This window comes from Lepisma saccharinum, chromosome 1 (genome assembly GCF_977018435.1).
Source record: "Lepisma saccharinum chromosome 1, izLepSacc3.1, whole genome shotgun sequence".
NCBI classification, from domain to species: Eukaryota; Metazoa; Arthropoda; class Insecta; order Zygentoma; family Lepismatidae; genus Lepisma; species Lepisma saccharinum.
Window position 1 is genome coordinate 205,929,439 of NC_139229.1, and position 288,358 is coordinate 206,217,796.

The 288,358-nt window shown below is 38.2% G+C and overlaps 4 protein-coding genes across 5 annotated transcripts in view; 2 read left to right on the forward strand and 2 right to left on the reverse strand.

The window, feature by feature from the left end:
- Positions 1 to 4,162, reverse strand: part of LOC145991335 (uncharacterized) — a 14,173-nt gene extending 10,011 nt beyond the window's left edge. Inside the window, exons 1-3 of the mRNA XM_083127336.1 lie at positions 4,086 to 4,162; positions 2,973 to 3,083; positions 396 to 431 (exon numbers count right to left, since the gene is read on the reverse strand). Coding sequence (XP_082983462.1) covers positions 396 to 431; positions 2,973 to 3,083; positions 4,086 to 4,139 — 201 coding nt within the window. The 5' untranslated portion in view covers positions 4,140 to 4,162. The remainder of the gene's footprint in view (positions 1 to 395; positions 432 to 2,972; positions 3,084 to 4,085) is intronic.
- Positions 4,163 to 56,100: 51,938 nt separating this feature from the next.
- LOC145978421 (protein argonaute-2-like) lies at positions 56,101 to 171,750 on the forward strand. The gene is made up of 24 exons (XM_083111054.1): positions 56,101 to 56,184; positions 61,253 to 61,307; positions 64,319 to 64,486; positions 65,608 to 65,853; positions 66,978 to 67,226; positions 81,058 to 81,198; positions 95,663 to 95,879; positions 96,532 to 96,637; positions 100,552 to 100,748; positions 102,257 to 102,390; positions 113,676 to 113,810; positions 119,782 to 119,872; positions 121,873 to 122,005; positions 123,400 to 123,519; positions 126,536 to 126,658; positions 129,407 to 129,522; positions 137,438 to 137,619; positions 140,508 to 140,667; positions 148,127 to 148,220; positions 150,221 to 150,415; positions 153,341 to 153,577; positions 160,085 to 160,269; positions 161,299 to 161,398; positions 166,887 to 171,750. The coding sequence occupies exons 2-23, from the start codon at positions 61,286 to 61,288 to the stop codon at positions 161,390 to 161,392; spliced, it is 3,345 nt and encodes a 1,114-aa protein (XP_082967180.1). The 5' UTR covers positions 56,101 to 56,184; positions 61,253 to 61,285; the 3' UTR covers positions 161,393 to 161,398; positions 166,887 to 171,750.
- A 3,679-nt stretch (positions 171,751 to 175,429) lies between these two features.
- On the reverse strand, positions 175,430 to 214,023 carry LOC145991340 (uncharacterized). The gene is made up of 7 exons (XM_083127342.1): positions 213,871 to 214,023; positions 196,986 to 197,058; positions 196,028 to 196,086; positions 187,132 to 187,167; positions 181,520 to 181,655; positions 181,100 to 181,164; positions 175,430 to 176,284 (listed from the first exon to the last, which is right to left on the reverse strand). Exons 1-7 carry the CDS (start codon positions 213,919 to 213,921, stop codon positions 176,264 to 176,266), a joined length of 441 nt encoding a protein of 146 aa, XP_082983468.1. The 5' UTR covers positions 213,922 to 214,023; the 3' UTR covers positions 175,430 to 176,263.
- Positions 214,024 to 247,630: 33,607 nt separating this feature from the next.
- LOC145978427 (protein argonaute-2-like) overlaps positions 247,631 to 288,358 on the forward strand; it is a 97,777-nt gene continuing 57,049 nt past the window's right edge. For both annotated transcript variants that reach the window (XM_083111065.1, XM_083111074.1), the window contains exons 1-8: positions 247,631 to 247,801; positions 263,913 to 263,947; positions 267,056 to 267,241; positions 269,899 to 270,627; positions 276,297 to 276,570; positions 278,187 to 278,292; positions 284,788 to 284,984; positions 287,921 to 288,063. In XM_083111065.1, the coding sequence (XP_082967191.1) occupies positions 263,935 to 263,947; positions 267,056 to 267,241; positions 269,899 to 270,627; positions 276,297 to 276,570; positions 278,187 to 278,292; positions 284,788 to 284,984; positions 287,921 to 288,063 (1,648 nt within the window). In that variant the 5' untranslated portion in view covers positions 247,631 to 247,801; positions 263,913 to 263,934. The remainder of the gene's footprint in view (positions 247,802 to 263,912; positions 263,948 to 267,055; positions 267,242 to 269,898; positions 270,628 to 276,296; positions 276,571 to 278,186; positions 278,293 to 284,787; positions 284,985 to 287,920; positions 288,064 to 288,358) is intronic.

A 288,358-nucleotide genomic window follows, 5' to 3' on the forward strand; every position in this document is an offset into this window, starting at 1 on the left:
ATTGGCCAATCGGTTCCAATTGGCCAATCGGTTCCGATAGAGTGTCTATAAACTCATATTGGCTATCGAAACCAATTGGCAAAATTTCCAGCTGGGATGGTTTTTGTTAACATGTAAATGATGCTTCTGTATATGAGCTAGAATTTAAAAGCACGTGAGTAGTGGCTGGCCTCCGTGACAGAGTGGTTAGCACAGCGCATCGGCTCCATGGGTGTTCTTTGTGAGTTTCCTTCCCTTCATCAATTTCATCATATCATTACCCACTCTCATCGTCGCGATTAGCCAAAACTGACAGAAAATCGGCGCTAAATAACAAGCCAAGTCAAAATCAGATCACATAAGCGATAGTTACACACAATACTTAAGCAGCAAATATTTTCTTCTAAAATACTTACAATTCCAACTTCACGGACGAAACAATTGTAAAATCCCTGAAAATAAAACAAGATGTAAGAATTTATATCATATCTATGTCTTATTCTTTTCTTCATTGGATCTGCCCAATAGCATCGTGACCATTGTCTTGTAATCAAGACGTCGCGTGTTCAATTCCCGGTAGACAAGCGTTGCACTGTGGTTCAGATCTTACATTAAGCTGTGGTCCGTTCCCGCCCGATTATGCTATATGTGCATAAGTTGGACTTAAAAGTAAACATTGACAAACTTTGCTACATGTGCAGTCATGGAAAATAATACCTCCCCCATAGGGCCTAAATAACAATAGTCTTATGGCGGAAGTAGCTATTTCTTTCCACGATTGTACACAGAGGCGCAACCACGAATTCTTGTCTGGGGGGGGCAAGTAACAGGATAAACATACCAATAATAATAATAATAATAATAATAATGTTAATACTAATAGTGTTATTATAACATTATTATTATTATTATTGATTTGCTTTATTTTACTTTGCTTCTTGTGCCACTTTTGGCTAATTTGCGAAGATGGGGATGAGTGATGGAATGATGAAAATGATGAATGGATACTCGCAAACATCCATGCCCAGGCCGGGATTCGAACCCAGGACAAACATTTTTATTACTATTAGTAGTGGTAGTATTAATGACGTTATTATCCTCGTAAATTATGCAAAAAGGGGTAGAAGTTGCTGCTAAAGCATTTGTGTTCGAACAAACGATTTGAATTATTTTTTAAACACAATTTCACATTAATAACGAAAAACAAGCACATAAACTATTTTTGAAATACAGAAAATGTTTGATAAATGCATTTCAAATTATTTTTTACATTAACATAACGTTCATGCACGGTATATGTTTCACATATATGCAACGTGGAGTGACGTGGACACAAAATTGTGTGCTTATTCAAAGTTTCCTTAACAAATATTATATACAGCATATATTATTTAAATACATTACACAACCAATTCATCCATCTCTCAATAAACCAACAGGAAAAATTACATAAATTGTCTCTCAAATGTGCAGGCTCCCTTTCCTCCAAACAATTGTTCATGCATTTAAAACAGAATCAATTAAGACAGTCGTACTTCTCTGTCTGGTGATTTACAATGTATTACAGCGACCAAAAATAGATTGCGAGCGAAGCGAGGAAAAAAAAAATGGATCCAATTTTTTGGCAGGCTGAAATCAATATTAATTTAATAGGGCGCAAATAATTTCACGGAACGTCATGGCATTATATCATTTACAACTTTTGTGCCTCCCCGATGGTGTAGTGGTAAAATCGTTACCTTGTGATTAAGGGGTCCCGGATTCGATACCCGGTGGTTCGGAACCCACTCTAAGCTATAGCCCCAGTCTCAATTAGCCTTTCTGTGTATAAACTTTTTTTTCATTTAGATCGTTCGGCACCCAGGGCCGTCTCCCGGCGTCCCCTAGCTACGGTTCTGAACTTGAAGAAGAAAAGCAGGTATTGCGAGCGAAGCGAGCAAGAAAATTTTGCGAGAAGTATTTTAATTTTCATAAAATTTGAAGTTCTGGGCGGTAATTGCCCCCTGCAGGTACACTTGGCCGTCAATGCTTGCCCCCCCCCCTTGACCCCTAGAACTCATTTCCGACCAAGTTTGGAGGGGACAATGCCCGCCCTGCCCCCTGTGGTTGCGCCACTGATTGTACAGCAAATTGTTAGCCTACGATGCGCAAATAGTATAGACCTACACTACATGTATTTTCTCATGGCGAAGAACTAACTTGATGTATCTCTTGTTTCACAATTCTTTAAAGAAATAAATTATCTTTTTATCGTAACTGCAAATATGATTGTGTCGTAATATGACATTGACATTGGTGATGCTTTGTTGTGATAATCGAAATATTTATGTATATATATTTCTCTCTCTCTTTCTCTCTCCTTTAGGTCCTAATTTACTTCTCCATCTCACTTCCTAGGATTTCTCCCGTGACTTGATTTTCCATTTTTATTCCTCTCTCTCTCTCTCTCTCTCTCTCTCTCTCTCTCTCTCTCTCTCTCTCTCTCTTACATTTTCATACACCCAGTGACTTTCAATGGGATTGCTGCAACCCAGAAGTGTCAGTGACAATACTAAGAATCATATTCTCATCTATTTCAATGTAAATACAAGCAGTTTCCTACCTTGAGTTCTTGACTCTTGACAGTGACATCCTAATACGAATGTGCATGTTGAAAACAACTTGATTGAATATCAAAGAATTGCTTTTCGTAACACATTGCCTAAAGATTGACATTCCACAGTGACCATATTCCTGTACTTGAAACAAGAATAACTAGCAGTGGCGGCGATTAGGATGGGCGAGGGGTGGACAGTTGCCCCCCATTTTTTGCCATTTTTTCTCCTGCACCATGCGAAACCTTATCTACCAAGGGAAAGTAAACTGTTCTTGCCCTCCCCCCCCCTCCCCGATATCGCCACCACTAATAAGTAATCATGAAGTACCGATAAAACTTAACATATACGCGGTAAAATGTTTTGAGAAATCAAATGGACTGTACGAAAATATTTTACCCGTGAAGGGGGAGTTCCAGGGATCCTTGGGTTTTTCTTCAGGCAGGCCCCATATCCTTTTCTCGTTTTTTCAGTTGGTCGTACATGTGGGCAGTTGTTGAAAAAGAAACCCTGCCAATAAACAAGTAATGTTTATTATTTGGATACATCTAATACTAATACCCATTAATATTCAATTGGCAATACATGTGACAAATAACCAATGTTCGAAATAATTGTTTCTTGGAGAGATTTTACCATTGATTCCCTAATAAGCTTTTCTCACTTTCAGCCAGCGATAACAAAATCTTCGAAATGTAAATAAGAGAAGTTTGGTAAATAATCTGTTAATCATAAGGTTCTTCTTGGGAGTGTCTCTACCTATTTCCCTATAGCAATATATTAGATTGATTGATTGTTTGATTGATTTGCTTTATTTTACTTCGCTGCTTTTGCCACTTTTGGCTAATTTGCGAAGATGGAGATGAGTGATGATATGATGAAATTGATGAATGGATACTCATAAACATCCATGCTCAGGCCAGGATTCGAACCCGGCACCCCTGGCGTCGTAGCGCGATGTGCTAACCACTCCGCCACGAGGGCCGGCAAATGATATATTAGAATATAATGTGTACTATAGGTACATTCATTTAAAAACGCGGTTCATTTAAATAAAACTAATATCATTTGTGTAAGAACAACACTTCAAGGATCTTTATCTTTTGACGAAGATATGATATACAAATAGTGCAATTATCGCCTTCCATCACTAGAATTAAGTTCTAACACTACAGATTCTTGATCATTAAGATTTGTATTGTATGTAGTTTATACACAAACATAGATTTTCTGCCTCTTGAGGCGATTACATGAAATTGATGGAGCTCTAACAAGGAAACTAACGTGACGAATTCGTTAATCAATTACCAGGAGTCCCATGTTCGAGTCCTGAGTAAAATATAGATGTGTACATTATGATTGTCCAATTTTCTCTTTCATCAGATCATGAGCCATTTTCCTGGTTGCCATTAACCCAGAAAGGTAGGGAAAAGTCGTAAAATAATAACAATAGAAAAAATAACAGTTCAGCTTCCACTTGAGAATATGATTGAAAGAAGTGTTATTGCTTACCGTTGTGCAGTACACCAGTACCAGAAATATGAATATTGTCGTTGCCAACTGCATTTCTGGTAACGTGTTTAAGAGTCTGGATTTGATGGATGAATTTATGGAAAATATGTGTACCTTCTTATAATATCACACGGAGAACCATAAAAAATTATAGTAGGATAAGGTTCACGTGATATTCTGTCAAATTTGCTGTCAAATTGTACACCCGAGCTCGCACCAGCTTTTCTAGCATCTCGATATTAGTGCTGTTGATTATGGGTTTTGATATTTTGCTGGTTCAACTTCCACGTGCCAATCAATGGCACAATTGCCTAGCACGCGAGTAATTCATGCTTATCTTCGTTCGGGGGCTTGGTACTCTATTGTGAAAACTGACAGGCTGAAGAGTACAAGGAGAGGAGGTCAAGGGTAAATAAACAAAAGTGGAAAAATTCAGGGAGTAAGGCCACCCTTTACGTCATCAATACGATTTTGCAGAATCTTTTTGTCATGTTTCCATACCCCCTCTCCCCGCTTTAAATTTCATTGGTTAGGTTAGGTTAGGTTAGGTTAGGATTTGGTTATTTTCTACGCTGTGTAATAGGTGTTATGTGGTCTAAGAGGAAGATGTAATATAAACCAAATAAAATTAATAATGCTCTCTATCATGGGCGCCCGCAGGGCACTTGGAATAAGGTAAAATTGCCTACTTCTCCTTTCTGGCTCGCTTCCTTTTATCGCTCCTCCCAGCTGCCATGTTTTTGGATATATTATTATGCCTAATAATATTCAAGACTCATTAGTTCTGTATTTTTATCACCACGTTTAACACGTTCGAGAAGTCCGCTGTATGTTCATGATAAATTAAACGGAACTAGGCCTACAGTTTAAATTTGGATGAGAACGAATCTACAAGGTGCCTTTGATAGGTAATCGGACCTGAGAATGCGTTCTCATTTCTTTGTTTATTTTTTTTTTACTCCTCATATCTGACCTTCAGTTTACCGTGACAACGGGAGGAATTATGATAATATCAGAGGCGTAGCAAAAGGGTGGGCGAAGGGGCTCGCGTCTCATAGACTTATTATTCTTTTAAATGTAATAAATAGAGGTGAGAAAAATAGATGGAAAGGACTAATTTTTGTGGGCGATAAAACTACAACATTATGTTTTTAACCTGTTATAAATTCCAGTGATATATTACAATTTGAATGAGTACGTCAACTATTTAGTATTTTAAATAAACCGGGTGGTAGCTGTTTGATTTTAGAATGTTCAGGAAGCCATACAACAACAATGAAACGTTCTCTTACAAATGTTGATAAGCATAAACACCATTTTCGACTTCTCATGATTTAGTGGGTTCGAGAACATCGAGAAATATTATACACAGCAGAAACAACAGAAAATTAAGGAAACTTCACGTATTTGGTTAAATTTCTTTCCAAATATGACCAATTAACACAAGAACATTTCAGACGTACACAATAAAATGAGATACACAATAATTATCCACGTTTTGAAATTCAAAGTGAATTGATACAGGTAAAGAGCAACAATGTCAAAATGGCTATATTAAAAAAGAAAGTAAGATTAGCTAAGCCCAGAGATTTACCAACTTCACGTTCAGTTTCAATATTTACTATCTTTAAGTCCGAAACTTCTTTTACATTCTAGATTATTTTGTAAGTGAACGTCACTTAACACAAAACAGCACAACAATGTTTAACATGCAACAGTTATTGTTCATTGTTGATGCTCGTTATAGTAGCTATGAAACTATATCCAAAAGCTGACGACCAGACAAGCATAAGAATTATATTGTACTAAAGCTTCAATATCGAATTTCCATTCAAAAGTGGAGAGATGCTGGCAGCTGTAGGATAGTATGTAAGTTTTTGAATTGTATTATTTTCAATCGCTTTTCTGTAATTTCTGTCGAATAGCAAAGATGCGAATTTAGTGATGATGTGATTAAATTCAAGAAAGGACACTTACGACACTTACAAGGACACCCATGCCCAGATTCAGATTCGAACGCGGGAACTCCTGTGGCAAGATCGAAAGTCGGCCACTTAACACACTCTGTCACCGAACTGAAGTGCTTATGTTATTAATGCTACATTGATTTGGCTTATTTTACTTCGCTTTTCTGCCACTTTTGGCTACTCCCGAAGATGAAGATGATAGGACAGTCACAAAGAACACCCATTCCCTGGCCGGCATTCGAACCAGGGACCCTTATTAATGCTATACCGTATATGTTCAAAGGTGTTCATCTGTAAAATAGATAAACCCTGTGGCCAACAAGTCTTAGAGTGCCAGAGCCTGCCAACCAGATTTCAGTTAGATGGCGCCTAGTGAACTAATAGAGCCCCATCGCCGCTGCTGTATACAGCTTGATAGATTTGATTGTAGAATGAATGCTAGTTTTTCTCTTTATCTGCTATTTTATCTACTAGTTATATCCTGTGTGTAATATTTTGTTTTCACAAAATATAACACAAAGTTTTTTTCCTGAAGTAACATGGATTCTTGCTGTAACACGATTGTTTCCATATTAAACACACTATAGTTGCTAACCAAGGCATTTTTTTTAAAATTCAGAGCACTTTACACTTTAAGTTTCCACCCTATATCTCATGGATTATTGCTATTCGGATGGCAAGAAAAACTGTAGGATCTCTCCCGATACGTTTTTTTCCTACCGTTTGGTGGGAGACGTCGTGGAAGTTCCACCTGCTAGGACAATGGGCCTGCCTCTGCGTTGGTGGCCCTATACTAGGTGTGATAGTACATGACGTTTTCCGAACTAGTAGCTACGAGTTTGTCTGCTCTGGAATATTGCTGGGTCGGGAAGGTCCTATGTTTGCTCAATATCCACTGTTGTTATGCTGAGGTGAACTTGGCCAGCTTGCCACAGTAAAATTACAGTAATAACAGTACGGTAAGCCCTGAGATTTTTCCATGTCACTTCAGGCAAGTGTGTTGTGTAATGAAGTAAGTCTTGATAGCCAGTGTGTATGTAGGTATGCAGATATGACCACTAACGTTTCTTCCTTTTGGGTCTGAGAAGTAATTCCTTAAGCTTGTAGGTTAGGTCGAGTGATAGGTATTTCAAGTGCTTTGTGCAATTTTTATTACCTTAGATTTAAACTTGTCAGTATTTGCGGACTCAAAAGGAAGAATGGTGTATTATAAGAGATCGCTGTGGACGTGAAAGCGAGATCTTGTTATACACAGATGCTTTCGACATTTATATCGAGTGTATTTGCAAGCGATATATCAAGTCGATTGCAGTTGGTTCTCCGGTGCAAGGCTGTAAGGTACAAATGGCCTTGCGTCCCTCTTCCAACTGAAAGAAAGAGGCCCTCACAGTTGTTAGAGACGTTGACGGCGTTGTGAGACTTTGAACTGACAACTACCTGTACCAACGCTAGTTGGCCCCATCTTTTCAAGACCTTGAGAGACATAGATTCCCCACGAATCGTACCAGATGGAAAGCAAATCAGATGTCTAACTTCACGGCCTCAAAATCAATAACGCAAGAATCCATTCTAGGTTCCGAATTGTGGAATCTAAACTTGGAGCCGTCTCTCAAAAAATTAGGAAATATTTCGGAGATCAAAAGCACGATAGACTTTGCAGATCACGTAATAATTGTTATGGAAGGTAATTCAAGAACAGAGTTAGAAAGATAGACAAGCATTGTGATAAACTCTCTCGAGTACTTGTGTGGTACGGCGAAATTGACGAATGCTACCCAGAAGACCCACCTTATAATCCTAAAGGGTAAACTGAATTAGGCCCGTAGTTAGAGGGGGCAGGGGGGGGGGGGCAACTGCCCCCAGAGAGCCTGCTTTGCCCCCCCTTCCTTCCTGCGAAATATACAGAACACATTCCTACCTGGTATTCTCACTAATCTTTACAATTATATCCTGTATTACTCTAGCAACATAACAAAGACACTTGTTGATTTTGTGATTTAATGAGGTGTGTGGGATTCCGAATAATGTCGCACTAGGATTTGTGGGGGGGGGGCTTCCTGATTCGGACTTCGGGAAATTATTTCGTAATTTTCAGTATCTAGAACAGTTATGACATTTTGAGAAGTCTTATATTAAAGGTGTCTAATGTGTTTGGATGTTTTTCTTGGATGTGTTGCTATGAAGTTTGAACTACTTAATTTTTTGTTTCCCAAGTCTACCATTTAGTAATAGCGATTCATGCAGTAGAGAGAGGGAATGGATATTTAATTTTTGTTACTTAGCTTTGGTTTTCTGCCACTTCTAGCTAATCGCGACAATGAGTGATGACGTGAAATTGATATAGAGGCACTCACAAACAGTGCCTCAACCACAGGGGGCAGGGGGCATTGTCCTCCCAACCTTGAACGGAAGCCCTTTCTAGGGTGGGCAAACATTTAAGTAAAAAAAAAAATAAGACTAGCAAAATGTAAGAATAGTAGGACAAGTGGATACTCAAGATGGAATTAGTTTTTTCTTCCAGGCGGCCAAGGGAACTTGCAGGCGGGACACAGTTGCATAAATAAAATACATGTCATATGTACAAATAGAATTATATTCATCATGCATTTTGTGTCTTTCAAAAATACAGTTGTGTGCTTGTTTTCCAGTATTAGCTAATGCGAAATTGAACGTGTTGGAAAAATATTTTCAAATCATTTGTTCCATCACAAATGCTTTAGCACAGACTTCTAACCCCTTCTTGCGTGATTTTTAATAACGTCTTTGATGCTACTATTATTACTTCCACTACCACCACTATATTACAATTATTATTATTATTTGCACGTTTGTCCTGGTACTGGCCCCCTCCAGACAAAAAATCGTGGTTGCGCCCACTGGCGTACGCAGGATTTTTTATGGAGGGGCTGGAATTGTATAGATGGATGCTTTCAGTGGCGATAACTTATAGGGGTCCATGGGAACATAGCGAACCTAAGAATTTGTCGTGTTATTATTATATTTATTATTGTTATATATTTTCGTATTAAAATCAATAAATAATATTTTTAGAATAGCGAGTATGGTGAGTATTAATATCATAATACATGGAAGGGAGAATTTGAGATTTTTTAAAACTTATAAGAACCCAATGTTTTTTAAAATTTGGCATCCTTGACTGCTTTCTAGTGGGGGGCACACACAATAAGATATATCGTATATTTACAACTTTCCACTCTCAAAAATACCAACTGGGGATAATTTTATACGGCTTGAATTTACCACTCTGGTTTTTCCAGAGTTTATGGTGCTTTTACTTGAAAATGTCGATGTTTCAAAATTTATGAGGGGGCTGTAGCGTACGCCAGTGGTTGCGCCTCTGCTCACAAAGAACACTCATGGCCAGGCTTGAAACTGGGACCCTTGGCTTCGTAGTGTGTTGTGTAACCATCCCACCATAGAGGTCGGCTGGTGAAAGATGTAGGACAGCTTAGTTGGTCAAATTATTATCAAACACGATGAAAATGTGATTGTGTGTCACATTTATTATTTTGGTTAAAAAGCGACAAAATTTTAGTTGGATTCTCATTAGATTCCTTTGTGCGTAAAAATTTTGCATACTGGAAACTAGAGGGAAACATTATGAAGCAAGATTTATAAAGGGCCCCCTTAATCCGCTCTGCAGAGAGGCTCAATGTTGGTACATATTAATCGTGTATTAACATTATCAACCTGTAAATATCGAGTAGATACAGTCCCTACTAGACTTTATGTTTGTATTCTTTGGCACCCCGGAAAGGTCATTATCGAAATACTGTTATTTGATGTTGCTTTCGACGGACCAATCTGAGAAGACTACCTAAAATATACAACATATGTAACAAAAATAACATCATCACAAATGAAGACCGAATAATGAAACACAGAACCGCCATATCATGGTGCAAGGAAGGCCAAGAAGAGAGAATTTACAAAGTAATTGGCATATATGCCTCTACCATTGCAGAATTAACTCCCAGATCATCCAGGAGTGGAAGGAAGAATGGACTAACAACCTCCACGGCAGGAGACTGTACCACTTGATCCCATGTATAAGAGAGAGGCTGATAACAACAGATTGCTGTCATTGACGTCTCCAACGACGAACGGACACTTCGCTTATGGTAAATGGTCGACCAGATTCACAGTTTCCAAATTCCTCAGCACACAAAATAACTTTATGTTTAAGTGCTGCATCACATGAGTGATGCTTCTGTCTCTCCATTTTTATTGTCCGTTTGATGTGCACTTTGCAAGAGCTGGCTCACTGACAAACCTATTTACAAGAACACCAGCATAAGGTCAAATCACAGACCTCATTACTACAAATAGGCTGACTCTTTGTTGTGAAATGTTGATTGTTCTAACACAACAAATTTATCGGAAAGAAAATTTCGTTAAGGGTGTTTTTTGTTGTTTTTTTTGCCAATACTTGTACTTCGGTCAAACATCGAGGAGAAAACTTGATTACTGAAATTTGCAAATACTTCAATGTATATTACACTTATACCATGCTATATTTACCTACAGGGTTAGAATTCAGGCGCCAGCCACTCAGAAGCCAGCTCATTTTTTTATTTGCAAGTATGGTCTAAGAAAGCCGTGAATCTAACTAAGATGAAGCTACACATTTTGAAATATAATCTTAAAACATTAAATTTATTAATTGGATTGAATTAAAAGTAATTAATTCCTGAACCGGAGTGGCCTTCCTCAAGAAAGCGCAACTAGTAACAACATGAAAAACTATGCAATAATTCTAATATATGGCCAACTCTATCATATCGCCATATTTGGCTAGCAACAGTTAAAAAAAATATAATGGCATGTTTATAATTATGATGTAACGTTACACGTGAGACAGACAACACACAAACATTAAAAAACACATGTTGTGCTCGTTATTTCAAAAGAAAAGGTAATGGAAATTTCAATAAGCGAAATATTAAATAAATAAGAAATATATGTATAATTAATAATAAAAAGAAATAAGTAAAATAAGAAATATTAAAAAAAAAACATTATTGGAAAGCACTAAATTTGAAAATTCAGGCAGCAGGTGAATATTTCAGGGCGTCCTGTATTTTTCTACCCCTGTTTATGCATATGCTCTGATCAATACGCCATCGAATCCAAGGTTCACCTAAATTTTCAAGATCAAAGACCCGAGAAAAAGGTGCGCCTGGAATTCGAAGAAATACGGTATTCAAATTTCATAATACCTTTGCTGACGAATGCCTGAAGATTTTGTATCTATGCACTTTGAGATGTAAATTTTAAAGAACGGATCGAGGTTTTGTATTCTGATCTCGCCCAGGCCACGCAATATGTTGCTACGCCAACGGATAACAATGTACAATAATAACCATCTATTCCGCCTTGAACCTCTTAAAAGAGCTAATCCGTAGAGCAGCTAAAATAACCATATAGCTATTGTTCATATAAAGCAGTGCAATTGTAGATTCGGTGAAGTACCCGACTCTGAAAGTCGCCCCTCGCAAGAGTAATTTCTGGATGCGCCACTGATCATATCTGTCATGTTTTCTCTCAAAGTTTTTGTGTTCCATCTTTATTCAACCCTCTCTAGATCTTCTGCTATTCCTCTTCCATTTACCTGTCTTGCCTCTTTAGCACTTCTCTATACCTTACATTTATCTCTCTCTCTTTCTCTCTCTCTCTCTCTCTCATTCTCTCTACCTACCTTCCTTGCTTCTCTCTCTCTCACTCTCTTTCTTTCTCTTACCTATTTCATTCTCTCTGCCGCATCTATATTTCTCTTTCTCTCTACAGCCAGTATAATCGCATCACTTAAGTACAGTCAAACCTCGTTAATCCGGACTAATTGGGGGGGGGAGATAAGTTGACCGGTTTAACGAAAGTCAGGATTAACTAAAATAACCCAAAAGAACAGTAGAAAATGCATTAAAACTCCGTCGTTTATACAAACAAAACACGTTTATTATGGTGTATTTAAAGGGCATAGGGTACAGTATAGAGTCTGCGGGAAACAGAATTTCATCAGTGGTTGACTGCCTTTTCTTTGGGAAGTTCTCGTGTTGACTTCTATATAGCCACATTTAAAACCTTGCTTTCTGCTATTTTTTTGTCCGGATTAAGCGAAGTTCGGCTTATCGGGGTCCGGATTAACGAGGTTTAACTGTATTAATTCAAACATTAGCATTCTCAATCATTTTAACAGCAATTAATCAAATAAAGTTAACTTACAAGTCCCACTTTTAATTACAGAAAAATAGGAGCTGCTCCATTTCACATTTGAATGCCAGAATTTATAGAAGGAATACCATGAACTAACTGCCTAATAATAGTAACTACTCAAATATTTTTGTTGTGTGTTGCCATTATGGGTTTGTGATTGTCCTTTGACCAATTTCATCTTATTACCATTCATCCTCATCCCCGCAATTAGCCAAAAGTGGCAGAAAAACTTTTGTGTGTGTGTCGCTTCTATATTTCTCTTTACTTTATCTGTCTCTCACATAGGTTTTTCCCTGTCTCTGTCTCTCTGTCTCTGTCTCTGTCTCTCTCCTGTCTGGCTCCTTAATTCTATTTTATTCTCTGAGAATCTTCCCCTTCTTTCATCTCTCTTTTTCTATCTCCCTTAAAACACTTTAAGACATACTCGATTTTGGCTTTACTCGTGTGCAGAGTCTGCACAGGTCGGGAATCTCGCCTCAAAGAATTTACAAGTTGATTATTATTAAAATTCTGAAATCAATATTGTACTAGTATCACCGAAACTGCTAGTGCATGTGCTAAACTTTTTTTAGAACACCTTGAGTAGAAGAAAATTACAATCTCCGACAACTATCTTGGACATGTAGTTCCTTGGTCCAACAGTAATTAACAAAATCATGGTTTGCTAGAAAAATGAAATAAAATTATAATCGTTATTTTCAAGTAGGTTATACTTATTTCCTTTTAATCTCAATATTTCTATATTTTTATATTTAAAATCGATAGTATTATTTATAATTTATTGAAAATTAATGTTAATTTTTGTAATGAGTGAACAGTGGCGGCGATTGGATTCCAAAACTGGGTGTGTGGTGGCAAGGATAGTTTACTTAACTTGGTAGATAAGGTTTAGCATAATGCGGGGGAAAAAGTGTCAAAAAGTGGTAAGGCAACTGCCCCCATCATGCCCTTCCTAATCGCCGCCACTGTGAGTGAATAATACAGATTGCTTGCATGAAACATACGAGCAAGTAGCTGTAAAAATAACTTAGTTACGTTTTAAAGTAACAGTAAACGTAATTAGTTACTTTTTCAATGTAGTGACTGTAAACCAGTTACTTCTTGAGCGAAGGAACTGTAACTGTGATACATTTACTTTAAGAAGTAACTGTAGAACCAAGTTCTTTAACGTTGATATTAATATTTAAGCTTCACATGGAGCAATGGCATGAGTATTAACAATAGTCCCGAATAATAATAGTATTTATTATAACAAATCACATCCTCTTCCGTTTCACACACTAATTTTCTCAACAGGAAATCAGAATCTGGAGACAAATTGCTTCCGGCTGTCGCGTCAAATACATTGCAATAACCTTGAAGTTTAATACTAGTTTCGATTGCTTGCTCCTTTGAACTAGCTGCCTACACAAATACCGACCAGCATAATTAAATGAAGATGGATATCCTGTGTAATTCTCCGTTAGAAGAGGATGCATATACATGCTCAAGGATGCGGGGGGTCGGGAGTGGGTGAGTAGTATGTGTGCAGCTCTTGTTCCAGCTCTCTAAAGAAAAGTTAGAGAGGACATCAAATACATAAAAAATGGTATATATTACACTAAATCCCAGATAGGACAGTAAGTTTGCTTCAAACTTGCGCCAAGCTTGCTGCAAGCTTGCATCAGGTTCGAATCAAGCCAACTAGTTACGGCGTGTCAAAGTTGCAACAAGTTTGACATGGCAAGCTTACACTGAGCTTGTCACAGAAAGCTGTATGCTTGAAACAAGGCTGCATCATGCTTATATCAAGCTTGCCGTATCCAACTGGCTTTGACACAGCCGAAGAGAGAAAAACCTCATTCCACCTCACTGTTTTATCGTATTGATGGGTACTAAACAGGAGCACACCGTAAATCACTCTATTAGAAGAATTCCAGCTTCCGTGGCACAAATGTTCTCTGTTCCCCTCTTCCTATATTTTCCTTCTCTGTGGTTCAGACTAATTTACATATAAACATGATTTCGTACAGCTGATTCAAAACAACTACAAATATTTTATTCATTTCCAATGTGTGACCAATTTATTGCGAACACATCCGTGTAACACAACTAGACCAACGAATAAAATGCGTGAGACTTAATAACAAGTAATTTCCTGGAGATCGAAGTGAGGTAATCCAATTACATAGGAAATAAACCCGCCATAGTTGCTGGAAACTTTCGTCGGCTTGAAAATACTTTAATTTTTTAAAGATAATAATATTTTTTAATAACGATAATAAGATTTATCTACACTAAATTTCTAAGTGAGAGTATTATAGGTCTTTTCTACTGTTACGGCGGGCGCCCTACATGCTGACAAGCGAAGTGGGGAGCGGAGAATACGCAGCAGACTAACCAGACAACAGCGGTGGCGCCGAGAGCTACGACGTCGAGGGGAGGAACTACCACGTGTACCTCGTTTTACTGGCTGCTGCGTTTCTTATCGTGCTGGATTGGTCGCTTCCCGCTCCCCACTTACCTTGCCAGCTTCTAGAGCGCCGGAAGAACTGATAAGACCTATAGAAGATGTAACTTCCCCCTCCCTTGCTCCCGTGCGCAAGCCTATGCTTTGAGAAACTACGTAGATGCATGCATGCTGCCTGAAGCTTGCCACAAGCTTTCGTTCTATCTGATAATGTCTCAACTGGCTGCTTGAGATATTACAAAAGCTCTAAGATTGACAGGGGCTTATCCAGAATTTTCTATCCGGGGGTGTCAGTTCTATTTTAGGGTAGGGGTGTAAGGGTACATTTAGAGCGGGCTATAAATGGGGCCTTTGTGAAATATTTTATGAGTATTGAGGAAATTTTGAAGAAGCGTTGAGGATGATGGATAAATCACTGGCTAGACTCACTACCTGTGACCACTCGCCTTGAATTGAATGAAGAAAACTTAAGAAAAGTCCATAGCCAGACGCAGGATTGTTTATTCTTCTGTTATTCTTTAGAGGATGAACCGGCCTCCGTCGCGGAATGGTTAGAACAGCGCGCTATGAAACTAGGGGTCCCCAGGTCCCAACCTAAGCTTGGGTGTTCTTCTGAGTGACCCTCACCGATTTCTTCATATCATCACTCATCCTCATTGCGATGACAGAAAAGCGAAGTAAAATATACCAAATGAATCACTTAATCAATCTTCAAAGGATGAATCTTCAGCTGCAATGTTTCTGCTATCATTAAGTATAAGATTTAAAAAGAAAAAAATATTTATATATAGTATCTAATAAATTATCATATGCTCAGTACTGAAGTGCATTTATTGCGACATTATTATTATTATTATTATTATTAATAATAATAATAATAATAATAATAATAATCCATGTCTCGACATCTCTAGAAGGGCGTTGGCTTATCTCCCGACTGCCAGTCTCCCTCCCACAATCCTACCTAGAGGTGTGGAGTTCTTCAACCTGTAATGGGGTGACGTGGGGTCAGCACGTCGAACCCTCAGCCGTTAGAGGAGATTTCCCAGACCGGATTACGCTACTCAGTCGTAGCTCCCCAATTTCTTCACGATGGTGGGTTGAAACCGGTCCTATACACAGGTCGAGAACCCAGAGACTGAACCCAGGTAGACTCGAACCCGTGCCATCCCGCAGCTGGAGCCCAAAGCACAGCGCCTTAGACCGCACGGCCACCGAGGAGGACATTGCGATATTGAGTATCCCCTCATTACCTTCATCTGATGTTTTCTCATCCTGATCGTCACGATTAGTCAACGTGGTAGGAAAGTGAGGCTGAATACATAATTAAAATAAAAATAGAAGACAACAATTCAAGAACGCTTAAAAGGGACAATCGGTTATGCAATGGATTTGGCACATGCGTATTCAAGGTTTCATAGGTCAGGTTGGGACCATATGGACTCAAAGATTTCACATGCACAATGTGATCACAAATGTGTGTTCGGCAGTTTTACACAGATATTGATCACATTGATAGGTGGCAAAATAAAGTGCACGGCTTTGTCCTGTGAGAGACATCAGGTTATGGACTTATGCGAAAATGGCCATTGACGTACAAGGATGGATGCTTGAAGGTTAGGACAAGTATGAGAACAACATAACAGAAATGATATCAAAACCCTCCCTTTTAGGAAACATGATGCACTATTTTATTTGGGAACTTACACATCTGTCGTTAGAATTGTGTCAAGACTATCGATAGCTTGAAACACCACTTCGGGCGTGCAGTATGTAAATTTTATTTTTTGTAGCTCAATGGCATGTAAAATGACAAGAAACACTGATCTCAGGCTCCCAATTTCAACTGAAGGCAACAACACGTGGCGCTGTTCCCCCGGCTCGCTTATTACACGTTCTATATTGAATGGCGAGGTCGTTCATGAGCATATTCAGGATCATTTAGTATATAAGGACAATACATTAAATATTCTAGTAATATATATGCAGTGTAATTGACAGATATTTAAATTACAGTCTCACATGCAATGGACTTTGGCTATTTTACAACAGACTGGTAATCACAACATAAACACGTTTCCAAAGGTTAAGCACGCGATGGTAAAATCAACAAAAATGGAAAAGTAAAGCTTTGATTAACACAAAATTTCACGTGAAGGTAGCAAATGTGTTTATGCATTAAAGAAAACGAAGAATTGTGTAGCTACAAAGATGAAAAAAATATTTACTTTTCGTAAGTTATATGATGACGTCACATTTTGGTCATTAACATAATTATGTTTAAAGGCAAACGAAACTTACCGTAATATGGTATGTGACCAAAACAAAACTTATATTAATATGGTATGTGACCACCCTGGACCTTCACACAAACTTTACAACGATTTTCCATGCTTTCAGTGAGGTGATCAACCATCGCAGATGCGAGCAATGGCCATTCCTCCATTAGGGAAGTTTCCAACTCTCTGAGACTGGCTAGAGGATGTAAACGTGCAGAGACAGCATGCCATCCAAAACGTTTTCAAACGGATTAAGGTCGGGGGAATACGCCGGCCACTCCATACGAAAAATGGCCTCACTTTCCAGGTACTCGTCAACGATGTTGGCTCGATGGGGACTGGCATTATCGTCCATAAGGAGGAAATTAGGACCAACTGCTGCAGCGTAGAATCTCACAATGGGGTCTAACTTCATCCCGATACCGCGCAGCCGTCACAGAACCACCTTTAAAGATGTGTAACTCGGTGCAGCTCGGTGCGATATCCCATTGAAATTCCAGCCCACACCATGACGCTGCCACCTCTGAATGCGTGATGTTCGATGATGTTCTTGGCCTGATTGCGTGTGTCTCGTTCTCTCCAGACCCTTACACGCTTATCATCTGATTCCAGGGCAAATCTGGACTCGTCCGTGAACAGGACGTTGCACCAATCTGAGATAGTCCAATTGACATGTTGACGACACCACTTTAATCTTACCCCTCTGGCTTGGACGGTTAGTGCAACACAAACACGTGGTACTCGGGGGTACAATCCCTTCATGTGGAGCCTTCGGCGCACAGTACTGGCGGCAGATATTGTCTTACCAAGTGCCGCTACAACAATGGATGTAATCGCGCTGCGACGCCAAGGGTCCCGGGTTCGAATCCCGGTCGGGCTTGGTTGTTTGTGAATGTCCATTCATCAATTTCATCTATTCATCACTCATCCCCATCTTCGCAAATTAGCCAAGAGGCACAAAACGCGAAGTAAAATAAACTAAATCAATCAATCAACAATGGATGTAACAGTTGTGGAGGTCGCTCTTCGATTCCGCTTGGCTACATCAAAGGGGGTTGTAACCCTTGGACGACCGGGCACAGGTCTCCGGACAACTGTTTGACTTGTTTGGAATTGTTTCCATAATCGAGAAATTACCGAATGATCAACGCCATAGAAAGTAGTGACATCTTTGATTGACTGCCTTGCTTCAATGCGTCCGACAGCACGCCAGCGCTCACTATCTGTTATTCGTCTTCTTCCAGCCATAGAAACACGAATATTATCAAAAATAATCCTACAAAAGTTATAAACACTTCGTATCAGCTTTTAAATGCACCTCAAACCCTTCAAAATTCTGGCGTCTTCAACGAAAGTGTGATAACAGGCCTCCCGCACTGGTGCAAAAACCCGAATAAGGTTAATTTCGGAATTCATTTGTTCGTGTATGAATTAACCAGCTACCAGTCGGCACCACCATCGATGCTAAATCCTAATTTTCTCATTAAAAATTTAGTTTATGTATCTATTAATCAATGATGATCACTTGTACGTGATTTTGTATTTTATTAAATGCCTTTCCCTTCTTAAACATGTATAAGAAAAATCGTATTTTTAAAGTCACTAGTTCTACATGACGTAACATCGTTCCATATGATCTGTCATGGACGTACACTAACTATTTTAATAAGGATGTAGAAGAACAAAAAAATATAAACAATGGCTTATTGTGCAGATTTTTATTATAAAAACTGTCAGAAGAGGAATCCAGAGCTGTGTTCGTGTTCTGTCATATCCTGAAAGGTTAGTTATTTATGAATTCTGTTCGCTCTTTATGTAAAAATAATTTCCATAAAGTTAGTTTCCACGGAGAATAATTCCTAGCATGCCTTCGTATTCTGTATTTTGCTTCATTTAAGTAAAAGGACATGTGTTAAAAAAAAGTCTGAAAGATTAAAGGTTCGATTTTGAAACTTAATGTTATTTATAAGTTACACAGGAGGATAGGAATCCAACGAGAATAGTAGGAATGACTTGAAGTTTGTTTGAGGTTCAGAAAAGCTCATTTGTGCATGTTATAATGCAGAAAGTTGCAAGTTATCGCGCTCCTATTCGCTTCTGAATGAAGTTTATTTCTTCTAGCATTTAAAACTTTGTCAACATGTACAGGAGATGGAAAAAAGCGTGTAAATATTAAAGCGATGAAACCTAAGGTAACGGTTCCTATCGTTCTATGATTTTTTAAAATTTTCTCTTAGCAGGAACACTAATTATCGTAGAATTTTAGCAATCATTGTCACACGAAATTTGAACCTTTCTTAAAGTAATTAGCACTCTTTGGATTCTTTTAAAAATATTTATGTTGAAAAAACAACTTAAAAATTACCTTACGCAAGCTTGCACGCTTCCCAAGAACAATGTATTTTCCATTGACAAGGGACTGTAAGTATCGTAGACTAGTGGGAATTAATGTAGAAGTAAATCGGAATCTTAGTAAAATGAATTTAGGTAATTTATTTATAATGCTAAGAGAACAAAACCTGGCCTGCCTAACCTAACTACGAAAGCATACATTGAACCAAATCATAAGTAATCACTAGTTTTCGAAACGAAATGAGTGTAACTAACCTACATGTGCAATATATGCAAAATATTTTACGAACATTTACACATGTGTTACTGTAAAGAAAAATCCTTTCTCACTGGTGCCATGGGAGGAAGATTTTGTGTTTCAAATCGCATTTTAATCTATGTGCTTTAATCCAACCCTACAGAATTATGGATGTTACTCCTATTATTAATAATAATATATTTTGTTGATGGAATCATCTAATTATACCTGTAGTTAATATTATTGCTGTAATAGCTCTTGTTGTTGGTCATGGGCTTTGATCTACTAGATGGTATGAGTGATTTTGATTTGTTGACATATTTCCTGTCCTGGTATCTTCTTCAGAAATATGTTGTGTCATAACATTTTTCTTGAAAGCACTCCCGGGAATAGATTCCATGATCCATTTAATGACAAAAATTGCATTGTTAGCCAGTTGTAGGTTAGGCAGTAAGCTTCAGGGACTCTTTCTAAAAGATAACGTGGTAAAACTTTGCTTCATATGTTAGGACGTTTAGTGCAATATCTATAATATTTTTTTATTTGCATTACCACACACTGTATGGTGTCATAAGAAGTAGTTACGATGAGAAATAATGTGAAAATTGAGTAAAAATAAATCAATTGAATGGTGACAAGCTCATAAGATTTTGCGCAATTGTTGAAGGAGCTATCATAGAATGGACCCTTATACATTTGACACTACTTTATTCAACAGATACAGATAGTGCATATTCATTTTCAGTAACTTTTCTTTGTGTTTGTCACGCTTTGACCTTAGCTCACTAACAACTCTTGCATCTTGGAATTTATCTTTTTTGAGTGACATAAAATGCAGAATGCTTTGTCTTGCATAGTTATATGTTTCTAAAATAATTTTTCGTCTTTTATTTTTCTCGTAGAGCTGAGATATAGTTGGAGAAAATATGGCGAAAGGACTTGAGGCACAAAACATACAAAAGTTACAGAGTTTGTGGAGACAATTTTTCAGAGAAAATGTTTATGAATTTTAATAGAAATAAGTTAGTCATGATGCATACCCAGATGTAGAACCAAGTAAGTATATTGCATTTCTTATGGAATAACATTGTCATCAGTTATGTAGCTCATGCATAAGAAATTGTATTTTCCCTTTTCTGCATTAAAAAAATATATGTTTTAGGGATAAATTTTGCTTAAAGTACATAACACCTAACAACACGATACATTGCTTGAGGATGTTGGAAACAAATGTATTTAATGTTTCACTAAATATTCCAAGCAGGATGGATGAAAAAGATATGATTTTCAGCTAAACAGTCCTGTAAAATATTTGAAAAGTTTGATTAAAGGAAATAAAATGCACATATTTTTCTGTTTGAGACTGTACATATGTGAACCTACTATGGAAATGTTTGTTGAGTGTGTTAATGATGCTTTAATAATTTCAGTAACTTTTATTCCAGTGAAAGTCTGTAGGACCTCAAAGAGATTATCATACCTTATGCAAAATATATTAATTACTAGTGATTCAATAAATATATATATATATACCTGAATAACAACGTGTTTGTTTATTTTCCCTTACATTTGTTATTAGCAATAGAATATAATGTTTTACATTTCCACAGTATGAGTATTAAATCATTAAGAGTAATGTACTTACTCTGAAACTGTTCTCTTCTTCTGGAGTATTTCAACATGTAAATTCATTCTTGGTGAAGTATAACATGTCACCATAGTGAGTGTCCGACCAAAAAACCTATCAGTATGACACAATGGTTTGTCTAATGGAATTTCATTAACAATATTATGATAATATTCAATACAGTGGAAATTATTTGATGTAGGGTTTTAAGGATTTCTTATAGTATTTTACTTTATATTCCATATGTTTAATGCTAACAATATAATTTATATGTGTAATTGGAAGTAAGATGCTTGAAATAAATTTTGGGACTTGTAGGCATAATGACCATATTGGGCCATTCAATGTATGTGAGGAAGAATCCTCTTCTCTAATATCCTTACTTGAGTTTGAACTGTTCTTTTAGGTCTACTTTATGCACAGAAAGGCTAATTTGGTTGAAACTACCGTTTAAAGTGGGATCCGAAACACTATGGGTCTCCACCGGGTATCGAACCCATACCTGAGTTAAAAAATGGGTGTGAAGAGCCCCTTGAGAAAGGTTGAAAGTGAAATGTTATAAAGACTTGCAAAGGATATACACAAAACTACGAACTTCCTCAGAGACAGTATAAGAGCCCAGCTCTTCTCAAAAAGGTAATGACATTTCTTAAAGTGCTTTCATTATCTCCCAACCTGGTCAATAATTGGTAAGATCAAAAGTTTGAGGAAAGTATAATCTACACATTAGGTAGGAATAAGCCAATCACTTAACATTTAGACATGACACATTGGATGGTCTAGCCCTTGCATCAAATCATCATGAGTGAGACACCTATGTTCAATACGAGGCCAAGTTAAATTTACTTCTTGATGGAAGGGATGATATGAGAAACATGCACCAATGATCGACCTGATAGTGTGAAGCTTGAAAGAATGATTATTTATTAACTCTTTATGTTCACTTTCTTTTAGACTGACTAGAAACATGTGTGACATTATTTAGAAGTAGCAGGGATTTTGTCAATATGGCATCCACTATGAGTGAAATGTTGCTGTTCATTGGTTCATTTCCAAGTAGCATATGTCACATGTCACGTTGGTGTGAAATCTCTCTAAATTGCAAAAAATTACTGTTGGTTTCTTTGTCATCAGCTGGAAATTTGCACATTTCTTTTGTTTTTTAATTAGCTTTAAAAAATTCATGTGCAATATTTATTCTGAATGCATGGATTGTATCATCTTCAGTACTGTATTAAGTATATGAATATATAAAATACATATCTGTGCAGGATAAGATCTTTCAGTGGTGTATTTTTAATTCCATTGTGTGTGTGTTTAGGAGTGGGGGGTTGGGAGTGTGCTTATCTAGCTTGATCCTACATACTCAATGACTGCTTTGTTTTTTATTCTAAGACATTCATATTTCGAGTCCAGATTTTTGTGTAACTATGAAATATGTAATGCCATATGATGAAATTGTAGTCAATATGTAGAGTGGTTCCAGTAAGTAACTTCGAACAAAACTCGCTTGTATGACATACTCCTACTCCCATTCTAGATTAAAAATTAGGGATTTTTGACAAATACTAAAATGAATAAGCATGCAGTGATTAGTTAATAATATATCTTACAAACATTCACACGTTTTTAGAAATGGGTTGAAATTACTCTCATGCAAACCAGAAAAGTGAAATTTCATACAACTTCGATTGGTTGATTGATTTGGTGTTTTAAGTCAACTTTATTCACAGTAAGGCCAATCGGGACTGGAACTACAGTTTAAAGTGGGATCCGAACCACTATGCGTCTCCATATAGGTACAACTTCGAGATGGGGTGGTTGCTATATAGACATTCTAGGTTAACTTGTGTAAGGTGTGACCTTTTCTTAGTCTATTTTCCTATAACTATTCATTATCACCATCATAGTAGTTTTTACAGAGAAATAGACTGATAGAATTAAAACAATTACAATTTTATTCCAGAAATTATTCTGTTTGATAACTTCCCCAATGAGCTGTGTTACTCATAACTATTATTTTATTCTATTCTCTCATGGCAGATGGCACTGAACTAGTTTCTATGTCGTATTGTCCAAAATACTATTTCATCTACAGAACACTGAGTGTAAGTTGTGATAGAAATTAACTGTAGTGTAAAATATTTACTTTCATCTACAGCATAACATAACCCATGGTTCTACAGAATAGTTTCTCAACCCATAGGGTGCGACCAATTCCTGGGTCCTGAGGGGACATTTGGTGGGTCGGGAAGTTGGGTTCGAAACTTTGTTAACTGGGTGTTAAAAACCTACTACATTAAATTACTTAGATATATTGTTTTAACAATTTAAATTCAGGCCGTGTTGTTGTAAAAGAGCAAATATATGATTATAGACTAGGTGCACACCCCTACAAAGTAATTCCGCTTCTTCCCATCTTATGGGTCCCATGAAGTGTAATATCCTTCAAGGTGAGTCCCCGACTGAAAAAGGTTGAGATCCACTGCTCTGCAGCCCTGGAAGGTCCTTGGCCTATCAACTGACTGTCAGTCTGCCTCCCACAACCCTACCTAGAGGTGTAGAGATCTTCAACCAGTAATGGGGTGACGTAGGGTCAGCACATCGAACCCTCAGCTGTTATAGGATATTTCCCAGACTGGGTTACGCTACTCACTTGTAGGTCCCCAATTTTCTTAGGATGGTGGTTAAGTTTGGAAAACAAGTACTGACTGACTATATGTATATATCTTTTATTCCAGTATATTTCATACCTACAAGCCGCCAGCCGATTTGTAATGGTTTCGTTAGATGAATAGCGTTAATGTTCCATCAGTAGTTTTTAATATACGTTTCATGATTTATTCTTATTTCCTGAGACAAAACCTTCGAATCCTGTCTTTTGTTTCCCTGGCATTTTCAGCATCAAATCCCCCCCCCCTCCTCAGGGTACTCCACTGGTATCAATTGCAGAGAAAGTGGATGCATTTGTCTTTCGTTTTATGAGACCATAGACAGATGAATGGAATTTTCTACGTTGGTAAATCAGCAGTGTCTACATCTTGCGATTGAATATGGTAGGCCTACACAAGGGAGAAAATTACAGTGACGGCACCAGAAACAGTTGCTGGTATTAAGTATGCTGTATCCTGCAGATTGCCACCCACGTTAAACTGTGCAGCAATTGTTATGAAGAGAAAGAGACAATTTGGGAAATGTTGCAACATGACTCGAGCGCCCTTTAGAACACTTTTGGTAGCGCAATGATCCGCTCACCCCACCCTTCCATTCCTGCTTTTATTTTCTTCTAATAATTCGGGACATATCTCGTAAGGACGTAGTATTTATTTTATTTAAGTTCATAAAAATGTTCTACAAGGATAAATACCATTGTTCGGTTAATGCAGGGGTCCTGGGTTCGAATCCCTGTTAGAGCTTTCTTTGTGTCATCAATTTTTCAAGCATCGTCGCGATTAGCCTAAAATTGGAAAAATGCGACGCTAAATAAACAACGACGAGGGAGGGGTAAAATGCATTGATCTACGAACAAAGTAATCGCCGTAGAGTTTACACAAGATAAAATCGCGATTTGCCCAAAATGTCAGAAAAGCAACGCATAATAGGGAGAATACGAAATAAAAATACTTATTACCACAGATAATACACGGACCATTTTTCATGCACAACGGAATGATTTACGTGCTGGAATTTCAGGAACTTGAAATTATTTTCGTATGTTGTGCTTCTGGGCTACTTATTCTGTATATCTCGTACCTTAGATGTAGAAATCATTCAAACGTAACGTGCATTAACTGAACAATGGTATTTATCCTTGTAGAACATTTTTATGCACTTAAATAAAATAATTAATTCGACCTTACGAGATATGTCCCGAATTATTAGCAGAAAATAAAAGCAGGAATGGAAGGGTGGGGTGAGCGGATCATTGCGCTGAGACGCATTCAACTGTCACTGCCAAGAGTAAGATATGATTGGCGGAGAGGTTGCTATGACAACGCTTTACGTTTCGAAACAGCCGTAGGGTGGCTCCACATGTCCGGTTTGGTATACGCACAGATTACAAAGGAGAGATAGGAAGTAAGCGATCTTATTAATCTGTGGTGATAATTTTTGCACATCCTCGCTTATATGCTATTTCAAGAGCACAGATTATACACCTAGGTACAGATGATTCACTCTCTACTTACAAAAAGGAAGCTACACATAAAAACTGACATCTACATCCGCAGCGATTTTCAGCCACTCAAATTCAAATACGCTTTCGAAAATTTGCATTGTGTGCTTAACTTTTGGAAGGCAGTGTAGATAAATACTGGGGCCACAGAGAATACTCCAGAACGGTTTTTCGCTTTCTTGACTTCAGAACCTTATTTACGAGCACTTGGCGTTATTACTCCGTATGGTGTTATTACCCCCCAAGGGACCTTACTCCCCGCCCTATCCCACCATACACACACCTTCCCCTACTTCGAGTACTGGATTCAAGTCCTGTGTTATATTGTTCACGTTTACAAATTTGATTGCAAATTAAAGTTTCTTAAACACTAATGCAATGAACAATGTTTATTAGAACCTTGGCAACAACATGTGACGTTTATTAAATAAACTCACTGACTCGCAGCCAGTAAAATCATCTGTGAGGCCTGTGTTGTGTCCTGTCCATGTGTGTTTGTGGTTGTCCTTCGCCAATTTCATATTATCACCATTCATCCTCATTTTCGCGATTAGCCAAAGTTGGAAGAAAATCAAAGTCAAATTAATCAATCAAGTACTTGTGGAGCGTCGTAAGGTTCAACTCATTCCATTATACATAACTAGACCTCGGATTTTATGTTTTCAATCTATTTTTTCCTTTATAGGTATGTAAGAAATATTAAGTTACAGTGTGTATGTTAGCATTTCGTTAAAAAACGCAAAAACTAATGAAGTTTGATAATGTCTAAAAAACCTATTTTGCTTGTTAGAACCTATTTTAGGTTTATGCGCTTAAATCAAGCCTCTTTTTAGGTTTTTATATACTCGTATTTTTAAAGGTTTTACAGGTATTTATGTCACACAGAGGCATTTCCTTTGTTTGGTCACGAAAACATTCAATAACGAACGTGTTTGAAACGTACTCTCTGTCGATTTCCCTTCCTCCAAGTCCATGGTGGTTTTTCAAAGCTCTAAACAAAGCAAAATGTTTGGTGCCTTTGTTACCTGTACAGTCCAAAGTGGTCTGATCTGTGTGGCCTTGCTCACTTTCGGGTCACTTCGGTGCTACGTGGCATTCACACCTTGCAAACTAACATTTCAGCATTGAATTTTACACCACTGACTATGTTTTTCTTGAAATACAGGGTGAGCATAAAGTATTTCCCTGATTACAAACTTCTATTGCTAAACAACTATTCTAGATAGAGACATGCAGTTTGTTGGAAATTGTAGCTTAACTCATAAAGTTTTGTATCAGTACATGACACTTTCCAGACAGATGGATCGGTAAAGACGGTCCCATATCATGGCCACCGCGTTCGCCGGACATAACCCCTCTTGACTTTTTTATGGGGTTACGTTAAGGACACAGTGTTTAGTTCACCAGTTCCTGATATGCAAACTCTTCAGACACGAATACGGGATGCTATAGAGACGGTGACGGAGAGAAATACATGGAGAGAAATTGAGTATCGCCTAGACGTTCCAAGGGCAACAAAGAGAGCACATGTCGAAGTGTACTGATAAAGCACTTTATGAGTTAAGCTACCATTTCCAACAACCCGCATATCTGTATCTAGCATAGTTCTTTAGCAATAAAGTTTGTAATCAGGAAAAGACTTTATGCTCACCCTGTATTATTTTCAGCATATAAGATGATCCTCACAGACAAAATTGTGGAGTTTGACTGTCGAAAACATGATAATATATTGTTGTCTAACTATACGGCGAAAAGAGAGGATTTTAATAGCAAATTTCCAATGGTAAGTTCTGCCATCGCCGTAGAGTTAAGCAACACACATAACGTTATGCAAGATAATGCGTATTTCAGGATATAGATGTACCATTTTCATTGCCGGTGACTATACCTAATCAGCATTTTTCAGGAATTTTGAACTATTTTAAGTTTTTTTGAACCTACTTCAGGTTTTTTTTAGCTTAACTTAAGATTTTTAGGACCTATTTTAGGATTTTTCGAACCTATTTTAGGGTTTCTTCGAACCCATTTTAGGATTTTTAGAGTCTATTTTTTGAAACCTAAAAGCACACTTTTTAGAACCTAAAAATCCGAGGTCTATAAATAACTACTTTGTCAATCAGTCCTTTAAACTTCCTGTGTTCCTTAAACAAGTCGATAGGGAACCATCACGACTCAGTTTTTTTCTTTCTTTTCTTTTTGACACAACAAAACACTATTGATTCCCAACAAGCAAATGCTCGAGCAGCATTGAAGGACCCAACATTTGTCAAGAACACGGCACGGTTTTACTATTCGAATGAAAAGTGCTTGAGGAACCTGAATACATGGCATCTAATAGAGATCAGATATGGTATGTTACGCATTCACCCATCCATGTAGTTAGGTAGATTGATTGATTGATGATCCTTCGATTTAAAGAACCGGCCTTAAGACACCTTTCCATGAGGGATCTACTACTCAAAAATGTACATATTAATACCCAAGACGCACGTAGATACATTGCAGATATGAAATTTCTTTATAAGGTCATAAATAGCAACTTGAGATGTAGCATCCCACTTCACGAACTCTCTCTCTCAGAGTGATTGGACATTAAACACGGGGCAAGGGAACTTTCCACACTGGAACTCCCAGACTCTCACTCACACAAGGTTCCATATAATCCATTGGCTTTCTAATCAGTTTTACAACATCTCAAACCAAATAGATATTTTCAGCTGTTATTCGCATTTTACCATCAGCTTACAAAAAATTGTACATAAGTGATTGTGTCTGCTTATCTTGGTACTGTTTTGCTTTGTTTTGTCTTGTCTTGTTGTTTTATTCTTATTTTAGCACTAGTTTACTTTTTTCACGGTAGTTTCTTTCCGGTTTAAAATGGCTACTGCTGTTAGTGTTGCCCACGAGACGAGACTTTGGCCTGTCTCGTCTCGTGGAAATGCTGTGAAATGCTGTCTCGTCTCGAAAATATTCGTTTGTCAAAGGGACACATGATCAATCACGTCTCGTCTCGAATTTTTAAAAGCCTGTCCCGTCTCGTCCCGTGGGCAACACTAACTGCTGTACTAGAATTTCAATAAATAAATAAAGATTATATTATATAGTGTGAGTGTGGGTGTGTATTATATACATATTTGTACGTGTATATGTACTATATAATATTCATATCAAGACAATTAAAATGGTTCGTTTTAGGTCCGATTTGTGGACAGATAAACTAATCGGGATTGAACATTCAAAGTGTAATCCGAACTACTATTCTGTTTACTTCAGAAAACGAACCCAGACTCTTTGATAGCACCTGTAGAAATTAGCACAAGTAGTTCAACGTTATTTGTGTTGGCAATGATTACTGAAGGGTAAAAGCTTGAGAATTCACTTCCTCGGGCGAAACTGGGATGTATGGGATATACAGGGTGTTTCTATGACCGTGTTACAGATTTGCAGGGATGATAGAAGTGAACAAACGCAACGAAATGAAATAAGGAAACCTGGTCGGAAATGCCTCAGTAAAAAGTAACAAGCCAAAACCTTCGAAGGGCAGGCAATCACGCACAACGCGAAGGGGAATCATAAAACAAAGGGGAAGGAATCCACCGCACATGGCCTGGAGAAGACGTAACGTCAAACTAGACGTGTGTAGTCTAGAAGCAAGAGTGTCGCGGCTGCAATCAGTGCAATGGGGTATACGCTAGAATAACTGGCTGATATGGTGTTTGTGTATGGACGAACAAATGGGAACTGTAGGGAAGCAGAAAGGTTGTATCGGACCACGTATCCATGACGCATACATCCAGCGCACACCATGTTTCCCAGACTTTTCGAACGATTACGGGAAACGGGGCAAGTGCGACCTGAATTCCACGAGCAAGGAGGACGAAAAAGTGCAAGGACACCCGACCTTGAAGAAGCAGTGCTGGATCGGGTGAAGGATAACCATCCATTAGTACATGGACTGTGGCACGTGAAATTGATGTGGCCCATAGTACTGTTTGGAAAGTTCTGAAGGAGCAGCAGCTGCACCCTTACCGTGTACGTGCCTTGGGTCCAGCTGATTTCGCACCCCGCGTCGTGTTTAGTGAATGGTTACTACAGCGCTGTGTGGTCGGCCCCCAGTTCCGTGCCTGTGTGCTTTTCACTGATGAGTCCTGTTTCTCGAGAAACGGGATACTGAATAGTCGCAATAGCCATGTCTGGGCTGATAAAAATCCCCGTTCCACAATGGTGAAGGGCCATCAAGACAGATTCGCTGTAAATATTTGGGCAGGCATTGTCGGCGAACATTTAATAGGTCCATATCTTTTACCGCCGCGATTAACTCGACCAGTGTACACTGTGTTTCTGAGAGACATCCTCCAGCCCACTTTGTAGCTGGTGCTCGTGATATTCTGACGCAGACCTTCCCACAGCGGTGGATAGGGAGAGGCGGACCTGTTGCTTGGCATGCCGTTCACCTGATCTGACCCAAATTGATTATTTTTTTGTGGGGTCATGTCAAAAGTGTTGTCTACAAGACACCTGTGAGTAATGTAGAGGAACTCTTAGCAAGAATCCTTACAGCCTGTGATTTGGTCAGAACAACTCCTGGGATTAGAGCTGATGCGACAGAGCGTATTGCGACGCTGTCATCCTGTATCGAGGCAGGGGGCGTCACTTTGAAAAACTGTAATTATGGCTGCAGTTACTACTCATTAAAGCCACTACAGTGATTCTTCGGTGTTTGTTTTCCACTTCACGAGACATCTTTCATGGTTCCCCTCCGCGTTGTGCGTGGTTGCCTGCCCTTCGAAGGTTTTGGCTTGTAATTTTGACTGGGGCATTTCTGGACCAGAGTTTCCTATCTCAATCTGTATTTAACCTATAGAATGCTGTTGCTTTGTGTGCATCAATTTAAACGTTATTGCGTAACGTAACCCACAGGTACGCCACTCGCTTAGCATATACCCCCCTGAGAGGTACCCCCATAGGGGTACTAAACCTGACTTAGAGAAATAACACGAGAGATTACATTTTAGCAATACCTTCTGACTGAGGATGGCAGACTTCATGAGGGAAAGGTAGAGCTTACCTAGGCTCTGTCCGAAAGGTACAAAGTACAGACTTGAAGTATGGTCTTGGCGGAAGTGACGTCACCTAGTACAGTTCGAAAGCGCCAAGAACAGAAGCACGCAAGTGCACAACTCGCAGTGTAGATGGTTGGTGACTAGGTCATGTGGTTTCCACACTCGTTGTTACTTTGTTTATAATCACGGAGGTAGAAAGCCAGCGACACAGGTAGATATGCGTTATGGGTCAGCAAGTTGTTGGTTATAGTTCTTCTAATGTGTGGAAATGTATGTGTACGAACATTTGAAAATGCTATGTGATTTCTATGGTGAAAAATAAGTGTTTAAAACTCGACGAAAACAACGAGTACTCAGTTTTATCTACTGATCGTATTTGGCGCTGCAGTCGAAGGGCAATTCGAAAGACGTGTACTTCCAGTCCACGACTTGAAGACCGCACTCCAAGACCATACTCGGAGGATGCTCGCTTCAAGTACGGTCTTGCACCTTTCGGACACGGCATATGTTTCGGCACAAAGGTGTAGTGTCTCCTGTAACCACTTATCGACTTCCTTCTCTCTCCAATTCCTCCGTCCAAAAAGCCCCGTCTCTCTTACTCCCCCTCATTTTATTCCCCCCTATCGTCATACATTCACCTCAGTCACGGAAGCCATCGGACGTTTACATAGCAAATGACTGAGTCATCATCTACCAGATTGCAAGTTTTCATACGTGTTCTTACAGATCCTCTACGTTCCCCCGTCCGGGATGAATATTTCCGAATTGAAATTTTAATCCCGAACCAAGTCTGCCAAACCCCCAAAAAATGAAAGGCGAAGGATTTGTTTATTACAGATATGTAAACAAGACATTAAAAAGATGAATATAGAATTTCCTACACTAAATATTAAAAAAAAATGGGGAGAAGAAAACTTGAAAAGCAGTTGGTGTAGTTATATAAGCTCAACTAGAGCTAACAAAATGGCTGTGACTGCAGTCCTGCACATGGGGAAAACAAATGAATGCGTCGCACTATCGATTGCTGACCGCAGCGATTTAAACGTCTGTCATGAGGTCAACATAAGTCTTCACATTGCTGCGACGTGCGTGTACGTCACCCAAATGTGGATGTAAACAAAAGTCATTACGGAATGTGTGTCCATTTTGAAATTAATGGGATACGTTGCATGATATCCTTGAAGAGAAGGTGGTAAAATAATCACCAGGGCACCATAACCGAGATATAAACAGATAATCACTGAAACTATGGAGATATCTCGTTGCACTGATATAGATAGTCATAACACTACAATACCAAGTTATGTTATAACACTGATGTATATCCATAACCACTGAAGTATGGAGATATATAAATAACGAAGCGTAGATATACAGGGCTGCTACAAAAAAATAGACACTTTCAATGTCTTATAAAACAAAAACTATTCGTAATATTGACATGAATTTTGCGCTGGTAGGTTGAGGAACTGTGGAAGTTTCGATAGGACACATTGTTGGTGTTTGTTGTTGTCGCTGATTGTTGTTCCGGCGCAACAATTTCTAAGATGGCTGCAAACGCTGTTGAAAAATCATATTGTGTTCTTGAACTAGCCAAAACAAACACTGGCGCACAACGACATTTTCGAACACGTTTCGGAAAACCAGCACCTACTAGACAGTCGATCTACGATTGGTACAAAAAATTTGAAACAACAGGGTGATTAAAGGCAAAAGTCCGGGAAGACACACCGTGTCAGAAGAAAATGTGGATCGTGTTCGTGCTGTTTTCCAGTGAAGCCCACAAAAGTCCAAAGCAAGGGCGAGTTTGGAACTACAAATGCCACTACAAATTATTATGTGTGCTCAACATTCAAAAAACGTTTCATTTCATTCCACAACCTTCCAAACGTGTAGACGCAGGTATCTTACACTGAATTTGGGTTGAATTTGATTATCGTCTTGATGTGTGCCGTGTGACATAAGGAGCACATATTGAACATCTGTGAGTTCCCGAAACAAAACTAAAAGAATTACTTTATAAAAGAGTGAAAAGTGTTTCCTGATAACATAAATAGTTTTGGATTTATAAAGCATTGAAAGTGTGTTATTTCTTTTGTAGTAGCCCTGTACATTGAAAAGAAAGGATTCTCTGTGAGAGCCATTGAAGTGGTACTCTTTTTGACATGCCGAGTAGTTAACAAAATGGTTGATGGGGATTTAGGGAAAATGACATATATTTCACATTCTCAATAGTAATGCATATTCAGTTAATTAGTAATACGAAATTTACTAAAATGTAAAATTTAGAAGAAAAAATATGATAAAACCGACAAATACTCGTAGATAAACTTATGTAATTGTACGAATGGTAGCACAGTGCACTCTCTCTCTCTATGGCATTGATTATTCACATATCAGAAGAAGTTGTAATAACAAAGTACATGTATAAGCAGAACCAGAACACACACACATATATATATATGTATATATATTTTGCAATTAGTCCCCGTGTGAATACTGACAATCATATTGCATATCGATAAGGAACCAGATAAGTGGTGCATCACCAAGAGCAGGAACGGAAGCAAAATTTTAATCTTGTATCCTTCGAGTTGGTAAAATCGAAAATGTGACATGATACAGAGATTAAAATGGAATAATCAGCCACAATCACGCGACATGAAAGAAAAATAAATAAAATCAGGGGCAACGTGATTCAGTGTTGTGTTCGCTGTAGGTTTGCGGTGGTAGACCCTAGATTTACAACACAAACAAGTTGTCAAAGCACCGTTCCAAGCTAGAAGAATTAAAATAGAAACTGGGAAATGGGAAATGGGAGAATGGAATTTAGTGAAACGGTTTTTCGTTCATCAAGGACTGGTTTAATTTATGTATGGCGAGATGCAAATCTGTACATTCTGGTAAGACGACATTACAAAAATTTACTGAAGAGGTAAAAAGTGGTGGGAGGTTTCTAATTTCGATTTCTGCAATCATAGTTGGACGGGTATATACAATTTCAGTACTAAAAATTAATTGATCAAACTGCTTGTAGTTTAAGAATACAGATTGACCTTGCAAAACAGTGATATTAGTATGAGTATTTAAATTGCCATTAATAGTTTGAGATAAGATGAAATGAAATTCCATACAGCATGAAGTAGTAGAATTGAAAATAATATTCTGTAAGCATTTAACGTTATTGTAAATAGAATGTTCTAAGTGTTTGGACACGTATATAAATAAATGAATTAAACTTGTACTGACTGTCTAGAATTTCTACAACTTGGGACTTCCTTTTCCTCTAAAAAAAATGAACGCATGTATAATTAAAAAGGAAAAAGAGGGGAAAACATTGATTCGCAAAAATGAAATTTCCTAATTGTCTATTACCATCTTGTTTCTAATTGTTGCTAGTTGTAAGATGTGTTAACACAATTTAATCTGATATGGACACACACCTGGTGCGAGGCTAATCTTTCATGCGATGGTCGAGTACAAGGTTTAAACCTGGCTCAGCAAATTCCTTGTTCGGAATCTGAGAGCTTGAACGTTCCGGAGGCAACGCAATCTGTCGAAACGACCTCCAACCGTCTTACCTTGCAAAAGCATTTCCTTTCGCTCGTTGCGAAAGAATGATTGCGAGTGAATGACTTCCGATTGTAATTTACGTGTTGAAATTAAATTGAAACCTCTATGCATGATAAATGTTTATAGCCTTAATTTATATTAAAACACAGTCCAGGAAAACTTTTGATGTTTCCATTTAAGTGGCTAATTTAATACAAAGCACATTGGAGCCGGAATATGTAGCCATGAAAAGGATACTAGTCAAACCGAGATCGCACGTATGTATCCCTTTAAAATTAGTAAACACGGAAAATAAGGCATCAAATTTATTAGAACCGGACTTGAATTTTCAACTTAAAACAAGTTTATTGGTAACCAGCTTGTTGTTGAACACTTAGTCCCAGCTTTTTAGGATAGGTAACCCTTTGAATTTCCATGTTATCATTCCCAGAGGTACCCGAATTAGGAAGGCGTAGCTTTGTGAATCAGTTAAAACACACCCAACTAATACAGCCGTCCGTCGTCGCCTTGTAATCAAGGGATCCCGGGTTCGATTTCCAGTGTAGACACATAGTGGTTCGGATCCCACTTTAAACTGTAGGTCCAGTCCCGACTAGCCTTACTGTGTATAAAGTGGACTTAAAACGCCAACTCATGATTCAGCAATTGAGATAAATTTAACGCAAGAGGTAGGGAATGAGGAGATTAACACTCCTGACATAACTAAATTTGATATAAATCCAGCATTAGAACTCCATGAAAGAGATCAACTCTTGAATCTTTTAGTGAAATATAAACATATTTTTAGGTGGTCAGAAAGTGACCTTGGGATAGCTACTATTTATACACATAGAATTAGACTCACTGATGATTTTGCGTTCCTTAGGGCTCAATTCCCCATTCCGGCACACCTCCGATCTAAGATCAAGAAGCAAGTAGGGTCACTTGAAAAACAAGGTATAATATGCCCCAGTACTAGTCCGTGTAATTCACCAATCATTCTCGTGAAGAAGAGAGATGGAACGTACCACTTTATACAAGATCTTCGAATTCTGAATCAACGGTCGATATTCGATTCCCTGTCCATGAACTCAATTCAAGAAATCTTGCATAACATGAGTGGGGGAAAATACTACTCTACATGTGACCTTAAACATGGTTTCTTCCAAATTCCATTAGCGGAGGAATCAAGGCAGTACACAGCTTTCACCGTCTCTAATATAAGCCATTATGAATTTAATTTTTTCCCTCAGGCATGTTACATCACCTGCTGCGATGAACAGAACCGTTCAATTAGCATGCGCCGGGATGAACAGTGAACATTTTTCATTGTATGTCGATGATCTGTTTGCATTTGGCAACACTTTTTCTGGGAAGTTGGCAACACTGGAACAACTGTTCCAATGTTTACAAATTCCAGGTTTGAAATTTCGCCAGAAAATGTAAATTTGACTATTTTGAAATTTTGGCTCTTTGCCATATGGTGGGGAGATACGACTATAAAATAAGCGAACGTATTGTATCTTCTATTAAGAATTATAGAATCTCCACAACAACAAAGCAGATTAAGAGATTTCTTGGACTTTGCTCTTACGTAAGGAGATATATCAGATCTTTCTCAGAAATAGCATTGCCATTGGAAAAATGTATAGGTAAAGGAAAAAATCGAGTGGGTAAAGGAACAAGAAAATGCATTTAAGGCATTAAGACAGGCATTAATTACTGCTCCCGCCTTACAACCATATGACCCATCAAAGAAGCGCAGGTGTACACAGACGCAAGTACAAAAGTCTTAAGTGGTGCGCTTATGCAGCCCAACGGTGCAAATGAATTCTTACCCGTAGGCTATTATAGTAGGACACTGAAGAAGAATGAGAAAAAGCTCGGAATTATGGAATTAGAATAAAACGCGGTATTGTATGCTTTAAAAAGCTTTAGATTCTATCTTATAGGCCGCCATTTTGACTTGTATACTAATAATAAGAATATAATATATTAGAACCACGCGCAACCTGTCATCTAAACTTTTGAGATGGAGCGCGGCCCTGGATGAATATTCCTTTACTGTACTGCACTGTAAGACCACGCAAAATATCGTGGACGCGTTGTTTAGAGAAAATAGTACCACCCTGAAAATGATGAACCGGAATTCCCAGAGCCTCGGATATTTTTATTGCAGGACGAAAGCATTGATGTAGGAAAACACCAGCGCAATAATTCCTTCCTCTCTGACATCGTAAGAGTTCTGGAGGGGGGCAGGAAAATGTAAAACTCACTTTGGAAAGAAGCTTACTATTATGTTTTAGAAAATTGTCTTATACCTTAATCATAAAATGGCTGGCGGTAGTAAAAAGTTGCTATGTATTCCTAAATCTTTGAGAGATTTAGTGGGAAAGGAACTGCATTCGCATCCTTGTGGCGGAAGACATATAATAGTGCACTGAGTAGGATTTATTTCCCTTATATGAAACTATTACACCATTAAGCCTTGTTTCCATGATTATGAAAAACTAAATATGCTGACCAAGGCAGTAATTTATTTTATTAGAAGCATAAACTAAACGTAACGTTTAAACCTTCTAGCAAGGTCTTCTTCAGACTGTATCAAGTACAAATGTAGCAAGATACAAAAACAGGGCATTATATATACACAAACATTTCTCCCACCAGACCATTAGAAAGTTGTACTGGGACTTTCTAGCAGGTGGCTAGAAAGTAGAGGAGAGGAGAAGGAAGAAAAATGAAGGAAAAAGAGCGTGAGATAAACCACATTCTATATGGAAGTAAATATGTTTAGCCTTTTAGGTAAAAGTACAGTAGACAAGGGAACTTGATACAGAGTCTGAAGAAGACCTTTGCTAGAAGGTTGAAACGTTACGTTTAGTTTATGCTTTTAATAAAATAAATTACTGCCTTGGTCAGCATATTTAGTTTTTCCCTTATATGAAGAATTTCATACAGAAAAAATGTAAGGAATGCCTTTCATGTCAAACCAATAAAAGGCCCACGGGATTACCTCCCGGGGTGTTACAGAATTCCACCCATCTCTGCGCAAAGCGATAGATTTCCATTCCCTATTAGTGGTCCGCTACGTCATAGGTATGTCTTGTCTTGCATAGATTTCGGTACCAGATATATGATCGCTTCGTCCGTAGGAGACACGACCGCGGCAACTCGAGTAGATTTTCTATATGAACAGGTTATTCTTAAGTATGGGTTCGGCTTTTACGTCCAAAATCTTTCAGGAATTAAATTCCAAATTGGAAATAAAGTTAAAGTTTGCAACGGCGTTTAATCACAATTCAATAAGTTTGCAAGAGCGAGGACATGGTATTCTCCAAAATATAATGAAGCCTTATGTAAATGCAACACACACGAATTGGACAGCATACTTACAGCCTTCAGGGTACACGTATAATATTTCTAAAAACGAAAATATGTGTTATTCGCCTTTCTACCTCCTGCATTGATTTGAATCGCGGCTTCCCTGGGAAACAATGTTACATGCGACACCCTGTGAGAATATTGATATTGAGGATAAATTTCAAAGACTGGAAAAAGCTCGTAAAGTAGCAAATGATAATTTACTAAAGCGCTATGAACAGCAGAAAAAGTATTATGATCGCAGGCATAAATCAGTCACATTTAAAGCAGGAAATTTACTCCTTATTTATAATCCCAGTCAAAAGATAGGCACCGCGAAATGTTTCACTGGGATTTATTCAGGACCTGCCAAGATTGTCGAAAGGGAGAATAACAACCCATATAAGGTGGAGTTTCGAGATAAGCGGGTCAGGTTGTTATTGACTCAATAGCTGTTCAGAGATTAAAACCCTATCACGCCCCTGTAAACGGTAGCGAAGATAGTAACATGGTACTGATGAACACGGAGGGTTTCCAACCCCTGCCATTTAGTAAGTAATCAAGAGAGGGTACGCTAGGACATTTGCCTGTAATTTATATTAAATATATTTAACATATGACTTCCATTTTCAAAAAATTTCTCGTTAATGTGTGAACTATGCTAGCAATAAAAGCCAATTGCTGTTTTCACTTTGTAGAAAACTATAATCCGCTAGGTAATATAAGTTTTATTATGGAAGTAATAAGTGTCTTGTGGGTGGTACACACAGACACATTAAAGTAAAAAAAAAGTACGCTCCAGATTCATAAGTATGTTTCTTACGATGAATGTTTAAAAGAAGCTCGGATATCTATATAGTAGAGTGCATAATACTGATTAGCAGCGCGATGAACTTCACGTACATTTGTCTTTCCTCATGCTATAAAATAAATATACCGGTAACCCAACGAAAAGCACCGTTACTTTAGCGAAGTGACTCAAGAGAGAGAAAAGCCGTTCCTACTTTAGTCTTAAATAAACCCTACGTTTGCGTAAGCAAGCATTAGAATGGCAAGAGAGAACAAAGTTCTCCTTAAAACTTTTATGTATGCTAATGGAATCTATGGTGAAAATAATTCACATATTAACGTGATTTTGTTAATTTTTTTTCAGATAGTGTACATTGATTGACAGTCCCTAAATTTTAATGTAAAAAGAAATACTACACAAAATTATATTTTAACATATCTCGTCGACTGGTAATGGCGTGCAGGAGAATGTGTGGAGCCTTAACTCCAACTTTATGTACGCTTCTCCTCATGGGAAAAAGCAGTCACATATATTAATATGATTCCGAGGGGGTCCCAAACCTTGTCAAAACTAATCTGTTCCCCTCAAAATTCAAATTTGCTTTTTGACTCTTTAAGAAGTCGTAACCAAGAATAGTTCCATGAGAATAGTTATTTATTACTCTGAAAGGGTGTCTAAAGGTATGTCCATTTATAGAGAGATCTAATAATGCTGTTGTTGATTGTTGATTTGGTATTTTAAGTCCACTTTATGCACAGTAAGGCTAATCGGGACTGGACCTACAGTTTAAAGTGGAATCCGAACCACTTGTGCCTCCACCGGGTAGATCTAATAATGCGATTTCATTAATAGTTAAATAATTATTTGTAACACCCTTGAGTAGAGTGTTAATTTTAAATCTCTTTGCGGTTGCAGGTATACCTTGGTCTCCTGTATCCGATGTTTGAGAACTACAGTCGATTAGAAACTTTTGATGTGCCCTATTAACTTGCACATTGATGAAAATAAGGACTTCATTAGGAAAAGTAGAGACAGCGATTTTCTTATCCTCTGCATGTACGTCTCTGCTAGGCGCAGTTAGTGTTCGTTTAAATTCTCTCTTCTTTCAAAACGAGACCTAGCATCATGATTAGGAAAATTGCAAATTCAACAGACCTGTCTATCGCGCCGTTCGTTTGGCTTGTTCTAATCTTCTACTGGGGCATTGAAACGCGGGGGCCCACACCACTAACCACGTTGGAAATTTTGCCTATTTGAATTATTATAGTTTCGGCGGACACCTATAGCTCCCTGTCTGAAAACCCTTTTTCATTACTATAAGGGCCACGGTTAAATCTACCTCTGTTTGGGTAAGGACCTACACCTTGGGGCTTGGGGGTTCTGCTTCTGATGAAGCTGTAATGTTTCGTTCATTTTCAATGTTAAATCACTCACTTGTTTTGCAAGGTCCGCGACAGAGGGGGGGATCTGTGATTGTCTTCGCTGTTTGTTGTGCCTTCAAAAGGTCAACCTCCTTTCGTAAGGCAAAAAGCTCGGAACCAGCATCGTGATTAGCCATTGAGTACGATAACGCGTCGCTCCCACCCTTGGACGTCCGCAGGATTTTTTCCAGGAAGGGGCAAGGAAGGTATTTTTTCCAGGGGGGGCAAACAAGGCACATTTTCCCCAAAAATAGTGTTGTTCCCTAAAAAAAACATTGCTTAAATTTGAATTTATGGTGTTCATGCAATAATTAACACATATTATTGTGGCTAAAATGAAATTATATGTGTGAAATACATAATTTTTGGTTAACTTTCATTTTCCAGGGGGGGCCACGGCCCCCCTTGCCCCCCCTGCCGGACGCCCATGCTCCCACCTGACATTGTGCTGACCTTGGGTTTCTGCATCGCAACCTGAATCTCACTAGACGGACAACAGCATTTTCTGCCAAATTGATTAGCCTATCCAATGTTTCATCTAATTCATTCTCAAGATCGATGAACGACATGAAATATTATTAACAGTATTTGCGGATAGTACCCCCACAAAAAATGTTAACACAACACTAATTCTAACATATTACTAATCAAAGCCAAGTCTGATTTTCATCACATTTCAAAGATGACATGGATGAAAAACCGGCATCTTCCACCACGTAACGTAATCCACAGATACGCCACTCGCTTAGCATAAACCCCCTGAAAGGTGCATAGCGGTACTAAACCTGACTTGAAATGACACGAGAAACTACATTTTCATGCCTAGACTGGGTAAGCTCAACCTTTCCCTCATGAAGGCTGCCATTTTTAGTCAGAAGGTATTGGTAAAATGTAATCTCTCGTGTCATTTTTCTAAGTCAGGTTTAGTACCCCTATGCACTTCTCGGGGGAAGGGGGGTTATGCTAAGCTAGTGGCGTCGATGTGGGTTACGTTACGATTGCTAGGGAATGGATTCTTAGGTGCTAAAATAGATGAATTTAGGACATTGTAAGGTCCATTTTAGGACCTTTAAGGTCTTATAATAAAATAATAGGTATAATCATTAATTTTTAGATGCAACTTTAATACAAAGAGGCACTATTTTTAGTGCAACGAATATATTCTTTGGTTATATAAAAAAAATACAATTTCCCCAACACAAAAACGTTGTCTTATAATTTGAAGCACGGCACCATCGTACGCTTTTCAATGTTCTCCGTGGTGAATTTCTTCCGGTTATCCATGATCAAGAGGTGTCAAAAATGTGTGGAGAACGAAGGCGGTCGGTTTTAGCACCTTCTTTCATAAATTGATAAGTAAATAAATCACTCTTTAAACTAATTACGGAAACTTGCACCTTTGATTCAGAGACAGTCTACAGTGCCGACATTATAATTTTAATTAAATGTGTACTCTAAGGAAATAAAACAAAAAGCAACGGATATCAAAAGAAAACAAAATGCAAACTGCCGTCCTAGCGTATCATATTATATAGAAGCTATGGGAATAAGCGAATGATACTGAATATATGCGGGTGGAGGAGGGCATAATCAGTTTTAAAGAAAGTGCCGACATACGGCCGCAAGCGCCTCGCTTGCCGATAGCGCAAACATCTGCTTGGCGGTATACATTTCAATGGATCGCTCCGTAGCAAAAAGTAGGTAAGCCTCCAGTTGAGACCGCGATTAGTAAGGACGTAGCAGATAAAATTACAGTCGGGACGCGCTAGCAAGCGGCGTGGAACCACCCACTCTGGTAGCGACGCGCTATTGCCGGATTGACTTACTTCAGGATTTTCGCGAGCCCACAGAAACATGAGGAAGGTTGAACTACTGCAGCTCCTTATGTTACACAAACCTCAGTTCCCCATATATCGAATAGACAAGCTTACAGAAGAAGCGGGACATACGGTGGTCCGTCTCCCGCCTTATCAGTGGGATCCATGAGTATTACCAAGCAAATTGTCCATCACCATGTTCCTGCACTTTATTTGACCCAATAAGAGCTTCAAGAATTAAAAGAAAACTCAAAACAAGCTGTTGACAACTTCTGCACCAGCATACATAAAAATCCATCGCTTAAAAACACATAGAATGTAAGAGAAAGATTAATGAAAATAGTCATGGACAATTTGCCGAGCAATACTAGTGGATCCCACTGTACAATGCAATCGAACTTATTTGGGCACAGGTCAAAGGGCTGGTAGCACAGAGGAACACTTTGCCACCTTTTACACCGTCTAAAATTTTGCAATTGACAGAACAGGCTATCGGGGATGTGACAGCAGATAGGTGGCGTTCGGCTATAGAACACACAAGGAAGATTATTTCCGAAGCATGGGAAAAGGAGGGAGTTGAAGAGCAGCAAATGGAGGATTTTGTAATTTCACTTGGGCGGGAAGACAACAGTGACAGTAGTAGCTCAGATAGGGTTACCAGACGTCCGGATTTTCCCGGACATGTCCTACATTTTAGCCTTATGTCCGGCGTCCGGGAGGAATTTGAAAAATGTCATAAATGTCCTACATTTTGAGCGTCACATAATATTAATTAGGAAAATACGTAACAGAAAAAAGTCATGCAAATTACAAGTCTATGGACTGCGCTTCCAAACTCAATAGTGAAATTCATTTTGATTCAGTCATTGCACAAAAAGAATAAAGTTTGTCCTGCTATTAAACAAATGGGGAAACGGAAGCAATTAATGAACAAAGTTTTGGGACCACTTTCTGATAACGTTGCTGTTCAATGTCTGAGCAGAATGTCTTGCCTTAGGGTTTATACTGATGGAACAAGGTGTTGCCCATTCTTATTCAATATAATTTGATGTAAAGCAGGGGTATAGAGAACAAAGTTATTCAGGGTGTCTGCCAGTCAAGAAAGTCATGGAAGTCAAGAAAAAGTAAGAAATCAACAAGTAGGTCAAGAAGTCACTAAAAAGGCAATAATTTATTCTTGTGGTAAAGAATTTTTGCTATTCATTGGTTGATTTAGTTTATTTTACTTCACTTTTTTCTGTCCCTTTGGCTAATCGCGAAGATGATGATGAATGGTGGTAAGATAAGATGGATGAATGGATAGTCATAAACATATAGGGACAACCGACACAAACCCCACATAAGATTATACTGGCTGTGAGTCCAGACGCCAAAGCCTCGCTTGTCTGCCAAACACAGTTCAGGATGCATTAATACGAAATAGCAGATCAAAATTTCTTCTTTAATTCAGCTTCAGTTTTCAAAATTAAATAAATATTTATTTTCTTAATTACTAATTTCCAACTTTACCTAAGTAGGATTTAGAAAAGTCCAGAAAAAGTCAAGATTTCTGGATGTATTATTTTGGTAGACACCCTGTTATTGAACTAAAAACTACCCAAGATGAAACCATTTTAAATTACACTAATTGCTGAATATTTGTTTGCCAGTACAGGCCATAATTCAAATGTTGAGAGAGTACTTTCATTACCATCAGCACAACAGACTCACGAGAGAATTATTTTTCATAAACTCTGTAAAATGTTTGGTATGGTCCCTATAATTTCAACGAGTTTGACTGTCCACTCTAACATCAATATATAGTTTGACTAAACCTGAAATTTTGATAAAAATTGTCTCCTCTGAGAAGTACCACTTAAATCAAGTAGTAAGAGGTGCATTGATTAGTATGATTGCAAGTTTTGAAATTTTGCATTTAAACATTCGTTGGGAAATATTTTTTTAAAAACTGAAAAGTGTAATTTTTCAACTACTTCCGAACGTGTTCTATAGAAATATGTATTATTTATTGAGAATGTGTTGTGTCCTACATTTTGACTTAATGTCCTACATTTTGGGAGAGCATGTCCTACATTTCCCTTACAGTGATCTGGTAACCCTAAGCTCAGATGAAGATGTCCCTTTACCAACCAACAATGAAGATGATCTTGGGATAGCGCCACTGCAATGGTAGCCGGTAAGCAAAAACAACTGATTCTTTAACTACTGCTTCTGTTCTTTCATTCATTTTTTAATGTTTTTACATACAGGTATAGTGGAACCACAAGCAAAAAAACCTGCGCAGAAGCACATCGCGCCGGCGGGTGCGGGAAAGGGCAGGGAGAAGCAACATTAGCGCTGGCTCACGTTCAGCGTTGCCAGGCCTATTGATTTCTCGGGAGAATTCCTTAATAAACTATTGCTATGGAACCTCCAACGGCCAGCGTAAAAACAAGTTTCCTGCTCATCTTACTTGAACATGGAGGGGAAAGATAGAGTGGTACTCCACTCAGCCGTGAAAAGTGCTGTTTTAACTGTGAAATTATGTCAAACGATACTCAATTGTACTAGGACATTATTCTATTACTTTTACTACCTTACTATTTTTAGTTGGCTGTATTTTATCCCACCCTAAACTCTATTTCAATTTTAGTTATTTTACGTCGCCTTTGTGCCTCTACGGGTAAGTACGACAATACGGATGAATGGAAAACTGATGAAATGGATGATGTGACACAAACACAGTGAAACGTCCTTGCCTTACGAGTTAGAAACACTGACTTCGTAGCGTGGGCAAATTATGTTATACATGTATGTGTTTGTGTGTGTGTGTGTGTGTATTTCTAGCAGATGGGGAGGATGGGTGGCACCCTAGCATAAGCGTTGCTATCTTGAATTATTGAGGAAGACATGCTGTCTAATTCACCAAATATATTTCACATACGTAATGCATTTTCTCATTATGGTGCAGGACGCGTGCCCACCCCTATCGATAGCTGTACACCGAACACCAGCAGAAGACAAATTGATTTGTTATTGTTAGCACTCGACTTGAAAGATTGTGGAAAATCGCCGACAACGAAAGACGGCACGTTAGCTTCATCTGTAAACACAACTTTCTACCATTTCCTGTCATAAAAATTCCTCGCGATAATAGAGGCATCGCAAACCCCTTGTGTCGGTGCTGAGAAAGGGCAAATTTGGGTGTTTTCCGCGCACCCTCTAACCGGAAAATGCGGAAGAGATGAAAGATGTTGGTCGGTTCCCTCGGGCGGTTTACTTTCTTTTGTTTGAAACATGTCCACTCCTGAAATGGAGATCTTCGGTATATTTTCGCCAAACACAGGGTGCTGGGTTTAGCACCATTGTTACAAAAGTATCTGTGACGTTTACACCGTAAACAATGCGCGCCACTCCAGCGCCACTCCAGCGCCACTCCCCTTGCCCCCCCCCCCCAGTGCGCACGATTATGCCGCCCCTCCGCCCCCAAGAACGTCGTTCATCCGCTACTAATAGATCATCGGATTTTGTAACAGATCTTCTGGTTTCCCAAGGAACAATCTCCCGAATTTTTCAAATCTGACCTGGCAACACTGCCCCGAACACCGATAACGGCAGGGAAGTTGCGCGAACGCTTTGGACGGAAGGTTTTTTTCCTTGTGGTCGAGCTATAGCTCAAAGCATTAATAACACATGTACCAAATGTATCATTAATGTTAAGGAAATCGAGCAATTGCCAAGCGTTTCGTTGTAATTTATTGAACTCTGTATTGCCAGAGCCTGTATTCTCATATAGCTCCCAAATTATCTCACTTCACACACCCACATGTGCTTCCTCGATGGCACAGTGGTAGGGTAAGTGTTGTCGCCTTGTAATGAAGTAGTCCTGGGTTTGATATCCTGTCGAGGCACATAGTGGTTTGGATCCCACTTCCAACTGTAGGTCCATTCCAGATTAGCCGTAGTGTGCATAAAGTGGACTTTAAAACACCAACTCAATCAATCAATTCACACACAATTGATTTGTTCTTGATAAATTCTTCTCCGTAATACAGCAACTCAGTTCTGTAAAATTCTGTTTTAGAGGTGAATTTTTGTAGGTTCCTCAAAATATAATTTAAAAACGTGTTAACGAAACGAAGTTGTACGTAATTTGTTTATACGTAATTTGCCCTAATTTTCAAGAAATACATTTCATTTGTACGTTCTGAAGCTTCAACAATCGCGGCGTGACAAAGAAGGCAAAGAGAGGCGGCATGAAATCAAAGGAGAACGATTTGCCACAGTGTTGTTCATAACACAAGACGCATTTTCTTTTGTTGGTAATTGTGATACGATACAACATAAGTAAAAAGATGCCGGTAGCTGATGCTTACAATGTACCATAATAAAAACACAACATAGGTTCTTTCAGTGAAGGTTTTCGGTTGCTGTGTAGAGCAGGAAGATAAAATGATTCATGCTTTCCAGAATGTAAAATTCACACTGGAAGTTAAAGTAAACCTACAAGAAACTTCAGATTCAAACTTCTAGATTCGTTAATTTATCACTTTACGACGGAAATAACTTATATTAGCATACTGATACGTACGCGCTTAATTTCGCGTGACGCTCTTTTTTCCCGAGCTTGCCAACAGCTGACTAGCCTGTCCGTGTGTTTGTGCGAACTTGGCAACGTAGAACCCCCCAGCCACATGGCAGCCAACGAGGAGACAGAATTTGGTCACGTTCTGCCGTTCTGCGTTCTGATTGCACGCCGCTTCTTATCGCGTCCGTACTTTAAGTATGGAACTACATATCCTCTCCCTAGTTATACGGGCCTACCTACCCGTTGGAGCAGGGGCGCCGACTTGTCAAAATTATTGGGGGGGCTCTGATCACTGAAATAAATTAATACATGACTCCCTCTCTCCCATTTTTAAATTTTGGCCTCAGTGTTCGGAATCTCATAAAAGCCAGGGGTGTGCAGGACCCCGAAAAGTCGGGACCGGGATCGGGAAAAAAAAATTCCGTCCCGATTTGGACTTCGGGAAATGATTTCCAGAGTTTTCGGGATCCCGAGCAGTCGGGAAAAACTGAATGCTCATTTTAAAATGTCGTTATTTCTCAACGTTTCTGCATTGTCAATTTCTGGAACTTATCGTAAATTGTTAGTTTTTAATCCAGAAATCACTTAAAGTGAAAATGACGTGTAGAATTCGAGATTTTCAGTGTTTCGGAAAATTTCGAACATTTCCTGTCCCGCACACCCCTAATAAAAGCCCATGAATTCCTCAAAAATATCCAAATTTTATATTCACAGTTCGAATGCAGAATATTAATTGTCCACGAATGGATATGTCAAAAGTTTCGTCAACCATAATAGCAAAATATTCCCGACTTTCAATATCTGCTACCACGGAGTGCAAAACATCTCCCTAATATATCAATGATCTCGTTCTGAATGTCATGTGAGAGCCATTTGTAGCCCGAATGTCCCATCCACTACCCTAGTTCATGCACATCTTCTTTTGAAACTCTTCGTAGTAAACATTTTAGCAATACTCATAATTACATACTTAGTATATAGTAATAAGTCATGTGTTTTGCTGTCTCTTATTATAGCCTCCCCAAAGTTGATGGTTTATCGGTCTCAGCCCCCCCAAAGTTGATGGTCTAGAAAATTTTAAATGTGTATTTAAAGTTAAGTTCATGTGGCACAATTCAGAGTAAACTTTACAAGAGAAGCAAAATAATACATCAGATCTTCTTAAGCAAAATTATTTGGGGGGCTCAGCCCCCGCATCATTAATATTGGGGGGGCTCGAGCCCCCCCCAAGCCCCATGGAGTCGGCGCCTATGCGTTGGAGTAGTGGTAACGCAAGACTTAGAAGGAAAGACTGGGGTCAGACACGCCTCTTTTCGCGACTGCCGCGGGTGTGACGTCATGGGCGGACAAAACCCAGCTGAGTCTTCACCCCATACAGAAAGAAACGTGGAAAGGCTGATCTGTTTTGTTCTTTTCGCTCCTTTTTTCTTGTATTTCTGGATTGTTGGGTTCAGGGTGCGAAAACCTGGACGGGTCGAGGGGGATTTGCCCCCATCAGCAATCTTGGTCTCAAAAATCCCCCCACCAAAAATTTCCCGGGGAAAGAGTTTTTGTTGTAACAATGAAAAGATAAGCAATTACTTTTAATTTCAAATATACTTTACTAAGAAGCGGCCCCGGCGCCTACCCAGCGTCGAATAACATGGGTACCTGGGGGAAACCCTGGGGGGTAAAGGCGGTCAGGGGCGTGGTGCTGATCACATCACCCCCACTCACGACCGGATCAAGAAAGTGGCGTTACCCCCACACCCCCTATACGCCTTCATGGCGTGGTGCTATGCACAGGGGAACACTTTACCTTTTTATCTTTACCTTTACTAAGAATAATATCGAAAACACACACAAATTAGTGTGGTTGTGAGCGTTGAATGCTTTCTGTCTCGAGATCATTAACAAATCTACATCAATACGCACAGTAAAAGTAAAACAAGAATGCAAAACAATAATAACTATGAAATCTAATTGATTTATATTAACATAGTGCACAAACTAAAGAAAAACTGACACATAATAAAACCACTTCAACTATGTCATAATTTATTAACATCTTTAACCGGTTAGTAATGGAATTAGTTAGCTGCTTTACACTATCTGATATGTATGAAAGTAACAAATTAATTTCTAATTAATAATCATAATAATTATTTTAATTGAGTAATTTATTTTTACTTTTAATAACATTATAAATATGTACATCGTATAATTCACACATATGTTTGTGGGGGGGGGTTGTAGGTTAAGAACTCTCTCCCCCTCACCAGTTTTCAATGATTTCGCACCCTGGTGGGTTTGTGAGGTGTTGCAGTTCACAATGCCTTCAGTGAGGTGTTGCGACGTGTCGTGATCTCCGATGAAAAAATAAAAACAGCGGGTGACAATATATAACTGAACACATCGCATCTAAGGAGACTTGTTAGGGGATTGCGATACCAGTAGTCTCATTACACAACATCAGGCTACCATACACTTCAATTGGGTTACAATTATTAGAATAAAAAATAATAATATTGTAATTTTTTAATAAAGGCTCTCACGAGTATAGTAAGATAAAAACTGCAAGCATACCCCTCCCAATTTTATATCCAGTCCCCCACCAAAATTCCTATGTCAATTTTAGGTTCACTGTTGGTATTGAAGAGTTGAATCTCAACCTCCTCCAAATAATTTAATTCTCAATCGCCATACCAAAATTCCCACAACAGTCTAAGCGCAATAGTAATTAATACTCAAGACTTGGCTATCTCCCATCCCAGTGCTCAATTTCCTTACTATAGAGTTGGAAACTTCCCCAACCAAGGGCAATTCCACATCAGACTTCACGATAAAAATTTAAGGTTTAATATGTAATAGCTGGCTGGATATTGTGCACCTCAAATAGTAGATACCGTGTTGCCGAGAGACGACACTGGTATGTCTCGTCGCGTGAAAATTCCATCTCTTCTCGTGTCTAGTCTCGTTAACAACACTAATAATACATAGTAACTGTTAGAATTCCCTTGGAAATACACAACTTGCTATTTATATACGAGTGATGCTTAAATGACAACGTAGTTCAACTTCCGTCCTCCATTGTTCTATAATTTATTCAGTCAAATTTTCATCACAATCGCCCCCCCCCCCCTCCCAAAGTTAAGTGGACTCAACCAGCTTTCACATACCCGCCTGTGGGCACCCCTGTTCGACATCCCACTGATTATATATATACGTATATAAAGTGAGCCTCGACTTTCTTCAGTTCTATGTCTCAAGTTTTCGTTCAGTCAAAAGTTGTTTAAAGTGTTTGTGACATAATACACACGGAACTTCCTCACATTCCTCCCTGTGTAGTTCAAAGATTCATAAGACTCAGAATTGTAATCTGAATAAGGAAAATTAATGAAGAAATAAATATCAATAGTCGAAGCAAAGTTCCCAAATTTGAAGAAGTTAAGTGAAAACAGATCCTCTCTCACTCCTAAAAGAGAGCAATAGATGAGATTGTTTTCTTTTACATATTCAACTTATCCATAATTTTGGCTTTCTGACATTCTTTATTTAACAAAATTATTTTACGCATTCAACATATATTTTTCTTTCTGCCCTAACAAAACGAATCACTAGGTGTATTAAACCCAATTTTACATGAAACCTAATATTTCATAGAGGAATGTGACGACATATAAACTACCGATAAAATGTGTGCGTAAATGCCTGTGTAATCCAACTGTAAGGACATACGTTATGTCGGATCCTAAGTAAGTCTGTGTATTCACTCCCAATTAGCTTCTGGGCATAATTGCGGCTCTTTTTTGTTCATAATTACTGCTTTGATTCGGATGCGAAACCGGAGCGTAGAGCGATCTGTCCGCCCGTGACGTCACGCCTGACGTCAAGGACCACGTGATCAGGTATGGCCCCAGCCTTCTCCTCTACTAGTCTTGGTGGTAACGTCGTCGTCTTGAAATCAAGAGGTCCCGAGTTAGGTACTCAGCCGAGCCACAAGTGGTCCGAATTCCACTTTAAACTGTAGGTCCAGTCCTCATTAGCCTTCCTGTGCATAAAATGGACTTAAAACCAACATTCAATTAATCTTTCCCTAGTTATTTATTACTTTCTAGCCATAAAGTCCGGATTCGATTTTCGTTGTCGATTTATATTAGAATCAATTGAATTGAATTGTTATTTGAAGTCCACTTTGTGCACAGATACGCTAATCGGCACTGGATCTACAGTGTAAAGTGGGATCCGAACCACTGCACAATTTGCGATATATGCTAGAGATTATTGTAGTCCAGATTAATGAATTTGTTTTAAACATTGTTCTATTTTTTAAACTATCCCTAAAATGATTGCTCGAACATCTTTTGTTCATATAATCCTACCATTCATTTTGTGATGAAGGGAGAAATTCGGTGAGAACGGAAATTTTGTCCCTTGGAAAGGGAAATGTGTCCGTAGATTGTGGCAACACTGTCTGTCTGCTCTGATTGGTTGAAGTTACGTCGAAGTGACAGAGATTAATGAATCGAAGTTCGCGATAGGAAGTGATAGGATCAAGACCTGTAGTTAAAGCGGTCCTGAGTAACTACCACCGTATACCTGTTCGAGCTGTCTCTGTATCCTTTTCCTGTACGGGAAATTATTTGTGAACTAGTGATAGTGTTGTGAAGTGATCTTGTGCTTGCGAATCGAATTAAATTTACGGGACCGTGAAATAGGCCCGTTATACCATGGCCGGGAATCATACTCCGGACTCCCAATCCGACATGGACGCTGAGAAAGGTTCTAATAAACGTACTCGCGAAGAAGTGGACGATGTTCACCCCGATAAAATCTCCAGAAGTGATACAATTCATGAGTCCCCCCAGATTCCACCTACATATTGGTATGGCACGGATATGCCGGGTCCCTACATAGTCCTATTTGACGGTATAGACACAAACGAGAAATTTCTTGCCGCTGGAAGTGTTGGTAACTATCTCCGTAAGAAAGCAGTCCGAGTACAGTTAGTGGAACAATGCGGTCGTAATCGCGTCCGGGTGACTTTCCCCACCGCTAAAGCTGCTAATGAGTTTCTCACGCGTAGTGCAATGCATCATGATATGGGAGTCAAAACGAGAATTCCATTATCGTTAATTCAACGGGAAGGACTCATATTCGGAATAGCTCATGACGTGTCAGAACAGGACGTCCTCGATGGTTTCGAGAGTCCTATCCCGGCCCTTTCGGCCAAACGCATGAACAAAAAACTGTGGAAAGAGGATGGATCTTTCCAGTTAGTTCCCACTAAACTATTTTGCATCACATTTCGCGGTAATAGTTTGCCGGAGAAAGTTCTCATTAACAGTGAAATATTTGAGGTTCGACCGCGTATACGATCAGTCCAACAATGCTCCAAATGTTTCCGATACGGCCATTTCCATTTAGTTTGTAAATCAAAATCCAAGTGTGCTAAGTGTGGATTGGACTCCCACCCAGAGGACTGTGACAGTACTTTGAGTTGCATCAATTGCAAGCTACCACATTCAGCCCGTAACTGTGCGAGCTGGCGGTTGGAATCAGCTGTCCAAACCAGCATGGCTGAAAACAATTTATCATATCGGGAGGCGAAACTCAAGCTGCAAGGCATCTTCATCCCCACCCCCACTCGCGATGATGTTTATCGACCCCGAGTGACAAAAGCGGCATTCCCTGACTTGCAGACCTCCCGCACAAAACCTTTCTTTCCTAATCACACATGGCACTCCTCAAATCGGACATATGCCAATATGTTTTCCCCGCTACGAAATCAATCTGACAGAGACTTTCCTGAAAATAAGGATTCTCAAACATCATTGGATTCGTATCGCTTTAAGGTGCCATCCTTTAAGACTACTTCTCAATCACGAAACACTAAGAAATACAAAATTCGCCCTTCTCCGAGGAAAGAAACACATCGCCGTCCGCGATGGGAAGACGATGACGTCGTAATAGAGTCCGCGGCTAGTTCATCGACCCTTACTGACCCAGAGGAAGCGAAATCCCAACCTATAGGAAACAACGCCTACCCGATAAATAACACTCCTTCCCATTCTAAGAATTTACATCGTCAATCATCTGTGCACCCGAACAAGAGGAATAATCATCCGCAATCGCACATTCCTGACCGCCCTACCGAACACAGTGAGGTGTACCAGGCTCTTTTAGAAATGATTCCCAGCATGTGGGAAACGATTAGACACATACGGGACAACGCTCATCGAATTAGCCTCATCCAACACATTCAATCTTTGACAGACAAACTTTTGACGTTACTCGAAGACACCGCTTAAGGTAATATCGGAAATGGGTACCATCTTACAATGGAATGTAAATAGCTTCTCCGCACGGAAACTCGAATTATTAGATCTAATTGCAGAACACCACCCGCTTATTCTTTGCTTGCAGGAGGTTAAGGGAACGCAGCATGAGAAATATAGACTTGCTCATTATCACAGATACGGCAACCCTACGCATCAGCGTGGTACGGTTATCTATGTGCATGAAACCCTTTCCCATACCGAAATACCAATTCCACATACCCTTTCCCTCGTTCAGACCTTCCAATTAGAGCTCGTGGCTCTCAGAGTCAACATTAATGACCAATATATAGTTATAATTTCCTTATACATTCCATCCTCCAACAAATCTCAGAGAATCAGTTTTCACGAGTTACAAGAGATCATAACCCTTGCTCCGGGACCCTACCTCATCCTCGGAGATTTTAATGGCCATCACCCCTCTTGGGGACATCCGTACGCAGACCGATTGGAAAAAAATCTAGATGCATGGATCACACACAACCGGTTTATACTTTTAAACGATGGCAGCCCTACTCATTACCCATTAAATAGCAACCGCCCCTCTTGCATTGACCTCACAATTACTTCCTCCCGATTGTACAATAGGTTTCATTGGGTAAAGGAACAAGATCTCCGTGCCAGTGATCATTCCCCCATTTTAATTATAGCCCGTAGATCGTTTTCCACATACTTGTTGCGTGAAAATAGGGAGTCGGTCCCGGTGAAACGTTGGACCAAAGCTTCCATTAAATGGGACGCTTTTACAACACAATTTAAAAGCATTTATGATCAAACAACTCCCCACACTGATGGAAAAATAACATATCAACGTTTCCTCAGTATGATTACCAGTGCAATAGACAATAGTGCCCATCGAAGCCAATATCGTAGCCCAATTAAATTTCCATCCCTTAGTTGGTGGACCCGAGACTGTGATTTAATAAAAAGCCAAAAAAAAAATCAATTAAAACGATACGAACGAAACCCCTCGCCGGGGAAGAAAATCGAACTTAGGCGACTACAAGCTAAGGCGAAGAAAATATATTTAAACGCGAAAAGAGAAGCGTGGCAATCATTTTGTAATTCCCTAGATTGCACAGATAGCCTCAGCTCCATATGGCATAAATTTCATTCTATTAGGAACCCGGCCCACCCACAACGGAAAAATGTCGATAGAAAGTGGGAAACAGACTTCATGAACATACTCACGCCACCCGCTGTATGCGCACGAGCGGCTAAATCCTTTGCACAGAATTTCGATTTCACTGCCGATTTCCCGGCAGTTACTGCTACCGAAATACAACAAATCTTAGAAATCGTGCCGAACACTTCCCCGGGATATGACGGTCTCACCTATGACATGTTAAAACATCTGCCACAGCAAGGTATACAATTACTTGCTCACATATTCAATACCGTCTATCGCACAGGACGAATCCCTATCGAGTGGCGTCACCACATAGTTCTCCCCATATTAAAACCTCAAAAACCTCCCGCGGAGGCAAAGTCATACCGACCAATAGTATTAATACCAGTAGTTGCCAAACTTTTCGAACGAACATTTCAACATCGCATTAATTGGGCGTTGGAAAAGAATAAATTCTTTTCGCCAACACAAATGGGTTTCCGCATGCAACATGGAAGCCAAGATGCCATAGCTACCCTAACAGTTGAAATCCAAAATAGCCAGATTACTCATGATTATTGCTTTGGCCTCTTCACTGACATAGAACATGCTTATGATGCAGTTCACATCCCGATCTTATATAAAATGATGGTACAACTAAACATACACCCCATAGTAGGGACCATCATCTGGAATTTATATCACGAACGGAATTTACAATTCTGGTTTGAAGATAGGTTGGAAGGCCCCCGTATAGCCCGCACGGGAATCCCTCAGGGTTCGCCCCTTAGCCCCCTACTCTTTAATATCTATACCCACCAAATACATCACCTAAATATGCACGGCTTTAAATTGTTACAATATGCCGACGATTTGTGCTGCTATAAATGCACCCCTGACGCCACGCAAGGCTTACTCGCTCTAAAGAAAACAGTTTCAATGCTTACAGATCACTTAGATACCTTAGGACTCACTATTTCCATTCCGAAATCCAAAATCATAATTTTTAACTCGAGAAAAATGAGCAGTTACCCTAACAATATCACAGAAATACAGCACATTCCAGTAGTCGACAATGTCAAATACCTGGGTGTATATTTTGATAGGAAACTGAATTGGACAAGGCATCTACAGTATCTCAAGGAAAAGGGTCTAAAAATTGTTAATTTACTCCGCTGTATTTCCACGACCAAGTGGGGAGGACACCCCCATACAATGCTATTATTTTATAAAAATTGTTTTCGAGCATTATTTGATTATGCAGCACCAGCTTATGGTGGAGCCAATCCAAAACTTCTTACGTCTATCGACGTATTACAACGACGAGCCTTACGTACCTGTCTAGGACTCATGCCGTCTAGTCCCAATGTTAGTGTATATTTAGAATGCAATGAATCTTCTTTGTCACATAGACGTATCAAACTCACTGTGCAATATTTGTTTAAATCGTGGGCGCGACACGATCATCCGTTTAATAAAATATTTGCGATTCAACGACAATGGTTTGGCCTCCCGACCCCCCCCCCCCACTAAACGTTTTTTTTTCTTACAATGTTATAATATTGACCCTGACGCTTACCAACAAACTTTTACCCATCCGGACCCGCTTGTATATCAACTGAATATTCCCACAGAACCCCGAGTAGAGATACACTATGCAGATCATGGCCGACATGAAAATTATAGAGACTTGTGGCCCACATCAACCTTTATCTATACTGACGGATCGAAATCTGCAGACGGTGTGGGATGTGCTTTTTACGTACCATCTCATAACATCACCCGACAATTTTCCCTCCCATCCGATATGTCGATATTCTCGGCGGAATGTTATGCTATCTATAAAGCATTACAATTCGCCCTGCAGTTCCGAATCGATCATTCGTTAATTCTTACGGACGCATTGAGCGTACTTCAAACGTTAGCACGAACAGGTCGGGCAGCATATAAATTAACGGTATTTCCTTATCTTATTCTCCGATTCATGTTAGAACTTCAACAGCAGGGTCTGTCAGCGACCTTCACATATATTCGTGCCCACAGTGACCTCAATAAATATCAAGATCGCGTTGATGTAATGGCCAAACAAGCAAGAACGAAAGAAACTGTTACCCCGATGCGCCTGCCGTACACTGACCTCCTCCCACGGGTAAAAATCAAAATAGAACAACAATGGAACGATTGGTGTACCCAGCAACTCCTCAATACCACTACATATAGATGGCATGCACAAGTCGGCAATAAACGTCCTTGGTTTCAACACATTAACCTACCCCGTGCAGTTTTAGTGTTTACCATGCGAATGCGTACAGGTCACGTCGTTATACATCCCAGTTCATATATCGTGCCTGCAACTTCCTGTCCGTGTGGAGAAGCTATCCAATCAATCACCCATTTGTTCTTACAATGCCCAATTCGACAACAACATCGCAATACACTATACAAACAGTTACACCGTGTGGGTATTCCATTTCCGATGTCCCTTTCGACTCTACTCTACGAGCCGCGGTCTGATGTCATGTGGATACTGTACAGCTTTGCACGAAAGAACAACATTGTAACATAAACAAACAGACATTTGGAATGTAAACAAACTTTCTCATAACAAACCAAATAGGACCCCTGGCAAGAAATCGCTCATAGGCGGTGTGTGCCACGCAAAGAAGAAGGAAGGAAGGTTACGTCGAAGTACAGTCACAGATTAGTACAACAAATTAGTAAAGGTACCTTGAGTACAACGGCGTAGTCGAACTGAAAGTTCTTTAAAAGCATATTTCAACGGTAATTATTAATGTAATTGGTTATTAAATTCCTCATTGGTTATTAAATTCCTCAATATTGACATTTACGAAATGTTTTTTTTTAAAGAGTAACGTAGATAAACGAAATAAGGAAGTAGCTGTCATTGCATTTTATTTCGGGAATGTTTACATCAGTGGCAAGAAATGATAATTTTTTTCGCATGTTAATTTATTTACATCTTTATCAGCAAGTTTTGATTGTTTAATTCCAAATTTACCATGGTACACTGGCATGTTTTATGTGATTCTATTTTTATTTCTCTTAACGCATACTTCTGAGTCTTAGTGATTACTTACTGCGTGTTTTGTGGAGGACGATTTTGGCCCAAGTTCCGTTTGTTTTATTGCGATTTCATCATGCTACGAATGCAATTTTAACATGGGTTCGATTTCGATTTACTTCTGATAACGCATACTGCGAAGTTTTAGCGATTACTTGAGATTTTGTTCAATATAGGGTCATTCCATGCCAAACGGTCCAATGGTGGTTGCATGACCAATTTAGAAAAATTTCATTTTTAGTACATACGTTTGAACATGTTTCTAGATATCAAAACCAATGTTCAAAATAAATTATTGTCTTTAGTTCTCCTGGAGTAGCCATTTTTCCAACATGGCGCATAGCTTTCTTTGCTCATTTAGCACTTTTCAGAAACCTTAATATCTCAAAAACCATTAGAGCTAGAGATTTGAAACGAAATTTATTTTGTAGCTAATGAAGTATACTTGTATGATATTCAAGTATGTTTGGTATGACTTGAGATAACCGGACCCCTCTCCGATTTTCTTCATATTTGACATACTAATTGAGGCCTCCTAATCACGAATCTGAAGTTAAAAATTGTCGGTCACGTCTAGAAATTGCGAACCATTGGCACGTGGTTAGGTTAGGCAAACATAGTTAAAAGTTGGTGTCGTGGTAGTATCAGGAATAAATATATTTGGTTGTGAAACAAAAAATTTCGTGAAAATCGACAGTTTCCATTCCGAAAACTAACACCTTATTTTAGCTTATTTTGCAATTTCTAGAAGTTTCCGACAAATTTCAACTTCAGATTCGTGATTAGGAGTATGCCAAATATGAAGAAAATTGGAGAGGGTCCAGTCATCTCAAGTCGTTTCGTATGTTTTGCTTAAAATTGCATCCTAAGTACGAAAATTGTGGTAACGATATTTAAAAAATTGCATTTTTAAGCCCGATTTTTTCAATGAAGGGGTTTAGTCTAAGACTTGATTTTTTTTCATGTGTAGACCTGCCTACAGGGTGTCTGTAAATAAAATATCAGTGCTTAGAAATTCAACCCTTTTTTTACAGCATTGGCTCAAACATGTCTGTTCATTGAATTTTGACAGTTTTTGGGGTTAAATATCTCAGATGGGTCCTCTTGAAAAATTCTGAAATTTGGTACAAAGGAAGCCCTGCATAAACCTAACACAGTAAAAATCTCAACTTTTAGATTCAACTTGTTTTGGTCAATATGAGGTAACGTATGTCACCTAATTTCTGACATCGCAAAGTAAGATTAAACTACATCTCATACTTACAATAATGAAGTTTTTTCTTTCTCTTCTTTAAATTTGGGTTAAATAAAGCCTCAGAAAATATAGTAACATAAGGTTTTAATACTTGACTTACCAGAAATTGAAATTACAAGGTATGACAATCTTTTGCTCGCTGAAACTCGTTTGAATCTCCCATGCTCGAATTTACCGCAACCTGAAACCCATTTATGGAAGGAAACCACTCTATCCAATTACAATTCTAAATCATAATTCTGTATATTATGTAGGACTAAAATATATGAAAGTATGCAATATCTACAGACCGAAACGTAAAATAGATACACATGCTGACAGACCTGCTAAGCAATTACATATATCGTATCACAGTGCAAGAAATACGTGTACATTATTGTTTACTTACCGAAAAGGATCATCATATTCTTCGAAATAATAGCATGCAGTTATAACATTCAATCGAACATCATTTCTATGTGAAAATAATCGTAGAAACATAAAATGTCAGTCTAGGTAGTTTCAGCCCATAAGCATCTATTTCATTTTCACAAATCTCGTTAAGATATACAAAACTTCATTTTATCATGGAGATGATGACTATGTTCACTTATTTTCCAATTTCACTTCGTCTTTTACTTTACAGTCCATTGTTGAGGACCCACTACCATTGACAAATTACAGAACTAATAGGGTTCGAGAATTCGAGTGTATTTCGCTCAGGCGGAAGAACTATCAATTCTCTGTGCTCATGCAAACTATTTGCCGTTCGAGTGAAAAACGCTCATTGCAGCACTCTAATACACAGTCGGGCAATTAAGTAAGGAGAATGATTTTATATTGTCCCACGTGTGTATTCTATCTGTGAAGTAACACATTCTATCTGCGAAGTAACACATTCATGATTTGATTTAGTTTATTTTACTTCACGTTTTGTGCCTCTTGGCTAATTTGCGAAGATGGGGATGAGTGATGAAATGATGAAATTGATGAATGGACATTCACAAACAACGAAGCCCGACCGGGATTCGAACCCGGGACCCTTGGCATCGCAGCGCGATGTGCTAACCACTCGGCCACAGGGTCGGGCAACACATTCATGATCCAGTGTGGTCCGTAATCCACAACCTGGCAACACCTCATGAACTTGTGATAGGCATGCTGGGAATTAAGCTGCCATGTCGTGAAGTAGGTGCAAGGGTGTCGTCACGTAATAGCTATGGAGCAGCGAGTGAACATCAAGTTTCGTGAAAGACATTCTGAAAACTGCTTGCGGGAATAAACATTTCTTGAATTATATTGTTGTGGAGGACAAAACAGAGCATTTTCACTACGGTTCTTGTACGAACCGACAAATCGCAGGATAGATTTACCAAGAGGGACCAAATGCAGCTCAAAAATCAAAGGTGAAGACAATATTGTGTTTTTCACAACAGCCATAATGTATTCGTTCCAGAGGATGATTAAATTGTTGTTTTAAGTCCACTTTATGCACAGAAAGGCTAATCGGGACTGGACCTGCAGGTTAAAGTGGGATCCGAACCACTATGTGCCTCCACCAGGTATCGAACCCGGGACCGCTTGATCACAAGGTGACAACGCTACCACAGCGCCATCGGGGAGGAATCGTTGCAGAGGATGAAACTGTAATTGACTTTTGCTATTGTAGTGCTCTGAATGGTTATGAAAGAGAAATGATCCTCTCCGAGCTCAGTTTCCTGAGGCAGGCAGGTGGTTCCTGTTCCACGATAATGCACATTACCAGTGAGCAGTTGTTGTTTAGGTATTCCTAGTCCAAAAACAAGTGTGTGTGTTGAATCGTCCTCTGTATTCCCCAGATTTATCCTCCTGTGATTATTTCCTGGCCTCAAAGGTGAAGCTGCTGCTGAAATTACGCAGCTTTGATGAACACAGGACCATCCAATCCAACAGGTTGTGACATCCAATCTTCAAGTCATACCACATGAAGACTTGCAGATGTCGTATCGATTGTTGCCCAACCATGCCAATTGCTGTATTGATGCAGGAGTAGAGTTGGAAATGGTCGAAAAAAGAAAAAAAACCAGCTATTTTCCCGTGGCTTTTTTCACGAAAGTGTCTCAAATCAATGAACATACAGGAGTTGGCAGTATTTTTCCTCTTGCATGATTTTCATTTATCTCCCTACTGTAAAATACACTCATTTCTAAATATAAAATAGAATTTACAATTCATAGCTAGACATAAACAGTGTTTTAAAAAAAGCTGGCTTTTTTGAATGGATGGTTCTTTCAGAGTGTTATCTCATAATTCGGTAGACTTATTAAATATATCTATGTAGTATAAACGTATTCACATAAATAGAGTAGTTTTGTATCTGGTTTTAATAGAACCTAATAGTATGATATGATTTTTAAAGTTTGAATTTGTTATACAAACACATACATGAAGAAAAAATAAAATACTGCTTTACCTTTTGAAAATCTAGTATCAAATCTCTTTACATTATATTTTGTGTTCAGTAATGTATATTTGTATTCTGGCTTTCCAGTACATTGTTTATAATTTGGTTAAATGGCCGCTAAACCTGGTCACGGAGCAACTAGTGATGTATTTTGGCTGCTTGTTTCAATGGTTCTCAACCTTTGTGAGACCACAGCCCAGTACATTTATTTCTTACAAGTCTATGCCCTGATCCCAAGAATTTCTGATCTTTAAAGTTTATATGGAAATTAATATGAACCCTTAATTAATATTAATATATCAACTATGGCATAATCATAAAGGGTAATAAATAGTACAATTATGTATAGACTTGCTGTCGAATATAAAATTACATTTAAATTAGTCATCAACCCCTGGGTGCAACGGACCTTTTGCAGCCCAGTGGTTGAGAAACACTGGCATTATAACTGAAGCAGAAGCAAATAAGACTGCCTGCAAATGGCAAAAAGAAAACAATCTATTTAAGAAATCTGGACTGGACCTACAGTATGAAATCTCAGGATTGAACCTCAGACCCCTTCTTATTACAAGGCAACAGCATTACTTTATTCCATTCCAGAGTCACATTCATGATTATAAAAGGAACTTTCTGTCAAAAAACCGGCCTTTTTCCAACAACAGTGCTTGCAATTTGTTCTCTGTACAGGCTAAATGAAATCTTAATCTCTGATGAAGTAGCTAACAATCTTGTTAATAAAGAGAAAATTCAGACTGAAGCAACACATGACAGTGGGAGTGTCATATTGAAGTGACAAGTGACATGAGCACCTTCAGTCTGTAAGCAAGCATTCACCACACATGCACAAACAAGACCATGGCGACATGATGCACGCCACAGATGACAAAACAGTCTCCTTCAGTATAAAGCAAAACATTCAATATAAAACTTGGTAGTATTAACCATAGTGTTGCACAACTTTTCAATCCAATATCGCCTATTACGAAATCAGATTTTGCACATGTGTGTCTGTGTATGACATTGGATGATTGTAATGTTTACCTCATCTCTGTAATCCAAATTTATGTAAATTTTAAAATTTTTCTTACAGATTGTTGAAAAGTGATACCATAGATTGTGTAATATGGGAAAAAAGAAGGGTAAAGGTAAGTGAAGATTCTCTCTTTTTTTCTCTATTGTGTTCTGAAAGTCAAGCATAATAAATAGATGATGTTTTGGATTTTCAGTGTAGGTTATCAGTGTGTATTACTAACGGGATTTATTTTGGCTAAGTTTTGATTCTGTAATTCCTATATTGTCATGCCATTTCAACATGAACTGAATTCTACACACATTCAGAGAAAAATGAACATTTTGTTGTATTGAGACAGGCAGATTCACTGTAATATCAGGGTCTCTGCCAGTCATGAAAGTCAATAAAAAGTAAAGAAGTCAATAAAAAGTCAATGAATTATACTTGTGGTCAAGAATTTTTGCCATCACAATGACTGATTGATTGATTGAGTTTATTTTACTTCACTTTTCTGACTCTTTAGGTAATCGAGAATATGAGAATGAGTGGTTGTAATGCAGTCCAGATGCATAATAGATAGAAGCACATATTTTTGGTAAATGAAACGCAACATTTCGGTACAAAAAAGTCAATTTCAGGTTGAAAAGCTGTAAATGAAATAAAAATTTTGCTGTGATAGCTGTGAAAAAGCAGTATATAAAATGACATTTTGGTTTTAAAAATGTGAATATAACCCAAATTTGGTTTAAAAACTGCACTTAGTACACAAAATAAACATATCTCTTCTAACAGCACATTTATGCCGTTACCAAAATATTAAGTTTATTCCTGTATAAAAAGGTCCATTTTTGTTTGTCAAATATTTACAGCAGAATTAACCAATTTTCCGTGAATTGCATAACTCTCAGGATAATTCTGACTTCAGAAAGTGTCATGTCGGTAAATAAACTCTAAATTTCGTGTTAAAGAGTCGCATTATTTCGTGACAAAACGGGGTGAGAAAATGTACCTCACACCTTTCAGAAACATGAAAATTAACATTACAATGTGTCATTTCACATTTCATGTTTTCGTCAAAAATTAAAATATGCATGCCTCTAATAATAGATAAAGCAAGTCTCTTGTTAACTACAGCTACAGTTTTCTTCTTAACTGGCCTTTTGGTAGGGGTTTCATTAAATGAATATTTATTTTTGTAATTGCTATTTTCCAACTTTACCTAAGTAGAGGTTACATAAGTAAAGATTAGATTTTAAAAATGACAAACAGTATGTGCTTATCAAGAAACTCTTGTTAGTAATGGTGCCAAATAAATTTTGTTGAAATTCTATCATTAGAGCTATCAGTGCACATTTTGACAGGTTTAAAAGTGTGGTTATTTTGAGATAAAGTGGATTAAAATCTGACAAGGATCATTGTTGTAGGCACTGTATGAATTAAAGTTTTGCTTTGGGGGGATGCCCACTGCAAGGCTGCCCACAGGATTTTTTCTGCGGGGGGGGGGGGGGGGGCATAGTAAGATTTCATATCTTGCCCTTCAGTCATAGAAATTTGTATTGTTGTTGTTATTATCACTATTGCTATATTATTATTATTACTACTACTACTTTAAAAATCATAAAATTCAAATTGAATTTAAAATGCTTTGGCCCTGTATACATGTTCAGACTCCAGTCTACTACTGGGTTCGCCTTACTTCCTTTCCATAAACATCTGTCACTTTGTTGATGAACAGTTCTCTGTCTTTTTGCACTTTTTCACAAAGCACAAAAATCATGCAGATACTACTTAACATACTGTCCTTCATGCTACCTCTGATCCACATTTTTGCATGCTGTAAAAAAATAATAATAATAAAAAATAAAGTAATAACTGAAAATGGCTGGGTGTGAATTATCAAGGTCAGATCCTGACTTTTTGTAATCCCGAACAGCTGCGAAATTACAAAGGATCTTATTTAAAGGAGGCTAATTCTTGATATTTTCTGCACTATAAGTGAAAATTCTTGAAATTAACAGTTTATTTTCTCGAAGTGCAAAAAGGATCACTTGAAGAGGAAATTGTGTGTATAATTCGAGATTTAAAATGCATCCTGAAATTTTTGTAATGTTTCTGATGTCAGAATACAGTATTATATTAATACATGTGTTTCTTTCCCAATTCCATCCCGACCAAATTTTTTCTGTCCTACACACCATTATTTACGGCATGATTTTAATGTCTTGTGTAAACACTCTCTCCTTATTTTGTTGGACATGCCAGTTAATTGCTGTAAATATCATAAATTATTTTTTTTATAATAAAATATCCCAACAATTTCACCATTCGAATTACATTAACTATTTCCAGATATCTCTGGGAGGGGCAAGTGCTCACCCCCTTGCTTGTGCCATTGGCCCACTCAGTGAAGTATTTGTGATTACATTTAGGGAAGTAGGTTTTCCGTGTGCAAATTTATATGTATGCTTACCAGTCAGTAAACTAAACTATTACCTTGCTATTCTAAGTGCCCTAGGTGTTTAAATCTTATTTAATACAGTAATGACATAATTTAGAAACTGTATTTACATTCTAAAAAAATCAAGTCATACATAAAAAAGAGCTGTGGAACTAATAACACCGAAAACTTTTCCAAACTTCCATTGCCAGGTTCAAACTTAATATCAATTTAACCACCTACAAGTTTCTTGTGAAGACATGAATAGCTACATATTTGGTGAGTGAGGTTGGTCAGTTGCAGAATGGCCCTTTCTTAATCCACAAGGCTGCATTCTTTTGAACGTGGAAATCTTTGATGTCTAGGCAATTAATGGACACAAATGATTTTTCAATTCTGTTTGTATGATTTGAATTCCATTTTCTTTGAGGGGGATAAAAACATCCCTGGAAGGTATGAAAATAATTTACTTTTGCCGGGGACAAAATGTTTTGTGGAGGGGAAATCCCCGGCAACAACACCCCCCTTAATTTGCACACTGGTTGTAGGGCTTTGCCCAAGAGCAATGTAGCACTTATGCACACCATTGCAGTTGTAGGCTTGAAATTGCAATGAGATCTGCAGTATCTTTTTATTGTTGTGTAGCAGCCACTTTCAATAAAGAATGATACTGGTACTGAAATGCTGCATTTTAATTTTGGTTTCAGGAAAAAAGAAACCAGGTGAAAAAGAAGAGGAAGCTGGTCCATCAGTGGCTCCAAAAGCAGCTGGTGATGCACCAACCGGTGCAGCTGCACAACCTCCACCTCAACAACCAGTGCAACAAAGCCAGGATGCAGGGGCACTTGGTGTTCCAGCTCCAGGGAAAAAGAAAAGTAAGTGTAGATGTAGTGTAGTGTAGATATTTTTCATGGGGCTTAAAAGTGATTTTCTTGTTAATTCACCAAAAAGAAACTATTGCATGTTGTTCAGTTATAACACTGGAGTGTACTTTAGTAATAACATTGTGGAGCAAATCACAAAATCCTCTTTGAGGAATGTTGATACTCCACAGGATACCTGGATGTCAAAAAATTATTGACTAATTTTTGTCATTAACCAGTCTTGAAAGCTGAAAAACATCAGTGAAGGGAATCAGTGGACTGACCGTGCATCACCCAGCGATAAGCTGCTTAATATGCCTTAACCCTCAAAGGACTGTTTTGCCATGGAGTTTTTATTTATTTTTGAATTTATCATCTTTAACCTGTAGCAGACAAGTGGCGAGGATGTTTACCACCATGTGTATTCAGCAAAGGAATGTTTGGTAAACATGTTTACCACCTCCACGTGGCATGTCACATCTTCAAAACTGCGTGATGATATTTCAGTTCTGACCTTTTGTTCATTTGTACACATGTGAAGGTATGACATACTTGAATCACAAAACATCCAAAAAATGTTAATTTCCCCCCCAACATTATGGGATAGAATTTAGAAATGGGCTATCACTGCTTTTTGTTTATGTATTTTACTTTTACATGTAATAATAAGAACAAAAGAAGTTGATCACAATGAGCGACAATTAAGGGTCCACAAGGAAATGTCCAATTTTCAAAATTTTCTAAAAATTAGTTTTCTAAAATTTTGCATATGTTTCTTTATTTCCCAAAATTGTAGGACATGCATTACATGTCCTCAAAGAGGATTTCATTTCCAGTAGGCCTAAAATGCACCGACATAGATTCCACGATGAACTATAGATTTATTTCTGATTAGCCTCGGATCTTGAATTGAACTTTGATGAACTTCAACTGATCTAGATATATTATTGACTTTTAAATAAAGCTCTTTCAACCTTGCATGAATTTTCTAAATGTGTACTTGATCTCAAACATTTAATTAACTTCTTTTTTTTTTTCAAGCATCAATCTCTTTAATAAACACATAATTTTCTTCTAATTAGATTTATTTAGGAATTAAATTGAAATGTATTCATGGTTATATTCGTTTGCAGAAAAACAGAAGGGGGAAACAGCTCCTACCTCATATGATGCACCAGCACCAGTTCTCCAAATACCACAACAACCTGTTGGACCAGGTCCACAAACAGAACCTTTTGGACAAAGGAAAGCACCAGTTGAAGGAAGCCTAGGATTTGGAAGAGCGAAGGGGAGAGGTGATGAGCCAGCAGGACGGAGAGTTCCGGAAACTAAACCAGGGCCTCCTAGTGATCCCAGAAGGAGTCAGCCACCAGAAACACGTTAGTGCTTTTTGACAACTGTTCTTAAGATTCATGCAGTCTAGAAAAGGGTAGAAATAGCCTCTTGTTCTTCAAGAAAATGCCATGCCATGAGGTGATGAACTTGAAGTTGAACCGCATTGGGAGTGTCACGAAAACTATGGATTCCACACTAATATCGGTCCTTTTTGCAACACAGCCTGAATTTTAGACAACCCGAGAAACACTTATCATTGTGCGGGATTGCATAGAGTCATGGATGTCTGTTTGTGCGGAATTTAATATCGGTCATTTTGCATTATTTTTACATGTCACCCCTTCCCACCCCACAACAATCCATCCCCATTGGTTTTAGAAATGTTCCAGTTCTGTAGCTTGTCAGTCATGAATGTATCAGTTTATTTAATGAAATGTGATGAGACTGTTGGAGCACATAAGAAGTATCAAAACTGTTTAAAAGTATTAAATATTAAATTTTTTTCAAATTATATCGTAAAAACCTCAAGGGATGGAGTGTGTAATAGCACTACTTTCAACAAAATTGGTTAACAAATTCAGTATGTAGTGTAAGCAGTTTCTAAAACTGTAATATTATCATTAGTTATTAATTCTGTAATGATAATACACAAATATGCCATTTACACATAGTTGTACACCCTTCAACACATGCTTTGGATTGTACATTATCAACCCCTTGATGCCCAGGTCTGAAGAATTATTTGGGTTTTTTCTAAAAACTCCATTTCACCAATTTGATGCAAAATTTTATTTTTTCCATACATTTATCACATTTTCCCAAATTTGTAGGACATGCATTACATGTCCTCAAAGAGGATTTGATTTCCAGTAGGCCTAAAATGCACCGACATAGATTCCACGATGAACTATAGATTAATTTCTGATTAGCCTCGGATCTTGAATTGAACTTTGATGAACTTCAACTGATCTAGATATATTATTGACTTTTAAATAAAGCTCTTTCAACCTTTCATGAATTTTCTAAATGTGTATTTGATCTCAAACATTTAATTAACTTCTTTTTTTTTTTTCAAGCATAAATTTCTTTAATAAGCACATAATTTTCTTCTAATTAGATTTATTTAGGAATTAAATTGAAATGTATTCTTGATTATATTCGGTTGCAGAAAAACAGAAGGGGGAAACAGCTCCTACCTCATCTGATGCACCAGCACCAGTTCTCCAAATACCACCTCAACAACTTGTTGGACCAGGTCCGCGAACAGAACCTTCTGGACAAAGGAAAGCACCAGTTGAAGGAATCCTAGGATTTGGAAGAGCAAGGGGGAGAGGTGATGAGCCAGCAGCACGGAGAGTTATGGAAACTAAACCAGGGCCTCCTAGTGATCCCAGAAGGAGTCAGCCACCAGAAACACGTTAGTGCTTTTTGACAACTGTTCTTAAGATTCATGCAGTCTAGAAAAGGGTAGATATAGCCTCTTGTTCTTCAAGAAAATTACTTCTCTCTCCCTTTTTTGTTTTGTTTGTTTAAACTACTGGCTCAAGGCACATCTTGGTATGTTTTTTTAAATATAAATTACTAGCTGATTGCCCAGCATTGCCTGGGTATTTATTTATCTCAATCTTGTATTAGACAGGAAAATAATGAATTCTAACTATAGTGTAAAATGTAACTAATTTTAAATGTGATCGTGAATGTCAACAATTAGCTTATCGACTCTCAAAACTATGGATTTGACACTAATATAGGTTATTTGTGGCATTTTATTTTTCACCCCCTCTCACTCCCATGCCAATAGGTGATGAAGTTGAACCGCATTGGGAGTGTCACGAAAACTATGGATTCCACACTAATATCGGTCGTTTTCACAACACAGCCTGAATTTTAGACAACCTGAGAAACACTATCATTGTGCGGACTGCATAGAGTCACGGATGTCTGTTTGTGCGGAATTTAATATCTGTCGTTTTGGATTGTTTTTACATGTCACCCCTTCCCACCCCACCCCTAGGGGTGTCATTGGTGTCTTACCCCAAAAGTATTCTTGTAAATGCTTGTAAATCTGCTCTTCTTTTCCTCTCTCTATTTGAGTTTTATTTTGAATGAAGGACATCAAATTAATTACCATTGACGTCTATCTTGTTAGGAGAGACATAGAAAGGATAAACAATTCAGGGTGTAAACATTGGTGAACATATCCAATTACATGCATGAACACCACTTCGTGTACATTATACATTCAGGCTCCTGATTAGTCACTTGCTACCTAAAGTGAGAATCATAGAACTTAAGACCTTCTGTAAACAAAAGCACGTGTATCATAACAGTGTTGCCAACTTATGACAATAAAATTATCTACGTAGCCTACAAGATGCAGAGACGTTCTCTTTGTCAACGGATGCGTTATAGCAATGTTTCTCTTAAGGAGGCCCTATCACTTGTTGGGAGTTAATTTGATACGTAGCTTAAAAAGAACAATTAAATATACATCTTGGCTGCTCGGTGGCCGAGTGCAAGTAGAGACGATTACCCAAATGTGGAAGATAAAGTCTTAAATGTAAAAAATAAAGAACAAAATGTATATTTTATCCATGGGCGTCCGGAAGGAGGGGGGCAAGGGGGCTATGGCCCGCCCCTGGAATATGAAATCCAACCAAAATTATATATTTTTTACATACAATTTAGTTTCAGCCACAATAATGTGTGTTAATTATTGCCCTTGGGGAAAATGTGCCTTGTTTGCCCCCTCCTGGAAAAAATACCTTCCTTGCCCCTCCCTGGAAAAAGTCCTACGGACGTCCATGATCTTATCCCCTACCGGGTGTGACAGTTCAGTACCAAATGATTCTTCTTCTGTCGTCTTATGCTAAAAATAACCTTTGCTAGGGAATTCGATGTCACATTGAGATAAATGACGTTTTTAAAACAGCTGTTTATTGATTAAATTCATTGGGGTTTGAAAGTATGATTTATTATTACTATTGCACATAAGTAAGCTGATAGATTTAATTTGATTAAGTTCTTGAATCGTATACATCGTCTCGGTAACTAATGACATAAAGTGCGTGTCACAGTGTGGGGGATCTACACCTCAGTGTCACACATTACAACATGCTCCAGATTTTTCTTCAACGTCTCTAAAGGTATGCTATCCCAAAACACTCGTATGCCCTTTTCAGCTCTATCTAAAATTCTGGGTTAAGCAGCAAAAACGCCGAGGGAGACTAAAACGGCAACTCAATGAAGCATTGTCACTGGAAAGAAAAGTGGGGGAAGAGGACAGTAAGAGGCAGTCACATTTTATTGCACCCTACATATAAAATGCATATTTGCAGGGTGTTTTTAAAAAAAAAAATGCCATGTTTTTCTTCTTTCTAGAGCGAAGGTGTTCATTTTCAATCAACCTCCACCCATACCCCTCTCGCGTCTTGCCCTCATCTCAACTTCACGGTCTGCCATTGCCCTCCCTCACCCCCACAAGTCTTACAGAGTGTGAGGGTGTTTGTGAGGTCTGCAGTCATGAGGGTCGCAATCGATGGTGCACACCTCTGCCATGATCAGCCCATCTGTGTCCCTTCACCCCACAGCACCCTCACTGACATCGTGAAATCAAATTATCATGTGCCGACATTTGCCACACCACTTCAGTTTCCTCACCGACTTAGTGCGAAGGTATTGGGGTTGGCAACAACCTAATAGCGGATTTCTTCCACCGCATATAGTCCGTTTTAAAAAAGCTTGCCAATGCTAGAAAAATATGTAAATTATCCCGGAATATGAATTTTCAAATAGCTTTTCATTAAAGGTTTCTGCTTATAATAATAATACGTGATGATTGAATAAATTACAACTGATCACGTGAGCGGCAAGAAAGTAGCGCCAGTTTCAAATATGGCGACTTCCATGCGTGCAGGAAGGTCTCCGTGTTCTCAGAGTTTCTTTCAGAAACATCGGCAAGGACAGCCGTTGAAAAGTGGCGAGAAGCAGATTGTTCTGAACGTTTATGCAACATTCTGTCGGTGGCATCCTGAAAAAACAGTGAAGGAGGTGGTGAAGTTGGTGTCCGAGTGCAGTGGTGTGTCAGCGTCTTCTGTTTTCGGTGCGTTGAAAGAACGGAAAACGACCGGTGAAATTCGCGTATGAAGCCAAGCTATGACAAATACGTTGTCGACGAAATGGCGAAGAGAGCCGGGCACACCGTGTTGCGTCTACCACCTTACCATTGCAACCGGAATCCCATTGAAATGATATGGGCTCAGGTCAAAGGGTACGTTGCACGCAACAACAAGACCTTCAAGTTGGACGAGGTCAAGAGACTGACTGAGATTGCCATGTCTCAGATTTCCGTGCGTAACTGAGCGGACGCAGTGCGGCATGTCATTGAAACCGAAGAGCGGAAATTGTGGGAAGTGGACAACCTGACAGACGATTTAAATTTGGAAAGATTCATTATCCAAGTTAATGACAGGGTAAGTGAATCGGAAGATAGTTGTGATGAAGATCTGACAGGCATCGAACCTCTCCCATCGGATTAATGTAAGTAAATATTTTTCCCTTGCATAAATAATGTGAGTTCTTATTGTCGCTTTTTTTTCAGTGCTCAAGAAAGAGAAATGAATGGAGATAAACAATCTATTTTTAATGTTTCGGCTTTGTCTAGTTTCTGCTAAAACTGGCGGGACATTGTTGGACAAAGGAGAAAAACAATTCTCTGCATGTCAACAATGTTGGGAAATAGCTTGGTGGAAGGGGCTAGCAAGGAAAAGAAAAGGCTTGAATTTACTGAATCGACTCACTCGCTCTCTTAGTTTTACTTTGGCCCCTTCATACTGAGAGAAAAGGGAGGGAGGAGGAACCCGTTAACCCACTTTAAGATAAATGAATTTTTTGAAGTCGAAAATATGTTCATACCTGTACTTCAAGCTTCAACAAGAACACGTATTTAATCACACTTCGAAAATTTATTTTGTTCAATGTGTAGGGATGTCATAAAACATAGGAATACGTTTTCTTTTCATGTAACGTATTCGGGTGAAATGCGAGTGAACAACAGCATATGATGACCGCGCCATCCATGAACAGCTGACGCGGAGTGATACGTTACTCGAAGTGAGACGGTTGTTTACAGAGGGTCGGAAGGTTCGTGATTCTTAGTTTAATATGAATAATTTTCAAATTTAATTTTCATTGAAAATATTAAACTTGACATGTCCTTTGCCATTCTCGACTCAGTTCCTTAACTTAAATTGACCTGCAGTTAAGATTTGACACCCTGATTTATTTTCCTCTTGTGGTGGGCTGAGGAGAAGTTGTTAAAAAAAAACTACATGAATTGAATGTATTTGAAACAATCCATCCCCATTTGGTTTAGAAATGTTTCAGTTATGTAGCTTGTCAGTCATGAATGTATCAGTTTATTTAATGAAATGTGATGAGACTGTTGGAGCACATAAGAAGTATCAAAACTGTCTAAAAGTATTAAATATTAAAATTATTTCAATTTATATCGTAAAAACCTCAAAGGATGGAGTGTGTAATAGCACTAGTTTCAACAAAATTGGTTAGCAAATTCAATATGTAGTGTAAGCAGTTTCTAAAACTGTAATATTATCTTTAATTATTAATTCTGTAATGATAACACACAAATATGCCATTTGTACACCCTTCAACACATGCTTTGGATTGTACATTATCAACCCCTTGATGCCCAGGTATATCCACCTGAAGAAGAAATATTTGTGTTTTTTTCTAAAAACTCCATTTCACCAATTTGATGCAAAATTTTATTTTTTCCATACATTTATCACTTTTATAATCAATCAAGTGAATTTTAATTATCTCACTTCCAGGACAGTCTCTTTAATTTACTATAAAGCCAAAGGTCCCGTGTTTGAACCCTGGCTAATGGTATCATTGTGTTTATCCCATTATCTATCTCATTGGTTCATCATCGCCATTAATCCAAGAGATAAAAAGAAGAAATGAAATAACTGAAATAGAAATAACTGAAATAACTTTTATTATCAATTCTTATTAAATCATGAAATTACAAAATTAACCAGTGTAAAAGATAACATGTGGACCATACCATGAAACCACAGGAGGTGTGGAGGTAGGACCCCAGTTAATCTCGATCTCAGATATACTGGAGGTATGTGATATGCAACATGCTCTGACCACCTTTACCTATGTAACGTAACAGTGGGGTCAAACGTGATCACACGAAGTAATTAACTGGAAACGGCCATGCGGCGATCACACATGCAAAAAAGGGAAAATTTAAGACCCATACTTTATGTTACAAGTTGTATTTTTGTGTCGTACTTCCTGCACGGTGTTGCAGGAGTTTACGGGCGGCACGCACAAGAAGCACGAGACAAAAGCCCTGAAATAAAGAAACTTGTGAATTACGCAAACGTACACAAAAGGTTTCGAAGGGTCCGACAATGAATAGCAATATATGCCTTCTCCACTGTAACCAAGGTTTAATTCTGAAGGTATTCTCCCAACGTAATCTCCTTTCTCCTCCCCTAACTATTATAAACATATATCCTCAAAAGCCGCTTTTTACGTTAACTTCAATTTGGCTTGCGACCAACTTTCGGTCATGCTGGTCTTACTGTCTAGAATGTATAACAAATAAAAATTAAGTTACCCCACATTTCAATTAACAAATAGATATATTCATGGTTCCAATTTGATACACTTTTATGAGTACAAACAATCCCAAAATGTAAGAGTTGGGAGCAATTTCAACGAACAATATATTAACAACGGCCCGCGCGGCCTGCGTGCTATTTTACCTTCTTGTATAAATTCTCATTCAATTTCAACAAATCACGAGCAAGCATAAATATACAGACCAGCTTAACAACTATCTTATTTCTTTACTGGCTGACACAATAGAATAATTTACATGTGGAGATTTGTCCTTCTAAAATAGCGTGCATTACATGTTTAGTAAGAATGCCCCCATTTATCTTTACTTTATCAAGAAAATGCCTCTCTTTACTTCAGTTTCACTTGCTGTATTTATTTTACCCTATTTCTTAGAGCATCGTTAGTGCTACCAAAGTATGGATGGGTTGGCTATTAAACTACAAGAAAAGCAAACTAGGGGAAATGTAGCATTTGCGAATACCAGTTTATGAAAACCACGTTCGCGTAATTTGTATTAAGTTCACACGTGCATTACCCACCTTTTCTTTCTTTTGCTTCTACCAACATGCACTTTCCAATATGGTACATTGGTTTCAGACACTATCAAAATGTTCACCGTGAAAACAAGGGCAAGGGGCAAAAAGGAATGGATGAGAATCTATAATTTTTTTTTTGTAGTTCCACTTATTTCAAAGTTCCGTGAAAATGAAAGTGAGTAATCAAATTTCAGCAGCGAACGGCAAACAAAAATATAATCATATTCCCATATCACGGTCAAGAGTTTGTTTTGTACGTACCTCACCACTAATGTTCAATGCACGTAAAAATGCAACGCCATCCTTCCACTTAGACCACAATACTCATTTAACTGGCTTCTCCCCGTTAGCGGTTGGCGTGGCAGGCTTTGCTTCAACAGGCAGTGGTCGGGTACTATCTCTTGCCGGCGAGGACTAGATGTCATGTACATCTAGCAAAAGCAAAAACCCCACTGATATATAGAAAGCAATGCAATTTACCAAAGAATATAAGCACGCAAATATAAACCCATTATTGATCAACTATATCAGAATTTCAAAGCACTTAATGCTAATAAAAAAACAAACCCAAAGATTAACAAGACACATGAAAACGCACACTTAATCTTAAGCACCAATCAGAGTTTAACTCTGAAGAATTTCATAACAACATGTAAAGTTCGTATACGAAAACCAATTCTGTTGTCGAAGATCACTCAGTTTACAGAACATCGTGTACGCCTCCCGGTCAAAACACCTAGATGCCTGTCAAAATTCGACACTCTCTGGACAGAAACAATCACACTGACTGAAATGTGTCTGCTGCAAGGTCATTCCTAGGTATGCATCAAATGGCTACGCCGAGTTGTAAGGGGAGTTGTAAAACGTAATCCTTTCCCAAAAGAGCACCAGTAGTACATCACATCCTCGTAGAAGTAAAAACATAGAAAAGAAAAAGGAAACGAAAATCAAAAACGAGAAAAGAAGGAAGGAAGATGCAAGAAATAGGAAAGAAGAGGAGGAAAATTACTACAGAAAGGAAAAGGGAGGTAGCACTAATTACAAAAAGATGCAAAAATCATGTATAACCATAGGATACACAACATATACAGCGTCAATATTCAATAGAGGATAATAAGCAGTATTAACAAACACCTCTACAAGGGAATAAACAAATTCACTCATAAATACAAAAAAAAAACATATTTTAAGAGATAATACATGTATGCATATAAATACACATTAAGAATATAAAAATACTCAAGATATATATATATACAAGAACTATTTAAGGAGAAGAGCCAGGATATACATTGGATGAACTGAGCATTGCAACGTGATAATATAAAAAAAAATCATGAACAGTTTACGGGGGAAGACCGAAGAGTAACAGCAACATCTGAATCTGATAATTCGACTGGTTGGGGAACAACATCCATGTCGCGGATATCATATGGCTTGACATGGGAAACATGTGCCTTTCGGACCATTTGCTGAGTATCAGGGTCAACCAACATAACGGTAACCGGACCCAGCATTTTATACACTTGTGCAGGACCCGACCAACGCTCCTGAAGTTTGGAGGATATGTGATGCAGAGCATTACTATGGGGGAAGGTACGATAAAGCACCATATCTCCAGCCTTCAAGGAAACCTGGGATCTGGAGGGATCGTATTTAAGTTGGCGAGAACGCCAGGACTTTAATAAGTGTTGGTAGGCCTCACCCCAACGATGCGCCCGTTCCGGCGAAGGAGGAGCAGCCAACTCAGAGTCCGTTTGTAATTCCCAAAAAAAATTCATCGGACCATCAATATCTTGCCCAAAAATAATTTTGGAGGGGGAGGTATGCGTACTGTCATGATGGGCGGTATTAAAGGCAAAGGCTATGCCATCCAAATGAACGTCCCATTTGGTATTATCCTTAGAATGATAATAAATCAACGAAGCCTTGAGGTTCCGTATGAATCTCTCCGCCAAGGAAGGATTCGGGTAGTATGCACTAGTATAGATATGGCGAATATTTGACTCAAACAAAAAATTATTAAAAAGGTGAGAACGAAAATAGGAGGCACTGTCCGAAACCAGCTCACATGGGGCGCCAAACAACATAAATAAAGTGCGTAGCTTGTCAATAACATGATGAGATGTCGCCGACCGAAGCGGAAACAAGGATACCCACTTGGAAAAGGCATCCACCACCACCAAAATATAAACATTGCCCTTAGTGGAACGAACAAGAGGACCCACAAGATCAATATATAAACGTCTCCAAGGGTGTCGTATAACTTCGGAAGACAAAAAGCCCGGAGGCTTACGGACAGCAAGTTTGGCCCTCTGACAGATGTCACAAGAACGAACATAATGGCGAATATCTGAGAGATAACTTGACCACCAGAAAAGCGATGCTATTTTCTTTATGGTTTTATTTACGCCTAGATGCGCGCCACCCACAGGAGTGTCGTGATAATAACGACATATTAAATGTTGTAGCACCCACGGAACTGCAACTAGAGAAGAAGTGGAACGAGGTGGCTGCCAAATCAAAAGATCCTGATGTAAATGATAGTGCTTAACCTGTTGATTATTCTTCAATTGCGTAATTATGGGAGACAATTCCGAGTCCTGAACCTGAAGGACCGCAATATCTGACTTATTGAAGGGAATGATATTGAATTTTGGAGCAGCACAGGCCAAACTGGTAAAAGAGGGTGATGCCACCGCAAAATCATCCGAAGAATGCATGCGGGAAAGACAGTCAGCAACTGGGTTTTTGGCGGAAGAAATATGTTCCACATGATAGGAAAAACGTGACAAATACAATAACCATCGTCCAAATTTACCAAATTGTTCAGGGTGTTTTAGAAGCCAAGACAATGCCTGATTATCCGTTTGGAGAATAAAATGTTTGGAAGTTAAATAAGTTTCAAATTTCTTGAATCCAAACACAACAGCACAACATTCGGCTTCATAGATGGATTGCTTACGCTCCAAATTGGTACGCTTCCTTGAGGCAAATGCAATAGGGCGCAATGAGCCATCCGGCTCCCGTTGGTTTAAAGTAGCACCCACAGCCAGACTTGAAGCATCCGTTTGGAGAACAAACTCTTTTGTGAAATCCGGTAATGCAAGGACAGTATGTTCAATAAATGCCGCTTTAAGATTATCAAACCGAGTTTGATCTTCGGAAGTCCATACAAAGGAGACATCCTTCTTACGTTTATCTGTAAGGAAAGACGTTCGGTCAGCAAATTGGGGTAGAAACCGGTAGTAGTACGAGAGTAAACCCATGACTTGGGAAACACCCTTCTGGCTCTTAGGAGAGGGAATATCCTGTATAGCTGAGATCCGATCCGGATCCATAACCATCTGGCCTTTACGAATGATGTAGCCGAGGTACTTAATCTCCGGTACCATCCAAATGGATTTTAAATGGTTGACGGTAAGACCAGCTAGCCGCAAGGCTTGAAGAACCTCTTTGAGATGTTCCATATGGGAAGACTTATCAGGTGAATATATTAGCAAATCATCTGCATAGTTCAGAAAAACTTGTATTTAAACTTTCCCAAGACCTCGTCAAGGACCCTTGTCAATATCTGGGTCCCGAGATTAATACCAAACGGAACGCGAGTATATCGGTACTGGCCAAATGAAGTGACAAATGCTGTCAAATCTTTGCTCCTATCATCCAATCGTATCTGATGGAACGATTGGCATAAATCCAAGCATGAAAATACCGCCGCCGATTGAAGATGTTGAAACAATAGGTCAATGCACGGTTGCGGAAATTGATCATACGCAATCAGGCGATTAAGGTTCTTGTAGGAGCATACTAAGCTGTGTGTACCGTTCTTTTTGGGAACCAGAAAGGCCGGGCTAGAATAAGGTGACCGGCAGGGCTCTATAATGTGCTGAGCCTGTAAGTCTTCAAACTGTTTCCTCATAATATCAGTCTGAACTGGATTGAGTTGGAATGGTTTTGATCGGAAGGGAATATCGGACACCACAGGTATCGAAACCGGTTCCAAGGTACAAGTACCGACCTTTTCCGTGACTACATCCTGAAATTGAAGCAGCAAGGATTGTAATGATGTATTATCTAAGGTAAGGGGAAGAAGATCGTCAACATCTGAGGTTTGAGGAGTTTCCAACGAAATTGGCAAGCAAGCAGGGGAAACCTCAGGGGTATCTACAGGAGGAGAGGAAGGGAAGGCAATAGGTATACCATCCTGATAGAAAGGAAAAGATAAAAGTTTCTTCTCAAAAGAAATAGTTGCTCTGGCATGGACTAAAAAATCCGTACCCAAAATTAAAGAAAAGGGGAGAGCATCCAACACCCAAAAGCACCATTTCCAAGAAAGTCGATCAAGACGTAGTGGTAAATAACAAAAAGAGGATAAAAAAATGAATGATTAGTAACATCTCGTAATTCAATGGATTGATCAGTAAAAATGGGAAAGGAACCTTTAAGAGTATTGAACAAGGAAGAAGAAATTATAGAGACCGATGCAGCGGTATCCAGTAATGCAAAAACAGGATGTTGGTTAAGGACCTTCAAACAAAAACGGATATTCGGCGTGTAACAAAAGGGGAGGTGTGTCCACCTGCGTTATACCAGAAGCCAAATGTAAATTGGAACCTTGATCTGGCTGCGTTGAAGACGCTACCGCTGGCATACATGATTGAACAGAAACCGGTTCCTGGGACGAATTGTCGCAAGCAGCGGAATCGTCCGCCAAAGGCAAGTGCGTTGGAATGGCCGCAGTGTCAGGTTGTCGCTGGAGATTCCATTTCAATTCCGACTGCCAGATATTTTGTGCCAAAAGTAACGCGCGAGCTGGAAAATTGATACCCTCAATGATCGTGCTTATTAACTGTTCTTCCGACCATTCCACCAGGAGAGTTTGACAAGCATCATCATAGATATCGCGAACGAAAGAATATAAACTTTCACCTGGTTGCTGCATCCGATGTAAAACCTCGTTCTGGAAGGGCAACAATAAGGAATATGGAACCAATCGATTCCAAACCATTAACTTAAATAAATGCCAGGGCAACTTCTGTAAAAGACCTTCCATCCAAATCTCTGTAAGGGGGGGGGGGGGGGGCGTAAGGTATACTGTAAGGCCCATAACAAAATAGACTCGAAATCGAGCAATTCCAAATTAACAATCTTATGGAGTCTAAACATAAAGTTAAACAAAAGATGGATATCCCGTCCATGTAACAAAGGCAAATCCTTAAAAAGGAATTTGAAAGCATTGAAACGTACAAAGTCACGCACGGGAGTTTGTTGCTGGGGTAACAATAAGCCACTTACAAAATCCAAGGTTGAAGGTGAAGGTGGAGGTAAAGGGGACGGTGCATAGGGAGGGGAATATCAAATGTCATATCGCTATCACGGAAGGAAAAAAAACTATATAAATATGTAAACACACAAAAATAGAACCCAAAAGATATCTGTAATATTGCAAAAAAAAAGTCTAAGTGGGAAAAAAACTAATGATAAAAAGGCCAGAGAAAAAAAGGGGGGGAATTGATGGGAGGGAAAAAAATTTCCGTTTCAATTATAACAAAAAAAGGTATAATGTTGATTGGTTAGATCGAAAGAAACCAATGCTCTGCTGCCAATTTTGTAACGTAACAGTGGGGTCAAACGTAATCGCACGAAGTAATTAACTGGAAACGGCCGTGCGGCGATCACATATGCAAAAAAGGGAAAATTTAAGACCCACACTTTATGTTACAAGTTGTATTTTTGTGTCGTACTTCCTGCACGGTGCTGCAGGAGTTTACGGGCGGCACGCACAAGAAGCACGAGACAAAAGTCCTGAAATAAAGAAACTTGTGAATTACGCAAACGTACACAAAAGGTTTCGAAGGGTCCGACAATGAATAGCAATATATGCCTTCTCCACTGTAACCAAGGTTTAATTCTGAAGGTATTCTCCCAACGTGATCTCCTTTCTCCTCCCCTAACTATTATAAACATATATCCTCAAAAGCCGCTTTTTACGTTAACTTCAATTTGGCTTGCGACCAACTTTCGGTCATGCTGGTCTTACTGTCTAGAATGTATAACAAATAAAAATTAAGTTACCCCACATTTCAATTAACAAATAGATATATTCATGGTTCCAATTTGATACACTTTTATGAGTACAAACAATCCCAAAATGTAAGAGTTGGGAGCAATTTCAACGAACAATATATTAACAACGGCCCGCGCGGTCTGCGCGCTATTTTACCTTCTTGTATAAATTCTCATTCAATTTCAACAAATCACGAGCAAGCATAAATATACAGACCAGCTTAACAACTATCTTATTTCTTTACTGGCTGACACAATAGAATAATTTACATGTGGAGATTTGTCCTTCTAAAATAGCGTGCATTACATGTTTAATAAGAATGCCCCCATTTATCTTTACTTAATCAAGAAAATGCCTCTCTTTACTTCAGTTTCACTTGCTGTATTTATTTTACCCTATTTCTTAGAGCATCGTTAGTGCTACCAAAGTATGGATGGGTTGGCTATTAAACTACAAGAAAAGCAAACTAGGGGAAAATGGTGGGGACCACAGTCTTCTACATCCCTTATTGCCAAGTACGAACGTGCGTACATTTAACGTCGCTAAAGCAAGTCTTGAGCAATCGAGAACGACAAGTTTCACTGCCAAGTTTAATGCACTGCCTGGACATACGATATTTTACTGAACGTTCATTGACTAGATGCCCGCGCTTTATGTAGCATTTACGAATACCAGTTTATGAAAACCACGTTCGCGTAATTTGTATTAAGTTCACGCGTGCATTACGCACCTTTTCTTTCTTTTGCCCCTACCAACACGCACTTTCCAATATGTACATTGGTTTCAGACACTATCAAAATGTTCACCGTGAAAACAAGGGCAAGAGGCAAAAAGGAATGGATGAGAATCTATATTTTTTTTTTTTGTAGTTCCACTTATTTCAAAGTTCCGTGAAAATGAAAGTGAGTAATCAAATTTCAGCAGCGAACGGCAAACAAAAATATAATCATATTCCCATATCACGGTCAAGAGTTTGTTTTGTACGTACCTCACCACTAATGTTCAATGCACGTAAAAATGCAACGCCATCCTTCCACTTAGACCACAATACTCATTTAACTGGCTTCTCCCCGTTAGCGGTTGGTGTGGCAGGCTTCGCTTCAACAGGCAGTGGTCGGGTACTATCTCTTGCCGGCGAGGACTAGATGTCATGCACAAGAACAGGCCTGAGCCGTTCGCAGCGGGCTTACGAGGTGGAGAGCGAGGAACGAACTGCTTGCCCGGTGCTGCAGTATTTTACGAGCAAGCCTGTGCGGCAAAAATCACCACTAGAGGCAGCACCAGAGTGTCATCGTGAGGAGGAACGCCCTCCGATGGCTAAAAATTGAACGACACTTTTCTTCAATTTTTAAATATGTAAGGTTTGTAAATACAAAAGTAAGGCAAACGTTACACCTACCGGGGTTTCTCTCATGTCCATTGATTAGAGGCTGGGTGAGCTCCAAAGCTGCTTTATATACATTTACATTGCCAAAAGAATTTCCACCTCAGAAATCCTGAACCTGGGTCTGCCAGGTGACAGTCATATGTTCTTCCAACTGTTCCATCGCAGTTTGGTTTAAATTCGTTTCATTTTGTTTTGAGCCTATTAACACATTTTTATGGTACCTGTAAATGCCTGTTTTCGCACTTATTGCCTGGTTTGTATAATCTTGCCTTAAAATGCCTTTTTTCGGTATTTTCTTTTCTTTTTGCATATTCCCCATTCTCTTTCACTACTGTACATTGTAGAGGGTAATCTCACATGTTACAAGTGCCACTTCATCACTTTCATCTAACCACCAATCATGACCATCATGATGCAAAGTAAGATAAATTCAATAGAGTATACAAAATTCAAATCAGTGACTAGCAGAATGTCCACTGACTATTTGCTTTACATCCTAGTACAACATAATTTTTGCATGTGTGTTCAAACTGGATTTTTTTTAATATAGTATGCATTTTTATTACCAATTTTCTCTGTGTCATTTCTTCAGGGAAGTCTCCACCGAGTGAAGAACCAAGGCCCCCTGCAGGAAGGACAGGGAGGGCACCACCGCCTGCTGCAGTGGAAGCAGTCACAAGGGATGTGCAAAGGCTTCAGATACAAGAGCCAAAGCCCCCTCAGCCTACAGTGGGTAAGTTTGTTGTGTTTGCCATTGCATTTATAGCTCCTGGTAAAGATTTATGTTTGTGCATCAAGTAAATGTCATACCAAACCATGTACATTTGGAAGTCTCAAACAGTTCTTCTAACTTATTGGTTGTGAAAATATTATTAGATTATGTATAATTATAACATTGCCACCTTTTAATAAAGTGGTTCCAGGTTCGATACCTGATGGAGGAACATTGCACAGTGGTTCAGATTCCACTTTAAACTGTAGGTCCAGTCCCGTTTTGGCTATCTGTGCATAAAGTGGACTTAAAACAACAATTCTAATTCTAAATCAAAATAGTTATGTGCAGGGAGTCTTAACGAAATGAAGTGGTATTGCAATTGCGATTTCCGTTACGTTACTACCAGAAACTGATTAACTTTTTCGTGAACAGAAACGTTACAAAATATGTATCAAACATTACGTTTCAGGTGAGTATAACGGTACCGAACCATAACTAATGGTTAATGGAATAAATTCTTACGTGACTGTTTAACGTTGCACTTTTGCCGCACACTGGACAACAAATTTTCAACTTTTTTTGCCTTCTGCATAATATTAGCCAATTCTTATAGATTTGAACCTGCTGAACAAGAATATGAAAGTTAAAATTGAAAATTGGCTCTGGTTTAAGAGAGATAGCTCTTTAATGTTTATGTGGTGTTTTCATAATGCTTCATATATCGAGGCCCTGCAACTGATAAAATCCAGGCCGTAACTGCCCATATATAATCATTAGCATAGTTTTCCTGAAATAGAATACATTATAATTAGTACATAATTAAACTTTATACAGTGTTATCATGGAAATGGAATGTTGGGTGGATGGGTTATGAGTTGTTCTGTGTCGACGGATGGTTCTGTTCATGGTTCCTGGAAATCACTTGAATTTCTATTTCTGTTTGTTGCATCGCTTTGCCTGTTGCTTGTGACGTTGTTCATGGTTATCTCTAGCAATCATCCAGCAATAGTCAGCCAACATGAAAGTCGACCACTTCCCCTGGTATCTCTTTTCCATTGTTGCGATTGCCTGATGGAAGCGTTCTCCATGCTCATCACAAACTTTCCCACAATTCTGTGGAAAAAAGTGTAAGTCTGAATGAAGAATATGCAGTTAAGAGACATATTGCAGTTAAGTTTATTATACAGTGACAACATGTTCTCAACCAGTTCTCTGTAATTGTCTGCCTTGATGTTGCCACTTGACGAAACGCATCCCAAGCTTTCTTCTCATCACCTTGAAGTATGCTGTCAAATGTGTCATCAGAGAAGAGTTCTCTAATCTGTGGCCCAACAAAAACTCCTTTAATTTTAGCTTCGCTAAGTCGAGGAAACTTTTCCACGAGAAACCTGAAAGCTGGTCCATGGATTTCACAAAGCTCTTCATTAAACCTAATTTTATATGTAGGGGAGGTAGCAGGATTTTGTGTGATTCAACCAATGGTGTGTTCTGCACATTCTTCTCTCCGACAGTCAAAGATCTTGTTGGCCAGTCACGCCAGTTTCGCTCGGCTGTCCCATTCGCACAAAAAGCAGGAGTATTTTGTATATCCCAACTGAAGACCCATGAGCACAGCAACTACCTTCAAGTCACCACACAGATACCAGCCATACTTGCTATACTGGAGACAGTCTTAACAATTTTTTAAGATTGCTGTAAGTTTCTTTCATGTAGACAGCATGTCCAATTGGAATGAATGAAAACTCATTGCGTAACAATACTGCCTTCAGACTTAATTTCGATGAGTCAATGAACAAACGCCATTCTTGTGGGTTATGTGTGATGTGCAAGGCATTCATCAGACCATCTAGATTGGTACAGAACACAAGGTTATCTTCTTTTCGAAAGAAAGGCATGAACTCCTCATGACTAGACCTAAATGACATTACACGGACATTTTCCTCCAAGTTCCACTCGTGAAACCTTGAGGTGAGTAACTCGGCTTTATCTTTAGGCAATTCAAGGTCACGAACAAGATCATTTATATCTTGTATTGTGATTTTGTGTGGCACAGATGAAGCTTCTTCATCAACATAAGGAATGTCATTAGATTCCAAAATCATTGGCTCATCTTCTGATTCGCTGGAAAGTTCTGTTGGTAGTATGGGAATGGGCAGTCCTTCACCATGAGGAACTGGTGTAATAGCAGATGGTATACTAGGGTACTGAATTGTCCTTTTCTTTTTCTTTGTTATTCCTCCAGAAAGACGTGGAACCATGCAAAAATAACAATGATTTACATGGTTACTTGGCTCTCTCCACACCATTGGAACAGCAAATGGCATAGAAACTTTACCCCCTTTCATCCACTTAGGAAGATTTCTAGCATACGTGGGGAGCCCAGGTCTTGTCCTGGTCTCCAATCTTGCACCCAAAATAAAGTTGGTACGCTTTCTTCACTATCGGGGTGATAGGCCTTCGCTGTGTTGAAAGTGTGACCTCTCCACAAACCTAACAAAAGAGATTTGTACTATTAACACAGTTACGTGGCATCACTAGTGTATCTGCTAACTACACGGATCACAAATAAATTAATCTCTTTAACACACACACACACACACACACACAGTAGTAGTTCAAAGTGCAGCACAAGAAATCACACTCTCACGTAAAGAAATTCCACTAAGAACTAATTCACTGACAGCAGGAGAAGATATTACGTCTTACAGTTGAATGTTGTGCAATATCTCCTGCCGATTGTGAAATTTGATGCTTTTATTCTTTAAGATTGGGAACAACAATGAACAATTGAAGTAAGGAAATACTGATTGTTGTTCTTATCTGTGTTTCCACACTCACAACAGTGTTGCCAGCTTGTGATGCCTGAGTTTACGATAGGAACAGAGTACAAACACCAAATAAAGTACGCGTACCTACTAAACAAGAGCCAATTGACAATTATAATTGTCATTTTCGTGTTTTTCACCTCAAAATTAGTAAGAAATGGCTATTTTCTTTTCAAAGGCAAATTGTGTGTTGGCCAGTGAACCAGTAACATTACAGGGTAAGAAACGATTCGTCACCTGTAGACGAAACGGTATTGTGCATAGAAACTGATAGTAACGTTATAAGTAACCAGTAACCTGATTCAGGTCACAACTTTAAAAACATTACTCTTCTTGCTTCAAACCATTAACTCTACTGATACAAAGTATCACACAGACGTTCCTGTATGAAGTAAGTACTGTTTCGGATGGCGTTAACTAATACCACGTGTTAGGCCAGCGAAGCGGAAGGCAAGCCCTTTTCTACATCAAAGACAGATCGCTTGCTGCACGACCTTGGGAGAGTGAGTCGATAATACCTCCACGTCTGTGCAATAGGCCAATAGCAATACATTGCGAGTGGGCTCTCAAGAAGAAGGCAAGGAGATGCATTCAACTGTTCTTGAAGAAACACACATAGGGCACCAGTCGAATTTTGAAGCGAGAGCAGCGGTGTTTATAGACAGACGTGAAAGTAATCTTCAGGAAGGCGAGAACAGTAGTCAACATTAGTCAACATGAACACTGAGCAATTGTAGTAGCTTAGAAATAAAAAACTGAACACAAAAGACAAGATGCAGAAAGAAACAGTAATTTTACATTAACACAATTTCAGCATTTTCTTATTCATCTTTAGTGCCTCTTAAGTTACACTTTTATTTTGTACTTTTATATTCTTCTTATGTTATGTCGGTTTTCTACCAGTATTACCGAATCCCGACAATAAAGATGAATGATAATTAGATAAAATTGATGAAGCGGGAGGTTTTGAGTTAAAATCTGGACGTGGCTATCTCTTTGTGAGTGTCCCTTCATCAATTTAATCTAATTATCATCCATCTGCAGTGTTGAGACTAATTATAAAAGTGGTATCAAAGCAAAGTAAGGAAAAATACAAATAATTGTAAGATTACTACAGCGTCTACTGCAACTTCATTTAAAGAAAATGTAAACACAAATTTCAAACAGGCATTTGGGGAGAACTGTGTAGGCAGACAACATACTCCAGAAACTTGCCAATCGATGTGTAGCGTGACCTTCAGTACTGGAGTTCTGCATTGAGAAAAGTTTGCCTGAGGCTCCTCAAGCATCTTATCACAAATGCCTCGGTGTGTGCAGCATTGCCAACTTAGGTATTTTCCATCGTGCAAAAATTTATTCTACTGTTATATCTCTAGCCGGATGTATTTCGAAGCTGGGAATGCCTAGGTAAGAAGACATGGGCATGTCATTATGTTTGTCCCATCACCTATTTCATCAGGTTCTTTTCCGCTAGTTGTGATTAACAAGAGAGGAAATAGACTGATGAATACATGCATGTTGTGGGGGGGGAGTGGATGTGCACATGCAACTGTACGTCACAGCTGTGACAACTTTGTGACACTCCCGTCGTTGCTAACATAACAGCAAGCAATAATATATAATTTCAATTTCTAATGCATTCCTTCTTAATCTATAATCATTTCCTATATTTTTGTACTGGAATTTATTTACAGATAGTGAGTTTCATTCTTTCGAGATTCGGGCATAATTCATGTATAGACCGAAACATTTTCCTTTCTATTTACTTCTTTCCTTTAACACTTTCTTCACCCAGGTGGCATACAAAAAAATAGCCCCTGAGAACGTTAAGTGCACTTCTTGACAGGCAAAAGAAAACTTCCGTTCCTTCGAGAATAACCAATAAAGTACAATGTTCAGCTGGTCTTTGTGTGGATTAACACCTGTACTTCCATGCAAATTACTTAGTTTATATCATTATTATTGTTGTGTTATGTATACCATTATCTTTCATTTCACTCCATTCCACCCAACATTACATATTAAATTTTGAAACTCGTTGATTTCACATTTAGTAAATTGGAATTTTTGGTATGCAAATGCAATATGGGGATGAAAATCATCATTTAACACATTTACGTAATAAGGCTGGGCCTGAGGAAACCTCATGATTTTATTAGGTCCAGTGGTTGATAATGAATTTAAACATAATTTTACATTTTCCAACAAGCCTAGATATAATCGACCTACTTTAATTATATTTTAAAATTACTATTATTAATTTTTATGATTTTAATATTTCTTTTTTAAAAATATTTAATAATTAAAATTGATTTTAATTTTATTTGTTAACATTTTCGAGCCGCGGTCGTCTAGTCGGTACAACGTCTCACTGCCATGTGGGAGACATGGGTTTGTTTCCCAGGGTGGATAATCGAAGCTCGGATTTTTCCGACCTTGTCCTCACATATAGTGGCTCTGAGGCTCACCCAGCCTCAAATCAATGAGGACCTGAGGATAACCTTGGAGGGTAAGGGCAGCTGAAATGTGGTGCTGATATGGCCGATATCGAGAATGTGTGGGGCCCTACCCCCTCCCCCTCCTTCCCTAAAACTGTACCTGGAAGTCTATAGCGTTTCAAAGGCAGCAGATCTCATTGCAGTAACACTAGCAGAGGTGATTCCACACAGGTAAAACAGAGGCGGCGAAAAATCAGGTGAAGCAGGCTGGATCGGTAGCTCAGTGGTAGAGCAATGGCAGAGACCCTAGTTCGAGTCCTAGTCGAGCCTCCATTTTTCGCTGAAATGTTTACAAAAAACAAATTAGTATTAAATAGTACATGGAAATATATTACATTTCTTACATCACAACAAGTTACTCAGCAATGGCACAGTGTTAACGTCATTGCCTTGTAATCAATGGTCCGGGTTCGATTCCCGGTGGAAGCAAATAGTTCGGATTCCTGTTTAAACTATAGATCCAGTACAAATTAGTCTTTCAGTGCACACAGTGAACAAGCATAGCAACAGAGTTCCATTAGTTTCTAACAAAATGTTCTCTCACACACACACACAAATATACATGCATATTTCTTTGTATCTAAGGTCTGGATCATATATTGGTGAAAATGTGACTGGAGTGGAATGCAACTTCGCTGAATGCTAATTTTCTTGTCAAAAAAGGTCCAATTTATATGTGCAATAGTTTCTAACCTAAATCATTTCAAATTTTATAATTATTACATTTAGGGATATATGTTTTCGAGATCACAGGTCCATTCCTATGTTCTAGTGAATAGTCAAAACTAATTGACGACTCAATTTCTCAGAAACTTGGCCTACAAAAAAATTAAAATATTGAATTCATTCGGTTGACAGAAACATCTACCCATCTAAGCTAATTAGACTAATTATGTCAACCTTAACCAACAATAAAGCAAGAGAGATGCTGTTGAGAAGACCAAAACATTCAGTACGTGAAGTTGTAGTGCCTCAAGAAGAGAAGAGAGGTAACTCGGATAGGTGTTGAATGAACCTACGTTGGCCTTGCGAGGTGTGGTGGCAGACCATGACTCACTCACGCACTGACCTGAAGCCCACCACACAGCCCTGTGAAGCTGAGCAGAAGCTTGGGATGCTTCATTAATTAGAAATATGTGCCCGTTCAACAAGAAGAAATCTGTTTTAAATAAAACATACAAACCGTTTTCATTTCTTACATAGCAACAAATTAACGGAGTTCAATATATCTCTCCCTCTATCTCTATCTATCTATCTCATGTGCTCGCATTTATCCACTTATATTTATGTATGACGCTTGGATCACAAAGAGCTGGTGTTACGAGAATGAGACACTATGCTAATTTTCTTGTCAGAAAAAGGTCTAAATTGAGTGGACAATAGTTCCAACCTAAACTATTGCTATTCTACGTATATCTAATACTGTACATGATTTGATTTGATTTAATTTTTGTTATTTAGCGTCGCTTTTATTCTAATTTTGGTTAATTGCGACGATAAGGATGAGTGATGATATAATGAAATTGGTGAATGGACACTCACGAAGAACAGCCATGCTCATGCCATGAATCTAACCCGGAACCATTGGCATCATCATGGAGGTCAGTTTTTTGTGTGTTGTGATGAACAATTAAAATTTTTCGAATTGTCGTTTTAAGTCCACTTTATGCACAGAATGACTAATCGGAACTGGATCTACCGTTTAAAGTGGGATCCAAAATATGTGCCTCCACCGGGTTTCGGAGTGTAAGGTGTGACCTTTCCAAAGGTATTCAAATGTCAACCTCGCTTCAATGTATCACAGCCTGGACTACGTTTTACAGACCAACGAGGCTTGGGCAACTGGATTCACGGCCGGTAAAATTCTCTGTGGGACTCGTCTTTTGTGCTGTCCTCTTGTGTTTCTGCAGGCCCGTAGCTAGGCAGGGGCCAGGGGGGGCTGGGCATTGTCGTCAGCCCCCCCTGGCGTTGTCGTCAGCCCCCTGGTATTAGGTAAAACTATTGCATAATTTGTTTGCCGTGACAAGTGAAAATGTAGAGTGTGGATATTATTTGCTCATAACTTGATAGAATGATAAATTCACAGTACATGAAGAGCAGCTATCACATTTGTTCATCTTGTTTATAAACCGAAGTTTAAGTAATGGGAAGTATTTAGAAGGTTCTCCAAATTTCTTCCACAGGGGATCTATGCACCTTCGCTCCCCCTCTTTCGGCTTTCCCTTGTAGCAGGTCCTTTCCATCTGCATCAAAGGTCATCGGCTCCCAAGTTTTGCGAAGGGAAGTTTTATTGCCTGGTCGGGGGTGGAATATAAGGGCTTGCCCATGCCCTGTCGGGGAAAAACATTGACAAAGACACTTTGTAGAGTTCTTCATTCGTGTAAAGAAGGTTTCGCGTTTGCGTGGGTGTTATTGTGTTTCGTATCTTCGTAAAACTGATTCGTGTGATAGTGAGTGTTTTTAGTGACAAATAATATAACCATGTTTTGTCCTTGGTGTGTAGTGTTGTGATATTTTAACGATTCCCCAGCCATGGATAAATTTATAATTCGTAAAAAAACATCTGAATCTTTGACCACGGCGACCACCGTACCTACTTTTTCCCCATTTACGGCTGCCTCCAATCAAGAAGAGGATTTCTTGCCTACAGAAGTAAAGGACATTTCCAAACCAGGTGAGGAAATTAAACAGCTAAAACTCAAACATTACCCCCGAAATGCTGATGGACGGTGTTTTCAAAGTGACTGGTTTAAAAGGTTCAAATGGTTAGAGTATTCACAATTTTTAGATGCAGCATTCTGCTATGCTTGTAGACAATATCGGCCTTTCGGATGCAAAGAAGTGGCCTTTACATCTAAAGGTTTTAAGAACTGGAAGGCAGCTCTTGATAAAACCAAAGCAGGACTAGTGAAACATGATGCGACACTTACACACATAGAAGCAATGTCAAGGTGGGCAGAAAAGCAAAACCGTTCGTTGGTGGGAAAATCTATTTCTACACTAGTCAATCAGAATGTTCTTGAAAAGAATCAATATTATATCAAGAGCATTGCTGAAGTTATTCAGTTCCTTGCAATAAACGAATTGCCTCTTAGGGGAACGTACCACTTAGAAGAACATGAGGAACAAAGCCTGTTTCGAAATCTTTTCGAGTTCACGCTTCGAAAAGATGAGAAACTGGCAGACTGTTTTAAGCAGGTGCCTAAAAACGCATCTTACTTGTCCCCTGAAATTCAAAATGACATTATTGAAATAATGGCTGACATCGTACGTGAAAACATTGTTAGTGACATTAACAGTGCAGATGTTCCTTTGTATACTTTGCTTGAAGACGGTACACGAGATAAAAACAACAGAGAAAACGTAGCCATAGGAATCCGCTATGTAAAGAATGGGACAGTCATGGAATCAATTCTGTGCATAGAAACACTGTCAGCTTTTGATGCAGAGTCTTTTGCAGATCTAACACTAAATATTTTTCAGAAATATGGTTTGGATAGTGCGAAATTGCTCAGCCAGTGTTTTGACGGGGTTTCAGTTATGAGTGGGAAGAAAGGGGTTGTGCAAGCTTTAATCCAGCAACGGCTTGGGCGTCTAATTCCTTACGTTCATTGTTTTAACCATCGGTTACATCTGGTAATTGTTAAATGTGTGGATGAAATTTCTCCAATTAAACACTTTTTCGAACAGAGTTCCATGTTGCACAATTTTCTAAAAAAGGGAAAAGTTGCCATGTTATACGAGGGGAGAAGTCTTTCGCGACTTTTAGAACAACGTTGGTCAGGACATTTAAAAATGATGAGAACAATATTTGAAAACTACAGAGATATAATTCATGTTTTGCAGTTGGTGAAAAATGGAAATTTTAACGGGGATGACGTAGCAGCAAGTGTTGGTTTGCTTGTAGTCATTAGCAAACCTCAGTTTCGGTTTTGCTTAGTGTTCATGAAAAAGATCCTTGAAATATTAAGCCCAGTTGATAAAATGCTTCAAACACGTAATGTTCATTTGGATGCTGGTAGAAAGATGATTGAAGCTGCCACAGAAACATTAAGGGGCATGCGTCAGGAAGATGTGTACGAAGGCATTCTGCAAGAAAGTAATGTACTGCTAGAAGAGGATGGAATTCATGACGAGATTGTTGAGCACCCCACAAGAAAGAGAAAACGAAATACACAGTTGCAAGACTTCGTTATCACTGACGTCCTAGGAGAGGAAAAGCTCACATCTCTCACACAAATATTCTACGAATGTTTAGATCTTGTGCTAACAGAAATAAATAGACGTTTTACCAATAACGACGACTTATTGGAGGCTATATCATCGGCTGAGTCCCTTCAATTTAGCAACATTGAATATTTATCAGCCTTTGGAATCACCATTCCGTCAAAAAGAGGAACTAACTGTTGCCAATGCATATCTCAAGAAACTGGATTCCCCTGATACTTTTAAAGAACTGTACAAAACTAGAATGGCCTACGAAGACACTTATGCTCTACTTGCTGGCATAAGAACTTTTGCATGCAGTACAGCGTTGTGTGAATCCACTTTCTCTGTGTTAACCCGCATCAATAGCCCTCAGAGACTGTCAATGTGCAGCAAGCGCCTGGCAAATCTTGTTTTTCTGGCATTTGAGAAGAAACGAGCATCGAACATAGATATGTCGAGACTGCTTCACAGGTTCAACAACATGAAGAATCGCCGACTCCAACTTTTTTAAGGCAGAGGTATGTACTGTAGTCACTATTATTGAATATTGTGCATTTTTCATATGCTAACTAACTAACTCTCTAGCCTTCTTAAACCCGAAGGTTCATGGCTGCAGCAACACAGGCCTTCCATCTTTCCCTATCTTGAGCAAGTTCTACAGTATATACTCTTTTCCATCCCTACCGATTTCCTTTAAATCCATCTCAACGTTGTCCCTCCATCTTCGTCTTGGCCTTCCTACAGGTCTCTTACCATCAGGTTTCCCAACAAGAATCCTGTAAACTCCTCTTTCCTCTCCCATTCGTGCCACATGGCCTGCCCACCTAAGTCTTCTTGATTTAATTATTCTAATAATATCTGGACATGAATACAAATTATGTAGTTCTAAATTATGTAACCTTCTCCACTCACCTGTCTCCTCATCCCATTTAGGTCCAAAGATTTTCCTAAGGATCTTATTTTCAAATACTCTCAATTTATGTTCCTCTTTCAATGTAAGGGACCAAGTTTCACATCCATATAATACTACAGACAAAATTACTGTTTTGTATATTTTAACTTTTAGTTTCTTAGATATTAAACGAGAAGACAAAAGTTTATGAAGAGAGAAGTAACATGCATTTTTCATATGGGATACAAATATTTGTGTAATCAAAAGTGTATGAAGTGTTTAGTAAGGAATGAGGTCAGTAGCATTCAATTAACACTTCGAGAGATGACCGTGTTTTAGAAGATATTGAAAAAGAGGGTATTATTTGTATTATATTTCTATTTCTTTAATGCTTTATATTAACTTAATGACCCCCTGAACACACACAAAATAGCTTACCTTTATTTAATGTGAAACGTTTTTTTAAAAAGTCACCTGATAAACCATGAGCCCCCCCTGATAAACCCTGAGCCCCCCCTAGAGATCAATTCTAGCTACGGGCCTGTGTTTCTGGTTGTCCTTTCGTCCATTTCATCCAATCACCATTGATCCTCATCATTGCGATTAGCCAAAAGTTGAAGAAAAGCAACATAAAATAAAGTAATTCAATCAAGCAATTAATCCAACAGGTATCAAATGCAGGACCCCTTAATTACATGGCGACGATGTTACCACTACTGTCATCTGAAATGTAGCACATGTAATGGAAATATGGAAATTACAATAGGCATATAAAGTTCAAGTTAGAAATGCATCAATATTTATAGAAATTCAACACATCACTTAAATAATTTTCCTTGTCCCTGAATTTTTTACATTCCATTGGAACATTTAATTAATTACATGAAAACATTTTGCATGACCAACAGGAATGGCTATTCTTTCGTTAACGCAACTATAACTGTGTTAGCATTGAGTAATACGTACATATCAATAACAAGAATACAATTTGTCATTTTTACTAATTTATTGGCTCTACAGCAGTCGGCCATCCATTTTTACATGAGTACCAATATTTATACAATTTCATGCTAAAATTGTAATGTTGAAATTTATTTATACAAAAACAAACCATATTTTTATCAGTGTTTCGATCCCACATGATACAATTTGTTTTTTGCAGATCACTTTGAATTTTCTTTTGTTATGTTAAATGGGTTATATTTTATCCCTGTCCTGTGTGAAAAGTTACTATGTAACAATTTTGATTTGTTACTTTCCTTGTAACATTAACATCTCATCTACCATATTGAGTTTTCTTTATATTCTTTACGCCAATAGTATAAACTGTATTGCATTTTGTTCTGTTCTGTGTTACAGCATTCCGTTCCGTTCTGTTACATTTTTATGTAATGTTAATTTCCAACAAATGGACTTTATATATTTTCCTGATAATGTACCTGTATGTACCATATTCCATTTTGTTCCTATGTAACGTTAAATAATACCATATTGCATTTCGTTATTACGTTCCTTGTAACGGTAGTATATACCATGTTGCATGCCACGTTATGTTCCAATATGCCCATTCTGTTGCGTTCCCTTGTAACGTTAATTCCTACCATAATACATTTTGTTACTTCCTTGTGACATCAATCTATATTCTGTTGTCTTTTCGTTACATTACATAGGTACCAGCAGTTGAACCATACTTTTTCCTCCTACATATGGAACGTACCGTGTAATGCAACTTTGTTACGTTACGACTCCATGTACACCTGGCAGCAAAAGTAGATGAATTGTGTATCACCATGCTCATTCACTCTTTTTTCTTCAATGTGAGGGAAATAAATAAAGGTACCAAAAAATATGCATAGAACATTTGCTTCAGCACCATTCCTTAAAACAGCATAAGACGTGGTATAAAAAATAATAAAAATAGCAAATTACTGTTCTCTTAGCTGCGAATTGTACATGATAACGTAAGATTTTTCAATAAACCTGTTGTTTATTTTTTTATTTATTTATTTATTTATTTATTTATTTATTCAGAGTTTCAGATACAGTCTTATTTGATCATTTTACACTGAAATAACATAAAGTAGAAACAAAGATAACAAAAGATAAAAACAATAAGAAGATGGGATAGATTTACATGTTCTTGGTCAGTAATGTACAACAATTACTTTCGAAAGGAAAATATCTACATCCAGGGGAAGTTTTTTTGTAGATTTCTGGCAACCTGTAAAACAAGGAGCGTTGTAAAAGGGATAACCTAGTGGTTGGGTTGTGAAAGACTTGCAGGTTGTGTGTTTGCTTTTGGGGCACCCTAAGTGTAAAATCGCTGATTAGGAGATCAGTTCTGATTTTGCCATTTATTATCTTGTATAAAAATTTCATGTCAGCTAGATCACGACAAAAGGATGAAGAATGAATATTCAGAGCAGCCATGGTGTCTGATTTGGATACATGTCGGAAAGAAGGTATTCTATGGTGAACAATGGCAAGAAAGAAATTCAGACAGAATCTATTCTGGTAAGATTGGTTTTTGAGGCCATTGCTCAAATTGGGGAGCAGAATTCAAGGATGGGCGAGATGGAAGATATAAAGAATAAGGCAAGAGATGATGGGTTTTGAATTTCACTAAATCTGTATAGAAGACCAAGAAGGCGCATGGCTTTTTTTAGTGGTACCTATAATATGATAATTAAAAGTGAGTTTTTCATCCATGATATTACCTAGGTTCTTTTGAGTGGAAACTTTTTGGATTGGATTGTATTCAATAGCGTAATCAGACACCACTTTGTTGTTTTTTAGGCAAAAAGTAAGGAAAGAGCATTTCTGAGGGTTTAATTCTAGATTCCACTGATGACACCACTTAACAAGTTCTGTGAGAGCATTTTGAAGAACCGTCACGTCATGATGCGATGAAATCTCCTTGAAGAGTTTACAATCATCCGCAAACAAAAGTATATTGATACGGAGGGAGGACAGTTTTTCAGGGAGGTCATCCACGTACAGAAGGAATAGGAGTGGTCCTAAGACACTCCCATGAGGAACTCCAGACAAAACGGGAAGAAGTTAGAAGAGGTACCTGAGAGAACAACACGTTGTTCACGCTGATGGAGGTAGTCCTGCAGTAAAGACAGAAATTTACCATGGATGTTATTTCGTAGAAGAAATTTATGATTAATTTTGTCAAAGGCTTTCGAAATATCCAAATATATAGTGTCAAGTTGGGAGTTATCATCAATAGTTCTGGCAGCATGCGAAAATAAGACAGAAAGATTTGTTAGGCAAGAGCTGCCTGGAAGAAAACCATGTTGTGCTGTGTTGATATACGGTGACGTAAGCTGAAGTAACCTGTTTTTGATGATTTATTCACAAATAATTGATAGTGGCGATAGAAGCGAGACTGGTCTATAGGATTTTACACATTTTTTATCTCCAGTTTTGTGAATGGGCACAATGTTGGCCCATTTAAAGTTTTTCGGATACACACCACAGAGAAACATTTGTTGAGTAAGGCAGACAGGGGAATAGCCAAGGAGTCTGCAGTTTTACGTAGGAATATTGTGGGGATTTCATCTGGACCTAAGGGTCGGTGGAGGGGCAATGAAGCGAGAAGGTATTTTACTTCCTTGTGGGATGTTTTGATTGAAGATAGTGTGTGAGGGCAGACAGCATTTAAGTGTGGGAGAGGGTCGGAAACAGAGAGGGGAGAAGCTCTCAAGAAAAAAAGCATTGAAAAGTTCGGCTCTTTCTTCTCCACTAGCAATATCAGTATTATAAACTATTTATTTAGGTATATGTGCGCTTTGTTCAGAGTTAGTCAATGGGACTGGATCTACAGTTTAAAGTGGGATACGAATGTCTGTGCATTGTGCTTCGACTGGCTATTAAAAGGCACTATACCATCTGGGAGGTCCAGTAAACTTTTTATCTTCACACTTTTTTTTGTCAAAGTAGTTTGCTATCCTTATCTGATTTGGATATTGCAGAATTCTTTACTGTTTATTTTATTAACTTTAAGACTTATATTACTTCATTGTAGTATATATCTGTATGTTGTTTTGCAGCCCCACCCAAACCAGAGCCTGTTAAAGCAGCAGTTCAGAAACCACAAATCAAATATGGTGGAGTTTCCCTTACCATTCCACCAAGGAAAGGGGTAGGAACACTTGGTAGGAGGACAAGAATAGCCACAAATCACTTTGAATTGAGTATAAAGCCAAAGAAGGATGCTATCCATTATGATGTGTCCATAACTCCAGATCATCCTAAGAGATTATTAAGGTAATTTACAGTTACTTGTGTGTTTTGTATTCAAATTATAATTTCAAAACATATAATAAATTGCACAAATTATCGATGCTACCCCAGGAAAATGAACAACTTGAGTTGAATGCTGGCATGGACGTCCGGAAGGGGGAGGCAAGAGGGGGGCCACGGCCTCATCATGGAAAATGAATATCCACCTGAAAAGTATATATTTCACACATAATTTCATTTCAGTCACAGTCATTTATGTTAATTATTATAAGGGTGTTGAAGGAACATGATCATTTCAGACTGAAGCAGTGTTTTTTTAGGGAGGATCACTATTATGGGAAGATATGCCTCTTAGCCCCCCCCCCCCCCTGGAAAAAAATCTGCAGACGTCCATGAATGCTGGTATTGGAAATGTATGTGGTGCCATGCTGAAAATGGGAGGGGTGAAGGAAGAAGGAGTACCTAAAAAATTACACATGGTAACGGAATCTAGTGACACCTCGTTTGATAAGTCTCTTAATACATAATATCAAACGATTTTACTAGGACACTTGTTTTAGTTTGAACAGTGTTTTTCGAAAGTGCACTCCAAAACTGTTAAAGTGTCTCCAACTTCTATCCATTTATATATATATATATATATATATACATGCATAATTGAACCTTTATCTTTCAGGCGAGTTGTTGAAATGATGAGGCAGGAAGTGTGTCCTCATAGTTACATTGCTTTCGATGGAAGGAAGAACATTTACAGCTCTGGGGAGCTCCCGTTTGGCAGAGAAGTAAGGTTACTATTTTATTTCACATCTTACAACAAAATACTAATGGTTCCATTTGACAAACTTCTTGCTTCAGACCCACTAGAGTTAATAAGAAGAAACGTGAGAAGTAAACTGATACCTCATATCTGAGGGCATTCACTCATGGTCTGCCCATCGAAGGTTCTGATTTTGAGTGTGGCTGTTACTTTGTGAGTGTTTCTTAATCTATTTAACACTTTCAGTCCCGAATTAAGGTTTTTTATCATTCAAAAAATATTATGTACAAATGGTGTATATGCAACACATGAATATGAAATATCATGTTACTTGAATATTTTAATTGTTACCATGGCAACGGGATGATGTGCATATTGTACACAAAATGACCAGAGGGTAAAGATAATACAGACTTTAATTTTTCATGCAATTGTTGTTTTTTATAATGTAAATACATGCAATGTATAGTGATTTTTTAAAAATATACAATCATTTATCACTTATCTTTTTATTTTTTAATATTAAATTATATTTTCACATATGAGCTCCTTGTGCGCTCTAAATTTCACACCAAATCCCAAAATATAATAATCACATACTGTGTTACATTATCTTTGTCTAAGTTGATACCTGTGTATTATTGCTTTTCTAATTAGCAGTTGAAATCTACAATTGCAATAAAGCATAAGAAACTTAATTATAGTAATTATGCTGTAGGTTTTCAACTAATAATTACAAATATTTCTCATAATTACATATATTTTTTCATAAACCATACATATTTTTCTTATTGTAATTCTCAATCAACTGTAACGCCTCCCCGATGGTGCAGTGGTAGCGTCGTCGCCTTGTAATCAAGGGGTCCCGGGTTCGATACCCGGTGGAGGCACAAGTGGTTCGGATCCCACTTTAAACTGTAGGTCCAGTCCCGATTAGCCTTACTGTGCATAAAGTGGACTTAAAACAATAAATCAATCAATCAATCAACTGTAATAACAATGTTACACATTTACAACAATATAACCAAAAAAAGTGATTACAAACAACAAAAGTGTTCATAATGTATGAAACGAGCTACTTGAGGCAAGTACTTATACTTGAGACTTGCTATACAGTACAGGGCTGAGTATGTTGCATTCGCTAGCTCCAAGTACAAATGTGTACAATTGTAGACACCATAATTCAACAATAAATTCTGTCTCTACTATCAATTATAGAAAAACGTGCAATTATTCTAACGTGCTCTGGTGGGTTGTAATACTCTCGATTTCCAACAGATGGCATTGGGTATAATTTATTTGAAAAGAATAATGTCTACAATAGTAGACAACGGTACCGGATGGAGCATATATTCTGTAAACATAACTTTACATGGTAAAAAAGTTAATGTGTACAATTGTACACAAGTGGACCAAAAGGTTTAATCAAATTGTTATTCATTCCCATCATCATATTTACTCTAAAGTAACAGAAAAACAACATAAAATAAGAAACATACAAAATTACAAATTTAATCTATATGCTTAACTGTTATACTGCTTACTTATAAGCTCTGTTAGGTCTGAAGACAGTTTGTGAAATGTTATCGTTGTTTTGTTTTGTAAGATGTGGCATTTATGTTTATGAATAAACTCCATTTCCCACTACATTACCCACCCAAAACATTATCTTGTATCAAATTATATTAATAAGTGTAGATTACGAGGTGAATATGCAGCCCATCTGGGGTTTGCTGTGAAAATAAACACACTGTAGCTTCCCAAGCTATTGTCAGCAGTCTTCCTTTGTATGTTTTAGAACCTTGTTGAATGGAGTTTTTTTTTTATTATGACAGTCCCTGATAAATGGTATATGTGTACTGTTGGGCAAAGTTTAATGCTGTTGTGGAATCATTAAGTCATTTGCACCACTTACTGGTAAAAATTAAGGAGTAATATAACATGCAAAATTACCTGTCAGCAATATATATACATTTTACTGTGGTTTCAATAATTATTGAACAACACCCAATTTCCCGACTGTACAGCATGGCATTGTCAAATCATCATTGTAATATGTAGAATCTGTTAGTACATACAGAAGTAACACATTTTAAGCCCATGAAAAAAAGAAAGAAAAATTATCGATATTCAGATTAGTAGAGATGTACAGACTTGAGAATTTTATGGTTTTCTAATATAAAATGTATCAGTTACCAATAGGGTCCCAGTGCATTTGGTGCACAATTGGACTAATTCATTCACCTCATTAATTGTTTGGGAAATAAGAGACATGGTAGTAAATAGATATAAAGAGCTGATGTGCTCACTTATCCATGTAACTTTTGTTTTTGTGTGTGTGTGTCCACTTCCACCACCTCATTGGAACTAGCTGCAAGTCCCAAGGAGGATGGTGACAGCGGCCACCAAAATTAATACGAGGGTCATCCAGAGAAAAAATTTCCATTTTGGTGTAAAACACAAACGACAAATGATGTTTGCAAAAAATTTATGGTATGGAAGTTATGTACTTATCCACATATTCGCCATACCCATGCAAGCGCTTAGCATAGTGTGATACAATTTTGTTTATACCATCATTGTACTTGGTTGCCGCTAATGTATTCAACCATGTAGTGTCAGTGACAGTGTGCTCCTCAGTCAGCAGTCGAGGAACCCATTTGGCAGATTTTCTTGTACTGAAGGTGTACTGTAATGATATCGTGAAGAAGAGATCATGAAATTGCAGGAAAAGATTCATGCAGAATGTCTAATGTGAGACATCAGTCAGCCTGAATTGCTTCATCGATCTTCGTCTTTAAGGCCTCTGTAGGTGGAGTGTGCTGTGTGCTACAGTTGAATGTTCCTACTTTCCAGAAAGCACTTTGCCACGGCTGATGAAGTCAGAGACACTGTCACTACATGGTTGAATACATTGGCGGTAACAGAGTACAATGACTGTATAAACAAACTGGTATCATGCTAGGATAAGTGCTTGCATGGATATAGCCAATATGTGGAAAAGTAGAGTAAGGTATGTAGTTTCTGTACCATAAGGTTTTTGTACACATCATTTGTCATTTGTGTTATACTGCAAAACATTCCTTTTTTTTCTGTTCCTTTCATCTTGTAAAGATTGTATTTCTACCAGAGGTTCAAGGTTTGATTCCTGGTGAGGCATGGTTGAATCATTTAGTTTGTCCAATCGCCCAGTTCATCATTCATCTTTTTCCTAAAATATAAAACAGATTGTAGTTCTTTTATCTACCATCTACATGAATTAGCCACCATGGTGTCCGAGCACACTGTGGTGAACTTACGATCTTGACACCAAATTTATTTTCATTCATGCCCCACTCAAGTTATCGATGTTCCTTTACAAATGACCCTCATCAGTTTCATCTAATTATCATTCATCCTTATGATTAGCCTAGAAAGGCAGAAAAGCAACATCAAATAAACATCTCAATCAGCATGATGAAATTTCCTCAGTTCTTCATGAATATAACCAATAAATGGAAATATTGTCACAGTGCCTAACTGGAAAGTAATAGGCCTATATATGTATTGAGCTGTAATATCATTTCTGAAAGAAGTGATACAACCAATATTAAATTTCACCTGAATATTTAGGAGAGCATTCTGCCACACCATACAAAGAAACTTTACTTTTCAAACTTAAAATCAGTTAGTGGTAGAATGGTCAGCATATTATGCTACAAAGCCAAAGGACCCGGGTTTGAACCTTGTAAATTGTTGTGAGGGCAGGGCTTGGCTTGATAGCTCACTTGTTATGACATTGGTACAGAATGGATTTGATCCCTTATTGGGCAAAGTCATAAAAACTTGACTTTCTCCGATGTGCATCAGGATGAGGAAGAAATAAATATTATTAATACATTTATTAATTTGGTGTGAGTTATTATTGTTTCAAGTTATTTGTATATGCATTTTTGCCAGGTTACAAAGACAATAAAACTGCAAGATGGTGAAAGACCGAGAGATTTAGAATTTAAAGTTACAATAAAATATGCATCACGTGTGGACCTAAATGCATTGTTGAATTATATGAATGGATCGAATCGTGCAAGAGCACCTGTACCTCAAGAAGCAATTCAGGCTGTTGATGTTGTTCTCCGTAGTGCTCCAGCATTCCGGTAAGTTAAAGAGGAAAGATTATTCTAAGATTCATTTGATTTTACTTGCAAAGCTCACTGTAAAAAATTCTTTCTTTTTCTTTTTTTTTTTTGTGAATAAACAGTGCAGGAACATTAATATTGAATGGATATGTTCTGCACTGAAAAAAATGTTCAAGTAATTTCTGGACACCACCACAAGAGCAAGTATCATTTTTATGGCCACATGTTGTTATCTTAGTTGCTGTGGGATGTTTAAGTCTTATCACCAGCTATTTCTAATTAAGCTGATTATTTTCAACAGATTTTTCTCTTACCTACACTCTATCCCCGGAAGCAGCGGAGCAAGGCTGCCATATCAAATAGCAGGGAGGAGGTGGAATCGGGTGTCCAGAGCGAAGCAGTGAAGGCAGCTGCTGGTACTGCAGTCGCTCCCCACTCTCCTGCAATCCCATTCCCTCTCACGTGTTCGTTGGTGGAGCAGTCTCGCATCGCTACTTGCACAGAGACTTGTTTTTGTTTGCTTGCTCCAGCGATACCCGAGACAGACTATAGTGGTAATGTTTCCTGCCCGGATAGCACAGAAAACCTGCTGCAAGCCTGAACCAAGCTATCTAGTTACCATAAATTGAAGTTGCAGCAAACTTGCCAAGGCAAGCCTGCATCAAGCTTGTCGTAACTAGATGTATGCTTTTGGCAGTAGTCTTTCTGCAAAGCAAAAGTGCTTGTGGACACTCAATAGCCAATACCACTTACATCGAACTTTCATCTAGCTTGCCATATCAAATTTACTTTGACAAGCTATAAGCAAGCAAGCTTGCCACAAACTTACGTGCTCTCTGGGTGTGTTGTGTGATATACTGCAACATGTATCTGTATTGATATGAAATAACAATTTATAATAACTGTTTGATTATTTTGAAGAAAATTAATAGAATAGAAAGTAAGCAATTTGAGGTAGAAAGATGCTTATTTTCTTTGAAATGTGTTGGAATAAGTATGAAACTTAGTGATTAGGCAAATAATATGCAAAGTTAAGAAGAATTTGCATCTAATAGTATGTCTCATACAATGGAACATTTACATGTTCTTTTGTAGTCCTGTGATAAAAGAAGTAGCAAAGGAGATGTACAACCTGAGAAATGTTAAAACATGCTGCTTTATTGAGAAATGGGAAAAATTTAAATGTTTGTTCCATATCGGAGAACAGTTATTTGTATTTGCTTTACTACTGGGGAGTGTTAAGAGACTTTTGAACCACCCTGTAAATCCAGGAGCATAAAATCACAGTCTACTCTAATAAAGCTTAATATTTCTCCAATCTTAATGTTATGACAGTCTCAGATTGATTCCAACTGGAAGCACATTGCAAAATTGTTTGGACTCAACTTTTAACTGTAGTATCTGAGCATGAAGTGGACTTGGAAACAAATGTTTCCTTTTTTTTTTTACATATGACAGAAATGGAAAGTGATATTTCTTGTTTTTACATTTGAAAAATGTAATTTATTATTCTCTCTTCCATACAGGTTTGTTCAAGTTGGAAGATCTTTCTTCACTGAACCCCAAGGTCAGGTCCTTGATTTAGGGGATGGTATAGAAGTGTGGTATGGTTTCTACCAAAGTGCTATCTGCGGATGGAAACCATTCCTCAATGTTGATGGTAAGATTCATTCCCCTGTAAGCTGTGATTGCTTCCCTTCTGCATAAAGTAATGTGTCACTAGAAGTACATACATTGGAACTCCAATTTTACATTCCCATATTTTACATTTTCCTGCATTATACATTCAATCCTCAATAGATTCCATTAGATCATAATACTATAAAATTTTCCAGGATTTTACACTCTGCACTTTATGTTTTTGTCTTCGTGTCATAAAAAAACGTGAAATCGGGGTTCCACTGTATTTGTTGACGAAGTTCAGCACAAGAAATGGGCAACATTTCAGATTAAAATTTAGTATATACTGTGATTTGGGGGGGGGGGGGATGTAAGGGGTGACCCTTCCACATAGTACACCCAAGTGTCAATCTCACTTCCACGCAGTACACCCTGGACTGCATTGTTGCAGACTAACGAGGCTCTGGCGACTGGACTCAAGGCCAGTATAATCCTCTGTGGGAACTGTGTTGCATGCTGCCTGTTTGCGATTGTCCTATTATCAATTTCATCTTATCACAATTCATGCTCAATTCATGCTCGCAATTAGCCAAAAGTGGCAGAAAAGCGAAGTAAAATAAATCAAACTAATCAATCAAAACTGAAATTTTGGTATGTGATTGTGAATATGATACTCAGATTTGATTTTGGAACTGAATTTTTTATACAAATAACAAAAAGAAATTTCCATCACGGTAGGTTTATTCATAATCTACACCTTCTGCTACTCGTGTAAAATACATTGAAATGAGCATCTCAAGATTTTTATTTCCACATGCAGGAAATCTGTGGTGCATAAACTTGCAAGAACTATGAATGGGATCAAAGTTGTCCCTGCTCCTTTGTTTGTATCCTTTACAACATGATACAAACACACTTTCCAAGGCACACCACCAAAGCATTTTCGTCTTGCATATATATTTTATTTTTATACTAAAATATCAAAAATAAGATAAAGGGAATTAATTACATTCAGGATTTAAAAATCTAAATGTGCAATAGTTTTTCTTGTATGTACGCATTGCTTGCTTTATAGAATTATTTTCCTGTAGTTTACGGTTATTACAAGCATAAGAAAACAGTTTTTCTTTGTGATGTTTCAGGAGAACACATGCTCCTTTCATCAGACATTTATTTTCATTTCAAATGTGCAATTTTGAATAAACAAACTTGCATAATGATAGAACCTAATATTCAAATAATATACAGGGTTAGCCTAAAAGAAATAGACAGTTTCAAAGTTTTACAGAAACAAGAGTATTAATAACATGCCTGAAATACGTACATGGTTGATGGAGTATGTCCTGAAGTTTACATGGCTAAGTTACACATGTTCTATGTGTGACCCATTTGTAACACAACAGATATAAATGCGGTAGTCCAGTTGTCCACAGACAACCAGTTTCCTCAAATTTCTTGTTTCAATCGTAGATGGACTGCCTTGTGGGTGGTTGTTTACCATACCATGTTCTAAAAACGACTCCGTACGTCAGTAACAGAATTTTTGCAAATTCAAGCGCACAGAAAGCCTTTTTTACCTGGCTAGCACCCGTATTGCTCGACTGACATCATGGGCTCTCACGTGATGCTGACGTTACGAAGACAAACAAAAAGTGGTGGTTGTAAACTTGTAAGACTTTCTCTATACAACAGTGCTATATGCTTTCTGATGTAACAAACAAATTTCAATTTACAAAGCATTTAAACTGTCTATTTCTTTTAGGCTAACCCTGTATACAGGGTGTCTCATAAGTAATAGCGCAAACTGACACAGGCAAAAGTACACGAAAATAGAAGCAGAAAAGTCTCAGTAAACATGGGTCTGCAAATGAGCCATTTTCGAGATAATCATCTCTCCACCAATAAAACAGTAATCCTGATACTGCATAGATTCCCAGAACTAAACCAAATATTCCAGAAATTTGTTTATGGAGCGTACCATATAGTCTACAGTTACCGAATAGCCTAAAGATGACAAACTCCAAAAACTGTGTGATTACAAGCCGCCACTGACTTCATTGTTTGTAGACGTCGTCCTAGTTGGTAAAATGCTAATAATGTTTGTGAATGTGTAGTTACAAGCAGTCATTGATTGCATTTTGTAAACACCAAGTTCTTTACTCCTTTCACGATCTGAGGTTTGCTCTTTGTTTACGAAACAGAACATTTCCGAGAGGTGGTGTTGTAATCAAACAGAACATTTCCGAGAGGTGACGTTGAATGGATACAATCAGTACACAGTCTAATCGTACTAAGGGAGTCACGTCAGTTGTGCTGGACTGCATAGTGAAAATGGAACCTTACAGCAACGAAGAGTATGCGGATATGCATTTTGTGTATGTTTTGGCTAACGGCAATCACGGGAGACTGCACGCTTGTACCGAGAAAAATACCCTGCTCGAAGGCACCCCGAGAGTCGCACATTTAATAGGGTACATCAGCACCTCAAAGAACATGGTAGGAGAGCAGGTAGACCTGCACGCATTACGCCTGAAGTTGAGGATATGGTGTTGGAAGCAGTAGAACACTCTCCAGGAACCTCGACGAGGAGAATTGCCGCACAAGTGCATGTAAGCCGCAGTAGTGTATGGAGAATTTTACATGGCAATTCACTCTATACCTTACCACCTCCAACGAGTTCAGTGTCTCAGTGATACGGATTGTGTTCCTAGAGTGACATTTTGTCAGTGGATGCAACAACAGGTTGTACACAACCCTCGTTTTGCAAGTAACATTTTATTTACAGACGAAGCAGGCTTCACATGCGATTGTATTTTTAATTTTCATAATTCTCATGTTTAGATTGTAATAAACCCACATGCTGTTCATGAGGCACCACATCAGCAATGTTTCTCATTGAATGTGTGGTGATCGTCTCATTGGATCACACATTCTTCCAAGAAGACTCAATGGACCGAGGTACCTCTGGTTTTTTTGGCATGATCTTCAAGGATTGCTTGAGGATGTTCCCCTTGATCCACGTCAGAGTATGTGGTACATGCATGATGTAGCACCGGCACATTTTGCTGCTGCTGTGAGACGACATCTAACACACAGATATCGTCAAAGATGGATGGGTCGAGATGGGCCTGTACCGTGGCCTCCAAGATCACCAGATCTAAATCCTTTGGATTTTTGTGTGTGGGGTCACCTCAGAAGCATAGTGTACAACTCTCCCGTTGACACGGTTGAAGAACTGGAACAGAGAATTGTACATGCTTGTGACCAATTCCGAAATGATCCGGGGGTGTTCGAAAGAATTCGAAACTCAATGCGGAATCGCATACAGTATTGCATCCAGATGGAAGGACGACACTTTGAACCAGGGTTGGCGTGGGTTTTTTTTTTTTTTTTTTTTTTTCCCAGATAAAACCCAATAAATCCCAGGCAAAACTGGGTTTAATTGTGTTTTTGGTCAGGTTATGTTTCAAAATTAATATTTTAAAAATGAAATACATTTCCACTGGTAGTAATGTATCGTTAACATTCAATTTGTATTGCTTTACATCCTGTCCCATCTATATCTGGAGGAGGCTAACGAAAACAAGTCTGTGCGCAAGTAGTGACGCAAAAAGGCTCCACCAGTGAACACGTGAGAGGAAACTGGATTGTGTGGAAGGGAGGGGGAGGGGGTAATGAACTATGTTACCAACCTTCGTAGGAGTGTGTACTGCTTCGCTCTGCCCACTCGATCTCTTCTTCTCTAACGTTATGCGCAGTCTTGCTCCAGAGATAGTTGGGACAGGGTATAGTTGACTGAATCAAAAAGTATTTAACATTTCTGTTAACATATTCTGTTGTAAAATATTTGTCCAACAGTTTGATTCTACTCATCCAGGAGGGTGTAATGGTTAATGCTGTTGCTTTTTGATCAGTTTTCATGGTTGCATTCCCTGAGAAGACACATGCTTTGGTGTATCCAACAATCAGACTACTTGGGGGGGGGGGTGCAAAATATGTTATAACCAGAGCTTTTTTTTTTTCTGGCAGTCAATAATGCTACTCTATACTGGCACCTTATCATCGTTTGTGAACTTAACACAATTTTGAGTAGTTGTTATGATGAACACATTAACATAACAAACAGTGGCGTAGCAACATAACGCGAGGCCCTGGGCGAGATTAGAATGCGAGGCCCCAATGCGATCTTTAAATTTGAAATCTCAATGTGAATCGATACAAAATCTTTGAGCATAGGTGCCAACTTGGGGAGAGGGGGGAGCAGAGACGAAAATTCCTCCAGTAGTATACACATTATACACGGTGTCCACGCTAGAGGGGTCGAGAAATAAGTGATAATTTCTAGAGAACGGAATGTATTGGTAACATAAACTTTTACTTTTACTTGATACAAAACTCACCGAGTTTCAGATGATGTTCAATGCAACTCGATATGTGCACCTTTAGTGGCTCTGCACACATCTAAACGGTATTCAACTTCCCACCAAGTGTTCTCTAGCATTTGGGGAGTCACAAGCGCTACTGCATTTGTGATGCGGCCCCTCAGTTCCTGCAAATTTCTTGGTCTGTCTCCGTGATAAACAACGTCCTTAACATATCCCCAGAAAAAAAAATCCAAAAGGGACAAATCGGGTGACCTGGGTGGCCAGGCAAGGGGTCCTTCTCTTCCGATCCACATATCGGGGAAACGTTCATCCAAGAAGTCACGCACCTGTCGATGATAATGGGCCGGTGCTCCATCTTGCTGGAAAATCGATCCTGGGGGAAATTGGTCTATGGCGAAGATCTGCAACATGTCCAGATACACATGTCCTGTGACTGTAGCCTCTAAGAAGAAGAATGGTCCAATGACAGAGTTCCTCGTCAATCCACACCAGACATTCACTTTAGGCGTGTCTCTCTCATGTTCGTGAATAACATGGGGAATCTCTGAACCCCATATCCGGCAGTTGTGCCTATTGATTTTGCCGCATAAATGAAAGGTTGCTTCATCCGAGAAAACAATCTTGTCCAGATACGAGTTGTCATTTTCAATTCGCAGAAGCATTTCAGCTGCAAAATGTGCCCTAAGCGGACGATCATTTGGCTTTATGTGGTGATGAAGCTCGATCTTGTAAGCAGTCAAATGGAGTCGCTTGTGTAAGACCTTGTGAATAGTCGATCTAGGAATTTGAAGTTCGGAACTAGCTCTTTGGATAGACTTCCTTGGACTCCTTGCAAATGCCGTTCTCACACGTTCGATTTTTACCTCATTCACAGACACTTTCGCATGTTTGCCGGTTTGCGGTAGTAAAGAACCTGTTTCTCGGAGTGTTCTGTCCCATTGGAGAATCGCTTTATGACCAGGTGGATCCACATTCCACGTACGACGAACACGGCGTTGAACCCGAGTAACAGATTTCTCTTCTGCTGCCCATAACACACACTGAACTTTCTGTTGCGGTGTCCACATATTTTCCACTGCGCGATCGACTACTGAATGGCACCTGGCTTCCTTTCGAGACAAAAGCATGCGCGACCGTGTAGCTGTCTGAAAACAGTGTTGCACAATCTCTGAGAGTTTCCCTTTCCTGTCATATGAAAAATACAGCAATATCCTTATCTGGTTTTAAATGGCGAGCATTTATTTCTCGATCCCTCTAGCGTGGACACGCTGTACATAAAAAAATATTATTGTCAATCTCCCCCCCCCCTCTCTTTAATATTTACATGATATTGCTGCCTCGTGATATGTCAGCAGATTATCATATTTAAATAATAATAAATTACTGATGAAAACGATATTTAATAAAATGCTACAGAGAAATTTAGACTTGGCAGATTTATAGTCTTGTAATGCACTGCTGCAATTTTCTTTAACCAATTAATACCTTTTTAAAGATGATCTTCAGGCACTAAGACATAACTGAAATATCCTTAAATATCTTAACTTTTTTTTTTTAATCAGAAATGCAAACTCCGATTCTTTAAATGTAACCTATATTATTTTTAATGAGCTTTTCTTTCTTTTCTCATTTCAAAATTTGAAGGATGTAAATTTCACAAATCATTGCATAAGAGGAAAATAAGAAAGCAGATAAAATGTCAGTGCTTGGAAGAGCAGGGGAAGGGGGGGGGTGCTAAAACACAATCCTGCTAAGAGGGGAATGGTTTTGTGTGTTTCTATATTACGTTGATTTAAAGTTTGTTTTAAAGGTTAACTTTAAATATATAATATATCAAAAACAGCAAAAACAAAAGAGAACCACGCTTTACGCGGCCACACACAGACCCTATTCCATGTGTGGTGTTCCGTATAATAACAGGTATCCCTTGAGATACCTGTTAAGCAACAGACGAACTTTAGCCTAAATTTTAATAATCAGTAACTAGGGGAGGGCTTGGTAGGCTTATGATTCACTAAAATGATAGAAGGTCAGACACCTTTGAACGACATATTTATTCATTGAAAAGAACACCGCTTGTGGCATAGCTACCACCAAACATGAGCACTTCACTGTACATAACACAAAAAAGATATACAAAAGATTTTGTACTTACATACCAGCCGTTTTCACACTACATCAATCATACCTGGGGCCGTACACACACTATTTCACTCTTTATCACCACATCCCGACACATGGACAATTTTGGGGTACACCACACTAAAAATCGGATATTATGTGCTTCCTTGGTGTAACAAAGGCTTTGGGGGAGTGATAAATGAGTTTTCCTGGCTTTTCTTGGATGGATGGCTAAGAACAACTTGGATATTCTCTGATATCCTATGGATGCTGCTAGGGCGTCAGTTCTGCCGACCATGTGGTCTGGATTTCCACCAGGGAATGAGGGACACAAAACTCGCTATTTTGCTGAATTTTCACTGGGATCCTTAAATGCAGTTGTTGACACAATATCCCACTTGGTCACACACACTTAGGCCTGTGTTTACTGTAACAGGACCTAAGATCCCTGTTCCCTTTATGTATCCTTTGTTGCTGGCACAGGTGGCCATTCACACACTGGATTTTACCAGCAACTTCCAGGTGACTTGCTCTCAGGTGGGTCTGTAATACAAGTGAGCTTGAATAGCAAGCTTAGAACACAATAGGCCATCTGAAAGTCTCCTCTGGGACGTCACAGCCTTGAAGGCTTCTCATTGGCCAGCTGGAGTCCTTTGAGATCTTTCCTTGTCTGTAGGAGAAGTGCCGCTTTCTCCCACCAGATGGCAGAGTTATCAGTTGCTTAAAAAGTGTTTTTTCACCTTTTCTGGCTTAATTAGGCCAGATAATTGCAAATGAGTTTACTTTTAATAAATTAGGCATTATTTTACCTATGGGTGAGTGTTATCTCTGATTTTCAGTAAAGAATAAAAGATTTAGTAAACATGTGATTTGGAGCACATGGTTTTTGTTCTCCAAAATGGCTACTGTTAGCCTAACAATGGTTGGTTCTTTATAAATAAAGCATTTCTACCCCTCCCATGAGTGACAACTGGTTGGTAAACATGACCCATGATTCTAATTGGGGGTTGGGGGTATAAGTCTCGGGGAAAATAGCTCTCACAAGCTTTCCCTGATGCCAACCTAATGGCCCTTGTACTTAGGTTGGCCTGTGGTTATTTGTGTGTGGGCATGTATGCCCAATGCTGATTGGTCATACTGCCTAGGGTGCCAAAATATCTAGCTTCAATACAATCTGTTTCATTATCAACAAATCTTAAAAACGTTAGTTATTTTTGCTCCATACATGTGAAATCTTTGGTACAACTATTTTAACTTTCTTTAAACATAGCAATTGTGACTTTGTTGCACATTAATTGTACCATATAAGTTTGAATTTCAGGACTTGTGTGATAACTGTGAATCTCATTTTGTTTTATACGTCTGAAATGTTATTGTAGTACCAAATATTTGATGCAGTGGTGTAACAAAATCGTCAGGCATGCACGTGCAAAAAACAAATTGGGTCCCCTGTGTACAGTCAGATTCTTAAAAAAAAATTAAGTAATCACTTTGAATGGCTGGTTGGGACTACGTTTATATTAATAATTACACAAATCTATCCTCTACCTGTGAATTTTCATAGATTACAAGTTATCTTTCTTTGACATGTGTGTGTTCGAAAGAAGAAAAGACAATAACTTACTTATCCCCTCCCTCTTAACAGAAACCTGACTTCTGGGCTGCGAATGATACTTTTACTTCACAACATCAATATATCTTGCCCTTTCACGTTCAACAGTGAGAATACTGACTCCGCTTAGGTTTTAATTTGAGACAATTCTGTCGTGACTGTTACTGTAAGAAACAAACAGAAGGCCGTACAGAGAACACTGGAAACTAGCGTAGAGTTATCAAGGAGAAGAAACTTTGTCAAAGCACTTATGGATGTTGCTGAGGTGATCTCAGATTTAAGCACATTTCATTAGAATTTGATAAGGAAATTCGGAGGATAAAATCATGATTGTTCAGAGGGCAATAGTTGCAGGATGGAAGGAAGAACTGCTAATATTATCCATGCCCATCCTGAGTTGAAAACAAAGCAAGCATTTAAATACCTCACACCTTGCTCCGTGGCAGTTGGAGGTGCTTTACTGTTAACATATTAAAATCTGGGGGTGGGGGAGTGCAAAGTCAAGGGAAAGAATGAAAAGAATGCATGGATAAAAATGTTGTGATTTTTTGCGTAATTGTTTCATATGAGAAATAAGACATTTTTTGGACTTACGACTCTGACTTGACGTATTCATCCTAATTTTAATGTTAAACTAGAATTTTAAGCATCCTCCAAAATATCTGGCTGCTATGAAAATGCCATTTTGCGTGATGAAAAAATTAGTGACCCCCAATTTGGTCCCCAACGCTCCCCCAAACATACACTATATTTCAAAACATTTATTGTCAAACTATAGCTTAAGTGATGCCCTAAAATTATTGAAAGAGTTTCTTTTCTTAATCTCAAAAATGTAGTTTAGGCATTTGAAAGTGCCATCAGAATTTGGAATCTACCTCAGCATATGAAAAATACATTTTTCATCTACAATCTTGAAATGCTTTGAACAAATACAAATGCAAAACAAAATCATTCTCGAGGTGTATCTAGTTGTGATTAATTTTAGCTAAAACATCTAAATTTGCTGCAGTTATCATAATTTCAACATTGGTGACTTACCACACCCTTCTTAAAACACATTATATTACAGAGTTTTTATTAAAAACTTAAAACTCAAGTGATGCCGTAACATTGCTGAGATTTGTGTTTCTTAATCTACGAAAATGTAACATAGTCAAATATGAGCATAAGTTAAAGCTCTCAAAAGACATGTTAAACCAGTCTGCCATCTACTATCTTTAAGCATGATGACTAATTTTTATCAAATACAATGTGAGACCAATCCTTCAGGTTATCTTGCAACTATAAAAATTGCAACTCAAAAGCTTTATCGTAAGTAAAAGGTTCTTGATTTTACCACCACTCCTCTCCTAAGCTATTAAATATTATTTTTAAAGTTTGACTGCAAAATTGCAGACCAGTCAAATCTCTAAAATGACTGTTTAATTCCCTTTCCTCCGAAAATGTAGCGCATAGCATAGAGCCTGCAACATGGGGAAAATCAGTTTTTCATCCACCATCTTTTAACACATTGTCCTATTTTGCTCACAAGTTTTCTAGCTTCAGAAATAATTTTACCTAAATGATTCTAAATTTACAACAGTTATCATGGCCACTAAATAAATGACTTATCACTCTCTGCCCATCCATTCTAACTCGTGTTCCTCCTAAATTATGTATCATATTGATAATTTTATTGTCAAATTATAGTGCAAGTACATAATGCTCCTGTAAGTTTCATGCAGAAAGGTCAAAACTATAGTCTATTCAAAGGATTGAAAATGTCAAAGATGATCAAAATATGTAAGTATACACATACACTGAGTACCCTACACCCTGAAGTAAGAAAAGAACTGAAATTCTGGTAGATCATGAAGATGCTTACATGGGTATAGAGCTCCTAACCAGGCATAAATAACATTTATCTTGCATAGGCAAGCAACCCATTATGAGAAATAAAAAAAAAAAATAAAGTGTGTTCCCATATAATTATGCCACAATGAACGACATTTCGATAAAATGTACTCAATTCTCCCTTGTAATGCATAATCATGCAAAAATGTATTGTATCAATTGATCATCACAGCACTATGGTTTCCCCCACATAAGGAAGTGACTGATAACCAAAGTGCTACCACATTTCAATCAATGCAAACGTTTTATCTAAAAATGTCTGATGCTTTTTCTTTTTTGTTTCTTGGATAAAAATTATATTTAATTCTGTTAAAATTCCATTTCTGACATGATTTGAGGAAAATAGCCTGAAAAAACCCACTATGACTTGTACCACATCCATTTTTTTTAATATTACAAGCTCTGGTAAGCCTTTTCTTTCGAGTTTTCCAAAAAAAATTGACAATAGTAGAACCTCACAAGCATTTGAGGCAATAAGTTACAACATATTCTTAAAAAACCCACGTGTGGAAAACTGGGTTGGGCCCACCCCAGGCCAACCCTGCTTTGAACACCTCCTGTAACAGGTATGAATGTACAGTAATTGTAACGTAGAACATACATACTAGTAAAGTAGTGCTGTATTCCTTGTTAAAGTAAGTAGAATGTTCAATAAAAGCAATGAGATCTCCTGATTTTTCATACTGTATTATTGATATTTTACCAACTAGGATGACATTTACAATCACTGAAGTCAGTGACAGCTTGTACCCACACATTCGCACACATTATTAGCATTTTACCAACTAGGACAACATTTACAAACAATGAAGTCGGTAGCGGCTTGTAATCACACATTCGCTATTATCTCGAAACCGGCTCGTTTGCAGACCCATGTTTACCGAGACTTTTTTGCTCCTATTATCGTGTACTTTCTCCTGTGTCAGTTTGCGCTATTACTTTTGAGACACCCTGTATAATGTATATTTTGTAATCTTAAGAAAATTAAATGTGAGTTTACCAATTGACAAAGTAAATATTTAATTAGATAGAGCTTTTTTAATGATATTATTGCAATTTTACGGAGTGTTTTCTTGCATTTTGTTGTGCATTAAAAGTCCTATATCTAGTTATAATTGTTAGAATGTAAATGTAATATTGCATTTACATGTTAGTAAGCGTGTCTACTTAAGTTTTGTCTGAATTATTCTTTGATTCTTCATTTAGTTATGTGAACAGGCAAGGAAGGATATAATATGCAAAGGTGTAAATTTGCATTTTTTTTATGTGCAAATTGCATATTATTAAATTTGTATCTTTGTCTTCACATTACAGTTGCCCATAAGGGCTTTCCCAAATGTCAGGATGTTGTTGGGCTTTTGACTGATCTATTCAAAACTCATGCTGAAAATCTAAATAGGAATGGTTTGGATGAATATCAAGTTGAAGAGCTAGGAAAATTTCTAAGAGGTAGGTAGCATTAGTACAGACTGGTACAGTGGGATCCATGAGTATTACCATGCAAATGGTCCATTACCATGTTTGTGCACTTTAGTTGACCCATTAAGAGTTTCAAGAATTAAGAGAAAACTCAAATCAAGCTGTTGACAACTTCCACATCAGCATACATAAAACTCGTCGCTTAAAAATACATAGGATGTAATCAAAAAATTAATGACAATAGTAATGGGCAATTTGCCGAGCAATACTAGTGGATCCCACTGTACAACACAAAGAAATATGTATAAAATAATTCAGCCACGAGGTAGTAAAGTGTAGTTTCAACATACTGATTTGCAGTGTTCAGGGTGGCGACAGACCTGGAATACCTGGAAAAGTTAGGGATTTGGAGAGGTCAAAAAAAGTCAGGGAATTTTGTCTTTACTGACAAATGTTTCTTTGTTGAATTGTAGATGCTATGTGATGCAGTGAACCTGCCAGGGTCTTAATAAGCACTGCACTTAAATGGGAAATCATCTTGCCAGCCTTTGGTGTAAACTTTTAGGTCTCTATTATGCATTGGACACAACCATGGTGTCAGAAACAAGTGATGGAAGGTGAAGAGGTGGGGGAGGAGAAATTTCCAGTGAGGCACACACATTTGATGAAGCTCTAAATGTCACATGTAAAATTTATTGTCCATTTTTTGTCCTGTCTGTGGAAGCTATAATGGGTCAGACCTGTTGACCAGAAGGGTGCACCCACTCTGGCACCATCCAAAAGATGTCCGACACCGTAGTACAGCCTTGTGTGGACATTCTGAAGGAACATTGAATCGAATGAGGGAGGGCTTTTATCCAACCTGAATTTTTTGTCATGTGCCGTGATCGACATTTGATCCGCCAAATATTTAGGCTCCATTGATGCATGAGATTTTTGTTGGATAAATCTTACTAATGAAATGGCACACTTATGCATCCTTTTTTTTTTTGTCTGATGTTGTATGACATTTCGTCGGACAAACTTTCAGGCTTTCAATCCTAAAAACATATCACTTTCGTCAGTAATCAATGTTCCTCTGCCAGCTCTACTGAATTTTCGCTTTTCATCTGCTGTTATTAAACAGGCTAAAGCTTTATACAAGGATGGTCCAGGAAGTACATTCCAATTAGTCATAAATTAAAACACAAACTTCAGTAATAATGGAGATTGTATTGTATTAATTACAGTTACCCATAACTTACTTTTCGACATATTCATCACCGTTTTTCAAGTATTTGTTGTAGTGTTCCACTAGATTTTGTATGTCCATGTCATGTGTCTGCCTCCAAAAAGCGGAACCGGCTGTACAGCAGCATTACTGTCAAAACTTTTGTCCTGCCAGAAACCGCTTCAGCTGAAGGAAGAGATGAAAGTCGTAGCACGTGAGGTCAGGGCTCCCACTTAAGGTGATGCAAAAGAACCCAGGTGTGTGGGGTCGTGCATGATGGATCTGCATTCCATGAATTATCTGCACCATCGTCTCACCATACTGTCACTTATGGTATCCAGTCCTTACACCTCTCAGAATTTCCGGTGGATCTCGGCCGGCATCTGCTTCTGATCGTGCAAAAATCTGATTACAGCATGCAGTCGGTATACGAGAACTGCCTTCTTTCTCATAAAGTTCAATCAATCAATCAATCAACCAAGCTAACTCCTGGCATGGGATCCGTCTTTATGGCAGTGACTCGCTGTTGTCAGTTCTACCTACGAAGAAACTTGCAGTCAAACAGCCAATTAGGCCTACCGCTGCCCCCATCTTTGAGCAACAAACGACATGCTTAGAATCCCTCCTCCCTGTAGCGGTCAGTAGGGAAAAAGGATTTTGCCAAAATAACCGTTCTGCGCTGTGAATACAGCCAGAAGATAGCTTGGCCCTGGTATAAGACTGTTCTTAAATAGACTTCCTTCACAACAATGCGGCTGCACCACATTACAGACACATACCACCTCTTCCTATCTGCATGTGCGCATCATGCCCCAACCACTAGTGCAGCTTTTCGATGATATCGAAACTTGCTTTCTGGATGTGCCTCATATATAAACCTTCAGACACTGTTATTAACAGCATGTTCCTATCTTATCCTGTCTGATTAGCAAAATCAGATGCCTGTGCAGTGCAGTAGATTCCCCTACTATAAATTGCTTGCGTTTAAGTTTTTAATATTATGTATATACAAGTTGTATATACACATACACACACACACACTTTTTGCCTGCAATATAGGTAACAGCGTGTTGTCAGTTTCATGGTACTTGGATATACTGTGAATGTTTGTACTGAAACAAAAGTCTCATTCATAATGTAAGGTAATATAACACTTTGTTTTGTACAATTCCATTGCTTCAATTTCAGAATGTTTAGTCCTGAGAAGCATGTTTAAAATATTTTATGGTTTTAGATGCCAAGCGGATGCCATGTGTTGCATGTTGCCATGTTCACATCAAACAAGCCGCAAATTCACCATACCAATATCTCAATCATGTGTGGGGTACCAGGTTCGAATCCCAGCCTGGGCATGGATGTTTGTAACTGTTCATTCATCAATTTCATCAAATCATCACTCATCCACATCTTCGCAAAAAATAGGCAAAAGTGGCAAAAAAAAGGGAAGTAAAATAAATCAAATCAAAATCAAAAAATGAAATAAAAATCAATCATGTGTGCATGGATTAAGTTGTTTGTTTGCTTTATATAGAAAAGAGACATAGGATATAAGCGTTAATGCTTCAAAAATAAGTTTGCAGTCATGGTTCTTGCAAGCGGAAGGCAAAATATCAACATTTAATAACAAGAAAGGCTTAGAAGAATGAGAAATTACAAAATATCTTCAGTAAAAGCAACTAATTTGCTCAAATCTAATTTAGTCATAACTTTAAAAATAATCAAATATTTTATTTAAGCCTGTTTGCAAATGAGAAAAGCCCTGCATAGGTCCCTCCCCAGCTTGTGAATTGTAATATTTTTTTCAAATTCTCTATTTTTCAGAACAAATATAGATCATAGAGAAATTAAGTCAATTTCTTGTAAGCTAATATAGATACTTAATACAGCCCGTACCTGAGCTGTATGAGTTTATTTTCTATGTACAAATATGTGGATTTAATTCAGGGAAAAAATGCAAAATTTGTCCTGGAAAAGTCAGGGAATTTCATTTCTGCTTCTCTGTAGCCACCCTGAGTGTTGCAAATGTTGTAGCTAGTCCCCAAAAATATCACTTTCATTGTTTTCTTCTTTTTTATGTAGAGCTAAGCATATATAATTTTGAGCCCATTCCAATGCAGATACTGATTCCCACCAATACCAGTACTTACGTGAAATTTAAAAGACTTTCGTAATTCCGCGTTGCACAATTTAATGGTTCAATCCTATTAATTTCGCAAACCAAGATGCGCGCGCCAGTGCTGCCGAACGGGAAAAATCGCAACCACCGCCGCCCGGGAACAAACAATGTACTGACGCAGTACCATCTCCGCTTCAAACGCCGTACCCTTTTGTGAATGAAGACAGTGGATCTTCGAAATTAATAGGATTGAACCATTAAATTGTGCAACGCGGAATTACGAAAGTCTTTTAAATTTCACGTAAGTAATTTTAAACCGCGTTTACCGCAACCACCATGAATACCAGTACTGATGCTTGAAAATTGTAACAATTGAATTTTGTTCAAAATATTGATTAATATTAGTGGATGAATATTCCATTCCAATTATGTGCATCAATTTACTAGCTTCATTTCAAAATATTCAAACATTACAACATAATATTTAAATACCTGTTATGTGATCTAGAAAATAGTTTTTCACACACTATTGTTTCAAAATAAATGGAAACTTTGAATTTTGCATAATTTCAATGATATACTTGGCATTTTTGCGAAACCTGCAGATCAAAATGTCAGAAAAGTATCAGCCAGTATCTGTAAATAAAATTCAACCAAAACTGTCTGATGCTGATAGCACCTAATATCAATATCTGCTCAACCCTAATATTATGTTAGAAGTTGGGAATAGCTTCTTTGCATTATAACCACTGTGCTAGAATATTACTGACATCTTGTTGAGCATTCTCTAATTTTCAGAGAGAGCCAAGAGGTATCTGTTGAAAGAATTGATTTATTAATTTGCTTTCTCGAAACTGTGTAAAACCTTGCTGCTTCTTCACGTAAGACTCTCGATGCAGCCAGACTGCAGAATTGGATTCTACCCTACTTGAAACTTTGGTGGGTTGGAGGGTATATCCAGTCCAGCCACCATCCCTGGCAGAGTGGTCATTGTAATGCACTAGTAGGCCAGAAGTATCAGGTTTGTCTTCATTGTGTTTGTCCGATGATCTATTTCATGGGCTCATCATTCGTGCTCATTGTCACAATTCCCCAAGATTTAAAAAAGTGATGTTAAATAACCGAAAGAAAATGGAAGGAAGGCGCACATACAAGTTGCTTATAAACATAAACTTTTGCCAAAACCATTTGTCATGCCATTCAAAAGGTAGTTCCATTAGTCCCATGCCGTGACTGGACTGCTACGGGACATGTGCTGGTTCGAGTCTCCTGGGGGGAAGGGTAACAATTTTTCTCCTGAGATTCAGCCAGTCATGAGACCAGTGGCCACCCACCATCATGAGGAAATTGGGGAGCTATGAATGAGTAGCATAACGTGGTCATGGAAACATACGACGACGACTGGGGGTTTGTCATGCAGGTCACACTTCACCCTGTAACTGGTTGGGATGTCCCATGTCTGCTGAGGCACATGGGAATGAGGATGGCAGTCAGTATGTAGGCCTTCGTCTTCAAGGGCTATAGTACCATGGTTATTATTATTAAGATATACAATTAAAATAAGATGAAATCTGCAAATTTTCAGACACTTACAGTCTAATTTTCCTCAAATCTCTTCCATAGTAGAAAAGAGAAGCAAGATGAATGAATCTAATTCTTCCTCAGTAACATTAACCTGTTAATCCTAATTCAAGAAAAAACTTTGTCTTTTTTTGTTTCTACTGTGATGAGAGCCTGAATTTCAAAGCTTACAATAAGTTTGGTTTACCTTCAAGCAATATACATATGTGTATAGTTTTAAGTGTAATAAAGTTTACAATTACACACTGATGATTTAATAATGTGAAGTTATATATAAGAATTTTATTTGTTGTGTTGTTTGCATTTTTTATTATTTTCACTGTGCAGTCTTTTTTCTTCAAAAGATTGATGGTGGTTTGAAGGATGCACTGAAACATAACATAACCCATGGTGCAACAAACCCATGGTGCAACAGCCCTTGAGGGCCGGGCCCTACCTAGTAACTGCCGGCCTCACTCCCACATTTCTCAGCAGAGGTAGCATTCATCCAACCAGTTCTGCCCCAGTTGTTGTATGTTTCTGTGACCTGGTTACACTGCTCATTTGTAGTTCCCCAATTTCCTCATGGTGATGAGTTTCCACGGGTCCCATACACTGGCCAAAATCTCAGGAGAAAAGTTATTATTCTTCCTCCAAGAGACTTGAACCAGCAAATGTCTCGTAGCCCAAGCCCAAAGCCTGACACCTTAGTTGAGGAGTTCACTAATTGAATGTGAACTTGTGCAAGTATCATGCTGCTATGTTGTGCGCTTGTTACTTCAATGTGAAATCACCTTAAGTCTTACAATTGTATACTATCCAATGTGACACATGATATTGCAACCAAAAGTTCTGGGTTTTGTTTGGACATGGATGTTCCTTTATAACAGTTTCATTAATCATTCAACTTCATCATTATCATTAGTCTAAAGAAGCAGAAAGCAACATGAAGTCCAAAGAATGCAAAATATAATATCCAACTGAATACTGAAAATGTACTATTTACTTTGTAAGCAGTTGTATTTTTGTGGCTGCACAATTGAAAAGATAATGTATAATGATTTGCCATTATGTAAATTGTTAAGATCATCTTTAAAGATTGTTTCTTTTCTTAGGTTTAAAAGTGGTGTATGAGATACCTAATGTACCTAACAGCAAGAGAGTGTACAGAGTGAATAACATAATGGGTCCTTCTGATAGCCAGTTGTAAGTACTGTTAAATGTGTGTATATGTACACTGTGTGGCCATTGAATTATGACCACCCACCTAGTAGTGTGTTGGACCACCTTTTGCTTTTATGACAGCAAATATCCTGTGTTGAATGGATTCCATAAGCTGTCTGGAGTAGTCCACAGGTATCAATAACCATGCTCAGTCCAATGCAGCCTTCACTGCTGGGATAGACGTGACTGATGTCTCCTGGCACCTAATGTGTTGCTCTATATAATATGCTATCGGATTTAACTCTGGTGAATTCGGAGGTCATACCATATGGCGGAAGTCAGTACCAATCCTGTACCACACGAGCCCGATGACATGTTGCATTATCATCCTAGAAGATACCAGAACCATCAGGGTTAAAGAGCAACATGGTGGGATGTACTGTGTCTGCTAGGAGACGACGATAGGACTGACCAGTGCAGCGGTGCTCTACATGTTCCATGGGTCCAAATTTTTGCCATGTGAACATTTCCCACAACATACAGCCATCGCCACTAACCTGCAACATTGACATTGTGTAAGGTGGAAGAACACTAAAGTGCTGTTTATGCCAATCCCTCACACGACCATCCACGGAATGCACTAAAAACAAGACTCGGACCAATACAACTTCTTCAGGTCTTACACACTCCAATTTACATGTTCTTTGCACCACATGCATCGTTTGCACTTATGCTCTCGTGTCAGGAGTGGGTGGCGAGGGGGTCGTCTACTGGTGTATTCCATACGTGACAGTGTGTGACTGAATGTTTCTGGTAGATACTGTCCCTATTTGATTTGTGTTGTATTCAGATGTCAGTGGTTACACTTTGGTGCGTCTGTTGGCTTGGATTAGTCGTTGTATCCTCCGCTCCCCTCTGGCATCAACCCTCCGCTGCCCTGTACAGTTCTGCTGCTGGGACATCATGTTACCGTGTTCACCACACTCTTGAAACACTTTCACTCTCGTCAATATTGAACACTCCATCATTGCAGCAGGTTGTGAAATGTATACACCCGCTCTTCTGGCCTGGGCAGTCTGACCTTTGACAAACTCTGCCAGGTCCTCCTGTTTCCCTATTTCAAACCACACTACATACTGAGCTCACAACGCCTTATCTCTGCACCACACATTGGCTACCAGCACTCTCTCACCAAACATGTCATCAACGACGACTTTCATTGCGCACAGCGGTGGTCATAATTCAATGGTCACTCGGTGTGTATATATTTTTTAATATTATTACTTTTGGTCACCTGGTGGGGGGATAAAATATTCAGTTAATTACTAATGTTAAGTGATTTCTTTCTCTTGCTTTCTAATTTTAGCTTCATGGCACAAATGTTGTGTGTGTGTATTTTCTAGTTTACCAGATGCATTATCTGTGTAGTTAGGATACTGACCATGTACTAATATTGAAGACTCACTGTTGCCGTTCACAGAATGCTATAGATTTACATTTGACATTATGTGAGAGACAAAAGTGTGTCAAAAGGGTTAGCAAATAAAGAATTATAAGGAAATTAAGTACACTTGCCAGATAATACAATATAAATAAAATAAAGTCATCAGATTGATAATGCATCAATGTCAAACAGTCTGTCTTCTGTGAATGGGGACAGTGAGTCACCAAAATCGATAGGCGAATAAAATAATTTTTCGCAAATGAGATGGAATTATTATGTACAATGGAACGTCAATTTTTCTTTCCCAGATTTTACATTTTTACACATTATGCATTGAATCTACATGGTCTCAATAGAGCATAATGTTATGAAATTTTTGTGGAGTTTACACTTCCCTACATTTTAAGTTTCTTCACCTTCATCCCCTGAAAAAACATAAAATTAAGGTTTCGCTGTATTTATGTAAGAAGAGAATACTCATTGTTCTTTGATATTTTGATAGCTAACAATTTGGATAACATTTCTTAGAATATTAAGAATAAGCAATATAAGTGATAATATGCTTTAATATCTTACAGTGTTTTTTATCTCTCGATAGATTCGATCTTGAAGGCAAGAAATGCACAGTATTTGAGTACTTCCTTAAAGAAAAGAAATATCGTTTGAGATTTCCAAAACTTCCATGCATTTGGGTTGGTCCTAATACAAAAACCATATACATTCCATGTGAGGTAAAGTATGCTCTGTTTTAATTCAGTGCATGTAAGAGATTTGGAAATTTGTGATCCATATTTCAGTATGTCTATTAAAGATGCTATGTTTTTGTTTTATTGTTTTAGAATAAACAGAACAGTCTAGGCCAAACTCCACTGCAATTATAGGATACAACCGGTAGATAATATTACATTTTACAGTAAGTCTCATCCAGAATGGTTGTATGAACATTGTATATTCCTAGTAATGTTTCTGAATTAGCTACAAAATTTGAAAATCCATGATCACTTGTAACCTATTGCTTGGGACACACATTCATTGCGAATTTTAGGTCAAAATTTCAGTGCAAAACTTAGCATATTTCAGGATGCTACAGCAGTATCTAAAATTGCATTTCAACATTGAAAGTGTGAACAAAGTCCAACTTTTGATTTAAAAATTATATTTATTTACACAAAATTGTAAAAAAAGAAAAAAAGTATCATTTGTTGCTTGAATCCCAGATAAGTACAGGCATGCATATTTCGTTTTTGATGGAAACACGAAATGTGAAGTAAACACACTGTAATGTTCATTTTTCATGTTTTGAGAGGTGTGAGGTGCATTTTACTACCTCATTTGTCACAAAATGTTGCAAAATGAACTGCAAAATGCAAAATAAAGAAACACAAGATTTAGAGTTTATATGCCAATGTGATGCTTTCTGAAGTCTGAATTGTCCTGTGAGTTATGCAAATCACGAAAAAATTAATTAATTCTGTTGTAAATCTTTGGGAAGCAAAGATTGACTCCTTTACGCAGGAATAAACTTAATAATCTGATAAATACATAAATGTATTGTCAGAAGGGAAATCTTTACTTTGTGTAATAAATGTAGTTTTTAATATGAAATTTAGGTTTTTATTCACCATTTTAACACTGAAATGCAATTTTATATACCGCTTTTGATCCCAAAATGTGCTCAATTTTTGTACCGAAATCTTGATCTTTTATTTACCATAAAGATGTGGCTCTACAGATAAAACATTGATGTTTGTCCTTCATGCTTTCATTGTAATTTCATCCTTAGAAATTACAATTCTTTAATATCTTAGCTCCTATAATAAACTCTGTCCCGAGAGAATCTGGAGTGAATGAATATAATCAACTCTCTGCACAAGTAGTGACCCGACCAATGAACTCATGACAGGGTAAGTGCAGGTACTAGCAGTTTGCAGCAGTATGTACTGCTTTGCTCTGCCAACTTGGTTTCTCCACTTCTCTCCTGGTATGCTCAGCCTTCCACCACAGATTTCAGACAGAGTATGGTTAAAGTGGTTTCTGAAAATTGTACTTCTCACAGATTATGAAAGGATTGTACAGTGTTAAAATCTTTCCCTTGCAATTGAGAAAGTTTCTTTTTTTTTCACAGCTTTGCCTCATACAGAAAGGACAAGTAACTCTGAGAAAGTTGAATGAGACTCAGACAGCAGCATTGATCAAACATGCAGCAACCAGTACCATGGATAGGAGAAGGAAGATAGAGACCGCTGTAAGTGTGTGTGTATAAAATGGAATATCTGTTATACATTCTTCAGAGGACTGTGTCCAAAGAACTTATAATGTAAAAAATTGCGCAATCCAGAAAAAAAATCGTAACATTTTGCTTTATTGAGATTGGATAGTCAAGCTGTTTAAAACAGAAAAATGTAAAATCTGGGAACATAAAGTTGGGTTCGTGGCATAGTGGTTAGCACATCGTGCTACGATGCCAGGGGTCCCGGTTCGAATCCCAGTTTGGGCATGGATTTTTGTGAGTGTCTATTCATCAATTTCATCATATCATCACTCATCCCCATATTCGCAAATTAGCCAAAGTGGCACAAAATGTGAAGTAAAATAAAGCAAATCAATTAATCATAAAGTTGGGTTCAACTGTGTATTAATGAGAGACATGGTGGCCCAGTCGGTAGGGCATGTAAATGCCATTTGCGAAACCCAAATTGAGTTCCCAGGGTGAGTGATCTCAGGTGGGATTTTTTTTTCCACCAATGTCCCTGCATGGAGCAGCTCTTGGGTTCACCCAACTTCTAATAAAAGTGCACTTGAGGGTGTAAAGGTGGCCAGAGCATGGTGCTGATCATATCACCTCCACAAATTGCTGAGATTGTGAATGTGTTTGGTCATATCTCTCCATATGCCTCCACGGCATCTTGCAGTGCGCATGTTGGGGAGGTAGCTTTGCCTTTTTCACTATCTATATACACACATATAAATTATTTCTTGTGTTGAGCCATTTTAACAGGTATAATTAAGTGCATATGTACCAATTTCCATCAACTTACAGAAATTTTAGAACACTCAAAAGACTGGATAGGTTACTTTTGTCTGTGACGTTTAGTGATGTTAATTCACATTAATATTGGAGCTGATTCTCATAAAGTAGACAAAGTGCAGTTTGGTACATGATGGTATATCTTACATAGATCCATGGTACACTTCGAAATTAAACTTCTTAGTTGACCACCTCCAAAATTTATAAGTTGTTATACATAAACTTCGCAACATTGCACTTCAGTGCCAGCTGAGAATAACCAACTTTGGGACTGATCCCTCAACTAGAATAAAAATGTTCTGGTCAAAGATTTTTAATCTCGCACATTCCATGAACTTGGAAACTAAACTACTAACATAAAACATTTTAAAAAAAAAGAAGAAGAAGAAGAAGAAGCGTAAATTGGATTAAGAATCTTTGAGAATTTTTACGATTTTACATTCTTAATTTAAAATCAAAGAAATTTATGTAAGGTTCGAAACACTAAATCAGGTTATGCTCTACATGGAGAGGCAAATTTCTAAGAAGTTCAGGTGACGTTTGATTCACAACATCCAACTGTCCTCAAAAATTCATATTTTCCATATAAAAATGTGTTTGGAACACAGGCAGATGGATGTAATCACAAACATGACGTTTTTAAGGGCTTCTGCCCTTTGAGGTATTATAGAGCAGTTTGTAAAGATGCTGGTATCTGGTTCACGTACATAATAATCTGAAAATTATGAATTTTGTCATATACTCAAAAAATGCAGTTATGAAATTAATGGAAATTGCCTAATTTTGTAAACCCGTGGAGTGTGTGAGACCACAGGGTAATTGGAATGTGGGAAAGTATTGGTCAGTAATACAAACCAATAGATTTTTTACATAAATACTGGAGCTGAACTCTGATGCTGTTACTGATTCTCACCAATACTATGCCACAATTGAAAGTTGTTCAGAAAATTTATAAATATCAATATATAAATATTTCATTGAAATTTTATCACGTCAATGTGCCAGAGTCTAACTTTAAAAAGGTTAAGTTCCTCTTTGCAATGCGATATTGGTACCAAATTCAATAAAATTTTGCACTTTGCATAATTTGAAGCATAATTAGACTTCATGGGAGTGTTCAATGGCATTTTTGAAAACTCTGAGATATCTAGAATCTGCAAATGTATCAGCAGGGTGTCTACCAGTCTGGAAATCCTGGAAAAGCCAGAGAATTAACTTTTTTCTGGAAATTTCAGGAAAATTTATTGTTTCTGTGGTAGTGCACTAAAATTAGATGTTTGAACAAATTAAAAGAAAAAGTCAAGCAAAGAAGAATTTAATTTGTTATACTTCAGTTTGATATGTTGAGTGTTACTGGCAGTTACAGTAGAAATTGTATATTTAATGCTCTAGGAAAAGGAGTCATATTTTGAACTATTGTCCAGTAGAAACCTACTGCAGTAAGTGGCTATTGTGGCTTCCTTGTTGCAATTTTTTTGTTTATGTTTAGTTAGGATCAATACATATGTTACTAAATTTTACTATAATTATTATTATTATTATTATTATTATTTTTTATTTTTTATTTTTGCATAAGTCAGAACACGGCAAGTGCAAGTAATACATATCCAACAGTCAATTTCTGTTCAGTTTTCCTTATTGTTATTACTTCTAACTTGGTTAAGAGGCATTGATTCTAAGTGTGGTGTTTAGCTAAATTCTAGTGACCTTCTTACATGTGTAAATACATGAATTGCCCTAGTGATTTGGTCTGGAAAAGTCGGGGAATTTTTTCATGAAATTCTAGACACCCTGTATCAGTCCATATTGATTAAATTTCAATTGATACTCTTTCATACCAATATCATTTGTATCAACTGACAAAATATAATTATTCACCTTTTGATTTTGATTACTTTTGCAATTATTCACAAAGATCTGTTGAAATCAAGTGAATTTTAACTGCTTGTGCCATGAATATTTTAAACGACCAATGCTTTTCAATATCACTGATATATAAGTGTGGTCTCAGCTCTAGTTGTTCATTTGGCTGCACATGCAATCTTGATCTAAAGCATAAATTTGTGTTATTTCATAAAGCCAAAATGAATACAATGGTTAGCCATACTGAAACTCTGTTTTCCGAGATAGCGTAGCATGTACCATTTAATGCTAAGGTGGTAATTATTAATTGATTCAGATTGTTTTAATTATCAAAATAATTTGCAGCATATCCTTTCATTTTTTTCTTCAGCTGAGGCAAGCCAACTTCAATAGCGATCCATGTCTTCGTGAGTTTGGGTTGTCTGTTAGTGATAAATTTGCAGAAGTGGATGCCCGGATATTGCCTCCACCAGCACTTGAGTACAATCAGAGAGTAAGTTCTCTAGATTATCATATATTTTTGATACATTCTTCTCGATTGAGGATTATAATAGTGATATTGATCAACGTTGGTGAGGTTGACATTCAGTGATGTTCTTGAATTTTGTAAGGGGCCTGGGAGTAGTGTGTCAGATTTATTTTTCCACTGGTCTGTGTTGAGCTATTGGTCAGTATTGCGCTGTGCTTTCTCAGTGCGCTACAAACAAAGATGATGCTAGTATATCATCTGCTTACAACTTATGATGTTTGGTTTAATGTGACATTCATACTGTAGACCAGTGTAGTATATGCTATTTATGTTTGCTATGCATGTTGCTATAAGATATGTTTAGAGTATAAGAAATTCATATACTAGAGTTTTTAGTTTTTCTGTTTAGAAGCTCAAACACTCAAGATTTGACACTTGGAAAGCTTAAGAACAACATAGACAGAATACGTATTTCCAAAAGATTGAATATTTAGTTAGAAATGTGTGTGTTTAAACTTATAACCTATGTACAGAACAGTAGTAAAGAACATGTTAGACACTTCAAATTTATTTTTTTATCCACCAATTTGGTCACACAAAATATTGAGTGTTTTTTCGAAATTACTACGCTTGACGTAATTTCTACCTTACTAATGCGCAGACCAGCCACTGGTGAACTATGGCTGGCTCAATGGTCAAGCACGTTAATTGATCGTCTTGCCACTGACCTGTTCAGCTTCAAGTTGTGGCCTCAGTGCGTGTTCTTTGTAAGTGTCCTGTCATCTAATCATCATTTGTTCTCACCACAATCAGCCACATTAGTCACATTAAATAAACTAATACAGATAGATAAACAAAAACTATCTAGCAGGCATTAGTTGCCAAAGTTCATTCACATGTAAAATGAGATCTCCAAATATGGTAAGTAAGGTAATTTATTTATATGTTTTATAACTTCAGTTAAAATATACAGGGTGGTGCACGGGAGTGGGAGATTTTGAATCGCATAGTTCAAGGTCATTGTTAAATTTGGCAATGCTATGAGACTATGAGAATGTTGCGAAGACAATGCCATTTCAGTTGCTGTGGAGCAGTGGTCAGGGGAGCAGCGTGCTTTTTGTAATCAAGGGGTCCCAGGTTCGATACCCGGTGGAGGCACATAGTGGTTCGGATTCCACTTTAAACTTTAGATCTAGTCCCGATTAGTCTTACTGTGCATAAAGTGGACTTAAAACAAGAAGACAACAATCGAGCTCCAAGTAATGACGAATTAACTTTGCGGGGCGTGTTTTGAGCGTAACGCTAGCCTCGCAACTTTGGAAGTCCATTCCCAAATGCAGGAATGTTACCTCAGGGAGGGACGTCATTTAGAGGACGTTCCTTTCAAAAAGTGAGTTATGTTTTGTTTTTTTGCAAATGGCATACATGTACCTTTTTAAGTCCAGAAATATGTAACAATATGTATGTTATTACTGTGCATTAGGGCATTATCAAAATATACCACTCCCGTGCGCCACCCTGTACCTATAAAATGAAGATTTGGATTTGTCAAATATTCTAAATAGAGTGGAACCCTGTTTTTACATTCCCAGATTTTAAATTTTTCCGCATTATACATTTATTCTTGATGGTCACAACATAGCAAAATCTTATAAAAGTGTCCACGATTTTACATTTTTTCACGTTTTATGTTTTTTCATCTTGGTCCCCTGAAAAATGTAAAATTGAGGTTTCACTACCAATTTCTGATATGTCTAGTATACACTTGTATATACAAAAACGGACTGAATGCTTCCATATGAGGAATTTCAGATTTAATTGTAGAAGCATCATTGAGAATGAAGAATAACACTAATTGATGTGAGTTAGAGCTCACATGTAACTGAAAGGTTATCTGTTGCCTTTGGCCCAGGTTTGATCCCTGATGGTGACTCCTAAAATTTGGAATTGACCTGCATTGTGAGGACTCCTAACATTTGGAATTGACCTGCATTGTGAGGACTCCTAACATTTGGAATTGACCTGCATTGTGAGATCAGTGGGAGCCCAATTAGAAACCACTTAGCAGGTCTAAGCCTTTAAAGACCATGGAGTTTGCTTTAGTGTAGGCCTGATTTGCTACTGATACTGATGCCCGATACTTTTCCTGATTCTCACCAATATTAATAGTTGAAAATTGTAACAAAAGTTGTACAGAATATTGCAGGGTATCTACCAGTGAAGAAAGTCAAGAAAATGTAAAGAAATCAATAAGTAGGCCAAGAAATCAATAAAAAGTCAAGAAATGGTTCTTGTAGTCAAGAATTTTTGCTGTCCAAATGACTGATTGATTTAGTCTAGTTTATATCACTTTTCTGCCCCTTTAGCTAATTACGAAGATGAGGATGAATGGTTGTAAGATAAGATGGAGGAAGGGACAACCACAAATATATAGGGACGACAACATGAGCCCTACATAAGATTTTACTGGCTTTAAGTCCAGACGTCAGAGCCAAGCTAGCCTGCCAATATTTTTAACAACTAAGTGTTAAAATCGGGAGGAGTACAGAAACAATATCAGAATCAATTCAAATTTGTGTCGTTTCAATGTTGGAATGTTGCATAATTTTCTGTGCCGCATGGAATTTTTGCATCCTGCCAAATCCTCCTTTGAAAAATAAGAGCAAAATTGTTCCCTTTCTTTCATCCCCCACCCCTCTCCTCCCTCAATTCTCAGCAGCAGCCTCTAAATGGAGGATAATGAGCAATATCTACTTATTTTACTTTTTCCAGGACCCAGTTGGTGTAGAAAGAGGAGTGTGGAGGCCAGCGAGATTTATAAATGGTGCATCTTTAGAAAAATGGTCAATACTAAATTTGGATTTTCGCACAAAACAAGATGCTCTAGAGTAAGTAGACTTTTAGTCAGAGCACATAATTTTTGAAGATTATATAATTTATTAATGTTAGGGATGGGACTGATTAATCGGTACTCTATCGGTATTGGCTGATATAGGCATATCGGTTTATCGGTAAAATTACCGATTATTTTACCGATCTGATATATCGATAAATATATGATAATTTAGTGCAAAATTCTGCCATTTTGTTGTAATTTTTATGGATAATGTCTGTGCCCTACTTTCTAAAAAGTAAATGTCTAAATATGCAACTCCTTTTGCACTGCAGTCACCTTGAAGTACACATATATTAAGGAGGTCAATGAACCTTTCAGGTTCTTCAAGGACCATTTCTGATTTTATATTGGATCGGTAGAATATCTGTTATCAGTAAATTTTATATCGGTACTTTATCGGTATCGGCCAAAATTTCATATCGGCCCATCCCTAATTAATATTATTTTAGTTCAGACATGGTACCTTTACAAATATACTAGGGCTGAATCAATACCAGTCTATCAGTATTGGTTTGAACTTAATCACCACTACTTTTCCAGAGTCTGCTAAAATGCTATGTAACACTTTCGTGGAGTTTGAATATTCTAGAAATTATGCAAAATGAATTATTATTTTGATAACATTGCAGACCCCCCCCCCCCCCAACAAATTATTTTTTGTTGCCATTAGTGCAAAAACTAAATATTTATACTTCTGCTATCTTACTGTGTCCTGTTGCACTGTGTGGAGCTTTGAAATTCAGTTGGCACGCGATGAGAGGCAAGCTGGTATATGAAGCCATTTGTCCTTCGGGGACTGCCAGTACATCTCCATGTTAACTCTGACGTAAGCACTGCTTTCATTTCCCTCCCTGCTAGGCCCTTGTCAATGCTAAAATGCAGACTGCAGACGGTGGCGCTGCTAAGTGGTAGAAATCGAAAGCTCTCTCACTATGACGGTGGACACCAAGCATAAACATGTGATTACCAAGAGAAACAGTGGCCTGCCATGTAACACATCCATTTCGCTTGTCAGTACGTTCGTGATAGTTTAAGTTTTTGAATCGATTCAAAGAGTTATTTGTTTTCTGGCAGTAAGTTATATAATCTGGTGTTCTGAATGGTAAATCTTATGTGGAAATAAGTTTTTCTGAAGGAATTTGGTACGGGAAATTCGAATCCGTAATTAGAATTTCACTATCAGGGACAGTTTTTTAGTAATAAGGAAATAAAAGAATCTCATTTTACTAAGATTTGCCATTCATGATAAATGCAGGGAATTGTCAGATGAGCAGTTGGCAACATCTGCTTCTGAGCTTCTGTTTCAGATGTTGGTAGTTCTGTTACTAAGCTACATGATGTACTTGCAAGTTATTGTCAAAATACTGAGCATTGTGAATGCAGGTTTTGTTTGATATACTTTACCTGTCAAAATCAACCAGGTAGCTTCTGTTACATCTGTGGAGAGTTGGCCTTTGGAAGGCAGAGGAAGAGGATTCGATCTATCATGAAGAATTACTACAAACTAGAGTATTGCATTGGACCACTTTCACTCGAAAATACTCGATCGAATCTCCTACGCTCGAGCATGATACGCTCGGTTGCACCTCACTCGTAATGGAATGATTGGCAACGTCCCGTATTTCAGAGCCTTAAGCAGCACTGTAAACCTAAAACAGATACATGGAAGAAAACCACTCCATGCAATTACAATTCTAAATAATGATTCTGTATATTATTATGTAAGGCTTAAATACAATATAGGTATATGAAAGTATGCAATATCTACAGACCGAAACGTAAAATGGATACACATGCTCACAGACCTGCCTAAGCAATTTCAAATATCGTATCACAGTGTAACAAATACGTGTACATCTTTGTTCACTTACCGAAAAGGATAATAATATTCTGCGAAATAATAAAATGCAGTCAAGGATTATCTATTACCTTGATGCAGTTATAACATTCAATCGAACATCATTTCAATGTGACAATAATCGTAGAAACATAAAATGTCAGTCTAGGTAGTTTCAGCCCATAATCATCTATTTCATTTTCACATATCTTGGTAAGATATACAAAACTGCATTTTAACATTGAGATCATGACTATGTTCACCTATTTTTCAGTTTCACTTCGTCATTTACTTCACGATCCATATTTGAGGACCCATTACCATAGACAAATGACGGAAATTCATGGACTAATAGGGTTTGAGAGTATTCAACTCGTTCAAAAATTTTTCACTCTAGCGTAAGACCTATCAATTCTGCATACCATCTAGCGTTGCCTGTGCGAACTATTTGCTGCTCGAGCGAAAAACGCTCATTGCAGCACTCTACTACAAACATTACCTTGGAATCGACCAATATAATCTCCACCCCAGCACAAGCATTACTAAATTTAGGCCTATTTTGAAACTGACCACCTACTGACTGATCGCAACGACGTTAGTGGTTTAATGAACGTTCATACATTCTTCTAATGTCACAAAGAAACCTGTGAGATATTAGAAGCTAACTAACTAACTCTCTAGCTTCTTAAGCCCAAAGGCTTATGGCTGCAGCAACAAAAGTCTTCTATCTGTCCCTATCCTAGGCAAGATCTATCCAATATTTTCCATCCTTACCAGTTCCCTTTAGGAGGGATATTAGAAGAAATCCATGGAATATAATGAGCATAAGAGGAAGATAATTGCCGACTTCAAGATAGTTGCAATGATATTGGGAATACAACATGGCTACACAAAGTATACCTGCTTCCTCTGCAAGTGGTATACCCGTGAGAAGAACCACTACACATAAAGAATTGGTCTCAACAGAATTGACAAGTGAGAGAAAAATTATACAGCATATGATGTTCCTCTTCCCCCTCTTCACACCAAGCTAGGCCTTACAAAACAATTTGTAAAGGCTAGGGACACAGCTGGAAGAAGATTTAAGTGTATTTCAAACAAATTGCCTCATCTTTCACCAGCAAAGGGAAAGAAAGGTACTTTGTGGGACCTCAAATTAAAGAACTTCAGCAAATCCAGAGTTGAAGCATGTCTAAAAGACAAAGGAAAAAGAGCATGGATATAATATTATATGCAATATAAATTGCAAAAATTTTATTATATTTTTTGAAAATAAGTATTATATAACAATTCTGTGTGTGAATATTGTGTCACATATCACATTTATAACTTTTAAACATAATATACTAGGTTTCGAGAAAGAATGATTAAGTTATTCCATGAGTTCACTCAGTATTCAACTTAAAATTGCAAGAAATTTAGGTAAAATTAAAATCACGATTACTCGTAAACTATCCCTGACAGAAAAAATCTAAATGTAGATTTGAAATCAGCGCAAAATTTGCAATAGGAATCAGAACTTTTCCCTCCAGATCCTTGTTGTTGGGAATCTGTAAGTGTATCGGTAAGCGTATTGATTAAACGTGGTATCTGCAGTCCTAAAATATTCATTTTTTTTAACTAATGCTGGGTATACTTGTTAAACTAAGGTATTAAAATGGAATATATATATATTGCAATTTGACATGATGCATTTTTCAACCAAGTCATGTCATCAGAACTTGCAACCTGTGTCATTACAATCTAATAATTTTTAACCATTAAGTGTGAGAGGGTTCCTTCAGAATGCTCCAAACTATTTATGTTAACTACCACATGTGATGTAGTTAACTCATGCTAGTTAATGCCCAGAGCCTTGTGAAGTATATTTACCAGGTGTGCCGGTTAATAATTCTTAATTTCGTCGCTTGATGGTGCTGGAAGCAAAGGGCTGCATTGTGTGCCTTTTACCTACCCACGCCCGCTTGCTCGCGAGGACAGGTATACCTGCTCGCCTGCCCACGGCAACGAGTCGACTTGCGTCTTTACCCGGGTTCTTGGTCTTCAAGGCGCTCTGCGCTTACAAGGTAACTGGGCATTTAACAAGACCCGGGCGCCTGCAAAACCTGCTGGAAGGAAACAGCCCTCCGGCAGCGTGTCGCTCCAGGTGTTTCATCACCACGTGGACGGCTGCAGCCAGTGTTGCCTACTTACGTAGCTCCTAAATCCTACGAAGTCCTAGGAGGAGCTCTCTGTTTTAAGGAGAATTTACAGTATATACTTAGTGATTTCAGTTCATTGTAAGCAGTTTTTATCTTATTGCCAGGAAATGCACGCAATATTACAGCTTCATTTATTTAAATGAATGATCGAACAAACAAAAATCTTTTCACTGAAAACTAATTGTTTTTTATTGCATGGTGCCTTAACCAGGCACGCAGTGGCGCAACCAGAGGGGGGGCAGGGGGCATTGCTCACAACCTTGGACGGAAATTAAGTCTAGCAGAGGGGTCAGGGTGGGGGTCAAACATTAAAGCACAAGAAAAAACAGGCTAGCAGAATTAAAGAGTAGCAGGGCTAAAGGGTACTCAAGATGGAATTAAATTTCATATTTTTCTTGCATTTTCCTTCCAGACGGCCAAGGGCACCTGCAGAGGGGGAATGGAGAGGTAATTGCAACCCCTTGATTTCAAATTTTATGAAAGTAGAAATATATTATAAAATATTATACAGTCTCATCAAGTTCAATGCCGTAGCAAAGGGGTAGCGGGAGACGATCCTGAGCGCCGAACGATCTAAGTGAGAAAAGTTTTAAAACAGAATGCTATGGCGGCCCGTGATATTATTTGCTATTAATGTTGGTTTGTTACGAGTTGGATGAATTGATTATGTAATACGTCGCTCCATGTGAAAAGAAAATATTGTAGATGGAAATTTTACATGCCATATGTATGTACATTCGGAATGCATTTATCATGCACTTTCTTTCTTTCAAAAACAGTTTGTGTGCTTGTTTTCCATTATTAACTAACAATCCTCTGTTTCAACACAAATGCGTGAGAACCGACTTCTACCCCCTTTTTGCATGATTTATGAAGATAATAATGCCTTTCATGCTACTTTATTACTATTATTGTGATTGTTGTTGTTGGCACGTTTATCCAAGTACTTGCCCCCGCCCCCCACCCCAAACGAGGGTAACGGCAATGCCCCTGGCTGGCTACGACCCTGGTGTTCGCAGTAGAAGAGTGTGTTGTTCGACTCGCGACCTCAGCGTCGAACGTGACATGTTTCAGTCCTGCCCTATATCACTATATACACGTATATTGGTTGTTTACGACATATACTTATGGATCCTGTGCCACGGAAAACCTATTTCAATGTGTGTGTGTGGGGGGGGGGGGGGTAGCAACAATCGTCGTAAATCTCATTTCATTGGTGATGTGGCTTACGAAGCTTTGAGTTCCCTTTTTTAAGTAGTGAAAATCTATTGCAGTTGGCAACACTGCAGAACGGTGTGGGTCCGGTGCAGTTTCTACTCGAAGTAACTACGTCACGCAGAGGGAGGGGCCTGCAGTTGATGGAAAGAACTAACTGAGACCTACTAGGTATCGTAAGACTGCGGGTACCCGGCGGGTCTACAATGCCTGCCAGGAACGATCTGGGCAGGTGGCCAGACAAGCTGCTCAAGCGAGGATGTTGCGCAGGTTGCATGGTATTTTAGGAGCGATGTCTCGCGAACGGGTCTGCTCCAGGTCTTGTGCAGGCCTCTGGCTGGAAGCAAGGGTTGGTGCACAGTCTCAACTATTACGTCAGTGTGTTGCCAGGACAGTACCTGTCAAAACGCTGTGGATGTGCAACCGAGTGCGAGTGATCATGATATTGGGTTTGTGTGGGAAGCATGTTGACCTTCAAACCAAATAAGGAGCATGTGCTTTTCTTGTTCAATCAAAAGAAAAATGCGAGTGAAAGCCATTGTATCCTTGTGGAAACGTACGGTGACAATGTCCTAACGCAAGACCTATGTCTGCGTTGGTTTCGACGGTTCAAAACTGGTGATTTTGACTTAAAAGACAAAGATTGCCCGGGTGAGCCGAAAAAATTCCAAGATGTCGAATTGCAAGCACTGTTGGACGAAGATGATACGCAAACGCAACAACAACTGGCAGAGAAGTTAAATGTTGGTCGCCAAACCATATCTGATCGTCTTCATGCCATGGGAAAGATCCAGAAGGCAGGAAAATGGGTCCCACATCATCTGAACTACAGACAAATGGAAAAGCGAAAAACGGTGTGTGAAGTGTTGCTTTCTTGACATGAAAGAAAGTCTTTCTTGCACCGGATAGAGACTGGGAACGAAAAATGGATCTTCTTTGAGAACCCAAAATGCAAAAAGTTATGGGTTGACCCAGGACAAACTTCAACATCGACTGCAAAACCGAATCGCTTCGGAAGGAAGACAATGCTGTGCATTTGTTGGGATCAGAAGGGTGTGGTGTACCATGAACTTCTGAAACCAGGTGAAACAGTGAATGCCGTTCGCTACCGTCAACAACTCATCAATTTGAACCGTGCATTGATCGAAAAGTGCCCAGATTGAGCGACAAGACACGGAAAAGTGATTTTGCAGCACGACAACGCCTCCATCACACACAGCGAAAGGCGTCAGAGATACCATTTCTGCACTTGGCAGGGAATTCTCACCCCACCCACCATACTCACCAGACTTAGCCCCTTCGGACTACCACTTGTTTTCATCGATGTCTCACTCACTTTCCCAGCAACACTTCAACAATTACGAAGATGTCGAACAATGGCTTGCTGACTGGATCACCTCAAAATGTGAACGATTTTTCTGGAAGGGCATCCACAATTTGACTGACAGATGGGCACAATGTAAAGCTAGCAATGGTGCATACTTTGAATAAAGCATTTCTTAACTTTCTCCCCAGATACACATGTTTTCTTTCGGATCAATTAAGAATTATCAACTGGCACACCTGGTAGCTCACATGTCTCCTTGGGAGCCTTCTGGTGCACCAGCAACTCACACTACCATGCCATAACGTACATGTTGCATGAAGAGTGGCCCCGTAGGGAGCCTTCTGGTGCACCAGCAACTCACGCTACCATACCATAACGTACATGTTGCATGAAGGGTGGCCCCGTGGACAAAATTTTGCATATGGTTCGTGAAAATCTTATTTAGTGATGCTGTTATTGTTACAATTAATACAAACAATTTAAAAAGCATGGATCAAATGAATAGATGTACTTTAACTTCTTTTTTATTATTTTTGTCTTTAAATTACACTTAACTCTGATAAGTGAACAAAAAATTTTCACCCATGAACTGTTTTCAAGTTTTTACGATTGTGCATTTAGCCCTGAATTATTGCTGGCCAGCTCCTTGAATGATATGGATAAAATAGTATATGGCAGAGTGATGTTACAAATAACTAAGGACTCAATGCTTGAAAAACAATAAATATGCTGTGAGCCAAATATAACTCGCATGGCGTGCAACATAATAATTGATTCTAGCGCTGCATGAGTTGCACATAAAATAATTAAAAATAACATTTTTTCATCTAATCATCAAGAAACATATTGCTTTCAATGTTTTTATTATATTCTTGTAATAAAACATTGTGATTCCAGGGATTTTTTTTCATGTATTGGGGCAGTCAACATGTTAAATTCTTTAAAAATATGTTTAAAAAAAGTAATATTTTGAATCTTTGCTATACTTCCCTGACTTTGTTTACAGCTCTTCAAACAGCACAACTTGCCACATATGCTTTATACTTGGTACTCATATTTGTTGGATCAATGAGATTCAATTGATTATTGATTACAATTTAGATCAAGGATGTATTTATAATTAACAGATTTTCAGTTATAAATGCATGCATCAAGCACTGTCCTTCAGATAACCAAATAATGATGTTTGATAAATTGAATTACTGTGAAATTTGAGGAAATTAATGCTTGTAGTATTATTTATGTAAATTATGTGTGTGTGTGCATAATATCATACATATCCATTTCAATCTTGTAAATTATATAGCATATTTAAATTCTTCTTTAGGAATCTTGCAAGGGAATTGCAGAAGATTGGTGCTGGCCTAGGAATGAACATTCTTCGTCCTGTTGAAATAAGTTTCATGGATTCAAGAAGAGCTGGACAGTTACTGGAAGACTTTTTCAAGGAACGCAAGAATGCTGTAAATATAGTTGTCGTTATAGTTCCAGATAAAGGAGGCACTTATGGTATGTAATTTCGACTCATGAAGTTAAAATCAGTGTGTATGAAATCTTTCCTATATATTCAAGGTGTAAGTTCAAATGGGATTTAAAAATCTTATGTAAATTTCAGTTTTGCGGAAAAGTAAGTGCTTGATTCCAATGTTTTAATTTACCACCATGTCTTATATTCCATGAAACATTAATTTTGCTACAGAGTGTTTCAAAAGTTGTGCAACCCAAACTTTCAAAATTTATATCACGAAAACCGTAAGAAATATTTACACCGGGTTTGCTGCATTATAAAGCCTCATCCTTCGAGATATTTTTCAATGCTTAGCATTATCAATTTATTCCTTACAGAAAATTATTAATTAATGATTGGCGGAAGGCAGCATTAAAATTTTTCCAGAAATTCATTTTTGAGTAAGAAAACTATGCAAGGAATTATTGGAGAGCCTTAATTAGATGTCTGACGACTGACACCATGTCAATCTCTCATTTGTAACCATTAATGATCATGTACAGCATTTGATGGATTTATGACTGGTGATTTTATGGGTTGAGTGAAAAAGCACCATTTTTGGGACATATCTCCGCATCTGGCAACACTAGCAGGTTGAAATTTTGTCGCCAGATGCACGCAACATGTGCCTAAGTATTGGCCATACATTTACGTGAAAAATCAAAATCATAATTTTGCACCGAAATTTGACATTTATGTGTAAATTTCCACGCACCTGGCAACCCTGCCATTCCAACACAGCTGACGGGAGCTTGTTACGAAATGGTAAGGGCGAGTCATATACGCGGCTTCTACACTTCTACTTTTTTATTATCATTAAAATTTGGACATTAAGTGTTCTGATTAAATCTCTAAACTAATCATGTAGGCTATCACTAGGTTAATAAAATTATCATTTATTAAATAAAGCCATTACAATATTTTATAAACATTGAATTTGCTGAAAATGTCTGAGAATCGATCTTCAACATTAAATACCAACTCTTAAGAATATGTGGGATCATTTGTTGGTGTTTAATATTGTTGATTTTTGTCATCGGAAAACAGACACAATCTGACAACAATAGTAAATGCAATACTCATGTGTCACAGTACACCATACTCCAAGTTTTTTTTTGTTTTTTTTGGATGGAGCGGTACCTCGTGGAACGCATGACGATTTTCAGCGGATCATGTTCTGCTGTTTTGGTTGTTAACAAATGGAACGAAGCCTCATCAGTGAAGAAGAAAAATAATCAAGAATTCTGATGCCATTTTCTTCGATGAGAGATCGACACCACCTGCAGTACTTCAAGCATTTATCCTTATCAAGGTTTACGATTCCCCGATAGCGCAGTGGTAGTGTCGTCGCCTTGTAATCAAGGAGTCCCGGGTTCGATACCTGGTGGTGGCACAAGTGTTCGGATCCCACTTTAAACTGTAGGTTCAGTCCCGATTAGCTTTACTATGCATAATGTGGACTTAAAACACGAAATCAATCAATTATCATGTTTTACGCATATCCCCCCACTGCAGCAGGGGTTAAATGCGATGGCGACCACTTCTTGTTTTGTCACATACACTTCTGGTTTCTCGAAATCGACTCACTAGTCGTAAAACAGTTGCTTTGTGAGGTACAGCAGAAGCAGGGTATTTTTTTTTTTGGGAAACCTCTTGCACATGAGTGTAAGAATGAGTAGTAAAATACTCTTCAACAATGCACTGCTCCAATGAATACGCCATGCTGAATCAACCAGGCACTGTAGTGGCGAAGCGTGAGCGAAGAAAATTGACATGACGTCAGTCATCAGACGTCTAATTAAGGCTCTCCAATAATTTCTTTTATAGTTTTCTCACTCAAAAGTGCATTTCTGGAAAAAAAAATTAGACACTGCCGTCCGCCAGTTATTAATTTATTTAATTTTCTGTATGGAGTAAACTTATAATGTCAAGCATTGAAAAATATCTCAATGGATGTGGTTTATAATGCACCAAACCCAGTGTAAATATTTCTTACGGTTTTCGTGATATAAATTTTCCAAGTTTGGGTTTCGTGACTTTTGAAACATTCTGTATAATTCATTTGGGTAGTGAGGAAGGAGAGGAGAAAGAAAATTAGAAAATTTTAAAAATGTTCCATAGTCCAACGGGCATTGGAAATTTACACATTGGACATTTTTCAATGGCTCTGTTGCGTAGATGATTAGGGTGTGGGACAGATTAATCAGTACTCTATTGGTATCTGTTGATATAGGCATATCAGTTTATCGGTAAAATTACCGATTATTTTACCGATCCAATATATCTATGAATATCTTACACTTTATTGCAAAATGGTGCCATATTGTTATTATTTTTATGGATAATATGCATGCCCTACTTTGTAAAACAAGTAAATGTCTAAATATGCAACTTATTTTGCACTGCAGTCACCTGGAAATAAACATTTATTAAGGAGGTCAATGAACTATTCAGGTTCTTCAAGGACCATTTGGAATTTTATATCGGATCGGTAGAATATCGGTTATCGGTATTGGTAAATTTTATTTCAGTACTTTATCGGTATTGGCCAAAATTTCATATTTGCCCATCCCTAGTGCAAATAGGATTTAAAAATATTTGTAAATTTGAGTTTTATGGAAAAGTAAGTACTTGATTCCAATGTTTTAATTTACTACAATGTCTTTTATTCCCTGAAACATTAAATTTGCTATTATTCAGGGAGAGGGAGTGAGGAAGGGGAAGAGAGAGAAAATTTTAAAATGCTCAGTAGTCCAACTGGCATTTGACATTTACACAAAATTTCCAATGGCTCTGCTGCATAGATAAATACATACATATTTAATTAAAATTGTCAAATACTTAATTATTGTATTATGTGCTATTCACATCTTAATATTTCATTTTCCAGCTCAAGTTAAACAAATAGCCGAGACAAAAGTAGGAATTCTCACACAATGTGTAAAAGGAACTACAGTATTTAGGTTAAAGCCAGCCACAGTTTCCAACTTGTGTCTTAAAATTAACTCAAAGCTTGGTGGAGTCAATCATTCACTACACACGTCAGTGAGGTAGGTACAATAAAGTTATTTTTTTGTAGCAGTGTTTTCCTTGCCTTTATAGTCTTAACTTATTAAAAACCATTATCATTGATGGTCGAGTTTAGTTAATGTTTCAACATAATATTTCTTAGTGATGTAACTTTTCACTTCTTTTGTCAAAGTGCAAATGGACTCTTGTAAATATAGTACCATGCCATTCCATTTCAATTAAATATATAGTATAAGAATACCGTATTTACGCGTGTATAATGCGCACTTTTTTCCAAAATTTTTGCCCTTCAAAACTGTGGTGCGTATTATGCACGGAATAATTCGGACAACTAAAATGAAATCACGCATTTTTTTTTCACTATGTCACTGCGTATAACATGTATATATCTACAGATTGCCTTTCTTTAGCAGTAATAATTTTAAAAAAAATGCGAAATGGCCGTTTTCCATGAGTTGTCACTTAGTAATGGAAAGTTTTGCGACATCGAGAAAAGCAGCACCCGTTCTGGCGGCATTCAAGCACGCGCCTCCCGTCACACGGTAGACGTATCAAGCGGTATTTTTCGCGGGAGAAATAACTTCCACAAAAATTGTTTTCGCCTTAGACATGGTCATGAACAGAGATCGGGCGAAAAATACGTTTTTTGCACTCATTCCCTTCAGTAGCACTCTACCGCTCGCAAGTGGGTCTGATCTAAAAATAAACACCAGACCACGCTTCAGTTATATCCAATAGCACTTGACCTCTGCCCTCCCCTCCCCCAAGCGTACCAATGTTACCCGCAGCCGACGGCTGCTACCCAACATGCCAGGCTTGTTTTGCCATTGTGATTTCGTTTTCTCTTGGATACATGAGAAGAGATCGAATATGCTTGGATGTTATTTTAAATCGACTTTGTAGCGTACAACTTCCGGTAATCGCTTTCATTCAAAACGTATTCTTTGTTCCCTGTAACACTTCATAAAGAAGTGAAACTGTTATAGATAATCAAAGCCACATAGGCCAACTAAAGATCGTCAACACTCTTAATGCATTTTCATTAAGGTTTCCGCAAAAGTTCACTTCGATCTTACTTGCATCATAACTCCCGTTTACCACTTTCTACATTTTCATGACTGTGCCGATGTCCTAATATTTGCCAAAAGTGTTCCGTTGGCAGAGTGACTTCTCCCTCTTTTCTTCTCAGCAAACGTTTAAGCGAGGGGGACAATGCCGATTGTCTTCTTGATCGTGTGTGCACACAGGCTGATTACAGGCAAGGGTGGAAGTGTACCGCTCTTTCTTTCCTTTGACTTCTAAAATGGTCAACCAGTTCTGGATGCATTCTTCAAAACGAACAAAAACCATAGGACAAGTATAAAAAAAATGCCCCCCTACCCAGCTTTCTCCGCCACTGGTCTGCACGGCAATGTAATAATTGCAGAATTCAGGTCCTATTATTTTCTTTTTTTAATGCTATTGTATTGAAATATTGCCCGTATTATTGTCTGTTGCAAGGTAAAACGTAAAGAAAGGGTTTATTCTTTCTTCTTCACACAGCTGATAAAGTTCAGCCATCGACAGTTGCGTTATCTTTGAAATACGGAGGATTTTCCCTGACCACCTGTTGCTCGAACTTCCAGCCGGTCGCCTTGTTTTTACGCTGCAACTGGCGCCAGTGTTTTGTCTAGCGTCTGCGAAGTTGTCGCTTGTGGATAACAGCAATGACTCATCCAGCGCGAAGGCAAGTCATTGTTTTGTATCTCGCAAAGCTGTTTTGATTTGACGATAACGAAATTCGATCTTCAGAAAGAAAAAGAAGAGTTAAAACAACTTCATGTTCTGCACCTTTATCTTCAGAACCTCAATGTGTAAGCTGCGAACGATTTTTAAAAAAATGCTCAATGTATAAGCTGACACCGATTATCGTCGATTAACGTGAGAGTAAATAAAGATCTCCCGTTTTGATATCTGAAAATGCGCAGGTTTCATAAAGCTTGTTTTGGGTTCATTTTATGCTTTTGGGCTAATCGGGACTAAATATACAGTTTCACTTTAGTGAAATCTAATTCTAAACCAAAATGATTATCGAGTGCGACACTGTTCAATGTGTCTTAGAATACGCATTGGGTGCAAATAGATCGCAAGTTGCCCGTTTCCTTTTTCAGCCTGGCTTACAATGCAAGTCGAGGAAGAGGAAGGACTGCTCCCTGGAATGGGGGAGGGAATGAATTAGAAGTTGGTCGAAGGAAGGAAAACGTGACATTTTTACGACGTATTTTACACAGCCGAACCAAAACGAAATTTACAGCCCCTTTTTTTTGTGCCTAGAAAGGTGAGATCTTCCGAGAGATCGTATCTTACCAGTTCATCTTGTAACAGACAATGCTCTAGTAGACCCGTATTAAATCCAACATTCATTCTGCCCGATTGTCTCCTAATAATCGTTTTTGGTGCAAATTCCAATAACAACCCCTTCGAAATAACTACCTTTTTCCTGGGAACTATGAAAGTTCGTTGTATCGAGAGTTGACTGTAACAAATATGAAGGTAAAATAATTACGTCAACACTTACCAAATAGAAATAATTACTGTATATTTACTGCGCTATTGCGGCTTGACTCACGTAAATAAATAAATATAGTTTACACTTAATTTCGTCATTCACTCCCAGTTACTGATACAAGCAGTCTGAAATGTCCTCACTTCCATCCATCTTGTTCGATATTCCCGTTACCTTAAAACTTTTGATCATCATTTCAAGGGAGATGGAGTTCCATGCCTCACGAACCCATTCACAAACAATCGGCAGCGACACACGTTTCACCCTCCCACTTGGTGAGAGTTCATGCTGCCTTGATGTCATCCATCTATTGTAAGCATCACGCACTGCGACCTTGAACGGGTGGTTGATAACTTTGCTCCCTCCTCTCCTATGAAAAGCCAAACATCTGGAAGTTCAAGGTCGCGTGGTGAATGCATCAGCTACGAAAGCAAGGAAAAGATCGTTTTTATGATCTACTGATTAATTTTAAATGAAATACGTAAATATTAGTCCGACGCTAAGAAAGCCATTTCTGGAACCTGAATTGTACTGCGCATTATATACGAGATATATTTTTTTGTTGCTTTTCCCCATCAAAAACGAGGGTGCGTATTATACACGCACGCGCATTATACACGCGTAAATACGGTAACCTGTGACTCTACAGCCTATAAGGGTCTTAGCCTATCTCCCGACTGTCAGTCTCCCTTCCACAATTCTAGAGATGTGGAAATCTTCAACTAGTAATGGGGTGACGTGTGCCATTATAGGAGATATCCATGACTGGGTATTTCACTTGCAGTGGCAGTTAAGATTTTTAGAGGTTCATGAAGTTATATTTTGGAACTACCTAATTAATTTTACATTCAAAAGACACACATTGGTAGAGGCACATGTTTTTGGTAAATAAAAAAGCAAAATTTTGATACAAAAACAGAGTCGATTTCAGGTTCAAAAGCGGTAAATAAAATAAAATTTCGGTGTTATAGCGGTGAATAATCACATCAAAAGTACTATATAAAATGACATTTTGGTTTTAAAATTGTGAATATAATCTTAAATTTGATTTACAAACTGCACTTATTACACAAAATAAACTTATCCCTTCTAATAGCACATTTATGTAGTTACCAGAGTATTAAGTTTATTCCTGTGTAAAAGAATCCATTCTTGCTCCTTAAATATTTACAGCAGAATTAATCAATTTTCCATGAATTGCATAAATCACAGGATACTTCAGACTTCAGAAAGTGTCGCGTTGCTATATAAATGAGTTTGAGTCAATTTCGCATTTTGCAGTTCATTTCGCATTATTTCGTGACAAAACTGGGTGGAAAAATGCACTTCAGACCTTTCAGAAACATGAAAAATGAACATTACAGCATGTTATTTCATATTTCGTGTTTTCGTCAAAAACTAAATTTGCATGCCTCTACACATTGGCCATTTCTGCTAGTTATTAATTTGTTTTTGCCGTATGTGAGTTTGTATGTTACCTACCCAATGGCATGGTAACACTGTCTTATAATCAGGGGGTACCAGCTTTGATCCTCAATGGAGACATATTGCATAGTGATTCGGATTCAATTTTTAAAAATGTAGGCCAAGTTCTGATTAGCCTCTCTGAGTATAAAATTAACTTAATGCAAACTTGAACGTGTTTGTGCCCTTGTCATCATATCATCAACCTTTTAGAAACTGAAAATGATTTGGTTATGATCAAGGTGCATTCCTGAGATCAAGCAAAAGTTAATATTAAGTTATTGGATATTTCATGACAATTAAAAACTTTACTATTCACAATACGTATGCAGAACCTCATGCATATATACCCCATTTAATACTTAAGATCAGTATGTTACTATAAGGGAGATTGAGTCCAAAGTTACTTATAAATGCAAATACTGTTGTTTGGAAATGGTCAAATTTTTTATTGAATGTTACATATAAATTAAATTATTATGTTAATATAATTTATAGGTCTACTCATAATGCATAAATTAATTAATATTGGAGTGTTATTATTACGTGAATCGGTAAAAAGAAGGTATAAGAATAGATATATAATAGTACATATTCATTATGTATTCATGATGAAAGTTGTGTGAATTACTCACAATTATAATAAAAATATATTAATAACTTACATTTTGCGAGTATCTATGTTGCTTCTACGACGTTTCGGGACGCAACTGCCCCCTTCTTCAGGTTGTTCACTTTTAGTTTATACACAATTCATAACCGCGTCGACCTGTTATTAGGTATAGGATATGGGATTGGTTAAGAGTGTGTGGTTAAAAACATTAAAAACCTAACACCCATAACGGGTGCACGTCATATTACCACGCTGTTTTCCTGAGCAGTTGCATCCCGGAACGCCGTAGAAGCAACATAGATACTCACAAAACGTAAGTTATTAATATATTTTTATTCATTATGTAGCTCATGTGTAATTAAGACCACAAGAACATTGCAGTTAAGAAATTTAATGAAAAAAAACAGAATTTAATATTTTTTGAATAACAAGAAAGGATGTTAGATCTAGTTTATGAAACGCAAAGTTTCTAATTAATATTTTATGCATGAGTAGTAGTGTGCATAAATCATCTTTGATACTGTCCTTCAAAGCCGCATGATCTCAGTATAATCCTTGTGTTCTAATAAGTTCGACGGCAGTAAATAACCCTCAATTATACAACAAATCCTAAGCTAGTATATTTTCATCATTTAATTTTCAAACTTGGTCTTTCGGGGTGGAGAAGGAGGTGGGGGGTCCAGGGGTCTGAAGTATGTTCTTGAGGGAGGGGATGTTCCAAAAATGTGGAACAAGGAGAAGATCCAAAATGCTGTAGTGTTTATTGAATGAGGTATTTTACGTCACTTTTCTGCCAAGTCTAATCGCGATGATGAGGATGAGTGATGATATGATGAAGGACACAAACAACACTCATGCCCACACTAGGATTCGAACCCAGGACACCCCTGGCATCGTAGCATACTTTGTTTACCAATCTACCACAGCAGTCGGCAAGATGCTGTTGGAGTAGGTGCTAGAGCTAAAGATACAATTGTAGAGTTGCAATATTATGGTCCAAAGTAACTGAAACAATTGATAACCCCTCCCCTCCCCCCAACCAGCAGCAACATATAGTCGCTTACTGACAAAGGCTGTCTCACAGTGTACAGGACCAAGTTTATTAACCATTATGTCAAATTGTACATGATACACTTGAAAACCAGAATACAAATGTAAAGGAGTTTGATACTAGATTTTTGTTTATAGACATAGTTCAAGAAGAAACTGTATTATCAAGGATACGTTTGATTAAGTGTGTTAAAAGATGTAGGAAGATTTCTTCTTTTCCCTTTGCTTTACGTGCAAATTAAAATATAGAAATGTTCCTTCCCATTGGCGTAGTGGTAATGTCGTAGCCTTGTAATCAATGATTCCCAGGTTCGATACCCAATAAACTCATCCGCCACCCTTTTGCTATCAATAAACAAGGCATACTACCTACCTTAACTTCTTATACCAAAGTATTCCCCAATGAAAAATCCCTTTCATCTCCATACTCTCATTAGGCAAATTGCGCAGTGATTTTGAACCTACTTTAAACTGTAGGTCTAGTCCCAATGATCCTATCTGTGGACTTAAAACAACAATTCAAACATGCAAAACTATTCAAGTTATGTGAGTGTGTGTGTATATACCATGTATATATATTTAAAAACCTACTGAAATTTGAAGATAACGTTTGGAAGAACCTAGCCATTCAAAGAAGCCCTAATTTTTACAAACTGCTTATGTCTAGCTATGGATTTCACATCGAAAGTTGTACTTTAAATTTAGATATGGGCATCTTTTTACAGTAGAAAGATAAATGATGGCTGTGAAACAAGAAAAATGCAGTCAAGTAATGTATTTTCATTGGTTTGATAAAAAAAAGCCCACTTGTATAAAAAAGCCCAGCCAAAAAAGCTGCTGAAAAAGACACTCGTTTTTTCCGACCACTTCCAACTGTACTCGTAGCACCCCAATTTCCTATACACAGACCAATAACCCAGAGACTGAACCCAGACAGACTTAAACCCATGCCATCCTGCAGTGGGAGCCCCAAGGCACAATGCCTTGGGCCGCATGGCCAGGGAGGAGGACAATTAAGTAGATACTGATATTTTATTGTAAAACAATCCATCAACTAAGAATCACTGGCTCGTACTAGCTAAGATCACTAGCCAATACTCAAATAATGCTGAGGAGTCAGGAGTAGCCTGTGTATTCTACCACCAGAGTCAAATGATGGCCAAACATACCATTCTTTCAACACCCCATTAAAAGAGAAGTTAAGTACTTTTCTTTGTGAAGGAACCTTTCAAAAGGTGAAAACAAATAGGTCCTTTGTATGTGTGAGTTTGTATTTCCTGTAAAACCAACTGTGTTCAATGTATAACTGAAACCATACACCATCTCTTGTCAGACAGGCTTTCTTGTTCGCAAGTCTGGATTTCCATATGCATGGGTTTTGTCAAAGAGTATAAGCAATTTAATTGTTCATGCAGTGTTGAGTTATTCACATTGAAACTTGTTTCTGCCTTCAGATCTCAGGAATACTCATTGATACTCCAGTATAAGTATCTATGGGGTACACACAGCCTCTCATCAATTGGTATCTAGATGTTTGAGGGAGAGTGGAGGGGGTCAACTAAAGCAGCTGAATTATGTTGCTGATCACACCCTTGTGTGCTTTTACGATCTGATGCACAAATCAAAACTTTATCTTTGCTTGGAGAAACCACTCTGTGAGCATAATAAGAAAATACTCTGGCGCAAGATTCATTATTATTTATTTTCTGTCTTTATGTTTATTCTATGTATACAAAATTTTCAGTTTATTGAAATAACAATAGAATTTTGCATATTAAACTTCATTTTTTTCAACTTTTCTTTGCAGACCTGCTTGCCTAAGAAAGCCAGTTATGATAATTGGTGCTGATGTTACCCATCCTTCAGCTGACCTGCAATCCACAATTCCATCTGTTGCTGCTGTGAGTTAATATTTACATAAATTGCAAGAGCATTTATTTAATAGAAGAAAAAGCAAATAAGAAGGTCCATTTTTTAGTTTATTTTTTATTTATGTATTCCATTTATCAAACATTTGTCCTGCACCATGGCCATGTGGTGGAAACCCACAACAACGACTGCTGACCACACGTCACCCCGTAACTTGTTGGATGATCTTCCACCTCGGCAGGTGGGAGTAAGGCCGGCAGTCGGGAGAGGCTGTTGAGCCATAGGTTATTATTGTTGTTATTATTATTATTATTATTATTTATTATTATTATTATTAACAAACATTTAAATGTAGTTTAAAATATCTAAAATATACAATTATTTCTGGGCATACACATTGATCCCCTGCTTCTTATTTACTGAATTTCAAAGAGAGTGACTAAAAACAAAAGGTCACTTTTTTTGGTTCTCATGATGATAAAAAATAGAATTCATACTCGGAAAAAAAATTGTTTACTGTAGATTAATGTAGAATTGAATAAGCTAAACTTTGATGTAACTTGTTTTTATATACATCTACTGGTTAATTTTTAATTGGAGCCCAAACTCTAGTATCCATAATTTTTAATGTGATAGTGTGTGCAGTGTTGCCACCTTCCATCTACATCTTGACTCTGTTGAATAAAAATTTGTGTAAAATTGGTTTCGCAATGTGAATTGATAATGACAATGGATTTTAAAACAGATGCAAAGATCTTCAAAACAAGACCAATATTGTATTTGTAGGACTACACAATACTAAGAAAAAGTTGTTTCGCAAAATTGATAAGAATGGTTTTTTGACAAATTTTAAAAAATCAGAAAAATAAGAATTGTGTTTAGAACCTTTCTGCCTGCACATCCTAAAATTCCATCACGATCGGACCACCCATTTTTTATTTATAGAATTTAAAAAAGAGCGATCGTTTGCAAAACTCCAAAAAATGTGCCATTTTTTGTACACACGATGATATAAAGCAGAAGACATACTCGAAAAAAAGAAAATTGGATAGCATAGATTAATGCAGAATTAAATAAGCTAAATTCAGAGTTCCCAGACACCTGGAAAACCTGGAGATATCGGGCAGTTTGAAAGAAAATAAAATCTCATGGAAATCTCGGGGAAAATCATTTAATTGATCAATCTGTCCCAATGGAACACACATGAAGGACTAGAATATGCTCCTGCTTGCTGATAATAATTACATATTTAATAACTTGCTTTACACAAGTTGCTTTCAAGATATTCTTTAGTTATATGTTTATTTTGCTTTACAGATTAATTGATATTGTGTCCATTTGTAAATTTGTTTATCAAATTGTTCCATATATTGCAATGGGCTTTGCCTTTAAAAAAGTGTTCATATTTAGACATTTGCTGTACAAAACCATGACATATGACAATTATATGTTTCTATTCATAAAAATAATTACCAAATGGCAGAATAATTTTACAGAAGTACTGATTAATCTCTCTCGCCTCTAATAATAACAATAAGCGAGTTACGGATAGTATGACTACAAAGGGGATATGGAGGAGGCTGTTGTAGAATGAATTTAAAACAGCAATGTACTCGCTATCGAGTACTCTGGGGAAAAAATGATGATTCTGGAAAAGTGGGAATTCTGAAGGAAAATACATTTAGAGTTAATGTGAGAACCCTGTAAATTTTGGTGTAACTCGTTTTTGTGTAGGTCTACTGGTTAATTTTTAATTGAAGTCGCAACTCAAGTATCTATAATTTTTAATCTAACAGAAGTTCTTACAGTATTCAAGCAGTGATTCTATTTTTCACCTCTATGTTAGGACCTCGAGTAAAAGTTTTTTTTCAAGTTTGATTAATCTGTTGTTGACAATCTAGTACAATGGCAAGAAGAAAGGAAAGTTCTGTCACAAAATGTTCATCATATTCTTTCCATTTATAAACAAATTTTAATAATGTGACATTCTATGGAAGTATTCTAAATCCAAGAGTAACCTTTTTCTCCTCAGGTTGCAGCCAGTCATGATCCAAAAGCTTTTATGTATGGTGTCAGCTGGAGGTTCCAGCCACCAAAAGTTGAAATCATTGAAGATTTGGAAAATATGATCAAGGATCTTCTGATGTACTTCTACCGCAAAACTAAGTGCAAACCAGAGAAATTGTTGTTTTACCGAGATGGTGTTAGCGAAGGTCAATTTGTTCAGGTATTTGAAATTTCTTATTTTTATTTAATTTTTAAGTCTCACTTCTGCAATTTCAAATATGAATATTTGATATTTCCCAACTCAAAATTTGCAAACATTGTGACAGATGCATTACTTATTGTGACATTGAAAATTTAGACAGTCCTATCTCTGAAGGAGAGCCTCAATGTTCCTTTGGTAAAGCATCTGACTGCTATCTAGCAGATGTGGGTTTGATTCACTAGGAAGATGAGCGTAGGCAGTAATTTTTCTGTCTTGTGTTCCTGATTGAGCAGCCTCTCATCTTAGGGTACCTAGAGAAAATGATAAGGGGTAAATGCAACCAGAGTGTGGTGCTGATCATGCCACTTCACTGGCCAAGATTGAGAGACAATTTTACCTTTACATCAGTGTGTATAGTGATGTGTTAAAAGGAAATTTGCTCAAGAAAACCTGCTTGTGTTAACAACGACAGTTATATAACTTGAATACACTTCAAAGAGATTTTCTTGGGCAATCAGCCAGGTGATTTCTGGAAAGGCTTCCGAGCTTTCGAGAGCTAATGCCACTCTCATCTTCAGGGAATGAAGTGCAGAGATAAGTCAGGGTGACGTTATATGTATTTGGTGTGGGAGGGGTCCGGTGTAGGTGGCGGGCCAATCAGGTGACGTTTCTCCGACGTTCGTGCTCCCAGCCGACTATCGCTAACCAGGCTGGGTCCAGTTCGAGTTATGTGTCCCTGTTGAGGTTGTCCTTTCCCCGTGTATGGCTATTGCTTCTTTGATGAGACGGTCCCAGTAATTTGATGATTTATTGATGATCTCGCTGGTTGTGAAGTCAATTCTATAGCCCTCCTGGATTGAATGTTCTGCTAACCCTGATTTTTCGGGATGAAAATTCTTGATGTAGCTGGCATGTTCTTAGCAGCGCTGTTCGATTGTCCTCCCCATTTGTCCAATGTAGGCTTTACCGCAGGCACAGGCGATACTGTAAACCCCGGGTGTCTTATGTCCTAGATCATCTTTGGGGTTTCGAAGTCGACTTCTGACTTTCGATGGCGGTTTGTGGATCGTCTTGATGTTGTGTTTTGAAAGAATGCGGCTGGTGACTGCAGAGAGGTTACCAGTGTATGGGACGATGGCTGTCTTCTTGGTCATCAGGTGGATCCGGGTTTGTTTGTTGGTTGTTCTTGTGTGTTACTTTCTTTAGCATCTTGTTGATAATGCCTTCACTGTATCCATTCTGTCTGAAGGCTGTGCGCAGGTGTCTTATTTCCTCTTGAGGGTGCTCTGTGTTGATGATGGTGATGGCTCGGTGAAACAATGTCGAGAGTACTGTTGATCGCTGCGCTGGATGGTGAAAACTCTTGGCGTGGAGGTATAGGTCGGTGTGAGTAGGTTTCCTGTATATGCTGTGTCCTAAGGTCCCATCCGGTTTGCGTGTGATGAGGAAGGTACAGGAATGGAAGGCTGCCGTTGATCTCTGTCTCCATGGTGAATTTGATGTTCTGGTGCTGGTTGTTGAGGTGATCCAGGAATGTGTGTAGCGCTGCTTCACCGTGCGGCCAAATTTTACATATTTGTAAAATGCGGGAGGTTTCTATGGAGCTGAACGGAGTGCCTCGTGTTCGAAGTTCTCCATGAAGAAATTGGCTATTGCTGGTGAGAGCGGGGATCCCATTGCCACTCCGTCGGTCTGTTCATAGTACTTGTCCTTGTAGCTGAAGTATGTTGAAGTCAGTGTATGTTTGAAGAGGTTAATGATATCTGGTGCGAAATGTTGCTCCAACAGTGTTAAAGAATCTTGAAGTGGCACTTTGGTGAAGAGCGACACAACGTCGAAGCTGACTAGAAGGTCTCCAGGAGAAGTTCTGATGTTCTGAAGGGTCTTGACGAAGTCCGATGTGTTTTTGACATGGTGTTGGCACTTGCCCGTCAGAGGTTGGAGTTTTACCGTTAGGAATTTGGCGAGTCTGTAGGTAGGGCATCCAATTGCGCTGACGATGGGTCTTAATGGAACATCAGAACACCGGACCCCTCCCACACCAAATATATATAATGTCACTTTGACTTATCTCTGCACTTCATTCCCTGAAGATGAGAGTGACGTTAGCTCTCGAAAGCTCGGAAGCCTTTCCAGAAATCACCTGGCTGATTGCCCGAGAAAACCTCTTCAATATTTGCCGCCAGGAAAGCTTCAAGAATTATTTGAATACACTTTATGAATATAGTTAAATGATTTAAGAAGTGTACCAGCCGCTTGAAGATGAAGTGTACTTTTTTGTTACTAAGTATTCTTCTTTTTGAATAAATTTACTTGTATTTGTGCCCTTAAGTATTAAGTCTTATGTATATCTTGTGTAAAAAGGATTTTTTTACATGTTCTTGTTGTTGAATTGAAATGTATAGGTGGTTCAGCACTTAAGGTATATGCACCCATCATAATATTTGGAGAGATCCCCTTACTTAGTTAATAAATGCCTAAACTGCATAGCATTTATTTTGTGTACATACACACACATGCATGCACAAGCACCCTATGTACAGAGCAATTCAAAAAGATTCTACACTTTCACTACCTCATGGTTCTTTAATGAGTTGCAATGCAGTTGTGTACTACATGTGCGTTGAAAGGAAAACTGTCAGTTTCATTTCATATGAGCAAAAATAGTGACACAACAGGGAAATGGATATTTTTCAATGGTGTAGTGCAAGATAAATGCTGTGTCCATGCTGGAGACATTGGTCACATTTATGTAAGGTTACACCAAACTGCCTATTGTCTGTGGCAATGAAATGAAACTTGGATAGTTATCCTTTGTATTTGTGTATAGTAGGTTACTGTATTACAATTCATTAAGAGCCATGGGATTGTAAAAGTGTGATTTTTTTTCAGATTATCCTGTATATAGCATAATTATACCTGCATTATTTTCCTCTCCTCTAGGTACTTCAAGAAGAACTAACTGCAATCCGTAGAGCATGCCAATCTCTGCAGGCTGATTACAAACCAAATATCACATTCTTGGTTGTGCAGAAAAGACATCACACTAGATTTTTTCCTCTGAGGCCAGAGGATGCCGATGGCAAAAACAGGAATGTTCCACCTGGAACTCTTGTGGATACAGTGATCACTCATCCACAGGATCTTGATTTCTATCTTGTTAGCCACCAAAGTATTCAGGTATGTTGATGAATATAAAATAAATAGTAGTTCATACTGTATCCATAAACAAATTTCTCATCTTCTTTCAAAACAATGTAATATTAAAATCTGATCTTAATTTGGTAAATTTTTATTCCTTTGTTTTCTAATGTTCTGATTTAACTGTGTAACCTAGTGGCTAGTTTTGACAACTGCTATCCCAGTGCCTGTAACCCTCCTTGAGAAAAGCAGGGATACCAGTTGTACCAGTAACATGCGATTCAACACATTATTTCTCTGAAACTAATCCAGATTTTTTTAGTTTATTTTTTTTTTTTCATTGTTACTGAAAATTGATCTTATGCATGCTAATCGCTTTACATTTCATAAACAGACTATTGGTTCAAACAATGGCTATGTAACATTGTTATTGAAGACCACTTGTTGCTTTCCCACAATATATATATGAAAAAATTAAATATTCCCTAAAAAGGTATTTTTTTAAAAATTTCATCCACTATGTTGCACACAGTGGGAAAAATGGTGTTGCAAAAGTATGACACATATGCATATTATGCACGGTACATACAATAAAACCTACCTTACTGCTGGACTAGGATATTTTCAGTACCTATCAAGCCTTTTTTTTAGGATGGCATAATCCAATTAAAATTTTACATGATTGTATGGCCCTAAGAGTACTACATTTTAGAACTTTTTCATTTACATTGATCACAGTGGCTTTTCATAGATTTTTTTTTTGTAAAGTGTAAATTTTCTTTTTCTTCTAATTCTGTGCTTTTGGAACAAGGTACCATGATTTACCTTCTTTTTCGAAAAATGTAAATTTTCTTCTATTTCTGTTTTGGGAACAAGATACCATAATTTACCTTGTTTTTTGTATAATGTAAACTTTCTTCTTATTATTATTCTGTGTTTTTTTTGGATACAAGATGCCATAATTTAATTTCCTACAAGAGCATAATAATTCAAGAAAAACAAAATCAACCACAACTGTTGGCAATAAACCTGCCATCCTGACAGGCTTGCAGGCAAGAGGGTAATACAGATGAATTGTAGTGTCATGCCAGGTGCTTAAGGGGGGGGGGGGAACGTTTTCAATGCAGATAAGTTAAGTAGCAGCATGCCATCGTTGTGAAGTCGTCTTTGTAGCTGACGATTCACGGTTGAACATACACACACCAACATTTAAAATTTTTCTGCTTCTGCCTTCAGGGTAGTGTATTTGCTATGTGATCATATGTTGGTAGTCTGAATGGAGGATGGTGTCTGGGGAAAGAGTCGGACAGCAGAACAAAAGAGAAAACAGGATGCCTGGGAGGATTAGTAGAGCTACATATTTATGGTGAATAAAATATCAAAATTTTGGTACAACAACCGGGCCCCTTTTTTTGATCAAAGCCGATATATTAGGGATGGGACCGATTAATTGGTACTCTATCGGTGTCGGCCGATATAGGCATATCGGTGTATCAGTTTATCGGTAAAATTACCGATTATTTTACCGATCCGATATATCGATAAATATCTTATAATTTAGTGCAAAATTCTTCCATTTTGTTGTAATTTTTATGCATAATCTCCATGCCCTACTTTCTGAAAAAGTAAATGTCTAAATATTCAACTTCTTTTGCATTGCAATCACCTCGAAACACATATTTATTAAGGAGATCAATGAACATTTCAGGTTCTTCCAGGACCATTTCTAATTTTATATCGGATCGGTAGAATATCGGTTATCGGTATTGGTAAATTTTATATCGCTACTTTATCGGTATCGGCCAAAATTTCATATCGGCTCATCCCTACGATATATAAAATGGCATTTCTGTGTTAAAATGGTGAATAAAAACCTAAAATTGATTTAAAAACTACACTTAGTACACAAAATTAACATGTTGGTTCTAGTAGCACATTTATATATTTATCAGAGTATTAAGTTAGTTCCTTTCTAAATAACTCCATTTTTGCTTCTAAAATATTTACAGCAGAATTAATTTTCTGTGATGTGCATATCTCCCAGGATAATTCAGACCTCAAAAAGTATCTGTAAATAAACCCCAAATTTCGTGTTTAAGAATTTAGTTTGCAGTTCATTTCGAATGCACCTCACTCCTTTCATAAAATGCAAAAATTAAAAATGCAGTGTGTTTCATTTCTTGTTTTTTGTCAAAAAATAAATATGCATGTTGGGCCCAGCCCCAGCTTCATTTTGCCTTCATGCCATCAAAGAAGATTCTGACTGATCAGACTATTAGACTAATTCTGGGCAGTCTGATACTCTTAGAGGAGGGAGGTGGTGGAGTGCAATGGAAAAGAATCCTGTTTGGGATCCTGAATTTGTAGGGTTTCTTGCTGGTTTGAGTGTATTAATTGTGTAAGTAGTGTGTGTGTGTGTGTGTTGGGGGTACGGAGTGAAGAGGGGTCTGCATCTAGATATTCATAGCGTCCACCAGAGTCTGGTTTGAGGCAAACTGGCGTAATATTTCTTCTTGCTGACGAAGAAGAAGTAAGAGACTACCATAGAAATGTGACATCAGTGGTCAGCACTGGCATATGCAGAAGAGGGGCTGATGGGACTACAGCCCCCTCCGACATTTTTAGAAAATTAAAATTTCAAATCAAAGCAGTAAAGAACCTGGGAAAACACAGTGGCAAATAACTTTAAAATAACCCCCTGATTATAATTTTATAGAGTGTAAGTCCTAGATATACAAAAAATCTTATTGTGTATGTCCCCCCCCCCTTTAGAACTCATAACACCCATACTATTCACCTTTATAATTTCAGCCCCGCCCCTCTCCCCCAAATAGATCTTATCTCATGAATCCTTTGCTGGAATGAAATAAATACTTCTCTGTGAGATGGACTCAATTATAGAGTCAAGATTACCCTTGCTACGGTCTTGTTGGAAAAAACTCTTAAATTCATACAACTCTTGCTTTATTCTGAAAAACATATTACCTCTTGTTATTTCCTATTAATCTGCCAAAAAAAGAAATATAAATTATAGGAATTTTATGGTGCATTGTAATGATTCCATAACAATAGGTATTTACTCCTGATATGCATGGTTCCAACTGGCCTGGATTTTCATAAAAATATTTAAAAACCTGAAGAAGTAAGGAAATATTAAATATAATTGCTGTACATGCCACAACTACAGTTTACATGTATGGAAAAGCTATCTCTTCCACAAAAGGTGTTTACAATTGGAATCATTGCTTTGATATTTCCACTATATACTGTAACCAGAGTTCCCAAGGTCATTGGCAGAAATTTTGGTAAACTCTCACAACCCATACATTACAACAAAAAGGCAAATTCGTAACTTTCTAGAAATCTTTGTGCAATCAAAACTTTCCTGAGTTTGATTCCTTGTAGGCAAATATTTTGGTTGTACATCACTGTCAAATGTACGCACAGTGTTCATTATCCACTCTCAATTGAAATCTTTAATAGGGATGAGACAGATTAATCGGTACTCTTTCAGTATCGGCCGATACAGGCATGTTGGTTTATCAGTAAAGTTATCAATAATTTTGCCGATCTGATATATTTATCAATATCTTATAATTTAGTGAAATATTCTGCTATTTTTGTTATAATTGTATGGATATAAACATATAATCTCCACTCTATAAATTTTTAAAAGTAGATATCTAAATATGCACCTTTTTCATTGCAGTCTTCTGAGAACATACTTTTGTTAAGGAGGCCAATGAATTGTTCAAATTTTTCAAGGACCATTTAGAATTTTATGTTACATTGGTAGAATATTGACATCAGCAAATTTTATATCAGTACTTTTTCTGTATTGGCCAAAATCTCATATCAGTTCATTCCTAGTATTTAGCCTTATACTTACCATAAATATCACCTTTCAATAAAATTTGCTAATGAAGTCATAAAAGCGAAATATTATTCAGTTGTTGTTGTTGCATTTCCTTTATTTGATCATTTTCCATGTTTTGTACATATGTAATTTGTTAGAATAATCAATAGTAACATGAAAGTTATTTTATATACGAGGGTAAGTCATTAAATAACATAAATTTTATTTTAAACTTCATGGAGATTTATGCACAACGAAAATTTGTATTTCGGGACTCAAAATGGTTCATAGCAACATGTCATAAAGGTATGATGATCGAGCAGTATGCACCTACACAGTAACTCGTACATCATGGCTGCTCCACTGTTGACTTGTCACCGTAAAAGAGCAACAAAGTGTTATTTGTTTTGGGGGTTAGAGAGAGTGAAACCTTATGAAATCTACAGCAGAATGAAGGTTCCGACAATTGTAAGTCAGGAAAGAATGTACTAAATTAACAGATTCGCTGGTCAATCTTCTGTTCCACTGCCTCAGTTGCCACGCAAACTGGCCTTCCACTCTGGTGTTCATCACTGACATTTCATCTTCCATCTTTAAATCTTTCCACCCATACACTTTTATAAGATTTTATCGCAACTGCATTTGTTATGGAATACTGCATAGACAAGAAGGTGCATAACGGAATTTCCGTACATACGTACTTCAACGAAAAGGATGTAAACTTACCAAAATACTTGTGAAAGTAACTTTGGTTGTACCACGAGGTTCGTACTACTAGACGTATTCGACAAGGAAGCAACGACTGGATGTTGAGAAGCTGGGTCTCGTCTAATCACGTAATTCAGGTATGAAAGTGAACATTGTTGAGTGCGCCTGAATTTAGGTGAAAGTTGCTTACGCCTAATTTGAATAAATTATACTGTGTGTCCAGTGAGTATGCCACAACTAGTAAAAAAACATAATTTGTAGTGAACTTCAGTATTTCAAGTATGGCTTGAAAAAGAATATTGCGAATTTGCTGTTGCAACAGCACATTTTTCTTACTAATTCGTGAAAAGTCGGAATAATTAAAAAAGAAAAGTGACTGAACTTTAACACGAGAAATGAGTGAACAAAAAGATGGTTAAACTATGTTGGTATTTGAACTAGAGTAAAAAAGGTGTTAGAACCAAATGAGATAGATCGACAGTCACGTACTGTTACTTTAGGGCAATCGCGATGATTTATATCATTCTACGTGTATTTTGAGTTTTCTTTTCCTAAAAGTGAGAATTAATTACCTCCCTCATGAGCATAAATTGGTAAAACTTTTGAGAAAGCATAATAGATTAGTCGTAATGAGAAATTCTGCACAAGTTGTTAAATAATGCGACGTAACTGAAATAAGCGAACGTTCCAACATTCTTTATTAGTAGTATTTTTGCTGGTCAAAAGAACTATTGATTATTTTATTTGGATTTAAAGTAAAAAATCCTGAAATATGTTAATATATTGGTAATAGAATTTTGATAATCAAAACATGTGAAATTGAATCTTAATGTAAGTTCTCTTTCGACATGAGTGTTTGATTGCTCACTCTTATTTATTGGTTATTTTAACCGTTAATTGAAATATTGGTAAATTAATGAATAATATTCGAATATATTATTGCAAATAATTGGAAGCATGATTTCGTATCAAGAATGCTTGTTAGTGTTACGTGACCAATCCTGCCGTTAAATCGAGCAGCACTTGTTAATTGTGACATAGTTATGAACTGTTAAAGGAAACTTGAATAAAAGTATTATATTATGTTAACTGCAACTTTTCGCTGTCATTTTCAACCTGATTCACAACTACTCAACAAGATTGACAAATTGTAGTTTTGTGTAGTTAGTGGTGACGGTAGTTTAGATTGTGTATGATAAAATATGTACAGTGCTCGCGCGTACTGGAAGATCTCTATGTACTTATTTTGATGACAAAAAAAATGTTTAAGCTTTATTTTGTAGTCATATATTTTTTTTGAACTTGACGTTTTCCAACAACGTCGCTTGTAGTTCAGTTTTTGTACAAGTTTGACTCTCCTATTGTGGCCCACACAAATTGAAGTTCTCTGGAACTTTGAGGTGCCGTGAACAATGCGGCAAATACCTCAAATCAAAAGATTTTGTACGTTATGCTATTTTGTTTGTTAACATCCCGTTCTCTAATTTTCAACGTATGGTAGCTTCCTCCGTTTATAGCAAGCATAACGTTACAACTCTTCTACGGTGCAAGTCAAAAATGGAGCGTTCATGTTGTATGAGCTACTGCGCAGGCATATACTGCTCGATCGTCATGACACCTTTATGGCATGTTGCTAAGGAACCATTTTGAGTCTCAAAATATAAATTTTCGTTGTGCTTAAATCTCCATGAAGTTTAAAATAATATTCCTGTTATTTAATGACTTCCCATCATAGATAGAAAGTATGTAAGAAGAAAATTGTATGCTTAAGTGTAACCCTGTTGATTAATTGTGATATCAGTTATGGTAACAAACTAAGCACTGTATTATTTTATGGTATGATAATGATGATGTACAGGTAATGGAGTAGTTATTTTGAAAGAGGATTGAGTGATGGGCTGAAATGTAATATGAGTGTGATGCCATTGAAGACATTAAAATTAAATTCTTATAATCCTCTACCTCCTATATTTTTCTTGCAGGGAGTGAGTCGGCCTACAAAGTATAGGTTGCTGTGGGATGATAACAACATGACTGAAGATGAAATTGAGCAACTTACATATTACTTGTGCCACATGTATTCAAGATGCACGAGAAGTGTGTCATACCCTGCACCCACATATTATGCCCATCTGGCTGCTTACAGGGCTCGGTTATATTTCGAGGGGTAAGTTTGGAATTCTTTTGTTTCTTGATTGTTTCTTGAATTTTTATCAACAGAAAAAGAATTAGATTAATTTTGTTTGGTATCAAATTTTTGGCATATCTTCACAGTTAGAGTTTTGTGTGTTATATTCCATTGGCCTGGGCTTTGAACCTCCGAAAGCATAGCATTTGTTTAAGCTTAAAATAAAGCTGTTTTGCTAACATTATTTTTGTGTAATGTCTTTAGAATGTGTTAATATTAATTATTTAATTAATTTTACTTGCCCCAGAATCAGTATCACCCCCCTCCCCCCTCACCATGCACATAATAGAATATGACTATCAGTTCTTAATAATCTAGAAACTAGACACACATGAAGCTTTTCTTTGAAATTGGTGTCAATTTACACAGTATAATGCCACTGAAATTGATTATAATAACTTGTATGTTGTATATATTTGTATTGGACTTCCATTTAATTTATTTAATCTTTTACCTATCACCTCAATGGCCAAACACATGGAATGGTCAGTTAATAATCTCAATCTCATTCTCAATAATCTAATTGTAGTGTCTCTTCATCAATTTCATCTAATCATTTCATAAATTCATTCTCATCTTGATTAGTCAAAATGGCAGAAAATGATATAAAATAGGAAATATTGCAATACAATTTTTGTACCATTTCCTTGAACAATTAAATTATGATTTCAGATTTACAGAGATCTAATTAGACCTTAAGTTTCTGCAAATCCCAGAAGCATATAAGCTACTGTGATAATCACCTTTTTACAATACCTTGTAGTGCCTCCCTCATGTCATAATGGCAGTGCAGTTGCCTCCCAGGTTTGATGAAGGCACATAGTGGTTCAGATTCCACTTTATACTGTAGGTCTGGTCCCAGTTAGTTTTTCTGCATGTAAAATGGACAATACAATGTAGACTATCAATAAACTGCTTATACTGCTGCATGTGTGTTTGTTATGTGTATGCATAATCTTACTGTACATGTTTGTGTACATCACAAATCTTTTTGTTTTTCTCCTACAGCCAGCGGGTAAACTTGAATAATTTAAAGAGAGAGCAGGAAAGTAGGGCTACACATGAGAACATTGTCCGTAATTCTCCCATGTATTTTGTGTGATCAAAGGTAAGCAATTAAATTAAGTGTAAATTTAGGTAATTCTTACAGCATATAATTACTCAATATCTTTCATAAGTAATACCGTATTTACCCGTGTATAATGCACACCCTGATGGGGGGAAAAGTGACAAACAATTATATCTCGTATGCACAGTACAATCTAGTTTCAAGAAATGGCTTTCATAGTTGTAGATTGTAAAGCTGTTGCTATGCTGATCAAGAGTGAATGACATATCTGTTCAATGATTTCATTCACCTTTTCTGTGTTGACCACGAGGAGAATATCCTCTTGTGTAAACAATAATGGCACTGCTTTTCTTGGCATCGCAGAACATTATATTACAAAGTGAAAAATTGTGGGACATGGCCTTCAAACTTTATACGTGGTTTTGCTCATTAATTCTTTACTATTTTAAAAAAAAAACAACTTCAAAATATATACAGTCAACTCTCGATTCTACGACCCAAGATATAACGACCCTTTTCCTGTAAACCGTAAAAAAATTGGAAAAAATTGAAGGAAATCTGCCGAAAAATACGTTTTTTGCACTCGTTTTATTCGCACTCATTCCCTTCACGAGTACTCTACCACTCGCAAGTGAGTCTGATCTAAAAATAGACACCACCACACCAAGCTTGATTGATATCCAATAGCACTTGACCTCTACCCTCCCCTCCCCCAAGCGCACCAATGTTACCCCACACCAGTAGACCCGTATAAAATCCATTCATTCTGGCCCATTATCTCCCGAATTTTGCTGGCGCCAGTGTGACTGGTGTCAAGATCCTTCGAGTTTTGCTTGCAATAAGTGAGAGATTGTTTTCCTTTTCATAGGTCTCTGTGCAAACGGGTTTCTCATGAACTTGAATTGTAAGAATTTCCTGGAAGGGCAATAACTGTGCACAATTGAAAGTAACATTATTTTAAATCCTTTTTTGTGATACTGTTTTCATGTTCTATTTTCCTTCTCACAACACGCGTCATGTGCATAACAGGTTGTATAATACTACCAGGATAAATGGTGTTACCGTCTCCTAGGCATCTTTATGTCCATTTGAGCTCCGTTTAAGCTGAAAATTGGTGCAAATTCCAATAACAACCCCTTCGAAATAATGATCCTTTTCCTGGGAACTGTGAAAGGTCGTTGTATCGAGAGTTGACTGTACTTTCTCAGTGACTAACGTAACATACAAAGTACATTGAGGACCCTCAAATTAGCAGTTAGCAGCAAAAGATTTCTTTCAATAATGCATTTACACACTTTTTCCTTATCTTTTCTTTCATCCAAAGTACCATAAAAATCAGAATGTTCCTTCACTTTGTAATGAGGTTATTTCAACTGAATTTCACATTAGTGTTGCTATCTTCAATGGTGTACTGTTACCATATTCAGACACTGCAGGATTTAAGCTTTACAACGATATATAAAATGATAGGGTTCAGAAAACATGAAAAATCAATGCAAGTGTTGCAAAATCGTGGAATAACCCTGTACGGTGTCATCTTGGCTGTGCAAATTATTCCATGCATAATATGCACCACAGTTTTTGGGGGCAAATATTTTGGAAAAAAGTGCACATTATACAGTATGCGCCAAAATATACAGTACTGAAATTAAAAGACTAACATTAAATTGTCATCATCTGTGAGTTTATTTATCCTGAAAGAAACACTAACATACACACTATTAGCAAGTTATAACTTCCTTTTTACTACTGAGAACACGAGCGGCTGGAGCTATGCCCCATCGGCAAACGCACATGCTTGTTCGAGGTGCGCGAGTTTCAGTACTGTATATTTTGGCTCATACCGTACATGAGTAAATAGGCCTTCCCGATGGCGCAGTGGTAGCATCGTTGCCTTGTAATCAAGGGGTCCTGGGTTTGATACCTGGTGGAGGCACATAGTGGTTCGGATCCCACTTTAAACTGTAGGTCCAGTCCTGATTAGCCGTACTGTGCATAAAGTGTACTTAAAAACACCAACTCAAACAAACATAAGTAATAATGTATTCCGAGAGTCACACTTTAAAATTATAATTTTGCATCACAATTTTCACGAAGTAAAGAAATATTGTTTAAAACTCACCTCAAGTCATGGCTACGATTATAAGTTTTCACTGCTTAGTTTTGACTAAAGATGTGGAGGTTTGTTGCAAAAGAATGCCTGGATCATATAATCATGTTACTTGCAAACTGTTAATCAATCATATGTGTGGTCCATTTGTCACAGACCTCGGAAAGGAATTTGATCTTGTGCCGAATCTGTTGAATTATGCCTGGAGTTCCTGTTTCCAATGGGCTCTCACGTAGCTAAATAGTTAGCACCCTCAACGTTGTTGCGAACATTCACAGGTTCAATCGATCTTGAGAGTTTCAAAATTTTGGTGTACGCTCAGCATATGAGGACAAATGAGGAGCTACTTGAAAAGTATTAGTATTGGTAGATTCACATATTTTTGGTAAATAAAAAAGCAAAATTTCGGTACAAAAATGGAGTCAATTCAAAAGTGATAAATAAAATAAAATTGTAGTATTATAGCAGTGAAAAATTGGATCAAAATCAGTGTGTAAAATGACAGCTTGGTTTTAAAATTGTGAATATAATCCTAAAATTTGATTTAAAAACTGCACTTATTACCCAAAATAAACATATCCCTTCTAATAGCACATTTATGTAGTTACCAGAGTATTAAGTTTAGTCCTGTATGAAGGTTCAATTTTAGCTTCTCAAGTATTTACAGCAGAATTAATCAATTTTCAGTGAATTGCATAACTCACAAGATAATCCAAACTTCAGAAAGTGTCAGGTCGTTAAATCAACTCTAAATTTTGTGTTTAAGAATCTATTTTGCAATTCATTTCACATTATTTCGTGAGAAAATAGAGCAGGAAAATGCACTTCATATCTTTCAGAAACATAAATTAACATTACAATGTGTTATTTCACATTTTGTGTTTTCGTCAAAAACGAAATATGCATGCCTATAGGTACAGTGTGTTACAAAAGTCATGCAACCCAAACTTCGAAAATTTATATCATGAAAACCGTAAGATATATTTACACTGGGTTTTCTGCATTATAAAGCCTCATCCATATTTTTCAATGCTTAACATTATCACTTTACTCCATTCAGAAAATCAGATAAATTAATAACTGGTGGAAGACAGTGTTAAAATTTTTCCAGAAATGTGCTTTTGAGTGAGAAAAAGATACAAGAAATTATCAAAGGGCCATAATTAGACGTCTGATTACTGATGCCATGTCAATCTCTCATTTGCGACCAATATTGATCATGTGCAGCATTTGATGGATTTATGATGGGCTATTTCATAGGTTGAGTGAAAAAGTGCCATTTTTGGGGACATATCTCCATAGCTGGCAACACTAGCAGGTCGAAATTTTGTCAACAGACGCATGCAACATGTGCAATATTTAATTGGCCCTACATTTGCATGAGAAACTAAATTCATAATTTTGCACCAAAATTGGACTAAGTGTAAATTTCTATGCACCTGGCAACCCTGCCATTCGTATACAGCTGATGGGCCTTGTTACAAAATGGGAACCCTGATTCATAAATACGGAGCAAAGAGAATTCAGGGTAGCCAGGAGCAGCCTACGATTCTCTCTAAAGTCCAATTTCGGTACAAAATCATGATTTTTTATTTTTCACGTAAATGTAGAGCCAACATTTAAGCACATATTGTGTGCATCTGTTGACAAAATTTCAGCCTGCTATTGTTGCCAGCTACGGAGATATGTCCCAAAAATGGCACCTTTTCACTCAACCCATAAAATCGATAGTCATAAATCCATGAAATGCTGCACATGAACAACAATGGTCGCAAATGACATATTGACATGGTATCAGTTATCAGACGTCTAATTATGGCCCTTTGATAATTTCTTAATCGCATTTCTGGAAAAATTTGAATGCTGCCTACCACTGTTATTAATTTATCTGATTTTCTGTATGGAGTAAAGTGATAATGTCAAGCATTGAAAAATATGTCAATGGATGAGACTTTATAATGCCGAAAACATGGTGTAAATATCTCTTACAGTTTTCAAAGTTTGGGTTGTGCAACTTTTGAAACACTCTGTATTAGGGGCCTTCCTGATGGCACAGTGGTAGCATCTTCGCCTTGTAATCAAGGGGTCCCGGGTTCGATACCCGGTGGAGGCACATAGCACAGTTGTTCGGATTCCACTTCAAACTGTAGGTCCAGTTCCAATTAGCCTTACTGTGCATAAAGTAGACTTCAAACACCAACTCAATCAATTGATCTATCAAACACTCTGTATTAGGCTCTAGTCTAGAAAGCTAGAAATTCGCAGCAATGGTGCTTGATGGTTTGACCACATAACACCCTGCTAAAAGGTACACCTTTCACATCCATCAAAAGCTAACATTCACTGTTTCTTAACATGTGATTCATTTTTTATATATATGTAACGTTCTTTGATTAATACATTTTTTATAATAGAATCACACTGTTTTGATTGCTCTGTACATTTTCCAGACCAAACACAACTTAACAAGAAAATATTCTTGTTCAGTTGCAAATTGCAGTTTATGGTTATACATCTTTGTTTGTTTTGTCAAGCCTATTACATTGTAAATATAAAGGTTTGTCATGGTTATTATAAGAAATATCATAATTGGGTAAATGTCATATTTCACAATTATCATAAAGGGAAATTTGTGAAGCATGTGTGGAATAAATAACAACGAAAGTTATAATTTGATGTTCAGAATCAATTATTTGCTAATTTTTGCAGTCTGAAATTGGAAGGCAATTATGTTTTCTGAATTAACATATAATTATTAAAAAATTCTGTTAGTGTCATAAATAAATAAAATATTTGTAATGTACTTGTAATGAGTTGAAATTCATTTATTTTATTTATTTTTTTTATTTAAACTACGATACCCGTGGCTATATGAACAGTTTGCAAAAACTTAAGTTACAAGATGGTATCCAAAATTTCTGAGACTGGTGCTACCATCTTGTCAGAAACTCACCTATGTCCTATTGGCAGCCATCACCCTTGAAGTAGCTCCTCTTTGCACATGCATGCCACTCCCAGCAAATGTGTCATTTTAAAAGAGCATCCTGAAAGTCATAGTCTGTGAAGATGTCCAGAACTGCCTGTATTTCTGCTTGGATCATCTGGGTCATGTCAAACTGGCAGCCTTTCAATATGATCTCTAGTCAGGGGAACAGAAAAGATTCAAAGGGACCAAGTCAGGTGCATGGGGATGAGCCAATTATTTTTTGTTTAAAAGTTGCTGATGATCAAGGAAGTGTAAAATTATGGTTGTCATGATGTGGAAGCGAGTTCTTTTGTCACCTACCATTGCATCGCACTACTACAACTGCTGTCCAGATGATAGTGTCAGTCTCAAAAATCCTGGATAATACCTCCTAAGTACATGTTTTGTTTATTTCTATTTGAGAGTATAAAATTTTCTGTTTATCTTTCCAGTTTGGTGGAGACAGAGAACCTATCAAAAGACTGCAAGGTTAATTAATGCTAAAATTAATCTTTTTTTCTTCTTGCATTGTAAAGTGTATTTAATATTGTTGCAAGAGGTGGTAATTTCCTAAATTAGTGTCTATCTTGTTTAATACTGTTGCACTCTCTGTGATATGGGAGTTGTACATTTTGCATTTAAGTATGAGCTGTAGGAGGTAAAAATGAAATATTTTGAATAATGGTTTAGTACAATGGTTTTTCCACAGAAATGTTTTGAACTTACTTGTGTGTTAAAACTGCCTGTACTGTGTAAATAAGCAAATTTGATGCAATTGAAACCAATATATATTTATTTTGAACCAAAACTGTTAGTATTTACTACAGTTTGTAAATTTTGTGCTTGTGTATTGGATTGTGTATCATCCACTTGGACTTTGCACTTTATAGTGCTTATGTGTGGCTTATGAGGACAACAGCGTTGTACATCGAAGATGAGGGGAAGGCAAGCAAGGGGCTGCAACTCTTACTTGCACTGTAGGGTACTTGAAAAAACACTTTATAAACAGAGCGAATCACATCACATCAGCTACCTATCCCAAATTGCCTTATTATTTTATCCTTCGCTTCCTCTTAAGCAACAATTGCTGCAACAAAGGCTGTTAATTTTAGCCTACTCAAATTGCAGAAAATGTAACAAAACTTTTCCTATGTGTACTGTGAAATTAACTGCTCATTTGATTATGATAGTGCAAGCAAAAATTCAAATATGAAAAATTTTCAGACTAAATCTTAGAGATTGCACATGTCACACTCACTCCAGGTCAATTGAAAGTAGTGTTATCACCTTTTCTGGAAATGATATCTAAATAACATATGCCAGAAAGATTTTTTTAAAACAGGATATCAATACCATAAGGTTATTAAGGATGATTATGTTCTTTACGCCATTGCATAATTCAAATGTTAGCATATTAACCATTTTGTATCACTTATATTAAATAACAATGTACCATTTGATTCTCTTTTCTCTCCTTTTTTTTCTTTCTTTCCAACTATACATGTTTAAATTTAACCCTTTCCGGACGGGCCTGGAAATACCAATTTCTTTCCAGAAGATGGGAGTTTTTTTGGCTGTTTTTCAGAAAATCATCGAAAATATGTTGTTGAGTGTGTTATTATTATCATATCATTTAACTTTTTTTTCTGAAATCTACATGTTCTCTTTCCATATATTGATAATATGTTACAGTTTATAAATTTTCTCACATTTATGATTTTTTTTCTTTAACAATTTTTTGAAAGTAAAGAAAAATGTAACATTGTTTAAAGTTACTGAAAACATATTTTGAATAGGTAATATAGGATTAATTAATGAAGATAACCTAAAAACCTCCTAGTTGGATCAAAATCATCACTAACTGTGCAATTGGAAGTGAAATTCTCGTTAAAATTTCCTACATTGTGCATATAAATTATTCAATACTATTCTCAAGAGAATAAACAAAAGCACAACAGAATGCAAAATGAGTACAAGTAAAGATCAGCAATGAAGGAAACATGACGTCTGTCAGTTGGAATTTGAAAGAGGTGGTTACAAAACACGTGCGTAAGAGACGTGGTGCTATTGTAGCCCATCATCCATTCACAATAAAATTTTATAGTGAACAGTGGGCTATGCCCATCGCTCGTCTAGAAAGGGTTAATCAAAATTCTTGAAATGGCAGCTTGCAACATGGTTATTAACAATTGTAAGATTAATGTTTGCACCTGTTTATGGATTTCGAGACAAGATTTTATAGTATATATACATCTGTAAACCCATGATGCACAAGCTGGAAAGGAAACTAGACTTCCTCCATCTACTCTAATGTGGCATGTCTTGTGTATTGTAATATGTGAAATGCCATTGTTACATGTTCCAAACAATTTCTCACTCTTGAATGTTAGTTCCAGCATTGGCCACAGTATTTACTTTCTGGATATACAGTACTACATAGTAGAGATGGGTCGATATGAACATTTGGCTGATACCGATACCGAAGTGTCAATATAAAATTCTAACAGGTTCATTGACCTCCTTAATAAATGTATGCTATAAATATGTATAAATTGAGCCAAGGTTTTGCAATGCACAAGAAGCTGCATATTAAGAAATTTACTTTTAAAAAATTATGCAATTGAGATTATATGTTATATCCATGAAAGATTAACAAAATGGCACAATATTGAACAAAAATTGCATGATATTTATAGATGTATCAGATCGGAAAAAGGATCAGTAATTTTATTGATAAACCGATACACTAATATACCTATATCGACCAATACCGACAGAGTACTGATTAATCTGTCCCATCCCTACCATATGCAATAAAGCTGTTTAAAAGTAGGCATTTCAAAAGCTTCATTTGATTAAATCCACTTGATACAGAGAGCAGCTGTCAGCTCCTTCCATAAGACGTCTTCCATAAGAAGTTTCTGTCCTCAAATCTATTTTCTAAAGCATAATATACAGTTTGTGCCAGTATGTTTAAGCATATTGGTTTTCCCTGGTACCTATTCATTTTGTCACATTGAACAGTTTTTTGTTTGTGATATTTGTGCTGTGTGAGACCTTGAGAAATATTATCTCTATAGGTAAGAAAGGTATTCCTCAGTAAATTACAAATTACGAGGTATATTATCTCCTTCGCATCCTGTGAATGTTTACTGTTATTCTGTTTTTTTAGCATCTCTGTTTTTTTACATAAATTCTTAACTATTATCTATGTTGTTCACTTCTCAGGATCTACAGTAATCAGGTGTATACCATTAATTGTTATAATTTTCAATGCATTGTTTATATGGAATGAAAATGTCATACTTGTATTGCATAATTTGTGGACTGGTGATCAATTAATCCATATTAAGCTGAAATTCATGGTACATCAAAATGTTCAGGCTGCTCTCAATATAAACTGCATGTGAACTAAAGGGAAAGACAAATGCAATTCAGTAGATGTAAAGTATATCATTAATAATATTGCTTTTAAAGAAAATGTATTATGATTGCACAAAGGTGCAAAAAATATATTACAGTACATAGTTTTGTCTGAAGTTTATTTTATTTATTTAATTTAAAAATTTGGGTGCGTCAGCACTGCTATTTTGCACCCATCACATTATACGGGGTCCAGCCCCTTATTGTTGCACAGAACAACTCGAACGTTGCAACTAAAATCATAAAATATTAAAATCTTCTGACTTTCGTTAAAAGCTGAGGCTGTAAAGGAGCACTCAGCACAAATAAGGACAAAACACAGGACAACAGAAACAAAATTATACTGGCCATGGGGCCAGTCGCCAGAGCCTCGTTAGTCTGCAGTCCAGGGTGTACTATGTGGAAGTGAGGTTGACTATTGGGTGCATTACGTGGAAGTAGCACCCCTTACACCCCTTTTGTCTGAAGTAAATGATGATTTAATTGTTTACTTACATTAGCATAATTTTATTTGTTAATATCTTTATGTATACAAATTGCCTAAATCAATGCTTTTGTATACCTTATGGTATTTTATTGTGACAATTTTTTTTCCATTATTTTATTTCCTTTTTATATGTGTTACACTATTTGGTTTTGTGTAATTTTTTTGTGTGTAATTCTTTGATGTAGGGTTTTTAAATTCAGAGTTAACACAGATTACGTTGTGTATTGGATCAATCTCAAAAATTAAAATGAAGGATAGTTGTTACATGTACAGTATTACTGTAAACTTTGGAAACATTGTAAATAATTGTGCATTTATGGATAATTTACACACGAACTTAATATGATATTTTTAAACTAAAAGCATTTTTTATGACTGACAGTAATACAAAATCATAAGTGTGTAGCTACAGCTCTCTTTTTTCAAGATTAACCAAAATAAGCACTTTTTTCTCTTTAAATATTAGAGCACAGATTGTGTGATTTTAAGTCATGCTTGAGCATCAAATTTGTGACAATTTTTTTAATTAATTTGTATCTTAGTGTAAATTAAGTCAACAATGACTGCCTTTGGACCTTTTCCATCCAAGTTATCATAATTTTTGTAATAAAATGTTACCAAAATTTGGAAATGGTAGCAATATTTTATATGCACCGTGCCTGAGAAAGTAACTCATGAGAGAATTGCATAGCTTAAAATGTGAAAGTATATTTTGAGTATCATGTCAATGACAGTCTACGTATTAGGGGAAATGTAGTGTACTCATTATATCCACCTTATTTGCCAAATGTTCCTTTTGGGTGTTCCTCAAATTAAATATAGAGACTTTTTCATGAGCTTAGAAAAAGAAGTGTGTTTATGAGTGTAACACGAATGCACACTGAGAAAAATGAACATATTTGAATGAGTGTGGAAGTTACTGCATCTCCAATGTAAGTTTAGTGTAATGATTAAGGAGATAACACTCATTCATCAACATGTTTTAATCACTATAATCATAAAGTATTTTGAAAAGGAGATCATTCCCCTCAAGATTCACTTTAGTTGTCTTCCTCCTTGTGGGCTTTATGCACTTCATTATATAATACTAAGTTATTTTCAGAACGTAGAATAGTATGTAGAATATGCATTCTGCATTTAATTTATGAATCGGTGATTTGTTGCAGCTTCTGATGGTTTATTTTAACATTTAATGTATTTTAATTTATACTAATTGTAAAGTCTGATTAATTTTACGGTTTACAGTGGAACCTCTATTTTACTTTCCTAGTCTCGATGGAGTAAAATGTTATGTAATCAAGGTTCCACTGTAGTATATTCTGTATTATAAGTAATGAAATTTAAAATAAGAAATGTTATCTTTTTGAAATCATCATTCAATAAATGATTGCTATTTTCAAATCTGATTTTTCTGCTCTCTTTTTTGCACTGATTTATGTTTATTCTTATGGAATAAAGGAGTGGAGTGATGAGAAAAATGCTGAAGTATATTGTGTAGAAGAGTTTTTATTATTACTACGTGGTGTGTTGTCCAGTCTCTTCATCCGTTTCTAGATGATATTTAGTTGTAAGATTAAATTTACAACTGGATTTGCAGTCCTTTATTCACTTCAGTGCACTGATTCAATGTTTAGTAATAATGTAACAAATATAAAATATTAGATAACTCTGTTTTGATATGAGCAGCATTTGTTGGAATTGATTTTCAATACTTCTATGGAGTCTGGGTGCCTCGTAGCCAGCAAAAATGCCAGACAACACTGTTGCATCTAAATATTCTGGAAATTATGCAAAATACATAATTTTCATTATTTTTCCAACTTTATTGTGGGGAGAAATCTATTTTGTGAATAATTATATGAAATTATGAATATTTTAAAACAAAACTGGTAGATTGCTATGATCTAGTTCCCCTGGAAAACTTATGTATTAAAATTTGTAAATATTCTGAACAGCTTTCAATTGTTTACAATTTTCAAGAGAGTGTATTTTGACTGATTGTTGGGAGAAGCGAGAAACAGGTAAAGAAATTAGAACAATTGAAACTTGATTACAGTGATTCTCATGCCCGCACAACAATGACTGAGAACATTTTTTCCTCAATAATGTTTGCACGACTATCAATTGTAAGCGGGATAGAAGAAGAAGGGGGTGTATTACTGTTCTGTACTGGTTGATAGGAAAAGATGGCATCCGCTTTTAATTTCTTTGTTATTTCCTTATCCTGCCATCGCTTTTAATTTCTTTGTTATTTCCTTATCCTGCCATCAATAATATAAACTATCTGTTGTGCTATAGGTACGAAGAATAAATTATAAAATAACTGATTATATGCAAAACAATTATGAACTTATATAGAAATATGTCTTTATTATGAGAAAATCGAAGAAATATGTTGTAGAAATGCTAAATTGGTAAAATATTTGAAAATATGCTATATCAAGTTGGTCTATTTCGGCTGTTTTTCATCAGATACATAAAGATCTTACCCCAGTATTCTATCCAATGCCAAATATAAAATATGTTAAAGTTCTGGGCTCTAGTTGTTGTTATAATTACATATATCAACTTCCAAGAGAATCTGGCCAATCAAAGAGTTACTGTTGCCGAGTGACTTTACTAAGATCTTTAGGTATATTCTGAGAGTACACTTTGCATCTTCGTATTTGTCCACCTTGGAAAAATCCAGTGGTGAATTCATAAATCTAGCGTAAATAAAAATAGCATAGCATTTCTGAGGTAGAAGGTAAAGGTAAAGATTTCCGTGAAATGTCACATTTAGCGGATGTGTGGGAGGGCCTCACACATTCACGATCTCGGCCATTTTGGAGGTGATGCGATCAGCACCATTTTCTGGTAACCTTATCCCCCCCCCATCCAGGTACCCATTGACTTGAGGCTGGCTGAGCCCAGGAGCTGCTTTATGTGGGGAAAAGGCCAGAAATGTTCCTTCTTAGATCACTCACCCTGGGAATCGAACCCGGGTTTTCCACATGACAGTCAGATGCCCTACCAATCTTTTGCCATAGTAGGCAAATTTGAAATGGGCCTTCCTACTAATTCCAAGCACTGTTGTGATTTTTTTTTTCATTGTCCCACATTCCATTAAGTTAGAAACTACAAGCCAGTAATATAATCAAACAGTAACCATGAGTAGAATTAAGAATATTTACTATTTTTCATTGTAAAATTAATGACAATTCTCCAAAACTGTGTCTTTTCCACAAGCTATGGCAAAAAAAAGTGATTTGAAAACCGGCAGATGGTTGTTTCCACAAATATCCATGTGTTCTAAAAAGTTTATCTTTAGTAATCTCATAGAGGAGTTTGTGAGATGGATAACAGGATTACCCTTCTTTTTCAAGAACAAAATATCATAGGTTCAATTCTCATCCCCTCTGCTTTCTTTCTTTTTTTTCTGTTAAGTGAACATGATTTTGATATTTTCTGGGTACATATTTATGCAATGCATACCTCGAGGAATGCTCCTTCTGCTCAGTTTGCTTGAATTTTCTGTGATGCAATACTCATCACTAGGGCAAGTCATGTAATAACCTAAAAATAGTAAAGAAATTACCCCAAAATTTTTAAAAAAGGCAATATTAAAAAAAAAATTAAAAATTCAGAGTTATTAGTTCCTTGGCAGGTAATGAGTTTAATTTAATGGATGACAGTGTAAAATGTTAAATTTACTATAAAACTTGTTTGAGGAAGGTGGGTAATGTCTGTGGACATCCCCTGTTTTTGAGTACTGCAGAGCTGGCAAATACATGACATTTAAAATCAAGTTAAAGTAGTGTTCTCTTGCAGAATGGAAAGTTCTTGGTTCAAGAATCCCTCTTATCAGAAACTTTTTTCAGAAGGTAAATGGCCTTCTACGAAAAGGCTTATGTATGATTCTGGGAAATATCTGTTGATACCTCTCCAAGTCGGTGTTCCAAAATATTTTTCACCATAGATCAAGGAAAAGACACTTTGCAGATGTATGATGCAAGCAGTGGCGTGCCCAGGATTTTCAAAAGGAGGGAGTTAGGTATACATTTTTTAGTAGTCAGCCCTCATTTTGCCATCTTTTCCTGCGTTTGATTTTTTTGGGGGGGAATCCTGGGCCGAAAAGGGGGGGGGGTTATAATCCACCCACCCCTGGGCATGCCACTGGGTACAAGGTATCATAACTGAAAGTTCTCCTAAAAACATGAGAAATTTGCCTCCTTGAGTTCAAATGTGATTGTGATTATCTCCAGGAGGAGTAAATCCTGTTCAGTATTTCAATCCCCTTTTTTCAATTTAAGGACGAAGAATTGTAAATATTCTTCAACATTCTTAACTGTACTTACAATGTCTGTTTGATCATGCATTGTGTTACTGGCTCATAGGTTATTATAACTTCATGGAATGTGGCAGAATGAAAAGATGTCATGACAGCATTTTTCATTTAATGGGATAATCTGTCTCTACTCTAAAGTGTTACGTTGCCAAATTCACAAATTCAGGACTTTGAATCAATTTGGGGCAGACAAATAGGAAGTGTACAAGATGGCTAAAGAAAACATGTACTCACATGCACATTGTGATTTGTGGAATTGTGATACAGAAAAAAATAATATCTAGTTACTATCACTGTTCATTATGCTGAGACACTTAATACAAAAGTTAGACTTATCTTGTAGCCTTTTAACATGAAAGTTTCTTCAGCTGTTATGAATATGTGTTTGGTGGGATTTACACTGGGCCTATGTACATTCAATAAGAAAATCACTTGCAGGAAAGAGACTGCTTTGAAATCAGGAAGGAGCAACCGTGGCATTCATTAAAAGTTCTTTCCCAGAATTCTCTTGGAGTAAGCCGATAATGTTGGTCAGGATTATAAACCTTTATGTTTGAGGGAGAATATGAATTTTAAGCCTCTGCAAGTACATACAAGGATGGAGAGAGATCAAAAACTGGAAGCCAGAATCAACTACATCTCGAGAAGTAATCAAAGCAATTTGTGGTTCCCACACTGTCAGATGTTAAGTCATCAGTTTCTGCCAGTATTGTGAATTAGGATGATGATCAGAGAAGGTAATAATACAAACAGCGTGCTAAAATATGCTCCAAAACTTTTATTTTAGATGTACTGGTCATTTTAATGAAATTTCTTCAGTAGAAGATTCATTTTAACATAAATGCATACTTTGGATACCAGAGAGCATGCAAGAAATCTATACTCTTTCAATTTTCAAAGACTTCTTATAGCTTATACTCTGTCCCCGGAATCCATGGGGCAAGGTCACACACAGCAACAGAGGAGGGAGGGAAATCTAGTGGACAGAGCAAAGCTGTACATGCTACTGTGAAGGTTGGTAATTGCCGTCTCTTTCTTCCCCTCCATGCAATCCCATTCCCTCTTTCATGTTCATTGGCGGAGCCATCTCATGTCACTACTTGCGCAGAGACTTGTTTTCATTTTCTTGCTCCAGAGATACCAGAGACAGTATAATTATTATATTTTTTTAAAAAATACATCGGAAACAGGTGTGTATCATATTGTTTCTTAAAATGTTCTATTGAAATTAATTTTTAAACAGTAAAATCATTGGTGTGTACATGTAATTTAATTTACAAGTTTCTTCTTCACAATGCACTTTAGAAACAGAAATTTGTGTAACTTTGTTCATGTAACTTTCAAACAACCACTTTACACTTTACCTTGAAAGTTATTAGGAAATTTATCAGAAATGCATGTTACACATGCTATTCTGTAACATGTTTTGTGTAGTACTTGCACATAAAAATCATCATCTTGAATATTTCAGAATTAATTCTCTGCATTTGAGAATTTTTCATTACCTTATAAATAACAATATAAAATAGTGAACAAAAGCTGGAAAGCATACTGATGATGTAACTTTTTAACTTGAAATCCTGATGTGTGCATTACAGAGTTGCTCGGCACTCCTGAAAAGACAATATGATTTTGTACTCAACTGAGCTACTGTAAGTATAACAAGAACATATAGATGTATAATTACAATCCTGAAGCTTATCATAACTAGAATAACTCAGAATAAGACGTAAACTTAGCATTGATTAAAATCTGAAAAAGTGCACTAAACTTTATTTAATTATTTCATTGATATTGCTTTCACTACATGTAGTAAAATCGTAATATGTTTTGATCATCACAAACGGGTGCTGCTGCTGTTGGAGTGGAAAAGTTGTCCAACCACCACATATTTCTGGATTTACTTTGATTATACTACAGCACCTTGAATAACAGTGTGTGGAAAACGACCCAAGAAACTGATTCCCCGAGATGGATGACAACATAGATGTCAGTGCGATCAGTATGGCTGCTAATTTTCTTATGAAAGTAATGCAGCTTACTTTGTTTTTTAAATATATTGTGTAGATTTGTTTGTCTTGAAAGCCGATTACGTGAATTGATGGAAACAGTTATATTTGTTGAGTGATTTGCAGTCACGAAATTGCATTAATTTGGAAAGAAAAGTAAAATAAAATTAATAAATAAATAAATAGCATGTGTAACACAAGAAGAAACATCGCAATGTGATTCCAAACGTCAGGTGTTGGATTGTGTACTAGAGTTTATATTTCTATGTTATTAGAATATAAATAGTATCCTAAGAGATATTTCATACCGAGCCAACAAATCACAAATGTCGGTTGGAAGCGAGACACCGTTTCCTCAAGGAGATTTTAGACCAAAGCGACACGTGACAAACGATACGGGGATTTCACACCAAAGCGACATGGATCCTTCGAACACACGTCGCTTGGAAACTAGCTAATCAAGAGCAACATTTCACATCGTAGCGTCATGACGGGCAGCACAGGCAAGCGTTCAGTTGGTGCAATCCTCAAGCGAGAAGTGTCGCTTGCTGCTTGTCGCTTTGGTATGCAATCTCCCTAAAGCAAGACACTCATTGCATCATGCATGAGTGAACAACAAACCACGGCAACATGTTGCACGCTATTGAGGAAATGCCCCAGTTTGAGCGACAAAGCGACACGTGTGGCTTATCGTGTCGCCTAGATCTGTTGTTGTAACGTGTGGTTTATTGTGTTGCTAGATATGTTCTTCGCACAATTAGCAGCAAACTCTTGCTAATAGACTGAAGGCACCATGTCGCTTGCACTTAGTTGGGAACTCCCCCTGTGGCACGTCACTTCGGTCTGAGCACCCTTCCCTTAAGGAGCTTTCCGACCAAAGCAACAACTAGCACGCAAATATGCCATATGAACGTGTTGTTTGCTGTTTTTTGGATCCTCATGCGCAATGAATGCTATTTTACAGTCTGGAAGTGTTTGTGTCACTAGTCACATCAGTGTGAACATCCCATGTCGCTTGTCCCATTGGTCTGAAAGTTTCCTGACACTCATGTCGATGGCACTAAGGAAGTTTTGTAGGTTTGCCCTTGTCGTTTCATGCAATCATCATTATCATCGTCGCTGCGATTAGTTTAAAGCGGAAGAAAAGAGACAGTAAATATAAAAAATACAAATGCTTCAGTGCGTATATCTTTAAAAGATGATGATAATAATAATAAACCAATTCATACACAAGAATTTAGTTACCAAGAGCATTCCACGCATACTTTTTCAATATGGATTATTAATGAAAGTATGGCGACGACAGGACGTGTTCGACTGTCTATAATGTTCATTTAAATCTTCGCGACCACTGTACCAAATATCATAGCAATTATCACATTCATAGAAATGCTTCATGTAAAAGAATCAGACGTTGCAGCAAAAACTCCATTTACTTCCATTATAAGCAGACGAATGCCATGCAGCTGTACTGACACCAGCGCCTCTAGTGATATCATATTCGGGTGAAACCAGAGAGCCCAGAACAGTGCCGTTTTCCACACTACGTTATTCAAGGCACTGTAATTATACTAAGCTTAAAAATTTCATGGTGCACAATTAGTCACTTTCCAGTATGGAAAACCATGTGCATCAAACAGATTCAAATGAGAACACACATGATCCAGACCAAGTGATGTGGAAGTTCCCTTGTCACTTTTTTTCCTTTTTTGTAAAATCTCCCTCAGTATTAATGATATTGGTGTACGAAACATATATATTAACACAGTGTTGTAGTAAGCATAATTTAAAGCACTAGACAATGGATAATGTCCAATTAACATTGCATGCTAATGTAGAACCATTGTTACTAACATTCATGGTATTAATTGTAATGCGAAGTTCTAAAACAAAATGTGTTATTTTCTGTTACCAAAACAATGGATTATCAAACTACATGACATTAATTGCAATACAAAATGTGCTTTTCTTTTAAGTGCTGAAACATGAATCTCCTGCTGTTGTCCTTAAAAACGAATTTATATTGACTAAAGCTGCATTCAATATTTCACTTAGTAATGGGACTATATTTAAAATATGCACAGAATTTCACTGTGAAAGCTTCAGCTTATACTTTCTATTGTTAGCACTTCCTACCATTAAGAGAATGTTATCATAACAGATACATTGTCTATTATTCAGATTTAAAATAAACAGAAAGTATGAAGTGAACAGAATACAGATGAATGGAAAACCTTTGTATTTTACACAAGAAAGGAGAAATGTAGTAATAGCATGCATATACCTAGTCTGGCCATAAATACTGTTACGAACTTTCAGCTTGGACTGTACATCTGGTAGTCAGGCTCATGAACCATGCTTGTGCTGAAGTTAACTCCTGACCATTGTGTGTTCAGCTGTGAAAGAGCAAGCGTGTATCTTCTGCTTAGCATGGAGTGGGGCGAATATAAAAACAGAGTAGCCGTAATTGCTCTGCATATGGTTGGAATCAGTGGTGATTTATTCATTCTTGGTTTTGGACTTTTAACCACTGTTACCTTTACAGATACATCTCCAACCCTGCTCTGGCCAGTCAGCATACAAATGATGATCAGTGGAGCACACGCACTGGGAGAATTGTATGTCCACAACCATTCAGGGTCTGACAGTAGCACATAAGCAGCACTGAAGGAGCTTTTTCATTTTTTTGGGGTTGATATCCTACAGCATCAATCCTTTGCCAAGGTGGAGCCTGGGCCACCGTAACATAATCCTTCCTGGCAACCTACATACAAAAATAGGTCTTGACGTGGCCTCTTGACGAAGTGGAGCCTGGCCCACTGATAATCCTCCCTGGCAACTTAATGTATATGGAGGTCCTTGTGACCGACAGACGAGGTGGAGCCTAGGCCACCGAGAAGAATCCTCCAGGGCAACCATTTATAGACACCATATGATTTAACAGACTACACGCAACCCTGAAGACAGAGGCAGATTCAGCCTCCGAAACGTTGGTATTTTTTAAAAAATAACACAGTGGTTAAAAGTCCAAAACCAAGAATGCAAAAGGTTTGTGTATCAGACAATCCAGAGATTCACTGAGACTGGTAGCATGAAAGATCGGCAAAGAGTTGGTCGACTTCACACCGTATGAACAGCTGCGGCTGTTAAAGCAGTGATGGCTCGCATCCGCTGAAATCCCATCCGGAAGCAAGTGATAATGGCACAGGAGCTGAACATTTCACAACAGTCAATGTTCAGGGTACTTATTGAAGACCTTGGAATTGGAGTTTACTGGTGGTGTACTGGAAATTTCCTGATGCCACAAGTGAAGAAGCAGAGGGAACTGAAATCGAGATGGCTCCTGCAGCAGTACGTTGCCATGGGTATTGCAGGATTCTCTTCACTGATAAGAAATTGTTCACCACTGAGTAAAGTTTTAACCGCCAAAATGAAAGAGAGTATGCTTCAAACTCTCAAGAAGTTTGTGAGAGAGTTCCCAAAAATCAGAGATGCCACCAGCCCCCCTCAGTCATGGTTTGTTTGTTGGGGGGTGGGCTATGAGAGTTCCAGCAGGTCTCATTTTTGAGAAAAGGGCTTAAAAGCCGTGCGGAAGTGTTTGTGGAAAGTGTCCTGCACCCTCTCATAACACTGTTGAACCAAACAATGTTTCGCAATGAATCCTGGATGTTCAAGAAATATTTTGCCCAGCTCATAAGGCAACTGATGACGCGACGGTGACTGGACACCAGTGTACTCAATTTCATCTCCACTTTTGATTGGCCATCTGATAGCCATGATATCAGTACCTTGGACTACAAACTGTGCCCAGAGTTGTCTGTAAGAAGAGGCACCCTATAATTGAAAGTTAGAAGTGCTCCTTGATAGCAGCAGGGGCAGACCATTCGTGCTGCAATAGATACCTGGCCAGTGAAACTTCGAGCCTGCATGATGGCAAAAAGTGTACATTTTTAAAACTGATTGGTGCTATTTGTGTGTAATATATGTAAGTGTAACATACTAAAACAACATTTAAAAATCTGAAACCATATTAAATGTATTCACAAAATAGTGTGTAACAGTATTTATGGCCAGACTAGGTATGTTGGGAAATGTTTGGGAATGTGGAAATTATATGTAAAATGAAGATAGCATTTCTCGAGCTTACATACCACAATTTGCAAAGATAATACCAAATACCATTGATATTTTCCTATGTCCATATGTATTCACATATAAATCCATTCCCTGCTCAAGGCATTTCTGGGTTGAAAGTCAGTGTGGTCATTGCAATCTCGATTGTGCATGACTATACAATCACTTGAATTCAGTTATCATGAGAAGATAAAGTTTCACCAAAAGGTCAAATTGCCTTCATCTGAATGTCACAATTAACTAATTGCACATAAATACCTGGTAACATTATTGCCATGTACATACCTCAGTGACCCTCTCTCTCATGCAACCAAAAATCAGGAATGCATATTCACATTTGTCATTCATTACTAGAAGAGAGGAAAAACTTTTATTAGTCACAATTCTATAGCATTTTCTTAGAAGTTCACATAACTGTACTTCACTAACTAGTAGGTTTGTGTCAGCAAGGTAAAGTATTTCATGTATAATATCAGCTTTCAATTAATAGTCTCAAAGTGTATTAACTTATTACAGTTAATTTTTCAGTTTTCTGAACAACATAAATGCACAGTCTCTCACCTATGCATACACACAGACTCTCACATTCACTCACTTGGTCTCATTATCTCTCCTTTTCTCCCCTTCACTTTACTGATCTCAATCTTAGCCTCTTAGCAAATGCAAGAAATGTTAGATTTATTTGTGCCTTATTGGAAGCATTACCTGCTTCATCTTTCCCAAGCGTTTTGAAACAAAAGGTCGATGCTTTTCTTACACTGGATTCTGGTATATCTTCTTCAAGTCTACGTACAAAAAATGGAGTTGCTCTTCTGCGACTTGGTCTGCCAAATCTATCCACCTGAAACCAATTTTATTTGCATTTAGTTATCGATTTAGTTACCTTTACCAGTTCTCACCAATACTGATGCCGATACTTGAAAATTTTAACAATATAAAACAATTCAGTATCAATGGATTAATCTATGTAAAAATATTTCAACATCCACAAAATTATAGCATGGCACATTAAGTACTTTGGTTTTGAACCATTCCAAAACTCTCTGATTTCAATTTTATGCTCATTGTTTGTGCTAATGACTCGTGTACATCTTCATTTTATGGAATCCAAATTAGTTTATTTTTTAGTGAAATAATTTGCTTGCTATATTCAAACTAACTAATTGTTAGTAGCAATTCTTGAAGCATGTACTAATTTCACCATACCCTAACTATTCTCTGCACTTCAATCCCTGTCTCGAAAACTCTGAAGCCTATCCGGAAATCACCTGGCTGATATCCTGGGAAAACTTCTTCATCAGAGACCTGCACAAGACCCTGAAAAACCCATCTGCGAGGGTTGCATACAATAATATGCAACATGCACATCAAGCCCAGGTGTTCGACATCGCGCAAGCGAGCTTCACGTCACAGTTGTGCACAGGCATCAATGCCTGCCAGGTTTTTCTATTACCCGGGTCTTAAGAAGACCCGCGACGCTCGATGTAGTGCTCGCAGGTAGATGCGAGCACTACTGTCAGTGTTGCCAATGGCCATTATATTTCGCTATGCTTGGAAATATTTGAATTTCTGCTAGGCGCAGGTGCCTTGAGGTTGTATAATAACCATTGGCGTAGCAAGGGGTGGTTGAACTGGGTGACCACCCTGGGCCTCGTGTTCCATGAGGTTGATACAAAAAACGTAATAAATGGAAGTGAGAAAGATAGAAAAGGTTAATTTTTGTGGGCAATAAAATTAAAACCTTTTTTTATCTGCCTTTATATTCTAGTTTAACGTTATAATTTAAATGAATACGTCAAAACAGAGGCGGGCGGGAGCTCCAAGCCTAAGGGGCCTTGAAAAAGTCAAAATAATTCTCATTTCTCATGTGAAACATTAACGCAAAAATTGCTTGGACATTTTTATCCATTTATTATTTTCTTGAATAAAAAGCACTTTGTCTTGGGTTTTCTTCTGTCTCGTGACCTTGTATAACCTACCCGATTTTAATATGTTAATGATAAAGCACCTCAAACTGCCATGGAGCAAAGTATGGGGCATTTAAATGCTTCCGGTGTATTAAACTGAAGAAGGGTATGGATAATATTAGCAGTTCTTCCTTCGTTCTTGCAACTTCAGATGCAGCTATTGCCCTCTGTAACGGGCACGAAGTTGATTTATCTTCCGAATTTCCTGATCAAGTTCTACATTTCAGGAATGTGCTTAAATCTGAAATCAAGTGCTTTGGCAAAGTTTCTTCTCCTTGTTTGCTCTACACTAGCTTCCAGTGTTCTCTGTATCCTGTACCGCCTTCTGTTTGTTTCCTACTCTTCAAGTAACAACCACAGAAAAAGAACTATCATTCTCAAAATTGAAACTTAGGAAAAAGTTCTGGAAGGTAGTGTTGATGGGTATGATTCAGCCCAAATTTAGCGGACTCAGTAATCTCTCTCTTGAATGAGAAAGGGCAAGATCTAATGTAAAAGTGTCATTTGCTGCCCAAAAGCCAGCTTTCTGTTAAGTAAGGTGGTTTGATTTAAATCAAGATTTAAATTGGGGAATTCTATTTTATAAAATCACTTATTGAAATCACTTTAAATAAAATTACAGAATAATGTACACAAGAAATTTGTAGATATCAGAATTACTTTATGCAAAAGTATATTAATCTCGTAATCATTTAATGGTGTTTATTATGCTTTAAGAAAGGAAATAAAGGAAACAAAATATATGTACTGATGGGGTGAAGCTCATACGTAAATAAATGTAATATGTCATCTGAAAAAAAACACTTAAATTTCCCTTGATTTAAAATTCAATAATTTTTACAAGCAAAAATAGCACATTTTTTTAAATTGAATGATATACAAAATACTAATCATGTTAAACCGTAAATAGTGTCATTTTCATTAAACTGTAAATAAATATGACAGCTGATATTTGACTATCATTAAAACACTAAAATTCAGCTACAAAGACTCTAAAAATTATTTTAAGTTAAAATTATAAAGTACATCCAGAATTTATTATTTTCACTGTAAGAAAAGTTACTGAAATTATAATAGTTTCATTAACACACTCAACAAACATTTTCATATTAGGTTCATTATGTTCAGTTCCAGCAACAGAGAAATGCATATTTATATGTAATTTGTTATTTGCTTTAATCAAACTATTCAAATATTTTACAGGACCGTTTATCAGAAAAAGCCTTTCTATATAAAAAATATATCTATGTGTACGGCGCCAAAAAAAAGATCGATTTAAATAAAAAATATCAAAAATTATAAATAAAAATCATTACTTTTATCCATCCAACTGTTAAGAGGGCCGGGGGAGGGGATAAGTAAATATTTGTATATTCTTTTTTTGAATACATAAATGTCAAAGAAAGATATGTTGTAATATGTGAAAATTCAGAGGTTGAGCATTGATTTGTATAATTTTTAATGTAAGTGTAGCCACAACCAGTCATTCTAAGAAATTACATAAATTTCCTGGAAGAATCTGACTGTACTTGAGGGATCCAAATTTGTTTCTTACGGACGCAAACTTTACGATTTTGTGACGCCATTGCATCAAGTATTTAATAATACAAGAACATTAAGATGTAACAACAAAATGAGATTCACAATTATTATTATCATTTAAGTCCTAAAATTCAAAGTCAACTGGTACAATTAATGTGCAACAAAGTCAAAATTGCTAATTTAAAAAAGTGAAATTAGCTGTATCAATTGATTACACCAAAGATTTCACACTTATGGGGCAAATGGCTATAGTTTTAAGATAGGTAGATACTTTGGGCCCCTAGACAGGATTGAGGTTTAGTGCAACCCCTTCCCCCCGCTCTATCAAGCACCGACATTTTATGTGCGTCCTTCGATATTTTCTACTTAAGCCATGGTTTGTGACATTTACATCCTACAAACTTTGAAATGAGGAAACAAAGAATGACTGATTAAATAATATATAGATTATATTTAAAGATTCTTTGTTTGTATTTCTGATTTTTTTAAAAAAAAGTTTAGCACATTTAAGGATATTTCAGTTGTCTTACTGCTTAAAGAACATCTTAAAAAACATACTATTACTACTACTTTGGTTAATGAAAGTTGCAGAAGCGTGTTACTGTAGCTCTGCCAAGGGTAAATTTCTCTGTCACATACTACTAAATATAATTTTCATCAGAAATTAATTATTATTATTATACACTATTATATAAATATGATAATTTGCTGACATTTTCTTGATGACTATGAATCGATTCACATTGATATTTCAAACTTAAAGAACGGATGGGGCCTTACGTTCTAATCTCGCCCAGAGCCTCGCAGTATGTTGCTATGCCACTGTACCTAAGATTTTGTAACTTCTCAAATTAGTTTCATTATTACGTCAAACCAACTACCACATATTTTCCAAATTTGTTTCGAAGGTCATGAAATAGGTTTGTGTATCTTGTTCATTTTATGTCACTTTTCTGGTCTTGAAATCGTAAATATTTTCTCGGTTCCATTTTTAAGTCGTTTGTTTGTTGAAATGTGTAAATTGTATTGCCTGCTATTTGCACCCGTATGAAGATACAAGCTAACAATTATATTTTGCATCGTATTAGTATCAATGCAGTCTGTAGAACTAGATAACTAGCAACATGAGCGAACAACGATTTGTTGAAAGAGATGACAATATTCAAAACCCTTTTATAATGCAAATTCTGATTTCATGTTCCAATTTATGGACCATTGTGCCTTAGTGTTCAGAGGGGGATGGGGGGGTTACTCCTTTACAGGTGTCAGCAGTGGCAGCAATTAGGGGCGGGGCCGAGAGGGTGTAGTTGCCCCCCACACTTTTTGTCACTTTTGCACCACGCTAACCTCATGTACCAAGGGAAATTAAACTGTCCTTGCTCCCCCCCCCCCCACTTTTGCACCTTGGCCCCCTAGTTTTGGAACCAAATCACCGCCACTGGGTGTGAGTGATACAAATGTTTTCTACCATGGAATAAATGTCTGCAATTTCAAATTGATAAAAGTGATGAACATTTTAAGAGCTCCTTGACCAGTTTATAATCTAAAAGTTGGCAATGGTGACTGCGTTACTCATGTATCTGTAGACGGTGCAAAACCGGAATGAGCGTTCGCTGAAGATAAGCGAGCTTCGTCTTGCAAGGCCTTCCAGTTACCCATGGGCTTTCGATGCTTGATGGGTCAAAACCCAGGTATATAGTTTTACTCGCCCGCTCGCCAGCCAGGCAGGCCTAGTAAGCGATTCTGGCCGATGTGCAGCTCTCTGTTCTTCATCATAACCAATTGTTACTTCTATGGAACTTGTACTATCAAACAAACTTTGTTTGACTTCTGGAATCTATTAAATATATACAATACAGATAATACTCATCCATCCCTTTGATCAACCTTTATACTGTGGACTTGTAATTATATCAAAACTATATACAATACAAGTAAACTTAAAACAATAAGTTTTTTTTCATTTTTAGCATATATATTAGCATAGTTCATAGAAATTTGTATTTATCATATTATTAATTATGGTTGGGAAAGGCTAATTGGTAGTATAGTGGTATTGGTAAAATTATTGATGATTTTTCAATCCAATCTTTGTATAACAAAAAATAGCATGTAAGTTAGTGAGCATTTTGTAGATATTTGTATGACTATAAAGGTATAATTCATATTTTCTGATTTTGCAAAGTAAATAACTAATATGTAGTTTCTAAGATGAAATCTATTTCATTACTTGGTTGCATGTGTTAATTAAGGAGATAAGTGAATTGTAATTTTATTTTAAGTAACTCGCTTCCATGCCCCAAAATGTTCAATTGTTTCCTAATGAAAATGTTCAATGGAAATTTCTATCAAGACCACATCATCAATGTAGGTTTTTATTTAAATTTTGTGCTTACCTGACAGAGATGTAAGATGCAAATGTACTTTTTCCTGCATATGTTCTTTCAATCTGTATCTTGCAATATCCATTAGAGACTAGATTTTGATTTTGGAAACATGTAGGCCAAAGTTCAAAATTTTCACACTTGCACCCCTTCATCATGTAGCAAAGAATTGTCTGTGGTATCACGGCAAATATATTGTACAGAATGTATTTGTACCTAACTGCAATACTTAACTTTTAATATAGACGGTTGAAATATTTAGGCACTGTTATAATATTTTAACTTGTAATAAATCATTTCTTTTTAAAAAAAAAAAAACATTTTAACACTTAAATAGACATTGGCACACATGTTCTTGAACAAGTGTTATGCTCATATCTCTGTGTTGAAACTACTAAAAGCCATTACAGGTTAGTATACTTACTATGTTCCATTTCTGAAATAGGCACTGAAAGTAACACTGGAAAAAATAATAAAAACAGTTTATTAGAATTCTTAAAAAGATTAATGTATTTTTGTTAACTTTTTATTAACATATATTAGAATTGTAAGCCTATTACAACACTGTTGACAACTAGACTAAGGATTTAGTGTTCAATGTGTATCAGTCGTAAGCTTTGAATTTTCTGCAGACAGCTTGATTATTGGACGTGTTACATGTTTTTAAATTTCTTTCGTTATTAATACATTTTAGTGCTGAAAATGGATTCATCAGATGAATCCAGCTCAATTCAAACCAGTTCCAGTCACAATCATCACAGGCTATCTCGGTTCAGGAAAAACCACCCTGCTGAATTATGTTTTGACTGAGCAGCATGACAAGAAGATTGCAGTTATTGTGAATGAATTTGGAGAGGGCAGTGCCATGGAGAAGAGCGTGGCCATTGGGCAGGAAGAGAGCTCTACGAAGAGTGGCTGGAACTCAATAATGGGTGCCTTGTGCTGTTCTGTTAAAGACAATGGAGTGAAAGCTATAGAAAATCTGATGTCAAAGCAGGCGTCCATGTAAGCCGTGTAAGCCGGGCTTACACTTTATTAGTTCTAGTAAAATGTATGTAATTATATGGCAATATTCGTAAAAACTTCAAAGTTCAACTCGGCCCGATACCAGTCTTCGAGATCCTGTTTGTTAGATTGCAACACTTCAGCACCAGGCGGCACATGGGAACTCCTGCCTTCTGCTTGCGGAAAGTTGTAAGCCGTCTGAATGTTGCCTTACAAATTTCTGACTGCGAAGGAGCAGTGCCTACCGTATCTGGATGGAGAAAAGCAAGGAATATAGGGAGAAGAGTGGGCCAGAACCGTACGTTTGTAAACCTACGGCCACAGGCTTACAGCAGCGTTGCAAACCTCATGTTTAGAAAAAAAGTGTTGTTCAAGGACGTCCGCAGTATTTGTTTCCACCAGGGAGGATTAAGCAAAGTATTTTTTTCAGGGGTTGGGGTAAACTAGGTATATTTCCCTTCTCAAAATAACTGCAACGCCCTTACAATAATTAACAATTTGATGTGACTGAAATGAAATTGTATGTGTGAAAATGGTTGACATTCATTTTTCAGGAAGTGTCTCCTTGCCTTGCCCCTTCTGGACATCCATGGTGTCGTTGAAACTCCGAAATTATGCTACATACTACTAAATTGTTCTGTGATTTTCATATTATTAATATTAATTTATAACAAAAACATAAATATAAATTCGAATGGTTCAACCAACGGCATGGGTTCGACGTTATACGTGAAAAGTTTGAGAAAATTCATCCACAACGAAAAGTGGCCCTCTTGTTTTATTTATATTCCCAACTTACAAACGACTTTTTAAACTTGTGCGAGATTTAGCACCATTATGCTTGGGTTGGCTTCACTGAATACGCGCCAGCAAGGCACAGGTCCTGCAAGAGGAGGGGCTCCAGCGTTGTCAGGTATGAATGGTTGACGGCAAAGGAAATTTGAGCCGGTGGTGCTTCAAGGAGGTTTTTTTTTTTCCAGGAACAGGGGATTCTGAAGCAAAAATCTAACAGGAAGGGAAAAAAGGAGAAATAGCGAATGATGCGGGGGGAAAGTGTAAGTGAGTGCTGGAAACATTCTTCATACAGGGCCTGAGATCGAGAGGGTTTTGAATGCTCGATTTAAATCCACCAAGTGTAATAAAGAAAAAAAAGTGTTCATTTTAATCCAGACCAATGTGGAATAATAGTTTGGTTGCAGAAGAGCATTAACCATCTACTGTTCGCTTTGTGTCCTATTTTCAAATGCATTTTGTTTTGAAGTCCACTTTATGCACAGATAGGCTAATCGGGACTGGACCTACAGTTGAAAGTAGGAACTGAATCTCTATGTGTCTCCACCGAGTATCGAACGCGAGACCCCTTCATTGCAAGGTGACGATGTTACCACTATGCCATCCGAAAGGCCCTATCTTCAAATGATGAGGGTGTGTGGAGTAGTTCAGGATTCAATGGCATGAACAATTTACTTAAAGCATTCCAAACTCGCATCCACAATGAAAATATGCTAGCAACATTTGAAACTACGAAAATAGACTTCCAATAAGGTCAACAGCGGAAACTGGAGACCAGGAATCAAAATGAGAAGTTAAAAGTTTTTACAATTAGTTGACAAAGATAACGTGAGAAAAGTTTTTCTGAAGACACTTTCCAGTCTTTGAAATTAAGTTAGTGGTCAACATTTTGAAATTAAGTTAGTGGTCAACATTTTGACTTCGCTCGTCTCAGAAGTGACATTAGTGTCATTATTCCTCCTCAGATGAATATATTTCGATGGGAGTACAATAACTTTTGTTTTATTTTAAGAAAAGTGCTTCGTCATCTTCTGCTTTCTTTCAAGTTCTGGTGTCTAATCTTTTTCAGCACTTCACCTCACATATACTGCAGAAATACCCAAGGGCAGCAATTGAGAAGATTCTGAAAACTGAAATGAAAATGAAGATGGATTCTACAATCTAGTGATAGAAGAACTCATTAAGGAGAGTTAATAATAATAATAATAATAATGCTTGTTTTAATTCCTTACAGCATGTGCTTCCCTTGCTGTAAAATTCACGGACCACCCCTGTCATACACTGTACCGTTGCATACATGCAGTGCCAGATCTACAAGCTGCAAAACCTCACAGTTCGGGGGGGGGGGGGGCAAGAGACAAATAGGCCTTTAGGGGGCCCCCAGCCATAGGCATAGTACAGAGTGATTATGTAAAAAATAAACTTAGTTACTCAGAGGTATAGAAACCAATACAATATATACAGATAAAGGTAAAGTTAAAGTTCTCTGGGCATATAGTCCAGTGCCATGAAGGCACATTTATGGTATGTGGGCCCCACATATCTTCAATGTCGGCCATCTTGGAGGTGATGAAAATTTCTTCAACCTATCTTTAATCACGCAAAAGTTACGACTGCATGATTGTAACAAATGTATCATTTTCCAGTTGTGAGAAAACAGTGTTGTATATATGTATATCACATCAACCCCTTCCCATTTAAAAATTTTGAGTTGAATTCAATATGGCGGGCATCTGTTTGGAACACACCAATGTGGTTCCCCCTAAGCCTAACCTGTTTCATTCATGACCAATTGTAGCCAGCCTAACTCCATTACTTTTTATAATGGGTTAAGGGACTGTTGAATCACCCTCTAGGCCCTAATATGTGACTTTGTCAACATGAGATCAAGAATTACACACACACACATGCATTATATACATACATATATATATATATATATATATATATATATATATATATATATATATATATATAATATGCAGTGATCAGAACACTACATTTTAAAAGTAGCTTCGCTACAGCTACCGTTACTTGTCCAAAAATGTAGCTTCGCTACAGCTACAACTACATTTACCAAAAGTAGCTCGCTACGCTACTCATGTGCGCTACTCGCTACTTCGCTACTTTTGAGCTACTTCTGCATAAGAAAAAAAAACTTGAAACAAGCACATAGATATTCAAAAGAAGCCCCTAGTATGATAGTTACTGGGAAATACGATTGTAGATCATTATACGAGCGTAATTCATTAGATGTTTGCTCTAACTTTGCAGATAGCTGGGGAGTGCTTCTTTGGTATAGCTAAATGAGCGACAGGTGGAGATATGCTTTATGTAAGTTTCCTGTTGGGAATGCTTCCCTGGACGCCCAGTGGAAATTTTGTCACCTTGTAATCAAAGGGCCCCAGGTTAGATACCTGGCGGGGGCACTAGTTGTTCAGATTCAATCTGGGTTAGCTTGTCTCTGTGCATAAAGTGGACTCAAAACAAAAACTACGAAAGACACCTAGTTGGGAGAATGGATCCTCCTGCTCCTCCATTCCCCACACGGCTCATCATCATCATTCATCATTCTTCCTCATTCTCACAATTAGCCAAAAGTGGCAGAAAGTGACTCTAGATAAGAGAATAACGAAATAAACCATTCATCCTCATTGCAATGGTTAGCAAAAGTTGCAGAAAAGCGACGTAAAAGTAGAAGAATTACATACATTTGGAAACTGTATATTAACTAAAGAAAATTATCGTTTCTGCAGAAAAGTCAATATCTCGTACATACTTTGTACAATATCATAAAATATATTGAGGAAAGTGGTGTGTAAACTCGAGTATTCTAAACATATTGCAATTTTGAAATTTCTGAACAAATATTATGTCGAAAATAATTGTAATTCCAGAAAGTATATGTCTATCATTCTTGTAACAATAATTTCTTGCTGGTGAGATCCTATATGCTAACAATGATTAATGCTGAACCATTGATTGCTGGCACTATTGCTTTGTCATTGTAGTGGAGACTGGATCGCTCATTTTTGCACTGCAAGTTGTGTTTCACACAGAGATTAAGGACATTTACCTGCCTCTTACACCATGGATATCAACAGGATTTGTTCCTGGGCTGGCGCAAATGAGGCCTTTTTTTAGGGCCGCCGCAAACGAGGCATGTTTCTCCACAAAATAGCGATGCAGCTAAAAAAAAACGTAGCCGTTAGGCAGAATATATTCATATATGCCAGTTCAGTTTAGTTATCTGGATATTAGATTTATTCTATACTAATGAAATATATTACGCAGATACTTATAATCTGCGATATCAAGATATTTATAATCTAGATTATACGTATTTCCATGTGATAGATTGTCTTTATGAACCTTCTCCAAAAGTAAGAGTTATTGTCGATTTTTTTTTTTTTTTAACGCTGTGGTGACTTTGAAAAGTTTGCTCATAATGCAGAGAAGAAATGTAGCTGTAGCGAAATTTTCCCTAAAACTACAGGAATTTTGTAGCTGCGCTACAGCTACAGCTACAATTTTCAAAATGTAGCGCCGCTACAGCTACCGCTACAAATTTTGTAGCTAGCTACAGTAGCGACGCTACAAGTAGCGCACTACTTCCAACCACTGATAATATGTGTGTGTAAAGGTAGGTAGGTAGAAGGGGCTTTTGCTATAATATTTTGCAGGGGGGGGGGGCAAGATTTGTAGATCCGGCACTGCATACATGTGAGATAGAAAATGCCATTGGGGAAGGGGGTGGGGGGTGTTGCTTGTAGACTGAACCTGGGTGTACCATTGGATACGAGGCCTCAAAGGGCAAAACATTTCAAGAAAAGTTGTTTTGATGTCCTCTAAACCATAAGTGGATTTTCAGTGGATGCAGTTTAGAAAAAGAGTCTTAAGTCATAATCCTTCAACAGTAGATCCTTCAATAGGATTTAATGGGGGAATTTATGGAACTTGATGTTGATGTTGCACCACTAGAAAAAAAAGGCAAGATTTCTTAATTTTTTAGATAATTCCAAAATACGTGTTCATAAACACAAGAAGGACGAAAATAAATAATAGTTTTGGAAAGTAGGTTTTCTCATGAGACCATGGGCATCCTCGATAGCACAGTGGTTGCCTTCTAATCAAGGGGTCCCAGGTTCGATACCCGGTGGAGGCACATAGTGGTTTGGATCCCAATTTAAACTATAGATCCAGTTCCGATTAGCCTTACTGTGCATAAAGTGGACTTAAAACACCAAATCAACAACAATCATGAAACCATGGATGTCATTCACTTGATTGGGAATATTATTAATATTGTTCAGCGTAACAAGAAACATTTTCAGATCATACTAAATCATTTTGCCCTGAATGCTTTGCAACTAGAAGCTGAAGTTGAAATTCTATGAGTGAAGAACATGAACCATCTTCCAGTAACAGTTTTAACTGGCTCAAATAGTTTCAAGTGTCTGCAATACAAATGTTGAAGTAAAAAAGTATTCAGTGGTTCCTGTAACAAGCTGTAAATATGAGAGAAGTTTTTCCAAGTGAAAACCGAGGTCAACATCCTTCAGGAAAACTCAACTCCATCATGTTACATTGTATTGAAAAATCAATTCCATTGAACACTAAGTGTGAAGATGTTGTTAAAGAATTTAAAGTAATATGGTTGCATGGTTACAGAAGGGTGCCTTTGTAAAATGTTTGGTGTTTTTCAACTAAAATATCTTACATTGTGAAAATGTACTTTACGATTAGGCACATACAGGAGATGTACAAAGGATGTCACAGAGAAGGTAGACTCCATTGGCTAGCAAATGTACTACGGTGAAAATTTGGTTCATTAGCTGCCGATTGAGACCAAAATGAGCACAATAGGTCAAAAAGTTGTGACTGCGTAGCAGTTAAAAGACAAGCATGTACATAGACCCATCCAAGAATCATTAAAATGAAATACAAAAATTACAAACCACATTTTTTATTCAGAATCAGCCATATCGAGTAGACGTACATCTTTTTCAAAATAGGCACCATTGACAGCTAAGCAAGCATCCATACGCTCCTGCCACTTTGTGAATGTCTTTGAAAATTCGTCGTCAGGTAGCGAACTGAAGAAAACTTGCGCTGCGGTGATCACTTCTTTGTTCGTAATGAAATGACGACCACGTAAAGCGGCCTTTAAAAGTGGAAATAGCCAAAAGTCGCAGGGTGCAAGGTCTGGGCTGTATGCTGTATGCTATGTGCACTTAGCCTCTCACAGACATATGCCTATCATCACGGATAATTGGTGCAACAGTATTCACTAGCATCTCGTTAATCACGAACGGTCTTTGTCCAGGATGCGGAAGCAAAGCGTCTAATTCGCGCCCATCTTCGAACAACTTGTGCCATCGGTACACTGTGGCTCTACTCAGTCTGTCTTGATCGGCATATGCCTGTTGAAACATTGCATATGTTTCCGCAGCATTTTTCCCTAAATGCCAACAAAATTTTATGGCAAGTCACTGTTCATCTTGATTACTCATCGCGAAAAGCAGTGTTATACACAAAAATCTGGAGGGGTAAATGAAAGACGTTCCACGTAAATCAACACAGCTGCTCACTAACGTTCTTTCGCAACATGTGACAACTTGCTACGGAAACAGAATGAGTCATCCTACATGACGAGACTAGTGCCGAAACCATAGGCAGTAATGCCAAGCCAGGAAAAAACAGTGACGTGCGGTGACGTCGACACTTGGGGTAGCAGACAGTGGCGTGCTCAAGGAGTCACACCCCTCCCCCCTTTAGGGCCCAGTATTCCTAAAAAAAAGAATGTCAATAACTGGAAAAGATTACAAAATGATGAATGAGTACTAAAAAAAAGTACACGTAAACCCCACCCACATTCGAAAATAAAAAACGATTTGATTTGACTACTAAGCCAGAGATCCTGGGTTAGAATCTCAGCTTGGCCATGGGTATTCTTTGTGTGTGTCCCTTCATCAATTTGGTTAATTGCGAAGATGATGCGATAAAATTAACGAAGGTACAAACACAAAGCACACCCATGCCCAGGACGGGGTTCGAACCCGGAACTCCAGGTGTCGTAGCGCGCTGTGATATCCACTCCCGCAAAGTTGGTTGATTTGGTGTTTTAAGTCCACTTTATGCACAGAAACAAAACACACTTTTTTGTAGTTTCTTCAATAATATTCATTTGGCTTTTTGAGTTCTGAGATACATTTTTCATTCCAAATTATTTCATTATTCACTGCAGAGTACAACACATAGGACAAGAATGCGCACTCATCACGGGTTCGAATCCTGCCTGGATGGCCTGGATTGTTCATATGAGGTCCCTTCATCAATTTCATCATATCATCACTAATCCTCATTTTCGCAATAACCAAATGTGGCAGAAAAGCGAAGTAAAATATACCAAACCAACAACAATATGAACACGTGTTCTCTTGCCCAAATAAATACATCCGTATTTATGACTGTTAGAGGCCAAGAGTAGTATATTTAAATAAAACACTACTAAAACGAGAGTGAGAGAGAGCCCGAGCACATATTTGTAATTTAATCATTGTATATTCCATACTTGAAAGAAAAAAAGAAAGAAAGCATAACATTATTGTCTGCACATAACACGTTTCCATTTCATAAATAATAAATTTACATCCCATATTATACATACATATTGTACAACGTGTAAAATGTTGTGTAAATATAGAGAACTGCAGAAAATTTTACCCTGAGTTCTTTAGAGGATTTACAAAAAATCTATGAGACACCAATCCCCTATCTGTCCTATAGGAGATAGACTGGGGGACCTGAAAGCACGGGCTTTCAACCATTGCAGCGGGGAGAGGGGGCAAGGAAGGTAGAGGTAGAAATCTTCCTTTTTTTTCGGGCAGCCGTTTCTACCTGGAAACTGGTCAGGCGGAAGAAGAGCGAGCTAGGGTATCCAGCCAGCATTGCCCGCGATCACACCGATGGACGAGAAGAGCGTGGAAAAAAAAGTGTTGCATATGAGCTGTGGTGGCTTTAACACGACAATAAATATTGTGATTTGAATATAATTCGAGATGTGAGATTGATTGATCTATCTATGCTAGACTAGCTACTCCTCAGTGCACGTCACAGGGAAAAAATCTGTCTCACCTTCTCTGAAACAGCCTTTGTACTATAAAAATTTCTGCAAAAAATGTAAGCTCGACCAGGACTTGTATGGCTTGGTATGCCAGAGACTCAGCTTTCAGTCCTGGTCGAGCCTGCATTTTGTGCAGAAATTTCTACTTGAAAATGCATTGTGTCACATTTTTATAGTTTCTCAAATATTTGTTATATAACATCCATAAACTATTGTACATGTATCCCTGTATGTACACACATCTAAAATTTTCAAAGAGTCTACAATTTGGAAATATTTAATTTTTAAACAATAATATGGATAATCAGGAAATATTCAGATCATTTAACAAAGTTTCATTCTTCTCTGTGCAATAATAGAGAACTGTTTTTTCTCTCATAAATTACAAAATTTTTACCTTTTCTTCATGCAGAATTTCTTGTTGCTGTTCCAACTTTCGGCCAGCTTTCTCCAAATCTAAATAATAGAAAGAGAAAAATATATATTGAATTTACATATAAGCTTATGAATAATTATTGTTCAAGGTGCACATGAACATTTAAGTTACATATTTAATTTACATAATTGTAATGCAACATTAGTGGCAGATAGGAATTATTATCTTGCATTGATGTGTGGCATTACATATTAACAAAAATCACTAACTTTTTTCCTCTGTATGAAGATTTTCTGCTACTTTTGTTGGAACTATTCTGTTATTTTGTAGTATCTAGGTATATTACACAACAATATACAAAATGATGGGTTTTATCTTTAAATATTTCCTTTTGTGTTCATATGATCTTTCTCTAACTTTTCAGATTAATATTTTCCATCTTCCAATTTAACCAGTGCCTTGATAAAGGAGATGATATTACCCCCATCACTTGCAGTTACAATATTAATAACAATGCTGGCAATTATAGTTGGAACATGAGGAGTGTAAAAGTTCATAATCAAAATGATTCAATCCAAAGTATGATCAAATGATAATAGTAAATATAAATTTACTGAAGAGTAAAAGTATATTTTGTTTGAGTTGTTCTTTTAAGTCCACTTTATGCACAGATAGGCTAATCAGGACTGGACCTACAGTTTAAAGTGGGATCTGAACCACTATGTGCCTCCACCAGGTATCGAACCCAGGTCTCTTTGATTACAAGATGATGACGTAACCACTACACCATCAGGGAGACCCAAAAAAGTATAGAAAATATTAACAAAAGAATCAGATAAGGACTAATATGAAATTTACATTATTTGTATATGTATGCATATTTAATATTATTAAATCTCTAATTAACCCAGTTTATTTTTATGAAATATTTTCTCATTTATTCTAAGTTCAAGTGAAAAAGTTGAAGTTTCAAGCTTACCTTGTATGTACTGTTCATAGCATTGAGTCCATGATTCATAGTCTGGTTCTGGCATCTTAGGAGGGCATTCAGCCTGCATATAGAATTCAGCATAGTTAGAGAAATTAATTGATAAACGTCACAATGAACCTCCATGAATCTAATAGAGCAACAGAAATGATAGTAGCCTCCTTAGAATGACCTTTGAGCTATTTGACATTATCATCCTTCCCTATTTCCAGTCATTTGGGTCAGCATAAATATTTGACTTGGTGGTAGATAATAAATACTATTTTTTTCTTGTGCCAACTGTCAAATGATGTATATTTATTGAGTGTCAAGATTTTGAACGCCTCATTCTAATATGAGTGCTCGAGCTTACCTTTGGTGCATGCAGTTCCGTAATTAATCTATGGATGGCAGGACACTATTTTGTTTCTGACCCAGCATCATTCATGAGAAAATTGGGGAGCTACTTGCAAGCAATAGTACGGGACTCTGGGTTCCCCTTAAAGATCTGTTATACCACTGAGTTTAACTTCGTTTGACTCTATTATGAAGATGAATATTTCATGTGTTATTTACAAGCACCCACAATAATGCTACCTACACTAATAGCCAAAAGTCACCGGACACCCATTACTGTTCATTCCAAAGACACCAGCCAGGTGACTAATTGAATTGAATTGAATTGAAAAGTCTTTTTATTTACTACAGAGCGAGATTCAGCCTTGGGCTGCTCTACCGCCTAACTGGTGAATACAAGTTACAATGCATATATTTATAATACTGAAATCAAATATATAACATAACATGAATGAATTTGACATAAATGAAAAATAATAAAATTATAAGAGAATACAATGACAGATACATTAACACACACACACACACGCACACACATACACACGTGTACATACGCAATTTCCAAATCGATACTAAAATAGCATGCACACAGGTTGGAATATTCCTTGTGTCATATAAGTGTTTGCAAAATACATGGTTTTACTTTACTTGATTCCTGTTGCTTAGCCATACGAACTAATGCTCAATTGTTGTCTTTGCAATAAAAATAATACGACTTGTTCTTTGAAGTTTTTGGGTGTTGTAGCAAAAGAAACATAATCGGGAAGAGCATTCCAAACCTTTGCAGACCAGAGGGAGAAGGAGCCTTCGAAACTGACAGCAGAGTGGCGGGGAATGTCGATTTTTAGCCGACCTCTAGTATTGTATGGATGTATGGAATTTCTAAATGCCAGTTTCTCGTGGAGATAGCTAGGTGTTTGCAATTTTAATACCTTATATATTGTAGAACACTGATGCAGAAGACGTCGACTAGACATGTTAAGGATTTTGTATGTATTGAGCAAGGGTAGGATGTGCTGATTTCTCCTGATCGAGAGAACGTAACGAATGCAAGAATTCTGTATTTTTTGTATTCTGTTCGATATTTTACGTTGTAAATTCGTGCCGTACACCACATCACAGTAATCGAAAACAGGATATATTAGAGTTTCGATGAGATATAATTTCGTTTCTCTAGTGAAAAAGTCTCTCCTCCTGTAGAGTGATCTCATTATTGTTAGTGCTTTTGTGCATTGCGCTGAGATATGCCCTGCCCAGGAAAAATTGGGATCAAAAGTAAGGCCTAGATTTTTAACCGTTGATGCATAAATTATGTTTTGGTTTTTAATTTTGATGTTAATTGTATCATAATTTACTTTTTCAAGATAATAGTTAGAGCCTAAAATTGTGTATATGCATTTATTCGGTTAATTGCGAGCCCATTTGTAGTTAGCCACTTGTTAAGGACATGTAAATCATTGTTTAGATTATCTATCTTGTTTAACAAATCCGATGGTGATGACGATATCATCAACTGCGTATCATCCGCGTAACAATGTATATTACAATGGCTGATGGTGTTTGATATATCAGCGACGTATAAGGTGTATAAAAGGGGGGCCAGAATGGAACCTTGCGGGACTCCTCCATTTAATGTTATCGGTGATGATCCGGTGTCGGCAGGGTAAAAAGCCCTTTGTGTTCTTTCGTGTAGATATGATTGGAACCAGTTTATTACAGGTTTCGAAAAACTGTAGTATTTCATTTTTGCTAGGATTGAGTTGGTGTTTTAAGTCCACTTTATGCACAGTAAGGCTAATCGGGACTGGACCTACAGTTTAAAGTTGGATCCGAACCTCTTGTGCCTCCACCGGGTATCGAACCCGGGACCCCTTGGTTACAAGGCAATGACGCTACCACTGCGCCATGGGGGAGGTCCCCATTTTTGCTAGAAGAAGGTTATGATTGACCAGATCGAAAGCTTTAGAAAGGTCTAATAATACTAGTATAGTTATTTTTTATCGTTAATCGAACGTAAAATATTGTCCGTGACAGATAATAATGCCGTGGTTGTACTATGAGAAGTACGGAAACCTGATTGAGAATCAGGTAAGATTTTATATTTTGCAATGTACTCTTTTAATTGTATAGATCCATGCAACCGATGTTCCAGTTCATCCCAAGGATGTTCTATGGGGTCCAAGCAAGACCATCTTGAGGTAATGGTCCAAGTCGGGGCTTTGAGTGGGCCAGCTAAACACATCCACCTCATTGTCTTCAAACCATGATATAATGGACCCTGCTTTATGGGCAGGGGCAGGGTGCGAAATCGTGGGCAGGACAGGGGGGAATTTCCCCCCACCAAGAATCTTGACCTCAAAAATCCCCCACCAAAAATTTCCTGCAGGGAGAGTTTTTATTTGTTATAACAACAAAATATAAGGAATTAATTTTGACTCGTTATGTACTTTACAAAGGATATTATCGAAAATATGCACAAAATAGTGTGGTTGTGAGTGCATAATGCTCTCTCTCTCTCTCTCTCTCTCTCTCTCTCTCTCTCTCTATTTCTCTTTCAAGAGATAGTTAACAGATCTACTTTACACCAATAACAATATACACACAAGAAAAGTAAAAGAAGAATGTAAGTCAAATATAATTTTAAATTCTTATAGTTTTATGTTAATAGAGAGCAAAAACTAAACATAAGCTTAAACGTAAGAAAACTATTTCTTAATTTATTGACATCTTTAACCAGTTAGTAAAGGACGTAGTTTGCAACTTTACATAAATATCTGATATGTATAAAAGTAACGAATTAATTAATTCCTTTATGTGCATTTAATAATATATTATTTTAATATTTAGTATCTAATTGACTTTTATATTTAATAACATTATAAATATTCATATCATAATATGTGTGTGGGGGGGAGGGGTGTAGATTTAGATCTTCCTTCCCCCACCAGTCTTCAATGATTTTACACCCTGGGCAGGGGCATTATCGTGCTGATAGAGAAAAGGGCACATTCCAAACTGTTGCCACAGTGTAGGCAGCATGCTTTTGTCTAATATGTCCTCATAAACACCACTGTTTATGTTGTCATGGAACTAATTCCCGAGCCCAATCCAGGAAAAAACAGCTCCAGACCATAACACTACCGCCATGTTCACTTGAGTTTCCGGTGACTTTTGGCTATATAGTATATATTGTATAATGTTCACCATGTTCACTTGGACTCTTATGTTACTCCACAGGGATCATAGTAAAAAACTTTCGGAGGGAGTTTCACTCATAATGTCCCACACGGGCATCACCAGAATTCTTAGGAGAGATCAGGCCATTGATAAAATTTGAATAACAGAAATAACAATAATAATGAATATTATTATACAATAGTAATTAAAATCTAATAAAAATAAGTTAATTTTATTCCAAATTTATTATTATTATTATTGCTGTTATTTTATCAAGAAAAAAGCTTCCAAAGTGAGAGGGAAATTAGGAGAATAAGTTCCTCTAACACCAGCACCTTGCGTCAGTTTTTAGGGGGAAGGGTACAACTTAGATCTACGGATTTAGGGAGTGCTGTACCCTCCTCGAAAAATATGGGGAGTTACAATGTAGCCCTGTATGCCCCAGTTCCTGCACCACTATTATTGACAATCCAAGTATATCGACGTGTTCCTTATAAAGGGTGTCCCAACAAAAACTCTAAATTGCACGCCATTTTCGTTCCGTCGGTTTGCGACACTGTAACTTTCACATCGATTAGTTGTCATGGAAGCTACACGAAGGAACAGCACATTATTGTGAAAGCGCATCACAAGTTTACAACGCTCTACGAAGCCACAGCTCTTGCACACGTTCGAATCCTGGTTAAGGCATTGCGTTTCGTCACGTCATCATCCATCCTCATCGTCGCGATTACCCCGAGAGGGTTAAAAGCAACTCAGACTAACCGAAATAGTGAGAAAGAAATGTACGATAATAGTATAATTGTCTTAAACTTCTGATAACTTGTCGATAAGCCTCGATTTAGTTTTCCCCTTTAAAAGCTTCCCCAGTGCATTCCCTTTAAGGCCTTAAAGAAAAGTTGACTTAGATTGTTCTCATAGGTGCACACATTTTTTTTTAAATTAGAACTTTTCAAATATTACCACATATGCTATTGCTGTATCTGTCGTTTGTATTCCATGTATTCATATTTATTGTCGCTTTTATGCTGTTTTTTGCTACTTGCGACAATGAAGATGGATCATGATTAGATGAAGGTATACAAAATCAAAACTCGAACCTGGAACCTTCGGTGGCTTGATCGCCAGTCGACCACTCAGCGTCTTCGAACCATGGGTACATCGTAAAAATGGAGAGAAGAACGAGACCAAACCTTTCGATACTTGTCGAGACGAGATAGACCTCCGTATCGTACCCAAGGCGTTGGGTAAAAGTGACAAGTCTGCTATTATCTTTAATATAGCAGGAAGCAGAGAAAGGAGTGCTTAATAAGTAATTACTCAAACGTTAGGTGACTGACTTAGGAGACTGCTGTGGAATGGAGAGATGGACAGTTGGCGAGTGAACGATAGATTTTGACAGGATTGGGGATGAAGGGAGTAAGGAGAGTCAATTCTGACAGGGGGTCAGACATGTGACTGTGACAATTGAGGTGATTGAGAGGACGATCTGTGGAAATAACCTTCATCCAGACGAGAGGCAAGTAAAGATTCTTTTCCTAACAATGTCCATATCGGTTCAGTCGTGGAGAGTGTAAAACAGGGTTGTTAAACGTCCAGGAATTTTAAATCAATTCAATTCCGGTCCAGGAGAGAAAATCAGCAAGCGTAAATTGGTTCTGGACCGTAAAGAACCTTTTTATCTGTAAAGTATTTCAATTCGGTCCAGGAACCTTTTTTCCCGATCAATTTAAATACGGTCCAGGGACCTTTTTTGCAGATGAATTTAAATACGGTCCGGGAACCCTTTTTCCGAACCAATTTAAATTCTGTCCGAGAATTCCAGGTTCAATTTCAATACGGTCCAGGAACCTTTTTTTCGAATAAGTTTAAATAGGGTCCAAGTTCCGTATTGAAATGAAATAAGCAACTTGGATCGATTACGGACCTGCCGATAAACAATTATCCACTTGTGAGCATGAAAGACTAATCCAGGTGCAGGCTGCCTCGAGAATCTAAGGTACAAGGTAGAAATGGGCGAAACGCAAACGCTGCAGTCACGTTACCACTCTCCATGTAGCCCCATTCTCTTGCACGTGTTCCTTCACTACTAGCAACACTGCCCGTCCCTGTTGTGATATCTGCTGGGAACACAGCAGCCTGATATTACCTCATCGACGGCTCCTATTGGCTGTGGTTCCTGGATCGGATGCCGGAGCAACATGTGACGGGTTTGTTTGAACTCCATGTGACGCCACACTAATATGTACAGTCACGGACACTGCTGGGTTGTAACGATTCCATTGAAAGTCAATGCATTCATTACAACCCAGAACTGTCCGTGACTGTACAGTAACTCTTCGACAAGGGAGTTTTTGAACCTGGCCCACGAGAGAACAACAGCGTTATGGCTTATTTCCTGCGGTTTCTACAACCGCAGTGTAACACTCCAATGTAAAACGTACCCGCGGACATTTTTAGAAGGCAACTTTTATTCGGTCAACCCTGGTCCAGGAATTGTAAATAGTAAGTTCAATCCCGGATTGGGAGAGAAAATCACAAACGTAAATAAGTTCTAGACAGTGAAGAACCTTTTCATATTTAAAGCATTTCAATTCGGTCCAGGAACCTTTATTCAGGAACAATTAAAATACGGTCCAGGAACCTTTTATCAATGAAACAATACGCAACTTGGACCGAATTTATATTGAGAAATAAAGTTCCGGTACTACAGTAGAACCCAACAGAATCCATTAGTATTACCCTGGTATAAGCCCATTTGTGGTAGCTACTTGTCAATTCTTGCCATTCTTCTAGAGTGCAACCTCTCGCACATCATACTTTAGGCCAAGCGAGTGATAACAATCTGGAAGATGAATGATGAATAGCTACGCCACCCAAGAGAAGATTCAGGGTCTCTGACTCGATCACGACGCATCAATAAGATTGCGTTACGCCTGTGTAGAATCGATTGGTTGATTAATTTGGTTTATTTTACTTCGCTTATCTTCCACTTTTAGCTAATCGCGAATATTAGGATGAGTGATGATATGATGAAATTGATTAAGAGACACTAAGAAAGAACAAGCATGCACTGGCCGGGATTCGAACCCGGGACCTCTGGCGTCGTAGCGCTATAAGATAACCACTCCGCCACGGGGGCCGGCTCTGTAGAATCAGCGATGTTGAGTATACAGATTCTCCATCTTGTTCGATGCTTTGGTATGGTATTGAAAACTTTGATTGGTTGGTTGATTTGCTATATATTTACTTCACTTGTCTGCCACTTTTGTCTAATCGCGAAGATGAGGATGGGTGATGATATGATTAAATTGATGAAGAGACACTCACAAAGAACAACCATTCCGAAGTCAGGATTCGAACCCGAACCCCCTGGCGTCGTGGCGTGCTGTGTTAACCACTCCGCCACGGATGGCGGCTGAAAACTTTGAATTAAACCAAATTGACTTTATTCTGAAATTTCTTCAGACTTTCCAATCAATTATTTATAGATAGGTAATTCATTTTGTTTATAGTAATTGCAGAATCAATCTATTAGTGGCAATTGTAAGCAATTTAGTTTTTCGAGGACTTGTAGCGCGTCCAGTCTTCGGAAGATGCGCGATGAACAAGCAAAATAATAAAAATATTGCATTTTATGTATTTTAGAGAAGCAGTAAAAATAATAAGTCAGAATACTCGCATATTTGTGCGAAATAAGCCAACTACAGCATGAAACAGCTCGAAATATGCAAGAGAGGCTCCAGTACTATCCCTCGCGCCGAACCCTCCCGCCAAGTTTCCTATTGAAGGCAATGGTGTTCGTCGGCCCAGCTCATCGCAGAATGGTGCGAATCTCTCTGGATAGGAGTGGACCAGTTCTACCACCAACACAAACTTGCCAAAGTAAGAAAGACCCTACTTCAGAGTTGGAAGTGTGTGTAAAGTTTTATAACCTACGACACTCTTCGGTTAGCATGTTCTTACTTTCTGCTTTGAATCTCGCCTCTACGATCGTAATTTTGCCTCACTTGCCATGGATAAGGCGCAGTGATCAGAACGCTACATTTTAAAAGTAGCTTCGCTACAGCTACAGCTACTCTTCCAAAATGTAGCTTCGCTACAGCTACAGCTACATTTACCAAAAAGTAGCTCGCTACGCTACTCCTGTTCGCTACTCGCTACTTCGCTACTTTTTGCGCTACTTCTGCATAAAAAAATGAAAACAACCATATGGGTATTAAAAAATCCCCTACTACTGGTAAATAGATTCTGCTATTTATTATCATGATTCCAGTCATTCAATAATTTTGATAGCAGTGTTACTTAAGTTACTTATTTTTACTATAGTTTTTGAGAATACCATACCTATGCAAGTGGCATATCAATTCAAATTTGATATATGAATATTGCAATTAGAGTGTTACCCAAATTAATGATTACAACTATATACAAATGAAATTTGGTAGGATTACGTATTTATGTTCACATCAACATATTTTTCTTGAGAATAAATATTTCATTTTTTATAGACTGATATGAAGACAGCATTTTGAATGAAAAGTACCTGAAGCCCTTTGACTACCAAATGGCCCCAGGTTCGATTCCCAGTGGAGGCACATTGTGGTTCGGATCCAGTCTCGATCAGCTTATCTATGCATAAAATGGACTCAAAACAAAAACTAGGAAAGACGTCAAGTTGGGAGGATGGGATCCTCGTGCTCCTCCATTCCCCGCACTGCTCATCATTCATCATTCTTCCTCGTTCTCACAATTAGCCGAAAGTGGCAGAGAGCGACTATAGATAATAGAATATTTAACTAAACCATTCATCCTCATTGTCATGATTGAGAGAAGTGGAAGAATAGATGAGGAGGTAAACAGAAGAGGACAAATGGGTGGTGAACTATATCAAAGTGTTCGAAGATTAATATGGAACAGGGATGTACCTATGAAACACATACTATGTGCCAATAATTACATACGGAGCAGAGACTTGGACAATGACAGAGAGAGACAAAAGAAAGATGCAGGTAGTGGAGATAAAATTTTTAAGGAGTATATTGGGGAAGACTAGAAGAAATAGAATAAGGAATGAGGAGATCCGACAGACAGTGGGTGTAGTGAAGCTTCAGGACAGAATAGATAAGGCACAGATGAGATGGTTTGGATACATGAAGAGGATGGATGAAGAAAGAGTACCAGTAAGAGCTTAGAATGCACAAAGAGTGGGAATAAGGTCAAGGGGGAGACCAAGATGTCGGTGGAAAGAAAGTAGTGGTGGAAGACCAGGAAAATATGGAGAGGCTTGACTTGTATGCTGACCAAGCCAGAGGCAGGAAATGGCAAGGGATGATGATGATGATGTCATGATTGGCAAAAGTTACAGAAAAGTGACGCAAAAGTAGGAGAAATACATAAATTTGAAAACTATGTATACGTATTAATTAAAGAAAATTGTCGTTTCTGTAGGAAAGTCAATAACTCGTACATACTTTTTGCAACATGATAATTGTTGAGGAAACTGTCGTGTAAACCTGACTGTTCTAAACGGATGTAATTTTAAAATTTGTGAGCAAATACTATCGCGAGAATAATTGTAATTCCAGAAACTCTATCATTCTTGTAACAATAATTTCCTGCTGGTGAGATCCTATATACAGACGATGATCAATGCTGTTACCGTACCGAGCCATTTATTGCCATCTATTCCCTTGTCAGTGCAGTTGAAAATCCATCACTCGTTTTTGGTCTTACACAGCAATTAATGACATTTTGGTGTCTCTTACACCATGATTATCCACAGGATTTGTTCCGGGGGTGACACAAACGAGGCACTTTTTTCCAGTGGTGCAGCAAACGAGGCATGTTTCTCCCCAAAATAGCGATGCAGCTAAAAAGACGTAGCTGTTAGCAGGAATATTTTCATATATGTCAGTTAGTTATCTGGATATCTGAATTATTCAGCTACTAATTAAATAAATTACGCAGATATCTATAACCTACAATCTAGATAATCTGTACCTCCATGTAATAGACTGTATTTATGAACCTCCTGCAAAATTAAGGGTTATTGTCGATTTTTTCTGACGCTGTTGCCACATTCAAAATTCACTTCAAAATGCTGAGGAAAAATGTAGCTGTAGTGAAATTTTCGCTAGAACTACAGGAATTTTGTAGCTTCGCTACCGCTACAACTACAATTTTCAAAATGTAGCGTCGCTACAGCTACAGCTACAAATTTTGTAGCTAGCTACAGTAGCGACGCTACAAGTAGCTCGCTACTTCTGACCACTGATAAGGCGGTATGCTAATAGTATTTATTGATTTATAAATTTGATATGAAAAATAGGTTATAAAAATTAGGCTCATACGGTTGCCAAACGTTATGGTTTTTAATTCAATGTGCATTTTTCACTGTCCTGACAAATTTGTCCCGGTGAAAATTTTCCTTTGAAATGAAAGATACTGAATTTCATTGCGTAATGATAGCCACCGCATAATCATTACACCCTGTTTGTTTCAGTCCAAAAATTGGTTTATATTTTATAACTTTTCATCGCGTAATCGTCGCATCGGCGCGTCAGATGACGAAACCAATAGCAGCGCATAATCTTCGGATACAGAGGATTATATACTGTAAGTCCGTACTTCGCAACAGGGGTTTATCCAGGATTTTCCCTTTGGGGGGAGGGGGGTTGGAAACTTTTTGGGGTATAAGTTTGGGGAAGTGCGTTGCGAGTGACAGTGTTAAGTCGGTCCATTTAAAAGGTTTGGGCGAACCCACTGAGGACACCTTCAATGGACCGATAGAGCGCCACGTCGTGACTCAGCCGAGGAACCGCGAAGGTACAGTGGTGACACTTTGGGTTTTATCATTGTCAGTGTTTAGATATCTTGCTGGCTCGTGCATGATCTCCCCCCCCCCCCTCACTTGTGCGATTCTATTAAATATTGGTAAAGAGCAATGAGCGTAATTTATTCCATTCTTCATACACACATCCTCTTGCAGCCAAGCAGTTTAAGCCGGCGAACGGCCTAAACGTAACATCTGATTTGTTGAGGTTTCTCTTTTAGTTACACCACTGTACTATGTACTACATAGTTTTAGAGAATTTGTATTCAGATCAATTCTTTATTCTGTATTACGGGGTGAGGTTCAGTCTGCGGCTGTTCTGCCACCTACTAGATGGACATTTATTTTTGTGATAATGTTAACATTTCAGTCTAACGTTTCGTGTATTGCTTTCCGATAATGTTCTATACTTGATTTAATCAACCGTTAGACAAAACACAAGAGATGACATTGAATAGCACAAAATTTAAACATATTATTACCAGGAATCATTTCATGTAATTCTTAAGCTAGTTATAAAGAAATTAGGAACATTTGCACAATATTTCTTAACTGTATTTGTATGGTTCTTGTCGTAGGTGTAACTCGGAGTCTTGGCGTGCCCAGGATTTTCGAAAGGGAGGGGTTATGTATACTTTCTCTTGGTAGTCAGCCCTCATTTTGTCATATTTTCCTACCTTTGACGTTCTTTTTTTTAGGAATACTGGGCGAAATGGGGGGTTATAACCCCCATCAACCCCCCTTGGGCACGCCACTGCTCGGAGTTCATCTTGAAGGGTGCCCAGTTTATCGATGAAACCCATTGATTGGGTTCTGTGTGTTGATTTGTGTCCCTTCATTAATTCATGATATCACTATTCCTCATATTCGCGATTAGCCAAAAGTGGTAGGAATGCGAAGTAAAATAAACAACGCCTCCCCCCTTCCCGAAAAAACGAGACCTAGACACTGCCAATCTCGTCTCAATACTATCCCTAAGCATAAGATGCTACAATCCTTTCCTCTGATCTTGTTTGAGACCTTTACCGGGATGGCACGATTTGTTTTTAATGACACAGTAGGGAACTTCAACTTCAGAGTGAATGAATGCGTTTGTTTCTAGAATAATAATAATAGTAATAATAATAATAATAATGTTCAATTTAAAATAATTATATTAAATCAAATTAATACTAATTACAATACATAAATTAATATTATATTATAAGAATAGAGATATAACAGCGCATATGCATTACGTAGCTTACCTGTAGTTAAGATCGGAATAATTTACATAAAAGAAAGAGACCTGGCAATGAAATTAATGTCAAATAGATGAATAATTGATATGAATAATTAATATGCAACAAATGCTAATATTTTCATTACTTAATTTTAGTACTTGGTAAGTTTTTCGGGGGGATACAGACCCCTGAACTCCCCTAAATACGTCCTTCCTGTCCTTCAAAGCCGTATGATCCCAATATAATCCTCGTCTTCCAAGAAGTTCAGAGGAAATTATACAACGAATGCTAAACGAGTATATTTTCATTACTTAATTTTCGTATTTAATAAGTCTTTCGGGTGGGGAGGGGGGTCCGGACCCCCTAAATGACCCCCCTTCAAAGTCGTATGATCCCAACTAGTTCAAAGGAAATTACAACAAATGCTAAACGAGTATATTTTTATTATTTAATTTTTGTACTTGATAAGTTTTTTCGGGGGGGTGGAGGTCCGGACCTCCTGGACCCCCTAAACAGAAGTGGCAGAAATGTGAAGTAAAATAAGCCAAATCAATGAATCAGTGCTGTATGTGCGTGGAAGAGAGGTTGACATTTGGATGTCTTCACAAAGAGTCACCCATCACCCTTGTTTTATAAATGGATAACATGCATCATGCTTCAGTGAAGCACGCGGCGAGAAAACCGCTTGCTACTTTAGTGTGCGAACTCCCTTTGGAGGTTGTTAATCTACTAAAAATACGAGGGTGAATCAAATATGAACGAGCCTTGTGCGGAAAAACAAAATTTATTGAAGGAAACAGAGACATTGCCACATCCTATTTTTCTACATAGTCTCCGCCCTTAGTGATACATTTTTCCCAACGTTGTGGTAGGTTCTTGATGCCGTTCTCGTAGAATGAAGCTGGGCGGGTAGCCAACCAGTTGCGCACAAAGGTTTCCACCTGATCGTTGGTCGCAAATCGCTCGCCCCCAAGTGCTTCTTTGAGGGGTCCGAACAGGTGACAATCACATGGTGAAAGGTCTGGGCTGTACGGTGGATACGGAAGCGGTTCCCAGTGCATTTCCTCCAGTTTCTGCCGCGTAACACCTGCTGTATGGGGTCTGGCGTTGTCGTGGAGAAACAAGACCTGGCGGATGGGACAGCCTCGTCGTTTGCGTCGATACTGCACCTTAACTTGATCCAGGAGGCCGCAGTAGTAGGGTGCGTTGATGGTCCGACGTTCGTGTAAGAAATCCACCAGTAGGATCCTCCTCCAGTCCCAAAACACCGTGGTCAACACCTTCCCCGCAGACAACCGAACTTTGGCCTTCACGGGGTTTTCTTCGCCTTTCCTCCTCCACTCCATGCTGGCACGCTGGGGTGTAATGATGCACCCATGTCTAGTCACAGGTAACGATGCGATGCAAAAACGCTTCCCCTTCCACGTCAAAACGAGTGTGAAGCTGGCGAGCAATGCGAACTCGGTCATGTTTTTGAGCAACATTCAGCAGCTTGGGAACCCACCGAGCTGTGATTTTGCGGAAGCCCAAGTGCTTTGTGATGATCGATTGGACACTTCCATAGCTCACACCAAGTTCTGCCGCAATTTGCTTCACAGTGACTCGGCGATCCTGTTCGACAAGCTCACGAACACGAGCCATGTTGTCATTCGTCTCACTGGTGCGAGGACGACGGGGGTGCACTTCATTTGCAACACGTTCAAGGCCTTGCTGGAATTCCTTACACCACACCTTCACTCTTGCCCACGAGAGGGTACCATTCCCAAACTGGGCCTGCAGTCTCCGGTAAATTTCGGCCGGTTTGACGTTTTCCTGGGTGAGGAACTTGATGATTATGCGTTGCGCAACAGACACTGGCACACTCTGCTCACTCATCGTGAGAACTACTAAACGAAGCATGCGACACGTCGGCTGTTCTGGTTCCTGACTCACGACAGCCCCATCTACCGGCCGCACATGCCCAATCACACCCTGCTACCCATGCCAACGCTTAGCCAATCAAGGCTCGTTCATATTTGATTCACCCTCGTACATTAACGAGAAATGGTGTACGAGTATTTGTTGGTTATTTTTTCTTCATGAATTAATTTATTGTGTTTGAAATTATTTTAGCATTAGCTTTAATAAGGTTATATGCAAGGCCGCCCGCAGGATATATTTTTTTCATGAGGGCAGCAGTGCCTTAAGTGAGGAAACTTAGAAAGATGCTTTCTCCCAGTTAAGAGAATTCTCATAAAAAAATCCCAGCGCTAGGGCAATTTTCACGGGCACTAAATTTGTTGTCTTTCACGGTACCTCTCGTCTGTTTTCATGCTACAATCTCAAAATTTGAATTGTATTAAGTCTTTCCAGATAAATTGGTGGACGGGGGGGTTGTGCACTTGTCCCTCTGCCGCTTCCCCTTCTGCGGGCGCCCTTGGTTATATAAGCTGGGCTATCTTCGTACATATAAGGTTAATGCTCTGCTCTCGCCTCTTTTGCAAAGATTTCCGCGTTTTAAACCGTGTGAAAATCCTAAATTTGAGGTTGCTGGGAATGTTTGCGATTTCTCAATGGCAGTGCCTTTTTGGAAGGAATGTCAAAATGCCATTGTCACTTCAAAATTCATTGCACCCTTCCCCCATTCCTCTCTCTCTCTCTCATGCAAATATTCTTCTTGATGTTGTGCATTACCTGTTACTATCCCAAACACTTTAATTTCAAATACAAAAAAATGAGCATCAAGCTATAACTTTTATGTTTATTTAAGTTGTATTGAAATAGTGTTACTTGCATATACATATCCTTACATGTAATACAGAAATATTTCGAGATTGAATAATTGCAAGCAGGTGTTATTAGTATTATTATTTTGCGGCTGATGGAACGACGCAAAAGTGGTCGCGTTCTTTTCATTAACTTAAACGAATTAGCATTCTATGCACTGTCGCCCGTTTCACGGGCTGCCGTGTTTTGAAAAACACCCTGTCGTGTATCCTATAAAATGCCAGCCGCAAAAGTCGCAAAAACGTTTTCTAAGTGAATGGCGTCTAATGGGTAGGCAAATGTGGCTGGCTTTTTCTGTCGTACATATACTTACGATACATTTCTTTCATTCAGAATACTGTTAGGTTTTTACTAATCTTAATTTCTATACGATCATTTCATATCACCATTTTTAAGAACATTAAAAATTTAACCACATATTGTGTACTGTAGAAGTTATATTATAACCATATATATATATATATAAAACCATTGTTATAATTGTATGTTTAATCGAACTAAAAATAAATATCTGATGAAGGGAGCGTGTGTTCTTCTGAAACGTCACAACAAAAACAAATTTTATACTTGTAACAATCGTAGACTACAAGAGAAATGTATGAAAATACTTGTGCATACCTGCTGCATCAGTATTCAGTGATTGAGTGTTCAGTGTTGCTGAACAGATTTGCGATAAGAGAAGAAGTAGGTTACTTCCTGAAGTGCTTCCAAACCTTGTGTTTCTGAAGTTGAATCTGGCAGCAGTAAATTTCCAACATTAAGAACAGGAATTCATTTTGCATTTCAAAGAACTGCTTGTGTACTAATTGTAAAATCTCTTGAGAATCCATGTTCTTCTTAAAGGTTCACATAACCGCCTAAAGGTTCACATATCCGCCATATATACATATGATATGCAATACAAATGTACATAGCAAATTTATATTTGTCATGCTGAAAATAACATCCCATTTCTGTTTAATAATCTTATGTATCGGAATCGGTTAAATATCGGCATCTGTTCCAAAAATTATCGGTGAGTACATCGGCATCGGTAAATTTTCAGCTTCGTCACATCCCTAGTTGAAAGTTATACTTTGGACCCCCTAAATGGGGGGTGGGGCAAACGAGAACTGGATGGATCCGAGCCTCCCTGGCCCTCCGGTTTCGGCGCCAGTGGTGATGTGATATATGACACTGTATTCTCATACCTGGAAAATGATATATTTGTTACAATCAGGAGCGTATATTCCAGGCTAGCTAGACTATCTGCGAAGCCTGGAGCCTAGAAAGTAAAATACTGAAAAAAAATCGATTAGAGACTGTGAATTAACCTGATTCCAAAAAGAAGATAATGGCGATTCTGAAGTTGGCAACCTGAATTCTTAGGAGTTGGCAACATGAATTCGTAGGAGTTGGCAACCTGAATTCTTAGAAGTTGGCAACCTGATTTTTTATAAGTTTGCAACCTGACTACCGTTGGGATGGCAACGTGGCTTCCTTCAAGACGTCAAGAATGAGTCTAGTCTTCTCCCTTCCTCCATAGTCTAGGACCAGGTGTCATAGTGAGATAGACCAGGTCTTAGACTCAGCATACGCCACTGGTTATAATCATAGTCATAACTTTTTCCTGAATAAAGATAGGTTGAAGAAACCTTCACCACTGCATTTCTCGTGAAATTCTAGCCTGATTTGATCTAAGTTCGGAATGTTTCCTGCTTTGTCCCCTCATAAAGCAGCTGCAGGGCCCACTCAGCCTCAAATAAAATAGTACACGGTGAGGGGTAAAGGCACCGGAAAGTGGTGCTGATCACATCACCTCCACGATGTCCGACATCAAAAATATGTGGAGTGCTACCCCCACATACCATAAATGTACTTTGATGGCACTGTGCTATATACACAGGGAACTTTAACTTTAGCTTTGCCTGTATATATGTATTCGTTTCTGTACCCCTGAGTAACTACGTTTATTTTTACATACACAAACCATCTACTCATGGACGTCCGCAGGGTTTTTTTCAGGGAGGGGCAAGGAAGATATTTTTTTCCAGGGGGGGCAAACAAGGCACATTTTCCCAAAAAATAGTGTTGTTCCCTAAAAAAACATTGCTTAAATTTGAATTTATGGTGTTCATGCAATAATTAACACATATTATTGTGGCAAAAATGAAATTACATGTGTGAAATACATAATTTTTGGTTGACTTTCATTTTCCAGGGGGGGGGGGCACGGCCTCCCCTTGCCCCCCTTCCAGACGCCCATGCCTCTACTATGTGAATGGCTGAGGGTCCACTAAAGGCTTACTTGTGTCTGGGCCCCTCCGCACCACGGGGTTTTGCGGCTTGTAGATCCGGCACTACTCGTGTCACTTTTGGAATCAATGTAACGGTAACTGTAACGCGTTATTCTTTTCAGTGACTTGCCAACTATGTCTTGCAAGCTCGGTTTGCTATAATACAAACGTTTCTGACTTTACCGTTTGGAAGTAAATGGGCAATAAGCGACACTATGCACGTGACCAAATTGAAGGGCGAAGAATAAACATTTTGGACTTACCCTAAGAGAATATATGCTGACTAGCATAAATGCAACAACCGTGCACTTCATTTTTGGCTCTGCGACTTACTAATGGAAGCTGCTACAAAATAATCATCCTGCTTTTTAATCACAAGGCTAATTAGAGTCGCTATCGGCTGCAATATGGAATAAACAGTTGCGGTGTGTATCCTGTTTCTCTTTGCCGACATATAGCTTTTGAAACTGGCAAGTATCACCGGAAGGAGGAAGTTGAGGTTAGGTTACTTTCGGTGTTGTTTGATATTGGGGAGCGTTCCCCTATGTCTAGCAGAGCCAAGTTCTGAGTGTTTTATCTATTTATGTCGGCAACAAAATCATTGTGCGGGTCGAGAGGGGAGGGGGGGGGGTTTACAAGACTGCTAAAGCTAGATAACATAGTCAAATGGAGATAAACAAGTCGAACATCCTAACACCTTCCTCCTGAAATTTCCACACACACTGTTTTTATTCTGGTTCCCGTATACTCTTCACAAGTCAGTTTGTTGTGATACACACAAATGATAAGCAACGCAAATGTATAGCACTTGTTCTAAGAAAATCATAGACAAGGTAGATTTACTAAAAATATTGGATTTAAATTTTCTCATGAGCAGATATGTAGGTCGATCGAGTAATAGTTTGTCTTGGGCTACTATTTCATACATATAGCCGGGTTGACGCTCAGCCAGAGCTCTAAATGGAAATTTTCTTTGCCACTGATTACTACAGCGATGAGATTAATGACCGAATTTAGGTAAAAATGGCAACGGAAGAAATGGCAAAGTGAAAATGGCAAGCGGAAAAAATGGCAAAGGGAAAAAATGGCAAAAGGAAAAAATGGCAATGGAAAATAGAAATGGGAAATGCAATATATTCTGATTTTGTGTGAAAATTGAGAAATTATGTCTAGCGTTGCATCATTTGTAATTAAATATAATATAATTTTGATGTCTTAACACTTTCTTTGAAGAGATAAATTGTATTTGATGTTCCCAAAAATTATTATTATGCCGTTTAAATTCTTCATTCTTTAATGTGGTAGAACTTGCGGCTCCTATAAAATTACTATAAAATCACATGTTAATGAAAGGTGACCTTTGTGAATAATTTCAAGCATGTGAAATGAAACTTGGAGGGTAGCATAGCAGGTGTTTTAATTTTGACTGAAAACAAGTTTACATCTTGCGCGCACCTGCTGACCAATCACACGTGTTTAATACAAGTATGACTTCACCCCAACCCTTATCTACCCCCAGTACTAATTTGTGTCACTCATTCCGCTCAGGGAGACGAACTTGTTTACTTCTTCGAAATGGAAATTGTTAGATCGCAGAAAGGTGGTGAGAAGCTCTTCTTCCTAGGATACGCGTATACAAAACAGTCTGATCTGAAGAATGTTATAAGGTGGAGGTGTGCTGACAGGAACAAATTCAAGTGTCGAGGAATTTTAAAAACAAATTCATATAAACAAAATTCTGTGTGTTCCTATGACCATACGCATCCACCTGATTACGATGCTGTAAAGATAGCGAAGTGTCGTAATGATATGAAGAATCGAGCTAAACTCACGGCCGGCGTACCATCGCAAATACATATATGCAGAGATTCTTCAAGGGCAAGAAGATTGTGTTCGTGCACGACTACCTCGGGAAGATACCTGTAAACGTACTATGAGAAATCAACGTCCGTGCATCCAAGTGATCCAAGAACACTAGAAGATTTGATTTTGGACGGTAAGAGAACATTTCATTTATTCATTTATTGTAATTTCCAAGTTTCCTTGCTCCGTGTTTTATGTCTAGGCACTCTAAGGGACAGTTCGTGGAGTGGTATGCTGCATCTTACGTTTCCATTTATGACCTTAAGTAGTAATTTCATATCTGCAGCGTATCTACTTGATTTTGGACACTTTCAATATACTTCAAGCTTGCCTGTTTTCTGATTATATTTCTTTATGCATTGTTTGTCTGTTAGAATATAAAGTCAGAGATTTAACGTATTTTCTTCTGTTCTTTCAGAGGAATGGAAATTGACGAGCGGAGGAAGCAATGAACAATTTCTCATCTACGATAATGGTGCTGACTCTGAAAGTCGGATCCTAATATTTGGTACGAGGGAATGTCTGGAGCTTCTTTCAAAATCCGACACTTGGTTCATGGATGGAAATTTCGCCGTTGCACCACGACTGTTCAGCCAACTGTATGTTATACTGGTTCCATTGGGAGAGAGTTCTGTTTCTGTTGCCTACGCACTACTGCAAAATAAAACACAGGCAACTTACGAGGAGTTATTTGAGGTAAACATTCATTCCATTTTAATGTAGTCAGGTCAAAATAAATAGGTATTTTCAGAAATTAGTCAAGAGTTTACTTTATGACTAGGAACACAGTCCTTTCTTAGATGATTAACAGATTCCTTATTAATCATTTTTCTATCAAAAAAATATCTTCTTGGCATTATGTTCAAAAAGTTTATTAATTTGCTCTTTTTGTTTAAAATATGTTCTTGATTAAAACATAAAATCTCTGTTATGTTTCTTTTTTTAAAAAAAATCGCAAATTTTCCTAACCCATGTTGGCTTCGGGAATTATGCTCAAATTTTCTCCTAGGCGCGAAAAATTGCAACTTTTCAAAATCCCAATTCCATTGAATTTATACATATTTTTCACAGTTTAACATTTATTTTTAATTTTGTTTTGTAAATGTTTTTTCTTGATTTTATTAATTTAATAGCAAATACAATATTGAAAGGGAATTTACAGGACAACTATTTTCTCTTTGCAGGCTTTACTGAGCAAGTGTCAGAACTTCGGTTGCTATCTCTCTCCAGTGAGCGTTGTCTGTGATTTCGAAATTGCAGTTCACAATGCAGTGCACAAGTTTGGACATAGTGTTGCCATAAATGGGTGTTTCTTTCATTTGCGACAGAGTACTTGGTGAAAAATACAAGAACTTGGGCTCTCGACCATGTATAAAGAGAACAAGCAGTTTTCTTTATTTTGCTGTCAAATTGATTCTCTCGCTTTTTTGCCATGTCCAGATGTGATCTCCAGCTTGAAGTACCTTAAAGAAATTGCTCCTTCTGAGGCCGAAGAATTGGTAGACTACTTTGACGGGAAGTTTCAGAAGAGTTGGAACACATGTTGACAACTCGTTGAGGCTCAGAAGCGTCCCTCCACGCTTCCCTCCTCATACTTGGAACACTCACGAGGCAACGCTAACAAACAACCCTCGTACAAATAACATCTGCGAGGGATGGAACAACAAGTTTACGCATTTGGTGGGCTACAAGCATCCTACAGTGTGGAAGTTAATCAGGTGCATTCAGCAAGAAAATGCAGCAGTGAAAGCGTCTGCAGGCTCAGAGAGGACAACTGCCAAAGAAGAAAACCAGGAGAATATATACCGACATGCAACACAGACTGCGAAATTTGTGCATTGATTACAGTGCTAACAAAAGAGCAGTGGAGGATTTCTTACGAGGAGTTTCACATAACCTAAAGTTGCAATGCATGTAAAGTGACGAAATCAATGGTGATGCATATTGATAGTTAAATAATTGTAAAGTGACGAAACCTATGGTGAATATATACTATCTTTGTTAAATAGTGCATCAATGTTTTTCTTCCTTCCGAATTACATATGATTTGCTTATAACAATTATTTATATTTCCCTAGTTTTGGAACCCAAACGCAACCACTGGATATGTACAATAAATAAGAATTGTTGCTGTAAACCAAGTGAAAGTTTCAGAATACGTGCCTATGACTTTTGCCTTTGTGGGTACATGCAGTCGTTCGCATTCTAAAAAGGAAGAAGAATAAGTCTGTAGTAGTCGTATTCTGATACTTTGTTACGTTCATGCAATCATGTAAGATTGATTTCGAACTGTACCACGAACATTTTATTAGGTTTGGTAACCTTATTCGGTATTTAGTGTATAAATTATCATAAACTAATTTCACACGTATCAGGTATTGCATTCTTAAGAACCTGATGAATACTCTTTACAATTTACATGTGAATTACTTATATCAATTATTTATCATTTGTTTTTCCTTTCTTCTTGTCGGCATTTTTACTTTCGTCATTCTCACTTTTGCCATTTTTTCCATTGCCATTTCTTCCTTTTGCCATTTTTTTCCTTTGCCATTTTTACCGGACACCGGTAGTATACCCCGTTATTCACATCTTCTCAATTTTTACGTATGTCAATTTTCTGTTTTCTGTATTCTCATTGGAACAAACCCAAACATCCATGTCCGAAACGAACTAGAATCCGGGACACCTGACATATAGTGCGTTTTGCTAACCACTCCACCACGAAGGTTGACCTGAGCTACTGCGACTTAAACATTTGTATTTATTATCATTGTTCTTCTTAAGGAATGTCCATTGGAGTGGGGGCATTCTACAAACTGTATAGAAAGAGCAGTGTTTGGAAGTAATTAGTTACAAGTAACTCAGTTACAAGTAAGTTACTTTTTTTGAGAAAATGTAACTGTAACTGTTAACTTTTAAAAGTGAGTAACTGTAACTGAGTTACTTTCTTACTATAGAAGTAACGTTTTAACAGTTACTTTGCGATACTTAAAATGCTATGTAAGTGTCATTAATTATTGGCGATTTTGGACTCAAAGTGAGCCGGAATTTAGTTTCTGCTGTGATATAAAAGCCCATTCTTTGATACATTATTTCTTGCAAACAATAGATGAAGAGGAAAAGAGAAAGTTGTTGTACCTAATTTATATCCTGGCGGTTGTCAGTCGGTAGGCTCCATCCAGGTGCCAGGAATTTCAAGGTTTGCCGTATGTTTCTTCTTTTGTTTGGCAGACCTGAATTCCAAAGCAAGGTACACGCCTCGGAAGAGGGGTGGATTTCCCGGAAGCGGGAAGATAAGCCTCTAGGAGGAAAATTCCTTCCTATTGCTGACAGTTTGCAATCGTCAGTTGTATGCTGTTTCTTGTTTCTGTAGTTTGTTCCTCTGTGGTGTTCTTCTGTGACCTTATAACTTCGCCCTTCTCTAAGCAGCATCCGATAGTTTTTCTTTGCGATAATATCGGATTTTGCTGAAAAGGGACGTACTGCAATATTTCATTGTTTTTACGAAATAATTCAACGGTACTTGTACTATGAACGAAACTGAAGAAGACGAGAGCTAGCAAATGTGCATATGAATGGAAAACAATGTAATTGTTTCCACGTGATTTCATTTATTTCAGTTCCTGATAATTTAAAAATGGAAGTAAAAATATTTCCAGTTAGAATTCGCTTATTTATGATTATTCACCATTTCTGGACATTTTGAAAAAGTAATACATTTTGGTAATTCGTTTAAGACTTAAACGAGAACCCATTTTCTTGAAATAACAGATACGACAGATCTCACCATTATTATTGATACAACAGTGAATTATAACACTCAAGTGGCAAACTAACGAATCAGGAAGACCCTAGCCATCATTCTTGCTTGTTTATGTAATCCTCTCAGAGAGAACTGAAGTGGTAAGTTTAAAATGCCATTTTCAACTTCATTGATAACGCACAATTATAGGCTACTACATTATAATATTTATAACTTTCTGTTCATAAACACTTGAAATTGTACAACAAATTTATTTCTCTCTGACACGCCCTTTATGCAAAACAGACCTCCCTTCTTAGAATATATTCTACGCGAGTGATATCTCACTCTCTTTCTATACAGTTTCTAGAATCCCACTCCAATGGACATTCCTTAAGAACAACAATGATAATAAATACAAATGTTTAAGTCGCAGTAGTCAAGGTCAACCTCCGTGGCGGAGTGGTTAACACAACGCACTATATGTTAGGGGTTCCGGGTTCTATTTCGTTTCGGACATTGATGATTGTTCCAATGAGAATACAGAAAATTGACATACAAGAAAACGGAGAAAATGTTAATAACGGGGGATACTACCGCATAGTGATATTCCTATATATATATAAAAAAAAGTCGTTTGGGTGCCTGACTACCATGCGAGCGAGGGACCCCGGGTTCGATGGTCGGTGGTGGATAACCGAGATTTTTTTCACCCGTTTTTTCCAGCGCCCTCCCAGCGTCGTATAAAGTGGGTATCTGGAGGAAACTCTGGGGGGTAAAGGATGCCAGGGACGTGGTGCTCATCACATCACCCCCACCTTCGGCCCTGATCAAGAAAGTGTTGGGCTCTAACTCCACACCTCCTATACGCTTTCATGGCGTCGCGCAAAGCACAGGAGAGCACTTTATTTTGTAATAAATATAAATATACCATGACTTATATTATGTACCAGTAACATAAGTAAAAGACATGTTAGTCTTCACAAAATATGTTATTACAATTAATGATCAATTTGTGTAATTTGGTTGCAAGAAAATTTTCAGCAGAAAGTAACTGTAGAAGTAACTTACAGTTACTTTTGAAGTACATGTAACTGTAACTGAGTAATTTTTAAAAATGAGTAACTGTTACTTTTTAAGCAAGTAACTGTAACTAGTTACCTTTTTAAAAGTAACTTTCCGAACATAGAGAGGGAGAGAGAGTGAGATATCACTAACGTAGAATATATTCTAAGGGTGTCGGGAAAAATGCGCCCGGGAAAATTGCGCCCGGGAAAATTGCGCTCTCGCAATAAAAGTGGGAAAAATGCGCCCAGCACACACGACCTTCACCAATATGAAAATAGGTTGATTAAAACAACCTTGACGTAGCTTCCCCTCACATTTAACACAGGTTTGGGACTGTCAGGAAAGATATTTTTTTTAAAAAAAAAGTACAGTAAAAATATTCTCTGTTCTGGCGTGTTTAGAAGCTGGAGATGATGTCCTTTGTCATATATTTTTTTTTACTTTTGTAATTTTTATTTAATATGTTGTAATTTTTATTTTATTTGATTAAAGTTTTTATTTACATTTGTATTTCCATTTCTTGTGACCTCCGTTGACGATCTTTTACTCCATTTTTTGGGTGTACGCCAGACTTCTCAGGCACTTGGTAAGGTCCTTGGGTGTGCTTGTTTTGTAAGTATGTATAATTTTGCTAATCTGTTCATCCAGTTTTATGTACGTTCGTTTCCTCTTCGTTCCTTCCAAACCGATGCTAGCCCTGTCATATTTGGATCCGCTGTATTCCGCTTCCTGATTCAGCGTCTTCAGAAGGGTGTAGAATTTGGGATGAAGTCGAACTTTCTCCTGCAACTTATTGTTCAACCCTTCGACAGCATTGTTCGTTCGGTGCTTTGCATCTCCACAGTGCCACACATCAACTGGCGTACTATGGATTTGGAGCCACCCATCTTCAACGTCCTCGCGGGGGATCATTGCCAGAGCGCTGCACATGCGGACATGAAGCCTTACTTCTTCGTCATTCTTGTAGTCCGGTACCAATCCAACGTCTTGAACTTTGCGCCACAGGCACTGGTTAAAGTGGAAGTAGCATCCCTTGAGATACAAGTCGGGAAGTTTGAAATGAGGGAAGAAATGCAATCATCTTCTTAGTCAACCATGATTCTTTCTGGATTCCAACCCGGTAAACATTCCTTCATTTTTCCAAAAAAGTAGGTCGTAAGTTTCTCTTATTTTGTTGGGCAGGAAGGCGAATACTACTGGAGCGATGTTAGTCTCGCTATCTCTACTGCCAAGGTCTGCGTGGATTGTATAGAGCTGGGCGAACTGCTTGCTACACGATTTGAAAGTCCCGTCCATGAAGAACTGATTGTGATTCTGCAGTAATTCCCTGCCTTTGGAGCTACAAAAAACTAGGATTCTCTGCTCGTCTCCTTCATCTAGCAAAAGGAAACTTGAACTGTCGCCCATTTTCAGGTCTTCTTCACATAAAACGATGTTCTGTATGGAATTCGGGTCCCGACGATCTCCTTGTGCCTGCCTCCTCACATAGTTCATGCAGCGTTTGAAGCTGGAGTACACAGGAACTTCAGCCACGAGGTCGAATCCTTGATTAAACAAGAGACCCATTTCTTTCTGGTAGAGCTTAGACATAGATTCGTCACCTTCTCTTGCTCGCTTCTTAGCTGCCACTCGCTAAATTGTGTGCTGGGCGCATTTTTCCCACTTTCTAATGTGGTTACTCTTGGGAGGGCGCATTTTTCCCACTTTTATTGCGAGAGCGCATTTTTCCCGGGCGCATTTTTCCCTGATTCATTCTAAGAAGGGAGGTCTGTTTCGCATAAAGGGCGTGTCAGAGAGAAATAAATTTTGTTGTATAATTTGAAGTGTTTATGAACCAGAAAATGATAAATATTATAATGTAGTAGCCTATAATTGTGCGTTATTAATGAAGATGAAAATGGCATTTTAAACTTACGCAGTTATCTCTGAGAGAATTACATAAACAAGAAAGAATGATGGCTAAGGTCTTCCTGATTCGTTAGTTTGCCACTTGAGTGTTGTAATTCACTGTTGTATCAATAATAATGGTGAGATCTGTCGTATCTGTTATTTCCAGAAAATGGGTTATCGTTTAAATCTTAATCGAATAGCACAATCCAGAAATTCTGAATAATCGTAAATAAGTGAATTCTAACTGGAAATATTTTCACTTTCATTTTTAAATTATCAGGAACTGAGTTGAATGAAATCACATGGAAAGAATTACATTGTTTTCCATTCATATGCGCAATTGTTAGCTCTCGTTTTCTTCAGTTTCGTTAATACGACCAGTATTGTTGAATTCTTTCATGAGAACACTGAACTCTTCAGCTTAATCCGATATTCTAGCAAAGAAAAAACTATCGGTTGCTGGTTACAGAGGAACAAACTACAGAAACAAAAGACACTTCATAGCACATAACTGCCAATTGCAAACTGTCAGCAATAGGAAGCAATTCTTCTCCTAGAGGCTTATCTTCCCGCTTCTGGAAAATCCACCCCTCTTCCGAGGTGTGTATATGGCTTTTTAATTCAGGTCTACCAAACGAAAGATGAAACATAGGATAAACCTTGAAATTCCTGGCACCTGGCTGCAGCCTACCGACTGACCACCACCAGGAGACAAATTTACTACAACTACTTTCTCTTTTCCTCTTCAACTAATGTTTGCAAGAATTAATGTATCAAAGGTGGGCTTTTATATCATAGCAGAAACTAAATTCCAGCTCACTTTGAGTCCTAAATCGCCAATAATTTATGACACTTAAATAGCAATTTAAGTGTCGCAAAGTAACTGTAAAAGTAATTGTGGAAGCAACTGTTAAAACGTACTTCTATCGTAAAAATATAATTCAGTTACAATTACTGTTACATTTACATTTTCTCATAAAAAGTAACTGTTAGTTGTAACTTAGTTACTTGTAACTAGTTACTTCCAAACACTGCAATTGAAGTAGGATGCACCTGGTGGGCTGTTACTATGACGCATGGATCGGATTGGCAAATAAGTTGCCATGACAACGAACCAGTTTCAGAGCAACTACAATACCAGGTTGCTCTGCACGCTACATTCCATGACGTCATGGTGTTCGCAAAATTTACATGGAAGTGACCAATTATGTTTATTCTTGATGGTACTGTGCAGAGTTCGGCAATTAACGGATGCTCATTTTTATCCTTGAATTTTCTGAGAAAGAACAAAAGGTGCACTACACGGCACGGGACTCGATAATTGTTGATCAGAAGATACCGCGTCGTCTGGTTGGCGAAAGTAAATCGTGCCAACATTAATGAACAAAGCAAACATTACAGAGTGTGCACGTGCAGTGAACATATCCTCTCAGATAAGTTCATATGCCACCTTTCTCTGTGACATTTAGTACAAATGAATCGAACTGGTGTGTTTAATCATACTTGCAAATGTGTTTCCTTGTTTTTTTGGTTGAGACAGGGACGTAGCTAGGTTGATTACTTTGGGGAGGCTCAAATGTCAGAAATATCTTAATGAAATCATTAAGAAATTTAACAACAAACAACATTATGTATATTATGTATGTATGTGTGTGTGCATATATACACATATACATACATATAATAATAACCCATAGCGCGACAGCCCATGAAGGGCCAGGGCTTACCTACCGACTGCTGGTCTCCCTCCCACACTGTTCCTCCGTCACCTGTTATAGCGTGGAGGTCTTAGACCAGTATTGGGGTGACGGGTGATCAGCCCGAAGAACCCCCAGCCGTTGTTGTAGGTCTTCTTGACCGGGTTACGCTCACTCACTCGGAGCTTCCAATTTCCTCACGATGGTGGGTTGCCACCGGTCCTATACGTAGGCCGAATAAATTCCGACCAGAGCCGGATTCGAACCTACGCCGTCCCGCAGCGAACGATCTCAAGACGAGTGAACGCCTTGACCCGCTCGACTACGGAGGAGGATACATATACATATATATACATATATATATATATACACACACACACACACACACACACACACACACACACACACACACACACACACACACACACACACACACACACACACACACACACACACACACACACAATGTATACACGCATACATATATGCATATATATACATATATTATATACAATAGTATATTTTCCGAATCCGGATTTCAAATTTTCCGGAATCCGGTTTTTTGGCCATCCGTCAGGAACGGCGACAGGGGTGGGCACGGGTTGGCAAGCGCCCACCCAAAAAAAATCCTGTGCCCACCCGATTGCCCACCCAATCAAAATCTCTAAGTACATATACCTGGTGATATGTGAATGTTTCAATAAATAATTATATTCTGGTATTCATTACATGTATATTTTACTCAAGAATATTATCTATACAAGAAATGTTCACATATCATCATCCCATAAAAAAACTGTCTTAGCTTTGTCATTAGAAACCAAAATGAATTACTGGAGAACTTGTAACAAAATAAACTGTCATCAATTGAATACATCTATGATTAGAAGCAGCTAGTAGGCTTAGGAGGTGCAAAATTATGCAGGATATGGTCAAGATGAGATCAGGATTTAGGGTGACCTTGAGGGCTGCAGCTCTGGGCCTTCTCTGGGGAAAACTGCTTTGAAAAGTCCTGCATAAAGAAAAAAAAGGAGGTACTTCGGATGTGATGAAAAAATGTAGAAATACGTATAACTACAGCGCCTTGAATAACGTAGTGTGGAAAACGACCCAAGAAACTGGTTCCCCAGACGGATGAGAAACATAGATGGCAGTGCGATCAATCTCGGTGCTAATTTTCTTATGAAAGTAATGCGGCTTTGTTAGTTTTTGGAATATATTATGTAGATTTGTTTGTCTTGAAAGGCGGTAAAGTAAAATAAAATTAATAAATAAATAGCATGCGTAACACAAGAAGAAACATCGCAAAAGTGATTCCGGACGTCAGGTGTTGGATTGTGTACTAGAGTTTTATTTTTCTATGTTATTAGAATATAAATAGTATCCTGAGAGATATTTCATACCGAGGCGACAAACCACAAATGTCGCTTGGAAGCGAGCAGTCCGTAATCAATGCAGTCTTTCGAACCGTAGGGACACAAGCTCTGACTGCACCGTTTCCTCATGAAGATTTTACACCAAAGCGACACGCGACAAACCATACGAGGATTTCACACCAAAGCGACACGCGACAAACGATACGAGGATTTCACACCAAAGCGAAACGGGTCCTTCGGTCCAAGGCAACTTTCACACCGAAGCGACACATGTTGCTTGGAAACGAGCCAATCAAGAGCAACATTTCACATCGTAGCGGCATGACGGGAAGCACAGGCCAGCGTTCGGTTGGTGAAATCCTCAAGCGATAAGTGTCGCGTGCTCCTTGTCGCTTTGGTGCGCAATCTCCCTAAAGCAAGACACTCATTGCATCGCGTATGCGCGAACAACAAACCACGGCAACATGTTGCAAGCTATTGAGGAAATGGCCCAGTTTGAGCGACGAACAAGCGACAAAGCGACACGTGTGACTTATCGTGTCGCCTAGATCTGTTGTTGTAATGTGCGGTTTTTCGTGTCGCCTATCTGTTGTTAGCACAACAGGCAGCGAACGCTTGCCAATAGACTGAAGGCACCATGTCGCTTGTCACTTAGTTGGGAACTCCCCCTGTAGCGCGTCGCTTCGGTCTGAGCACCCTTCCTTTAAGGAGCTTTCCGACCGAAGTAACAAGTAGCACGCGAATACCCCATATGATCGTGTCGTTTGCTGTTTGGACCCTCATGTGCAATGAATGCTATTTTACAGTCTGGAAGTGTGTGTCACTATAGCTCGACCACAAGGAAAAAAACCTTCCGTCCAAAGCATTCGCGCAACTTCCCTGCAGTAATCGGTGTTCGGGGCAGTGTTGCCAGGTCAGATTTGAAAAATTCGGGAGATTGTTCCTTGGGAAACCAGAAGATCTGCTACAAAATCCGATGATCTAATAGTAGCGGATGAACGACCTTCTTGGGGGCGGAAGGGCGGCATAGTCGTGCTCACTGGGGGGGGGGGGGGAAGGGGAGTGGCGCTCATTGTTTACGGTGTAAACGTCACAAATACTTTTGTAACAATGGTGCTAAACCCAGCACCCTGTGTTTGGCGAAAATATACCGAAGATCTCCATTTCAGGAATGGACATGTTTCAAACAAAAGAAAGTAAACCGCCCGAGGAAACCGACCAACATCTTTCATCTCTTCCGCATTTTCCGGTGAGAGGGTGCGCGGAAAACATCCTTAAATTTGCCCTTTCTCAGCACCGACACAAGGGGTTTGCGCGAGGAATTTTTATGACAGGAAATGTTGGAAAGTTGTGCTCACAGTTGTGTTCGGCGATTTTCCACAATCTTTCAAGTCGAATGCTAACAATAACAAATCAATTTGCCTTCTGCTGGTGTTCGGTGTACAGCTATCGATAGGGGTGGGCACGCGTCCTGCACCATAATGAGAAAATGCATTACGTATGTGAAATATATTTGGTGAATTATACAGCATGTCTTCCTCAATAATTCAAGATAGCAACGCTTATGCTAGGGTGCCACCCATCCTCCCCATCTGCTAGAAATACACACACACACTCACAAACACATACGAAGTCAGTGTTTCTACCTCGTAAGGCAAGGACGTTTCACTGTGTTTGTGTCAGTTTTTCATTCATCCATATTGTCGTACTTACCCGTAGAGGCACAAAAGCGACGTAAAATAACTAAAATAGAAATAGAGTTTAGGGTGGGAAAAATACAGCCATCTAAAAATAGTAATGTAGTAAAAGTAATAAAATAATGTCCTAGCACAATTGAGTAGCGTTTGACATAATTTCACAGTTCAAACAGCACTTTTCACGGCTGAGTGGAGTTCCACTCTACCTCTCCACTCCATGTTCAAGTAAGATGAGCAGGAAACGTGTTTTTAAGCTGGCCGTTGGAGGTTCCATAGCAATAGTTTATTAAGGAATTCTCCCGAGAAATCAATAGGCCTGGCAACGCTGACGTGAGCCAGCGCGAATGTTGCTTCCCCCTGCCCTTTCCCGCACCCGCCGGCGCGATGTGCTTCTGCGCAGGTTTTTTTGCTTGTGGTTCCACTATAGCGTGACAGTGTGAACATCCCGTGTCGCTTGTTCCATTGGTTTGAAAGTTTCCTTACACTCATGTCGATGGCACTAAGAAAGTTTTGTGGGGTTCCCCTTGTCGTTTCATGGAATTATCATTATCATCATCGCCGCGATTAGTTTAAAGCGGAAGAAAAGAGACAGTAAATATCCAAAATACAAATGCTTCAGTGTGTATATCTTTAAAAGAAATGATGATGATGATAATAATTCATTCATTCATTCATTGTTTTCTGGCTAATTGGCAGGTTTTTCACTGCAATCTCCAGCTTTCCCTATTCTCCGCCTTACGCTTAGTAATAGCATATGACCAAGTTAATTTAATATCATCCATAAGCTGATATTTCTTTCTTCCACGGACTTTTCTTCCTTCAACCATTCCCTCCAAGGCATCTCTTAGCAGGCAGTTCCTTCTTAGACAGTGTCCTAACCAGTTTCTTTTCCTCTTCTTGATGGTCTCCAGTATAGATCTTTTTTCACCAACTCTTTTCAGTACGGCTTCGTTTCTTACCTTGTCCGTCCATTTTACACGCTCCATTTTTCGCCATGTCCACATTTCAAAAGCTTCGAGTCGTTTCTCTTAATTTCTTCTCAACGTCCAGGTTTCTGCACCATATAGTGCTACACTCCACACAAAACATTTCACTAATCTCTTCCTTAGACCTATGTCCATGGGTCCACAAAAAACATTTTTTCTTCTATTGAAAGCTTCTTTTGCTATTGCGATTCTCATTTTCACTTCTTGTTTGCAGCTCATGTCACTGCTTATAGTGCATCCGAGGTACAGTCATGGAAAAAAGTTCTTCCCCATAAGGCTTTAATAGGAGCAAGTAATGCAGGAGGGTAGGCAACACATATTGCACCCTTCGATGATCGGGTGATTTTGCCTGTCTTAACACCGAGAAATGTGTTCCACGCGAAGGTCAACATGACAGGAAAGCAAAGAGGGTCACGTGACTATTGCTTACGTGGAGTGTTGTGCTTCTCCACGTCCCCAGTTCTTGATCCACATTGCAGAAAAAGTAGAGCTGCATGCAATATATGAAAATAGGTTGTTTTCAACTACACGCTTAATTATGATTTTCCCAATTGTAAATCTATCAGACGTGTCTCCCGATTTAGTCGGGACAGTCTTTTACTTTGAATTCCTGTTTGTCATAGGCGTAACTTGACGGGAGCAGAAAGGGCATTTGTAACCCCCCCCCCCCAAATCAGGTTTCTTAAAGCTGCTAAAACAGGAATTAAATACTATGATTTGACGCGTCCAAAAAAAGTATTATATTGAAAGATTTTTCCCAAATACGTAGATAGCAATTTAATACTTTGAAAGTGTCTCAGATTTGTTTATTGTCACATCTTAGTGTGGCACAGGTCTACTACAAAAGTGGAATTTCGTAACAGAAATATGAACCCACTCTTTTATTTCGTAGCCGATTTCATCTTGAAACTGAAATTAAGAATATTAGTTAACAATGTCATTGGTAAACAATAAAAAAATGTGTTAGACCCAATTCTTTAATACCTTATCATAATCTTTATCGCAAATTTAAATTTTGTTGTAAGTCCACTTTATGCAAAAAAAATAAAATAATAAAGTTCTTACCTGTGCTTGGCGCTACGCCATGAAGGCGTATAGGGGGTGTGGGGGTAACGCCCCACACTTTCTTGATTCGTTCGTGAGTGGGGGTGATGTGATCAGCATCACGCCGCCCCACACTTTCTTGATTCGTTCGTGAGTGGGGGTGATGTGATCAGCATCACGCCCCTGACCGCCTTTACCCCCAGGGTTTCCCCCAGGTACCCATGTCATTCGACGCTGGGTGGGCGCCGGGGTCGCTTCCAACGTTAGAAAAGTTCCCGGGCTTGAACCGGCCGGGGATCGAACCCGGGGCCTATAGCATGGTAGTCAGACGCGTTACCGACTGAGTCACCGGCACAGATAGACTAATCTGAAATGCATACAGTTTAAAGTGGGTTCCGAACCACTATGTGCGATCACCTGGTATCGTACCCGAGACCCCTTGATTACAAGGCCTTACCACTACGCCATCAGTGAGGCGCACACAATCTTTGTATTTTGACCTTTTTAAACCTATATGTATCATATAAGAGGTTGTTTAACGTTGCTATGCCTCTATGGATTATATTTAGCAAGTATTCGAGCACATAGCGTCAGGTTTCATAGAATATAAGCTTCTCTTCCATGTTTATGGTTTACTGTCTGCAGTAGAAAAACTGGCAGGTTCCCATAGCTTTTCTTTCAATAGTCTTCCAATGGTTGCATATCATATCACTCAAATTTGATTCATTCGTTTCGAACACAATCCCCGATGGCGCAGTGGGATCGTGGGCGCCTTGTAATTAAGGGATCCCGGGTTCGATACTCGGTGGAGGAACATAGTGGTTCGGATCCCCCTTTAAACTGTAGGTCCATTCACGATTAGCCTAACAGGACATAAAGTGGACTTAAGACACCAAATCAAGCAACCAACACAATCCCGTTATTGTCCAGATTATCGAATCCAGAACCTTCGTCGCGAATAACATAAACAGGAAGACAACGTGAAATAACCGAACAGAAACAGAACCTAAAACCCACATCGGATAGATTGGATTAAGTCGACGATACAGCACGGGTTCTGAAATGAAAAAGAATACGAAAGTTGAAGGACCTCTATACGCACCCACTTTTCCTCCACTCAATGGGGAAGATATCCTTCTAGCTGAGAAGCCTTTACGTAGGAGTGCCCTGAGGGAACTTCAAGGCCACAACGATAAAGTGTTCTACGTTAAATGACGGGACCAAAACATACGTCAGATAGCTGTGTTCCTCCTTATTTCGTACGCCATTGATAACTGGAACACGTGACCTCGTCTTTGGTAGAGAAGAAGCCTGCTTGCTTGCCACCACCCTTTAGTTCAGTGACCTTCGCCCGTAGTCAGCAAGAGTGAATGACTCACCATATACTTGTTGTCTGTGAGGCTACACAAGAATAGATATTTCGTTAGTGGCTGTAAGTATTGTTTCATCTGCAGTTATATCAGTTAACATTTCAATAGTTTCCTTCCTAATGGTTACGTTAGTGATAAACATGTAAATTAGTTCTCGAGAGTGAACGTTTTATCTATTTGAACGGGGGATTTTTATACAGCCTGCATGCATTATTTTTTCCTGAAAGCCCGACCCTGTGGCCGAGTGGTTAGCACATCGCGCTGCGACGCCAAGGGTCCCGGGTTCGAATCCCGGTCGGGTATGGTTGTTTGTGAATGTACATTTTCATCCATTTCATCATTTGATCACTCATCCTCATCTTCGCAAATTAGCCAAGAGGCACAAAACGCGAAGTAAAATAAACTAAATCAATCAATCAATCAATCAATTTTTCCTGAAACAAGAAGAAATTCGAAGACGCAAAAAGAGTTGTATAAGAGTAGTTAACAAAAGGGAAAAAGAAGAAGAAAACGAAAATGTAAATGCTGAAATAAATTATGGTAGAGATCGAGTGAATAACATTTTGTCATGGGTCCTCCTCGATGGCGTAGTGATAACGTCGTCGCCTTGTAATCAGTGGATCCCGGGTTTGATACACGGTGGATGCACATAGTGGTTAGTATCCCACTTTAAACTAAAGGTCGAGTCCAGATTAGCATATCTGTGCACCAAACCAAAACTAAGAAAGAAATTGTCACAGTGCAAGAAAATTTAATGTTCAACCAGATACGAAACAAAAGGGAATAATATATTGCAGGTTGGAGTTCACATCTGTAGCATCTAACCAGCACAATTATGAATCGCAACATATCGTATCAGATCCATTTTTATTATACATGTATGATAATATAAAAGAAGTAGAGGAAAGAGAAAACCAAGCGAAACACGGACGCCTTCTCCAGAATTTCAAATCTCGTTACATAAGGTTCTGGGTTGGAGTCTAGAACAGGCATGACTTTCTTGTTCTTGCCCTTTTATCTGCTTCATTTCATCATAATTCATCGTTATGGTTTACCTGCAGGGGAAGAATAATGACAATAATTGTCAATACAAAGCCAATGACAAACAGAACAACTCGATTACGGAGGTGCCAAGAAGAAACGAGACTTTACAGTTTCTCCGTCTCTCGGTTTGTCGAATTGAAAATTGCTCTCCCGTTCTCGGTCTCGATTAGTTAAATATAGAAATCGAAAATGTATGTGAATGAATATACATGTATTTTATATATTCCGGTTTTGTAGGAGATTTCGTGAGAGATGAAATAAGTACTCTTCCATCGTATTTATTTTTATAATTTTTATTCCCTGTTCGATGATCGCGACGATAAGGACGAGTGACCATTACATGAAATTGATGACGAAATAATCAAACACCCCCGACAAGGACGGTACTCAAACCCGGGAACTTTGGCGACGATATCGAATGTCAATCACTTAATGAGCTTGACCACCGAGCCTGCTTAATGTTGTTTCTGTCAGGTAATTCGTAATAATATCCCACATTCACTATCATTTGCTTCATAATTTATCTTATTGTTGTGATTAACCTGAATTCAAAGAATTAGTTGAAAGGCAAAAATGCAAGATTGAATGTCTCTGATGTTACTTCGTGCCGAATAATATGACGTGGTATTATGATATGAATTTATTAATCATATAATATGCCTATTCATTCCATTGATTGATCCCAATTGAGCACACAAAATATGCTATAATGTCCACTCCATGGAGGAGTGGTTAGCACAGCGCGCTACGATGCCATGGGTCCCTGGTTAGAATCTCGACTTGGGCGTGGGTGTCCTTGGTGAGTGTCCCTTCATCAATTTCATCATAGCATCACTCATCTTCATCGTCGCTATTTGCCAAAAGTGAAAGAATAGCAAATCTAAATAACAAACATCCAATCAAATCGAACATCTCTACCGATTTAATTCTATACGGTACCGAATTCCCACTTTATTGCTGCATCGTAAGTCATTTTACAGCATCTCAATTGCTTTCCGATTCGAAAACATTTGGAATGTTGTTTTGTGCAGTTGATTGTGCATTGTTTCGTTGTTTGGATTGTTTAATTAACGTCGGATTAATTAGTTTTAGACCAATCGTGACGGGGGAAGCAAGAGCACAAAGAAAGCGAAACAAGGAAGAGACCACGGCTTTCTTTAAAGATAGCATCCCGTGAATACAACTCAAGTGACTGCAGAATATTATGAATAAAATTTATTTCGCTTTTTCCTTTTATTTCTGTTTCAGTTATTTTACTTCGCTTTTCTTCTACCACTCGCGTTACTTGTGTCGGTGAGGAAGAATTATAAACTCGTGAAATGGACGATGGTACAAAAAAATATATGCCTCTCCCACGGTTCGAAGCTGTCAGTACAAAATATTGTCTTATTTTTAAAATTTACGGGCAAATATGGTTTGTCACGTAGCAATTTTCGCTTATCTATTTCTCAAGGGGTTCCATTGCCTCTCTGATGTCGTAGTGGTAACGTCTTCGCCATGTAATGAAAGGCTTCCGAATTCAATACCAAATAGAGAGGCATTTGGTTCGGATCCCATTTTAATCTGTAGGTCCAGTGCGTGAACTGGACTTAAACAATTAACGTGTGGCATGTGGTCTGTGATGAGAACCATCATTTCAGCGAACCTTCTTGACGATGACTCTAATATCACTGGAAAGAATAGTATTTCCTTACGAGTAGCTCTTGTCAAGAAACCAGTTCCTGAAATTTTCTTCTGGAGGCATCGTAGCACCCAGCTATTTGTTGTGGCTGGGGCACGAGTCATGTGACTCATGCTATCAAAGCTCAATCCTTCCCGAGAACTCAGAATCACCAGGCAAACTTAAGCGAATATTTTGTTATTTGGGTTGCATAAACAACAGGCTTTAAGACGTTACGAAATTCTACGTCCCGTGGCCCAGGTATTTTTTTCTAAGACTGTACTTGAAGCTATCCACTTGCTGGATTCTTTCACTGTTTGCTCTCACATTAACATTCCTTGGATTCCGTCCTATAACCACTGCCTTTGTCTTCTTTACATTAATCTTCATCCCATACTGATGTTTAACTCTTCTAACATACTATTTATGGTTATTTCATCCTCAGCGAATAATGCCATGTCATCAGCAAATCTTATGCAGTTTATTCTTCTTCCTCCCAATTTGACACCTCCTGTTCCCTGGAAACAATTTTTCACTATATCTTCTAAATAGATATTAAACAAAGTAGGCGATAGGCAGCATCCTTGTCGTACTCCTCTTCCAAATTCACAGCCTTCTGTCATTTCGTCTCCTGTTCTCACTTTAACTCGTTGATTCATGTATAAGTTGCTTAGAAGTCTCTTCTCTTTCCAATCTACCCGAATTTTCTTCAGAATTTCTGAAAGATTGACCGAATTCCAGAAGCGTGCGGTAAGGAAAGGCGGGGCAAGCGCCGCTTGCGTTGTTTTTTAAAACACTTTTCATATCTTAAGTCCGTGTTTTTCAATGACTTTATATACCTTAGAATGGAATTTATTTACTATAAGATATTTACATTACAGAATTTTCATTTCCCCGATTTCCTGTTCTATTGGCTTGAAACATAAACCAGCTGCACCCTTGAGGACGCTGGGTGACCGCGTTAGAGGAAGAGGACTGCTCGCCTTTCTCCCCGCTTTTCGAGTGACTTATGCAGTTCTTGCATGGTCACTGTCCATCCCCGTTCACGAAGGAAAAAGGCCGAGGGCAAGCAACACTAAGACCGCATCTGTCTTTGGCAAGGGTGTTGGAAAGAATTCGTCCACAAGTGTTGCTAACTTCCAGAATTTTCTGTTCATCTGTAGCACCACCTCACGCGGTACGATTTTCATGTTTGAAACTCTATAGTAATTAACAAATTACATTATGAAGCTAGACAGTGATCACCAATCGTGTGCTATTTATAAGAAATAAAGTCACAGCCGGTTCTTGAACATATCCGTCATGTAGTCAGTTAGTCGGAAATATGGAGGGTATGTTACACTGCAACTGCAGGTAGGGTGAAACGGAAGAAGCGTGGGTGCTGGGATGCGTGTTGTTTTTGACTGTGATATTGTGCTATGTTTTTCTGTTCTTTGTGTAGTGTTTTTGTACCTGATGTAAAAGTATGATTCTACATTGAAAATTTCCGCCATGGTTGACATACCAGACGAGCCATCGATTTGCAGTATTGCAGGTAAGGACTTCATTATTAGGGGCCTTCTTTCAAAACCATTCAGTTCGAGAACATAAGGTGAAAGGTTGGAGCTTGTGAACCATGAGCGACCGTGTCCTGAATTGTTCATAACCAAACCAACTAAGAAAGATGGGAAAGTTTTCATTAGGTAGGTTAAAACATCTCAGTACAACAATATTATCTGGTTATGTGGCAGCAATGATCTTAATAAATTATTTTGTTCGCCATGCGTTTTATTCAGTACAAATGTAGGACCATGGAACTCAGTGGCGTGCCCAAGGGGGGGGGTTGATGTGGGTTATAACCCCCCTTTCGCCAAGTATTCCTAAAAAAGAACGTCAAAGGTAGGAAAATATGACAAAATGAGGGCTGACTACCAAGAAAAAGTATACATAACCCCTCCCTTTCGAAAATCCTGAGCACGCCACTGATGGAACTGTACAGGCTACGGTGAGTGACTTGAGCAATTTTTATAATGCAGTGCAAAGACATGAACGTTCGCAGAATCACACCTGCGCTTGCATTCAGTAACTGAAGACAAGTCATGATTCATAATTCTAGCCAAGTAAGAAACCGAAACCTGTCCGTTTATTTAATATCAAAACGTTATGCTAATAGCATGTTTCTTATATTCAGGGTGAAAGAAGAACGTAATTTAATTTATAGTTGCCCTCAAATATCAGGTAAATCATAATTTTCTTCATGGTTGGAATTTAAAAGTTATATCGAAAGGCTGTTTTCCTTCTTTAAAAACCGTGCAGCGAAGATTTGATTTTACGGTATGTATGCACATCATACACTCAAGCCCGATACGTCACCATTAAGCACATTATTGTAAATGGGGATGTGTCTAGGCCTATATTATATTTGAAATTGTTATAATTAACCGAAACGAAAAATTCACCCATCGCTTGCCTATCACGAAAGGTCACGGCACGCAGGCGCGTGCCCAGGATTTTCGTAAGGGGGGGGTTATGAATCCAATACATTTTCCAGTTCACAGGTCAAATTTCTTGTAATAAATTAGATAATTAATATACTTGAATTTTACCCCAATGAACGCAATCAATGTATTTGCTATGGATGCTTCATGTTTTTATTGCATCATATAAAAGCACCTGCTTGAATATTTCCAAATTATTAATATTTTATATTTAATTGCTCAAATATAATTTTTAAACAAAAAATATGTACTCAACATTGTAACAACATTAAAGAGATTAAGACTACTTGATGTCTTAAAGACAGTAATAAATAAGGTACCACAGTTCAACAATTTAAATTCTGAAATTTAGGCATCGAGGTTTTTGTGCGAGTTCTGACAATATGTCGTCACAAGTAACTTTTATATCCCGGTGAATGTTCAGAGCAGCTAACCCATTTAATCTTTCTTCGCAAATGGTATGTCGAAGATAGGTCTTCAACCGCCTCAAAGTTGAGAATGATTTATCATTTGATGTTGTTGTTACCGGGATTGTACATAATATGCGCAAACGTGTGTTTACCCAGGGAAATATTACTTCACTGCATATATCAATTGCTTCAAGAGCATTTACTGGACGTCATTGCATTGCTGCAAGATGACGATACCACAGTTTCATTTCAGTGTGAGCGTCGTCGCCTTGTAATCATGGTGTCCCGGGTTCAATACCCGGTGGAGACTAATAGTGGTTCGGATCTCACTTTAAACTTTAGGCCCAGTCCAGATTGGCCTTACTGTGGATTTAAAACATCAATTCAATCAACATTGTACTTGTTGTGGAGATGATTTTGCTAAATATTTTGTACATTTTTGGCATTGTATTATTATATTATTGGTGAAAACATTTGTTTGACAGTCGACAAACAAATACGAACCCCTTCAGTAATTAACATTTTCTACTACAGTGTCATTAATGTGTCATATTCATTTTCATATTAGGTCTATGGAGAGGAATTTTGTATAATGTTAACGTTATGGAACTGCGAAACCAACTGTTGAAGGGGCCACTCCCCCCTTCCCCTCCGAAGCCCAGTACTGCACCACAGGATATGTCACTGAGCCCGACAAAATCTTGCCACACAGTGCTCGAAATAGAAATTCGTAGCCGAAAAGGGAGGGGATATTTGATCGATTTTGGAGATACGAGGGGGTACATCCTTGTATGGATCAACATGGAGACAATACAGTAGGTGGAGGATGCTCAATATGAAAATTATTCTAATTGGGGGTATGATTTGTGAAACTTTCTTAACTGGAGGCAGCATCCCCTACTTCGACCACTGATGCCAGAAAAGATGCTTTCAGAAAATGCATTTATTACTGCACACGTATATTACTTATTGTATTTGTTGCGTTTGTACAAGAGAAATATTCAGAAGATTTGTAAGGAATATTTACAGTTAATAGGATGCCTATCTAGTCTATCCCGTGTCATAATACAAATTTTATCCCTTTCCTACAAAATAATAAAACTGTCCATGGCAACCGTGATTTTATAATGTGGTTGCATACATATACACTGTATAGTAGCACCAAGCTTTCTGGGACCTCGGAAAATACGTGCCACTGCTCCGACGCTAGGGTTTCAAATGCCTTGGTGGATCTATAAGATAGGTAATATCGTTTTTCGAGGGTTCGTGAACAAAACAAAAAGTAAATGATTGTAAAGTCCATTTTATATTCAGATATGTTAATCGGGACTGGACTTAAAGTTTAAATTGGGATACGTACCACTGTGCAATGCACCTTCACAGGGGATCAAACCCAGGACCTCTTTGATTACACCACCATCGGTGAGGGCCCTGAAATCATTGAGGGAACTTGTTCATCTTCATGTTCTCTTGCCTTGCGAAAGTTTATTGGTGATATAGGGTGACATCCTACACACGTCTTCCAGACATACACACGCGGTCACCCCCCCCTCCCCTGCACACACACGATTGTATGCTTACAGCCCATGCTGTGGCCTCCCAGAAAAACAATTCTAAATCCGCCTATGGATATATCTGCTATCAAATAATGAACGTCACTTACCTCGACAGTTCCTTGACATAATTTTGCAACAAGGTTTGCAATATCTTCTGTTATGCCTTCTTGTTGAATATCAAGAGTCTGAAAGTTCGCACGTTTCACTCTCGCAATTCGGATGGAATTCCTCTGAACTTAAATCGACCATTTCTGACGTTCTATTTATGGAAGGTGAAGCTTCAACTTCCATTTTTTGTTTCTTTTGGAAATAATCTAAAACGTATTTCTCCTCTTTTCTCTATCCATCTTTAGTTCCACGTCAAAAATATATTACACACGCAGAAACGTAACACACAACACGACCACTTCGACTTGCTACCTTGCAGACTGCAACTCGCTACAACCCCAGTGAACACCAGGACTTAGGACAAAGATACCGGGCGGTCGAATGTCTGAACCATGCATCCAGCTTGGTCCAGCTCAAATTACGTCACCAGTGTTGACAGCAACCAGTAGTGTCAGTGTCAGTAGTGTTGGCAACTGCTAAATTATTTACGCACAAATTCAAGTGAGATCTTTCACGCATGTTACAAGAAAATTCAATAAACTGAAGGCTGGAAATTGGTTGAGAAAAAAATATCTAATTTGTAAAGAGCACAAGAGTAAAACGTATAATATTTTGGCATATTAATTGCTTTTATTTTGTTTATGAACTGACTGGGCCAGTTGGGCTATATAACGCATCCTTCACCCCTCCCTTCCTCCCGGCATGCTATTGTACAAAACGTCGCTTGCCTCCTTCGTAAAACCATGCTTCGCTACTGCCTGCAACAATTATTATTATTATTATTATTATAATTATTGATATTTTGAAATAAATATGCATCCAGGTGCGAAATAAGATTTCGACTTACTTTGCCTACTAATTGTAGTGATTCAAATCTCACAGAACTTTGCTCTGCTGGCATAAATGGTATAAGAAGGGGAAAGAAAGAAAAGGGAAGTTAGCAGCACTGTCCTAACAGGAAAGGGAGGGCCATTCTCCTAAGAGGGTCATCGTGGGTGAAAGAAAGGGGAGGAGGGATTCCTTCAGTTCGCATTCCAAGGGTTACGGCTCTTTTCTTGACCATACTGAGAAGGAAATTCTCCTTCCTTTTCAGTGACTAAGGAATGAATGAATGCTTGTGCATTGCTGTAATTCAACTCCAATATTATCAAAAGTAATTGAAGAAGCAAATACATTTCTCATTGCCAAATGTAAACATTTTACAATATTGGCGATTTATGAAATAAAATGTATTTCTGTTTTGAATTTTTTTAAATGACGAAACCAATGGGGGGGGTTTTAACCCCCACCAACCCCCCCCCCTGGGCACGCCACTGACGGCACGCCCCTGCCGATTTCACTCTATCAAAGGCTTTCTCCAGGTCTACAAATACTACAAACACCTCCTTTCCTTTCTCTAAATATCTTTCCCCAATGGTCCTCAGTAAACCAATTGCATCCCTTGTACCTCTTCCTTTCCTGAAACCAAACTGTTCTTCCTCTAACTTGCCACTGACCTTCGAGTATAGGCGTCTGTTCAGAATTCTTAGAAGAATTTTTGCCGAGTGAGATATCAAGCTGATTGTTCTGTACTCAGAACATTTTCTGGCATTGCTTTTCTTCTGCAGAGGTACCAAAACAGTCTCCGTGAAATCTTGTGGCCAATCCCCTTTCTCATAGATTTCATTGCATAAGTGCAGTATTTCTCTCTTTCCATCTCCCAGGCATTTGATAAGTTCAACAGGAATTTCATCAGTGCCCGTTGCTTTCCCATTCCTCATTTCTTTGAGTGCTTGCTCAAATTCTTCATTCAGGTTATAGTATCCTTTCTCATCATCAGGCACGTCGTCTTCATTTTCTATATTCAGACTGTCTGGGCGATTCTCTTTCTGGTAGAGCTCTTCAACGTACTTTCCCCACACATTCGATATTCCTTTTTTGTCTGTGATTTCACATCCTTCCCCGTCTTCTATCATCCACATTGTTTTCCATTTCTTCTTTTGGAAGCCCAAGCAGTTTACTTCACGATAAATCAAGTCATACCTTCCTCTTTTTTCCAGTTCTTCAATTTCTTCACATTTTTGTTTCATCCATTGTTCTTTTGCCCTGTCAGTTTCTCTTCTTAGCTGGTTATTCAGTATCCTGTTCTGTATTTACATTCTTCCATTTTCTCCGTTCCTCCATTTTTTCCAGCATACTTTCAGTAATCCATGGTTTCTTTGCACTTTTCCTTTCCCTGTAGCCTATTGTTTCATCCACTGCCTTCTGTAAGCAGCTTTTTATTCCATAATGAACCTAATTCATACACAAAAATTTAGTTGCCAAGAACATTCCACGCGTATTTTTTCTCCCGTATTATTAACGAAAGTATGACGATAGCAGGACGTGATCGACTGTCTAGAATGTTCGTTAATATCTTCGCAACCACTGTACCAAATATCATAGCAATTATCACATTCATAGAAATGCTTCATGTAAAAGAATCAGACGTTGCAGCGAAAACTCCATTTACTTCCATTATAAGCAGACGAATACCAAGCACCGGGGTCAACACCAGCGCCTCTAGCGGAACACTTTCGAGTGGAACCAGCCAGAGCGCGCAGAACTGCCGTTTTCCACACTACGTTATTCAAGGCGCTGTAGTATAACTAACCACCTCATGTAGCTTAGCGAAAAGTTATAACTGAAACTGTGGAGGAGATTGGGGTGGACCGTGGGATCTTTGTAAATCCCAGCCTGCGCATGTAATCTCTAAATAAACAATATTCTCCAGCAACACAAAAAAATATTTCGACTTTTTAATTATGTCTACATTGAAATTCCAGAAGTGTGTCTTTCTATATTTCATTACAATTTTTACATACGTACATGTCATATTCAAATATCTACGTGGTATACAAACGACGACTTTGTATTAGTCCTACTAATAAATACTAGGGTCTCCCCAATGGCGTAGTGGTAGCGTCGTTTCTTGTAATCTAGTAATCAAGGGGTCCCGGGTTCGATACCCGTCCAGTCCCGATTAGCCTTACTGTGCACAAAGTGGACCTAAAACACCAAATCAAAGCAAACCAAACTAATAAATACTAATAAGAAGTAATCACAATAATCACTACAATACCGAGGTGTATAAATTTTGATGTAGGCTAACAGTTATGTGGGTTTTGAAGAAGCTACAGAATTATTGAATTGATAATAGCCTATCAGTTACGTAATCATGCAATTTTTCTTGTGATTAACTTACGTAGAATTAAAAGAAGAAAGGGGTTGGTAGGAAAGCTTTGTTTTGAGGGTGTCAGAGAACTAATCAATCACTATGAGAATGGTTTAAACTTTAGAAGCATCAGAGGTTCAGCCGAAAATGTCAACAGAATCTGTAGATGAAGATGACGTAAAGAAAAAAGGTGTCACGAAGTATATTTGTTTTTAAGTCGAATTTTATGCTCAGATAGGCTAATCGGGACTAAACCTACAGTTTAAAGTGGAGTCCGAACCAGTGTTTGTGCTTCCACCAGGGGAGGGGGCAGCAGAGACCAGAACTTCTTCATTATAAGGCGACAACGGTATGCCATTTGAAGGAAAAAATATACAGAAGAACTCACAGGGAACGATATATTATTACCATAAAAGATGCGTTCATTTAAGAGGGTGCATTGCCAGAGACAAATACTTGAGACTTTCGGAAAACAACGTTATTGTTCACGGAGTTAGCTGCCTTGATCCAAGAATGAAAGAATGTGAAATTGAAACTACCACCTCAACTTTCGAAGGGGTATGAACTAATGAAACTCCACTTTTGAAAAGAGTAAATTGTTGCTGATTCGACTGATTTGTTCTATGTGAAGTCACTTTTCTGCTAATTTGGCTAATGGCGACGATGAGGTTCGATGGTGATTATGTGAAAGTGACGAAGGGCGAAAACAAATACACGCAGACTGAAAATACAACCCCACACAATTAAATTATTGTTTTGGCTGTGGTTCCAGGCCCCAGAGATTCGTTCACCTGCAAGATTAAAGTTTCCAGGGTAATCTGGGCAGGATAGAGATTAACATTTGAGCACTTTCGAAAATGTCGCGCAATACAACCCAAGTCATCTATGAAAAAAAGATGAATTACCGGGTATGGTGATCAATTTCGATGAATTCCTTGTATCCAAAATTACATTCTACAAAATGTAAACTATTTGTTACCTTAGTGCATGTGTTCATCTATCCATACGTGTGTTACTTCTCCCGCACGAGTAACGAAGATTAACTTCAGAAAACGAATAGCAACTTAACAAATAATCTCTTCAATTCTTAACAGATTATTACTTTTGAGCGATGTCTTGTTAAAATAGCCTTTCATAAGCCTTGGGATACTTTATGCAGAATCAAGAAAGAATTGTCTTTTTTCCGCGCGTGTGTGTGTGCGTCCCCAATAAGACATTAATTTTAATCAAAATATTCAGTGCCGGCGATTTGGAGGAGCAAGGGGGAAAGTTTCCCCCGCCACATTTTGCCACTTCTTGCATCTGCACTATGGCCTCTTAATGCTAAGACTTTTCTACAAAAAAAAGTTAACTGTCCTTGCCCCTAGTTTTGGCACCCGATCGCCGTTACTGCAAACATACATTCAGATACATTTCTCAGTTGCAATGACCTTGTAAGCCACGAAAAGTGATCATTAACCCCCAAGTTTCAGTCAAAAACTCATATGATGAAAATAAAATGATCAGGAACGTGCATTTAAATTACGAGAAAGTAATTTATTTCTTCACCATTGCCTACCATAGTGGCTTTTTTGGAGTGCAGGAAGAAGTTATGGTAAACTGAGGAAGGTTTGAAAAATGAGTTCAATTACAGTCGCACAAATCGCTCGTACTATCCATTGCATTTAGAATGTTACCTGCAGGCCCACGCACAAGGTAGGGCAAGGGGCCCTTGCCCTCTTGAACTATGATATTTTTAAATGTGAACATATAAAAACCAACGAAAATAGTATTGACGACATTTCAGATTTTTCAAGAATTTCGATTTTGTCTCCTCTCCCTGTCGTGTGGATTGAGGATAATAAAAAGTGCTGCTTAAACTCTGAAATTATGTTAAATGCTTCTAAATTGTGCTAGGATTTATTATTAATTACTTTTTTCGGATAACTGCAGTTTTAAGTTTTATTATGCACATACTTTTGAACTTGCGTTACTTATTAGACCTATTCACTACACAAAATTGTGTAGAATGGCTCAACAAACGAAATGGGTTCAGCATAGAACTTGAAACTTTGAGAAAATGGTTTGTTTATCCCCAACCTTCTATCGATTTACTGCAGTAAAATCTCCTCAGGAACAAAATCGAGAGGATAAAGAAAAGATAGAGCATGGATCGATTTACCTCTCCCAGAAACTCGCGTTTGCAGATTATGCTAGATTTGACCATTATGCCAATAGCAGGATGCTAGGGGCTAACGAAAATCAAACTGTGCTACGTTTAGTACCATTTTGATGGGGACCCCTTGGTGCTTCCTCGTTGTATCTTTAAAAATCGCAACCTTCCCCCTCGCCCCTTTTCCACTCATCACCCATCTGTCTCTAGGATGATCGCCGATGTTCCTCAGCGAGCAGCAGTCAAGTCTGTGTGTCCATCGTCTTTGGGCTGCGGCTGAAAGGAACGGCACCAATCGACTTTTGACAGTAGCTAACCTAGTCAATTATACGTACATTGCGCTCATAATTTTATAACGCACATTATTATTAAACTCCTAAAAAGTAGAGAACTGGAAGCAAGTATAAATGAATTGTAGGAAGTTGCTCACGTCCTACATGGAGGAATCGCCCCTGGTCTACCATCACACGTTCTATCACTGTCGCCGGATATATAAAATTGAGTATGTGCCTTGTATTTTTTGCACTTGAAGGACAAAATCTGATGCAACCGATTCACATTTATTTCACTACATTGACATGAATGAAAGAATGTGATTAGAACGTATGGCTGCGCAGACACAAACACTTCCTTGAAATAATTGTGTCCATCGGAGACAAAGAAGTGGAACAAGATGTGAGAAAGATTAGAAAAGAAAGAGAAATATTTGAAGAATGGAACGAGAGAAAGTGAAAGGGAGAAAGAGGTAACAAGTTGAAAAGAAAGATATAAGAAGGCATTAAAGAGTAAAAAAGAAAAGATGAAAAGTAAAGGGAAAAGAAGTGTAGGGAAATCGGGAGTGTAAGAGAGGAGGGGATAAATATATACGTACATACATACATACATATATTATATTTGGCCTTACATTTATACCTGCCCACCCTAATCTATCAATATACAGCTTCTGCACACCAGGTGAAAAATTTCTGGCGCCGCCCCTGCCATCCGTAGTGTGGAGTTCTTCAACCGGTAATGGGGTGACGTGTGGTCAGCATGTGTTCTTTCTGAATTAGTGGTTGATGTATCAATGATTCACATTTGGGAGGTCGTGGGTTAAAATTTCGTGGCTCGACATTCTGAGGTTATCCGTGGCCTCCTTCAGCCACTCCCGATGGATGGTGGGGTGATACATTTGACGTACGCCGCTTACCACTTTGAGGGGCGTGCCGTGACCTTTCATGATAGGCAAGCGATGGGTTAATTTTTCGTTTCGGTTAATTATAACAATTTCAAATATAATATAGGCCTACACACATCCCCATTTACAATAATGTGCATAATGGTGACGTATACATACCATAAAATCAAATCTTCGCTGCACGGTTTTTAAAGAAGGAAAACAGCCTCTCGATATAACTTTTAAATTCCAAACATGAATAAAATTATGATTTACCTGATATTTGAGGGCAACTGTAAATTAAATTACGTTCTTTTTTAACCCTGAAAATTGGTTTGGTTTGATTTGGTGTTTTAAGTCCACTTTATGCGCAGTAAGGCTAATCGGAACTGGACCTACAGTTTAATGTGGGATCCGAACCACTCCACCGGGTATCGAACCCGGGACCCCTTGATTACAAGGCAATGAAGCTACCACTGCGCCATGGGGGAGGCCCCAGTTAACCCTGAAAATAATAAACATCCTATTAGCATAAAGTTTCGATCTTAAATAAACGGACTGGTTTCGGTTTTTTACTTGGCTAGAATTATGAATCATGATTTGTCTTCAGTTGGATGCAAGCGCAGATGTGATTCTGCGAACGTTCATATCTTTGCACTGCATTATAAAAATTGCTCAAGTCACTCACCGTAGCCTGTATATCCGTGGCGTGCTCACGATTTTCGAAAGGGAGGGGTTATGTATACTTTTTCTTGGTAGTCGGCCCTCATTTTGTCATATTTTCCTACTTTTGACGTTCTTTTTTAGGAATACTGGGCGAAAGGGGGGTTATAACCCACATCAACCCCACCTTGGGCACGCCACTGAGTTCCATGGTCCTACATTTGTACTGAATAAAACGCATGGCCAACAAAATAATTTATTAAGATCATTGCTGCCACATAACCAGATAATATTGTTGTACTGAGATGTTTTAACCTACCTAATGAAAACTTTCCCATCTTTCTTAGTTGGTTTGGTTATGAACAATTCAGGACACGGTCGCTCATGGTTCACAAGCTCCAACCTTTCACCTTATGTTCTCGAACTGAATGGTTTTGAAAGAAGGCCCCTAATAATGAAGTCCTTACCTGCAATACTGCAAATCGATGGCTCGTCTGGTATGTCAACCATGGCGGAAATTTTCAATGTAGAATCATACTTTTACATCAGGTACAAAAACACTACACAAAGAACAGAAAAACATAGCACAATATCACAGTCAAAAACAACACGCATCCCAGCACCCACGCTTCTTCCGTTTCACCCTAACTGCAGTTGCAGTGTTACATACCCTCCACATTTCCGACTAACTGACTACATGACGGATATGTTCAAATACCGGCTGTGATTTTATTTCTTATAAATAGCACACGACTGGTGATCACTGGCTAACTTCATAATGTAATTTGTTAATTACTATAGAGTTTCAAACATGAAAATCGTACCGCGTGAGGTGGTGCTACGGACGCACAGAACATTCTGGAAGTTAGCAACCTTGTGGCCAGTGTGAACTGCATAAGTCACTCGAAAAGCGGGGAGAAAGGCGAGCAGTCCTCTTCTTCTAACGCGGTCAGTCGTGCCGCATCGCCCAGCGTCGTCAAGGGTGCAACCAGTTTATGTTTCAAGCCAATAAACAGGAAATAGGGGAAATGAAAATTCTGTAATGTAAATATCTTATAGTAAATAAATTCCATTCTAAGGCAGCGGCGGCTCAAGGGGGAGAGCCGCCGTGCCATGGCACTACCCTCAGAAGAAATGCATACATAGTCCAAGTATTGGTAAATTAATACATTGATAGTTTACAGACAAGGAGATTCGAATCTTGCTATCGGTCAAGCTGACGTGACGACCGCCCCAACCACAGACTAGATATGAACAGCCCCAACCTTCTCACTGCATCGCCAGCTGTTTCGTACCCTCGGCGAGGCAGCGGTCGGCGCCACGCAAGAGCTGGCCTAACCAAGTTGAAACACGTGAGAAGAGAAGTCTCAGCGAGTAACATTTCCACCATGAGCCGGGAAGAAGGTGGCAGGGGGTGGTGTTAGCCAATGGGATTAGCCCATAAGACACCAGCCGTGCCCGTTTTCGCTTTGGCACAGCGAGGGAACTTTCGCAGTGTTGACACAGTTGCCATCTTCAGAGATAAGTCGCTAAATACGACGGATTTGTAAGACCCATTGGGGAAGTAATTCTTGAAAAAGGTACTATCTACTTTTCTGCCAACTTTTGGAGAAACGAACCTAGTATTTTTCCAAAGTTAAATGAACATTTTGATAATAGAAAGATGCGCCTAGAGGGCCATCCAGACTTTTTAAAAATATAAAAGTAAAAAATCCTATGGTGATGCGAGTTTTCTTTGGCATTTCGACAATTTCTTTTTACATCAAATGTCTAGAATATTTTCAACATCCAGTTGGAATACGTGCGCATGAGGGAGGAGAAGGTGAGAAGATTTCTTCCTCTTGTAATTGTGTTTTTAGTGAAGTGTCCTGTAGTGTTTAAAGATAGGTTAGTGAGAGAAGATGAATCGTATTAGTGTTTTATTACTTAAACCCACACTGTTTTCCACGTTACCAAACGAGGATAAACATCTTGGCCAGTGGGGCAACCTCAAGGAGGGAGCGGGGGCATTTTTTTTTCTTCGATTTCTTGATCACGTTGGCACTACCCATCATACTTGCCGCCGGCCGCCACTGTTCTAAGGTATATAAAGGCATTGAAAAACATGGACTTAAGATATCAAAAGTGTTTTAAAAAACAACGCAAGCGGCGCTTGCCCCGCCTTTCTTTACCGCACGCATCTGCCACTTTCTAGGGCTTTCCTGCGTTCTGTCATAGTATGGTCATAGTTATCAAATCGACGAAGCATAGGTTGTTGTAGCCTTGTTTAAAACTTGGTAAACAGTGATATGTTTTTGCGATTAGAAGCAGAATAGTTGAGTTGTTGGTACTGTCAACTTGAAAAGATTCAGCTCTTAATGTTTATTAAATTTGATTACTGTTTTTGTCCTCAGAAACTCTAGACTAATACTGAGATAATCGTGTTACTTGGCACTCTAAAAACGGAAGTCATAGCTTCGATTCTTGGCTCAAATTTCGCCTTTTTGTATGCTCAATTAATCAGTTATCCACATTTACCGTTTTCTTCTCTGTGATTGTGATCAACAAATTGGTTCTCAATATGTTTGTATCCCCCCCCCCCCCCGGTCTTGGGAGGGGATAAAATTTTCTCTGAATTTAGGCTGGGTGTGAGCACCCAACGATTTACTCCACTGCTAATAAATACGATAACAAATTGGGTCAAGTAAATAAACACGTTTTAGCCACTGGCCCCGCCCTTCGACACATGACCTCATCAAACGAACGAATGGATTTATGATGACGTCAGAACACAGAAGGGCAGGGCTTGCGTTGGTTTCTGTCTCGTCCTCGTCCTATTCGGGAAATTCCCTATCGTACATGTTCTCCCCGAAGAATTTTTTTGACTGAAGCCAGAATATGTACCAGACGTTAATGCGTGACGTATGATCGGTGTCGTTGCATGTTGAAACCAGTTTACAGCTCAACTATTTTATGTGGTGCAGGTACAATACGACACTGACTTGCAAGAGAGAGCGAAGAAGTATGTTTATTTCGAATAGGAAGTGTCATTTGTTGTAGGTACGTATTTTCGAGTTGAAAACGATGTTTATTTCGAATAGGAAGTGTCATTGGTTGTAGGTACGTATTTTCGAGTTGAAAACGATGTTTATTTCGAATAGAAAGTGTCATTTGTTGTAGATACGTAGTTTCGAGTTCTTATCAATATGATATGAAGAAATATGCTGTTATTCTTTATTTTTTCATCGAATGGAAGTGTAAACCATGTGTTGTTCTTGTTGAAACTGTGAATGGACAAAAATTTGTTCCTTATCTCATGTGAAGTCGCTGCTGTGTAATCGAGGGGTCCCGGGTTCGATACTTGGTGTAAACACACAGTGGTTCGGATTCCACTTTAAACTGTATGTCCAATTACGCATAGCCTTCCTTTTCTTGAAGTGAACTTATACAAGCCCAAGTTCTGATTGTTGAATTCAGATTTCATCATGCTACACGATTGTTTTTCATGATTCGATTTCTATTTATGTCTGTTAACACACACGTCGGAGTTTTAGCGATTACTTACTCCTTCTTTGCTTGAGAATGGTTTTCAGTCTGGTTTTCACTTCTGTATACTCATAAAGGATTCTTTCCTTGCAACCAGCCATTCGTTTAGTGCAAAGCTGTAGCTAAGGGAGGGGTAGAAGCATTTGTTGTTGTGCCTTACTTAAATAGAGGTACTACTTTACTATACCAGAGACACCTATCAATGATTTATTTTGCAATTTTTTACATTGCTAACGTACTATTCTGCATTGCAGAACATTTATTTAGGTGAAATAATGAATTTCTAACGAAAATAATGTCTATTTCTTACATTAACGAGTACTTACTGTTGTTCCTTATTTCCCACAAACCATCATGGGGACGAGGTATGCCTATTAGGTTAGGTTAGGCCTGTTAGGTTAGGTTCCATTAGCACTCCTTTCATTCAATTTAGCAAATACGGACAATACGGAGTGTATTGTGCTCTCGTGCAGAAAGCAAGTGGCGGCAGCAGCAATAGCGCGTCGGAAATAGATTTTCGTACAAAACCACATGCATTCGCATTAAAATGGATCAAAACTACATTCCCGAACATCAACAATGCTACAGAAAATGATTTGCGTAAGTACTTTCTCCTGTAAATTTGAAGAAATCCGTCTCTGGTATAGTAAAGTGTTACCGTTTGTACGTATACAGATATTCGGTAACAGTATGGTATAGTGAAAACACATTTCTTCAAATTTACAGGAGAAAGTACTTACGGAAATAAGTTTCTGTAGACTTTTGGGAGCTCGTGGATGTGTTTTCTCCCTTCGTTCAACTTATTCGTCCGGTAAATCATGTTTTTTTCAACATTAATGTATCTCCGGTACACGATAGTTCTTGCCACCATTACCGTCGACTACGTGAATCAAATGTTCCATGTGTTCGATTATGTAATCCCCTGTTATTGTTGCAACCACGTGGTAGTTTTACGGATGATGTTTGAGCATTTTTTTTTCCAATTTAATTTTCTATGTTTGCCTAACCTAACTGAACTTAACCTAACCTTCCATGAATGGTTTGTGGATCAATTTTCGCTTAAAAACCTTCTGTGAATAGTTTGTGTGGCATTTTTCGGTTAATAAGGTTGGAAACACTGCATATCAGCTGAGGATAGACAACGTGAATCAAGATTTGCCCGCCATGTTGTGTGTAACGAAAGCGAATTAGCAATGAACAATAAATACTTGCAATGTGAAAAATTACGCTTTATTCAGTGAAAAAAGCAAAATCCCATGTTAAAAAATGTTCTGCTATGCATACCAGGTAACTACAAATGTAAATAATTAGGAAATAAACGAGTGAAATGTGTTTTCACTATACCATACTGTTACCTAGATATTCTTCTGAATGAAGGATCATTATTGACCTCTTGGTGTGCAATGATAAAAAATCATTGAAATGAAACTAATCCATGCAAAAAAAGATATCTTACTATATGAATAGCGTATATATTTCTTAGGCAACAATTAGGGGTGTATATGAATAGCATATATATTTCTTAGGCAACAATTAGGGGTGTAAGGGGTGCTCCTTCCACATAGTGCACCCAATAGTCAACCTCACTTCCACGTAGTACACCCTGGACTGCAGACTAACGAGGCGACTGGCCCAATGGCCAGTATAATTTTGTTTGTGTTGTCCTGTGTTTTTTGTCCTTATTTGTGCTGAGTGCTCCTTTACAGCCTCAGCTTTTAATGAAAGTCAGAAGATTTTAATATTTTATGATTTTAGATATGCAACGTTAGAGTTGTTATGTGTAACGATAAGGGGCTGGACCCCGTATAATGTGACGGGTGCAAAATAGCCTATACAGATGTATTTTATTCTTTAATATGAAATTTATAGTTCTCTCATTTTCCCTGTGTGGTGTAGATAGAAGATTCTATATGTTCGAAAAACGTTTCTGGTAGTTTTATATTTTGATCATTGTCCATTTTATTCTGTTCAGTTTTGGTTAGTAGTAGCTTCATTTCCTTTTTTTTCCCCTTTCTATGCAAGCTGCCACTCTAGCTGTGTCGCGGTGAAGACTACTAGGAGTTTTTTCCTATTTTTGTTTTTCTTAGTTTCAAAATTCAGTCTGTTTACAATCCAAAATCTGTCTTTTCTATTAGCCTTTGTAATTGTAACTTATGAGTGGGGTAGTCCTTGCCATTACATTATTTTTTTTCTTTTCATGCAAGGAATGCATATCTTTGGCCCATTTTTTTAGGACATTTCCCCTCCTTAGAATGACTTTCTAAGTCACACTGGGCACAAAGCATTGTCTCACTAAGCAAAGCAAAAAAAATTAGATCAACATATTACCTCTCATGTATCCTTTGTTGCGTACGATTGGTAAATGTATAATGAATCAAAACTGGGCCAAATTTGTATGCAAGAGCCGCCATAGCATAGTTGGTAGGACGTGTGACTGCCACGCGAGGGACCAGGTGTGGTTGCTGGAGTGGGTGATCTAAGGTGTGAATTGTTTCAGCCTTGTCCCTGCATAAAACAGCTCTGGGACTAACCCAGTTTCAAATCAATGGATACCTGGGGGGTAAAGGTGGCCGGAGCATGGTGTTGATCAGATCACATCACCTCCGAAATGGCTCGAAATCATGAATAGGGGGGGGGGGGCCCTACCTCAGATCCTCTAAATATGCTTTCATGGCATGGGGCTATATGCACGGGGAACTTCACTTATGCACACAAGCATGGACACACACACAAACACAGACAGGGAATTTTAAGAACCCACTCTTTGAAAACAATAAGCTTAGCACTTGGAAGAAAGTATTGAGTTCAAATTTCAAGTACAGTATGAATGTTTAGGACTTTCCTCATCAGTACCATGTGTTTGTTAGCTCTTTATTGTCTCAAAAACCAGAATAGTGACATGAAATGTCTAAAATGTAAATTACCACTTTGAGATAACCGATAAGAGATTTTGTTTACGTAATTCGACTTCGTCTGACAAATTATATGGGTTTGCGCAAATGAAAGTGAGACTCTTGGTTTTTTCTGTAATGATTTATTGGTTGGAATATATGAATATATAGGAAGTAAAAGATCCATGGGATACATATCCTCAACACATAATCACCTTGTCTATTGAAGCAAGTGTTCCAGCATGTCACAAGGGTAAGGATGCCCTGAGCGAAGAACGTCTGTGGTTGACTGCGGCAGCAATCGACGAGAAGTGCCCATTGCTTTTGGATTGGCTTGACGCATGTGGGACTCTCAACTCAACCACATACTGCACTACCCTAAACAAAATTAAATCAGCCCTCAAGAGTAAGGGACCTGGAATGTTGTTCAGTGGGGGTCTTCTGTTGCACAACAATACACACCCTCATCTTGCACATGTGTGCTGTGATCTGCTGGGAAGTTCTCGATGATCCTCCCTACAGTCCCGATTTTTCGCCCTGGGACTACCACATCTTCGGTCTACTAAAAAAACATCTGAAGGGCCGCCGGTTCGCCAACGATGCTGAGGTCTGTGATGCCGTTGAAGATTGGTTCCGCAGTCAATCATGGACGTTCCTCGCTCAGGGTATCCATACCCTTCTGACGTACTGGGACACTTGCTTGAACAGACAATGTGACTATGTGTAGAGGATATGACACCCATGGATCACTTTTACTTCCTGTATGTTCATATATTCCAACCAATAAATCATTACAGATAAAAAAACAAGAAGAGTCTCACTTTTATTTGGGCACCCCTTCACGTAATATCATTCCTTACTGGAAAAAAGGGAGCTGTTTACAGTAATTCGTCCATGCACAAAATACTCACTTTCTCATTTCATAAATATTAAGACTTTAAGCCATATGCTATTATACATAAATATAATATAAATACAATTTGTGGTGTAACTATTGGAATTACTTCATTGAGTTTCTCGGTCGAAAGGGAAGGGCATTGCCATCTTCGATTTGAAATTTTACGCAAATAAAAATACATTTTGTAAATTTGTAAAAGTTCAGAGCCGTAGCTAGGGGGTGGCAAACAATCTAAATTAAAACCTTACAAAAGAGAGAATGCGGGCCCCTATTAAATTAATTTTGTTTTCAGTTTGCAATAATTTGGATCTGAAAATTTTCTTGCGAGCGAAGCGAGCAATATCATTCTTTTCTTTAATGCATTGTAAATTACGAGAGAGAGAGAAGTAAGACCAACTATGTACTTCAGACTGTTACTGGTAATCAGTTTGGTCTTAAATGCATGAACAATTGTTTGATTTATTGAGAGATTTATATCATTTTTGCTGTTTGTTATGAGGAAGATGAATTGATTGTGTAATCTATTTCAATAATATGTTATATATTTTGTGTGCTTGTTTTCAATTATTAGCTAATGTGAAATTGAACGTGTTGAAAAAATATTTCAAATCGTTTGTCCAACACAAATGATTTAACACAGACTTCTCCCCCTTTTGATTGTTTTACTAGGATAATAACGTCTTTGATGCTACTACTACTAATAATAATTAATACTATTATTTTTATTGGCATCCTGGTACTTGCCTCTCCCATACAAAAATTCGTGGTTGCACCTATGCTAAAACATGCATGCATATTTCATATTATCTTTATTTTCAACATTGCACCCCCTAAATTTTATTCCGCACCCCCTCAGCACCTCTAGATGATTAATCGTGGTGCCGCCACTTAGTCTATATTAGGAAGTTAAACATTTATTGGTGGCCCTTACGCTATATTAAGAAGTTAAACATTTATTTTTGGCCCTTACTCTATATAAGTAAATAATTATTTGTGTTCATTGGTCCCCTTAAGGGCATTGCACATAGGAAAGCATGAAACCGATAGAAATTCATCGCCCCATGACAGTTCAGTAAGGTGACAACTGTATGAGCCGATAACAAGTGTACAAGTGGACTGAGAAGTTCAAGCAGGGCATAACCAGTGTTGAAGATTCTCTGAGTCCAGGTTGCTCTGTCACTGCAGTCACGGAAACTAACATTGCTCAAGTGGAGGACTTGATACGTATTACTGTCAGTGAAATTGCTTCCCAGATGGGAATAAGTGTAGGATCAGCCCACCATATCAGTCATGACATACTGAGGTTCAGGAAAGTGGGTGCCGAAACGTTTGACACCGAAAATGAAGGAGAGACCTGTTGATGTGTGCATGGAGGTTTTGTGCCATTATGAAGCTGACGGTGAGGCATTTCTTCATTGTAATGTCATTCGAGATGAAAGTTGGGTTCATTTTTATAAACCAGAACGTAAGAGGACAACAATGGAATGGCGACATTCTTCGTCTCCCAGACCGAAGAAGGTGCGTGGTCAACGGAGTGCCAGAAATGTCTTGTTAACTTTGTTTTGGGACCACAGGGGGCCAAATCTTGAACATTACATGCCCAGAGGTCATAATGTAAACAGTACCACCTACTCCGACCATTTGCACGAAAAACTGAAACCAGCCATGCTGCAGAGACGACGTGGTCTGCTGTCCACTGGTGTGCCTTTTCTCCATGACAATGTGAGACCACACACTAATAATGTCACATTGTCATCAAAGCTAACATCAAGAACCTAACGTTTGAGTGCTTACCCCACCCTCCATATTTGCCCGATCTCACACCTTCCGATTTCCACACCTTTGGCCCACTGAAAGATGCACTAAGTGGATCGAGGTTCCAGAATGACAACGAAGTCCAGTCAGTGGTGCATGAGTGATTACGCAAGCATCCAAAATATTTTTTCCCTGTGGAATCAGTGCCCTTATCAAGCACTGGCATAGGTTAATTGAACTGGGGGGGGACTATGTTCAAACATAGTACTGTAGTTTTTTTGGTGCTTGTAATAAATATTTGTTACAACATATTTCCGGTTGTATATTGAATGAGCCTTGTAATTATTTGTGTCTATTCGTTCTCTTAAGGCGATTGCACATAGGAAAGATTGTTTGGAAGAGTAGCATCCTTGTGTTCCTTAGTGTATATTAGGAGATAAATACGTTTAATAGTATTGATTAACCACTTACGTGAGTGAATATGAAGTCTTATTAGGACAACGTTTCTGAGGTCAGACTGCCTCCTTCATCAGGTTCGTGATGTTTCTAGGCACAGAACAGTGCCGCGTAGAAGAAGTGTCGATAGAGGATTTGGTTAAGGGTTAAGGTTATTATATATATATTATATATTTTTATTATATTAAAATAACTAAAAAGGATCCCAAGTGGCCGTTACGAGCCCAGGCTGGTTATGAAGAGGCCTACCCTGGTGAACAGCCCCCACTTCAACCGGAAGGAAAAAGCTACCTCTCCTCCTATAAACTGTCCCTCCTTTATCTCTTATGTCACCAATCCAAAGTGAATTCTTGTTCTTCTTCTGAGGCTTTGATGACCTCAGAAGTAACATGGAAACCTATTGTTGTGTCAATTTCCACTGCCTTATCCCATTTTTTAAGAAAACTGATCCATCCGTCCTCTAAATTACCGTCGTCTCTGTTGAGTTTATTCCTATTTCCTGTGCAAATATACGCGACTTCATAAACATTTCTATTTAATTTATTATTATGTTTCCTAATAACTTCTCCTTTTACAATCTTATGCCCACTTTCAATTATATGTACAGAGAGACCAGTTTTGGGTACTCCCTCCCCGATATCCTTGTCATGCTCGCCCCATCTTATGCACATGCTTCTTCCGGTCTGTCCTATGTATTCTTTGCTGCATTCGCATTCTATCCTATACACTCCTTTTTGTTCTTCCGGGATTCCCTGCAAGCGTAAATGAGTTCTGGACCGTAAAGAACCTTTTTAGCTGTAAAGTATTTCAACTTGGTCCAGGGACCTTTTTTCTGGCTGAATTCAAATACAGTCCAGGGACCTTTTTTCCAGCTGAATTCAAATACAGTCCAGGGACCTTTTTTCCAGCTGAATTCAAATACAGTCCAGGGACCTTTTTTCCAGCTGAATTCAAATACAGTCCAGGGACCTTTTTTCCAGCTGAATTCAAATACAGTCCAGGGACCTTTTTTCCAGCTGAATTCAAATACAGTCCAGGGACCTTTTTTCCAGCTGAATTCAAATACAGTCCAGGGACCTTTTTTCCAGCTGAATTCAAATACAGTCCAGGGACCTTTTTTCCAGCTCAATTTAAATACGTTCCAGGAATCTTTTTTCAGGCTCATTTTAAATGTGGTCCAGGAACCCTTTTTCAATAAAACAATATGCAACTTGGACCGAATTTAAATTGTGCGAGAAAGAAGGTTCCGATCCTCCAATGGAACCCAATAGAACCCATTGGAATTTATGAGTTCCTGGGCCTTTAACAACCGTGAAGAGTAGTATCTTTGTGTTCCTTATTCCATATTAGTAACTTAAGTTTTAGTAAGTTAAACATTTATCAGTGGCCCTTAATCTATATTAGTAGTTAATTATTTGCATCCATTGTTCCCCTTAATGCTATTCCATATAGCAAAGATTGTTTGGAAGAGTAGCTTCCTTGTGGTTCTTATTCTGTATTACTAAATTAATAATTTATCGGTGGCCCGTACTCTATATTAGTAAATAATTATTTGCATCCATTGTTCCCCTTAAGGCCATTCCATGTTACAAAGATTGTTTGGAAGAGTAACATCCTTGTGTTCCTTACTCTCTATATTAGGAAGTTAAACATATATCGATCTGTTGATTTGTCTTATTTTACTTCACTTTCTGCAATTTTGGCCTTATCGCGATAATGATGAGTGATGATGATATGATGAAATTCAAAGGGACACCCACTTTGCCACGAAGGTCAGATTACAAGATGCAAACCTAGTATAATTTGATCTTCGTTGACACGTGGCACCCTGTGTTTGGCGTAATTGTAAAATCTATCACACTGGTTCTGAACCTTGGTGAGACTGCAACATAGCAAACTCTTTTCTTTAAAGTCGATGTCCAAAATTTTGCTCGTAAATACCTTAATTTTATTTATTTATTTAACAGAAGATTCCAAATACAGCGTTCGCCAATTTACTTTGGAACATATTAACAGAAAATAATGAAAAAGAAAATAAGATAATAACATAATATAAAATTACATGTACAAACTTATACTTTTAGTTAACATTCTTCTAAAATGTGCCAGATTTTCAAAAATGTCTATGACTTGTTAGAGTACTATATTGGCTGGGCAGTCTATGGAACATAGAATGCTGGATGAGGCGCAATCTTGGCTTCTGAGAAGCGAAAAGTTGAGTGCTTATAGTTGAGTGGGCCGGCACTCGAAAGTGAATTTCCTGGAGAAGGCGGTCAGTTCTGATGTTGCCATTCACTATTTTATGCAGGAATATATGGTCTGCCAGTCTATGTCTCTCGTAAGGAGTTTGGATATTTAACTTTTGCAGAAGAATAGACTTAAAAGTGTTTTGTTGATGGAATCTGTTGTCGAGCAATGGCCAGGAAGAAATTTAGAACGAAATTCAGTCTTATCTAAGTTTGACGGGCATGCCATAGACCAGATCGGAGAGCAGTATTAATTTTTGGTGAAACAAAAGATTTGTAAAATGTGCTGAGAGCAGACAGAATATTTTGGTAAAATGATAGACTAGATCAGGCATACGCAGAGAAACCTTAGTGACTGCGGAGATGTGCTCAGAGAAGGGGAGTTTCTCATCAAATATGATGCGTAGGTCCTTCCGTACGGCAACTCTCTAAACACAGTTACTTTTTATGGAGTAGTTTGTATTTAATGTGTTTTTCTTTAAGGAGAAAGTCGTTGTGGTACGTTTTTGAGGTTTAAGTTTTAAGTTCCATAATTCACACCACTTCATTATTAGAGAATCCAAATTCTTTTGCGGAAGTGCAATGCCACTGAAATTCAAGATTTTACTATACATTTTGCAATCGTCAGCGAACAAGAAAAGGTTTTTGCATGAGTCGGAGAGATATTCTGGAAGGTCATCAAGGTACAGGATGAAGAGAAGAGGTCCAAGGACACTGCCTTGGGGTACACCAAAAGATACAGATAAATTATACTGTAATTATAAGTATTCTTGATGTTAAACATAAATAAATTAACTATGGCTTAATCAGAACAAGTAATAGTTTGATTATGTCTAGTCTTGTTGACAAGTATGAAAATATTTGTCAATGAAAATTGGTGATAAAACTACGTATAATGACTCTTGGAAGCTGGTATAATTAATACCAGGGCCTTGCGGTTGAGTTCACTCATCTAGCACAACCTGAAACGTACAACATAAACAGTAACAACAATAATAATGTGCATTTACTGCTCAAAAAAAAAAGTAGATTTGCTTACACCCCCGCCCCTCTCCTGCAAATTGTAATTCGAATACTTCTTTTAAGATAGAAACTGTAACAAGAACAATTTGTAAGCATGAAGTACAGCTGAGATAGAGCACACCTGTGAGCCTACATTGTGACATACATTATAACTACATGTTTGCATTGCACGTATTTGAAGAATATTGCTAATCTATATAGACACACACAAGTGATGAAGGAGACAGTAAACACTTACCACACGAAGAGAAATAATTCTATATTTCACGATCTGAGTTGCATTTTCAAGGTAGAAGAAAGAAAGATCGGCGTCACATGGAATAGAGGCACAGAATACTGACCGTAGCGTCTCTACAAAGTACTTTAACCAGTGTTTACTGTAAGGTGGGTGGGTAGTTTTCGGAGAGGAGAGGAAAGGGTTACTGGTTGGCTAGGTTGAGTCCAGGTGGTATAGTGGCGTGTATGCCTGCTATATAGGCTTTTTCCCATTGCCTGCGGAAAGATGTGTCAGAGCGGGGTGGGGGGTAAAAGATGGATGATGGCAACATGGAAGCAGTTACTGAAGGTGGTGTTATGGCTGTTGGTGTGGATGGCAACTGTGAAATCTGAGTTTTAGGTGGAGGAACGGTGATTATTGATCCTTAGCTTCAAGGGGGTGGAGGTTCCGCCTAAATAGAAGTTGCCGCAGATTTGGCAGATGAGGGTGTAAATTAGGTTGGATGAGTGGCAGGTGCCCTTAGGGTGAAGGGTGAACTCACCTGCCGCTGTTGGGATCAGGAGGGTGGGGGAGGTGATAAGTATGGGGCAGGTCTTGCGTTGCACCTGTGAGCTGGGGGGAGTGGTGTGGAAGGGGTGGGAGTGTTTCGGATCAAGATGTTTTGGAGGTTGGAGGAAGATGACCCTTGGTTTATCCCGAAAGATGTCCCTGGTGTCAGGATCACTGTGCAGGATGGGGGAGGAGGGAGTGGAGGGTATGTCTGATTTTTGTAATGTGGGGGTGGTATTGGGTGATCAGAGTTGGAGGGTTGGTTTAGGGTTGTTTGGTGTGGTTGTTGGAGGTGGCTCTACTGATTTCTTTGTTGATGAGGGTGGAGCGGTAGCCACGGTTGATTAGGACTTGGTGAAGGCGTAGGTTGTAGTTTTGGCAAGATGAGGGGGATGAGTTGAGGCGCTGGCCTCTGAGAGCAAGGGAAAATGGGATGGCTTTTCATTATCTATCAACTGTTTCTGGCAACACTGATCGTAGAGACGCTACAGTCAGTATTCTGTGCCTCTACTCCATGCGACGCCGATCTTTCTTTCTTCTACCTTGAAAATGCGACTCAGATCGCGAAATATAGAATTATTTCTCTTTGTGTGGTAAGTGTTTACTGTCTCCTTCATCACTTGTATTTATCTGCCCTTCTGGCACCTTTTCTGATCCTATTCATATATATATATATATATGGATAAAAGCAAGGAGGGCCAAAAGGGCTAAGTAAAAATCAAAGAAGGTAAAAGGAAACACTCACCGGACAGAAGAAAAATTCAAAATTTTCGCTAACTTCGCAGCATCATCGGTGTGAGGAGAAAGAGATGGAACCGGAAGTTGGGGCCCTGCAGAGTTGCCGGGTCCCCATCGAAGAAGAAGCAATGCGTAGAACGAAAAGAACACTGTTTCATCACCAGGCTCGTCGTAAACTGTGAGTGTGTAGGATGAGTTGCGAGGGAGGGCGGGAGGGATGGACATTACTGGGTGGCCTTGTTCAGGCCAGGTGGAGTGGTTGCACCATGGCCGATATATAGGCCCTCTCCCATCTTTTGCGAACAGAGGTGTTGGCTGTTCGGGGTAGGAGATGGATGATCGCTACCCGGAAGCAGTCGTTGAAACTGATGTTGTGGTGGTTGGTGTGGACGGCAACAGTGAAGTCCAGGTTGTGGGTGGAGGAGTGGTGGTTATTGATGCGGAGGTTGAGGGCTGTTGATGTTTCCCCCAGGTAAAAATCACCACAGATGTTGCAGGTGAGGATGTAGATAAGGTGTGAGGCATGGCAGGTCCCTTTGGGATGGAGGGTAAATTTGCCAGTGGCCGTGTGCACCTGGAGGGTGTGAGAGGTAATGAGGATGGGGCAGGTCTTGCACCTGGGGCGGTTGCATTTATGGGTAGGGGGGTGTTGGATGTGTGGTGAAGGAGTGTTGTGGACCAGGATGTTTTGGAGGTTGGGGGGACGTTTGAAAACCACTCTGGGTTTGTCGGGAGATATGTTTTTGGTTGGTTGGTTGGTTGTGTGTGCCTGATTTTGTTGAGGTGGGGATGATACTGGGTGATGAGTGCAGGTGGGTTGGTGGCAGCAGGTTTCTTGGTGGTAGTGGTGTGTGAGGCAGCTCGCAATATTTGCTTGGAGGGATATCATCCTGGTCCACAACACTCCTTCACCACACATCCAACACCCCCCTGCCCATAAATGCAACCACCCCAGGTTCAAGATCTGCCCCATCCTCATTACCTCTCACACCCTCCAGGTGCACACGGCCACTGGCAAATTTACCCTCCATCCCAAAGGGACCTGGCATGCCTCAAACCTTATCTACATCCTCACCTGCAACATCTGTGGTGATTTTTACCTGGGGGAAACATCAACAGCCCTCAACCTCCGCATCAATAACCACCGCTCCTCCACCCACAACCTGGACTTCACTGTTGCCGTCCACACCAACCACCACAACATCAGTTTCAACGACTGCTTCCGGGTAGCGATCATCCATCTCCTACCCCGAACAGCCAACACCTCTGTTCGCAAAAGATGGGAGAGGGCCTATATATCGGCCATGAGTGCAACCACTCCACCTGGCTTGAACAAGGCCACCCAGTAATGCCCATCCCTCACCCACCATCCCTCCCAAGCCATCCCATCCCTCCCGCCATCCCTCGCAACTCATCCTACACACTCACAGTTTACGACGAGCCTGGTGACGAAACAGTGTTTTTTTCGTTCTACACATCGCTTCTTCTTCGATGGGGACCCAGCAACTCTGCAGGGCCCCAACTTCCGGTTCCGTCTCTTCCTCCTCACACCGATGATGCTATGAAGTTAGCGAAAATTTTGAATTTTTCTTCTGTCCGGTGAGTGTTTCCTTTTACCTTCTTTCATTATATCTATATATATATATATAGATACACACATACTACCGACAAAAAGTTTGACCTCCATGAAAAACAGCCAAAAAAATCAGTATGGAGTCTTTTATGGTACCAACAGTTCCTGTCCAAGAAAGACGTGACAATGATACACATGGAAAATGCAATGTAGTCTACTTTGAACCTCGCAAGATGTGAAACCAATTTTTTTCCGAATGTGTAGCATGTGTTTGGCAAAATGGAAAGTGACAAAAACGTTGCTGAAGCTGGCAATATTGCAGCTGTGTACGTGAAACCGGTCAGTACGGTAGCCAGCTCATGCACATCCTTATCAGTGGCTCAGGGTCAGTTGCTGTTCATGCAGGCGACATTGTGAGCACATTATTGTGTGTGAGGTGTGCAAGGTAAGTGGAGCTGTGTGAAATGGCCCGTCATTGTGTGGAACAGGTGATTTCAGTTGAAAAGCGTGCTGTGATATGTGCACTGAAAAATGAAGGTTATTTGGAACGCGAAATAGCAAGAAAACTGAATATTTCCAAGACTGGTGTTCGTTGTGCATTGGACAGATACCGTAAAACCAACAGTCCTGTTGACCGTGCATGTAGTGGAAGAGCTCGTGTAACGTCTGCAGCTGACGATAGATATATTACAGTAACTAGCAAACGGAACAGGCGCCTAACAGCACCAGTCGTCGCTGCTTCCCTGAATAACAGCAGAGTGACGTCTGTGTCAACGGTGAAGAATAGGTTGCGTGAAGAAGAGCTGCATGGCAGAGTAGCTGCTAGAAAGCCATTGTTACGACGTGTGAACAAGACGAAACGATTGGCCTGGGCTAAAACGCACAAAGGTTGGACTGTGGATAACTGGAAATGGGTACTCTGGACCAATGAATCCAAATATGAATTATTTGACAGCAACAGGCGAACCTTTGTGCATCAAAAGGTCGGTGAGAGAATGAAAGAAGAGTGGCTTGTTCCCGCAGTGAAACATGGGGGTAGAAGTGTAATGGTGTGGGGATGTTTTGTCGGAAACCAGATGGGGGATCTTCTTAAAATTCAGGGAACATTGGTAAAAGAAGGGTATCATCATATATTGGTGCACCATGCCATCCCCTCTTGTCGTGGTCTTGTTGGTAATGGGTTTATTTTTCAACAAGATAATGATCCCAAACATACATGCAAATTGTGCATGCGGTATTTGGAATTCAAGGCAACAGATGGGACATTAGTTCTCATGACGTGGCCACCACTGTCTGCTGATCTTTCACCAATTGAACTGCTATGGGACTAAATCGATAGGGACATCAGGAACAAGTTACCCAGCAACACTCAACAGCTATGGGAATTCATCAACGATACCTGGCGTAACGTTCAACCATCCTATCTGGACAAACTATTGAAGCTCATGTCACGTGTTTGCGCTGCTGTTCTTAAGGCCCATGGCGGACATATCGATGAAAGCAAAATATGAGGTGACATTAGTATGTATAGTGGATGTACCTACGTCTGTTTGTACATTGCCAAGCAGAGTCTTACATCTGTTTCTTGTAGATTAATTATGCAATACTTGTACATTCATTTCTACTGATTTTTGGCACTTTTTCCTGCTGGTGTTAAACTTTTTGTCAGTAGTGTGTGTGTGTGTGTGTGTGTGTGTGTGTGTGTGTGTGTGTGTGTGTGTGTGTGTGTGTGTGTGTGTGTGTGTGTGTGTGTGTGTGTGTGTGTGTGTGTGTGTGTGTGTGTGTGTGTGTGTGTGTGTGTGTGTGTGTGTGTGTGTGTGTGTGTGTGTGTGTGTGTGTGTGTGTGTGTGTGTGTGTGTGTGTGTGTGTGTGTGTGTGTGTGTGTGTGTGTGTGTGTGTGTGTGTGTGTGTGTGTGTGTGTGTGTGTGTGTGTGTGTGTGTGTGTGTGTGTGTGTGTGTGTGTGTGTGTGTGTGTGTGTGTGTGTGTGTGTGTGTGTGTGTGTGTGTGTGTGTGTGTGTGTGTGTGTGTGTGTGTGTGTGTGTGTGTGTGTGTGTGTGTGTGTGTGTGTGTGTGTGTGTGTGTGTGTGTGTGTGTGTGTGTGTGTGTGTGTGTGTGTGTGTGTGTGTGTGTGTGTGTGTGTGTGTGTGTGTGTGTGTGTGTGTGTGTGTGTGTGTGTGTGTGTGTGTGTGTGTGTGTGTGTGTGTGTCAAAAGATGCAGTGATAATATATATCCATATGCTACGGTCAAATATCTACTTAAAATTAGAATATGTAAAATATTTCATATATTCACAGCTCCATGCATTCAGAGATAAAATTTGATTGTAGTTACATAGAAACAGCCATTTGAGTCAACAATGAAAAGCAATGATATTTAGTGTTGAGACAACAGCATTGTGAATCTGAATTTTTCTGAAATCCTGATTTTATCTAAAATCCAGATTCCTCTGAAATCCGGATTTTATCCAATATCTGGATTCTTTGGTTTTACTAGCCGGATAGCAAAATAATCCATATTTGGCCGTCCCTAGTTCCAACCCCAGATATTTGACTTTGAAGGATCTAACCCAAACCAAGTTGCCAAGGGTGTTTTTTATGTTTGTCTTCTCATCCTCCATTGTGGAATGGTTAGCTTAGCACACTATGTTGCCAGGGGTCTCCGGTTTGAATCCTGACCTGTGCAAGAAGCAAAGTAAAATAAATCGAATCAATCAATCAGTCATCATTCATCCTCCAGAGGTAGCAAGGAGATGTACTGCAAGGAAATAGAATTCTATATCAACTTGGCACCTTATGGTATCACCCATCAATTTAATGCTGACCAGATCCACACACAAATCTCTCTTGGCATTCGTTTTGCTGAATGGCCTTAGGGACTAAAGGTAGCCCATTTCCTGGTTTAACTTGAAACAAGCTCATTTCCTGGTTTAACTGAAACAAATCTGGTGCCTTATCAAAGTTGTTTGTGTGTCTTCAAGCATCATATCAAGAATGCTACAGTGTTCACATCATTGCCAACTTATTTTCTGTTTGGCAAAACTTTTTCCTACTGTTTAATCTGAAGTCTGGTTACATTAGTATCAACCACCAGCCTTCGACTTCTTCTTTTTTAGGAATTCATGTTCAGAATCATAAATATGCACCCCTTCCTCCCAAATAAAAGTGCCAAAATCCATGGGTGTGTTTAGGTTTCACCTGTTTTATGCAACAAAGTTTTTCTTGGTATAATATTCTTAGGCAAATAAGTCATTGAATTTTTTTCCTCTCTCTCTTTTCAGATATATTCAACAGACCAGTGAAATGGGCAAGAAAGGTAATACTTGATTCTATATAACTTCTTTTATACCTATATCTGAAAGAATGCATACTTTTGATTTGAAATATTTTTATGTATATGTACTTGGGTGCATAGGTGTGGGCAAGGGTGGGGGGGGGGGCAATTGTAATACCCTGATAATAGTGTTGCCCCCTCAAAAAACACCACTTGAATTTGAAATTATTGCATTAATATAAATCAAATTATACTTACGTTGAAATTCGATTTCTAAGGGGAGGTGTGGCAATCCTTGCCCCCCCCTCCTTCCAGAAGTCCATGTTTCTCCCACATTATTGTACTTTCACCTAGAAATGTAGTGGTGATGATTGCCATTATGGTTATTAAACGATTAAGTATTTTCAAGCTGATTAAAGTTCAAAGCAACTACGAGGGAAGTTAAGGTGGTGCAGTGCTGCAACCACAGGAGGCAATGGGCATTTTCCCACCCCAATCTTGGATGGAAATCAATTCTAGGGGCCAAGGGGTGGAAACATTGAGGTAAATGAAAGCTAGATTAGTCGAGTCTAAGAGTAGCAGGACAAAAGGATACTCAAGATGGAATTAGTTTCCACGTCTTTCTTGCATTATTTCTTCAGAGCACCTGCAGGGGAACACAGAAGTGCAATTGCTCCCCTCGATATCAAATTTTATACAAATTAAAATGAATTTTGTGAAATTTTCTTGCTTGCTTCTCTCGCAATATTTGCATTTCTTATAGTCTTGTCAAGTTCAGAGCTGTAGCTGGAGTTGACCCTAGATGCCAAAGGATCTAAATGAAAAAAAATTGTAGAAGAAAATGCCATGGTGTCCCATGAAATTTTTTTGTGCCATATTAAGTCAATATTGTTTTCAGTTCGCAAAAATTTGGATCTAAAAATGTTCTTGCTCACTTTGCTCGCAATTTTATTCTTTTCTGTAATGCATTGTAAATTACCAGAGAGAGAAGTTATAACTACTAAGTACTTCAGACTGTTGCTGCTAAACAGTTTTGTCTTAAATGTATGAACACAATTTTTTTTGAGGAAAAAAAAGTTAAAGTAAATGACAGTGTCTCTTGAATTTGGTAGCGAGTTATTGTTTTTGGTTTAGAAATAAATAAATTTATGGACAACTTGGTTGCTTCATTTGCAATACATCTGTTTCTATAAGGCATATGCTCTGCAAGTTTATATCGCGCGCACACAAAAAAAAGCATGATCTGTTATTGGTTATATGTACAATGTAGTGTATTGTCTGCTTCTATTACACTGTTTGGTTTCAATTAACAAATTGCTTCAGTAAACCAGAATTGAAATCTTGGTCTGACCATTTTTTGGTGACAATCGCACTCCCCTATCTTTGCACAGAACTGTAAACATAGGTCTTCAACAAACCTTTATTGCCTATCAATGTGTGCAACAATAAGCCTCCCCCTTCCTAGTTGGCTGCTTCAACCCATCCTCCCACACTTTATTCAATGTGTGCCCCATGCTGACCCATGTCTCATCTCAACATGTTTCTTCTCAAGGCAATATCTTTTAATACCAAGTAAATACTTTTTTTTTTTCTTGCGGTGAAAATGAATGCACCTTTTTCCAAATGAGTCGCTTGGAGAAATCATCCAACACCACCATTCTGGAATGCATCCTTTAGCAAGGGACCACTTTTGTCTGCTGTTTTCATATTACAAGTTTAAAAAAAATTAACAACTTCATTACATCAGTGGAACTGACACCTGTCAACATGGGCATTATTCTCATCACCTTACTTCCTATTTCCTTTCGATGGTGTTGCCATAATCAGTAATATACATTTGAAACAACTTGTTGATTTTGAAGAGCTTTTTTCTTTGGATGATGTCTAAAATGTCACTCTGGCAAAACCACATGCTGAACAGGAGACCTCGATTCAACCATTCTCGGCACTGCAAGGAAGAATATGTTCACAGGAGGACTCGCAGCATTCATTGGATACCTTTCAGGGTATTCGTAATACTTCTTCATTTGTTGCTTGAAATGAAATCCAATTTGAAGTTTTTTCCTAAGAGAAAGAAGTATATTTAATTTATTCCAAGCAAATTGCTTATTTGTGTGATTTTGATTGTTTCTGCGAAATTGTATCATCTTACAAATCAGCTTCTCAAAGTGTGTAAAAATTCGCCCTCTTCTGTTTGTTGTCTGAGGAGCTGGATATGTTCATCTTCTTTTATCATCTTTACTTTGGGGTTTTCTTTTCTGGTTTGTAGGTTCACCTGAATAGATAGGAGAAAATTTAGATCTTTCAGATGAGGAGAAAATGTAGATCTTTCAGAACCTTCGTCTACACAGTGGATTCTAGGATGATCAGACTTCATCTTTATCTCCAACCTATTCACCTGGGCAGAAATATGTGCAATTTCATTACAGATATGACCAACGCCTAAGGAAAATTTGTTTTGTTTAGTTGCCATGGGTTTCATATGTTTTCCTTAATTTTTCTGCTTCCCTCTGTTCCTTTTATATTCTCCGCCACTTTCTCTGTCACCTTCTTGTTAAAGGTATCCTCTTACTTATCTGTTACCTGCCGATTCACATTTTCAAACACTTCCTTCCTGAAATTGTTTCTTAACAATAACCTGGGTGATTGTTTCTTAACAATAACCTGGGTGAATGCTGTCAGCTTCACAATAGTTAGATGTGTTGTATACAAATGCATTGATGACACTTAAGCAGAACAACAATATGCACTTTTGACAATTTTACATTTGCAAACATGATGGTAATAATTGTTTTGAAGATGTGAATGTTATGCATTTGAGGTAATTATGCTCTTGGTACAAGCTATTTTAAACTTGAACCATTTGCACAAGTCTGTGTGAATGTAAATAATACTCATCAATAAATGCTTTTTACTAAGTTGTGGACACTACTGATTCAATACTACACTGCTAACTGCATCTAAAAATAACTACATGTACTGCCAAACAATGGAAACCCTGGTTATATTGTGCACATGCCCGCTCAGTGACTCCTCGGCAAGTTCAATACTGTTTGTTCCAGCTCATATTATAAATGCTGATCACCGATTCCCTCCCAAACCTATCTTTTTATCTGTTTTCCGCAGTCCACTAACCTTTCTATCTTGCAGGGAAAAAGAAGCCTCAAAAGGAAGGTGGTGAACAGAAACAAGGAGCAGATGCTCCACCTCCTAAAGCCCCTTCAGAAGGTCAAGGGCGTGGAAGGGGAAGTGAAGAAGCTGGTCCTTCACGAACACCTGGTCCACCACCAGGAGGACAGAGACAGGAGCAAAGGAGAGAACCTGAACGTAGACCAGGTATGGTACCTACAAACAATAATTGCGATGCTACTTTGCCATCAGTAGAGCCCGAATTTGTATGTAATTACATATTGTATTCCTTTCTAGATACATACTTTGAACAGAAAAATGTCAATGAATTATATAACTGACACGATTTTGCATAAGTTTTATGTCACATATTTGCCAGGATTTTACATATTTCCTAATCTACTTTACATAAAACAACATGTTTTGGTAATGTTTTCCTATGTTTTCGATCTCTGAAACATGATGAAGAAAATTTGTAGCTCATGTGATGTCATATTTTCTAATCAATGATATGCATAGTGCTTATGGTCACCTAAAATTGACTGCAAAGTTGAAAGACAGGCTGACGACCAAAAAAATATGGAAACTGTTATTTATCAAAATATGCTGGAGTTATTCTGGTTACATATTTTCATTTCACTTTTAGGTTTAGCAAAGCACCTTGACGTCAGTGGACAAGAAAGCTACTTTTCTGTACATAGTGAGCTACACAATATGTTCCCTTGTACAAAGAGTACAAAAGTATTTTCTGTAGACTCTCTTGTTTTACAATTTGTTTTGAAAGTTACAAAGAGTTGTCTTACATATTTTCATATTCTACAATAATTTGCAATGTGAAAAGTAATTAATAGTTGACAAAATTGGTTTCTTAAATATGTACGCTTTGCTGTGCTTTTTTGAGTTTATACATTTGATACAAGTTTTAATTTGAACAACTTATGTCCCTAAAATCATGTCAAATATGTTCAAATAAAATAAATATCTAGCAGAATTCTTGAAATTGCTTGAATCTCGATTGTTATTAACATTACATATTCTTTGATACAACATATTTAGCTACGTATCCTTTTGATAATACATATTTAGGTACATATTTTATCAAGTTTTGCTACATATTTTGTACTTTGATATTACATAAAAATCCGGGGTCTTAATCATCAGCTCTATCATTTGAAAATGTGTAATTACAAATCTTGCCTCCTGACTCGTATAATTTCTGTAAATACTATCACCCAATATGTTGTTACTTTTTAACATTGTTTTCTATTAAGTAATCTACCTGGTCAAGTTCCTTATGTATTGTTCAGTGAAGCTGACTTGAATGTTTTTCAGACTGGTTTCAAAGTGTATTAGAGCAGGAATGAGATTATTCTGTGATAAGTTTGCTGTTTGGCAGAGTGCAAGGATTGCTATACTCCCCATAGAGAGAGTTCCCTACTTTCCACATTTGAATATCTGTGGCAAGCTACCAAGGGTGAATTGTGTTCATGATATTTTTGGTTCATAAAAACTTGAACTTGAAATAGTGAAATTATTTTTTTTAAAAGGCAAAGGAGAGGTTATTAAAATAATTTATATTACCCTAACCATGTATTTGCAGGATCTTTCACTTTGGGAAAATTTTAAGGTTTCAAAGTAATTATTTTCTTGTTTGAGTGTATGTTAATAACAGGAACATATATTCTGGGCTAGCTAGGATATCTGTGAAGCCTGAAGCTCAAAGACTAAAATACAGAAGAACAATCTATGAAATTATGGTAAAACTGTTCATTTTGATAAGATGATGAATGTGTTTCTGGAGTTGGCAATCTTAGAATTTTGCAACCAACTGTCATTGGCATGGCAACATACCATCCTTGAAAATGTCAAGAACACTTATTAATTCTCCATTCCTCCATAACCTAGAACCTTAGTGAAGTGGCATGCCCAAGGGGGGTTGGTGGGGGTTATAACCCCCTTTTTTGGTCCAGTATTTCTGAAAAAAAGAACGTCAAAGGTAGGAAAATATGGCGAAATGAGGGGTGACTACTTAATAAAAAATGTACACACAACCCCTCCCTTTCTAAAATCCTGGGCAAGCCACTGTGTAGTGAGGTTGACCAGAACTTGGACTCAGCATACACACTGGTTTATAACTAAACATAAACATTGAACACTTATGTATATACCTCTACTAGTCCTTAAAAATACCAATAGTTGACATGGATGAAAGAAAATCACTTGTGCATAAGGTCATTCTTTTCAATTGTGCTGATTAATATTCTAAAATTTATTATCTTTATTGGAACATTATTGATTGTAAATGTCAAGATTTAGTTGTGTGAAACTGAGAATTCTATGATTGGAGGGATATTATTGCTTCTTGAAATATTGACCAGGGTATCCACCACCTATGGTGGGAGATGCAGTCATGGAGATGTGGTGTTGCTAGACTTTTCCTCAAGGTCGTTGCCAGGAATTGCAGTGTGTAGCCAACCATTCATGGCCCCTGAAAATGTTCCTGCGAGCTACCCTATTACAGCATTTTTTAATCTGTATTTTTCTGTATTTGATTTTCTAGAAGTTTGCTTAACCACTGTGAATATTCGAAAATACAATAAATCTTATTTTTAATGTGCTTTTTATTCTTGTAGTGCATGCCCCAGAAACTTTTTACGTAGGCAGTCATTGAAGTGTATAGTGACAAGCCATGTAAAGTTGTGTGCATATTGTGTAAGCTTGAAGTTTCTGGGGGTGGGGGGAGACTAAAATAAAATGTTGGTGAAAGAATAAAAATCAGTTTAAAAATAAGATTTATTGTGTTACTTAATAATACTATTTTTTAAGAACCAGTGTTATGTGTGTCTTGTTTTTTCTTTTTTCAGAGGAGAGGAGAGAAACTGAATGGTCAGAAGTAACAGGAAGATCATTCACACAACAAGCGGGTGCTAGCAGAACACCTTCGGAAGCAAGTAGTGAAGGGGGAGGATGGGGAGGCAGTGGATGGGGTGATAGGGGCAGAGGAAGAGGGGATGATAGGGGTAGGGGAAGAGGCTTTGGTAGAGGCGGTGGATGGGTTGATAGAGGCAGAGGAAGGGGTGATGATAGAGGTGGTGGATGGAGTGATAGGGGTAGGGGAAGAGGTGATGATAGAGGTGGTGGATGGGGTGATAGGGGTAGGGGAAGAGGCGATGATAGAGGCAGAGGAAGGGGTGATGATAGAGGTGGTGGATGGAGTGATAGGGGTAGGGGAAGAGGTGATGATAGATGTGGTGGATGGGGTGATAGGGGTAGGGGAAGAGGCGATGATAGAGGCAGAGGAAGGGGTGATGATAGAGGTGGTGGATGGAGTGATAGGGGTAGGGGAAGAGGCGATGATAGAGGCAGTGGATGGGTTGATAGAGGCAGAGGAAGGGGTGATGATAGGGGCAGGGGAAGAGGAGGATTTGGAAGGGCAGAAGGGAGAAGCTATGCAGCTGAAGAAAGAGCACCGCCTGGTGCAGGTGCACCTGCTTGGGTCCAGGAGAGTAGACCAAGTACTCCTGCTGCTAGCCAAGCAGCCCCGTCAGCATGGGGAAGACAACCTGCAGGTCCTGCTTCAGGTCCACCAAGAGGTAACTACTGCTTTACTTTATTAAAATTTGTAAATAAATGCTTGCATGCTCATGTTTTTTCAGTTAGATGTACTTTGTCATGGTCTAATTGTAGATTGTGTGATATGGATGAATTTTTGTGAATATATGTTTGCGTTTCAAATAAAAGAGGGACTGTGATATTTCTTAAGGTGTCCATAAATAAAAGTGGTTCTTTATATGATTCATTTGATGTTTACAATTTCATATTTCATCTCTGTGAACACCAAAACTTACAGTATTTCTCAGCATCAGAGAAAAAAAATCTAGAAAGTCGGAAAGCAAACAGTGATGATGGGATTAGATGCTCTAACGAGGTGAAAACAAAAGCCCAAAACATTTTTCTGTCGTGGAGTTCAGTTTTCTTTTTTGCAAGGTGCTTCAATGCAATTTTTAAATTCAACAAAATAGATCCTTGTTTTAATGAGACAAAATGCAATCATTGCCATTGGCCTAATGTTTAGCAGATGGCAGTTTCTCCTGCATGTAAGTCTCTTCAGATGGGAGGTTTTCAAATGGCAAGTTCTGCTCACATGCATACACACAGATGCACATGTGCTGGGGTTGCATTTGTTTTTTTCTCAAAGAATTGCACTCTTGTGAGAAGGGAAATTTTGTTATCCCCCTTTCCAAGAAACACAGGAGAACCCGTACAGCCCCTGAAATAAATGGAAGTGAATAAAAATATTCTAAAGTGTATCACTGTTAAGGTCCTACGACCATGTGAACTTTTGTTGATAATTGCTCAGTAGTTCATTGCAAAAGATTTCTAATTGTATTATGCAATACTAAAAAAAAAAAAGACTGATAAATATGAGGGTGGATCAAACGAAAACTGAACAGTGGATGTATTGGGTTATATTTATGTATGTGTGTGGCGACAACTCTGTGTAGAGGTAGAACGGGAGGTAAGGAAGGAAACCCCTGCTACATAATAGACTCACCCTAGATAGTCGCCCGTGACCATGTGATATGCATAGGCAGTCGGACAGCAGTATGGTCCAACAAGCAATCGAGGCTGAATGGCTCAGCCTGTTGTCTTCTGGAGTGGTTTTACTGCACGACAACACACAGCCACATACGTCAGCTGTTACAAAGTACACGTTGGCAACGTTTGGATGGACAGTGTTGGAACACCCACCGTATAGCCCTGATGTATCGCCATGCGACTTCTATATCTTTGGTCTGTTGAAAAAGGCATTGAAGGGTCGGTGCTTCCACTCGGACAATGACGTCATGGACAATGTTCGCATCTGGTTCCGATCTCAGCCAAAGGAGTTATACGAGCAGAGTATTCACCGCTTGGTGAAACAGTGGGACAACTGCTTGTGTAAAGCCCCTATCACACGGAACTGGATTTCTAGTAGGAATGCCCTAGTTGGCGCTGAACTGGCATTCTAGGTAGAAATCATGGCTGCCTGGCTGACAGCTTGACTGGTTTTGAGGAATAGGACATGTTCTAATTGCTACTAACTTTCTTCGACTAGATTCTGTGCAACACCCAATCAGAGCAAAGTTTGGCCATGTGAAGATAATCTGCGAGTTTGCAAAGTAGCGTTTTTTGTCTCTGGTTTCCGAGTGCATACAGCATGAAAGGCATCTCGAGTTTCACCATCTATGGTGAGTGTACGGTGTTTACAATTGAAAAAGTTAAAATATTATTCCATACGTGTATAGTAAACGTTGTAAAGTATGTATTTTATCAGAGCCATTCTTCTCTACCTAAAACATTTAATACGAAGCGATATTCCTCTCGGTTAAATAGTTATAGTACTTTAAAAGTGTGAAGTGATACGTTGTTTACATCTCGCGCGGCCGCCATTATGGGAATGAAAGACTATCAAAACAAGTACCATGTGAGGTGAAAACTAGCAAATGGGTAGCCAGTCCAGCGTCAACTAGAACATTCCTACTGGATATCCAGTTCCGTGTGATTCAGGCTTAACTTTGGAGATTACATTTAAAATAAACCTTGTTGATTTCATTCTGTGGCCCCTCCCTGTTCAGTTTTCATTTGATTCACCCTAATAACAACAACCCATGGTGCAACTGCCTTGAGGGTCTAGGCCTACCTACAGACTGCCGGCCTCAATCCCACATGTCTCGAGCAGAGATGGTCTATACTCCAACCAGCAGTGAGGGGCTGATGTCTGTTCAGCATGATCTGCAGCGTGAACCCAAAGCCTGTTACCTTAGGCAGCATGGCAATGGTGCGGGACATAAACACATGGCAGGTGCCAATAAGTACCCTAGCCTAGCAGTATGCTAGGTTATCATTGATTGTATTGTGAGGGACTGTGTATACATGTGTGAATGGTCCAGGACAAGAACCTGATAAGGTACATTTTACTGCTTTTAGAGGAGATCAGAAATTTCAAGAGATATTAAATTTTCATGGATTATCATGCTGATTTAGCATGACAATTTGACGTATAATAGAAACAAACATAACTTGTGATTTGGATCTATTTAATGCCATCAATAACAGCAAATCAATAAATAGATTTATCAGGTTTTTCCTTGTACTCTTCATGTGTAGATTGTCTAATAGTTGCAAACTGGATTTCTCACCATGCATGAAATAGGGGTCAAGCAGTGTTGGATGAAAATTTTAAAAAATAAATTTGTTAAGGCAATTTTTAATTTTTTAATATTTTTTTTCTTTTTGTAAATTGAAAAGAAAGTCTAATATGTTCTCAAGGAGTGGTGTTTTGTGCTATGTAAATTCGAGTAGATTTACTAGATTACCAGATGAATTGATAATTTTTAGCTATTGCATAATACAGTTTTGTTTTATATATAATTAATTATAGGATAGTTTTCAATTAAGAATGATTGAAGGTACTTAGCATTGCTACATTTTGGAATTTTTCTATTCACTTCCATTTGATGTGGAAATTGCAGGTCCTCCCTGAAAATATATTTTTTCTTTATGTAATTGCACCTGGATTGAGATGAAATTTCAACATACTTTGTATGAAAGTCCTAGCTTTTCCATCCAAAAAAAAAGCCAACAAGACAATGAATAGTTCTCATGAAACATTAACAATATAATAAAAATGAATGCAATTTCAATATGGCGATTTTCCCCCCTCCAGAAATCATGCAATGTAATTTATGAATGGGTTATTGTTAAGCTTCAACCACCTTTTTTGCTGCTGTATTTTACTTCTACATGTAACAATGAACATAAAATGATACATGTTCACAACCTATGACTGTTGGTGTCCAATGGGCGATGTCCAATTTTCGAAATTACCTGATAAATATGATTAGTTTCGAATTTTCCATTTTATAGTGGAAGAGAGATTGATATTGAGATTTAGATTGAGAGAGAGTGTGTGTGTCTTCTTCGGAGCTAGGCGGAAAATCACCTACTAGCAATTGTGCATATGTAAGAAGTGGCGGAGTTGTTAGCATATGAACATAAAATGATACATGTTCACAACCTATGACTGTTGGTGTCCAGTGGGCGATGTCCAATTTTCGAAATTACCTGATAAATATGATTAGTTTCGAATTTTCCATTTTATAGTGGAAGAGAGATCGATATTGAGATTTAGATTGAGAGAGAGTGTGTGTGTCTTCTTCGGAGCTAGGCGGAAAATCACCTACTAGCAATTGTGCATATGTAAGAAGTGGCGGAGTTGTTAGCATATGAACATAAAATGATACATGTTCACAACCTATGACTGTTGGTGTCCAATGGGCGATGTCCAATTTTCGAAATTACCTGATAAATATGATTAGTTTCGAATTTTCCATTTTATAGTGGAAGAGAGATTGATATTGAGATTTAGATTGAGAGAGAGTGTGTGTGTCTTCTTCGGAGCTAGGCGGAAAATCACCTACTAGCAATTGTGCATATGTAAGAAGTGGCGGAGTTGTTAGCATATGAACATAAAATGATACATGTTCACAACCTATGACTGTTGGTGTCCAGTGGGCGATGTCCAATTTTCGAAATTACCTGATAAATATGATTAGTTTCGAATTTTCCATTTTATAGTGGAAGAGAGATCGATATTGAGATTTAGATTGAGAGAGAGTGTGTGTGTCTTCTTCGGAGCTAGGCGGAAAATCACCTACTAGCAATTGTGCATATGTAAGAAGTGGCGGAGTTGTTAGCATATGAACATAAAATGATACATGTTCACAACCTATGACTGTTGGTGTCCAGTGGGCGATGTCCAATTTTCGAAATTACCTGATAAATATGATTAGTTTCGAATTTTCCATTTTATAGTGGAAGAGAGATTGATATTGAGATTTAGATTGAGAGAGAGTGTGTGTGTCTTCTTCGGAGCTAGGCGGAAAATCACCTACTAGCAATTGTGCATATGTAAGAAGTGGCGGAGTTGTTAGCATATGAACATAAAATGATACATGTTCACAACCTATGACTGTTGGTGTCCAGTGGGCGATGTCCAATTTTCGAAATTACCTGATAAATATGATTAGTTTCGAATTTTCCATTTTATAGAGGAAGAGAGATTGAGATTGAGATTTAGATTGAGAGAGAGTGTGTGTGTCTTCTTCGGAGCTAGGCGGAAAACCACCTACTAGCAATTGTGCATATGTAAGAAGTGGCGGAGTTGTTAGCATATCGCGGTACGATGCCAGGGGTTCTGGGTTTGAATTCCGGCCTGGCCATGGATGTTTGTGTGTGTTCATTCATCATATCATCACTCATCCCCATCTTGTGAAAAGTGGCAAAAAAAAAGTGAAGTAAAATAAAGCAAATCAATCAAAAATCAATCAATCTATAAGAAGCTGAGCATCACTGTATTCAAAACATCACTAATTCACGTGGGAAATGGGGCGGGGGTGGGGGTTGGGAAACAAAAAGAGTAAGAAATTGTTACTGATTCTATGGAATGTTCACAACATTGATAAAAGAATCATTTGTTAACTTACGCTGTGTTACAATTTGAACATAGAATTTTCAAAATTTCGTACATGCAATATTACAACAGGGGATCACAGTCACCAGGCTGAAATTTTTAGTCGGCCTGGCGACCGGGATTTTTCGAGCCCTGTATATATATATATATCTATATCTATATATGTATGTGTAGGTAGGTGTTTTCCTGGCAGCGAATGATGATGAAGTTTTCTTGGGATATCAGCCTTGGATATTTTCCAGATGTTTTTTAATGCAAGGTGGCAACACTGCTCTTCTTATACATTATTATTTTTGCCCTAAGAAATATATGCATATTTTCAATGCAACTTTGCATGATTGTAGGAGTATACCACACTATATGCTATATTTTTTCATTCACTTCGGCCTATTGACATGCCCACAGGCCATCTGAGTATAGATTTTTGTGTAAAATTTTCTTCTGCGAGGTAAACTATATATTTTTCTTGTTAAGAGCTCTACCATTCTGGAGGAAAAAAGGATTTCCCATTAGTTCTCTTGCTACGATTTTTTTGTACATCGCAGCAAGTTTGAAAATTATGCGTGTGAAAAGTTCCCATCCAGATAGGCTAACATGTAGGGCAAGTTCCTTGTGCCAGAAGTTGATGAGTTGTAATCAAGTCAGAATTATGTTGAGTGGGATGACATGAGGTGTTGATTTTTGTCTGTATATACTGTAAATGATATTTCCACAGTATAATATGTAATTATTTGTTCATTCTCACAGAAAGTTCTCCTCAGCAACCACCAGTCCAAAAGCAACCACCAGTCCAAAAGCAACCACCAATCCAAAAGGTTACTGAACATTTTAAAGATGTAAGTTTGAAGCCTCCTCAACCACATCAAGGTCCAAATTTGCCTATACCAAAACGTATAGGCCAGGGAACATCAGGAAGGAAAACACTTTTGGAAGTAAATTATTTGCCTGTGAAATTGTCAAATATAGCAATTGTACATTATGATGTGGATATGAAACCAGATCGTCCAAAATTTATTCTCAAGTAAGTTTTTTTCCCCCTCTTAGGTTATTGATCAAATCACACAATGTGTATCACCAGCTACATATCCCGATTTTTTTTTCTGTTTGTGTTGTACACTCCTGTTCAGATAAAATGGCACAAACTTCAGCTCTCCAACCTTATAAAATGTGCCACTTCAAGTGAACAAGAGTCTACTATCATAATGTTAAAAAATAATAGTGTATGAGGGTTGTTTGAAAAGTTCTAAGAATGAGAAAGAAAAACGCCTGCTGAATTTGGTTTCATGTTGCTACATAGTCTTCCTTAAGAGCACTGCACTTATCAATCACTTTCCACAAAGACATTTTTTTAAGCTGTGGAAAGAGATGAAAGTCTTTGGGTGCCAGGTCAGATGAATATGGGGTGTTCACAAGGGTGCCTGCAGGATTTTTTCTCTTGGGGGGGGGGGCACAGCAGTGCTTAAAGTGGGGGAAATGTAAAGTGATGCTTTCTCCCAGTGAAGAGAATTCTCATAAATCATCCCAGCACTAGGATGATTTTGATAGGTACTTAATCAATCCGCTATCTTTCACAGCATTTTTCATCCATGTTTTCACACTGCACTTTCACCAGGAAGGGGGCCAAGTGCCCCACTTTCCTGCCCCCTTGTGGGCACCCTTGGATGTTGACAGCAAATCATACTTCAACTGGTAGATTTTTGCCATTCCAACACATTTGTATGGGGGCATGCATTATCCTGATGCACGATGATTTTTCTCCACAAATATTTGTGTCCAGTTGGAAGATAATCTATCAACGGGATGCCCTTTGCATCCCAAAAAAACAATTCCATGATTTTTTCCTCAGAACAGACTTTTTGTTTTGTGAATAAAGATGCTTCCACTGTTTTGATTGTTCTTTTGTCTCTAGCATGTAGTAGTGTATCCACGTTTCATCTGTAGTTATGAATCTTCAAACAAAATCTGTTGTGTTCCTCTTAAAATGGGCCAGACATTCATTGGACCCTCGCATCCGCATTTGCTTTTGATCGACTGTCAACAGACGCAGCGGCAACCTTCTTGTCAACATTTTTCTCATCCCCAATTCTTCTGTCAAAATATAAAATGCCTATTCACCTGAGATACCTACAATTTCATCAATGTCACGCAACTTCAGACGATGGTCCTCCCAACACCATAACATGGACCTTTTTAATCATTTCCGCCATTGTTGCTGATTTTGACAACCCACTACTTCTAAAACTCTCATGGCCATGTTTAAATTCAGTAGCCCAATTTGACATTGTGGAAAATGAAGGAGCAGAGTCCTCTAAAATGTCTTTCATATCGACGCAAATTTCTGTCACCTGCATTCCCTTTTTCATGAAGTACTGTATCACTATTCGATGTTCAGTCTTCCTCATTTTGCACTACACTCACATCTGCTCATTCTTAGAACTTTCCAAATGATCCTTGTACGTTTCTGCTACTACTTGCTTTAGGTCAGCTGAGATTTATTGTATTGTCCAGGGTTTTCTCACTTGGTACTACTTGTCAAACTTGCATAAAACAAAAGAATCTCATTACTCATTTTAGAAACAAGTATCTTTCTGTGTGGAATAACGTTACAATATATGTATCTCTTGGTTTCTTTTTTAGATACGCAATGGAAGAATTAAGAAGAACACGTTACAATAACAGATATCCAGCATATGATGGACGCAAGAATTTGTACAGTTGTGGACTTTTACCATTTGGTGAAAGAGTGAGTATATGATTGAATATGTATATTTGTGTGTGTGTGTGTGTGGGTGCGCGTGCATGTGCATGCATGCATTCATGTGAACATGCATCTCTAGCACCCTGCACTTGTAAAGTCATAGAAGTTGGAAGTGGTCCACCACTGGCAGACAGCCTACATTATATACATATATAAATCAGCCACGAATGCAACCAAACCAGTATCCCCATCCTCATTCCAACCATTACCTGCCTGCCTACCTTCCCTTCCAGACATCTACCCTACCACTCACCCACACTGATGATTTGGATAGATCCTTACGTTGTTTTGTGCCAGTTTTGTCTTAACTACATTTACCTCCATGTGCAGTCATGGACATTTTTGGGTTGTTACAACCCCATTGACTAAGTGGAATCTTTGCAACCCATAAGTGTCTGTGACTGTACATAACAATACTGCTGCCTGCCACAAAATATTTGAAAGCTTCCAGTGTGTGGTGACTTGTTTCTTGTTTTCTCCCCATTACATTACATTAGCTCCTGTATTCTTTTCTTGATTTGATTTTTGTTGCTTTTTGTTATTTAGCATTGCTTGTCTGCCCCTTTTGTCTAATTGAAACAATGATGATGAATGCTAATTAGATGAAATTGATGAAGGAACACTTATGCCCAGACCCCCATACCTGGATTCAAATCCAGAACCCTTTTTTGTATTAAACTCCACCATGGAGGTTGGCTGTACCCTTTATCTTTTGTTTAGATATGAATCTGTCTTGTGTCTAAATAACCTATGGATTGATACGGTACATTGAAAGGGAGTCTGCTGACTGGGAATCAAGCATGGATTACCGTATTTACTCATGTATTATCCACACCTTTTTTCAAAATTTTTGTGCCCAAAAACTTTGGTGCGTATTATGCACGGAACAAGTTTTTCATGTTTACGGAACCGTATCATGTTATATATCGTTGTAAAGCTTGAATTCTGTAGTTTCTGAATATGGCAACAGTATTCCCTTCAAGATGGCGACACTAATGTGCAATGCAGTTGAATAAGCTCATCACAAAATGAAGGAACGTTCTAATTTTTGTGGTACTTTGGATGAAAGGAAAGATAAGGAAAAAGAAAATAATAATTAAAATGTATTACTGGCCAAATAATATGACATATATGGAGTGTGTAAATGCCTTAATGAAAGAAATCTTGTTCTGCTAACTGCTAGTTTAAGGTTTCTGAATGGGCTTCTTATAAATGTTACATCAGTCATGGAAAAAGTATATACACTATGTTGCCATTTGTCACCAGACACCCCATACCAGTACGTTAATCCGGTCTCAGCACGACATCAGTATCGTGTAGGGCCACTTTTCTTCGCAATGACGTCTGCAACCCTTCGAGCAAGACTTTCCACCAATTTGCGATACGTGTCGACAGGAATTTTGCCCCATTCCTCCTGCAAAGCGGCAAACAGCTCAGTGGTGTTTTTTGGACAGCATGGCCTGGCTCTCAAGCGGCGCTCCAACCCTTTCCAAAGGTGTTCAATGGGGTTGATATCTGGACTGGGCTGGCCAATCAAGTTTTTGCACACCCATGTCCTCGAACCACATGTTGATAATTCCTGCCGTATGACATGGACCATTGTCGTGCTGAAACAGGTATGGGCCAATATCTAATTCTTCCCACAATTTCGGGAGCGCAGAATTGTCCAGAACTTTTTGGTACGCATCGGAATTCATGTTTCCCCGAACTAAAACAAGAGGATCAAGACCATACCAGGAAAAGCAGGACCATATCATAATGCCACCTCCGCCGAATTTCACTGTGGGTACGATACAGTCCTGTAAACAGCGTTCACCAGGCATACGCCACACCCACACACGTCCATCGGACCACCACATCTAGTAGCATGATTCATCACTCCATAGGACGGATTTCCATTGTTCGAGAGTCCAATGGCGGCGTTCTTTGCACCACCGTAACCGACGGGTCGCATTGCGGTCTGTGATATGTGGCTTGTGAACTGCTGCGCGACCATGAAAACCAAGTGCAATGATCCCCCGGCGGGCAGTACGCTCACTTGCAGCACTACTGGAAGCTGATCGAAACTCCTGTGCCACCATCTGTAACGACGCCTTCCGGTTTGACTTGCACCACACGTTTCAAACATCAACGGTCACGATCTGTTAATATTTTCGGTTTACTGGGTATGGGTCGGCATATCATGACCCCCTCTCGCTTCCACTTCACGATAACATCACCGGGGTATCTGAAATTTGTTGGAAATCTCACAGGTCGAATGCCCAAACCTGTGGGCTCCAATGATCATCTCTCTTTCTGCCTCACTCAGTTCACGTCGTCTGTCCATATTGACTGCTGTATCTGGTATGAGTGTATTCTCAACCGACAACACCTTTTATAGGTTGTATGACATGTACAGATGATCCCAAGCACTTTTTGAGGGGTGTCCGGTGACGAATGGCAACATAGTGTATTTTGAAGTTTTTTTTTTAGAAAAAGTAAAGTGAAAATGAGCAAAACCACGTACAAAGTTTTAAGGGTCATTTTCCACGAATTTTCACTTTGCTATGTAATGTTCTGCCACACAAGAACAGGCAGAATTCGAGCATGCATCTCCCATCACATGGGATGTATATCAGCGCTATTTTTTGGGCGAGAAATAACAGAAAATAACTTCTTGAGCACTGCAAATCCATAACGTAATTTTGATCTCTCTTTCTACTATTACAGAATAAATAAGGTGGTTAAAGAGTGAAAGCTTTGGGATGCTAAATACAGTGGAGGGGGAGGTGGCATGGGTTGGTAACTTACTGTTTACACAAGAGGATATTCTCCTCTTGGTCCACATAACAACAGGTGACTCATTGAATAGGTATGATGTCACTAGCTCTTGATTGGCATAGCAACAGCTTTACAACCTACAACTAAGAAAGCAATTTCGTGAGCCTGGATTATACTGCACATTATACACGAGATAAGTTTTTTTGTCACTTTTCCCATCAAAAACCAGGGTGTGCATTATACAGGCACTTCCATTATACACGCGTAAATACGGTATATGCGAATTTTCTTCATAAATGTGAAAATTTGCAAAATCTAGTAAAGTAAATTCTATGAAATATGGACTTTCATAAATGCAGTTTCACAGTTATTTTGCTGTTTTTCTTGCGTAGAAAGCAGAATTGTTTCTGGTAGGAAAACAAAACACAAAAAACAATTTATTAAGATTCCTTAAACTGCTGTTACACTACAGCCAGTGGCGGCTGGAAAGAAATCAATATGGTCATGCTCACTAATTAGCAGAATGCAGTCCTCAGGATGCTTGAATTTCATAATTGTGTTGAGACAGATGCATAAATTATATTATATTCGAACGCCATAACGGACCACTACTTGGACCTCGGGAGAGGAACCGCAGCTGACCCAAATCGCTTGCGCACATGCCCTTTTCAAACCACTGTGGTGACGCATGTGTCAGCGTAGATTCTGTCAATGTCTCGACCAATCAGAGAAAAGTACTGCCTAAGGAGAGTGGCATGACTTCCCTCGTAACGCGAAGTGACGGGATCTTCTGCAGGAGACAACATTTCCATTGCAAAAATACTGCTTCTAACGAGGAGCATGACTGTGCCGTGCACCTGAGAAAAATGAAGAATTCAAAGGAAAAATAAGGCAAAGAAGGATGTCACAGTATGGATTTTATATTTTCATGTTAATAAGCACAAATATGTTTTATTTTGCTGTAAAATAGATCATGTCGAGCATGACTAGCATGACCGTCAGAGCCGCTACTGCACTACAGTATTTGGTACAGACAAGGAATGCAATGGCACCAGTTGGATTTAGATCTAGGTAATTTAATGTAAAAATGCACTTTCTCACTGTAATACAAAAATAATTTCAAATAATGATTTTTTTTTAAATTCCTCTGAATTCACGTGTGCAAATTTTCATATTTGTTCAGTAGTATGCGCAAGTATTGCTTGGCAATTTTTCTATAACTATTTTCATTAATATTTTTCCTTGCATCCTGTGTGTTTTTAAGCAGTTTACTCTTAAGTCTTCTGGTGCAGAGGCTGTAAACTGTTTGTTTGGTTTTTTTGTTCCAAATCTTGAAGCTCTCATTGGCTAAAACAAAAGAGAAAAAAATTATAGTTATGTACAATTTGCTTGGTAATATTTATGCATCTCACTGTGCAATTTGCTTGGTACTATGTATGCATCCCACTCTACAATTTGCTCGGTAATACTTATGCATCCCACTGAACTATTCATAAATATATAGTGTAAATTGTTAGTACCAGTGAATTTCTGTACATGCAATTCAATCGATAATATTTTTAGCTTTGAATTTTTGGAAAATTGTGCTTGAAAAATAGAAATTGTACTTGAGCTTATTTCAGGTCTAGAGTAGCCACCTTGATTGAGGTATTTTTAATTTCTTACTTTCTCAGGCTGTGATAAACAAGAATGTTTAGAGATTAATTAATCTCATCAGAGTTACATGCCACCAATTAAGGCCCTGGAATCAAAAGGTATTTCTTAGGAGATAATAATAATAATGATAATAATCCGTGACTTGACATCCCTGGAAGGGCCTTGACCAACCTCCCAACTGCCAGTCTCTCACAATCCTACCTAGAGGTGTGGAGATCTTCAACCGCTAATGGGGTGACGTGAGGTCAGCAGGTCGAACCCTCACCTGTTACAGGAGATTTCCAAGACTGGATAACGCTACTCACTCATAGCTCCCCAATTTCCTCATGATGGTGGGTTGCCACCAGTCCTATACACTGGCCAAAAACCCAGAGACTGAACCCAGACAGACTGTAACCCATTCCATCCTACCGTCTGAGTAGTCCAATGCACCGTGCCTTGGACCGCACAGCCACGGAGGAGGACATTTCCTAGGAGATAGCTCAGATAAAAAAGTAGACTTGTTGTTTTCTGGCTTGCAGATACACTATATAGCCAAAAGTCACCAGACTCCCAGTGCTTTTCTTTCCAAAGACACCAGCCAGGTAACTAATAAGATGTCGGACCTTCCTCCGCTATTATTACAATATTTACTCTTCGGAGCAGGCAGTCCACTAAGTTTTGGTATATTGTTGGTGGAATGTTTTACCATTCGTCCCGTAGCCGCCTGCATAGTTCATGGGTGGTTTTCAGTCGAGTGGATCTGGCATGCAACCGACGCTCTAGTTCATCCCAGAGATGTTCTATGGGGTTCAAGTCTGTGCTTTGAGCATGCCAGCTACCTGATTGTCTCAAACCGCAATGCAATGGGTCAAGACCAAACCAGGAAAGACAGCCCCAGACCAGGACACTACTTCCACATTCATTTGGGTGTCTGGTGACTTTTGACTATGTAGTGTAAATCATCTCTCTGTGGTGCAGGGAAGAGATGGAATGAGGATGACCAATCACAAACCTCATGCATCACAAGCTTGGTCCTCCCTAGAGTGGAGGGGTCATTCTTCCTCTGATGTTGGCGGTGGCACACACTGTAGAATTGGCAGGGATGTGATATGGTAGGGCTGTGTGATATCAATATCAAAGTTCGTTATCAATTGAATATCGATGTTGATGATAACGATAATATCGATATTGACAGTACTGACAATAACTATCAACGATACCGACACATCTAGTTCTTTCAATTGAAGTTTTAATGGAATTTTGGTTATCTAGGAGAATCAGCTTGTTATGGTAACAAGTATAGTGCTCGCCATGGGTCCGAACTTGGGAGGTGATTGATGAGAAATTGCCTCTGATTAATATGAAAAGCAAATACATGCAACAACCAATAAAAAAATAATGTTCCTACTTAATAGAACTTGCTGGTTATCTGGGTGTGCCCAAGTATAGGGATTGGCAAAGTGTGAATCTACAGAATCGTGAGGTGATGGGGAAACTGAACAGGGGTGAATTTGAATAGCGTACTGTTTTGTACTGTTTGCTGTTGCTAAGTACAGTCAAGCTCAACAGAATACACATACAGACCAATATGTATTTTTATACTGACAAATTTAAGAACGGTGATACAGATATCTCGATGTCGATAATGTTGATATTGGATATAGACGTATTGGATATCGGCATATTGATATCAATATATCGACATCGATATTTTTACGATATCAACTCTTCGATATTTTAAAAATGTCGACTCGATATTGATATATCAAGATATTTCACAGCCTATTCTCTGGTTGGCAAATGAAGATGACAGGGTGTCGGCCTATGGGCCTGCTCTTGGGCTCAGTATCTTGCGATGCTCTGGTCACCTTTCTGGTTTCTTTCGTTCTGTGTTGCCAAATTCTGGGTCTCTATCACTTTCCATCTGAGGAAGCAGAACTCTTCCAGTTCAGGCATTGTCACTTAGTTTCAGGGCCCTTAATAATAATAATAATAATAATAATAATATATTTATATTTTTTTCTCGTTATTTTCTTGCCGCACCTTGTACTCAATGTAACTTCTCACAATTTCCATTTTTAGCTTGATAATGCAGAAGTAACTGTGAGAAGTGAAGAGAGTGGGAGAGATATAACTTTCACCATTACATTAAAAGTTGCTGCAAAAATAGATCCGCATGAATTGCAGCACTTTATGAATCAAAACAGAGGAAGTATGGACCCACCTCGACAGAACATGCAAGCTATAGATATTATATTACGGCATGCATTGAATTACAGGTATGTATATGGAAACGGGCATGTATTTCATTACTTAGATTTCCACTAGTGCCAATACTTGAGTATTGTAGCAATTGAAGGTTTCTTGAATAGTTAGAAACAGTAGAATAGAATGTAAATACCCAACAGCCACTATAAACCTTAATGTACCAAACTTTTCTATTTAAAAATAAATAATTCCCATATTAGATTATCATAATTTAAAATAAATGTCATTAAATTGTGAAATCCACATTTTTTCACAGTAACCAGAAACCAGAAATTTTTAAATTATATCTTAATTTCTTTTAAGATTAAGCTTGAAATGCAAAACTTCTAACCTAAGCAAGTAAAGAAGACAAGGAAGAGGAGCTTGTTGCAAAATGGGGAGGAGAATTTAAACATAATGTGCAATACTGCACCCAGATTGTTTGGTTGCGTAAATTAGCATGTAGTTAAACAACTTTTTCTTCTTATGGCACTACAGTCCACTGATGAACCTTAGACTCATCAGTGATTTGTCTCCATCTATCTCTACCTTTTGCCACAACTTTCCAATTTCTATACTGGAGCTTCCGAACATCCTCATCCACTCCATCCACCCATCTTAATTTAGGCCTTCCTCGCTTCCTCTGTCCACCTGGGCTATCCAACATCACTCTCTTTGCAGGTCACTATCACTCATGCACATCACATGACCTACCCATCTTAATCTTACCGCCTTTATTACACCAATAACTGTTGGTTCTTGATATAAGTCGTAGAGCTCCTTATTAAATTGCTTTCTCCATTTTCCATTCTCACATATTGGTCCCAATATTCTTCGTAATATCTTTCTTTCAATGGTCTCTACCAGCTGTTCATCCTTCCTTGAACTGGTCCAAGTTTCCACAACATAGGTCAAAACAGGTCTTATCAGTGACTGTAAAGTGTTAACTTAGTTGTTCTGGACAATATTGTTCTCTTAAAATGTCTCTGTAGTCCACAATAGGCCCTATTCGCTGCTATAAGTCGTGCCTTTACTTCCTCCTGTGAATCATTTTCATATGTCACAACAGAACTATGTCCACATCATACGCATATGCTAGTATCTGGATTGACTTATAACATATGGTACCCCTAATTTGCACCCGAGCTTCCCTTATAACCTTCTCTAAGGCAATGTTAAACAACAAATAGCAGAGCACATCGCCTTGTCTTAGCCAATTTTCTATTTCAACAGGTTCTGAGAGTTGTTCTCCTACTCTTATCTTACTATTAGAGCCCTCCAGAGTTATCCTCACCATTCTTAGTAATCCTATTGGAATTCCAAGATCTTCCATTGCCAGATATAGTTGGGCCCTGTTTATACTATCGTATGCAGATTTAAAATCAATAAATAGATGGTGCGTTCCTATCCCAAACTCAAGAGTTTTCTCCAGTATTTCCCTTAAGGTGAATATCTGGTTAATTGTAGATTTTTCTGGGCTGAACCCACATTGATATAGTCCAATGCACTTTTCTACATATGGTAGTAGTCTTTTATATATAATTCTTGCAAATACTTTATAGGTAGAGGCACATATTTTTGGTAAATAAAAAAGCAAAATTTCGGTATAAAAACTGAGTCAATTTCGGGTTCAAAAGTGGTAAATAAAATAAAATATCGGTGTTATAGCGGTGAAAAATTGGATCAAAAGTGGTATATAAAGACATTTTGGTTTTAAAATTGTGAATATAATCCTAAATTTTATTTAAAAACTACACTTATTCCACAGAATTAACATTTCACTTCTAATAGCCCATTTATGTAGTTATCCGAGTATTAAGTTTATATCTGTTTAAGGAGTCAATTTTTGTTCCTCCAACATATAACAGCAGAATTAATCAATTTTCCGGGAATTGCATAACTCTCAGGATAATTCAGACCTCAGAAGGTGCCGCATCGGTGAATAAACCCTAAATTTCGTGTTTAAGAGTTAATTTCGCTTTTTGCAGTTCATTTCGCATTATTTCGTGACAAAACATGGTCACAAAATGCATCTCTGACCTTTCAAAAACATGAAAAATTAACACTACAATGTGTTTTTTCAAATTTCGTTTTTTCGTCAAAAACGAAATATGCATGCCCCTATTTATAGGCAACGTTCAACAATGTAATTCCATGATAGTTTGCACACTCCATCATGTCACCTTTCTTGTGCATAGGTACTATGATACACGTCCTCCATTCACTTGGCATCTGTCCCTTTTTCCAGATTATGTTTATTTTTTCATGCAAGCCTCTTAATGACATTCTCGCCTCCATGCTTAAGCAGCTCTGTATATTCCAGGTGCTTTACTATTTTTCAATATCTTGACTGCCTCTCATACTTCATCTAATGTTGGACTTTCTATGCCCTGTTCTCCTTCTTCATTTAATCCTTCTTCCAGCATACCTGCTACATCTGCACTACCATTCAATACATCATTAAAATGCCTTCTCCACCTTTCTAAAATTTCATTACTGTCACTAATTATATCGCCTGTTTCAAATTGTACAGACTGTTGTCCTTGGCTTTTATTATTTACCAGCTTATACATCTGTCTTACATTCCTCATGCTCATGCAGGCTTTCCAACTGCTTCATCTCCTGTTAAACAACACATAGAAAAATATCAGAAAAGTGCTTGCGAAAATGACTGTATTACGGAACACCCACTACAGCATGATATTAAGTTCAAACACAGGATATAAAATACTGCAAGCCAAATATATTGATCACCCTGTCCACAACCATAAGTCAAATTCAACTGTCTGTTTCACCACATCTGTTACTAACTTTGAGTACTAAATTCAGTAAGATGAAATGTGTTATATTTTTAACATGTCTTCTTACAAAGGTAAAGTACATTTTTGTACTCGGGTAATCTTAATAAAATATATTGTATCAATCGCAGCTGAGTTTGTAGTGTTGTATTTCTGTTTTGATATTGTAGGTATGTTCCATCTGCCCGATCCTTCTATTTTCAACCTGGCAACAATCCAAGAGGAAGATTTGAGTTGGGGAATGGCTTAGAAGGATGGTATGGTTTTTATCAGAGCTTTATTCTTGGATGGAAACCATTTGTTAACATTGATGGTGAGTACTATATTCTTTTTCATTCTAGGCATTGGGTAAATTTATCAAAACTGTACAGTATCAAACATGTATTGGCATTAAAATTTCTGTAAATAGTGTATAGTTTAGTGCCAAATTCTGCCATTTTGTTACAATTTTTATACTCTGATTTTGTAAACTTCCAAATATGCAGTCTCTCTTTCAAGGGAAAATTTGTCATGTGATTACTAGGGCCCTGGACTTTTATGTTATAACATATTTTCAATTTGGCATCGAATCAAAATACTGGGGTGAGATCTTTACGTATCTGATGAAA

What these genes read in the sequence shown, in the direction of transcription:
- LOC145978421 (XM_083111054.1), top strand. Translation starts at nt 61,286, where the DNA reads ATGGGAAAAAAGAAGGGTAAAG. An exon ending in TCACTACACACGTCAGTGAG is followed by an intron (nt 140,668 to 148,126) that starts GTAGGTACAATA and finishes TTTTCTTTGCAG; the next exon opens with ACCTGCTTGCCTAAGAAAGC. An exon ending in TTAGCCACCAAAGTATTCAG is followed by an intron (nt 153,578 to 160,084) that starts GTATGTTGATGA and finishes TTTTTCTTGCAG; the next exon opens with GGAGTGAGTCGGCCTACAAA.
- LOC145991340 (XM_083127342.1), bottom strand. Translation starts at nt 213,921, where the DNA reads ATGAAGTGCACGGTTGTTGCATTTATGCTAGTCAGCATATATTCTCTT. An exon ending in AAATTCTGCATGAAGAAAAG is followed by an intron (nt 187,168 to 196,027) that starts GTAAAAATTTTG and finishes TATTTTTTCCAG; the next exon opens with TGTTACTTTCAGTGCCTATT. An exon ending in TATTTCAGAAATGGAACATA is followed by an intron (nt 181,656 to 187,131) that starts GTAAGTATACTA and finishes AATTGGTTTCAG; the next exon opens with GTGGATAGATTTGGCAGACC.